Consider the following 285,258-nt stretch of genomic DNA (forward strand, 5'->3'; position numbering starts at 1 on the left):
GAAATTCCAAAGACCGACTTCCCAAAGGCCGAAATCCCAAAGGTCGAAATCAAAAAGGCCGATATCCCAAAGCCGGAAATTCCAAAGGCCGAAATCGCAAAGGCCGATATCCCAAAGGCGGAAATTCCAAAGGCCGAAATCCCAAAAGATGATTTCCCAAAAGGCCGAAATCGGAATGGTCGAAATCCCAAATGCCTAAATCCCAAAGAATGAATTCCAAAAAAGCCGAAATGCCAAAGGTCGAAATCCCAAGGCCGAAATCCCAAGGGATGAATTCCCAAAAGGCCGTAATCCCAAAGGCCGAAATCCCAAGGGCCGATATCCTAATGGCGGAAATTCCAAAGGCCGAAATCCCAAACGCCGAAATCCCAAATGTCGAAATCCCAAGATCGAAATACCAAAGGATGAACTCCCAAAAGGCCGAAATCCCAAAGGCCGAAATCCCAAAGGCCGAAATCCCTAAGGCCGAAATCCCAAAGGCCGAAATCCCAAAGGTCGAAATCCCAAAGGCCGATAACCCAAAGGCCGAAATCCAACGGGCCGGAATCCCAAGGGTCGAGATCCCAAATGTCGATATCCCAATGGCCGAAATTCCAAAGGCCGAAATCCCAAGTTCCGAAATCCGAATGGTCGAAATCCCAAAGGCCTAAATCCCAAAGGATGAATTCCCAAAAGGCCGAAATCCCAAAGACCGAAATCCAAAAGGCGGAAATTCCAAAGGCCGAAATCCCAAAGGTCGAAATCCCAAAGACCGAAATCCCAAAGGCCGCAATCCCAAGGGCCGGAATACCAAAGGTCGAGACCCCAAAGGTCGAAATCCCAAAGGCCGAAATCCCAAAGGCCGAAAACCCAAATGTCGAAATCCCAAGGCCGAAATCCCAAAGACCGAAATCCAAAGGGCCGAAATCCCAATGGCTGAAATTCCAAAGACCGACATCCCAAAGGCCGAAATCTCAAAGGCCGAAATCCCAAAGGCTGAAATCCCAAAGTCCGAAATCCAAAGGGCCGAAATCCCAAAGGCTGAAATTCCAAAGACCGACATCCCAAAGGCCGAAATCACAATGGCCGATATCCTAAAGCCGGAAATTCCAAAGGACGAAATCCCAGAGGCCGAAATCCCAAAGGCCGAAATCCCTAAGGCCGAAATCCCGAATGTCGAAATCCCAAGAACGAAATCCCGAACGATGAATTCCCAAAAGGCCGAAATCCCAAGGGCCGAAATCCCAAGAGCCGAAATCCCAAGAGCCGAAATCCCAAAGGCCGAAATCCCAAAGGTCCAAATCCCAACGGTCGAAATCCCAAAGGCCGATATCCCAAGGGCCCATATCACAAGGGCCGAAGTCCCAAGGGCCGAAATTCCATAGGTCGAAATCCCAAAGTCCGAAATCCCAAGGCCAAAATACCAAAGGCCGAAATCCCAAAGGCCGAAATCCCAGAGGCCGAAATCCCAAAGGCCGAAATCCCTAAGGCCGAAATCCCGAATGTCGAAATCCCAAGAACGAAATCCCGAACGATGAATTCCCAAAAGGCCGAAATCCCAAGGGCCGAAATCCCAGAGGCCGAAGTCCCAAAGGCCGAAATCCCTAAGGCCGAAATCCCAAATGTCGAAATCCCAAGAACGAAATCCCGAACAATGAATTCCCAAAAGGCCGAAATCCCAATGGCCGAAATCCCAAGAGCCGAAATCCCAAAGGCCGAAATCCCAAAGGTCCAAATCCCAACGGTCGAAATCCCAAAGGCCGATATCCCAAAGGTGCAAATCCCAACGGTCGAAATCCCAAATGCCGATATCCCAAGGGCCCATATCACAAGGGCCGAAGTCCCAAGGGCCGAAATTCCAAAGGTCGAAATCCCAAAGTCCGAAATCCCAAGGCCAAAATACCAAAGGCCGAAATCCCAAAGGCCGAAATCCCTAAGGCCGAAATCCCAAATGTCGAAATCCCAAGAACGAAATCCCGAACGATGAATTCCCAAAAGGCCGAAATCCCAAGGGCCGAAATCCCACGAGCCGAAATCCCAAAGGCCGAAATCCCAAAGGTCCAAATCGCAACGGTCGAAATCCCAAAGGCCGATATCCCAAAGGTGCAAATCCCAACGGTCGAAATCCCAAAGGCCGATATCCCAAGGGCCCATATCACAAGGGCCGAAGTCCCAAGGGCCGAAATTCCAAAGGTCCAAATCCCAAAGTCCGAAATCCCAAGGCCAAAATACCAAAGGCCGAAATCCCAAAGGCCGAAATCCCAGAGGCCGAAATCCCAAAGGCCGAAATCCCTAAGGCCGAAATCCCGAATGTCGAAATCCCAAGAACGAAATCCCGAACGATGAATTCCCAAAAGGCCGAAATCCCAAGGGCCGAAATCCCAGAGGCCGAAATCCCAAAGGCCGAAATCCCAAGGCCAAAATACCAAAGGCCGAAATCCCAAAGGCCGAAATCCCAGAGGCCGAAATCCCAAAGGCCGAAATCCCTAAGGCCGAAATCCCGAATGTCGAAATCCCAAGAACGAAATCCCGCACGATGAATTCCCAAAAGGCCGAAATCCCAAGGGCCGAAATCCCAGAGGCCGAAATCCCAAAGGCCGAAATCCCTAAGGCCGAAATCCCAAATGTCGAAATCCCAAGAACGAAATCCCGAACGATGAATTCCCAAAAGGCCGAAATCCCAAGGGCCGAAATCCCAAGATCCGAAATCCCAAAGGCCGAAATCCCAAAGGTGCAAATCCCAACGGTCGAAATCCCAAAGGCCGATATCCCAAGGGCCCATATCCCAAGAGCCGAAGTCCCAAGGGCCGAAATCCCAAAGGTCGAAATCCCAAAGGCCGAAATCTCAAAGGCCGAAATCCCAAAGGCCGAAATCGCAAAGGCCGAAATCCAAAGCGCCGAAATCCCAAACGCTGAAATTCCAAAGACCGATATCCCAAAGGCCGAAATCACAAGGCCGAAATCCCAAAGGCCCAAATCCCAAGGGCCGAAATCCCAAAAGTCGAAATCCCAAAGGCCGAAATCTCAAAGGCCGAAATCCCAAAGGCTGAAATCGCAAAGGCCGAAATCCAAAGGGCCGAAATCCCAACGGCTGAAATTCCAAAGATCGACATCCCAAAGGCCGAAATCACAAAGGCCGATATCCTAAAGGCCGAAATGCCAAGGGCCGAAATCCCAAAGGCCGATATCCCAAAGGCGGAAATTCCAGAGGCCGAAATCCCAAAACTTGATTTCCCAAATGGCCGAAATCCTAATGGTCGAAATCCCAAAGGATGATTTCCCAAAAGGCCGAACTCCAAAATGTCGAAATACAAAAGGACTAAATCCCAAGGGCCGAAATCCCAAAGGTATAAATCCCAAAATCCGGTACCTTAAATGCCGAAATTCTAAAGCCCGATATCCTAAAATGTCTAAAACATGAAGTCTGAAATCCCAAAGGCCGAAATCCCAAAGGCTGAAATTCCAAAGACCGACTTCCCAAAGGCCGAAATCCTAAAGGTCGAAATTCCAAAGGCCGAGATCCCAAAGGCCGAAATACTAATGGTCGAAATTCCAAAGGCCGAAATCCCAAAGTCCGAAATCCCAAATGTCGAAATCCCAAGGCCGAAATCCCAAAGGCCGAAATCCAAAGGGCCGAAATACCAAAGGATGAAATTCCAAAAGACCGACATCCCAAGGGCCGAAATCCCAGAGGCCGAAATCCAAAGGGCCGAAATACCAAAGGATGAAATTCCAAAAGACCGACATCCCAAGGGCCGAAATCCTAAAGGCCGAAGTCCCGAAGGCCTCAATCTCAATGGCCGAAATCCCAAAGCACGAAATCGCAAAGGCCGAAATCCATAAGGCCGATATCCCAAAGGCAGAAATCCCAAAGGCCTAAATCCCAAAGGCCGAAATCCCAAAGGCCAAAATCCCAAAGGACGAAATCCCGAAGTCCGAAATCCCAAAGGCCAAAAATCCCAAAGGCCGATATCCCAAAGGCGGAAATTCCAAAGGCCGAAGTCCCAAAGTATGATTTACCAAAAGGCCGAAATCCGAAACGTCGAATTCCCAAAGGCCTAAATCCCAAGGGCCGAAATCCCAAAGGCCGAAATCCCAAAGGCTCAAATCCCAAAGTCCGACATCCAAAGGGCCGAAATCCCAAAGGCTGAAATTCCAAAGGCCGAAATCCCAAAGGCCGATATCCCAAAGGCCGAAATCCCAAAGGTCGAAATCCCAAAGCCCGAAATCCCAAAGGCCGAAATCCCAAAGGCTGATATCCCAAGGGCCGAAATCCTAAAGGTCGAAATTCCATAGGCGAAAATCCCAAAGGCCGAAATCCCAAATGTCGAAATCCCAAGGCGGAAATTCCAAAGGCCGAAATCTGAAACGCCGAAATCCCAAAGGTCGAAATCCCAAGGGCCGCAAGCCCAAGGCTGAAATTCCAAAGGCCGAAATCTCAAAGGCCGAAATCCCAAAGGCCGAGATCCCAAAGACCGAAATCCCAAATGTCGAAATCCCAAAGGCCGAAATCCAAAGGGCCGAAATCCCAAAGGCGGAAATTCCTAAGGCCGTATTCCCAAGACCGAAATCCCAAAGTCCGAAATCCAAAGGGCCGAAATCCCAAAGGCGGAAATTCCAAAGGCCGAAATCCCAAAGGCCGAAATCCTAAAGGTCGAAATTCCAAAGGCCGAAATCCCAAAGGCCGAAATCCAAAATGTCGATATCCCAAGGCCGAAATCCCAAAGGCCGAAATCCAAAGGGCCGAAATCCCAAAGGCTGAAATTCCGAAAGACCGACATCCCAAAGGCCGAAATCCAAAATGTCGAAATCCCAAGACCGAAATCCCAAAGGCCGACATCCCAAAGGCCGAAATCTCAAAGGCCGAAATCCCAAAGGCCGATATCCCAAAGTCCGAAATCCAAAGGGCCGAAATCCCAAAGGCTGAAATTCCAAAGACCGACATCCCAAAGGCCGAAATCACAATGGCCGATATCCTAAAGCCGGAAATTCCAAAGGACGAAATCCCAGAGGCCGAAATCCCAAAGGCCGACATCCCAAAGGCCGAAATCTCAAAGGCCGAAATCCCAAAGGCCGATATCCCAAAGTCCGAAATCCAAAGGGCCGAAATCCCAAAGGCAGAAATCCCAAAGGCCTAAATCCCAAAGGCCGAAATCCCAAGGCCAAAATACCAAAGGCCGAAATCCCAAAGGCCGAAATCCCAGAGGCCGAAATCCCAAAGGCCGAAATCCCTAAGGCCGAAATCCCGAATGTCGAAATCCCAAGAACGAAATCCCGCACGATGAATTCCCAAAAGGCCGAAATCCCAAGGGCCGAAATCCCACAGGCCGAAATCGCAAAGGCCGAAATCCCAAAGGCTCAAATCCCAAAGTCCGACATCCAAAGGGCCGAAATCCCAAAGGCTGAAATTCCAAAGGCCGAAATCCCAAAGGCCGATATCCCAAAGGCCGAAATCCCAAAGGTCGAAATCCCAAAGCCCGAAATCCCAAAGGCCGAAATCCCAAAGGCTGATATCCCAAGGGCCGAAATCCTAAAGGTCGAAATTCCATAGGCGAAAATCCCAAAGGCCGAAATCCCAAATGTCGAAATCCCAAGGCGGAAATTCCAAAGGCCGAAATCTGAAACGCCGAAATCCCAAAGGTCGAAATCCCAAGGGCCGCAAGCCCAAGGCTGAAATTCCAAAGGCCGAAATCTCAAAGGCCGAAATCCCAAAGGCCGAGATCCCAAAGACCGAAATCCCAAATGTCGAAATCCCAAAGGCCGAAATCCAAAGGGCCGAAATCCCAAAGGCGGAAATTCCTAAGGCCGTATTCCCAAGACCGAAATCCCAAAGTCCGAAATCCAAAGGGCCGAAATCCCAAAGGCGGATATTCCAAAGGCCGAAATCCCAAAGGCCGAAATCCTAAAGGTCGAAATTCCAAAGGCCGAAATCCCAAAGGCCGAAATCCAAAATGTCGATATCCCAAGGCCGAAATCCCAAAGGCCGAAATCCAAAGGGCCGAAATCCCAAAGGCTGAAATTCCGAAAGACCGACATACCAAAGGCCGAAATCCAAAATGTCGAAATCCCAAGACCGAAATCCCAAAGGCCGACATCCCAAAGGCCGAAATCTCAAAGGCCGAAATCCCAAAGGCCGATATCCCAAAGTCCGAAATCCAAAGGGCCGAAATCCCAAAGGCTGAAATTCCAAAGACCGACATCCCAAAGGCCGAAATCACAATGGCCGATATCCTAAAGCCGGAAATTCCAAAGGACGAAATCCCAGAGGCCGAAATCCCAAAGGCCGAAATCCCTAAGGCCGAAATCCCGAATGTCGAAATCCCAAGAACGAAATCCCGAACGATGAATTCCCAAAAGGCCGAAATCCCAAGGGCCGAAATCCCAAGAGCCGAAATCCTAAAGGCCGAAATCCCAAAGGTCCAAATCCCAACGGTCGAAATCCCAAAGGCCGATATCCCAAGGGCCCATATCACAAGGGCCGAAGTCCCAAGGGCCGAAATTCCAAAGGTCGAAATCCCAAAGTCCGAAATCCCAAGGCCAAAATACCAAAGGCCGAAATCCCAAAGGCCGAAATCCCAGAGGCCGAAATCCCAAAGGCCGAAATCCCTAAGGACGAAATCCCGAATGTCGAAATCCCAAGAACGAAATCCCGAACGATGAATTCCCAAAAGGCCGAAATCCCAAGGGCCGAAATCCCAGAGGCCGAAATCCCAAAGGCCGAAATTCCTAAGGCCGAAATCCCAAATGTCGAAATCCCAAGAACGAAATCCCGAACGATGAATTCTCAAAAGGCCGAAATCCCAATGGCCGAAATCCCAAGAGCCGAAATCCCAAAAGTGCAAATCCCAACGGTCGAAATCCCAAAGGCCGATATCCCAAGGGCCCATATCCCAAGAGCCGAAGTCCCAAGGGCCGAAATCCCAAAGGTCGAAATCCCAAAGGCCGAAATCTCAAAGGCCGTAATCCCAAAGGCCGAAATCGCAAAGGCCGAAATCCAAAGCGCCGAAATCCCAAACGCTGAAATTCCAAAGACCGATATCCCAAAGGCCGAAATCACAAGGCCGAAATCCCAAAGGCCGAAATCCAAAGGGCCGAAATCCCAAAGGCTGAAATTCCAAAGACCGACATCCCAAAGGCCGAAATCTCAAAGGCCGAAATCCAAAAGGCTGAAATCCCAAAGTCCGAAATCCAAAGGGCCGAAATCCCAAAAGCTGAAATTCCAAAGACCGACATCCCAAAGGCCGAAATCACAATGGCCGATATCCTAAAGCCGGAAATTCCAAAGGACGAAATCCCAGAGGCCGAAATCCCAAAGGCCGAAATCCCTAAGGCCGAAATCCCGAATGTCGAAATCCCAAGAACGAAATCCCGAACGATGAATTCCCAAAAGGCCGAAAGCCCAAGGGCCGAAATCCCAAGAGCCGAAATCCCAAAGGCCGAAATCCCAAAGGTCCAAATCCCAACGGTCGAAATCCCAAAGGCCGATATCCCAAGGGCCCATATCACAAGGGCCGAAGTCCCAAGGGCCGAAATTCCAAAGGTCGAAATCCCAAAGTCCGAAATCCTAAGGCCAAAATACCAAAGGCCGAAATCCCAAAAGCCGAAATCCCAGAGGCCGAAATCCCAAAGGCCGAAATCCCTAAGGACGAAATCCCGAATGTCGAAATCCCAAGAACGAAATCCCGAACGATGAATTCCCAAAAGGCCGAAATCCCAAGGGCCGAAATCCCAGAGGCCGAAATCCCAAAGGCCGAAATTCCTAAGGCCGAAATCCCAAATGTCGAAATCCCAAGAACGAAATCCCGAACGATGAATTCCCAAAAGGCCGAAATCCCAATGGCCGAAATCCCAAGAGCCGAAATCCCAAAGGCCGAAATCCCAAAAGTGCAAATCCCAGCGGTCGAAATCCCAAAGGCCGATATCCCAAGGGCCCATATCCCAAGAGCCGAAGTCCCAAGGGCCGAAATCCCAAAGGTCGAAATCCCAAAGGCCGAAATCTCAAAGGCCGAAATCCCAAAGGCCGAAATCGCAAACGCCGAAATCCAAAGCGCCGAAATCCCAAACGCTGAAATTCCAAAGACCGATATCCCAAAGGCCGAAATCACAAGGCCGAAATCCCAAAGGCCGAAATCCAAAGGGCCGAAATCCCAAAGGCTGAAATTCCAAAGACCGACATCCCAAAGGCCGAAATCCCAAAGGCTGAAACTCCAAAGACCGACTTCCCAAAGATCGAAATCCCAGAGGCCGATATCCCAAAGGTCGAAATCCCAAAGGCCGAAATCCAAAGGGCCGAAATCCCAAACTTCGGAATCCCAAAGGCCGAAATCCAAAGGGCCGAAATCCCAACGGCTGAAATTCCAAAGGCCGAAATTTCAAAGGCCGAAATCCCAAAGGCTGAAATCCCAAAGGCCGAAATCCAAAGGGCCGAAATCCCAAAGGTTGAAATTCCAAAGATCGACATACCAAAGGCCGAAATCTCAAAGTCCGAAATCCCAAAGGCCGAAATACCAAGGCCGAAATACCAATGGATGAATTCCCAAAAGGCCGAAATCCCAAAGGATGAAATCCCAAAGGCCGAAATCCAAAGGGCCAAAATCCCAAAGGCTGAAATTCCAAAGGCCGAAATCACAAAGGCCGAAATCCCAAAGACTGAAATCCCAAAGGCCGAAATCCCAAGGGCCGAAATCCCAAGAGCCGAAATCCCAAAGGCCGAAATCCCAAAGGTCCAAATCCCAACGGTCGAAATCCCAAAGGCCGATATCCCAAAGGTGCAAATCCCAACGGTCGAAATCCCAAAGGCCGATATCCCAAGGGCCCATATCACAAGGGCCGAAGTCCCAAGGGCCCAAATTCCAAAGGTCGAAATCCCAAAGTCCGAAATCCCAAGGCCAAAATACCAAAGGCCGAAATCCCAAAGGCCGAAATCCCAGAGGCCGAAATCCCAAGGGCCGAAATCCCTAAGGCCGAAATCCCGAATGTCGAAATCCCAAGAACGAAATCCCGAACGATGAATTCCCAAAAGGCCGAAATCCCAAGGGCCGAAATCCCAGAGGCCGAAATCCCAAAGGCCGAAATCCCTAAGGCCGAAATCCCAAATGTCGAAATCCCAAGAACGAAATCCCGAACGATGAATTCCCAAAAGGGCGAAATCCCAAGGGCCGAAATCCCAAGAGCCGAAATCCCAAAGGCCGAAATCCCAAAGGTGCAAATCCCAACGGTCGAAATCCCAAAGGCCGATATCCCAAGGGCCCATATCCCAAGAGCCGAAGTCCCAAGGGCCGAAATCCCAAAGGTCGAAATCCCAAAGGCCGAAATCTCAAAGACCGAAATCCCAAACGCCGAAATCCCAATGGCCGAAATCCCTAAGGCCGAAATCCCAAAGGCCGAAATCCCAAAGGTCGAAATCCCAAAGGCCGATATCCCAAAGGCCGAAATCCAACGGGCCGGAATCCCATGGGTCGAGATCCCAAATGTCGAAATCCCAATGGCCGAAATTCCAAAGGCCGAAATCCCAAGTTCCGAAATCCGAATGGTCGAAATCCCAAAGGCCTAAATCCCAAAGGATGAATTCCCAAAACGCCGAAATCCCAAAGACCGAAATCCAAAAGGCGGAAATTCCAAAGGCCGAAATCCCAAAGGTCGAAATCCCAAAGACCGAAATCCCAAAGGCCGCAATCCCAAGGGCCGGAATACCAAAGGTCGAGACCCCAAAGGTCGAAATCCCAAAGGCCGAAATCCCAAAGGCCGAAATCCCAAAGGCTGAAATTCGAAAGACCGAAATCCCAAAGGCCGAAATCTCAAAGGCCGAAATCCCAAAGGCCGAAATCCCAAAGGCCGAAATCCCAAATGTCGAAATCCCAAGGCCGAAATCCCAAAGACCGAAATCCAAAGGGCCGAAATCCCAATGGCTGAAATTCCAAAGACCGACATCCCAAAGGCCGAAATCTCAAAGGCCGAAATCCCAAAGACCGAAATCCCAAAGGCCGAAATCACAATGGCCGATATCCTAAAGCCGGAAATTCCAAAGTACGAAATCTCAAACGCCGAAATCCCAAAGGCCGTAATCCCAGAGGCCGAAATCCCCATGGCCGAAATCCCTAAGGCCGAATTCCCGAATGTCGAAATCCCAAGAACGAAATCCCGAACGATGAATTCCCAAAAGGCCGAAATCCCAAGGGCCGAAATCCCAAGAGCCGAAATCCCAAAGGCCGAAATCCCAAAGGTCCAAATCCCAACGGTCGAAATCCCAAAGGCCGATATCCCAAGGGCCCATATCACAAGGGCCGAAGTCCCAAGGGCCGAAATTCCAAAGGTCGAAATCCCAAAGTCCGAAATCCCAAGGCCAAAATACCAAAGGCCGAAATCCCAAAGGCCGAAATCCCAGAGGCCGAAATCCCAAAGGCCGAAATCCCTAAGGACGAAATCCCGAATGTCGAAATCCCAAGAACGAAATCCCGAACGATGAATTCCCAAAAGGCCGAAATCCCAAGGGCCGAAATCCCAGAGGCCGAAATCCCAAAAGCCGAAATTCCTAAGGCCGAAATCCCAAATGTCGAAATCCCAAGAACGAAATCCCGAACGATGAATTCTCAAAAGGCCGAAATCCCAATGGCCGAAATCCCAAGAGCCGAAATTCCAAAAGTGCAAATCCCAACGGTCGAAATCCCAAAGGCCGATATCCCAAGGGCCCATATCCCAAGAGCCGAAGTCCCAAGGGCCGAAATCCCAAAGGTCGAAATCCCAAAGGCCGAAATCTCAAAGGCCGTAATCCCAAAGGCCGAAATCGCAAAGGCCGAAATCCAAAGCGCCGAAATCCCCAACGCTGAAATTCCAAAGACCGATATCCCAAAGGCCGAAATCACAAAGCCGAAATCCCAAAGGCCGAAATCCAAAGGGCCGAAATCCCAAAGGCTGAAATTCCAAAGACCGACATCCCAAAGGCCGAAATCTCAAAGGCCGAAATCCAAAAGGCTGAAATCCCAAAGTCCGAAATCCAAAGGGCCGAAATCCCAAAAGCTGAAATTCCAAAGACCGACATCCCAAAGGCCGAAATCACAATGGCCGATATCCTAAAGCCGGAAATTCCAAAGGACGAAATCCCAGAGGCCGAAATCCCAAAGGCCGAAATCCCTAAGGCCGAAATCCCGAATGTCGAAATCCCAAGAACGAAATCCCGAACGATGAATTCCCAAAAGGCCGAAATCCCAAGGGCCGAAATCCCAAGAGCCGAAATCCCAAAGGCCGAAATCCCAAAGGTCCAAATCCCAACGGTCGAAATCCCAAAGGCCGATATCCCAAGGGCCCATATCACAAGGGCCGAAGTCCCAAGGGCCGAAATTCCAAAGGTCGAAATCCCAAAGTCCGAAATCCCAAGGCCAAAATACCAAAGGCCGAAATCCCAAAAGCCGAAATCCCAGAGGCCGAAATCCCAAAGGCCGAAATCCCTAAGGACGAAATCCCGAATGTCGAAATCCCAAGAACGAAATCCCGAACGATGAATTCCCAAAAGGCCGAAATCCCAAGGGCCGAAATCCCAGAGGCCGAAATCCCAAAGGCCGAAATTCCGAAGGCCGAAATCCCAAATGTCGAAATCCCAAGAACGAAATCCCGAACGATGAATTCCCAAAAGGCCGAAATCCCAATGGCCGAAATCCCAAGAGCCGAAATCCCAAAGGCCGAAATCCCAAAAGTGCAAATCCCAGCGGTCGAAATCCCAAAGGCCGATATCCCAAGGGCCCATATCCCAAGAGCTGAAGTCCCAAGGGCCGAAATCCCAAAGGTCGAAATCCCAAAGGCCGAAATCTCAAAGGCCGAAATCCCAAAGGCCGAAATCGCAAAGGCCGAAATCCAAAGCGCCGAAATCCCAAACGCTGAAATTCCAAAGACCGATATCCCAATGGCCGAAATCACAAGGCCGAAATCCCAAAGGCCGAAATCCAAAGGGCCGAAATCCCAAAGGCTGAAATTCCAAAGACCGACATCCCAAAGGCCGAAATCCCAAAGGCTGAAACTCCAAAGACCGACTTCCCAAAGATCGAAATCCCAGAGGCCGATATCCCAAAGGTCGAAATCCCAAAGGCCGAAATCCAAAGGGCCGAAATCCAAAGGGCCGAAATCCCAAAGGTTGAAATTCCAAAGATCGACATACCAAAGGCCGAAATCTCAAAGTCCGAAATCCCAAAGGCCGAAATACCAAGGCCGAAATACCAATGGATGAATTCCCAAAAGGCCGAAATCCCAAAGGATGAAATCCCAAAGGCCGAAATCCAAAGGGCCAAAATCCCAAAGGCTGAAATTCCAAAGGCCGAAATCACAAAGGCCGAAATCCCAAAGACTGAAATCCCAAAGGCCGAAATCCCAAGGGCCGAAATCCCAAGAGCCGAAATCCCAAAGGCCGAAATCCCAAAGGTCCAAATCCCAACGGTCGAAATCCCAAAGGCCGATATCCCAAAGGTGCAAATCCCAACGGTCGAAATCCCAAAGGCCGATATCACAAGGGCCCATATCACAAGGGCCGAAGTCCCAAGGGCCGAAATTCCAAAGGTCGAAATCCCAAAGTCCGAAATCCCAAGGCCAAAATACCAAAGGCCGAAATCCCAAAGGCCGAAATCCCAGAGGCCGAAATCCCAAGGGCCGAAATCCCTAAGGCCGAAATCCCGAATGTCGAAATCCCAAGAACGAAATCCCGAACGATGAATTCCCAAAAGGCCGAAATCCCAAGGGCCGAAATCCCAGAGGCCGAAATCCCAAAGGCCGAAATCCCTAAGGCCGAAATCCCAAATGTCGAAATCCCAAGAACGAAATCCCGAACGATGAATTCCCAAAAGGCCGAAATCCCAAGGGCCGAAATCCCAAGAGCCGAAATCCCAAAGGCCGAAATCCCAAAGGTGCAAATCCCAACGGTCGAAATCCCAAAGGCCGATATCCCAAGGGCCCATATCCCAAGAGCCGAAGTCCCAAGGGCCGAAATCCCAAAGGTCGAAATCCCAAAGGCCGAAATCTCAAAGACCGAAATCCCAAACGCCGAAATCCCAATGGCCGAAATCCCTAAGGCCGAAATCCCAAAGGCCGAAATCCCAAAGGTCGAAATCCCAAAGGCCGATATCCCAAAGGCCGAAATCCAACGGGCCGGAATCCCATGGGTCGAGGTCCCAAATGTCGAAATCCCAATGGCCGAAATTCCAAAGGCCGAAATCCCAAGTTCCGAAATCCGAATGGTCGAAATCCCAAAGGCCTAAATCCCAAAGGATGAATTCCCAAAAGGCCGAAATCCCAAAGACCGAAATCCAAAAGGCGGAAATTCCAAAGGCCGAAATCCCAAAGGTCGAAATCCCAAAGACCGAAATCCCAAAGGCCGCAATCCCAAGGGCCGGAATACCAAAGGTCGAGACCCCAAAGGTCGAAATCCCAAAGGCCGAAATCCCAAAGGCCGAAATCCCAAAGGCTGAAATTCGAAAGACCGAAATCCCAAAGGCCGAAATCTCAAAGGCCGAAATCCCAAAGGCCGAAATCCCAAAGGCCGAAATCCCAAATGTCGAAATCCCAAGGCCGAAATCCCAAAGACCGAAATCCAAAGGGCCGAAATCCCAATGGCTGAAATTCCAAAGACCGACATCCCAAAGGCCGAAATCTCAAAGGCCGAAATCCCAAAGGCTGAAATTCCAAAGGCCGAAATCTCAAAGTCCGAAATCCCAAAGCCTGAAATCCCAACGACCGAAATCCAAAGAGCCGAAACCCCAAAGGCTGAAATTCCAAAGACCGACATCCCAAAGGCCTAAATCCCAAAGGCCGAAATCCCAAAGACCGAAATCCCAAAGGCCGAAATCACAATGGCCGATATCCTAAAGCCGGAAATTCCAAAGTACGAAATCTCAAACGCCGAAATCCCAAAGGCCGTAATCCCAGAGGCCGAAATCCCAATGGCCGAAATCCCTAAGGCCGAATTCCCGAATGTCGAAATCCCAAGAACGAAATCCCGAACGATGAATTCCCAAAAGGCCGAAATACCAAGGGCCGAAATCCCAAGAGCCGAAATCCCAAAGGCCGAAATCCCAAAGGTCCAAATCCCAACGGTCGAAATCCCAAAGGCCGATATCCCAAGGGCCCATATCACAAGGGCCGAAGTCCCAAAGGCCGAAATTCCAAAGGTCGAAATCCCAAAGTCCGAAATCCCAAGGCCAAAATACCAAAGGCCGAAATTCCAAAGGCCGAAATCCCAGAGGCCGAAATCCCAAAGGCCGAAATCCCTAAGGCCGAAATCCCGAATGTCGAAATCCCAAGAAGGAAATCCCGAACGATGATTTCCCAAAAGGCCGAAATCCCAAGGGCCGAAATCCCAGAGGCCGAAATCTCAAAGGCCGTAATCCCAAAGGCCGAAATCGCAAAGGCCGAAATCCAAAGCGCCGAAATCCCAAACGCTGAAATTCCAAAGACCGATATCCCAAAGGCCGAAATCACAAGGCCGAAATCCCAAAGGCCGAAATCCAAAGGGCCGAAATCCCAAAGGCTGAAATTCCAAAGACCGACATCCCAAAGGCCGAAATCTCAAAGGCCGAAATCCAAAAGGCTGAAATCCCAAAGTCCGAAATCCAAAGGGCCGAAATCCCAAAAGCTGAAATTCCAAAGACCGACATCCCAAAGGCCGAAATCACAATGGCCGATATCCTAAAGCCGGAAATTCCAAAGGACGAAATCCCAGAGGCCGAAATCCCAAAGGCCGAAATCCCTAAGGCCGAAATCCCGAATGTCGAAATCCCAAGAACGAAATCCCGAACGATGAATTCCCAAAAGGCCGAAATCCCAAGGGCCGAAATCCCAAGAGCCGAAATCCCAAAGGCCGAAATCCCAAAGGTCCAAATCCCAACGGTCGAAATCCCAAAGGCCGATATCCCAAGGGCCCATATCACAAGGGCCGAAGTCCCAAGGGCCGAAATTCCAAAGGTCGAAATCCCAAAGTCCGAAATCCCAAGGCCAAAATACCAAAGGCCGAAATCCCAAAAGCCGAAATCCCAGAGGCCGAAATCCCAAAGGCCGAAATCCCTAAGGACGAAATCCCGAATGTCGAAATCCCAAAAACGAAATCCCGAACGATGAATTCCCAAAAGGCCGAAATCCCAAGGGCCGAAATCCCAGAGGCCGAAATCCCAAAGGCCGAAATTCCTAAGGCCGAAATCCCAAATGTCGAAATCCCAAGAACGAAATCCCGAACGATGAATTCCCAAAAGGCCGAAATCCCAATGGCCGAAATCCCAAGATCCGAAATCCCAAAGGCCGAAATCCCAAAAGTGCAAATCCCAGCGGTCGAAATCCCAAAGGCTGATATCCCATGGGCCCATATCCCAAGAGCCGAAGTCCCAAGGCCCGAAATTCCAAAGGTCGAAATCCCAAAGGCCGAAATCTCAAAGGCCGAAATCCCAAAGGCCGAAATCGCAAAGGCCGAAATCCAAAGCGCCGAAATCCCAAACGCTGAAATTCCAAAGACCGATATCCCAAAGGCCGAAATCACAAGGCCGAAATCCCAAAGGCCGAAATCCAAAGGGCCGAAATCCCAAAGGCTGAAATTCCAAAGACCGACATCCCAAAGGCCGAAATCCCAAAGGCTGAAACTCCAAAGACCGACTTCCCAAAGATCGAAATCCCAGAGGCCGATATCCCAAAGGTCGAAATCCCAAAGGCCGAAATCCAAAGGGCCGAAATCCCAAACTTCGGAATCCCAAAGGCCGAAATCCAAAGGGCCGAAATCCCAACGGCTGAAATTCCAAAGGCCGAAATTTCAAAGGCCGAAATCCCAAAGGCTGAAATCCCAAAGGCCGAAATCCAAAGGGCCCAAATCCCAAAGGTTGAAATTCCAAAGATCGACATACCAAAGGCCGAAATCTCAAAGTCCGAAATCCCAAAGGCCGAAATACCAAGGCCGAAATACCAATGGATGAATTCCCAAAAGGCCGAAATCCCAAAGGATGAAATCCCAAAGGCCGAAATCCCAAAGGCCGAAATCCAAAGGGCCAAAATCCCAAAGGCTGAAATTCCAAAGGCCGAAATCACAAAGGCCGAAATCCCAAAGACTGAAATCCCAAAGGCCGAAATCCCAAGGGCCGAAATCCTAAGAGCCGAAATCCCAAAGGCCGAAATCCCAAAGGTCCAAATCCCAACGGTCGAAATCCCAAAGGCCGATATCCCAAAGGTGCAAATCCCAACGGTCGAAATCCCAAAGGCCGATATCCCAAGGGCCCATATCACAAGGGCCGAAGTCCCAAGGGCCGAAATTCCAAAGGTCGAAATCCCAAAGTCCGAAATCCCAAGGCCAAAATACCAAAGGCGGAAATCCCAAAGGCCGAAATCCCAGAGGCCGAAATCCCAAGGGCCGAAATCCCGAATGTCGAAATCCCAAGAACGAAATCCCGAACGATGAATTCCCAAAAGGCCGAAATCCCAAGGGCCGAAATCCCAGAGGCCGAAATCCCAAAGGCCGAAATCCCTAAGGCCGAAATCCCAAATGTCGAAATCCCAAGAACGAAATCCCGAACGATGAATTCCCAAAAGGCCGAAATCCCAAGGGCCGAAATCCCAAGAGCCGAAATCCCAAAGGCCGAAATCCCAAAGGTGCAAATCCCAACGGTCGAAATCCCAAAGGCCGATATCCCAAGGGCCCATATCCCAAGAGCCGAAGTCCCAAGGGCCGAAATCCCAAAGGTCGAAATCCCAAAGGCCGAAATCTCAAAGGCCGAAATCCTAAAAGCCGAAATCGCAAAGGCCGAAATCCAAAGCGCCGAAATCCCAAACGCTGAAATTCCAAAGACCGATATCCCAAAGGCCGAAATCACAAGGCCGAAATCCCAAAGGCCCAAATCCCAAGGGCCGAAATCCCAAAAGTCGAAATCCCAAAGGCCGAAACCTCAAAGGCCGAAATCCCAAAGGCTGAAATCGCAAAGGCCGAAATCCAAAGGGCCGAAATCCCAACGGCTGAAATTCCAAAGATCGACATCCCAAAGGCCGAAATCACAAAGGCCGATATCCTAAAGGCCGAAATGCCAAGGGCCGAAATCCCAAAGGCCGATATCCCAAAGGCGGAAATTCCAGAGGCCGAAATCCCAAAACTTGATTTCCCAAATGGCCGAAATCCTAATGGTCGAAATCCCAAAGGATGATTTCCCAAAAGGCCGAACTCAAAAATGTCGAAATACAAAAGGACTAAATCCCAAGGGCCGAAATCCCAAAGGTATAAATCCCAAAATCCGGTACCTTAAATGCCGAAATTCTAAAGCCCGAAATCCTAAAATGTCTAAAACATGAAGTCTGAAATCCCAAAGGCCGAAATCCCAAAGGCTGAAATTCCAAAGACCGACTTCCCAAAGGCCGAAATCCTAAAGGTCGAAATTCCAAAGGCCGAAATACTAATGGTCGAAATTCCAAAGGCCGAAATCCCAAAGTCCGAAATCCCAAATGTCGAAATCCCAAGGCCGAAATCCCAAAGGCCGAAATCCAAAGGGCCGAAATACCAAAGGATGAAATTCCAAAAGACCGACATCCCAAGGGCCGAAATCCCAGAGGCCGAAATCCAAAGGGCCGAAATACCAAAGGATGAAATTCCAAAAGACCGACATCCCAAGGGCCGAAATCCTAAATGCCGAAGTCCCGAAGGCCTCAATCTCAATGGCCGAAATCCCAAAGCACGAAATCGCAAAGGCCGAAATCCAAAAGGCCGATATCCCAAAGGCAGAAATCCCAAAGGCCTAAATCCCAAAGGCCGAAATCCCAAAGGCCAAAATCCCAAAGGACGAAATCCCGAAGTCCGAAATCCCAAAGGCCAAAAATCCCAAAGGCCGATATCCCAAAGGCGGAAATTCCAAAGGCCGAAGTCCCAAAGTATGATTTCCCAAAAGGCCGAAATCCGAAACGTCGAATTCCCAAAGGCCTAAATCCCAAGGGCCGGAATCCCAAAGGCCGAAATCCCAAAGGCCGAAATCCCAAAGGCTCAAATCCCAACGTCCGACATCCAAAGGGCCGAAATCCCAAAGGCTGAAATTCCAAAGGCCGAAATCCCAAAGGCCGATATCCCAAAGGCCGAAATCCCAAAGGTCGAAATCCCAAAGCCCGAAAGCCCAAAGGCCGAAATCCCAAAGGCTGATATCCCAAGGGCCGAAATCCTAAAGGTCGAAATTCCATAGGCGAAAATCCCAAAGGCCGAAATCCCAAATGTCGAAATCCCAAGGCGGAAATTCCAAAGGCCGAAATCTGAAACGCCGAAATCCCAAAGGTCGAAATCCCAAGGGCCGCAAGCCCAAGGCTGAAATTCCAAAGGCCGAAATCTCAAAGGCCGAAATCCCAAAGGCCGAGATCCCAAAGACCGAAATCCCAAATGTCGAAATCCCAAAGTCCGAAATCCAAAGGGCCGAAATCCCAAAGGCGGAAATTCCAAAGGCCGAAATCCCAAAGGCCGAAATCCTAAAGGTCGAAATTCCAAAGGCCGAAATCCCAAAGGCCGAAATCCAAAATGTCGATATCCCAAGGCCGAAATCCCAAAGGCCGAAATCCAAAGGGCCGAAATCCCAAAGGCTGAAATTCCGAAAGACCGACATCCCAAAGGCCGAAATCCAAAATGTCGAAATCCCAAGACCGAAATCCCAAAGGCCGACATCCCAAAGGCCGAAATCTCAAAGGCCGAAATCCCAAAGGCCGATATCCCAAAGTCCGAAATCCAAAGGGCCGAAATCCCAAAGGCTGAAATTCCAAAGACCGACATCCCAAAGGCCAAAATCACAATGGCCGATATCCTAAAGCCGGAAATTCCAAAGGACGAAATCCCAGAGGCCGAAATCCCAAAGGCCGAAATCCCTAAGACCGAAATCCCGAATGTCGAAATCCCAAGAACGAAATCCCGAACGATGAATTCCCAAAAGGCCGAAATCCCAAGGGCCGAAATCCCAAGAGCCGAAATCCTAAAGGCCGAAATCCCAAAGGTCCAAATCCCAACGGTCGAAATCCCAAAGGCCGATATCCCAAGGGCCCATATCACAAGGGCCGAAGTCCCAGGGGCCGAAATTCCAAAGGTCGAAATCCCAAAGTCCGAAATCCCAAGGCCAAAATACCAAAGGCCGAAATCCCAAAGGCCGAAATCCCAGAGGCCGAAATCCCAAAGGCCGAAATCCCTAAGGACGAAATCCCGAATGTCGAAATCCCAAGAACGAAATCCCGAACGATGAATTCCCAAAAGGCCGAAATCCCAAGGGCCGAAATCCCAGAGGCCGAAATCCCAAAGGCCGAAATTCCTAAGGCCGAAATCCCAAATGTCGAAATCCCAAGAACGAAATCCCGAACGATGAATTCTCAAAAGGCCGAAATCCCAATGGCCGAAATCCCAAGAGCCGAAATCCCAAAAGTGCAAATCCCAACGGTCGAAATCCCAAAGGCCGATATCCCAAGGGCCCATATCCCAAGAGCCGAAGTCCCAAGGGCCGAAATCCCAAAGGCCGAAATCTCAAAGGCCGTAATCCCAAAGGCCGAAATCGCAAAGGCCGAAATCCAAAGCGCCGAAATCCCAAACGCTGAAATTCCAAAGACCGATATCCCAAAGGCCGAAATCACAAGGCCGAAATCCCAAAGGCCGAAATCCAAAGGGCCGAAATCCCAAAGGCTGAATTTCCAAAGACCGACATCCCAAAGGCCGAAATCTCAAAGGCCGAAATCCAAAAGGCTGAAATCCCAAAGTCCGAAATCCAAAGGGCCCAAAATCCCAAAAGCTGAAATTCCAAAGACCGACATCCCAAAGGCCGAAATCACAATGGCCGATATCCTAAAGCCGGAAATTCCAAAGGACGAAATCCCAGAGGCCGAAATCCCAAAGGCCGAAATCCCTAAGGCCGAAATCCCGAATGTCGAAATCCCAAGAAAGAAATCCCGAACGATGAATTCCCATAAGGCCGAAATCCCAAGGGCCGAAATCCCAAGAGCCGAAATCCCAAAGGCCGAAATCCCAAAGGTCCAAATCCCAACGGTCGAAATCCCAAAGGCCGATATCCCAAGGGCCCATATCACAAGGGCCGAAGTCCCAAGGGCCGAAATTCCAAAGGTCGAAATCCCAAAGTCCGAAATCCCAAGGCCAAAATACCAAAGGCCGAAATCCCAAAAGCCGAAATCCCAGAGGCCGAAATCCCAAAGGCCGAAATCCCTAAGGACGAAATCCCGAATGTCGAAATCCCAACAACGAAATCCCGAACGATGAATTCCCAAAAGGCCGAAATCCCAAGGGCCGAAATCCCAGAGGCCGAAATCCCAAAGGCCGAAATTCCTAAGGCCGAAATCCCAAGTGTCGAAATCCCAAGAACGAAATCCCGAACGATGAATTCCCAAAAGGCCGAAATCCCAATGGCCGAAATCCCAAGAGCCGAAATCCCAAAGGCCGAAATCCCAAAAGTGCAAATCCCAGCGGTCGAAATCCCAAAGGCCGATATCCCAAGGGCCCATATCCCAAGAGCCGAAGTCCCAAGGGCCGAAATCCCTAAGGCCGAAATCGCAAAGGCCGAAATCCAAAGCGCCGAAATCCCAAACGCTGAAATTCCAAAGACCGATATCCCAAAGGCCGAAATCACAAGGCCGAAATCCCAAAGGCCGAAATCCAAAGGGCCGAAATCCCAAAGGCTGTAATTCCAAAGACCGACATCCCAAAGCCCGAAATCCCAAAGGCTGAAACTCCAAAGACCGACTTCCCAAAGATCGAAATCCCAGAGGCCGATATCCCAAAGGTCGAAATCCCAAAGGCCGAAATCCAAAGGGCCGAAATCCCAAACTTCGGAATCCCAAAGGCCGAAATCCAAAGGGCCGAAATCCCAACGGCTGAAATTCCAAAGGCCGAAATTTCAAAGGCCGAAATCCCAAAGGCTGAAATCCCAAAGGCCGAAATCCAAAGGGCCGAAATCCCAAAGGTTGAAATTCCAAAGATCGACATACCAAAGGCCGAAATCTCAAAGTCCGAAATCCCAAAGGCCGAAATACCAAGGCCGAAATACCAATGGATGAATTCCCAAAAGGCCGAAATCTCAAAGGATGAAATCCCAAAGGCCGAAATCCCAAAGGCCGAAATCCAAAGGGCCAAAATCCCAAAGGCTGAAATTCCAAAGGCCGAAATCACAAAGGCCGAAATCCCAAAGACTGAAATCCCAAAGGCCGAAATCCCAAGGGCCGAAATCCCAAGAGCCGAAATCCCAAAGGCCGAAATCCCAAAGGTCCAAATCCCAACGGTCGAAATCCCAAAGGCCGATATCCCAAAGGTGCAAATCCCAACGGTCGAAATCCCAAAGGCCGATATCCCAAGGGCTGAAATTCGAAAGACCGAAATCCCAAAGGCCGAAATCTCAAAGGCCGAAATCCCAAAGGCCGAAATCCCAAAGGCCGAAATCCCAAATGTCGAAATCCCAAGGCCGAAATCCCAAAGACCGAAATCCAAAGGGCCGAAATCCCAATGGCTGAAATTCCAAAGACCGACATCCCAAAGGCCGAAATCTCAAAGGCCGAAATCCCAAAGGCTGAAATTCCAAAGGCCGAAATCTCAAAGTCCGAAATCCCAAAGCCTGAAATCCCAACGACCGAAATCCAAAGAGCCGAAATCCCAAAGGCTGAAATTCCAAAGACCGACATCCCAAAGGCCGAAATCCCAAAGGCCGAAATCCCAAAGACCGAAATCCCAAAGGCCGAAATCACAATGGCCGATATCCTAAAGCCGGAAATTCCAAAGTACGAAATCTCAAACGCCGAAATCCCAAAGGCCGTAATCCCAGAGGCCGAAATCCCAATGGCCGAAATCCCTAAGGCCGAATTCCCGAATGTCGAAATCCCAAGAACGAAATCCCGAACGATGAATTCCCAAAAGGCCGAAATCCCAAGGGCCGAAATCCCAAGAGCCGAAATCCCAAAGGCCGAAATCCCAAAGGTCCAAATCCCAACGGTCGAAATCCCAAAGGCCGATATCCCAAGGGCCCATATCACAAGGGCCGAAGTCCCAAGGGCCGAAATTCCAAAGGTCGAAATCCCAAAGTCCGAAATCCCAAGGCCAAAATACCAAAGGCCGAAATTCCAAAGGCCGAAATCCCAGAGGCCGAAATCCCAAAGGCCGAAATCCCTAAGGCCGAAATCCCGAATGTCGAAATCCCAAGAAGGAAATCCCGAACGATGATTTCCCAAAAGGCCGAAATCCCAAGGGCCGAAATCCCAGAGGCCGAAATCCCAAAGGCCGAAATCCCTAAGGCCGAAATCCCAAATGACGAAATCCCAAGAACGAAATCCCGAACGATGAATTCCCAAAAGGCCGAAATCCCAAGGGCCGAAATCCCAAGAGCCGAAATCCCAAAGGCCGAAATCCCAAAGGTGCAAATCCCAACGGTCGAAATCCCAAAGGCCGATATCCCAAGGGCCCATATCCCAAGAGCCGAAGTCCCAAGGGCCGAAATCCCAAAGGTCGAAATCCCAAAGGTTGAAATTCCAAAGATCGACATACCAAAGGCCGAAATCTCAAAGTCCGAAATCCCAAAGGCCGAAATCCCAAAGGCCGAAATCCAAAGGGCCGAAATCCCAAAGGCTGAAATTCCAAAGACCGACATCCCAAAGGCCGAAATCCCAAAGGCTGAAATCGCAAAGGCCGAAATCCAAAGGACCGAAATCCCAAGGGCTGAAATTCCAAAGATCGACATCCCAAAGGCCGAAATCACAAAGGCCGATATCCTAAAGGCCGAAATGCCAAGGGCCGAAATCCCAAAGGCCGATATCCCAAAGGCGGAAATTCCAGAGGCCGAAATCCCAAAACTTGATTTCCCAAATGGCCGAAATCCTAATGGTCGAAATCCCAAAGGATGATTTCCCAAAAGGCCAAACTCCAAAATGTCGAAATACAAAAGGACTAAATCCCAAGGGCCGAAATCCCAAAGGTAAAAATCCCAAAAGCCGGTACCTTAAATGCCGAAATTCTAAAGCCCGAAATCCTAAAATGTCTAAAACATGAAGTCTGAAATCCCAAAGGCCGAAATCCCAAAGGCTGAAATTCCAAAGACCGACATCCCAAAGGCCGAAATCCTAAAGGTCGAAATTCCAAAGGCCGAGATCCCAAAGGCCGAAATCCTAATGGTCGAAATTCCAAAGGCCGAAATCCCAAAGTCCGAAATCCCAAATGTCGAAATCCCAAGGCCGAAATCCCAAAGGCCGAAATCCAAAGGGCCGAAATACCAAAGGATGAAATTCCAAAAGACCGACATCCCAAGGGCCGAAATCCCAGAGGCCGATATCCAAAGGGCCGAAATACCAAAGGATGAAATTCCAAAAGACCGACATCCCAAGGGCCGAAATCCTAAAGGCCGAAGTCCCAAAGGCCTCAATCTCAAAGGCCGAAACCCCAAAGGACGAAATCGCAAAGGCCGAAATCCAAAAGGCCGATATCCCAAAGGCAGAAATCCCAAAGGCCTAAACCCCAAAGGCCGAAATCCCAAAGGCCAAAATCCCAAAGGACGAAATCCCGAAGTCCGAAATCCCAAAGGCCAAAAATCCCAAAGGCCGATATCCCAAAGGCGGAAATTCCAAAGGCCGAAGTCCCAAAGTATGATTTCCCAAAAGGCCGAAATCCGAAAGGTCGAATTCCCAAAGGCCGAAATCCAAAGGGCCGATATCCCAAAGGTTGAAATTCCAAAGATCGACATACCAAAGGCCGAAATCTCAAAGTCCGAAATCCCAAAGGCCGAAATCCCAAGGCCGAAATACCAATGGATGAATTCCCAAAAGGCCGAAATCCCAAAGGATGAAATCCCAAAGGCCGAAATCCCAAAGGCCGAAATCCAAAGGGCCAAAATCCCAAAGGCTGAAATTCCGAAGGCCGAAATCACAAAGGCCGAAATCCCAAAGACTGAAATCCCAAAGGCCGAAATCCAAAGGGCCGAAATCCCAAAGGTTGAAATTCCAAAGATCGACATACTAAAGGCCGAAATCCCAAAGGCCGAAATCCCAAAGGCCGAAATCGCAAAGGCCGAAATCCAAAGCGCCGAAATACCAAACGCTTGTAGCGGCTGGCTTCGTGATTTCTTAAGCGATCATGGTAAGTGCAAAAGGCCAGCACGGTTTCCGCCCTACACATGGTAACGAAGAAGGACAACGGATGGCGGCCTTGTGGAGATTACCGCGCGTTAAATGCACGAACAATTCCTGATCGGTACCCTATCCCGCATATTGAGGATTTTTCGCGTACGTTGTTCGGGAAAAAAATATTTTCTAGAATAGATTTAGTTCGAGCGTATCACCAGATCCCTGTGCATTCCGATGATGTGGAAAAAACAGCAATAACAACGCCATTTGGTTTATTTGAATATGTATCAATGCCATTCGGTTTAAGAAACGCCGCGCAAACGTTTCAACGTTTCATTGATACGGTTCTAAGGGGACTAGACTTTTGTTACGCATACATCGATGATGTATTAATTGCGTCGGATAGCGAAGCGGAACATGAGGAACATGTTAGGAAACTCCTTGCACGTTTAGACAAATTCGGTATAATTATCAATCCCACTAAATGTGTATTCGCTGTGAATGAGGTCGAATTTCTCGGGTACACGGTAAATAGTCAAGGTACAAAGCCATTACCGCGGGAAGTTCAATCTATTTTAGATTTTCCAAAGCCGACTACCGTGAAACAATTACGTGGTTTTCTAGGAATGATTAATTTTTATAGAAGATTTATTCCTAACGCCGCTCAGATTCAGGCTCCTCTCAATAAATTGCTTCAAGGTCAAAAATTGAAGAGTAATTCTCCTCTTCATTGGATCCCCGAAGCAGACATCGCGCTAGATAAATTAAAGAACGCCTTAGCAGACGCCGCCCTTTTAGCGCATCCCTCCACACGCTCGCAACTCGCGATTATGGTGGATGCGTCGGACTTCGCGTTAGGTGCAACGTTACAGCAGCGAGAAGGAAATTCGTGGCAACCCCTTGCTTTTCATTCGAAATCCTTGTCGCCTGCACAACGTAAGTATAGTGCGTATGATCGGGAGTTATTAGCTATATATTCAGCGATTAAGCAATTTCGCCACGCGTTGGAAGGTCGGATGTTTACAGAATACACCGATCATAAGCCAATTGTCTTTGCATTTAAACAAAAACCAGAAAAATGTACCCCGAGACAATTCCGATATTTAGATTTCATTGGCCAGTTCACAACGGATATTCGGCACATTAGTGGGAAAGAAAACGAAGTGGCTGATGCTCTTTCGCGTGTAGAATCTGTTTCCGTAGCTATTAATTATGATGATTTAGCGGAATCGCAAAATACTGATAGAGAGTTAAAGAAATTAATAGCGTCTGACACTTCTTTGCAACTAAAACGGGTTAAGTTAATAGCGAGTGACGCCCACATTTATTGCGACATTTCGACAGGCGATATTCGTCCTTTCGTAACAAAACCCTTCCGACGGCAAGCGTTCGAATCCGTACATAGGCTCGCGCATCCAGGCGTTAAAGCTACGGTTAAGTTAATTAAAAAGCGTTTTGTGTGGCCGTCGATGGAGAAGGACTGTCGCGAATGGGTTAGGAGCTGTTTGGATTGTCAACGTGCAAAGATTTCTAGGCATTGCGTAAGTCCGGTTGGTAATTTTGTATCACCGTCCGCTAGATTTGAACATATTCATATCGATCTAGTGGGTCCGTTACCATCATCGCGAGGATTTAAATATTGCTTAACTTGCGTGGATAGGTTTACGCGTTGGCCAGAAGTTTTCCCACTTGAAAACATTGAAGCCGAAACAGTCGCGCGCACTTTGTTAAACGGTTGGATCGCGCGTTTTGGTACACCATTACGAATAACGACAGATCAGGGTAGACAATTTGAATCCCGGTTATTTAGCCAGCTAAATAGTTTCTTAGGATCGACGCATTTAAGAACGACTGCGTATCACCCTGCGGCGAATGGAATGGTCGAGCGTTTTCATAGACAACTAAAAGCAGCCATTAAATGTCATGGTGACGAGCGATGGACCGACGTTTTACCTATTGTATTGTTAGGGATTCGTTCTGCTTTCCGACCCGATTTAAAAGCATCCGCCGCGGAACTAGTTTATGGTGAAACTTTGCGTTTACCAGCGGAATTTTTCAAAAATTCTGAGAGAGTGAATACCGATCCGGTAGAATTAGTCGATCAACTGCGTACTCAGTTTCGTAAATTACGACCGGTATCGGGTTCGCGACACGGGGAAAAGAAAGTATTCTTGTTTAAAGATTTAAATACTGCGTCTCATGTTTTTGTTCGCGTCGACGCAACGAAAGGTTCTTTACAACAACCTTACGAAGGACCATTTCCAGTAATTTCCCGTTCTGAAAAAACTTTTATAATTCGGATTAAAGATAAAGATACCACAGTTTCCATAGATAGGCTAAAACCGGCATATATATTCGAACCCGACGATACAGCGAGCGATATTAATGAACAAACGCCAGTATATTTCATGCGTCAATCTACGATGCGTGATCAGCCAGCAGGTACAGACAAACTGTATCAAACGCGTTCGGGTAGACGTGTAAGATTCCCGGATCGTTTAGAGGTTGGTCGCTAGCGGTACAAGTAGTTTTAATTGTACATAGTAGGTTAAGGAATGTAAATAAACTTTAGGCTTAAACTAGTTGTAATTAGTTGTAAGAGCGCCGCTAGTTAGTACATGTAATTGTTATGTATTTTTGTATAACATAGCGTTGGCACTGGTAAGGGGGTGATGTAGCGGCTGGCTTCGTGATTTCTTAAGCGATCATGGTAAGTGCAAAAGGCCAGCACGGTTTACGACGTATACGGTCAAAACGGCTATTTTTGAGGATACCGTTAGATTTTCTCGAGGCATGTTTTGTAGTTTTTCGTCAACGGTCTCAATAGCTACGTACGGCATCATAAACCGGGGATTTCCGAAGGGACCACGGTTCCGGGCTTGGCGGTCCCTGACCGTGCAGGGGAGCGGTAAGTGGTCACCGGGAAATCCCGCTGCATTGCCAAATTTGTCGTTTGAAGACACCCCCACCAAGGGATGTAAGAGGTGTCGAGAAAACGCATCAAGGGTGCAGAGAGCAGTTCTTAACAAACCTTCGCGCTTAGCACCTCATCCTTTGAAATAAAGATTCGCTCCGACTTGATAAAAAAACTTAGACATTTTTTTATTCACCCACCAACTCCTAAACGCTGAAATTCCAAAGACCGATATCCCAAAGGCCGAAATCACAAGGCCGAAATCCCAAAGGCCGAAATCCCAAAGGCTGAAATTCGAAAGACCGAAATCCCAAAGGCCGAAATCTCAAAGGCCGAAATCCCAAAGGCCGAAATCCCAAAGGCCGAAATCCCAAATGTCGAAATACCAAGGCCGAAATCCCAAAGACCGAAATCCAAAGGGCCGAAATCCCAATGGCTGAAATTCCAAAGACCGACATCCGAAAGGCCGAAATCTCAAAGGCCGAAATCCCAAAGGCTGAAATCCCAAAGTCCGAAATCCAATGGGCCGAAATCCCAAAGGCCGAAATCCCAAAGGCCGAAATCCCAAAGGCCGAAATCCCAAAGGCCGAAATCCCAAAGGCCGAAATCACAATGGCCGATATCCTAAAGCCGGAAATTCCAAAGGACGAAATCTCAAACGCCGAAACCCCAGAGGCCGAAATCCCAAAGGCCGAAATCCCTAAGGCCGAAATCCCGAATGTCGAAATCCCAAGAACATAAATCCCGAACGATGAATTCCCAAAAGGCCGAAATCCCAAGGGCCGAAATCCCAAGAGCCGAAATCCCAAAGGCCGAAATCCCAAAGGTCCAAATCCCAACGGTCGAAATCTCAAAGGCCGATATCCCAAGGGCCCATATCCCAAGGGCCGAAGTCCCAAGGGCCGAAATCCCAAAGGTCGAAATCCCAAAGGCCGAAATCTCAAAGGCCGAAATCCCAAAGGCCGAAATCGCAAAGGCCGAAATCCAAAGCGCCGAAATCCCAAACGCTTAAATTGCAAAGACCGATATCCCAAAGGCCGAAATCACAAGGCCGAAATCCCAAAGGCCGAAATCCAAAGGGCCGAAATCCCAAAGGCTGAAATTCCAAAGACCGACATCCCAAAGGCCGAAATCCCAAAGGCTGAAACTCCGAAGACCGACTTCCCAAAGATCGAAATCCCAGAGGCCGATATCCCAAAGGTCGAAATCCCAAAGGCCGAAATCCAAAGGGCCGAAATCCCAAACTTCGGAATCCCAAAGGCCGAATTCCAAAGGGCCGAAATCCCAAAGGCTGAAATTCCAAAGGCCGAAATCTCAAAGGCCGAAATCCCAAGGGCTGAAATCCCAAAGGCCGAAATCCAAAGGGCCGAAATCCCAAAGGTTGAAATTCAAAGATCGACATACTAAAGGTCGAAATCCCAAAGGCCGAAATCCCAAAGGCCGAAATATCAATGGATGAATTCCAAAGGCCGAAATCACAAAGGCCGAAATCCCAAAGACTGAAATCCCAAATGCGGAAATCCAAAGGGCCGAAATCCCAAAGGTTGAAATTCAAAGATCGACATACTAAAGGTCGAAATCCCAAAGGCCGAAATCCCAAAGAACGAAATCCCAAAGGCTGAAATCCCAAGGTCCGAAATCCCAAAGGTAGAAATTCCAAAGGCCGACATACCAAAGGCCGAAATCCCAAAGGCCGAAACTCCAAAGGCTGAAATTCCAAAGGCCGACTTCCCAAAGGCCGAAATCCCAAAGGTCGAAATCCCAAAGGCCGAAATCCAAAGCGCCGAAATCCCAAAGGTTGAAATTCCAAAGATCTACATACCAAAGGCCGAAATCCCGAAGGTTGAAATTCCAAAGATCGACATACTAATGGCCGAAATCCCAAAGGCCGCAATCCCAAGGGCCGGAATCCCAAGGGTCGAGATCCCAAATGCCTAAATCCCAATGAATGAATTCCGAAAAAGCCGAAATCCCAAGGCCGAAATCCCAAGGGATGAATTCCCAAAAGGCCGTAATCCCAAAGCTCGAAATCCCAAAGGCCGAAATCCCAAGGGTCGGTATCATAATGGCGGAAATTGCAAAGGCCGAAATCCCAATGCCGATATACCAATGGATGAACTCCCAAAAGGCCGAAATCCCAAAGGTCGAAATCCCAAAGGCCGAAATCCCAAAGGCCGAAATCCCAAGGCCGAAATACCAATGGATGAATTCCCAAAAGGCCGAAATCCCAAAGGATGAAATCTCAAAGGCCGAAATCCCAAAGGCCGAAATCCCAAAGGCCGCAATCCCAAGGGCCGGAATCCAAAGGGCCGAAATCCCAAACGTCGAAATCCCAGAGGCCGAAATCCCAAAGGCTGAAATCCCAGAGGCCGAAATCCAAGGGGCCGAAATCCGAAAGGTTGAAATTCCAAAGACCGACTTCCCAAAGTTCGAAATCCCAGAGGCCGATATCCCAAAGGCCGAAATCCCAAAGGCCGAAATCCAAAGGGCCGAAATCCAAAGGGCAGAAATCCCAAAGGCCGAAATCCAAAGGGCCGAAATCGCAAAGGCTGAAATCCCAAAGGTCGAAATGCCAAAGGCCGAAATCCCAAAGGTCCAAATCCCAAAAGACGAAATCTCAAAGGCCGAAATCCCAAAGGCCGAAATCCCAAAGGCCGAAATCCCAAAGGCCGAAATCCCAAAGGCCGAAATCCCAAAGGCCGAAATCCCAAGGGCCGAAATGCCAAAGGTCGAAATCCCAAAGGCCGAAATCTCAGACGCCGAAATCCCAAAGGCCGAAATCCAAAGAGCCGAAATCCCAATGGCTGAAATTCCAAAGGCCGATATCCCAAAGGCCGAAATCCCAAAGTCCGAAATCCAAGACGTCGTAATCCCAAAGGCCGAAATCCCAAAGGCCCAAATCCCAAAGGCCGATATCCCAAAGGCGGAAATTCCAAAGGCCGAAATCCCAAAGGCCGAAATCCCAAAGGCCGAAATCCCAAAGGCCGTAATCCCAAGGGCCGGAATCCCAAAGGTCGAAATCCCAAAGGATGAAATGCCAAAGGCCGAAATCCCCAAGGCCGAAGTCCCAAAGGCCGTAATCCCAAGGGCCGACATCCGAATGGTCGAAATCCCAAAGGCCTAAATCCCAAAGGATGAATTCCCAAAAGGCCGATATCCCAAAGGCCGAAATCCCAAAGTCCGAAATCCAAAACGTCGAAATCCCAAAGGCCGAAATCCCAAAGGCCGATATCCCAAAGGCGGAAATTCCAAAGGCCGAAATCCCAAAGGCCGAAATCCCAAAGGCCGAAATCCCAAAGGCCGTAATCCCAAGGGCCGGAATCCCAAAGGTCGAAATCCCAAAGGATGAAATGCCAAAGGCCGAAATCCCCAAGGCCGAAGTCCCAAAGGCCGTAATCCCAAGGGCCGACATCCGAATGGTCGAAATCCCAAAGGCCTAAATCCCAAGGGATGAATTCCCAAAAAGCCGTAATCCCAAAGGATGAAATCCCAAAGGCCGAAATCCCAAAGGCCGAAATCCCAAAGGCCGAAATCCCAAAGGCCGAAATCCCAAAGGCCGCAATCCCAAGGGCCGGAATCCCAAGGGTCGAAATCCCAAAGGTCGAAATCCCAAAGGCCGAAATCCCGAAGGCCGAAATCCCAAAGGCCGAAATCCCAAAGGCCGAAATCCCAAAGGCCGAAATTCCAAGTTCCGAAATCCGAATGGTCGAAATCCCAAAGGCCTAAATCCCAAAGGATGAATTCCCAAAAGGCCGAAATCCCAAAGGCCGAAGTCCAAAAGGCGGAAATTCCAAAGGCCGAAATCCCAAAGGTCGAAATCCCAAAGACCGAAATCCCAAAGGCCGCAATCCCAAGGACCGGAATACCATGGGTCGAGATCCGAAAGGTCGAAATCCCAAAGGCCGAAATCCCAAAGGCCGAAATCCCAAAGGCCGAAATCCCAAAGGCCGAAATCCCAAAGGCTGAAATTCGAAAGACCGAAATCCCAAAGGCCGAAATCTCAAAGGCCGAAATCCCAAAGGCCGAAATCCCAAATGCCTAAATCCCAAAGAATGAATTCCGAAAAGGCCGAAATCCCAAGGCCGAAATCCCAAGGGATGAATTCCCAAAAGGCCGTAATCCCAAAGGATGAAATCCCAAAGGCCGAAATCCCAAAGGCCGCAATCCCAAGGGCCGGAATCCCAAGGGTCGAAATCCCAAAGGTCGAAATCCCAAAGGCCGATAACCCAAAGGCCGAAATCCCAAAGGCCGAAATCCCAAAGGCCGAAATCCCAAAGGTCGAAATCCCAAAGGCCGAAATCCCAAATGTCGAAATCCCAAGGCTGAAATCCCAAAGGCCGAAATCCAAAGGGCCGAAATCCCCAAGGCTGAAATTCCAAAGACCGACATCCCAAAGGCCGAAATACCAAAGGCTGAAATTCCAAAGACCGACTTCCCAAAGGTCGAAATCCCAGAGGCCGATATCCCAAAGGCAGAAATCCCAAAGGCCGAAATCCAAAGGGCCGAAATCCCAAACGTCGAAATCCCAAAGGCCGAAATCCAAATGGCCGATATCCCAAAGGCGGAAATTCCAAAGGCCGAAATCCCAAAGGTCGAAATCCCAAAGGATGAAATGCCAAAGGCCGAAATCCCCAAGGCCGAAGTCCCAAAGGCCGTAATCCCAAGGGCCGACATCCGAATGCTCGAAATCCCAAAGGCCTAAATCCCAAGGGATGAATTCCCAAAAGGCCGTAATCCCAAAGGATGAAATCCCAAAGGCCGAATTCCCAAAGGCCGAAATCCCAAAGGCCGCAATCCCAAGGGCCGGAATCCCCAGGGTCGAAATCCCAAAGGTCGAAATCCCAAAGGCCGAAAACCCAAAGGCCGAAATCCCAAAGGCGGAAACCCCAAAGGCCGAAATCAAAAATTTCGAAATCCCAAAGGCCGTAATCCCAAATGCCGAAATCCTAAAGGTCCAAATCCCAATGGCCGAAATCCAAAGGGCCGAAATCCCAAAGGCGGAAATTGCAAAGGCCGAAATCCCAAAGGCCGAAATCCTAAAGGTCGAAATTTCAAAGGCCGGAATCCCAAGGGTCGAAATGCCAAAGGCCGAAATCCCAAAGGCCCAAATCCCAAAGGCCCAAATCCCAAAGGCCGATATCCCAAAGGCGGAAATTCCAAAGGCCGAAATCCCAAAGGCGGAAATCCCAAAGGCCGAAATCCCAAAGTCCGAAATCCAAAACGTCGAAATCTCAAAGGCCGAAATCCCAAAGGCCCAAATCCCAAAGGCCGATATCCCAAAGGCGTAAAATCCAAAGGCCGAAATCCCAAAGGCCGAAATCCTAAAGGTCGAAATTCCAAAGGCCGGAATCCCAAGGGTCGAAATGCCAAAGGCCGAAATCCCAAAGGCCGATATCCCGAAGGCGGAAATTCCAAAGGCCGAAATCCCAAAGGCCGAAATCCCAAAGGCCGAAATCCCAAGGGTCGAAATCCCAAAGGCCGAAATCCCAAAGGCCGTAATCCCAAGGGCCGGAATCCCAAAGGTCGAAATCCCAAAGGATGAAATGCCAAAGGCCGAAATCCCCAAGGCCGAAGTCCCAAAGGCCGTAATCCCAAGGGCCGAAATCCGAATGGTCGAAATCCCAAAGGTCTAAATCCCAAAGGATGAATTCCCAAAAGGCCGAAATCCCAAAGGCCGAAATCCAAAAGGCCGATATCCGAAAGGCGGAAATTCCAAAGGTCGAAATCCCAAAGGATGATTTCCCAAAAGGCCGAAATTCAAAAGATCGAAATCCCAAAGGCCTAAATCCCAAGGGCCGAAATCCCAAAGGTAAAAATCCCAAAAGCCGATTCCTTAAATGTCGAAACCCTAAGGCCGAAATCCTAAAATGTTCAAAACATAAAGTCTGAAATCCCAAAGGCCGAAATCCCAAAGGCTGAAATTCCAAAGGCCGAAATCCCAAATGTCGAAATCCCAAAGGATGAAATGCCAAAGGCCGAAATCCCAAGGGCCGATATCCTAAAGGTGGAAATTCCTAAGGCCGAAATCCCAAACGCCGAAATCACAAATTTCGAAATCCCAAAGGCCGAAATCCCAAATGCCGAAATCCTAAAGGTCCAAATCCCAATGGCCGAAATGCAAAGGGCCGAAATCCCAAAGGCGGAAATTGCAATGGCCGAAATCCCAAAGGCCGAAATCCTAAAGGTCGAAATTCCAAAGGCCGAAATCCCAAATGTCGAAATCCCAAAGGATGAAATGCCAAAGGCCGAAATCCCAAAGGCCGAAATCCTAAAGGTCGAAATTCCAAAGGCCGGAATCCCAAGGGTCGAAATGCCAAAGGCCGAAATCCCAAAGGCCGATATCCCGAAGGCGGAAATTCCAAAGGCCGAAATCCCAAAGGCCGAAATCCCAAAGGCCGAAATCCCAAGGGTCGAAATCCCAAAGGCCGAAATCCCAAAGGCCGTAATCCCAAGGGCCGGAATCCCAAAGGTCGAAATCCCAAAGGATGAAATGCCAAAGGCCGAAATCCCCAAGGCCGAAGTCCCAAAAGGCCGAAATCCCAAGGGCCGAAATCCCAAGAGCCGAAATCCCAAAGGCCGAAATCCCAAAGGTCCAAATCCCAACGGTCGAAATCTCAAAGGCCGATATCCCAAGGGCCCATATCCCAAGGGCCGAAGTCCCAAGGGCCGAAATCCCAAAGGTCGAAATCCCAAAGGCCGAAATCTCAAAGGCCGAAATCCCAAAGGCCGAAATCGCAAAGGCCGAAATCCAAAGCGCCGAAATCCCAAACGCTTAAATTGCAAAGACCGATATCCCAAAGGCCGAAATCACAAGGCCGAAATCCCAAAGGCCGAAATCCAAAGGGCCGAAATCCCAAAGGCTGAAATTCCAAAGACCGACATCCCAAAGGCCGAAATCCCAAAGGCTGAAACTCCGAAGACCGACTTCCCAAAGATCGAAATCCCAGAGGCCGATATCCCAAAGTTCGAAATCCCAAAGGCCGAAATCCAAAGGGCCGAAATCCCAAACTTCGGAATCCCAAAGGCCGAATTCCAAAGGGCCGAAATCCCAAAGGCTGAAATTCCAAAGGCCGAAATCTCAAAGGCCGAAATCCCAAGGGCTGAAATCCCAAAGGCCGAAATCCAAAGGGCCGAAATCCCAAAGGTTGAAATTCAAAGATCGACATACTAAAGGTCGAAATCCCAAAGGCCGAAATCCCAAAGGCCGAAATATCAATGGATGAATTCCAAAGGCCGAAATCACAAAGGCCGAAATCCCAAAGACTGAAATCCCAAAGGCCGAAATCCAAAGGGCCGAAATCCCAAAGGTTGAAATTCAAAGATCGACATACTAAAGGTCGAAATCCCAAAGGCCGAAATCCCAAAGAACGAAATCCCAAAGGCTGAAATCCCAAGGTCCGAAATCCCAAAGGTAGAAATTCCAAAGGCCGACATACCAAAGGCCGAAATCCCAAAGGCCGAAACTCCAAAGGCTGAAATTCCAAAGGCCGACTTCCCAAAGGCCGAAATCCCAAAGGCCGAAATCCAAAGCGCCGAAATCCCAAAGGTTGAAATTCCAAAGATCTACATACCAAAGGCCGAAATCCCGAAGGTTGAAATTCCAAAGATCGACATACTAATGGCCGAAATCCCAAAGGCCGCAATCCCAAGGGCCGGAATCCCAAGGGTCGAGATCCCAAATGCCTAAATCCCAATGAATGAATTCCGAAAAAGCCGAAATCCCAAGGCCGAAATCCCAAGGGATGAATTCCCAAAAGGCCGTAATCCCAAAGCTCGAAATCCCAAAGGCCGAAATCCCAAGGGTCGGTATCATAATGGCGGAAATTGCAAAGGCCGAAATCCCAATGCCGATATACCAATGGATGAACTCCCAAAAGGCCGAAATCCCAAAGGCCGAAATCCCAAAGGCCGAAATCCCAAGGCCGAAATACCAATGGATGAATTCCCAAAAGGCCGAAATCCCAAAGGATGAAATCTCAAAGGCCGAAATCCCAAAGGCCGAAATCCCAAAGGCCGCAATCCCAAGGGCCGGAATCCAAAGGGCCGAAATCCCAAACGTCGAAATCCCAGAGGCCGAAATCCCAAAGGCTGAAATCCCAGAGGCCGAAATCCAAGGGGCCGAAATCCGAAAGGTTGAAATTCCAAAGACCGACTTCCCAAAGTTCGAAATCCCAGAGGCCGATATCCCAAAGGCCGAAATCCCAAAGGCCGAAATCCAAAGGGCCGAAATCCAAAGGGCAGAAATCCCAAAGGCCGAAATCCAAAGGGCCGAAATCGCAAAGGCTGAAATCCCAAAGGTCGAAATGCCAAAGGCCGAAATCCCAAAGGTCCAAATCCCAAAAGACGAAATCTCAAAGGCCGAAATCCCAAAGGCCGAAATCCCAAAGGCCGAAATCCCAAAGGCCGAAATCCCAAAGGCCGAAATCCCAAAGGCCGAAATCCCAAGGGCCGAAATGCCAAAGGTCGAAATCCCAAAGGCCGAAATCTCAGACGCCGAAATCCCAAAGGCCGAAATCCAAAGAGCCGAAATCCCAATGGCTGAAATTCCAAAGGCCGATATCCCAAAGGCCGAAATCCCAAAGTCCGAAATCCAAGACGTCGTAATCCCAAAGGCCGAAATCCCAAAGGCCCAAATCCCAAAGGCCGATATCCCAAAGGCGGAAATTCCAAAGGCCGAAATCCCAAAGGCCGAAATCCCAAAGGCCGAAATCCCAAAGGCCGTAATCCCAAGGGCCGGAATCCCAAAGATCGAAATCCCAAAGGATGAAATGCCAAAGGCCGAAATCCCCAAGGCCGAAGTCCCAAAGGCCGTAATCCCAAGGGCCGACATCCGAATGCTCGAAATCCCAAAGGCCTAAATCCCAAGGGATGAATTCCCAAAAGGCCGTAATCCCAAAGGATGAAATCCCAAAGGCCGAATTCCCAAAGGCCGAAATCCCAAAGGCCGCAATCCCAAGGGCCGGAATCCCCAGGGTCGAAATCCCAAAGGTCGAAATCCCAAAGGCCGAAAACCCAAAGGCCGAAATCCCAAAGGCGGAAACCCCAAAGGCCGAAATCAAAAATTTCGAAATCCCAAAGGCCGTAATCCCAAATGCCGAAATCCTAAAGGTCCAAATCCCAATGGCCGAAATCCAAAGGGCCGAAATCCCAAAGGCGGAAATTGCAAAGGCCGAAATCCCAAAGGCCGAAATCCTAAAGGTCGAAATTCCAAAGGCCGGAATCCCAAGGGTCGAAATGCCAAAGGCCGAAATCCCAAAGGCCCAAATCCCAAAGGCCCAAATCCCAAAGGCCGATATCCCAAAGGCGGAAATTCCAAAGGCCGAAATCCCAAAGGCGGAAATCCCAAAGGCCGAAATCCCAAAGTCCGAAATCCAAAACGTCGAAGTCTCAAAGGCCGAAATCCCAAAGGCCAAAATCCCAAAGGCCGATATCCCAAAGGCGTAAAATCCAAAGGCCGAAATCCCAAAGGCCGAAATCCTAAAGGTCGAAATTCCAAAGGCCGGAATCCCAAGGGTCGAAATGCCAAAGGCCGAAATCCCAAAGGCCGATATCCCGAAGGCGGAAATTCCAAAGGCCGAAATCCCAAAGGCCGAAATCCCAAAGGCCGAAATCCCAAGGGTCGAAATCCCAAAGGCCGAAATCCCAAAGGCCGTAATCCCAAGGGCCGGAATCCCAAAGGTCGAAATCCCAAGGGATGAAATGCCAAAGGCCGAAATCCCCAAGGCCGAAGTCCCAAAGGCCGTAATCCCAAGGGCCGAAATCCGAATGGTCGAAATCCCAAAGGTCTAAATCCCAAAGGATGAATTCCCAAAAGGCCGAAATCCCAAAGGCCGAAATCCAAAAGGCCGATATCCGAAAGGCGGAAATTCCAAAGGTCGAAATCCCAAAGGATGATTTCCCAAAAGGCCGAAATTCAAAAGATCGAAATCCCAAAGGCCTAAATCCCAAGGGCCGAAATCCCAAAGGTAAAAATCCCAAAAGCCGATTCCTTAAATGTCGAAACCCTAAGGCCGAAATCCTAAAATGTTCAAAACATAAAGTCTGAAATCCCAAAGGCCGAAATCCCAAAGGCTGAAATTCCAAAGGCCGAAATCCCAAATGTCGAAATCCCAAAGGATGAAATGCCAAAGGCCGAAATCCCAAGGGCCGATATCCTAAAGGTGGAAATTCCTAAGGCCGAAATCCCAAACGCCGAAATCACAAATTTCGAAATCCCAAAGGCCGAAATCCCAAATGCCGAAATCCTAAAGGTCCAAATCCCAATGGCCGAAATGCAAAGGGCCGAAATCCCAAAGGCGGAAATTGCAATGGCCGAAATCCCAAAGGCCGAAATCCTAAAGGTCGAAATTCCAAATGCCGGAATCCCAAGGGCCGAAATGCCAAAGGTCGAAATCCCAAAGGCCGAAATCTCAAAGGCTGAAATTCGAAAGTCCGAAATCCCAAAGGCCGAAATCTCAAAGGCCGAAATCCCAAAGGCCGAAATCCCAAAGGCCGAAATCCCAAAGGCCGAAATCCCAAAGGCCGAAATCCCAAAGGCCGAAATCCCAAGGGCCGAAATGCCAAAGGTCGAAATCCCAAAGGCCGAAATCTCAAACGCCGAAATCCCAAAGGCCGAAATCCAAAGAGCCGAAATCCCAATGGCTGAAATTCCAAAGGCCGATATCCCAAAGGCCGAAATCCCAAAGTCCGAAATCCAAAACGTCGAAATCCCAAAGGCCGAAATCCCAAAGGCCCAAATCCCAAAGGCCGATATCCCAAAGTCCGAAATCCCAAAGGCCGTAATCCCAAGGGCCGGAATCCCAAAGATCGAAATCCCAAAGGATGAAATGCCAAAGGCCGAAATCCCCAAGGCCGAAGTCCCAAAGGCCGTAATCCCAAGGGCCGACATCCGAATGGTCGAAATCCCAAAGGCCTAAATTCCAAAGGATGAATTCCCAAAAGGCCGATATCCCAAAGGCCGAAATCCCAAAGTCCGAAATCCAAAACGTCGAAATCCCAAAGGCCGAAATCCCAAAGGCCCAAATCCCAAAGGCCGAAATCCCAAAGGCCGAAATCCCAAAGGCCGAAATCCCAAAGGCCGAAATCCCAAAGGCCGAAATCCTAAAGGTCCAAATCCCAATGGCCGAAATGCAAAGGGCCGAAATCCCAAAGGCGGAAATTGCAATGGCCGAAATCCCAAAGGCCGAAATCCTAAAGGTCGAAATTCCAAATGCCGGAATCCCAAGGGCCGAAATGCCAAAGGTCGAAATCCCAAAGGCCGAAATCTCAAAGGCTGAAATTCGAAAGTCCGAAATCCCAAAGGCCGAAATCTCAAAGGCCGAAATCCCAAAGGCCGAAATCCCAAAGGCCGAAATCCCAAAGGCCGAAATCCCAAAGGCCGAAATCCCAAAGGCCGAAATCCCAAAGGCCGAAATCCCAAGGGCCGAAATGCCAAAGGTCGAAATCCCAAAGGCCGAAATCTCAAACGCCGAAATCCCAAAGGCCGAAATCCAAAGAGCCGAAATCCCAATGGCTGAAATTCCAAAGGCCGATATCCCAAAGGCCGAAATCCCAAAGTCCGAAATCCAAAACGTCGAAATCCCAAAGGCCGAAATCCCAAAGGCCCAAATCCCAAAGGCCGATATCCCAAAGTCCGAAATCCCAAAGGCCGTAATCCCAAGGGCCGGAATCCCAAAGATCGAAATCCCAAAGGATGAAATGCCAAAGGCCGAAATCCCCAAGGCCGAAGTCCCAAAGGCCGTAATCCCAAGGGCCGACATCCGAATGGTCGAAATCCCAAAGGCCTAAATCCCAAAGGATGAATTCCCAAAAGGCCGATATCCCAAAGGCCGAAATCCCAAAGTCCGAAATCCAAAACGTCGAAATCCCAAAGGCCGAAATCCCAAAGGCCCAAATCCCAAAGGCCGAAATCCCAAAGGCCGAAATCCCAAAGGCCGAAATCCCAAAGGCCGAAATCCCAAAGGCCGAAATCCCAAAGGCCGAAATCCCAAGGGCCGAAATCCCAAAGGCCGAAATCCCAAAGGCCGAAATCCCAAAGGCCGAAATCCAAAACGTCGAAATCCCAAAGGCCGAAATCCCAAACGCCGAAATCCCAAATGACGAAATCCCAAGGCCGAAATAGCAAAGGATGAACTCCCAAAAGGCCGAAATCCCAAAGGCCGAAATCCCAAAGGCCGAAATCCCAAGGCCGAAATACCAAAGGATGAATTCCCAAAAGGCCGAAATCCCATAGGTCGAAATCCCAAAGGATGAAATGCCAAAGGCCGAAATCCCAAAGGCCGAAATCCCAAAGGCCGAAATCCCAAGTTCCGAAATCCGAATGGTCGAAATCCCAAAGGCCTAAATGCCAAAGGATGAAATCCCAAAAGGCCGAAATCCAAAAGGCGGAAATTCCAAAGGCCGAAATCCCAAAGGTCGAAATCCCAAAGACCGAAATCCCAAAGGCCGCAATCCCAAGGACCGGAATACCAAGGTTCGAGATCCCAAAGTTCGAAATCCCAAAGGCCGAAATCCCAAAGGCTGAAATTCGAAAGACCGAAATCCCAAAGGCCGAAATCTCAAAGGCCGAAATCCCAAAGGCCGAAATCCCAAATGCCTAAATCCCCAAGAATGAATTCCGAAAAGGCCGAAATCCCAAGGCCGAAATCCCAAGGGATGAATTCCCAAAAGGCCGTAATCCCAAAGGATGAAATCCCAAAAGGCCGAAATCCCAAAGGCCGAAATCCCAAAGGCCGCAATCCCAAGGGCCGGAATCCCAAGGGTCGAAATCCCAAAGGTCGAAATCCCAAAGGCCGAAAACCCAAAGGCCGAAATCCCAAAAGCCGAAACCCCAAAGGCCGAAATCACAAATTTCGAAATCCCAAAGGCCGAAATCCCAAAGGCCGAAATCCCAAATGCCGAAATCCTAAAGGTCCAAATCCCAATGGCCGAAATCCAAAGGGCCGAAATCCCAAAGGCGGAAATCCAAAAGGCCGATATCCGAAAGGCGAAAATTCCAAAGGTCGAAATCCCAAAGGATGATTTCCCAAAAGGCCGAAATACAAAGGATCGAAATCCCAAAGGCCTAAATCCCAAGGGCCGAAATCCCAAAGGTAAAAATCCCAAAAGCCGATTCCTTAAATGTCGAAACCCTAAGGCCGAAATCCTAAAATGTTCAAAACATAAAGTCTGAAAATCCGAAATCCCAAAGGCTGAAATTCCAAAGGCCGAAATCCCAAAGGTCGAAATCCCAAAGGATGAAATGCCAAAGGCCGAAATCCCAAGGGCCGATATCCAAAAGGTGGAAATTCCTAAGGCCGAAATCCCAAACGCCGAAATCACAAATTTCGAAATCCCAAAGGCCGAAATCCCAAATGCCGAAATCCTAAAGGTCCAAATCCCAATGGCCGAAATCCAAAGGGCCGAAATCCCAAAGGCGGAAATTGCAAAGGCCGAAATCCCAAAGGCCGAAATCCTAAAGGTCGAAATTCCAAATGCCGGAATCCCAAGGGCCGAAATGCCAAAGGTCGAAATCCCAAAGGCCGAAATCTCAAACGCCGAAATCCCAAAGGCTGGAAATCCCAAAGGCCGAAATCCAAAGAGCCGAAATCCCAAAGGCTGAAATTCCAAAGGACGAAATCCCAAAGTCCGAAATCCCAAACGCCGAAATCCCAAATATCGAAATCCCAAAGACCCAAATCCCAAAGGCCGATATCCCAAAGGCGGAAATTCCCAAGGCCGAAATCCCAAAGGCCGAAATCCCAAAGGCCGAAATCCCAAAGGCCGAAATCCCAAAGGCCGTAATCCCAAGGGCCGGAATCCCAAAGGTCGAAATCCCAAAGGATGAAATGCCAAAGGCCGAAATCCCCAAGGCCGAAGTCCCAAAGGCCGTAATCCCAAGGGCCGACATCCGAATGGTCGAAATCCCAAAGGTCGAAATCCCAAGGGCCGAAATCCGAATGGTCGAAATCCCAAAGGCCTAAATCCCAAAGGATGAATTCCCAAAAGGCCGAAAACCCAAAGGCCGAAATCCCAAAGGCCGAAACCCCAAAGGCCGAAATCCCAAAGGCCGAAATCACAAATTTCGAAATCCCAAAGGCCGAAATCCCAAATGCCGAAATCCTAAAGGTCCAAATCCCAATGGCCGAATTCCAGAGGGCCGAAATCCCAAAGGCGGAAATTGCAAAGGCCGAAAACCCAAATGCCGAAATCCTAAAGGTCGAAATTCCAAAGGCCGGAATCCCAAGGGCCGACATCCGAATGGTCGAAATCCCAAAGGTCGAAATCCCAAGGGTCGAAATCCCAAAGGTCGAAATCCCAAAGGCCGAAATCCCAAATGCCGAAATCCTAAAGGTCCAAATCCCAATGGCCGAAATCCAAAGGGCCGAAATCCCAAAGGCGGAAATTGCAAAGGCCGAAATCCCAAAGGCCGAAATCCTAAAGGTCGAAATTCCAAATGCCGGAATCCCAAGAGCCGAAATGCCAAAGGTCGAAATCCCAAAGGCCGAAATCTCAAACGCCGAAATCCCAAAGGCTGGAAATCCCAAAGGCCGAAATCCAAAGAGCCGAAATCCCAAAGGCTGAAATCCCAAAGGCCGAAATCCCAAAGGTCGAAATCCCGAAGGCCGAAATCCCAAAGGCCGTAATCCCAAGGGCCGGAATCCCAAAGGTCGAAATCCCAAAGGATGAAATGCCAAAGGCCGTAATCCCAAGGGCCGACATCCGAATGGTCGAAATCCCAAAGGCCTAAATCCCAAAGGATGAATTCCCAAAAGGCCGATATCCCAAAGGCCGAAATCCCAAAGTCCGAAATCCAAAACGTCGAAATCCCAAAGGCCGAAATCCCAAAGGCCCAAATCCCAAAGGCCGATATCCCAAAGGCGGAAATTCCAAAGGCCGAAATCCCAAAGGCCGAAATCCCAAAGGCCGAAATCCCAAAGGCCGTAATCCCAAGGGCCGGAATCCCAAAGGTCGAAATCCCAAAGGATGAAATGCCAAAGGCCGAAATCCCCAAGGCCGAAGTCCCAAAGGCCGTAATCCCAAGGGCCGACATCCGAATGGTCGAAATCCCAAAGGCCTAAATCCCAAGGGATGAATTCCCAAAAAGCCGTAATCCCAAAGGATGAAATCCCAAAGGCCGAAATCCCAAAGGCCGAAATCCCAAAGGCCGAAATCCCAAAGGTCGAAATCCCAAAGGCCGCAATCCCAAAGGCCGTAATCCCAAGGGCCGGAATCCCAAAGGTCGAAATCCCAAAGGATGAAATGCCAAAGGCCGAAATCCCCAAGGCCGAAGTCCCAAAGGCCGTAATCCCAAGGGCCGAAATCCGAATGGTCGAAATCCCAAAGGATGAATTCCCAAAAGGCCGATATCCGAAAGGCGGAAATTCCAAAGGTCGAAATCCCAAAGGATGATTTCCCAAAAGGCCGAAATTCAAAAGATCGAAATCCCAAAGGCCGAAATCCCAAAGGTCGAAATCCCAAAGGTCGAAATCCCAAAGGTCGAAATTCCAAAGGCCGGAATCCCAAGGGCCGAAATGCCAAAGGTCGAAATCCCAAAGGCAGAAATCTCAAACGCCGAAATCCCAAAGGCTGGAAATCCCAAAGGCCGAAATCCAAAGAGCCGAAATCCCAAAGGCCGAAATCCCAAAGGCTGAAATTCCAAAGGCCGAAATCCCAAAGGTCGAAATCCCAAAGGATGAAATGCCAAAGGCCGAAACCCCAAAGGCCGAGATCCCAAAGCGCGCAATCCCAAGGGCCGAAATCCGAATGGTCGAAATCCCAAAGGCCTAAATCCCAAAGGATGAATTCCCAAAAGGCCGAAATCCCAAAGGCCGAAGTCCAAAAGGCGGAAATTCCAAAGGCCGAAATCCCAAAGGTCGAAATCCCAAAGACCGAAATCCCAAAGGCCGCAATCCCAAGGACCGGAATACCATGGGTCGAGATCCGAAAGGTCGAAATCCCAAAGGCCGAAATCCCAAAGGCCGAAATCCCAAAGGCCGAAATCCCAAAGGCTGAAATTCGAAAGACCGAAATCCCAAAGGCCGAAATCTCAAAGGCCGAAATCCCAAAGGCCGAAATCCCAAATGCCTAAATCCCAAAGAATGAATTCCGAAAAGGCCGAAATCCCAAGGCCGAAATCCCAAGGGATGAATTCCCAAAAGGCCGTAATCCCAAAGGATGAAATCCCAAAGGCCGAAATCCCAAAGGCCGCAATCCCAAGGGCCGGAATCCCAAGGGTCGAAATCCCAAAGGTCGAAATCCCAAAGGCCGATAACCCAAAGGCCGAAATCCCAAAGGCCGAAATCCCAAAGGCCGAAATCCCAAAGGTCGAAATCCCAAAGGCCGAAATCCCAAATGTCGAAATCCCAAGGCTGAAATCCCAAAGGCCGAAATCCAAAGGGCCGAAATCCCAAAGGCTGAAATTCCAAAGACCGACATCCCAAAGGCCGAAATACCAAAGGCTGAAATTCCAAAGACCGACTTCCCAAAGGTCGAAATCCCAGAGGCCGATATCCCAAAGGCAGAAATCCCAAAGGCCGAAATCCAAAGGGCCGAAATCCCAAACGTCGAAATCCCAAAGGCCGAAATCCAAATGGCCGATATCCCAAAGGCGGAAATTCCAAAGGCCGAAATCCCAAAGGTCGAAATCCCAAAGGATGAAATGCCAAAGGCCGAAATCCCCAAGGCCGAAGTCCCAAAGGCCGTAATCCCAAGGGCCGACATCCGAATGCTCGAAATCCCAAAGGCCTAAATCCCAAGGGATGAATTCCCAAAAGGCCGTAATCCCAAAGGATGAAATCCCAAAGGCCGAATTCCCAAAGGCCGAAATCCCAAAGGCCGCAATCCCAAGGGCCGGAATCCCCAGGGTCGAAATCCCAAAGGTCGAAATCCCAAAGGCCGAAAACCCAAAGGCCGAAATCCCAAAGGCGGAAACCCCAAAGGCCGAAATCACAAATTTCGAAATCCCAAAGGCCGTAATCCCAAATGCCGAAATCCTAAAGGTCCAAATCCCAATGGCCGAAATCCAAAGGGCCGAAATCCCAAAGGCGGAAATTGCAAAGGCCGAAATCCCAAAGGCCGAAATCCTAAAGGTCGAAATTCCAAAGGCCGGAATCCCAAGGGTCGAAATGCCAAAGGCCGAAATCCCAAAGGCCCAAATCCCAAAGGCCGATATCTCAAAGGCGGAAATTCCAAAGGCCGAAATCCCAAAGGCCGAAATCCCAAAGGCCGAAATCCCAAAGTCCGAAATCCAAAACGTCGAAATCCCAAAGGCCGAAATCCCAAAGGCCCAAATCCCAAAGGCCGATATCCCAAAGGCGTAAATTCCAAAGGCCGAAATCCCAAAGGCCGAAATCCTAAAGGTCGAAATTCCAAAGGCCGGAATCCCAAGGGTCGAAATGCCAAAGGCCGAAATCCCAAAGGCCGATATCCCGAAGGCGGAAATTCCAAAGGCCGAAATCCCAAAGGCCGAAATCCCAAAGGCCGAAATCCCAAGGGTCGAAATCCCAAAGGCCGAAATCCCAAAGGCCGTAATCCCAAGGGCCGGAATCCCAAAGGTCGAAATCCCAAAGGATGAAATGCCAAAGGCCGAAATCCCCAAGGCCGAAGTCCCAAAGGCCGTAATCCCAAGGGCCGAAATCCGAATGGTCGAAATCCCAAAGGTCTAAATCCCAAAGGATGAATTCCCAAAAGGCCGAAATCCCAAAGGCCGAAATCCAAAAGGCCGATATCCGAAAGGCGGAAATTCCAAAGGTCGAAATCCCAAAGGATGATTTCCCAAAAGGCCGAAATTCAAAAGATCGAAATCCCAAAGCCCTAAATCCCAAGGGCCGAAATCCCAAAGGTAAAAATCCCAAAAGCCGATTCCTTAAATGTCGAAACCCTAAGGCCGAAATCCTAAAATGTTCAAAACATAAAGTCTGAAATCCCAAAGGCCGAAATCCCAAAGGCTGAAATTCCAAAGGCCGAAATCCCAAATGTCGAAATCCCAAAGGATGAAATGCCAAAGGCCGAAATCCCAAGGGCCGATATCCTAAAGGTGGAAATTCCTAAGGCCGAAATCCCAAACGCCGAAATCACAAATTTCGAAATCCCAAAGGCCGAAATCCCAAATGCCGAAATCCTAAAGGTCCAAATCCCAATGGCCGAAATCCAAAGGGCCGAAATCCCAAAGGCGGAAATTGCAATGGCCGAAATCCCAAAGGCCGAAATCCTAAAGGTCGAAATTCCAAATGCCGGAATCCCAAGGGCCGAAATGCCAAAGGTCGAAATCCCAAAGGCCGAAATCTCAAAGGCTGAAATTCGAAAGTCCGAAATCCCAAAGGCCGAAATCCCAAAGGCCGAAATCCCAAAGGCCGAAATCCCAAAGGCCGAAATCCCAAAGGCCGAAATCCCAAAGGCCGAAATCCCAAGGGCCGAAATGCCAAAGGTCGAAATCCCAAAGGCCGAAATCTCAAACGCCGAAATCCCAAAGGCTGGAAATCCCAAAGGCCGAAATCCAAAGAGCCGAAATCCCAAAGGCTGAAATTCCAAAGGCCGAAATCCCAAAGGCCGAAATCCCAAAGTCCGAAATCCAAAACGTCGAAATCCCAAAGGCCGAAATTCCAAAGGCCCAAATCCCAAAGGCAGATATCCCAAAGGCGGAAATTCCAAAGGCCGAAATCCCAAAGGCCGAAATCCCAAAGGCCGAAATCCCAAAGGTCGAAATCCCGAAGGCCGAAATCCCAAAGGCCGTAATCCCAAGGGCCGGAATCCCAAAGGTCGAAATCCCAAAGGATGAAATGCCAAAGGCCGTAATCCCAAGGGCCGACATCCGAATGGTCGAAATCCCAAAGGCCTAAATCCCAAAGGATGAATTCCCAAAAGGCCGATATCCCAAAGGCCGAAATCCCAAAGTCCGAAATCCAAAACGTCGAAATCCCAAAGGCCGAAATCCCAAAGGCCGATATCCCAAAGGCGGAAATTCCAAAGGCCGAAATCCCAAAGGCCGAAATCCCAAAGGCCGTAATCCCAAGGGCCGGAATCCCAAAGGTCGAAATCCCAAAGGATGAAATGCCAAAGGCCGAAATCCCCAAGGCCGAAGTCCCAAAGGCCGTAATCCCAAGGGCCGACATCCGAATGGTCGAAATCCCAAAGGCCTAAATCCCAAGGGATGAATTCCCAAAAAGCCGTAATCCCAAAGGATGAAATCCCAAAGGCCGAAATCCCAAAGGCCGAAATCCCAAAGGCCGAAATCCCAAAGGTCGAAATCCCAAAGGCCGCAATCCCAAAGGCCGCAATCCCAAAGGCCGTAATCCCAAGGGCCGGAATCCCAAAGGTCGAAATCCCAAAGGATGAAATGCCAAAGGCCGAAATCCCCAAGGCCGAAGTCCCAAAGGCCGTAATCCCAAGGGCCGAAATCCGAATGGTCGAAATCCCAAAGGATGAATTCCCAAAAGGCCGATATCCGAAAGGCGGAAATTCCAAAGGTCGAAATCCCAAAGGATGATTTCCCAAAAGGCCGAAATTCAAAAAATCGAAATCCCAAAGGCCGAAATCCCAAAGGTCGAAATCCCAAAGGTCGAAATCCCAAAGGTCGAAATTCCAAAGGCCGGAATCCCAAGGGCCGAAATGCCAAAGGTCGAAATCCCAAAGGCAGAAATCTCAAACGCCGAAATCCCAAAGGCTGGAAATCCCAAAGGCCGAAATCCAAAGAGCCGAAATCCCAAAGGCCGAAATCCCAAAGGCTGAAATTCCAAAGGCCGAAATCCCAAAGGTCGAAATCCCAAAGGATGAAATGCCAAAGGCCGAAACCCCAAAGGCCGAGATCCCAAAGCGCGCAATCCCAAGGGCCGAAATCCGAATGGTCGAAATCCCAAAGGCCTAAATCCCAAAGGATGAATTCCCAAAAGGCCGAAATCCCAAAGGCCGAAGTCCAAAAGGCGGAAATTCCAAAGGCCGAAATCCCAAAGGTCGAAATCCCGAAGGCCGAAATCCCAAAGGCCGTAATCCCAAGGGCCGGAATCCCAAAGGTCGAAATCCCAAAGGATGAAATGCCAAAGGCCGTAATCCCAAGGGCCGACATCCGAATGGTCGAAATCCCAAAGGCCTAAATCCCAAAGGATGAATTCCCAAAAGGCCGATATCCCAAAGGCCGAAATCCCAAAGTCCGAAATCCAAAACGTCGAAATCCCAAAGGCCGAAATCCCAAAGGCCCAAATCCCAAAGGCCGATATCCCAAAGGCGGAAATTCCAAAGGCCGAAATCCCAAAGGCCGAAATCCCAAAGGCCGTAATCCCAAGGGCCGGAATCCCAAAGGTCGAAATCCCAAAGGATGAAATGCCAAAGGCCGAAATCCCCAAGGCCGAAGTCCCAAAGGCCGTAATCCCAAGGGCCGACATCCGAATGGTCGAAATCCCAAAGGCCTAAATCCCAAGGGATGAATTCCCAAAAAGCCGTAATCCCAAAGGATGAAATCCCAAAGGCCGAAATCCCAAAGGCCGAAATCCCAAAGGCCGAAATCCCAAAGGTCGAAATCCCAAAGGCCGCAATCCCAAAGGCCGTAATCCCAAGGGCCGGAATCCCAAAGGTCGAAATCCCAAAGGATGAAATGCCAAAGGCCGAAATCCCCAAGGCCGAAGTCCCAAAGGCCGTAATCCCAAGGGCCGAAATCCGAATGGTCGAAATCCCAAAGGATGAATTCCCAAAAGGCCGATATCCGAAAGGCGGAAATTCCAAAGGTCGAAATCCCAAAGGATGATTTCCCAAAAGGCCGAAATTCAAAAGATCGAAATCCCAAAGGCCGAAATCCCAAAGGTCGAAATCCCAAAGGTCGAAATCCCAAAGGTCGAAATTCCAAAGGCCGGAATCCCAAGGGCCGAAATGCCAAAGGTCGAAATCCCAAAGGCAGAAATCTCAAACGCCGAAATCCCAAAGGCTGGAAATCCCAAAGGCCGAAATCCAAAGAGCCGAAATCCCAAAGGCCGAAATCCCAAAGGCTGAAATTCCAAAGGCCGAAATCCCAAAGGTCGAAATCCCAAAGGATGAAATGCCAAAGGCCGAAACCCCAAAGGCCGAGATCCCAAAGCGCGCAATCCCAAGGGCCGAAATCCGAATGGTCGAAATCCCAAAGGCCTAAATCCCAAAGGATGAATTCCCAAAAGGCCGAAATCCCAAAGGCCGAAGTCCAAAAGGCGGAAATTCCAAAGGCCGAAATCCCAAAGGTCGAAATCCCAAAGACCGAAATCCCAAAGGCCGCAATCCCAAGGACCGGAATACCATGGGTCGAGATCCGAAAGGTCGAAATCCCAAAGGCCGAAATCCCAAAGGCCGAAATCCCAAAGGCCGAAATCCCAAAGGCTGAAATTCGAAAGACCGAAATCCCAAAGGCCGAAATCTCAAAGGCCGAAATCCCAAAGGCCGAAATCCCAAATGCCTAAATCCCAAAGAATGAATTCCGAAAAGGCCGAAATCCCAAGGCCGAAATCCCAAGGGATGAATTCCCAAAAGGCCGTAATCCCAAAGGATGAAATCCCAAAGGCCGAAATCCCAAAGGCCGCAATCCCAAGTGCCGGAATCCCAAGGGTCGAAATCCCAAAGGTCGAAATCCCAAAGGCCGATAACCCAAAGGCCGAAATCCCAAAGGCCGAAATCCCAAAGGCCGAAATCCCAAAGGTCGAAATCCCAAAGGCCGAAATCCCAAATGTCGAAATCCCAAGGCTGAAATCCCAAAGGCCGAAATCCAAAGGGCCGAAATCCCAAAGGCTGAAATTCCAAAGACCGACATCCCAAAGGCCGAAATACCAAAGGCTGAAATTCCAAAGACCGACTTCCCAAAGGTCGAAATCCCAGAGGCCGATATCCCAAACGCAGAAATCCCAAAGGCCGAAATCCAAAGGGCCGAAATCCCAAACGTCGAAATCCCAAAGGCCGAAATCCAAATGGCCGATATCCCATAGGCGGAAATTCCAAAGGCCGAAATCCCAAAGGTCGAAATCCCAAAGGATGAAATGCCAAAGGCCGAAATCCCCAAGGCCGAAGTCCCAAAGGCCGTAATCCCAAGGGCCGACATCCGAATGCTCGAAATCCCAAAGGCCTAAATCCCAAGGGATGAATTCCCAAAAGGCCGTAATCCCAAAGGATGAAATCCCAAAGGCCGAATTCCCAAAGGCCGAAATCCCAAAGGCCGCAATCCCAAGGGCCGGAATCCCCAGGGTCGAAATCCCAAAGGTCGAAATCCCAAAGGCCGAAAACCCAAAGGCCGAAATCCCAAAGGCGGAAACCCCAAAGGCCGAAATCACAAATTTCGAAATCCCAAAGGCCGTAATCCCAAATGCCGAAATCCTAAAGGTCCAAATCCCAATGGCCGAAATCCAAAGGGCCGAAATCCCAAAGGCGGAAATTGCAAAGGCCGAAATCCCAAAGGCCGAAATCCTAAAGGTCGAAATTCCAAAGGCCGGAATCCCAAGGGTCGAAATGCCAAAGGCCGAAATCCCAAAGGCCCAAATCCCAAAGGCCGATATCCCAAAGGCGGAAATTCCAAAGGCCGAAATCCCAAAGGCCGAAATCCCAAAGGCCGAAATCCCAAAGTCCGAAATCCAAAACGTCGAAATCCCAAAGGCCGAAATCCCAAAGGCCCAAATCCCAAAGGCCGATATCCCAAAGGCGTAAATTCCAAAGGCCGAAATCCCAAAGGCCGAAATCCTAAAGGTCGAAATTCCAAAGGCCGGAATCCCAAGGGTCGAAATGCCAAAGGCCGAAATCCCAAAGGCCGATATCCCGAAGGCGGAAATTCCAAAGGCCGAAATCCCAAAGGCCGAAATCCCAAAGGCCGAAATCCCAAGGGTCGAAATCCCAAAGGCCGAAATCCCAAAGGCCGTAATCCCAAGGGCCGGAATCCCAAAGGTCGAAATCCCAAAGGATGAAATGCCAAAGGCCGAAATCCCCAAGGCCGAAGTCCCAAAGGCCGTAATCCCAAGGGCCGAAATCCGAATGGTCGAAATCCCAAAGGTCTAAATCCCAAAGGATGAATTCCCAAAAGGCCGAAATCCCAAAGGCCGAAATCCAAAAGGCCGATATCCGAAAGGCGGAAATTCCAAAGGTCGAAATCCCAAAGGATGATTTCCCAAAAGGCCGAAATTCAAAAGATCGAAATCCCAAAGCCCTAAATCCCAAGGGCCGAAATCCCAAAGGTAAAAATCCCAAAAGCCGATTCCTTAAATGTCGAAACCCTAAGGCCGAAATCCTAAAATGTTCAAAACATAAAGTCTGAAATCCCAAAGGCCGAAATCCCAAAGGCTGAAATTCCAAAGGCCGAAATCCCAAATGTCGAAATCCCAAAGGATGAAATGCCAAAGGCCGAAATCCCAAGGGCCGATATCCTAAAGGTGGAAATTCCTAAGGCCGAAATCCCAAACGCCGAAATCACAAATTTCGAAATCCCAAAGGCCGAAATCCCAAATGCCGAAATCCTAAAGGTCCAAATCCCAAAGGCCGATATCCCAAAGGCCGAAATCCCAAAGGCCGTAATCCCAAGGGCCGGAATCCCAAAGGTCGAAATCCCAAAGGATGAAATGCCAAAGGCCGAAATCCCCAAGGCCGAAGTCCCAAAGGCCGTAATCCCAAGGGCCGACATCCGAATGGTCGAAATCCCAAAGGCCTAAATCCCAAAGGATGAATTCCCAAAAGGCCGATATCCCAAAGGCCGAAATCCCAAAGTCCGAAATCCAAAACGTCGAAATCCCAAAGGCCGAAATCCCAAAGGCCCAAATCCCAAAGGCCGATATCCCAAAGGCGGAAATTCCAAAGACCGAAATCCCAAAGGCCGAAATCGCAAAGGCCGAAATCCCAAAGGCCTAAATCCCAAAGGCTGAAATTCGAAAGACCGAAATCCCAAAGGCCGAAATCTCAAAGGCCGAAATCCCAAAGGCCGAAATTCCAAATGCCTAAATCCCAAAGAATGAATTCCGAAAAGGCCGAAATCCCAAGGCCGAAATCCCAAGGGATGAATTCCCAAAAGGCCGTAATCCCAAAGGATGAAATCCCAAAGGCCGAAATCCCAAAGGCCGAAATCCCAAAGGCCGAAATCCCAAAGGCCGAAATCCCAAAGGCCGCAATCCCAAGGGCCGAAATCCCAAGGGTCGAAATCCCAAAGGTCGAAATCCCAAAGGCCGAAAACCCAAAGGCCGAAATCCCAAAGGCCGAAATCCCAAACGCCGAAATCCCAAATGACGAAATCCCAAGGCCGAAATACCAAAGGATGAACTCCCAAAAGGCCGAAATCCCAAAGGCCGAAATCCCAAAGGCCGAAATCCCAAGGCCGAAATACCAAAGGATGAATTCCCAAAAGGCCGAAATCCTAAAGGTCGAAATTCCAAAGGCCGGAATCCCAAGGGTCGAAATGCCAAAGGCCGAAATCCCAAAGGCCGATATCCCGAAGGCGGAAATTCCAAAGGCCGAAATCCCAAAGGCCGAAATCCCAAAGGCCGAAATCCCAAGGGTCGAAATCCCAAAGGCCGAAATCCCAAAGGCCGTAATCCCAAGGGCCGGAATCCCAAAGGTCGAAATCCCAAAGGATGAAATGCCAAAGGCCGAAATCCCCAAGGCCGAAGTCCCAAAGGCCGTAATCCCAAGGGCCGAAATCCGAATGGTCGAAATCCCAAAGGTCTAAATCCCAAAGGATGAATTCCCAAAAGGCCGAAATCCCAAAGGCCGAAATCCAAAAGGCCGATATCCGAAAGGCGGAAATTCCAAAGGTCGAAATCCCAAAGGATGATTTCCCAAAAGGCCGAAATTCAAAAGATCGAAATCCCAAAGCCCTAAATCCCAAGGGCCGAAATCCCAAAGGTAAAAATCCCAAAAGCCGATTCCTTAAATGTCGAAACCCTAAGGCCGAAATCCTAAAATGTTCAAAACATAAAGTCTGAAATCCCAAAGGCCGAAATCCCAAAGGCTGAAATTCCAAAGGCCGAAATCCCAAATGTCGAAATCCCAAAGGATGAAATGCCAAAGGCCGAAATCCCAAGGGCCGATATCCTAAAGGTGGAAATTCCTAAGGCCGAAATCCCAAACGCCGAAATCACAAATTTCGAAATCCCAAAGGCCGAAATCCCAAATGCCGAAATCCTAAAGGTCCAAATCCCAATGGCCGAAATCCAAAGGGCCGAAATCCCAAAGGCGGAAATTGCAATGGCCGAAATCCCAAAGGCCGAAATCCTAAAGGTCGAAATTCCAAATGCCGGAATCCCAAGGGCCGAAATGCCAAAGGTCGAAATCCCAAAGGCCGAAATCTCAAAGGCTGAAATTCGAAAGTCCGAAATCCCAAAGGCCGAAATCCCAAAGGCCGAAATCCCAAAGGCCGAAATCCCAAAGGCCGAAATCCCAAAGGCCGAAATCCCAAGGGCCGAAATGCCAAAGGTCGAAATCCCAAAGGCCGAAATCTCAAACGCCGAAATCCCAAAGGCCGAAATCCAAAGAGCCGAAATCCCAATGGCTGAAATTCCAAAGGCCGATATCGCAAAGGCCGAAATCCCAAAGTCCGAAATCCAAAACGTCGAAATCCCAAAGGCCGAAATCCCAAAGGCCCAAATCCCAAAGGCCGATATCCCAAAGGCCGAAATCCCAAAGGCCGTAATCCCAAGGGCCGGAATCCCAAAGGTCGAAATCCCAAAGGATGAAATGCCAAAGGCCGAAATCCCCAAGGCCGAAGTCCCAAAGGCCGTAATCCCAAGGGCCGACATCCGAATGGTCGAAATCCCAAAGGCCTAAATCCCAAAGGATGAATTCCCAAAAGGCCGATATCCCAAAGGCCGAAATCCCAAAGTCCGAAATCCAAAACGTCGAAATCCCAAAGGCCGAAATCCCAAAGGCCCAAATCCCAAAGGCCGATATCCCAAAGGCGGAAATTCCAAAGACCGAAATCCCAAAGGCCGAAATCGCAAAGGCCGAAATCCCAAAGGCCTAAATCCCAAAGGCTGAAATTCGAAAGACCGAAATCCCAAAGGCCGAAATCTCAAAGGCCGAAATCCCAAAGGCCGAAATTCCAAATGCCTAAATCCCAAAGAATGAATTCCGAAAAGGCCGAAATCCCAAGGCCGAAATCCCAAGGGATGAATTCCCAAAAGGCCGTAATCCCAAAGGATGAAATCCCAAAGGCCGAAATCCCAAAGGCCGAAATCCCAAAGGCCGAAATCCCAAAGGCCGAAATCCCAAAGGCCGCAATCCCAAGGGCCGAAATCCCAAGGGTCGAAATCCCAAAGGTCGAAATCCCAAAGGCCGAAAACCCAAAGGCCGAAATCCCAAAGGCCGAAATCCCAAACGCCGAAATCCCAAATGACGAAATCCCAAGGCCGAAATACCAAAGGATGAACTCCCAAAAGGCCGAAATCCCAAAGGCCGAAATCCCAAAGGCCGAAATCCCAAGGCCGAAATACCAAAGGATGAATTCCCAAAAGGCCGAAATCCCAAAGGTCGAAATCCCAAAGGATGAAATGCCAAAGGCCGAAATCCCAAAGGCCGAAATCCCAAAGGCCGAAATCCCAAGTTCCGAGATCCGAATGGTCGAAATCCCAAAGGCCTAAATGCCAAAGGATGAATTCCCAAAAGGCCGAAATCCAAAAGGCGGAAATTCCAAAGGCCGAAATCCCAAAGGTCGAAATCCCAAAGACCGAAATCCCAAAGGCCGCAATCCCAAGGACCGGAATACCAAGGTTCGAGATCCCAAAGTTCGAAATCCCAAAGGCCGAAATCCCAAAGGCTGAAATTCGAAAGACCGAAATCCCAAAGGCCGAAATCTCAAAGGCCGAAATCCCAAAGGCCGAAATCCCAAATGCCTAAATCCCCAAGAATGAATTCCGAAAATGCCGAAATCCCAAGGCCGAAATCCCAAGGGATGAATTCCCAAAAGGCCGTAATCCCAAAGGATGAAATCCCAAAAGGCCGAAATCCCAAAGGCCGAAATCCCAAAGGCCGCAATCCCAAGGGCCGGAATCCCAAGGGTCGAAATCCCAAAGGTCGAAATCCCAAAGGCCGAAAACCCAAAGGCCGAAATCCCAAAGGCCGAAACCCCAAAGGCCGAAATCACAAATTTCGAAATCCCAAAGGCCGAAATCCCAAAGGCCGAAATCCCAAATGCCGAAATCCTAAAGGTCCAAATCCCAATGGCCGAAATCCAAAGGGCCGAAATCCCAAAGGCGGAAATCCAAAAGGCCGATATCCGAAAGGCGAAAATTCCAAAGGTCGAAATCCCAAAGGATGATTTCCCAAAAGGCCGAAATACAAAGGATCGAAATCCCAAAGGCCTAAATCCCAAAGGCCGAAATCCCAAAGGCCGAAATCCCCAAGGCCGAAGTCCCAAAGGCCGTAATCCCAAGGGCCGACATCCGAATGCTCGAAATCCCAAAGGCCTAAATCCCAAGGGATGAATTCCCAAAAGGCCGTAATCCCAAAGGATGAAATCCCAAAGGCCGAATTCCCAAAGGCCGAAATCCCAAAGGCCGCAATCCCAAGGGCCGGAATCCCCAGGGTCGAAATCCCAAAGGTCGAAATCCCAAAGGCCGAAAACCCAAAGGCCGAAATCCCAAAGGCGGAAACCCCAAAGGCCGAAATCACAAATTTCGAAATCCCAAAGGCCGTAATCCCAAATGCCGAAATCCTAAAGGTCCAAATCCCAATGGCCGAAATCCAAAGGGCCGAAATCCCAAAGGCGGAAATTGCAAAGGCCGAAATCCCAAAGGCCGAAATCCTAAAGGTCGAAATTCCAAAGGCCGGAATCCCAAGGGTCGAAATGCCAAAGGCCGAAATCCCAAAGGCCCAAATCCCAAAGGCCGATATCCCAAAGGCGGAAATTCCAAAGGCCGAAATCCCAAAGGCCGAAATCCCAAAGGCCGAAATCCCAAAGTCCGAAATCCAAAACGTCGAAATCCCAAAGGCCGAAATCCCAAAGGCCCAAATCCCAAAGGCCGATATCCCAAAGGCGTAAATTCCAAAGGCCGAAATCCCAAAGGCCGAAATCCTAAAGGTCGAAATTCCAAAGGCCGGAATCCCAAGGGTCGAAATGCCAAAGGCCGAAATCCCAAAGGCCGATATCCCGAAGGCGGAAATTCCAAAGGCCGAAATCCCAAAGGCCGAAATCCCAAAGGCCGAAATCCCAAGGGTCGAAATCCCAAAGGCCGAAATCCCAAAGGCCGTAATCCCAAGGGCCGGAATCCCAAAGGTCGAAATCCCAAAGGATGAAATGCCAAAGGCCGAAATCCCCAAGGCCGAAGTCCCAAAGGCCGTAATCCCAAGGGCCGAAATCCGAATGGTCGAAATCCCAAAGGTCTAAATCCCAAAGGATGAATTCCCAAAAGGCCGAAATCCCAATGGCCGAAATCCAAAGGGCCGAAATCCCAAAGGCGGAAATTGCAATGGCCGAAATCCCAAAGGCCGAAATCCTAAAGGTCGAAATTCCAAATGCCGGAATCCCAAGGGCCGAAATGCCAAAGGTCGAAATCCCAAAGGCCGAAATCTCAAAGGCTGAAATTCGAAAGTCCGAAATCCCAAAGGCCGAAATCCCAAAGGCCGAAATCCCAAAGGCCGAAATCCCAAAGGCCGAAATCCCAAAGGCCGAAATCCCAAGGGCCGAAATGCCAAAGGTCGAAATCCCAAAGGCCGAAATCTAAAACGCCGAAATCCCAAAGGCTGGAAATCCCAAAGGCCGAAATCCAAAGAGCCGAAATCCCAAAGGCTGAAATTCCAAAGGCCGAAATCCCAAAGGCCGAAATCCCAAAGTCCGAAATCCAAAACGTCGAAATCCCAAAGGCCGAAATTCCAAAGGCCCAAATCCCAAAGGCAGATATCCCAAAGGCGGAAATTCCAAAGGCCGAAATCCCAAAGGCCGAAATCCCAAAGGCCGAAATCCCAAAGGTCGAAATCCCGAAGGCCGAAATCCCAAAGGCCGTAATCCCAAGGGCCGGAATCCCAAAGGTCGAAATCCCAAAGGATGAAATGCCAAAGGCCGTAATCCCAAGGGCCGACATCCGAATGGTCGAAATCCCAAAGGCCTAAATCCCAAAGGATGAATTCCCAAAAGGCCGATATCCCAAAGGCCGAAATCCCAAAGTCCGAAATCCAAAACGTCGAAATCCCAAAGGCCGAAATCCCAAAGGCCCAAATCCCAAAGGCCGATATCCCAAAGGCGGAAATTCCAAAGGCCGAAATCCCAAAGGCCGAAATCCCAAAGGCCGTAATCCCAAGGGCCGGAATCCCAAAGGTCGAAATCCCAAAGGATGAAATGCCAAAGGCCGAAATCCCCAAGGCCGAAGTCCCAAAGGCCGTAATCCCAAGGGCCGACATCCGAATGGTCGAAATCCCAAAGGCCTAAATCCCAAGGGATGAATTCCCAAAAAGCCGTAATCCCAAAGGATGAAATCCCAAAGGCCGAAATCCCAAAGGCCGAAATCCCAAAGGCCGAAATCCCAAAGGTCGAAATCCCAAAGGCCGCAATCCCAAAGGCCGTAATCCCAAGGGCCGGAATCCCAAAGGTCGAAATCCCAAAGGATGAAATGCCAAAGGCCGAAATCCCCAAGGCCGAAGTCCCAAAGGCCGTAATCCCAAGGGCCGAAATCCGAATGGTCGAAATCCCAAAGGATGAATTCCCAAAAGGCCGATATCCGAAAGGCGGAAATTCCAAAGGTCGAAATCCCAAAGGATGATTTCCCAAAAGGCCGAAATTCAAAAGATCGAAATCCCAAAGGCCGAAATCCCAAAGGTCGAAATCCCAAAGGTCGAAATCCCAAAGGTCGAAATTCCAAAGGCCGGAATCCCAAGGGCCGAAATGCCAAAGGTCGAAATCCCAAAGGCAGAAATCTCAAACGCCGAAATCCCAAAGGCTGGAAATCCCAAAGGCCGAAATCCAAAGAGCCGAAATCCCAAAGGCTGAAATCCCAAAGGCTGAAATTCCAAAGGCCGAAATCCCAAAGGTCGAAATCCCAAAGGATGAAATGCCAAAGGCCGAAACCCCAAAGGCCGAGATCCCAAAGCGCGCAATCCCAAGGGCCGGAATCCCCAGGGTCGAAATCCCAAAGGTCGAAATCCCAAAGGCCGAAAACCCAAAGGCCGAAATCCCAAAGGCGGAAACCCCAAAGGCCGAAATCACAAATTTCGAAATCCCAAAGGCCGTAATCCCAAATGCCGAAATCCTAAAGGTCCAAATCCCAATGGCCGAAATCCAAAGGGCCGAAATCCCAAAGGCGGAAATTGCAAAGGCCGAAATCCCAAAGGCCGAAATCCTAAAGGTCGAAATTCCAAAGGCCGGAATCCCAAGGGTCGAAATGCCAAAGGCCGAAATCCCAAAGGCCCAAATCCCAAAGGCCGATATCCCAAAGGCGGAAATCCCAAAGGCCGAAATCCCAAAGGCCGTAATCCCAAGGGCCGGAATCCCAAAGGTCGAAATCCCAAAGGATGAAATGCCAAAGGCCGAAATCCCCAAGGCCGAAGTCCCAAAGGCCGTAATCCCAAGGGCCGAAATCCGAATGGTCGAAATCCCAAAGGTCTAAATCCCAAAGGATGAATTCCCAAAAGGCCGAAATCCCAAAGGCCGAAATCCAAAAGGCCGATATCCGAAAGGCGGAAATTCCAAAGGTCGAAATCCCAAAGGATGATTTCCCAAAAGGCCGAAATTCAAAAGATCGAAATCCCAAAGCCCTAAATCCCAAGGGCCGAAATCCCAAAGGTAAAAATCCCAAAAGCCGATTCCTTAAATGTCGAAACCCTAAGGCCGAAATCCTAAAATGTTCAAAACATAAAGTCTGAAATCCCAAAGGCCGAAATCCCAAAGGCTGAAATTCCAAAGGCCGAAATCCCAAATGTCGAAATCCCAAAGGATGAAATGCCAAAGGCCGAAATCCCAAGGGCCGATATCCTAAAGGTGGAAATTCCTAAGGCCGAAATCCCAAACGCCGAAATCACAAATTTCGAAATCCCAAAGGCCGAAATCCCAAATGCCGAAATCCTAAAGGTCCAAATCCCAATGGCCGAAATCCAAAGGGCCGAAATCCCAAAGGCGGAAATTGCAATGGCCGAAATCCCAAAGGCCGAAATCCTAAAGGTCGAAATTCCAAATGCCGGAATCCCAAGGGCCGAAATGCCAAAGGTCGAAATCCCAAAGGCCGAAATCTCAAAGGCTGAAATTCGAAAGTCCGAAATCCCAAAGGCCGAAATCCCAAAGGCCGAAATCCCAAAGGCCGAAATCCCAAAGGCCGAAATCCCAAGGGCCGAAATGCCAAAGGTCGAAATCCCAAAGGCCGAAATCTCAAACGCCGAAATCCCAAAGGCTGGAAATCCCAAAGGCCGAAATCCAAAGAGCCGAAATCCCAAAGGCTGAAATTCCAAAGGCCGAAATCCCAAAGGCCGAAATCCCAAAGTCCGAAATCCAAAACGTCGAAATCCCAAAGGCCGAAATTCCAAAGGCCCAAATCCCAAAGGCAGATATCCCAAAGGCGGAAATTCCAAAGGCCGAAATCCCAAAGGCCGAAATCCCAAAGGTCGAAATCCCGAAGGCCGAAATCCCAAAGGCCGTAATCCCAAGGGCCGGAATCCCAAAGGTCGAAATCCCAAAGGATGAAATGCCAAAGGCCGTAATCCCAAGGGCCGACATCCGAATGGTCGAAATCCCAAAGGCCTAAATCCCAAAGGATGAATTCCCAAAAGGCCGATATCCCAAAGGCCGAAATCCCAAAGTCCGAAATCCAAAACGTCGAAATCCCAAAGGCCGAAATCCCAAAGGCCGATATCCCAAAGGCGGAAATTCCAAAGGCCGAAATCCCAAAGGCCGAAATCCCAAAGGCCGTAATCCCAAGGGCCGGAATCCCAAAGGTCGAAATCCCAAAGGATGAAATGCCAAAGGCCGAAATCCCCAAGGCCGAAGTCCCAAAGGCCGTAATCCCAAGGGCCGACATCCGAATGGTCGAAATCCCAAAGGCCTAAATCCCAAGGGATGAATTCCCAAAAAGCCGTAATCCCAAAGGATGAAATCCCAAAGGCCGAAATCCCAAAGGCCGAAATCCCAAAGGCCGAAATCCCAAAGGTCGAAATCCCAAAGGCCGCAATCCCAAAGGCCGTAATCCCAAGGGCCGGAATCCCAAAGGTCGAAATCCCAAAGGATGAAATGCCAAAGGCCGAAATCCCCAAGGCCGAAGTCCCAAAGGCCGTAATCCCAAGGGCCGAAATCCGAATGGTCGAAATCCCAAAGGATGAATTCCCAAAAGGCCGATATCCGAAAGGCGGAAATTCCAAAGGTCGAAATCCCAAAGGATGATTTCCCAAAAGGCCGAAATTCAAAAGATCGAAATCCCAAAGGCCGAAATCCCAAAGGTCGAAATCCCAAAGGTCGAAATCCCAAAGGTCGAAATTCCAAAGGCCGGAATCCCAAGGGCCGAAATGCCAAAGGTCGAAATCCCAAAGGCAGAAATCTCAAACGCCGAAATCCCAAAGGCTGGAAATCCCAAAGGCCGAAATCCAAAGAGCCGAAATCCCAAAGGCCGAAATCCCAAAGGCTGAAATTCCAAAGGCCGAAATCCCAAAGGTCGAAATCCCAAAGGATGAAATGCCAAAGGCCGAAACCCCAAAGGCCGAGATCCCAAAGCGCGCAATCCCAAGGGCCGAAATCCGAATGGTCGAAATCCCAAAGGCCTAAATCCCAAAGGATGAATTCCCAAAAGGCCGAAATCCCAAAGGCCGAAGTCCAAAAGGCGGAAATTCCAAAGGCCGAAATCCCAAAGGTCGAAATCCCGAAGGCCGAAATCCCAAAGGCCGTAATCCCAAGGGCCGGAATCCCAAAGGTCGAAATCCCAAAGGATGAAATGCCAAAGGCCGTAATCCCAAGGGCCGACATCCGAATGGTCGAAATCCCAAAGGCCTAAATCCCAAAGGATGAATTCCCAAAAGGCCGATATCCCAAAGGCCGAAATCCCAAAGTCCGAAATCCAAAACGTCGAAATCCCAAAGGCCGAAATCCCAAAGGCCCAAATCCCAAAGGCCGATATCCCAAAGGCGGAAATTCCAAAGGCCGAAATCCCAAAGGCCGAAATCCCAAAGGCCGTAATCCCAAGGGCCGGAATCCCAAAGGTCGAAATCCCAAAGGATGAAATGCCAAAGGCCGAAATCCCCAAGGCCGAAGTCCCAAAGGCCGTAATCCCAAGGGCCGACATCCGAATGGTCGAAATCCCAAAGGCCTAAATCCCAAGGGATGAATTCCCAAAAAGCCGTAATCCCAAAGGATGAAATCCCAAAGGCCGAAATCCCAAAGGCCGAAATCCCAAAGGCCGAAATCCCAAAGGTCGAAATCCCAAAGGCCGCAATCCCAAAGGCCGTAATCCCAAGGGCCGGAATCCCAAAGGTCGAAATCCCAAAGGATGAAATGCCAAAGGCCGAAATCCCCAAGGCCGAAGTCCCAAAGGCCGTAATCCCAAGGGCCGAAATCCGAATGGTCGAAATCCCAAAGGATGAATTCCCAAAAGGCCGATATCCGAAAGGCGGAAATTCCAAAGGTCGAAATCCCAAAGGATGATTTCCCAAAAGGCCGAAATTCAAAAGATCGAAATCCCAAAGGCCGAAATCCCAAAGGTCGAAATCCCAAAGGTCGAAATCCCAAAGGTCGAAATTCCAAAGGCCGGAATCCCAAGGGCCGAAATGCCAAAGGTCGAAATCCCAAAGGCAGAAATCTCAAACGCCGAAATCCCAAAGGCTGGAAATCCCAAAGGCCGAAATCCAAAGAGCCGAAATCCCAAAGGCCGAAATCCCAAAGGCTGAAATTCCAAAGGCCGAAATCCCAAAGGTCGAAATCCCAAAGGATGAAATGCCAAAGGCCGAAACCCCAAAGGCCGAGATCCCAAAGCGCGCAATCCCAAGGGCCGAAATCCGAATGGTCGAAATTCCAAAGGCCTAAATCCCAAAGGATGAATTCCCAAAAGGCCGAAATCCCAAAGGCCGAAGTCCAAAAGGCGGAAATTCCAAAGGCCGAAATCCCAAAGGTCGAAATCCCAAAGACCGAAATCCCAAAGGCCGCAATCCCAAGGACCGGAATACCATGGGTCGAGATCCGAAAGGTCGAAATCCCAAAGGCCGAAATCCCAAAGGCCGAAATCCCAAAGGCCGAAATCCCAAAGGCTGAAATTCGAAAGACCGAAATCCCAAAGGCCGAAATCTCAAAGGCCGAAATCCCAAAGGCCGAAATCCCAAATGCCTAAATCCCAAAGAATGAATTCCGAAAAGGCCGAAATCCCAAGGCCGAAATCCCAAGGGATGAATTCCCAAAAGGCCGTAATCCCAAAGGATGAAATCCCAAAGGCCGAAATCCCAAAGGCCGCAATCCCAAGTGCCGGAATCCCAAGGGTCGAAATCCCAAAGGTCGAAATCCCAAAGGCTGATAACCCAAAGGCCGAAATCCCAAAGGCCGAAATCCCAAAGGCCGAAATCCCAAAGGTCGAAATCCCAAAGGCCGAAATCCCAAATGTCGAAATCCCAAGGCTGAAATCCCAAAGGCCGAAATCCAAAGGGCCGAAATCCCAAAGGCTGAAATTCCAAAGACCGACATCCCAAAGGCCGAAATACCAAAGGCTGAAATTCCAAAGACCGACTTCCCAAAGGTCGAAATCCCAGAGGCCGATATCCCAAAGGCAGAAATCCCAAAGGCCGAAATCCAAAGGGCCGAAATCCCAAACGTCGAAATCCCAAAGGCCGAAATCCAAATGGCCGATATCCCAAAGGCGGAAATTCCAAAGGCCGAAATCCCAAAGGTCGAAATCCCAAAGGATGAAATGCCAAAGCGCGCAATCCCAAGGGCCGAAATCCGAATGGTCGAAATCCCAAAGGCCTAAATCCCAAAGGATGAATTCCCAAAAGGCCGAAATCCCAAAGGCCGAAGTCCAAAAGGCGGAAATTCCAAAGGCCGAAATCCCAAAGGCCGAAATCCTAAAGGTCGAAATTCCAAAGGCCGAAATCCCAAAGGCCGAAATCCCAAAGGCCGAAATCCCAAAGGTCGAAATCCCGAAGGCCGAAATCCCAAAGGCCGTAATCCCAAGGGCCGGAATCCCAAAGGTCGAAATCCCAAAGGATGAAATGCCAAAGGCCGTAATCCCAAGGGCCGACATCCGAATGGTCGAAATCCCAAAGGCCTAAATCCCAAAGGATGAATTCCCAAAAGGCCGATATCCCAAAGGCCGAAATCCCAAAGCCCGAAATCCAAAACGTCGAAATCCCAAAGGCCGAAATCCCAAAGGCCGATATCCCAAAGGCGGAAATTCCAAAGGCCGAAATCCCAAAGGCCGAAATCCCAAAGGCCGTAATCCCAAGGGCCGGAATCCCAAAGGTCGAAATCCCAAAGGATGAAATGCCAAAGGCCGAAATCCCCAAGGCCGAAGTCCCAAAGGCCGTAATCCCAAGGGCCGACATCCGAATGGTCGAAATCCCAAAGGCCTAAATCCCAAGGGATGAATTCCCAAAAGGCCGTAATACCAAAGGATGAAATCCCAAAGGCCGAAATCCCAAAGGCCGAAATCCCAAAGGCCGAAATCCCAAAGGTCGAAATCCCAAAGGCCGCAATCCCAAAGGCCGTAATCCCAAGGGCCGGAATCCCAAAGGTCGAAATCCCAAAGGATGAAATGCCAAAGGCCGAAATCCCCAAGGCCGAAGTCCCAAAGGCCGTAATCCCAAGGGCCGAAATCCGAATGGTCGAAATCCCAAAGGATGAATTCCCAAAAGGCCGATATCCGAAAGGCGGAAATTCCAAAGGTCGAAATCCCAAAGGATGATTTCCCAAAAGGCCGAAATTCAAAAGATCGAAATCCCAAAGGCCGAAATCCCAAAGGTCGAAATCCCAAAGGTCGAAATCCCAAAGGTCGAAATTCCAAAGGCCGGAATCCCAAGGGCCGAAATGCCAAAGGTCGAAATCCCAAAGGCAGAAATCTCAAACGCCGAAATCCCAAAGGCTGGAAATCCCAAAGGCCGAAATCCAAAGAGCCGAAATCCCAAAGGCCGAAATCCCAAAGGCTGAAATTCCAAAGGCCGAAATCCCAAAGGTCGAAATCCCAAAGGATGAAATGCCAAAGGCCGAAACCCCAAAGGCCGAGATCCCAAAGCGCGCAATCCCAAGGGCCGAAATCCGAATGGTCGAAATCCCAAAGGCCTAAATCCCAAAGGATGAATTCCCAAAGGCCCAAATCCCAAAGGCCGATATCCCAAAGGCGTAAATTCCAAAGGCCGAAATCCCAAAGGCCGAAATCCTAAAGGTCGAAATTCCAAAGGCCGGAATCCCAAGGGTCGAAATGCCAAAGGCCGAAATCCCAAAGGCCGATATCCCGAAGGCGGAAATTCCAAAGGCCGAAATCCCAAAGGCCGAAATCCCAAAGGCCGAAATCCCAAGGGTCGAAATCCCAAAGGCCGAAATCCCAAAGGCCGTAATCCCAAGGGCCGGAATCCCAAAGGTCGAAATCCCAAAGGATGAAATGCCAAAGGCCGAAATCCCCAAGGCCGAAGTCCCAAAGGCCGTAATCCCAAGGGCCGAAATCCGAATGGTCGAAATCCCAAAGGTCTAAATCCCAAAGGATGAATTCCCAAAAGGCCGAAATCCCAAAGGCCGAAATCCAAAAGGCCGATATCCGAAAGGCGGAAATTCCAAAGGTCGAAATCCCAAAGGATGATTTCCCAAAAGGCCGAAATTCAAAAGATCGAAATCCCAAAGCCCTAAATCCCAAGGGCCGAAATCCCAAAGGTAAAAATCCCAAAAGCCGATTCCTTAAATGTCGAAACCCTAAGGCCGAAATCCTAAAATGTTCAAAACATAAAGTCTGAAATCCCAAAGGCCGAAATCCCAAAGGCTGAAATTCCAAAGGCCGAAATCCCAAATGTCGAAATCCCAAAGGATGAAATGCCAAAGGCCGAAATCCCAAGGGCCGATATCCTAAAGGTGGAAATTCCTAAGGCCGAAATCCCAAACGCCGAAATCACAAATTTCGAAATCCCAAAGGCCGAAATCCCAAATGCCGAAATCCTAAAGGTCCAAATCCCAATGGCCGAAATCCAAAGGGCCGAAATCCCAAAGGCGGAAATTGCAATGGCCGAAATCCCAAAGGCCGAAATCCTAAAGGTCGAAATTCCAAATGCCGGAATCCCAAGGGCCGAAATGCCAAAGGTCGAAATCCCAAAGGCCGAAATCTCAAAGGCTGAAATTCGAAAGTCCGAAATCCCAAAGGCCGAAATCCCAAAGGCCGAAATCCCAAAGGCCGAAATCCCAAAGGCCGAAATCCCAAAGGCCGAAATCCCAAGGGCCGAAATGCCAAAGGTCGAAATCCCAAAGGCCGAAATCTCAAACTCCGAAATCCCAAAGGCCGAAATCCAAAGAGCCGAAATCCCAATGGCTGAAATTCCAAAGGCCGATATCGCAAAGGCCGAAATCCCAAAGTCCGAAATCCAAAACGTCGAAATCCCAAAGGCCGAAATCCCAAAGGCCGAAATCCCAAAGGCCGTAATCCCAAGGGCCGGAATCCCAAAGGTCGAAATCCCAAAGGATGAAATGCCAAAGGCCGAAATCCCCAAGGCCGAAGTCCCAAAGGCCGTAATCCCAAGGGCCGACATCCGAATGGTCGAAATCCCAAAGGCCTAAATCCCAAAGGATGAATTCCCAAAAGGCCGATATCCCAAAGGCCGAAATCCCAAAGTCCGAAATCCAAAACGTCGAAATCCCAAAGGCCGAAATCCCAAAGGCCCAAATCCCAAAGGCCGATATCCCAAAGGCGGAAATTCCAAAGACCGAAATCCCAAAGGCCGAAATCGCAAAGGCCGAAATCCCAAAGGCCTAAATCCCAAAGGCTGAAATTCGAAAGACCGAAATCCCAAAGGCCGAAATCTCAAAGGCCGAAATCCCAAAGGCCGAAATTCCAAATGCCTAAATCCCAAAGAATGAATTCCGAAAAGGCCGAAATCCCAAGGCCGAAATCCCAAGGGATGAATTCCCAAAAGGCCGTAATCCCAAAGGATGAAATCCCAAAGGCCGAAATCCCAAAGGCCGAAATCCCAAAGGCCGAAATCCCAAAGGCCGAAATCCCAAAGGCCGCAATCCCAAGGGCCGAAATCCCAAGGGTCGAAATCCCAAAGGTCGAAATCCCAAAGGCCGAAAACCCAAAGGCCGAAATCCCAAAGGCCGAAATCCCAAACGCCGAAATCCAAAATGACGAAATCCCAAGGCCGAAATACCAAAGGATGAACTCCCAAAAGGCCGAAATCCCAAAGGCCGAAATCCCAAAGGCCGAAATCCCAAGGCCGAAATACCAAAGGATGAATTCCCAAAAGGCCGAAATCCCAAAGGTCGAAATCCCAAAGGATGAAATGCCAAAGGCCGAAATCCCAAAGGCCGAAATCCCAAAGGCCGAAATCCCAAGTTCCGAGATCCGAATGGTCGAAATCCCAAAGGCCTAAATGCCAAAGGATGAATTCCCAAAAGGCCGAAATCCAAAAGGCGGAAATTCCAAAGGCCGAAATCCCAAAGGTCGAAATCCCAAAGACCGAAATCCCAAAGGCCGCAATCCCAAGGACCGGAATACCAAGGTTCGAGATCCCAAAGTTCGAAATCCCAAAGGCCGAAATCCCAAAGGCTGAAATTCGAAAGACCGAAATCCCAAAGGCCGAAATCTCAAAGGCCGAAATCCCAAAGGCCGAAATCCCAAATGCCTAAATCCCCAAGAATGAATTCCGAAAATGCCGAAATCCCAAGGCCGAAATCCCAAGGGATGAATTCCCAAAAGGCCGTAATCCCAAAGGATGAAATCCCAAAAGGCCGAAATCCCAAAGGCCGAAATCCCAAAGGCCGCAATCCCAAGGGCCGGAATCCCAAGGGTCGAAATCCCAAAGGTCGAAATCCCAAAGGCCGAAAACCCAAAGGCCGAAATCCCAAAGGCCGAAACCCCAAAGGCCGAAATCACAAATTTCGAAATCCCAAAGGCCGAAATCCCAAAGGCCGAAATCCCAAATGCCGAAATCCTAAAGGTCCAAATCCCAATGGCCGAAATCCAAAGGGCCGAAATCCCAAAGGCGGAAATCCAAAAGGCCGATATCCGAAAGGCGAAAATTCCAAAGGTCGAAATCCCAAAGGATGATTTCCCAAAAGGCCGAAATACAAAGGATCGAAATCCCAAAGGCCTAAATCCCAAAGGCCGAAATCCCAAAGGCCGAAATCCCCAAGGCCGAAGTCCCAAAGGCCGTAATCCCAAGGGCCGACATCCGAATGCTCGAAATCCCAAAGGCCTAAATCCCAAGGGATGAATTCCCAAAAGGCCGTAATCCCAAAGGATGAAATCCCAAAGGCCGAATTCCCAAAGGCCGAAATCCCAAAGGCCGCAATCCCAAGGGCCGGAATCCCCAGGGTCGAAATCCCAAAGATCGAAATCCCAAAGGCCGAAAACCCAAAGGCCGAAATCCCAAAGGCGGAAACCCCAAAGGCCGAAATCACAAATTTCGAAATCCCAAAGGCCGTAATCCCAAATGCCGAAATCCTAAAGGTCCAAATCCCAATGGCCGAAATCCAAAGGGCCGAAATCCCAAAGGCGGAAATTGCAAAGGCCGAAATCCCAAAGGCCGAAATCCTAAAGGTCGAAATTCCAAAGGCCGGAATCCCAAGGGTCGAAATGCCAAAGGCCGAAATCCCAAAGGCCCAAATCCCAAAGGCCGATATCCCAAAGGCGGAAATTCCAAAGGCCGAAATCCCAAAGGCCGAAATCCCAAAGGCCGAAATCCCAAAGTCCGAAATCCAAAACGTCGAAATCCCAAAGGCCGAAATCCCAAAGGCCCAAATCCCAAAGGCCGATATCCCAAAGGCGTAAATTCCAAAGGCCGAAATCCCAAAGGCCGAAATCCTAAAGGTCGAAATTCCAAAGGCCGGAATCCCAAGGGTCGAAATGCCAAAGGCCGAAATCCCAAAGGCCGATATCCCGAAGGCGGAAATTCCAAAGGCCGAAATCCCAAAGGCCGAAATCCCAAAGGCCGAAATCCCAAGGGTCGAAATCCCAAAGGCCGAAATCCCAAAGGCCGTAATCCCAAGGGCCGGAATCCCAAAGGTCGAAATCCCAAAGGATGAAATGCCAAAGGCCGAAATCCCCAAGGCCGAAGTCCCAAAGGCCGTAATCCCAAGGGCCGAAATCCGAATGGTCGAAATCCCAAAGGTCTAAATCCCAAAGGATGAATTCCCAAAAGGCCGAAATCCCAAAGGCCGAAATCCAAAAGGCCGATATCCGAAAGGCGGAAATTCCAAAGGTCGAAATCCCAAAGGATGATTTCCCAAAAGGCCGAAATTCAAAAGATCGAAATCCCAAAGCCCTAAATCCCAAGGGCCGAAATCCCAAAGGTAAAAATCCCAAAAGCCGATTCCTTAAATGTCGAAACCCTAAGGCCGAAATCCTAAAATGTTCAAAACATAAAGTCTGAAATCCCAAAGGCCGAAATCCCAAAGGCTGAAATTCCAAAGGCCGAAATCCCAAATGTCGAAATCCCAAAGGATGAAATGCCAAAGGCCGAAATCCCAAGGGCCGATATCCTAAAGGTGGAAATTCCTAAGGCCGAAATCCCAAACGCCGAAATCACAAATTTCGAAATCCCAAAGGCCGAAATCCCAAATGCCGAAATCCTAAAGGTCCAAATCCCAATGGCCGAAATCCAAAGGGCCGAAATCCCAAAGGCGGAAATTGCAATGGCCGAAATCCCAAAGGCCGAAATCCTAAAGGTCGAAATTCCAAATGCCGGAATCCCAAGGGCCGAAATGCCAAAGGTCGAAATCCCAAAGGCCGAAATCTCAAAGGCTGAAATTCGAAAGTCCGAAATCCCAAAGGCCGAAATCCCAAAGGCCGAAATCCCAAAGGCCGAAATCCCAAAGGCCGAAATCCCAAAGGCCGAAATCCCAAGGGCCGAAATGCCAAAGGTCGAAATCCCAAAGGCCGAAATCTCAAACGCCGAAATCCCAAAGGCTGGAAATCCCAAAGGCCGAAATCCAAAGAGCCGAAATCCCAAAGGCTGAAATTCCAAAGGCCGAAATCCCAAAGGCCGAAATCCCAAAGTCCGAAATCCAAAACGTCGAAATCCCAAAGGCCGAAATTCCAAAGGCCCAAATCCCAAAGGCAGATATCCCAAAGGCGGAAATTCCAAAGGCCGAAATCCCAAAGGCCGAAATCCCAAAGGCCGAAATCCCAAAGGTCGAAATCCCGAAGGCCGAAATCCCAAAGGCCGTAATCCCAAGGGCCGGAATCCCAAAGGTCGAAATCCCAAAGGATGAAATGCCAAAGGCCGTAATCCCAAGGGCCGACATCCGAATGGTCGAAATCCCAAAGGCCTAAATCCCAAAGGATGAATTCCCAAAAGGCCGATATCCCAAAGGCCGAAATCCCAAAGTCCGAAATCCAAAACGTCGAAATCCCAAAGGCCGAAATCCCAAAGGCCGATATCCCAAAGGCGGAAATTCCAAAGGCCGAAATCCCAAAGGCCGAAATCCCAAAGGCCGTAATCCCAAGGGCCGGAATCCCAAAGGTCGAAATCCCAAAGGATGAAATGCCAAAGGCCGAAATCCCCAAGGCCGAAGTCCCAAAGGCCGTAATCCCAAGGGCCGACATCCGAATGGTCGAAATCCGAAAGGCCTAAATCCCAAGGGATGAATTCCCAAAAAGCCGTAATCCCAAAGGATGAAATCCCAAAGGCCGAAATCCCAAAGGCCGAAATCCCAAAGGCCGAAATCCCAAAGGTCGAAATCCCAAAGGCCGCAATCCCAAAGGCCGTAATCCCAAGGGCCGGAATCCCAAAGGTCGAAATCCCAAAGGATGAAATGCCAAAGGCCGAAATCCCCAAGGCCGAAGTCCCAAAGGCCGTAATCCCAAGGGCCGAAATCCGAATGGTCGAAATCCCAAAGGATGAATTCCCAAAAGGCCGATATCCGAAAGGCGGAAATTCCAAAGGTCGAAATCCCAAAGGATGATTTCCCAAAAGGCCGAAATTCAAAAGATCGAAATCCCAAAGGCCGAAATCCCAAAGGTCGAAATCCCAAAGGTCGAAATCCCAAAGGTCGAAATTCCAAAGGCCGGAATCCCAAGGGCCGAAATGCCAAAGGTCGAAATCCCAAAGGCAGAAATCTCAAACGCCGAAATCCCAAAGGCTGGAAATCCCAAAGGCCGAAATCCAAAGAGCCGAAATCCCAAAGGCCGAAATCCCAAAGGCTGAAATTCCAAAGGCCGAAATCCCAAAGGTCGAAATCCCAAAGGATGAAATGCCAAAGGCCGAAACCCCAAAGGCCGAGATCCCAAAGCGCGCAATCCCAAGGGCCGAAATCCGAATGGTCGAAATCCCAAAGGCCTAAATCCCAAAGGATGAATTCCCAAAAGGCCGAAATCCCAAAGGCCGAAGTCCAAAAGGCGGAAATTCCAAAGGCCGAAATCCCAAAGGTCGAAATCCCGAAGGCCGAAATCCCAAAGGCCGTAATCCCAAGGGCCGGAATCCCAAAGGTCGAAATCCCAAAGGATGAAATGCCAAAGGCCGTAATCCCAAGGGCCGACATCCGAATGGTCGAAATCCCAAAGGCCTAAATCCCAAAGGATGAATTCCCAAAAGGCCGATATCCCAAAGGCCGAAATCCCAAAGTCCGAAATCCAAAACGTCGAAATCCCAAAGGCCGAAATCCCAAAGGCCCAAATCCCAAAGGCCGATATCCCAAAGGCGGAAATTCCAAAGGCCGAAATCCCAAAGGCCGAAATCCCAAAGGCCGTAATCCCAAGGGCCGGAATCCCAAAGGTCGAAATCCCAAAGGATGAAATGCCAAAGGCCGAAATCCCCAAGGCCGAAGTCCCAAAGGCCGTAATCCCAAGGGCCGACATCCGAATGGTCGAAATCCCAAAGGCCTAAATCCCAAGGGATGAATTCCCAAAAAGCCGTAATCCCAAAGGATGAAATCCCAAAGGCCGAAATCCCAAAGGCCGAAATCCCAAAGGCCGAAATCCCAAAGGTCGAAATCCCAAAGGCCGCAATCCCAAAGGCCGTAATCCCAAGGGCCGGAATCCCAAAGGTCGAAATCCCAAAGGATGAAATGCCAAAGGCCGAAATCCCCAAGGCCGAAGTCCCAAAGGCCGTAATCCCAAGGGCCGAAATCCGAATGGTCGAAATCCCAAAGGATGAATTCCCAAAAGGCCGATATCCGAAAGGCGGAAATTCCAAAGGTCGAAATCCCAAAGGATGATTTCCCAAAAGGCCGAAATTCAAAAGATCGAAATCCCAAAGGCCGAAATCCCAAAGGTCGAAATCCCAAAGGTCGAAATCCCAAAGGTCGAAATTCCAAAGGCCGGAATCCCAAGGGCCGAAATGCCAAAGGTCGAAATCCCAAAGGCAGAAATCTCAAACGCCGAAATCCCAAAGGCTGGAAATCCCAAAGGCCGAAATCCAAAGAGCCGAAATCCCAAAGGCCGAAATCCCAAAGGCTGAAATTCCAAAGGCCGAAATCCCAAAGGTCGAAATCCCAAAGGATGAAATGCCAAAGGCCGAAACCCCAAAGGCCGAGATCCCAAAGCGCGCAATCCCAAGGGCCGAAATCCGAATGGTCGAAATCCCAAAGGCCTAAATCCCAAAGGATGAATTCCCAAAAGGCCGAAATCCCAAAGGCCGAAGTCCAAAAGGCGGAAATTCCAAAGGCCGAAATCCCAAAGGTCGAAATCCCAAAGACCGAAATCCCAAAGGCCGCAATCCCAAGGACCGGAATACCATGGGTCGAGATCCGAAAGGTCGAAATCCCAAAGGCCGAAATCCCAAAGGCCGAAATCCCAAAGGCCGAAATCCCAAAGGCTGAAATTCGAAAGACCGAAATCCCAAAGGCCGAAATCTCAAAGGCCGAAATCCCAAAGGCCGAAATCCCAAATGCCTAAATCCCAAAGAATGAATTCCGAAAAGGCCGAAATCCCAAGGCCGAAATCCCAAGGGATGAATTCCCAAAAGGCCGTAATCCCAAAGGATGAAATCCCAAAGGCCGAAATCCCAAAGGCCGCAATCCCAAGTGCCGGAATCCCAAGGGTCGAAATCCCAAAGGTCGAAATCCCAAAGGCCGATAACCCAAAGGCCGAAATCCCAAAGGCCGAAATCCCAAAGGCCGAAATCCCAAAGGTCGAAATCCCAAAGGCCGAAATCCCAAATGTCGAAATCCCAAGGCTGAAATCCCAAAGGCCGAAATCCAAAGGGCCGAAATCCCAAAGGCTGAAATTCCAAAGACCGACATCCCAAAGGCCGAAATACCAAAGGCTGAAATTCCAAAGACCGACTTCCCAAAGGTCGAAATCCCAGAGGCCGATATCCCAAAGGCAGAAATCCCAAAGGCCGAAATCCAAAGGGCCGAAATCCCAAACGTCGAAATCCCAAAGGCCGAAATCCAAATGGCCGATATCCCAAAGGCGGAAATTCCAAAGGCCGAAATCCCAAAGGTCGAAATCCCAAAGGATGAAATGCCAAAGGCCGAAATCCCCAAGGCCGAAGTCCCAAAGGCCGTAATCCCAAGGGCCGACATCCGAATGCTCGAAATCCCAAAGGCCTAAATCCCAAGGGATGAATTCCCAAAAGGCCGTAATCCCAAAGGATGAAATCCCAAAGGCCGAATTCCCAAAGGCCGAAATCCCAAAGGCCGCAATCCCAAGGGCCGGAATCCCCAGGGTCGAAATCCCAAAGGTCGAAATCCCAAAGGCCGAAAACCCAAAGGCCGAAATCCCAAAGGCGGAAACCCCAAAGGCCGAAATCACAAATTTCGAAATCCCAAAGGCCGTAATCCCAAATGCCGAAATCCTAAAGGTCCAAATCCCAATGGCCGAAATCCAAAGGGCCGAAATCCCAAAGGCGGAAATTGCAAAGGCCGAAATCCCAAAGGCCGAAATCCTAAAGGTCGAAATTCCAAAGGCCGGAATCCCAAGGGTCGAAATGCCAAAGGCCGAAATCCCAAAGGCCCAAATCCCAAAGGCCGATATCCCAAAGGCGGAAATTCCAAAGGCCGAAATCCCAAAGGCCGAAATCCCAAAGGCCGAAATCCCAAAGTCCGAAATCCAAAACGTCGAAATCCCAAAGGCCGAAATCCCAAAGGCCCAAATCCCAAAGGCCGATATCCCAAAGGCGTAAATTCCAAAGGCCGAAATCCCAAAGGCCGAAATCCTAAAGGTCGAAATTCCAAAGGCCGGAATCCCAAGGGTCGAAATGCCAAAGGCCGAAATCCCAAAGGCCGATATCCCGAAGGCGGAAATTCCAAAGGCCGAAATCCCAAAGGCCGAAATCCCAAAGGCCGAAATCCCAAGGGTCGAAATCCCAAAGGCCGAAATCCCAAAGGCCGTAATCCCAAGGGCCGGAATCCCAAAGGTCGAAATCCCAAAGGATGAAATGCCAAAGGCCGAAATCCCCAAGGCCGAAGTCCCAAAGGCCGTAATCCCAAGGGCCGAAATCCGAATGGTCGAAATCCCAAAGGTCTAAATCCCAAAGGATGAATTCCCAAAAGGCCGAAATCCCAAAGGCCGAAATCCAAAAGGCCGATATCCGAAAGGCGGAAATTCCAAAGGTCGAAATCCCAAAGGATGATTTCCCAAAAGGCCGAAATTCAAAAGATCGAAATCCCAAAGCCCTAAATCCCAAGGGCCGAAATCCCAAAGGTAAAAATCCCAAAAGCCGATTCCTTAAATGTCGAAACCCTAAGGCCGAAATCCTAAAATGTTCAAAACATAAAGTCTGAAATCCCAAAGGCCGAAATCCCAAAGGCTGAAATTCCAAAGGCCGAAATCCCAAATGTCGAAATCCCAAAGGATGAAATGCCAAAGGCCGAAATCCCAAGGGCCGATATCCTAAAGGTGGAAATTCCTAAGGCCGAAATCCCAAACGCCGAAATCACAAATTTCGAAATCCCAAAGGCCGAAATCCCAAATGCCGAAATCCTAAAGGTCCAAGTCCCAATGGCCGAAATCCAAAGGGCCGAAATCCCAAAGGCGGAAATTGCAATGGCCGAAATCCCAAAGGCCGAAATCCTAAAGGTCGAAATTCCAAATGCCGGAATCCCAAGGGCCGAAATGCCAAAGGTCGAAATCCCAAAGGCCGAAATCTCAAAGGCTGAAATTCGAAAGTCCGAAATCCCAAAGGCCGAAATCCCAAAGGCCGAAATCCCAAAGGCCGAAATCCCAAAGGCCGAAATCCCAAAGGCCGAAATCCCAAGGGCCGAAATGCCAAAGGTCGAAATCCCAAAGGCCGAAATCTCAAACGCCGAAATCCCAAAGGCCGAAATCCAAAGAGCCGAAATCCCAATGGCTGAAATTCCAAAGGCCGATATCGCAAAGGCCGAAATCCCAAAGTCCGAAATCCAAAACGTCGAAATCCCAAAGGCCGAAATCCCAAAGGCCCAAATCCCAAAGGCCGATATCCCAAAGGCCGAAATCCCAAAGGCCGTAATCCCAAGGGCCGGAATCCCAAAGGTCGAAATCCCAAAGGATGAAATGCCAAAGGCCGAAATCCCCAAGGCCGAAGTCCCAAAGGCCGTAATCCCAAGGGCCGACATCCGAATGGTCGAAATCCCAAAGGCCTAAATCCCAAAGGATGAATTCCCAAAAGGCCGATATCCCAAAGGCCGAAATCCCAAAGTCCGAAATCCAAAACGTCGAAATCCCAAAGGCCGAAATCCCAAAGGCCCAAATCCCAAAGGCCGATATCCCAAAGGCGGAAATTCCAAAGACCGAAATCCCAAAGGCCGAAATCGCAAAGGCCGAAATCCCAAAGGCCTAAATCCCAAAGGCTGAAATTCGAAAGACCGAAATCCCAAAGGCCGAAATCTCAAAGGCCGAAATCCCAAAGGCCGAAATTCCAAATGCCTAAATCCCAAAGAATGAATTCCGAAAAGGCCGAAATCCCAAGGCCGAAATCCCAAGGGATGAATTCCCAAAAGGCCGTAATCCCAAAGGATGAAATCCCAAAGGCCGAAATCCCAAAGGCCGAAATCCCAAAGGCCGAAATCCCAAAGGCCGAAATCCCAAAGGCCGCAATCCCAAGGGCCGAAATCCCAAGGGTCGAAATCCCAAAGGTCGAAATCCCAAAGGCCGAAAACCCAAAGGCCGAAATCCCAAAGGCCGAAATCCCAAACGCCGAAATCCCAAATGACGAAATCCCAAGGCCGAAATACCAAAGGATGAACTCCCAAAAGGCCGAAATCCCAAAGGCCGAAATCCCAAAGGCCGAAATCCCAAGGCCGAAATACCAAAGGATGAATTCCCAAAAGGCCGAAATCCCAAAGGTCGAAATCCCAAAGGATGAAATGCCAAAGGCCGAAATCCCAAAGGCCGAAATCCCAAAGGCCGAAATCCCAAGTTCCGAGATCCGAATGGTCGAAATCCCAAAGGCCTAAATGCCAAAGGATGAATTCCCAAAAGGCCGAAATCCCAATGGTCGCAATCCCAAAGGCCGAAATCCCAATAGCCGATATCCTAATGGCGGAAATTCCTAAGGCCGAAATCCCAAACGCCGAAATCCCAAATATCGAAATCCCAAGGGATGAATTCCCAAAAGGCCGTAATCCCAATGGTCGCAATCCCAAAGGCCGAAATCCCAATAGCCGATATCCTAATGGCGGAAATTCCTAAGGCCGAAATCCCAAACGCCGAAATCCCAAATATCGAAATCCCAAGGCCGAAATACCAAAGGATGAACTCCCAAAAGGCCGAAATCCCAAAGGTCGAAATCCCAAAGGCCGAAATACCAATGGATGAATTCCCAAAAGGCCGAAATCCCAAAGGATGAAATCCCAAAGGCCGAAATCCCAAAGGCCGAAATCCCAAAGGCCGAAATCCCAAAGGCGGAAACCCCAAAGGCCGCAATCACAAGGGCCGGAATCCCAAGGGTCGAAATCCCAAAGGTCGAAATCCCAAAGGCCGAAATCCCAAAGGCCGAAATCCCAAAGGTCGAAATCCCAAAGGCCGAAATCCCAAAGGCCGTAATCCCAAGGGCCGGAATCCCAAAGGTCGAAATCCCAAAGGATGAAATGCCAAAGGCCGAAATCCCCAAGGCCGAAGTCCCAAAGGCCGTAATCCCAAGGCCCGAAATCCGAATGGTCGAAATCCCAAAGGATGAATTCCCAAAAGGCCGATATCCGAAAGGCGGAAATCCCAAAGGCCGAAATCCCAAAGGCCGAAATCCCAAAGGCCGCAATCCCAAGTGCCGGAATCCCAAGGGTCGAAATCCCAAAGGTCGAAATCCCAAAGGCCGATAACCCAAAGGCCGAAATCCCAAAGGCCGAAATCCCAAAGGCCGAAATCCCAAAGGTCGAAATCCCAAAGGCCGAAATCCCAAATGTCGAAATCCCAAGGCTGAAATCCCAAAGGCCGAAATCCAAAGGGCCGAAATCCCAAAGGCTGAAATTCCAAAGACCGACATCCCAAAGGCCGAAATACCAAAGGCTGAAATTCCAAAGACCGACTTCCCAAAGGTCGAAATCCCAGAGGCCGATATCCCAAAGGCAGAAATCCCAAAGGCCGAAATCCAAAGGGCCGAAATCCCAAACGTCGAAATCCCAAAGGCCGAAATCCAAATGGCCGATATCCCAAAGGCGGAAATTCCAAAGGCCGAAATCCCAAAGGTCGAAATCCCAAAGGATGAAATGCCAAAGGCCGAAATCCCCAAGGCCGAAGTCCCAAAGGCCGTAATCCCAAGGGCCGACATCCGAATGCTCGAAATCCCAAAGGCCTAAATCCCAAGGGATGAATTCCCAAAAGGCCGTAATCCCAAAGGATGAAATCCCAAAGGCCGAATTCCCAAAGGCCGAAATCCCAAAGGCCGCAATCCCAAGGGCCGGAATCCCCAGGGTCGAAATCCCAAAGGTCGAAATCCCAAAGGCCGAAAACCCAAAGGCCGAAATCCCAAAGGCGGAAACCCCAAAGGCCGAAATCACAAATTTCGAAATCCCAAAGGCCGTAATCCCAAATGCCGAAATCCTAAAGGTCCAAATCCCAATGGCCGAAATCCAAAGGGCCGAAATCCCAAAGGCGGAAATTGCAAAGGCCGAAATCCCAAAGGCCGAAATCCTAAAGGTCGAAATTCCAAAGGCCGGAATCCCAAGGGTCGAAATGCCAAAGGCCGAAATCCCAAAGGCCCAAATCCCAAAGGCCGATATCCCAAAGGCGGAAATTCCAAAGGCCGAAATCCCAAAGGCCGAAATCCCAAAGGCCGAAATCCCAAAGTCCGAAATCCAAAACGTCGAAATCCCAAAGGCCGAAATCCCAAAGGCCCAAATCCCAAAGGCCGATATCCCAAAGGCGTAAATTCCAAAGGCCGAAATCCCAAAGGCCGAAATCCTAAAGGTCGAAATTCCAAAGGCCGGAATCCCAAGGGTCGAAATGCCAAAGGCCGAAATCCCAAAGGCCGATATCCCGAAGGCGGAAATTCCAAAGGCCGAAATCCCAAAGGCCGAAATCCCAAAGGCCGAAATCCCAAGGGTCGAAATCCCAAAGGCCGAAATCCCAAAGGCCGTAATCCCAAGGGCCGGAATCCCAAAGGTCGAAATCCCAAAGGATGAAATGCCAAAGGCCGAAATCCCCAAGGCCGAAGTCCCAAAGGCCGTAATCCCAAGGGCCGAAATCCGAATGGTCGAAATCCCAAAGGTCTAAATCCCAAAGGATGAATTCCCAAAAGGCCGAAATCCCAAAGGCCGAAATCCAAAAGGCCGATATCCGAAAGGCGGAAATTCCAAAGGTCGAAATCCCAAAGGATGATTTCCCAAAAGGCCGAAATTCAAAAGATCGAAATCCCAAAGCCCTAAATCCCAAGGGCCGAAATCCCAAAGGTAAAAATCCCAAAAGCCGATTCCTTAAATGTCGAAACCCTAAGGCCGAAATCCTAAAATGTTCAAAACATAAAGTCTGAAATCCCAAAGGCCGAAATCCCAAAGGCTGAAATTCCAAAGGCCGAAATCCCAAATGTCGAAATCCCAAAGGATGAAATGCCAAAGGCCGAAATCCCAAGGGCCGATATCCTAAAGGTGGAAATTCCTAAGGCCGAAATCCCAAACGCCGAAATCACAAATTTCGAAATCCCAAAGGCCGAAATCCCAAATGCCGAAATCCTAAAGGTCCAAGTCCCAATGGCCGAAATCCAAAGGGCCGAAATCCCAAAGGCGGAAATTGCAATGGCCGAAATCCCAAAGGCCGAAATCCTAAAGGTCGAAATTCCAAATGCCGGAATCCCAAGGGCCGAAATGCCAAAGGTCGAAATCCCAAAGGCCGAAATCTCAAAGGCTGAAATTCGAAAGTCCGAAATCCCAAAGGCCGAAATCCCAAAGGCCGAAATCCCAAAGGCCGAAATCCCAAAGGCCGAAATCCCAAAGGCCGAAATCCCAAGGGCCGAAATGCCAAAGGTCGAAATCCCAAAGGCCGAAATCTCAAACGCCGAAATCCCAAAGGCCGAAATCCAAAGAGCCGAAATCCCAATGGCTGAAATTCCAAAGGCCGATATCGCAAAGGCCGAAATCCCAAAGTCCGAAATCCAAAACGTCGAAATCCCAAAGGCCGAAATCCCAAAGGCCCAAATCCCAAAGGCCGATATCCCAAAGGCCGAAATCCCAAAGGCCGTAATCCCAAGGGCCGGAATCCCAAAGGTCGAAATCCCAAAGGATGAAATGCCAAAGGCCGAAATCCCCAAGGCCGAAGTCCCAAAGGCCGTAATCCCAAGGGCCGACATCCGAATGGTCGAAATCCCAAAGGCCTAAATCCCAAAGGATGAATTCCCAAAAGGCCGATATCCCAAAGGCCGAAATCCCAAAGTCCGAAATCCAAAACGTCGAAATCCCAAAGGCCGAAATCCCAAAGGCCCAAATCCCAAAGGCCGATATCCCAAAGGCGGAAATTCCAAAGACCGAAATCCCAAAGGCCGAAATCGCAAAGGCCGAAATCCCAAAGGCCTAAATCCCAAAGGCTGAAATTCGAAAGACCGAAATCCCAAAGGCCGAAATCTCAAAGGCCGAAATCCCAAAGGCCGAAATTCCAAATGCCTAAATCCCAAAGAATGAATTCCGAAAAGGCCGAAATCCCAAGGCCGAAATCCCAAGGGATGAATTCCCAAAAGGCCGTAATCCCAAAGGATGAAATCCCAAAGGCCGAAATCCCAAAGGCCGAAATCCCAAAGGCCGAAATCCCAAAGGCCGAAATCCCAAAGGCCGCAATCCCAAGGGCCGAAATCCCAAGGGTCGAAATCCCAAAGGTCGAAATCCCAAAGGCCGAAAACCCAAAGGCCGAAATCCCAAAGGCCGAAATCCCAAACGCCGAAATCCCAAATGACGAAATCCCAAGGCCGAAATACCAAAGGATGAACTCCCAAAAGGCCGAAATCCCAAAGGCCGAAATCCCAAAGGCCGAAATCCCAAGGCCGAAATACCAAAGGATGAATTCCCAAAAGGCCGAAATCCCAAAGGTCGAAATCCCAAAGGATGAAATGCCAAAGGCCGAAATCCCAAAGGCCGAAATCCCAAAGGCCGAAATCCCAAGTTCCGAGATCCGAATGGTCGAAATCCCAAAGGCCTAAATGCCAAAGGATGAATTCCCAAAAGGCCGAAATCCCAATGGTCGCAATCCCAAAGGCCGAAATCCCAATAGCCGATATCCTAATGGCGGAAATTCCTAAGGCCGAAATCCCAAACGCCGAAATCCCAAATATCGAAATCCCAAGGGATGAATTCCCAAAAGGCCGTAATCCCAATGGTCGCAATCCCAAAGGCCGAAATCCCAATAGCCGATATCCTAATGGCGGAAATTCCTAAGGCCGAAATCCCAAACGCCGAAATCCCAAATATCGAAATCCCAAGGCCGAAATACCAAAGGATGAACTCCCAAAAGGCCGAAATCCCAAAGGTCGAAATCCCAAAGGCCGAAATACCAATGGATGAATTCCCAAAAGGCCGAAATCCCAAAGGATGAAATCCCAAAGGCCGAAATCCCAAAGGCCGAAATCCCAAAGGCCGAAATCCCAAAGGCGGAAACCCCAAAGGCCGCAATCACAAGGGCCGGAATCCCAAGGGTCGAAATCCCAAAGGTCGAAATCCCAAAGGCCGAAATCCCAAAGGCCGAAATCCCAAAGGTCGAAATCCCAAAGGCCGAAATCCCAAAGGCCGTAATCCCAAGGGCCGGAATCCCAAAGGTCGAAATCCCAAAGGATGAAATGCCAAAGGCCGAAATCCCCAAGGCCGAAGTCCCAAAGGCCGTAATCCCAAGGCCCGAAATCCGAATGGTCGAAATCCCAAAGGATGAATTCCCAAAAGGCCGATATCCGAAAGGCGGAAATTCCAAAGGTCGAAATCCCAAAGGATGATTTCCCAAAAGGCCGAAATTCAAAAGATCGAAATCCCAAAGGCCTAAATCCCAAGGGCCGAAATCCCAAAGGTAAAAATCCCAAAAGCCGATTCCTTAAATGTCGAAACCCTAAGGCCGAAATCCTAAAATGTTCAAAACATAAAGTCTGAAATCCCAAAGGCCGAAATCCCAAAGGCTGAAATTCCAAAGGCCGAAATACCAAAGGTCGAAATCCCAAAGGATGAAATGCCAAAGGCCGAAATCCCAAAGGCCGAAATCCCAAAGCGCGAAATCCCAAGGGCCGAAATCCGAATGGCCGAAATCCCAAAGGCCGAAATCCCAAAGGCCGAAATCCCAAGTTCCGAAATCCGAATGGTCGAAATCCCAAAGGCCTAAATGCCAAAGGATGAATTCCCAAAAGGCCGAAATCCAAAAGGCGGAAATTCCAAAGGCCGAAATCCCAAAGGTCGAAATCCCAAAGACCGAAATCCCAAAGGCCGCAATCCCAAGGACCGGAATACCAAGGTTCGAGATCCCAAAGTTCGAAATCCCAAAGGCCGAAATCCCAAAGGCTGAAATTCGAAAGACCGAAATCCCAAAGGCCGAAATCTCAAAGGCCGAAATCCCAAAGGCCGAAATCCCAAATGCCTAAATCCCCAAGAATGAATTCCGAAAAGGCCGAAATCCCAAGGCCGAAATCCCAAGGGATGAATTCCCAAAAGGCCGTAATCCCAAAGGATGAAATCCCAAAAGGCCGAAATCCCAAAGGCCGCAATCCCAAGGGCCGGAATCCCAAGGGTCGAAATCCCAAAGGTCGAAATCCCAAAGGCCGAAAACCCAAAGGCCGAAATCCCAAAGGCCGAAACCCCAAAGGCCGAAATCACAAATTTCGAAATCCCAAAGGCCGAAATCCCAAAGGCCGAAATCCCAAATGCCGAAATCCTAAAGGTCCAAATCCCAATGGCCGAAATCCAAAGGGCCGAAATCCCAAAGGCGGAAATCCAAAAGGCCGATATCCGAAAGGCGAAAATTCCAAAGGTCGAAATCCCAAAGGATGATTTCCCAAAAGGCCGAAATACAAAGGATCGAAATCCCAAAAGCCTAAATCCCAAGGGCCGAAATCCCAAAGGTAAAAATCCCAAAAGCCGATTCCTTAAATGTCGAAACCCTAAGGCCGAAATCCTAAAATGTTCAAAACATAAAGTCTGAAAATCCGAAATCCCAAAGGCTGAAATTCCAAAGGCCGAAATCCCAAAGGTCGAAATCCCAAAGGATGAAATGCCAAAGGCCGAAATCCCAAGGGCCGATATCCAAAAGGTGGAAATTCCTAAGGCCGAAATCCCAAACGCCGAAATCACAAATTTCGAAATCCCAAAGGCCGAAATCCCAAATGCCGAAATCCTAAAGGTCCAAATCCCAATGGCCGAAATCCAAAGGGCCGAAATCCCAAAGGCGGAAATTGCAAAGGCCGAAATCCCAAAGGCCGAAATCCTAAAGGTCGAAATTCCAAATGCCGGAATCCCAAGGGCCGAAATGCCAAAGGTCGAAATCCCAAAGGCCGAAATCTCAAACGCCGAAATCCCAAAGGCTGGAAATCCCAAAGGCCGAAATCCAAAGAGCCGAAATCCCAAAGGCTGAAATTCCAAAGGCCGAAATCCCAAAGGCCGAAATCCCAAACGCCGAAATCCCAAAGGCGGAAACCCCAAAGGCCGCAATCCCAAGGGCCGGAATCCCAAGGGTCGAAATCCCAAAGGTCGAAATCCCAAAGGCCGAAATCCCAAAGGATGAAATGCCAAAGGCCGAAATCCCCAAGGCCGAAATCCCCAAGGCCGAAGTCCCAAAGGCCGTAATCCCAAGGCCCGAAATCCGAATGGTCGAAATCCCAAAGGATGAATTCCCAAAAGGCCGATATCCGAAAGGCGGAAATTCCAAAGGTCGAAATCCCAAAGGATGATTTCCCAAAAGGCCGAAATTCAAAAGATCGAAATCCCAAGGGCCTAAATTCCAAGGGCCAAAATCCCAAAGGTAAAAATCCCAAAAGCCGATTCCTTAAATGTCGAAACCCTAAGGTCGAAATCCTAAAATGTTCAAAACATAAAGTCTGAAATCCCAAAGGCCGATATCCCAAAGGCTGAAATTCCAAAGGCCGAAATCCCAAAGGTCGAAATCCCAAAGGATGAAATGCCAAAGGCCGAAATCCCAAGGGCCGATATCCTAAAGGTGGAAATTCCTAAGGCCGAAATCCCAAAGGCCGAAATCCCAAATGCCGAAATCCTAAAGGTCCAAATCCCAATGGCCGAAATCCAAAGGGCCGAAATCCCAAAGGCGGAAATTGCAAAGGCCGAAATCCCAAAGGCCCAAATCCTAAAGGTCGAAATTCCAAATGCCGGAATCCCAAGGGCCGAAATGCCAAAGGTCGAAATCCCAAAGGCCGAAATCTCAAACCCGAAATCCCAAAGGCTGGAAATCCCAAAGGCCGAAATCCAAAGAGCCGAAATCCCAAAGGCTGAAATTCCAAAGGCCGAAATCCCAAAGGCCGAAATCCCAAAGTCCGAAATCCAAAACGTCGAAATTCCAAAGGCCGAAATCCCAAAGGCCCAAATCCCAAAGGCCGATATCCCAAAGGCGGAAATTCCAAAGGCCGAAATCCCAAAGGCCGAAATCCCAAAGGCCGTAATCCCAAGGGCCGGAATCCCAAAGGTCGAAATCCCAAAGGATGAAATGCCAAAGGCCGAAATCCCCAAGGCCGAAGTCCCAAAGGCCGTAATCCCAAGGGCCGAAATCCGAATGGTCGAAATCCCAAAGGCCTAAATCCCAAAGGATGAATTCCCAAAAGGCCGAAATCCCAAGCGCCGAAATTCCAAAGGCCGAAATCCCAATGGTCGAAATCCCAAAGGCCGAAATTCCAAACGCCGAAATCCCAAAGGCCGAAATCCCAAAGGCCGAAATCCCAAAGGCCGCAATCCCAAGGGCCGGAATCCCAAGGGTCGAAATCCCAAAGGTCGAAATCCCAAGGGCCGAAATCCGAATGGTCGAAATCCCAAAGGCCTAAATCCCAAAGGATGAATTCCCAAAAGGCCGAAAACCCAAAGGCCGAAATCCCAAAGGCCGAAACCCCAAAGGCCGAAATCCCAAAGGCCGAAATCACAAATTTCGAAATCCCAAAGGCCGAAATCCCAAATGCCGAAATCCTAAAGGTCCAAATCCCAATGGCCGAAATCCAGAGGGCCGAAATCCCAAAGGCGGAAATCCCAAAGGCCGAAATCCCAAGTTCCGAAATCCGAATGGTCGAAATCCCAAAGGCCTAAATGCCAAAGGATGAATTCCCAAAAGGCCGAAATCCAAAAGGCGGAAATTCCAAAGGCCGAAATCCCAAAGGTCGAAATCCCAAAGACCGAAATCCCAAAGGCCGCAATCCCAAGGACCGGAATACCAAGGTTCGAGATCCCAAAGTTCGAAATCCCAAAGGCCGAAATCCCAAAGGCTGAAATTCGAAAGACCGAAATCCCAAAGGCCGAAATCTCAAAGGCCGAAATCCCAAAGGCCGAAATCCCAAATGCCTAAATCCCCAAGAATGAATTCCGAAAAGGCCGAAATCCCAAGGCCGAAATCCCAAGGGATGAATTCCCAAAAGGCCGTAATCCCAAAGGATGAAATCCCAAAAGGCCGAAATCCCAAAGGCCGCAATCCCAAGGGCCGGAATCCCAAGGGTCGAAATCCCAAAGGTCGAAATCCCAAAGGCCGAAAACCCAAAGGCCGAAATCCCAAAGGCCGAAACCCCAAAGGCCGAAATCACAAATTTCGAAATCCCAAAGGCCGAAATCCCAAAGGCCGAAATCCCAAATGCCGAAATCCTAAAGGTCCAAATCCCAATGGCCGAAATCCAAAGGGCCGAAATCCCAAAGGCGGAAATCCAAAAGGCCGATATCCGAAAGGCGAAAATTCCAAAGGTCGAAATCCCAAAGGATGATTTCCCAAAAGGCCGAAATACAAAGGATCGAAATCCCAAAAGCCTAAATCCCAAGGGCCGAAATCCCAAAGGTAAAAATCCCAAAAGCCGATTCCTTAAATGTCGAAACCCTAAGGCCGAAATCCTAAAATGTTCAAAACATAAAGTCTGAAAATCCGAAATCCCAAAGGCTGAAATTCCAAAGGCCGAAATCCCAAAGGTCGAAATCCCAAAGGATGAAATGCCAAAGGCCGAAATCCCAAGGGCCGATATCCAAAAGGTGGAAATTCCTAAGGCCGAAATCCCAAACGCCGAAATCACAAATTTCGAAATCCCAAAGGCCGAAATCCCAAATGCCGAAATCCTAAAGGTCCAAATCCCAATGGCCGAAATCCAAAGGGCCGAAATCCCAAAGGCGGAAATTGCAAAGGCCGAAATCCCAAAGGCCGAAATCCTAAAGGTCGAAATTCCAAATGCCGGAATCCCAAGGGCCGAAATGCCAAAGGTCGAAATCCCAAAGGCCGAAATCTCAAACGCCGAAATCCCAAAGGCTGGAAATCCCAAAGGCCGAAATCCAAAGAGCCGAAATCCCAAAGGCTGAAATTCCAAAGGCCGAAATCCCAAAGGCCGAAATCCCAAACGCCGAAATCCCAAAGGCGGAAACCCCAAAGGCCGCAATCCCAAGGGCCGGAATCCCAAGGGTCGAAATCCCAAAGGTCGAAATCCCAAAGGCCGAAATCCCAAAGGATGAAATGCCAAAGGCCGAAATCCCCAAGGCCGAAGTCCCAAAGGCCGTAATCCCAAGGCCCGAAATCCGAATGGTCGAAATCCCAAAGGATGAATTCCCAAAAGGCCGATATCCGAAAGGCGGAAATTCCAAAGGTCGAAATCCCAAAGGATGATTTCCCAAAAGGCCGAAATTCAAAAGATCGAAATCCCAAGGGCCTAAATTCCAAGGGCCAAAATCCCAAAGGTAAAAATCCCAAAAGCCGATTCCTTAAATGTCGAAACCCTAAGGTCGAAATCCTAAAATGTTCAAAACATAAAGTCTGAAATCCCAAAGGCCGATATCCCAAAGGCTGAAATTCCAAAGGCCGAAATCCCAAAGGTCGAAATCCCAAAGGATGAAATGCCAAAGGCCGAAATCCCAAGGGCCGATATCCTAAAGGTGGAAATTCCTAAGGCCGAAATCCCAAAGGCCGAAATCCCAAATGCCGAAATCCTAAAGGTCCAAATCCCAATGGCCGAAATCCAAAGGGCCGAAATCCCAAAGGCGGAAATTGCAAAGGCCGAAATCCCAAAGGCCCAAATCCTAAAGGTCGAAATTCCAAATGCCGGAATCCCAAGGGCCGAAATGCCAAAGGTCGAAATCCCAAAGGCCGAAATCTCAAACCCGAAATCCCAAAGGCTGGAAATCCCAAAGGCCGAAATCCAAAGAGCCGAAATCCCAAAGGCTGAAATTCCAAAGGCCGAAATCCCAAAGGCCGAAATCCCAAAGTCCGAAATCCAAAACGTCGAAATTCCAAAGGCCGAAATCCCAAAGGCCCAAATCCCAAAGGCCGATATCCCAAAGGCGGAAATTCCAAAGGCCGAAATCCCAAAGGCCGAAATCCCAAAGGCCGTAATCCCAAGGGCCGGAATCCCAAAGGTCGAAATCCCAAAGGATGAAATGCCAAAGGCCGAAATCCCCAAGGCCGAAGTCCCAAAGGCCGTAATCCCAAGGGCCGAAATCCGAATGGTCGAAATCCCAAAGGCCTAAATCCCAAAGGATGAATTCCCAAAAGGCCGAAATCCCAAGCGCCGAAATTCCAAAGGCCGAAATCCCAATGGTCGAAATCCCAAAGGCCGAAATTCCAAACGCCGAAATCCCAAAGGCCGAAATCCCAAAGGCCGAAATCCCAAAGGCCGCAATCCCAAGGGCCGGAATCCCAAGGGTCGAAATCCCAAAGGTCGAAATCCCAAGGGCCGAAATCCGAATGGTCGAAATCCCAAAGGCCTAAATCCCAAAGGATGAATTCCCAAAAGGCCGAAAACCCAAAGGCCGAAATCCCAAAGGCCGAAACCCCAAAGGCCGAAATCCCAAAGGCCGAAATCACAAATTTCGAAATCCCAAAGGCCGAAATCCCAAATGCCGAAATCCTAAAGGTCCAAATCCCAATGGCCGAAATCCAGAGGGCCGAAATCCCAAAGGCGGAAATTGCAAAGGCCGAAAACCCAAAGGCCGAAATCCTAAAGGTCGAAATTCCAAAGGCCGGAATCCCAAGGGCCGAAATGCCAAAGGTCGAAATCCCAAAGGCAGAAATCTCAAACGCCGAAATCCCAAAGGCTGGAAATCCCAAAGGCCGAATTCCAAAGAGCCGAAATCCCAAAGGCTGAAATTCCAAAGGCCGAAATCCCAAAGGCCGAAATCCCAAAGTCCGAAATCCAAAACGTCGAAATCCCAAAGGCCGAAATCCCAAAGGCCCAAATCCCAAAGGCCGATATCCCAAAGGCGGAAATTCCAAAGGCCGAAATCCCAAAGGCCGAAATCCCAAAAGCCGAAATCCCAAAGGCCGAAATCCCAAAGGTCGAAATCCCAAAGGCCGAAATCCCAATGGCCGTAATCCCAAGGGCCGGAATCCCAAAGGTCGAAATCCCAAAGGATGAAATGCCAAAGGCCGAAATCCCCAAGGCCGAAGTCCCAAAGGCCGTAATCCCAAGGGCCGAAATCCGAATGGTCGAAATCCCAAATGATGAATTCCCAAAAGGCCGATATCCGAAAGGCGGAAATTCCAAAGGTCGAAATCCCAAAGGATGATTTCCCAAAAGGCCGAAATTCAAAAGATCGAAATCCCAAAGGCCGAAATCCCAAAGGCAGAAATCCCAAAGGTCGAAATCCCAAAGGTCGAAATTCCAAAGGCCGGAATCCCAAGGGCCGAAATGCCAAAGGTCGAAATCCCAAAGGCTGAAATTCCAAAGGCCGAAATCCCAAAGGTCGAAATCCCAAAGGATGAAATGCCAAAGGCCGAAATCCCAAGGGCCGATATCCTAAAGGTGGAAATTCCTAAGGCCGAAATCCCAAAGGCCGAAATCCCAAATGCCGAAATCCTAAAGGTCCAAATCCCAATGGCCGAAATCCAAAGGGCCGAAATCCCAAAGGCGGAAATTGCAAAGGCCGAAATCCCAAAGGCCCAAATCCTAAAGGTCGAAATTCCAAATGCCGGAATCCCAAGGGCCGAAATGCCAAAGGTCGAAATCCCAAAGGCCGAAATCTCAAACCCGAAATCCCAAAGGCTGGAAATCCCAAAGGCCGAAATCCAAAGAGCCGAAATCCCAAAGGCTGAAATTCCAAAGGCCGAAATCCCAAAGGCCGAAATCCCAAAGTCCGAAATCCAAAACGTCGAAATTCCAAAGGCCGAAATCCCAAAGGCCCAAATCCCAAAGGCCGATATCCCAAGGGCGGAAATTCCAAAGGCCGAAATCCCAAAGGCCGAAATCCCAAAGGCCGTAATCCCAAGGGCCGGAATCCCAAAGGTCGAAATCCCAAAGGATGAAATGCCAAAGGCCGAAATCCCCAAGGCCGAAGTCCCAAAGGCCGTAATCCCAAGGGCCGAAATCCGAATGGTCGAAATCCCAAAGGCCTAAATCCCAAAGGATGAATTCCCAAAAGGCCGAAATCCCAAGCGCCGAAATTCCAAAGGCCGAAATCCCAATGGTCGAAATCCCAAAGGCCGAAATTCCAAACGCCGAAATCCCAAAGGCCGAAATCCCAAAGGCCGAAATCCCAAAGGCCGCAATCCCAAGGGCCGGAATCCCAAGGGTCGAAATCCCAAAGGTCGAAATCCCAAGGGCCGAAATCCGAATGGTCGAAATCCCAAAGGCCTAAATCCCAAAGGATGAATTCCCAAAAGGCCGAAAACCCAAAGGCCGAAATCCCAAAGGCCGAAACCCCAAAGGCCGAAATCCCAAAGGCCGAAATCACAAATTTCGAAATCCCAAAGGCCGAAATCCCAAATGCCGAAATCCTAAAGGTCCAAATCCCAATGGCCGAAATCCAGAGGGCCGAAATCCCAAAGGCGGAAATTGCAAAGGCCGAAAACCCAAAGGCCGAAATCCTAAAGGTCGAAATTCCAAAGGCCGGAATCCCAAGGGCCGAAATGCCAAAGGTCGAAATCCCAAAGGCAGAAATCTCAAACGCCGAAATCCCAAAGGCTGGAAATCCCAAAGGCCGAATTCCAAAGAGCCGAAATCCCAAAGGCTGAAATTCCAAAGGCCGAAATCCCAAAGGCCGAAATCCCAAAGTCCGAAATCCAAAACGTCGAAATCCCAAAGGCCGAAATCCCAAAGGCCCAAATCCCAAAGGCCGATATCCCAAAGGCGGAAATTCCAAAGGCCGAAATCCCAAAGGCCGAAATCCCAAAAGCCGAAATCCCAAAGGCCGAAATCCCAAAGGTCGAAATCCCAAAGGCCGAAATCCCAATGGCCGTAATCCCAAGGGCCGGAATCCCAAAGGTCGAAATCCCAAAGGATGAAATGCCAAAGGCCGAAATCCCCAAGGCCGAAGTCCCAAAGGCCGTAATCCCAAGGGCCGAAATCCGAATGGTCGAAATCCCAAATGATGAATTCCCAAAAGGCCGATATCCGAAAGGCGGAAATTCCAAAGGTCGAAATCCCAAAGGATGATTTCCCAAAAGGCCGAAATTCAAAAGATCGAAATCCCAAAGGCCGAAATCCCAAAGGCAGAAATCCCAAAGGTCGAAATCCCAAAGGTCGAAATTCCAAAGGCCGGAATCCCAAGGGCCGAAATGCCAAAGGTCGAAATCCCAAAGGCTGAAATTCCAAAGGCCGAAATCCCAAAGGTCGAAATCCCAAAGGATGAAATGCCAAAGGCCGAAATCCCAAAGGCCGAAATCCCAAAGCGCGCAATCCCAAGGGCCGAAATCCGAATGGTCGAAATCCCAAAGGCCTAAATCCCAAAAGATGAATTCCCAAAAGGCCGAAATCCCAAAGGCTGAAATCCAAAAGGCCGATATCCCAAAGGCGGAAATTCCAAAGGCCAAAATCCCAAAGGTCGAAATCCCAAAGACCGAAATCCCAAAGGCCGCCATCCCAAGGACCGGAATACGAAGGGCCGAAATCCCAAAGGTCCGAATTCCAAAAGCCGAAATCCCAAATATCGAAATCCCAAGGGATGAATTCCCAAAAGGCCGTAATCCCAATGGTCGCAATCCCAAAGGCCGAAATCCCAAAGGCCGAAATCCCAAGGGCCGATATCCTAATGGCGGAAATTCCTAAGGCCGAAATCTCAAACGCCGAAATCCCAAATGTCGAAATCCCAAGGCCGAAATACCAAAGGAGGAACTCCCAAAAGGCCGAAATCCCAAAGGTCGAAATCCCAAAGGCCGTAATGCCAATGGATGAATTCCCAAAAGGCCGATATCCCAAAGGATGAAATCCCAAGGGCCGGAATCCCAAGGGTCGAAATCCCAAAGGTCGAAATCCCAAAGGCCGAAATCCCAAGTTCCGAAATCCGAATGGTCGAAATCCCAAAGGCCTAAATCCCAAAGGATGAATTCCCAAAAGGCCGAAATCCCAAAGGCCGAAGTCCAAAAGGCGGAAATTCCAAAGGCCGAAATCCCAAAGGTCGAAATCCCAAAGACCGAAATCCCAAAGGCCGCAATCCCAAGGACCGGAATACCAAGGGTCGAGATCCCAAAGGTCGAAATCCCAAAGGCCGAAATCCCAAAGGCCGAAATCCCAAAGGCCGAAATCCCAAAGGCTGAAATTCGAAAGACCGAAATCCCAAAGGCCGAAATCTCAAAGGCCGAAATCCCAAAGGCCGAAATCCCAAATGCCTAAATCCCAAAGAATGAATTCCGAAAAGGCCGAAATCCCAAGGCCGAAATCCCAAGGGATGAATTCCCAAAAGGCCGTAATCCCAAAAGATGAAATCCCAAAGGCCGAAATCCCAAAGGCCGAAATCCCAAGGGCCGGAATCCCAAGGGTCGAAATCCCAACGGTCGAAATCCAAAGGGCCGAAATCCCAAGCGTCGAAATCCCAAAGGCCGAAATGCAAAGGGCCGATATCCCAAAGGCGGAAATTCCAAAGGCCGAAATCCCAAAGGTCGAAATCCCAAAGGCCGAAATCCCAAAGGCCGCAATCCCAAGGGCCCGAATACGAAGGGCCGAAATCCCAAAGGTCCAGATTCCAAAAGCCGAAATCCCAAATATCGAAATCCCAAGGGATCAATTCCCAAAAGGCCGTAATCCCAATGGTCGCAATCCCAAAGGCCGAAATCCCAATAGCCGATATCCTAATGGCGGAAATTCCTAGGGCCGAAATCCCAAACGCCGAAATCCCAAGGCCGAAATACCAAAGGATGAACTCCCAAAAAGCCGAAATCCCAAAGGTCGAAATCCCAAAGGCCGAAATACCGATGGATGAATTCCCAAAAGGCCGAAATCCCAAAGGATGAAATCCGAAAGGCCGAAATCCCAAAGGCCGAAATCCCAAAGGCCGAAATCCCAAAGGCGGAAACCCCAATGGCCGCAATCCCAAGGGCCGGAATCCCAAGGGTCGAAATCCCAAAGGTCGAAAACCCAAAGGCCTAAACCCCAAAGGTCGAAATCCCAAAAGCCGAAATCCAAAGGGCCGCAATCCCAAAGGTTAAAATTCCAAAGATCGACATACCAAAGGCCGAAATCCCGAAGGTTGAAATTCCAAAGATCGACATACTATAGGCCGAAATCCCAAAGGCCGAAATCCCAAAGGCCGCGATCCCAAGGGCCGGAATCCCATGGGTCGAAATCCCAAACGGCGAAATCCCAATGCCGAAATACCAATGGATGAACTCCCAAAAGGCCGAAATCCCAAAGGTCGAAATCCCAAAGGCCGAAATCCCAAGGCCGATATGCCAATGGATGAATTCCCAAAAGGCCGAAATCCCAAAGGATGAAATCCCAAAGGCCGAAATCCCAAAGTTCGCAATCCCAATGGCCGGAATCCCATGGGTCGAAATCCCAAACGTCGAAATCCCAAATGCCGAAATCCAAAGGGCCGAAATCACAACGGTTAAAATTCCAAAGCCCGAAATTTCAAAGGCCGAAATCCTAGAGGCTGAAATCCCAAAGGCCGAAATCCAAAGAGCCGAAATCCCAAAGGTTGAAATTCCAAAGACAGACTTCCCAAAGGTCGAAATCCCATAGGCCGAAATCCTAAAGGCCGTATTCCCAAGGGCCGGAATCCCAAGGTTCGAGATCCCAAAGGCCGAAATCCAAGGAGCCGAAATCCCAAAGGCTGAAATTCCAAAGACCGACATCCCAAAGGCCGAAATCCCAAAGGCTGAAATTCCAAAGACCGACTTCCCAAAGTTCGAAATCCCAGGGGCAGATATCCCAAAGGCCGAAATCCCAAAGGCCGAAATCCAAAGGGCCGAAATCCCAAACGTCGAAATCCCAAAGGCCGAAATCCAAAGGCCCGAAATCCCAAAGGGCCGAAATCCCAAAGGCGGAAATTGCAAAGGCCGAAATCCCAAAGGCCCAAATCCTAAAGGTCGAAATTCCAAATGCCGGAATCCCAAGGGCCGAAATGCCAAAGGTCGAAATCCCAAAGGCCGAAATCTCAAACCCGAAATCCCAAAGGCTGGAAATCCCAAAGGCCGAAATCCAAAGAGCCGAAATCCCAAAGGCTGAAATTCCAAAGGCCGAAATCCCAAAGGCCGAAATCCCAAAGTCCGAAATCCAAAACGTCGAAATTCCAAAGGCCGAAATCCCAAAGGCCCAAATCCCAAAGGCCGATATCCCAAAGGCGGAAATTCCAAAGGCCGAAATCCCAAAGGCCGAAATCCCAAAGGCCGTAATCCCAAGGGCCGGAATCCCAAAGGTCGAAATCCCAAAGGATGAAATGCCAAAGGCCGAAATCCCCAAGGCCGAAGTCCCAAAGGCCGTAATCCCAAGGGCCGAAATCCGAATGGTCGAAATCCCAAAGGCCTAAATCCCAAAGGATGAATTCCCAAAAGGCCGAAATCCCAAGCGCCGAAATTCCAAAGGCCGAAATCCCAATGGTCGAAATCCCAAAGGCCGAAATTCCAAACGCCGAAATCCCAAAGGCCGAAATCCCAAAGGCCGAAATCCCAAAGGCCGCAATCCCAAGGGCCGGAATCCCAAGGGTCGAAATCCCAAAGGTCGAAATCCCAAGGGCCGAAATCCGAATGGTCGAAATCCCAAAGGCCTAAATCCCAAAGGATGAATTCCCAAAAGGCCGAAAACCCAAAGGCCGAAATCCCAAAGGCCGAAACCCCAAAGGCCGAAATCCCAAAGGCCGAAATCACAAATTTCGAAATCCCAAAGGCCGAAATCCCAAATGCCGAAATCCTAAAGGTCCAAATCCCAATGGCCGAAATCCAGAGGGCCGAAATCCCAAAGGCGGAAATTGCAAAGGCCGAAAACCCAAAGGCCGAAATCCTAAAGGTCGAAATTCCAAAGGCCGGAATCCCAAGGGCCGAAATGCCAAAGGTCGAAATCCCAAAGGCAGAAATCTCAAACGCCGAAATCCCAAAGGCTGGAAATCCCAAAGGCCGAATTCCAAAGAGCCGAAATCCCAAAGGCTGAAATTCCAAAGGCCGAAATCCCAAAGGCCGAAATCCCAAAGTCCGAAATCCAAAACGTCGAAATCCCAAAGGCCGAAATCCCAAAGGCCCAAATCCCAAAGGCCGATATCCCAAAGGCGGAAATTCCAAAGGCCGAAATCCCAAAGGCCGAAATCCCAAAAGCCGAAATCCCAAAGGCCGAAATCCCAAAGGTCGAAATCCCAAAGGCCGAAATCCCAATGGCCGTAATCCCAAGGGCCGGAATCCCAAAGGTCGAAATCCCAAAGGATGAAATGCCAAAGGCCGAAATCCCCAAGGCCGAAGTCCCAAAGGCCGTAATCCCAAGGGCCGAAATCCGAATGGTCGAAATCCCAAATGATGAATTCCCAAAAGGCCGATATCCGAAAGGCGGAAATTCCAAAGGTCGAAATCCCAAAGGATGATTTCCCAAAAGGCCGAAATTCAAAAGATCGAAATCCCAAAGGCCGAAATCCCAAAGGCAGAAATCCCAAAGGTCGAAATCCCAAAGGTCGAAATTCCAAAGGCCGGAATCCCAAGGGCCGAAATGCCAAAGGTCGAAATCCCAAAGGCTGAAATTCCAAAGGCCGAAATCCCAAAGGTCGAAATCCCAAAGGATGAAATGCCAAAGGCCGAAATCCCAAAGGCCGAAATCCCAAAGCGCGCAATCCCAAGGGCCGAAATCCGAATGGTCGAAATCCCAAAGGCCTAAATCCCAAAAGATGAATTCCCAAAAGGCCGAAATCCCAAAGGCTGAAATCCAAAAGGCCGATATCCCAAAGGCGGAAATTCCAAAGGCCAAAATCCCAAAGGTCGAAATCCCAAAGACCGAAATCCCAAAGGCCGCCATCCCAAGGACCGGAATACGAAGGGCCGAAATCCCAAAGGTCCGAATTCCAAAAGCCGAAATCCCAAATATCGAAATCCCAAGGGATGAATTCCCAAAAGGCCGTAATCCCAATGGTCGCAATCCCAAAGGCCGAAATCCCAAAGGCCGAAATCCCAAGGGCCGATATCCTAATGGCGGAAATTCCTAAGGCCGAAATCTCAAACGCCGAAATCCCAAATGTCGAAATCCCAAGGCCGAAATACCAAAGGATGAACTCCCAAAAGGCCGAAATCCCAAAGGTCGAAATCCCAAAGGCCGTAATGCCAATGGATGAATTCCCAAAAGGCCGATATCCCAAAGGATGAAATCCCAAGGGCCGGAATCCCAAGGGTCGAAATCCCAAAGGTCGAAATCCCAAAGGCCGAAATCCCAAGTTCCGAAATCCGAATGGTCGAAATCCCAAAGGCCTAAATCCCAAAGGATGAATTCCCAAAAGGCCGAAATCCCAAAGGCCGAAGTCCAAAAGGCGGAAATTCCAAAGGCCGAAATCCCAAAGGTCGAAATCCCAAAGACCGAAATCCCAAAGGCCGCAATCCCAAGGACCGGAATACCAAGGGTCGAGATCCCAAAGGTCGAAATCCCAAAGGCCGAAATCCCAAAGGCCGAAATCCCAAAGGCCGAAATCCCAAAGGCTGAAATTCGAAAGACCGAAATCCCAAAGGCCGAAATCTCAAAGGCCGAAATCCCAAAGGCCGAAATCCCAAATGCCTAAATCCCAAAGAATGAATTCCGAAAAGGCCGAAATCCCAAGGCCGAAATCCCAAGGGATGAATTCCCAAAAGGCCGTAATCCCAAAAGATGAAATCCCAAAGGCCGAAATCCCAAAGGCCGAAATCCCAAGGGCCGGAATCCCAAGGGTCGAAATCCCAACGGTCGAAATCCAAAGGGCCGAAATCCCAAGCGTCGAAATCCCAAAGGCCGAAATGCAAAGGGCCGATATCCCAAAGGCGGAAATTCCAACGGCCGAAATCCCAAAGGTCGAAATCCCAAAGGCCGAAATCCCAAAGGCCGCAATCCCAAGGGCCCGAATACGAAGGGCCGAAATCCCAAAGGTCCAGATTCCAAAAGCCGAAATCCCAAATATCGAAATCCCAAGGGATCAATTCCCAAAAGGCCGTAATCCCAATGGTCGCAATCCCAAAGGCCGAAATCCCAATAGCCGATATCCTAATGGCGGAAATTCCTAGGGCCGAAATCCCAAACGCCGAAATCCCAAGGCCGAAATACCAAAGGATGAACTCCCAAAAAGCCGAAATCCCAAAGGTCGAAATCCCAAAGGCCGAAATACCGATGGATGAATTCCCAAAAGGCCGAAATCCCAAAGGATGAAATCCGAAAGGCCGAAATCCCAAAGGCCGAAATCCCAAAGGCCGAAATCCCAAAGGCGGAAACCCCAATGGCCGCAATCCCAAGGGCCGGAATCCCAAGGGTCGAAATCCCAAAGGTCGAAAACCCAAAGGCCTAAACCCCAAAGGTCGAAATCCCAAAAGCCGAAATCCAAAGGGCCGCAATCCCAAAGGTTAAAATTCCAAAGATCGACATACCAAAGGCCGAAATCCCGAAGGTTGAAATTCCAAAGATCGACATACTATAGGCCGAAATCCCAAAGGCCGAAATCCCAAAGGCCGCGATCCCAAGGGCCGGAATCCCATGGGTCGAAATCCCAAACGGCGAAATCCCAATGCCGAAATACCAATGGATGAACTCCCAAAAGGCCGAAATCCCAAAGGTCGAAATCCCAAAGGCCGAAATCCCAAGGCCGATATGCCAATGGATGAATTCCCAAAAGGCCGAAATCCCAAAGGATGAAATCCCAAAGGCCGAAATCCCAAAGTTCGCAATCCCAATGGCCGGAATCCCATGGGTCGAAATCCCAAACGTCGAAATCCCAAATGCCGAAATCCAAAGGGCCGAAATCACAACGGTTAAAATTCCAAAGCCCGAAATTTCAAAGGCCGAAATCCTAGAGGCTGAAATCCCAAAGGCCGAAATCCAAAGAGCCGAAATCCCAAAGGTTGAAATTCCAAAGACAGACTTCCCAAAGGTCGAAATCCCATAGGCCGAAATCCTAAAGGCCGTATTCCCAAGGGCCGGAATCCCAAGGTTCGAGATCCCAAAGGCCGAAATCCAAGGAGCCGAAATCCCAAAGGCTGAAATTCCAAAGACCGACATCCCAAAGGCCGAAATCCCAAAGGCTGAAATTCCAAAGACCGACTTCCCAAAGTTGGAAATCCCAGGGGCAGATATCCCAAAGGCCGAAATCCCAAAGGCCGAAATCCAAAGGGCCGAAATCCCAAACGTCGAAATCCCAAAGGCCGAAATCCAAAGGCCCGAAATCCCAAAGGCTGAAATCCCAAAGGTCGAAATGCCAAAGGCCGAAATCCCAAAGGTCCAAATCCCAAAAGACGAAATTCCAAAGGCCGAAATCCCAAATGCCGATATCCCAAAGGCGGAAATTCCAAAGGCCGAAATCCCAAAGGATGAATTCCCAAAAGGCCGAAATCCAAAATGCCTAAATCCCAAGGGCCGAAATCCCAAAGGTAAAAATCCCAAAGCCCGAAATCCCAAATGTGGAAATGCCAAGGCCGAAATCCCAAACACCGAAATCCAAAGGGCCGAAATCCCAAAGGCTGAAATTCCAAAGTCCGAAATCCAACGGGCCGAAATCCCAAAGGCTGAAATTCCAAATTTCGAAATCTCAAAATCCGAAATCCCAAAGCCTGAAATCCCAACGACCGAAATCCAAAGACCCGAAATCCCAAAGGCTGAAATTCCAAAGACCGACATCCCAAAGGCCGAAATCCCAGAGGGCGAAATCCCAAAGGCCGAAATCCCAAAGGCCGAAACCCCAAAGGCCGCAATCCCAAGGGCCGGAATCCCAAGGGTCGAAATCCCAAACGTCGAAATTCCAAAGGCCGAAATCACAAAAACCGAAATCCCAAAGACTGAAATCCCAAAGGCCGAAATCCAAAGGGCCGAAATCCCAAAGGTTAATATTAGACAGATCGACATACTAAAGGCCGAAATCCCAAAGGCCGAAATCCCAAAGCCCGAAATCCCAAAGGCTGAAATCCCAAGGGCCGAAATCCCAAAGGTCGAAATTCCAAAGGCCGACATCCGAAAGGCCGAAATCCCAAAGGCCGAAACCCCAAAGGCTGAAATTCCAAAGACCGACTTCCCAAAGGCCGAAACCCCAAAGGTCGAAATCCCAAAAGCCGAAATCCAAAGGGCCGAAATCCCAAAGGTTGAAATTCCAAAGATCGACATACCAAAGGCCGAAATCCCGAAGGTTGAAATTCCAAAGATCGACATACTAAAGGCCGAAGTCCCAAAGGCCGAAATCCCAAAGGCTGAAATCCCAAGGGCCGAAATCCCAAAGGTCGAAATTCCAAAGGCCGACATCCCAAAGGCCGAAATCCCAAAGGCCGAAACCCCAAAGGCTGAAATTCCAAAGACCGACTTCCCAAAGGCCGAAACCCCAAAGGTCGAAATCCCAAAGGCCGAAATCCAAAGGGCCGAAATCCCAAAGGTTGAAATCCCAAAGGCCGAAATCCCAAAGGCCGCATTCCCAAGGGCCGGAATCCCATGGGTCGAAATCCCAAACGGCGAAATCCCCATGCCGAAATACCAATGGATGAACTCCCAAAAGGCCGAAATCCCAAAGGTCGAAATCCCAAAGGCCGAAATCCCAAAGGCCGAAATCCCAAGGCCGATATACCAATGGATGAATTCCCAAAAGGCCGAAATCCCAAAGGATGAAATCTCAAAGGCCGAAATCCCAAAGGCCGAAATCCCAAAGGCCGCAATCCCAAGGGCCGGAATCCAAAGGGCCGAAATCCCAAAGGTTGAAATTCCAAAGATCGACATACCAAAGCCCGAAATCCCAAAGGCCGAAATCCCAAAGGCCGCAATCCCAAGGGCCGGAATCCCACGGGTCGAAATCCCAAACGGCGAAATCCCAATGCCGAAATACCAATGGATGAACTCCCAAAAGGCCGAAATCCCAAAGGTCGAAATCCCAAAGGCCGAAATCCCAAGGCCGATATGCCAATGGATGAATTCCCAAAAGGCCGAAATCCCAAAGGATGAAATCCCAAAGGCCGAAATCCCAAAGTCCGCAATCCCAAGGGCCGGAATCCCATGGGTCGAAATCCCAAACGTCGAAATCCCAAAGGCCGAAATCCAAAGGGCCGAAATCCCAACGGTTGAAATTCCAAAGCCCGAAATTTCAAAGGCCGAAATCCTAGAGGCTGAAATCCCAAAGGCCGAAATCCAAAGAGCCGAAATCCCAAAGGTTGAAATTCCAAAGATCGACATACCAAAGGCCGAAATCTCTAAGTCCGAAATCCCAAAGGCTGAAATTCCAAAGACCGACATCCCAAAGGCCGAAATCCCAAAGGCTGAAACTCCAAAGACAGACTTCCCAAAGGTCGAAATCCCAGAGGCCGAAAACCTAAAGGCCGTATTCCCAAGGGCCGGAATCCCAAGGTTCGAGATCCCAAAGGTCGAAATCCCAATGGCCGAAATCTCGAAGGCCGAAATCCCAAAGGCTGAAATTCCAAAGGCCGAAATCCCAGAGGCCGAAATCCCAAAGGCCGAAATCCCTAAGGCCGAAATCCCAAATGTCGAAATCCCAAGAACGAAATCTCAAAGGCCGAAATCCCATTGGATGAATTCCCAAAAGGCCGAAATCCAAAATGCCTATATCCCAAGGGCCGAAATCCCAAAGGTAAAAATCCCAAAGGCTGAAATTCGAAAGACCGAAATCCCAAAGGCCGAAATCTCAAAGGCCGAAATCCCAAAGGCCGAAATCCCAAATGCCTAAATCCCAAAGAATGAATTCCGAAAAGGCCGAAATCCCAAGGCCGAAATCCCAAGGGATGAATTCCCAAAAGGCCGTAATCCCAAAGGATGAAATCCCAAAGGCCGAAATCCCAAAGGCCGAAATCCCAAGGGCCGGAATCCCAAGGGTCGAAATCCCAACGGTCGAAATCCAAAGGGCCGAAATCCCAAGCGTCGAAATCCCAAAGGCCGAAATGCAAAGGGCCGATATCCCAAAGGCGGAAATTCCAAAGGCCGAAATCCCAAAGGTCGAAATCCCAAAGGCCGAAATCCCAAAGGCCGCAATCCCAAGGGCCCGAATACGAAGGGCCGAAATCCCAAAGGTCCAGATTCCAAAAGCCGAAATCCCAAATATCGAAATCCCAAGGGATCAATTCCCAAAAGGCCGTAATCCCAATGGTCGCAATCCCAAAGGCCGAAATCCCAATAGCCGATATCCTAATGGCGGAAATTCCTAGGGCCGAAATCCCAAACGCCGAAATCCCAAGGCCGAAATACCAAAGGATGAACTCCCAAAAAGCCGAAATCCCAAAGGTCGAAATCCCAAAGGCCGAAATACCGATGGATGAATTCCCAAAAGGCCGAAATCCCAAAGGATGAAATCCGAAAGGCCGAAATCCCAAAGGCCGAAATCCCAAAGGCCGAAATCCCAAAGGCGGAAACCCCAATGGCCGCAATCCCAAGGGCCGGAATCCCAAGGGTCGAAATCCCAAAGGTCGAAAACCCAAAGGCCTAAACCCCAAAGGTCGAAATCCCAAAAGCCGAAATCCAAAGGGCCGCAATCCCAAAGGTTAAAATTCCAAAGATCGACATACCAAAGGCCGAAATCTCGAAGGTTGAAATTCCAAAGATCGACATACTATAGGCCGAAATCCCAAAGGCCGAAATCCCAAAGGCCGCGATCCCAAGGGCCGGAATCCCATGGGTCGAAATCCCAAACGGCGAAATCCCAATGCCGAAATACCAATGGATGAACTCCCAAAAGGCCGAAATCCCAAAGGTCGAAATCCCAAAGGCCGAAATCCCAAGGCCGATATGCCAATGGATGAATTCCCAAAAGGCCGAAATCCCAAAGGATGAAATCCCAAAGGCCGAAATCCCAAAGTTCGCAATCCCAATGGCCGGAATCCCATGGGTCGAAATCCCAAACGTCGAAATCCCAAATGCCGAAATCACAACGGTTAAAATTCCAAAGCCCGAAATTTCAAAGGCCGAAATCCTAGAGGCTGAAATCCCAAAGGCCGAAATCCAAAGAGCCGAAATCCCAAAGGTTGAAATTCCAAAGACAGACTTCCCAAAGGTCGAAATCCCAGAGGCCGAAATCCTAAAGGCCGTATTCCCAAGGGCCGGAATCCCAAGGTTCGAGATCCCAAAGGCCGAAATCCAAGGAGCCGAAATCCCAAAGGCTGAAATTCCAAAGACCGACATCCCAAAGGCCGAAATCCCAAAGGCTGAAATTCCAAAGACCGACTTCCCAAAGTTCGAAATCCCAGGGGCAGATATCCCAAAGGCCGAAATCCCAAAGGCCGAAATCCCAAAGGCCGAAATCCAAAGGGCCGAAATCCCAAACGTCGAAATCCCAAAGGCCGAAATCCAAAGGCCCGAAATCCCAAAGGCTGAAATCCCAAAGGTCGAAATGCCAAAGGCCGAAATCCCAAAGGTCCAAATCCCAAAAGACGAAATTCCAAAGGCCGAAATCCCAAATGCCGATATCCCAAAGGCGGAAATTCCAAAGGCCGAAATCCCAAAGGATGAATTCCCAAAAGGCCGAAATCCAAAATGCCTAAATCCCAAGGGCCGAAATCCCAAAGTTAAAAATCCCAAAGCCCGAAATCCCAAATGTGGAAATGCCAAGGCCGAAATCCCAAACACCGAAATCCAAAGGGCCGAAATCCCAAAGGCTGAAATTCCAAAGTCCGAAATCCAACGGGCCGAAATCCCAAAGGCTGAAATTCCAAAGGTCGAAATCTCAAAGTCCGAAATCCCAAAGCCTGAAATCCCAACGACCGAAATCCAAAGACCCGAAATCCCAAAGGCTGAAATTCCAAAGACCGACATCCCAAAGGCCGAAATCCCAGAGGCCGAAATCCCAAAGGCCGAAATCCCTAAGGCCGAAATCCCGAATGTCGAAATCCCAAGAACGAAATCCCGAACGATGAATTCCCAAAAGGCCGAAATCCCAAAGGATGAAATCCCAAATGCCGAAATCCCAAAGGCCGAAATCCCAAAGGCCGAAACCCCAAAGGCCGCAATCCCAAGGGCCGGAATCCCAAGGGTCGAAATCCCAAACGTCGAAATTCCAAAGGCCGAAATCACAAAAACCGAAATCCCAAAGACTGAAATCCCAAAGGCCGAAATCCAAAGGGCCGAAATCCCAAAGGTTAATATTAGACAGATCGACATACTAAAGGCCGAAATCCCAAAGGCCGAAATCCCAAAGCCCGAAATCCCAAAGGCTGAAATCCCAAGGGCCGAAATCCCAAAGGTCGAAATTCCAAAGGCCGACATCCGAAAGGCCGAAATCCCAAAGGCCGAAACCCCAAAGGCTGAAATTCCAAAGACCGACTTCCCAAAGGCCGAAACCCCAAAGGTCGAAATCCCAAAAGCCGAAATCCAAAGGGCCGAAATCCCAAAGGTTGAAATTCCAAAGATCGACATACCAAAGGCCGAAATCCCGAAGGTTGAAATTCCAAAGATCGACATACTAAAGGCCGAAATCCCAAAGGCCGAAATCCCAAAGGCTGAAATCCCAAGGGCCGAAATCCCAAAGGTCGAAATTCCAAAGGCCGAAATCCCAAAGGCCGAAACCCCAAAGGCTGAAATTCCAAAGACCGACTTCCCAAAGGCCGAAACCCCAAAGGTCGAAATCCCAAAGGCCGAAATCCCAAAGGCCGAAATCCCAAGGCCGATATACCAATGGATGAATTCCCAAAAGGCCGAAATCCCAAAGGATGAAATCTCAAAGGCCGAAATCCCAAAGGCCGAAATCCCAAAGGCCGAAATCCCAAAGGCCGAAATCCCAAAGGCCGCAATCCCAAGGGCCGGAATCCAAAGGGCCGAAATCCCAAAGGTTGAAATTCCAAAGATCGACATACCAAAGCCCGAAATCCCAAAGGCCGAAATCCCAAAGGCCGCAATCCCAAGGGCCGGAATCCCACGGGTCGAAATCCCAAACGGCGAAATCCCAATGCCGAAATACCAATGGATGAACTCCCAAAAGGCCGAAATCCCAAAGGTCGAAATCCCAAAGGCCGAAATCCCAAGGCCGATATGCCAATGGATGAATTCCCAAAAGGCCGAAATCCCAAAGGATGAAATCCCAAAGGCCGAAATCCCAAAGTCCGCAATCCCAAGGGCCGGAATCCCATGGGTCGAAATCCCAAACGTCGAAATCCCAAAGGCCGAAATCCAAAGGGCCGAAATCCCAACGGTTGAAATTCCAAAGCCCGAAATTTCAAAGGCCGAAATCCTAGAGGCTGAAATCCCAAAGGCCGAAATCCAAAGAGCCGAAATCCCAAAGGTTGAAATTCCAAAGATCGACATACCAAAGGCCGAAATCTCTAAGTCCGAAATCCCAAAGGCTGAAATTCCAAAGACCGACATCCCAAAGGCCGAAATCCCAAAGGCTGAAACTCCAAAGACAGACTTCCCAAAGGTCGAAATCCCAGAGGCCGAAAACCTAAAGGCCGTATTCCCAAGGGCCGGAATCCCAAGGTTCGAGATCCCAAAGGTCGAAATCCCAATGGCCGAAATCTCGAAGGCTGAAATTCCAAAGACCGACATCCCAAAGGCCGAAATCCCAAAGGCTGAAATTCCAAAGACCGACTTCCCAAAGTTCGAAATCCCAGAGGCCGATATCCCAAAGGCCGACATCCCAAAGGCCGAAATCTCAAAGTCCGAAATCCCAAAGGCTGAAATCCCAAAGACCGAAATCCAAAGAGCCGAAATCCCAAAGGCTGAAATTCCAAAGACCGACATCCCAAAGGCCGAAATCCCAAAGGCCGAAATCACAATGGCCGATATCCTAAAGGCGGAAATTCCAAAGGACGAAATCCCAAACGCCGAAATCCCAGAAGGCCGAAATCCCAATGGCCGAAATCCCAAGAGCCGAAATCCCAAAGGCCGAAATCCCAAAGGTCCAAATCCCAACGGTCGAAATCCCAAAGGCCGATATCCCAAGGGCCCACATCCCAAGGGCCGAAATCCCAAGGGCCGAAATTCCAAAGGTCGAAATCCCAAAGTACGAAATCCCAAGGCCAAAATACCAAAGGCTGAAAATCGAAAGACCGAAATCCCAAAGGCCGAAAAATCAAAGGCCGAAATCCCAAAGGCCGAAATCCCAAAGGCCGAAATCCCAAAGGCCCAAATCCCAAGGGCCGAAATCCCAAAGGTCGAAATCCCAAAGGCCGAAATCGCAAAGGCCGAAATCCCAAAGGCCGAAATCGCAAAGGCCGAAATCCAATTGGCCGAAATCCCAACGCTGAAATTCCAAAGACCGATATCCCAACGTGCCGAAATCACAAGGGCTTAATCCCGAAGGCCGAAATCCCAAAGGCTGAAATTCGAAAGACCGAAATCCCAAAGGCCGAAATCTCAAAGGCCGAAATCCCAAAGGCCGAAATCCCAAAGGTCGAAATCCCAAAGGCCGAAATCCCAAAGTCCGAAATCCCAAAGGCCGAAATCCCAAGGCCGAAATACCAATGGATGAATTCCCAAAAGGCCGAAATCCCAAAGGCCGAAATCCCAAAGGCCGAAATCCTAAAGGCCGAAATCCCAAAGGCCGAAATCCCAAATGTCGAAATCCCAAGGCCGAAATCACAAAGACCGAAATTCAAGGGGCCGAAATCCCAATGGCTGAAATTCCAAAGACCGACATCCCAAAGGCCGAAATCTCAAAGGCCGAAATCCAAAGGGCCAAAATCCCAAAGGCTGAAATCTCAAAGTCCGAAATCCCAAAGCCTGAAATCCCAACGACCGAAATCCAAAGACCCGAAATCTCAAAGGCTGAAATTCCAAAGACCGACATCCCAAAGGCCGAAATCCCAAAGGCCGAAATCCCAAAGGCCGAAATCCCAAAGGCCGAAATCCCAAAGGCCGAAATCCCAAAGGCCGAAATCACAATGGCCGATATCCTAAAGCCGGAAATTCCAAAGGACGAAATCTCAAACGCCGAAATCCCAGAGGCCGAAATCCCAAAGGCTGAAATCCCTGAGGCCGAAATCCCAAATGTCGAAATCCCAAGAACGAAATACCGAACGATGAATTCCCAAAAGGCCGAAATCCCAAGGGCCGAGAAACCCAAGAGCCGAAATCCCAAAGGCCGAAATCCCAAAGGTCCAAATCCCAACGGTCGAAATCCCAAAGGCCGATATCCCAAGGGCGCATATCACAAGGGCCGAAGTCCCATGGGCCGAAATTCCAAAGGTCGAAATCCCAAAGTCCGAAATCCTAAGGCCAAAATACCAAAGGCCGTAATCCCAAAGGCCGTAATCCCAAAGTTCGAAATCCCAAATGCCGAAATCACAATGGCCGATATCCTAAAGCCGGAAATTCCATAGGACGAAATCTCAAACACCGAAATCCCAAAAGCCGAAATCCCAGAGGCCGAAATCCCAAAGGCCGAAATCCCTAAGGCCGAAATCCCAAGTGTCGAAATCCCAAGAACGAAATCCCGAACAATGAATTCCCAAAAGGCCTAAATCCCAAGGGCCGAAATCCCAAGAGCCGAAATCCCAAAGGCCGAAATCCCAAAGGTCCAAATCCCAACGGTCGAAATCCCAAAGGCCGATATCCCAAGGGCCCATATCCCAAGGGCCGAAGTCCCAAGGGCCGAAATCCCGAAGGTCGAAATCCCAAAGGCCGAAATCTCAAAGTCCGAAATCCCAAAGGCCGAAATCGCAAAGGCCGAAATCCAAAGCGCAGAAATCCCAAACGCTTAAATTCCAAAGACCGATATACCAAAGGCCGAAATCACAAGGCCGAAATCCCAAAGGCAGAAATCCAAAGGGCCGAAATCCCAAAGGCCGAAATCCCAAAGGCTGAAATTCCAAAGACCGACATCCCAAAGGCCGAAATCCCAAAGGCCGAAATCCAAAGGGCCGAAATCCCAAAGGCTGAAATTCCAAAGACCGACATCCCAAAGGCCGAAATCCCAAAGGCTGACACTCCAAAGACGGACTTCCCAAAGATCGAAATCCCAGAGGCCGATATCCCAAAGGTCGAAATCCCAAAGGCCGAAATCCAAAGGGCCGAAATCCCAAACTTCGGAATCTCAAAGGCCGAAATCCAAAGGGCCGAAATCCCAAAGGCTGAAATTCCAAAGGCCGAAATCTCAAAGGCCGAAATCCCAAAGGCTGAAATCCCAAAGGCCGAAATCCAAAGGGCCGAAATCCCAAAGGTTGAAATTCCAAAGATCGACATACCAAAGGCCGAAATCTCAAAGTCCGAAATCCCAAAGGCCGAAATCCCAAGGCCGAAATACCAATGGATGAATTCCCAAAAGGCCGAAATCCCAAAGGATGAAATCCCAAAGGCCGAAATCCCAAAGGCCGAAATCCCAAAGGCCGAAACCCCAAAGGCCGCAATCCCAAGGGCCGGAATCCCAAGGGTCGAAATCCCAAACGTCGAAATCCCAAAGGCCTAAATCCAAAGGGCCAAAATCCCGAAGGCTGAAATTCCAGAGGCCGAAATCACAAAAACCGAAATCCCTAAGACTGAAATCCCAAAGGCCGAAATCCAAAGGGCCGAAATCCCAAAGGTTGAAATTCCAAAGATCGACATACTAAAGGCCGAAATCCCCAGGGCCGAAATCCCAAAGGCCGAAATCCCAAAGGCCGAAATCCCAAAGGCCGAAATCCCAAAGGCTGAAATCCCAAGGGCCGAAATCCCAAATGTCGAAATTCCAAAGGCCGACATCCCAAAGGCCGAAATCCCAAAGGCCGAAACCCCAAAGGCTGAAATTCCAAAGACCGACTTCCCAAAGGCCGAAATCTCAAAGGTCGAAATCCCAAAGGCCGAAATCCAAGGGGCCGAAATCCCAAAGGTTGAAATTCCAAAGATCGACATACCAAAGGCCGAAATCCCGAAGGTTGAAATACCAAAGATCGACATACTAAAGGCCGAAATCCCAAAGGCCGAAATCCCAAAGGCCGAAATCCCAAAGGCCGAAATCCCAAAGGCCGCAATCCCAAGGGCCGGAATCCCATGGGTCGAAATCCCAAACGGCGAAATCCCAATGCCGAAATACCAATGGATGAACTCCCAAAAGGCCGAAATTCCAAAGGTCGAAATCCCAAAAGCCGAAATCCCAAAGGCCGAAATCCCAAGGCCGAAATACCAATGGATGAATTCCCAAAAGGCCGAAATCCCAAAGGATGAAATCTCAAAGGCCGAAATCCCAAAGGCCGAAATCCCAAAGGCCGCAATCCCAAGGGCCGGAATCCAAAGGGCCGAAATTCCAAAGCTTTGGAATTCCAAAGATCGACATACCAACGGCCGAAATCCCAAAGGCCGAAATCCCAAAGGCCGAAATCCCAAAGGCCGAAATCCCAAAGGCCGAAATCCCAAAGGCCGAAACCCCAAAGGCCGCAATCCCAAGGGCCGGAATCCCAAGGGTCGAAATCCCAAACGTCGAAATCCCAAAGGCCTAAATCCAATGGGCCAAAATCCCGAAGGCTGAAATTCCAAAGGCCGAAATCACAAAAACCGAAATCCCAAAGACTGAAATCCCAAAGGCCGAAATCCAAGGGGCCGAAATCCCAAAGGTTGAAATTCCAAAGATCGACATACTAAAGGCCGAAATCCCAAAGGCCGAAATCCCAAAGGCCGAAATCCCAAAGGCCGAAATCCCAAAGGCTGAAATCCCAAGGGCCGAAATCCCAAAGGTCGAAATTCCAAAGGCCGACATCCCAAAGGCCGAAATCCCAAAGGCCGAAACCCCAAAGGCTGAAATTCCAAAGACCGACTTCCCAAAGGCCGAAATCCCAAAGGCCGAAATCCCAAAGGATGAAATCTCAAAGGCCGAAATCCCAAAGGCCGAAATCCCAAAGGCCGCAATCCCAAGGGCCGGAATCCAAAGGGCCAAAATCCCAAAGGTTGAAATTCCAAAGATCGACATACCAAAGGCCGAAATCCCAAAGGCCGAAATCCCAAAGGCCGAAATCCCAAAGGCCGAAATCCCAAAGGCCGAAATCCCAAAGGCCGCAATCCCAAGGGCCGAAATCCCATGGGTCGAAATCCCAAACGTTGAAATCCCAAAGGCCGAAATCCAAAGGGCCGAAATCCCAAAGGCTGAAATTCCAAAGGCCGAAATTTCAAAGGCCGAAATCCTAAAGGCTGAAATCCCAAAGGCCGAAATCCAAAGGGCCGAAATCCCAAAGGTTGAAATCCCTAAGGCCGAAATCCCAAGTGTCGAAATCCCAAGAACGAAATCCCGAACGATGAATTCCCAAAAGGCCGAAATCCCAAGGGCCGAAGTCCCAAGGGCCGAAATCCCGAAGGTCGAAATCCCAAAGGCCGAAATCTCAAAGGCCGAAATCCCAAAGGCCGAAATCGCAAAGGCCGAAATCCAAAGCGCAGAAATCCCAAACGCTTAAATTCCAAAGACCGATATCCCAAAGGCCGAAATCACAAGGCCGAAATCCCAAAGGCCGAAATCCAAAGGGCCGAAATCCCAAAGGCCGAAATCCCAAAGGCCGAAATCCCAAAGGCCGAAATCCCAAAGGCCGAAATCCCAAAGGCTGAAACTCCAAAGACCGACTTCCCAAAGATCGAAATCCCAGAGGCCGATATCCCAAAGGTCGAAATCCCAAAGGCCGAAATCCCAAGGCCGAAATACCAATGGATGAATTCCCAAAAGGCCGAAATCCCAAAGGATGAAATCCCAAAGGCCGAAATCCCAAAGGCCGAAATCCCAAAGGCCGAAACCCCAAAGGCCGCAATCCCAAGGGCCGGAATCCCAAGGGTCGAAATCCCAAACGTCGAAATCCCAGAGGCCTAAATCCAAAGGGCCAAAATCCCGAAGGCTGAAATTCCAAAGGCCGAAATCACAAAAACCGAAATCCCAAAGACTGAAATCCCAAAGGCTGAAATCCAAAGGGCCGAAATCCCAAAGGCTGAAATTCCAAAGACCGACATCCCAAAGGCCGAAATCCCAAAGGCTGAAACTCCAAAGACGGGCTTCCCAAAGATCGAAATCCCAGAGGCCGATATCCCAAAGGTCGAAATCCCAAAGGCCGAAATCCAAAGGGCCGAAATCCCCAACTTCGGAATCCCAAAGGCCGAAATCCAAAGGGCCGAAATCCCAAAGGCTGAAATTCCAAAGGCCGAAATTTCAAAGGCCGAAATCCCAAAGGCTGAAATCCCAAAGGCCGAAATCCAAAGGGCCGAAATCCCAAAGGTTGAAATTCCAAAGATCGACATACCAAAGGCCGAAATCTCAAAGTCCGAAATCCCAAAGGCCGAAATCCCAAGGCCGAAATACCAATGGATGAATTCCCAAAAGGCCGAAATCCCAAAGGATGAAATCCCAAAGGCCGAAATCCCAAAGGCCGAAATCCCAAAGGCCGAAATCCCAAAGGCCGAAACCCCAAAGGCCGCAATCCCAAGGGCCGGAATCCCAAGGGTCGAAATCCCAAACGTCGAAATCCCAAAGGCCGCAATCCCAAGGGCCGAAATCCCATGGGTCGAAATCCCAAACGTTGAAATCCCAAAGGCCGAAATCCAAAGGGCCGAAATCCCAAAGGCTGAAATTCCAAAGGCCGAAATTTCAAAGGCCGAAATCCTAAAGGCTGAAATCCCAAAGGCCGAAATCCAAAGGGCCGAAATCCCAAAGGTTGAAATCCCTAAGGCCGAAATCCCAAGTGTCGAAATCCCAAGAACGAAATCCCGAACGATGAATTCCCAAAAGGCCGAAATCCCAAGGGCCGAAGTCCCAAGGGCCGAAATCCCGAAGGTCGAAATCCCAAAGGCCGAAATCTCAAAGGCCGAAATCCCAAAGGCCGAAATCGCAAAGGCCGAAATCCAAAGCGCAGAAATCCCAAACGCTTAAATTCCAAAGACCGATATCCCAAAGGCCGAAATCACAAGGCCGAAATCCCAAAGGCCGAAATCCAAAGGGCCGAAATCCCAAAGGCCGAAATCCCAAAGGCCGAAATCCCAAAGGCCGAAATCCCAAAGGCTGAAACTCCAAAGACCGACTTCCCAAAGATCGAAATCCCAGAGGCCGATATCCCAAAGGTCGAAATCCCAAAGGCCGAAATCCCAAGGCCGAAATACCAATGGATGAATTCCCAAAAGGCCGAAATCCCAAAGGATGAAATCCCAAAGGCCGAAATCCCAAAGGCCGAAATCCCAAAGGCCGAAACCCCAAAGGCCGCAATCCCAAGGGCCGGAATCCCAAGGGTCGAAATCCCAAACGTCGAAATCCCAGAGGCCTAAATTCAAAGGGCCAAAATCCCGAAGGCTGAAATTCCAAAGGCCGAAATCACAAAAACCGAAATCCCAAAGACTGAAATCCCAAAGGCCGAAATCCAAAGGGCCGAAATCCCAAAGGTTGAAATTAGAAAGATCGACATACTAAAGGCCGAAATCCCAAAGGCCGAAATCCCAAAGGCTGAAATCCCAAGGGCCGAAGTCCCAAAGGTCGAAATGCCAAAGACCGACTTCCCAAAGGCCGAAACCCCAAAGGTCGAAATCCCAAAGGCCGAAATCCAAAGGGCCGAAATCCCAAACGCCGAAATCCCAAAGGCCGAAATCCCAAAGGTCGAAATTCCAAAGGCCGACATCCCAAAGGCCGAAATCCCAAAGGCCGAATCCCCAAAGGCTGAAATTCCAAAGACCGACTTCCCAAAGTCCGAAACCCCAAAGGTCGAAATCCCAAAAGCCGAAATCCAAAGGGCCGATATCCCAAAGGTTGAAATTCCAAAGATCGACATACCAAAGGCCGGAATCCCGAAGGTTGAAATTCCAAAGATCGACATACTAAAGGCCGAAATCCCAAAGGCCGAAATCTCAAGGGCCGAAATCCCAAAGGCCGCAATCCCAAGGGCCGGAATCCCATGGGTCGAAATCCCAAACGGCGAAATCCCAATGCCGAAATACCAATGGATGAACTCCCAAAAGGCCGAAATCCCAAAGGTCGAAATCCCAAAGGCCGAAATCCCAAGGGCTGAAATTCCAAAGGCCGAAATCACAAAAACCGAAATCCCAAAGACTGAAATCCCAAAGACCGAAATCCAAAGGGCCGAAATCCCAATGTCTGAAATTCCAAAGACCGACATCCCAAAGGCCGAAATCCCAAAGGCTGAAATTCGAAAGACCGAAATCCCAAAGGCCGAAATCTCAGAGGCCGAAATCCCAAAGGCCGAAATCCCAAAGGCTGAAATCCCAAAGTCCGAAATCCAAAGGGCCGAAATCCCAAAGGCTGAAATTCCAAAGGTCGAAATCTCAAAGTCCGAAATCCCAAAGCCTGAAATCCCAACGACCGAAATCCGAGGACCCGAAATCCCAAAGGCTGAAATTCCAAAGACCGACATCCCAAAGGCCGAAATCCCAAAGGCCGAAATCCAAAGGGCCGAAATCCCAAAGGCTGAAATTCCAAAGACCGACATCCCAAAGGCCGAAATCCCAAAGACTGAAACTCCAAAGACGGACTTCCCAAAGATCGAAATCCCAGAGGCCGATATCCCAAAGGTCGAAATCCCAAAGGCCGAAATCCAAAGGGCCGAAATCCCCAACTTCGGAATCCCAAAGGCCGAAATCCAAAGGGCCGAAATCCCAAAGGCTGAAATTCCAAAGGCCGAAATTTCAAAGGCCGAAATCCCAAAGGCTGAAATCCCAAAGGCCGAAATCCAAAGGGCCGAAATCCCAAAGGTTGAAATTCCAAAGATCGACATACCAAAGGCCGAAATCTCAAAGTCCGAAATCCCAAAGGCCAAAATCCCAAGGCCGAAATACCAATGGATGAATTCCCAAAAGGCCGAAATCCCAAAGGATGAAATCCCAAAGGCCGAAATCCCAAAGGCCGAAATCCCAAAGGCCGAAATCCCAAAGGCCGAAACCCCAAAGGCCGCAATCCCAAGGGCCGGAATCCCAAGGGTCGAAATCCCAAACGTCGAAATCCCAAAGGCCTAAATCCAAAGGGCCAAAATCCCGAAGGCTGAAATTCCAAAGGCCGAAATCACAAAAACCGAAATCCCAAAGACTGAAATCCCAAAGGCCGAAATCCAAAGGGCCGAAATCCAAAGGGCCGAAATCCCAAAGGTTGAAATTCCAAAGATCGACATACTAAAGGCCGAAATCCCCAAGGCCGAAATCCCAAAGGCCGAAATCCCAAAGGTCGAAATCTCAAAGTCCGAAATCCCAAAGCCTGAAATCCCAACGACCGAAATCCGAGGACCCGAAATCCCAAAGGCTGAAATTCCAAAGACCGACATCCCAAAGGCCGAAATCCCAAAGGCCGAAATCCAAAGGGCCGAAATCCCAAAGGCTGAAATTCCAAAGACCGACATCCTAAAGGCCGAAATCCCAAAGGCTGAAACTCCAAAGACGGACTTCCCAAAGATCGAAATCCCAGAGGCCGATATCCCAAAGGTCGAAATCCCAAAGGCCGAAATCCAAAGGGCCGAAATCCCCAACTTCGGAATCCCAAAGGCCGAAATCCAAAGGGCCGAAATCCCAAAGGCTGAAATTCCAAAGGCCGAAATTTCAAAGGCCGAAATCCCAAAGGCTGAAATCCCAAAGGCCGAAATCCAAAGGTCCAAATCCCAACGGTCGAAATCCCAAAGGCCGATATCCCAAGGGCCCATATCCCAAGGGCCGAAGTCCCAAGGGCGGAAATCCCGAAGGTCGAAATCCCAAAGGCCGAAATCTCAAAGGCCGAAATCCCAAAGGCCGAAATCCCAAAGGCCGAAATCGCAAAGGCCGAAATCCAAAGCGCAGAAATCCCAAACGCTTAAATTCCAAAGACCGATATCCCAAAGGCCGAAATCACAAGGCCGAAATCCCAAAGGCCGAAATCCAAAGGGCCGATATCCCAAAGGCCGAAATCCCAAAGGCTGAAACTCCAAAGACCGACTTCCCAAAGATCGAAATCCCAGAGGCCGATATCCCAAAGGTCGAAATCCCAAAGGCCGAAATCCCAAGGCCGAAATACCAATGGATGAATTCCCAAAAGGCCGAAATCCCAAAGGATGAAATCCCAAAGGCCGAAATCCCAAAGGCCGAAATCCCAAAGGCCGAAACCCCGAAGGCCGCAATCCCAAGGGCCGGAATCCCAAGGGTCGAAATCCCAAACGTCGAAATCCCAGAGGCCTAAATCCAAAGGGCCAAAATCCCGAAGGCTGAAATCCCAAAGGCCGAAATCACAAAAACCGAAATCCCAAAGACTGAAATCCCAAAGGCCGAAATCCAAAGGGCCGAAATCCCAAAGGTTGAAATTAGAAAGATCGACATACTAAAGGCCGAAATCCCAAAGGCCGAAATCCCAAAGGCCCAAATCCCAAGGGCCGAAATCCCAAAGGTCGAAATCCCAAAGGCCGAAATCGCAAAGGCCGAAATCCCAAAGGCCGAAATCGCAAAGGCCGAAATCCAAATGGCCGAAATCCCAACGCTGAAATTCCAAAGACCGATATCCCAAAGGCCGAAATCACAAGGGCGAAATCCCGAAGGCCGAAATCCCAAAGGCCGAAATCCCAAAGGCTGAAATTCGAAAGACCGAAATCCCAAAGGCCGAAATCTCAAAGGCCGAAATCCCAAAGGCCGAAATCCCAAAGGTCGAAATCCCAAAGGCCGAAATCCCAAAGGCCGAAATCCCAAAGGCCGAAATCCCAAGGCCGAAATACCAACGCTGAAATTCCAAAGACCGATATCCCAAAGGCCGAAATCACAAGGGCGAAATCCCGAAGGCCGAAATCCCAAAGGCCGAAATCCCAAAGGCTGAAATTCGAAAGACCGAAATCCCAAAGGCCGAAATCTCAAAGGCCGAAATCCCAATGGCCGAAATCCCAAAGGCCGAAATCCCAAAGGCCGAAATCCCAAAGCCCGAAATCCCAAAGGCCGAAATCCCAAAGGCCGAAATCCCAAAGGCCGAAATCCCAAAGGCCGAAATCCCAAAGGCCGAAATCCTAAAGGCCGAAATCCCAAAGGCCGAAATCCCAAAAGTCCGAATTCCCAAGGCCGAAATCCCAAAGACCGAAATCCAAAGGGCCGAAATCCCAATGGCTGAAATTCCAAAGACCGACATCCCAAAGGCCGAAATCCAAAGGGCCAAAATCCCAAAGGCTGAAATTCCAAAGGTCGAAATCTCAAAGTCCGAAATCCCAAAGCCTGAAATCCCAACGGCCGAAATCCAAAGACCCGAAATCTCAAAGGCTGAAATTCCAAAGACCGACATCCCAAAGGCCGAAATCCCAAAGGCCGAAATCACAATGGCCGATATCCTAAAGCCGGAAATTCCAAAGGACGAAATCTCAAACGCCGAAATCCCAGAGGCCGAAATCCCAAAGGCCGAAATCCCTAAGGCCGAAATCCCAAATGTCGAAATCCCAAGAACGAAATACCGAACGATGAATTCCCAAAAGGCCGAAATCCCAAGGGCCGAAAAACCCAAGAGCCGAAATCCCAAAGGCCGAAATCCCAAAGGTCCAAATCCCAACGGTCGAAATCCCAAAGGCCGATATCCCAAGGGCGCATATCACAAGGGCCGAAGTCCCAAGGGCCGAAATTCCAAAGGTCGAAATCCCAAAGTCCGAAATCCCAAGGCCAAAATACCAAAGGCCGAAATCCCAAAGGCCGTAATCCCAAAGTTCGAAATCTCAAATGCCGAAATCACAATGGCCGATATCCTAAAGCCGGAAATTCCATAGGACGAAATCTCAAACGCCGAAATCCCAAAGGCCGAAATCCCAGAGGCCGAAATCCCATGTATCGTCGAAATCTGTCCAACATGGAGAAATTTCGTGTTTCAAGGAATATATGAATTCGTTTGAGGAAGAGGGTAAATAAAAATTGTTTAGACACAATTGAGCCTGAAAAGTCGTGATCGTTTATTGGCTCTAGCGATTCGAATTAGGGGAAAAAGCCTTGCGGCATAAAAAACCCCTTACAAAAATATGTGTTCGTTAATGATTTTACGGTGAAAATGTGTACGAGTATGTTTACGTTGTGTTGATTGCGTATTGAATGAGAATCGTTTTGAGGAGAACAAGGTCTCGCTCAATGTCGTTCGATTTGAGGAGAACAGAGTCTCGCTCAGCGTTGTTCGTTTTGAGTGATAATTCACGTTGCGTGAGATTATTCACGATGATCGAGTTGAGAAGTAGGACTCACTCAGATCATGTTGATGTGTACGTTTAACCACCCTACCGTGGCCTGTTCGAGGGTGTAGGGCTCGCCCGAACAGTGTACAGTGTGTGTACGTTAACCACCCTACCGTGGCCCGTTCGAGGGTGTAGGACTCGCACGAACAGTATACAGTGTGTGACTTAACCACCCTACCGTGGCCCATTCGAGGAGTGCAGGGTCTCACTCGAATGGCGTCGTGAATGATTTCCGAACCACCCTGCATTGGCTATGCTACGTCGCGTTACGCGGAAACTTCTAAGTCACGATTTACTTCTTCAACTCTCGATCCGAACCGTGTAAGCTTCAACGTTCGACTGTATTTTTGTTGTACGAAAGATCGCCTAAATACCCTCGCGTTTCCGAAGGTAACGGTTAGGAAAAATTCTATGCTTTCGTTCGTTAAATTGTTTAAAGAGAGAGGTACAGCTGTTAGCTGATTTATGACACGCACGTGTTTACAGTAAGACTAGTTCGGCTAGGATTTGAGAGACAAAAGGGTCCTCGGTGACCCGTATTTCGAAGTATGAACGGTTCACGGCGGTCCGCGCGCCGAACCACTTGAACCCTGTTGTAAATTCCTTGATCGCGACAAAGGCTTCGGTTCGCGGCCGAACATCCCAAGGGCCGAAATCCCAAGAGCCGAAATCCCAAAGGCCGAAATCCCAAAGGTCCAAATCCCAACGGTCGAAATCCCAAAGGCCGATATCCCAAGGGCCCATATCCCAAGGGCCGAAGTCCCAAGTGCCGAAATCCCGAAGGTCGAAATCCCAAAGGCCGAAATCTCAAAGGCAGAAATCCCAAAGGCCGAAATCGCAAAGGCCGAAATCCAAAGCGCAGAAATCCCAAACGCTTAAATTCCAAAGACCGATATCCCAAAGGCCGAAATCACAAGGCCGAAATCCCAAAGGCCGAAATCCAAAGGGCCGAAATCCCAAAGGCCGAAATCCCAAAGGCTGAAACTCCAAAGACCGACTTCCCAAAGATCGAAATCCCAGAGGCCGATATCCCAAAGGTCGAAATCCCAAAGGCCGAAATCCCAAGGCCGAAATACCAATGGATGAACTCCCAAAAGGCCGAAATCCCAAAGGATGAAATCCCAAAGGCCGAAATCCCAAAGGCCGAAATCCCAAAGGCCGAAACCCCAAAGGCCGCAATCCCAAGGGCCGGAATCCCAAGGGTCGAAATCCCAAACGTCGAAATCCCAGAGGCCTAAATCCAAAGGGCCAAAATCCCGAAGGCTGAAATTCCAAAGGCCGAAATCACAAAACCCGAAATCCCAAAGACTGAAATCCCAAAGGCCGAAATCCAAAGGGCCGAAATCCCAAAGGTTGAAATTAGAAAGATCGACATACTAAAGGCCGAAATCCCAAAGGCCGAAATCCCAAAGGCCGAAATCCCAAATGCTGAAATCCCAAGGGCCGAAATCCCAAAGGTCGAAATTCCAAAGACCGACTTCCCAAAGGCCGAAACCCCAAAGGTCGAAATCCCAAAGGCCGAAATCCAAAGGGCCGAAATCCCAAAGGCCGAAATCCCAAAGGCCGAAATCCCAAAGGTCGAAATTCCAAAGGCCGACATCCCAAAGGCCGAAATCCGAAAGGCCGAATCCCCAAAGGCTGAAATTCCAAAGACCGACTTCCCAAAGGCCGAAACCCCAAAGGTCGAAATCCCAAAAGCCGAAATCCAAAGGGCCGAAATCCCAAAGGTTGAAATTCCAAAGATCGACATACCAAAGGCCGAAATCCCGAAGGTTGAAATTCCAAAGATCGACATACTAAAGGCCGAAATCCCAAAGGCCGAAATCTCAAAGGCCGAAATCCCAAAGGCCGAAATCCCAAAGGCCGAAATCCCAAAGGCCGCAATCCCAAGGGCCGGAATCCCATGGGTCGAAATCCCAAACGGCGAAATCCCAATGCCGAAATACCAATGGATGAACTCCCAAAAGGCCGAAATCCCAAAGGTCGAAATCCCAAAGGCCGAAATCCCAAAGGCCGAAATCCCAAGGCCGATATACCAATGGATGAATTCCCAAAAGGCCGAAATCCCAAAGGATGAAATCTCAAAGGCCGACATCCCAAAGGCCGAAATCCCAAAGGCCGCAATCCCAAGGGCCGGAATCCAAAGGGCTGAAATCCCAAAGGTTGAAATTCCAAAGATCGACATACCAAAGGCCGAAATCCCAAAGGCCGAAATCCCAAAGGCCGAAATCCCAAAGACCGAAATCCCAAAGGCTGAAATCCCAAGGGCCGAAATCCCAAAGGCCGAAATCCCAAAGGCAGAAATTCGAAAGACCGAAATCCCAAAGGCTGAAATTCCAAAGACCGACATCCCAAAGGCCGAAATCACAAGGCCGAAATCCCAAAGGCCGAAATCCCAAAGGCTGAAATTCGAAAGACCGAAATCCCAAAGGCCGAAATCTCAAAGGCCGAAATCCCAAAGGCCGAAATCCCAAAGGCCGAAATCCCAAAGGCCGAAATCCCAAAGGCCGAAATCCCGAAGGCCGAAATCCCAAAGGCCGAAACCCCAAAGGCCCAAATCCTAAGGGCCGAAATCCCAAAGGTCGAAATCCCAAAGGCCGAAATCTCAAAGGCCGAAATCCCAAAGGCCGAAATCGCAAAGGCCGAAATCCAAAGAGCCGAAGTCCCAAACGCTGAAATTCCAAAGACCGACATCCCAAAGGCCGAAATCACAAGGGCGAAATCCCAAAGGCCGAAATCCCAAAGGCCGAAATCCCAAAGGCCGAAATCACAAGGCCGAAATCCCAAAGGCCGAAATCCAAAGGCCGAAACCCCCAAGGCCGCAATCCCAAGGGCCGGAATCCCAAGGGTCGAAATCCCAAACGTCGAAATCCCAAAGGCCGAAATCCCAAGGGCCAAAATCCCAAAGGCTGAAATTCCAAAGGCCGAAATCACAAAGGCCGAAATCCCAAAGGCCGAAATCCCAAAGGCCGAAATCACAATGGCCGATATCCTAAAGCCGGAAATTCCAAAGGACGAAATCTCAAAAGCCGAAATTCCAAAGGCCGAAATCTCAAAGGCCGAAATCCCAAAGGCTGAAATCCCAAAAGCCGAAATCCCAAAGGCCGAAATCCCAAAGGCTGAAATCCCAAGGGCCGAAATCCCAAAGGTCGAAATTCCAAAGGCCGACATCCCAAAGGCCGAAATCTCAAAGTCCGAAATCCCAAAGGCTGAAATCCCAAAGACCGAAATCCAAAGAGCCGAAATCCCAAAGGCTGAAATTCCAAAGACCGACATCCCAAAGGCCGACATCCCAAAGGCCGAAATCACAATGGCCGATATCCTAAAGGCGGAAATTCCAAAGGACGAAATCCCAAACGCCAGAATCCCGGAAGTCCGAAATCCCAATGGCCGAAATCCCAAGAGCCGAAATCCCAAAGGCCGAAATCCCAAAGGTCCAAATCCCAACGGTCGAAATCCCAAAGGCCGATATCCCAAGGGCCCATATCCCAAGAGCCGAAATCGCAAGGGCCGAAATTCCAAAGGTCGAAATCCCAAAGTCCGAAATCCCAAGGCCAAAATACCAAAGGTCGAAATCCCAAAGGCCGAAATCCCAAAGGCTGAAATTCGAAAGACCGAAACCCCAAAGGCCGAAATCTCAGAGGCCGAAATCCCAAAGGCCGAAATCCCAAAGGCCGAAATCCCAAAGGCCCAAATCCCAAGGGCCGAAATCCCAAAGGCCGAAATCCGAAGGGCCGAAATCCCAAAGGCTGAAATTCGAAAGACCGAAATCCCAAAGGCCGAAATCTCAAAGGCCGAAACCCCAAAGGCCGCAATCCCAAGGGCCGGAATCCCAAGGGTCGAAATCCCAAACGTCGAAATCCCAAAGGCCTAAATCCAATCGGCCAAAATCCCAAAGGCTGAAATTCCAAAGGCCGAAATCACAAAGGCCGAAATCCCAAAGGCCGAAATCCAAATGGCCGAAATCCCAACGCTGAAATTCCAAAGACCGATATCCCAAAGGCCGAAATCACAAGGGCGAAATCCCGAAGGCCGAAATCCCAAAGGCCGAAATCCCAAAGGCTGAAATTCGAAAGACCGAAATCCCAAAGGCCGAAATCTCAAAGGCCGAAATCCCAAAGAACGAAATCCCAAAGGCCGAAATCCCAAAGGTCGAAATCCCAAAGACCGAAATACATAGGGCCGAAATCCCAATGGCTGAAATTCCAAAGACCGACATCCCAAAGGCCGAAACCTCAAAGGACGAAATCCCAAAGGCTGAAATCCCAAAGTCCGAAATCCAAAGGGCCGAAATCCCAAAGCCTGAAATTCCAAAGGCCAAAATCTCAAAGTCCGAAATCCCAAAGCCTGAAATCCCAACGACCGAAATCCAAAAACCCGAAATCCCAAAGGCTGAAATTCCAAAGACCGACATCCCAAAGACCGAAATCCCAAAGGCCGAAATCCCAAAGGCCGAAATCACAATGGCCGATATCCTAAAGCCGGAAATTCCAAAGGACGAAATCTCAAAAGCCGAAATTCCAAAGGCCGAAATCTCAAAGGCCGAAATCCCAAAGGCTGAAATCCCAAAAGCCGAAATCCCAAAGGCCGAAATCCCAAAGGCTGAAATCCCAAGGGCCGAAATCCCAAAGGTCGAAATTCCAAAGGCCGACATCCCAAAGGCCGAAATCTCAAGGTCCCAAATCCCAAAGGCTGAAATCCCAAAGACCGAAATCCAAAGAGCCGAAATCCCAAAGGCTGAAATTCCAAAGACCGACATCCCAAAGGCCGAAATCCTAAAGGCCGAAATCGCAATGGCCGATATCCTAAAGGCGGAAATTCCAAAGGACGAAATCCCAAACGCCAGAATCCCAGAAGTCCGAAATCCCAATGGCCGAAATCCCAAGAGCCGAAATCCCAAAGGCCGAAATCCCAAAGGTCCAAATCCCAACGGTCGAAATCCCAAAGGCCGATATCCCAAGGGCCCATATCCCAAGAGCCGAAATCGCAAGGGCCGAAATTCCAAAGGTCGAAATCCCAAAGTCCGAAATCCCAAGGCCAAAATACCAAAGGCCGAAGTCCCAAAGGCCGAAATCCCAAAGGCTGAAATTCGAAAGACCGAAATCCCAAAGGCCGAAATCTCAGAGGCCGAAATCCCAAAGGCCGAAATCCCAAAGGCCGAAATTCCAAAGGCCGAAATCCCAAAGGCCCAAATCCCAAGGGCCGAAATTCCAAAGGCCGAAATCTCAAAGGCTGAAATCCCAAAGGCCGAAATCCCAAAGGCCGAAATCCCAAAGGCCGAAAACCCAAAGGCCGAAATCCCAAAGGTTGAAATTCCAAAGATCGACATACTAAAGGCCGAAATCCCAAAGGCCGAAATCCCAAAGGCTGAAATTCCAAGGGCCGAAATCCCAAAGGTCGAAATTCCAAAGGCCGACATCCCAAAGGCCGAAATCCCAAAGGCCGAATCCCCAAAGGCTGAAATTCCAAAGACCGACTTCCCAAAGGCCGAAATCCCAAAGGCCGAAATCCGAAGGGCCGAAATCCCAAAGTTTGAAATTCCAAAGATCGACATACCAAAGGCCGAAATCCCGAAGGTTGAAATTCCAAAGATCGACATACTAAAGGCCGCAATCCCAAGGGCCGGAATCCAAAGGGCCGAAATCCCAAACGTCGAAATCCCAGAGGCCGAAATCCAAAAGGCCGAAATCCCAAAAGCTGAAATTCCAAAGGCCGAAATTTCAAAGGCCGAAATCCTAAAGGCTGAAATCCCAAAGGACGAAATCCAAAGGGCCGAAATCCCAAAGGTTGAAATTCCAAAGATCGACATACCAAAGGCCGAAATCCCAAAGGCCGAAATCCCAAAGGCCGAAATCCCAAAGGCTGACATCCCAAGGGCCGAAATCCCAAAGGTCGAAATTCCAAAGGCCGACATCCCAAAGGCCGAAATCTCAAAGTCCGAAATCCCAAAGGCTGAAATCCCAAAGACCGAAATCCAAAAAGCCGAAATCCCAAAGGCTGAAATTCCAAAGACCGACATCCCGAAGGCCGAAATCCCAAAGGCCGAAACCACAATGGCCGATATCCTAAAGGCGGAAATTCCATAGGACGAAATCCCAAACGCCGAAATCCCAAAGGCCGATATCCCAAGGGCCCATATCCCAAGGGCCGAAATCCCAAAGGTTGAAATTCCAAAGATCGACATACCAAAGGCCGAAATCCCGAAGGTTGAAATTCCAAAGATCGACATACTAAAGGCCGAAATCCCAAAGGCCGAAATCCCAAAGGCCGAAATCCCAAAGGTCGAAATCCCAAAGGCCGAAATCCCAAAGGCCGAAATCCCAAGGCCGATATACCAATGGATGAATTCCCAAAAGGCCGAAATCCCAAAGGATGAAATCTCAAAGGCCGACATCCCAAAGGCCGAAATCCCAAAGGCCGCAATCCCAAGGGCCGGAATCCAAAGGGCTGAAATCCCAAAGGTTGAAATTCCAAAGATCGACATACCAAAGGCCGAAATCCCAAAGGCCGAAATCCCAAAGGCCGAAATCCCAAAGACCGAAATCCCAAAGGCTGAAATCCCAAGGGCCGAAATCCCAAAGGCCGAAATCCCAAAGGCAGAAATTCGAAAGACCGAAATCCCAAAGGCTGAAATTCCAAAGACCGACATCCCAAAGGCCGAAATCACAAGGCCGAAATCCCAAAGGCCGAAATCCCAAAGGCTGAAATTCGAAAGACCGAAATCCCAAAGGCCGAAATCTCAAAGGCCGAAATCCCAAAGGCCGAAATCCCAAAGGCCGAAATCCCAAAGGCCGAAATCCCAAAGGCCGAAATCCCGAAGGCCGAAATCCCAAAGGCCGAAACCCCAAAGGCCCAAATCCTAAGGGCCGAAATCCCAAAGGTCGAAATCCCAAAGGCCGAAATCTCAAAGGCCGAAATCACAAGGGCGAAATCCCGAAGGCCGAAATCCCAAAGGCCGAAATCCCAAAGGCTGAAATTCGAAAGACCGAAATCCCAAAGGCCGAAATCCTAAAGGCCGAAATCGCAATGGCCGATATCCTAAAGGCGGAAATTCCAAAGGACGAAATCCCAAACGCCAGAATCCCAGAAGTCCGAAATCCCAATGGCCGAAATCCCAAGAGCCGAAATCCCAAAGGCCGAAATCCCAAAGGTCCAAATCCCAACGGTCGAAATCCCAAAGGCCGATATCCCAAGGGCCCATATCCCAAGAGCCGAAATCGCAAGGGCCGAAATTCCAAAGGTCGAAATCCCAAAGTCCGAAATCCCAAGGCCAAAATACCAAAGGCCGAAATCCCAAAGGCCGAAATCCCAAAGGCCGAAATCCCAAAGGCTGAAATTCGAAAGACCGAAATCCCAAAGGCCGAAATCTCAGAGGCCGAAATCCCAAAGGCCGAAATCCCAAAGGCCGAAATCCCAAAGGCCGAAATCCCAAAGGCCGAAATCCCAAAGGCCGAAATCCCAAAGGCCGAAATCCCAAAGGCCCAAATCCCAAGGGCCGAAATTCCAAAGGCCGAAATCCCAAAGGCCTAAATCCAATCGGCCAAAATCCCAAAGGCTGAAATTCCAAAGGCCGAAATCACAAACGCCGAAATCCCAAAGACTGAAATCCCAAAGGCCGAAATCCAAAGGGCCGAAATCCCAAAGGTTGAAATTCCAAAGATCGACATACTAAAGGCCGAATTCCCAAAGGCTGAAATCCCAAAGGCGTAATACCCAAAGGCTGAAATCCCAAGGGCCGAAATCCCAAAGGCCGAAATCCCAAAGGCTGAAATTCGAAAGACCGAAATCCCAAAGGCCGAAATCTCAAAGGCCGAAATCCCAAAGGCCGAAATCCCAAAGGCCGAAATCCAAATGGCCGAAATCCCAACGCTGAAATTCCAAAGACCGATATCCCAAAGGCCGAAATCACAAGGGCGAAATCCCGAAGGCCGAAATCCCAAAGGCCGAAATCGCAAAGGCGGAAATCCAAATGGCCGAAATCCCAACGCTGAAATTCCAAAGACCGATATCCCAAAGGCCGAAATCACAAGGGCGAAATCCCGAAGGCCGAAATCCCAAAGGCCGAAATCCCGAAGGCTGAAATTCGAAAGACCGAAATCCCAAAGGCCGAAATCTCAAAGGCCGAAATCCCAAAGGCCGAAATCCCAAAGGCCGAAATCCCAAAGGTCGAAATCCCAAAGACCGAAATACATAGGGCCGAAATCCCAATGGCTGAAATTCCAAAGACCGACATCCCAAAGGCCGAAATCTCAAAGGACGAAATCCCAAAGGCTGAAATCCCAAAGTCCGAAATCCAAAGGGCCGAAATCCCAAAGGCTGAAATTCCAAAGGCCAAAATCTCAAAGTCCGAAATCCCAAAGCCTGAAATCCCAACGACCGAAATCCAAAATCCCGAAATCCCAAAGGCTGAAATTCCAAAGACCGACATCCCAAAGACCGAAATCCCAAAGGCCGAAATCCCAAAGGCCGAAATCCCAAAGGCCGAAATCCCAAAGGCCGAAATCACAATGGCCGATATCCTAAAGCCGGAAATTCCAAAGGACGAAATCTCAAAAGCCGAAATTCCAAAGGCCGAAATCTCAAAGGCCGAAATCCCAAAGGCTGAAGTCCCAAAAGCCGAAATCCCAAAGGCCGAAATCCCAAAGGCTGAAATCCCAAGGGCCGAAATCCCAAAGGTCGAAATTCCAAAGGCCGACATCCCAAAGGCCGAAATCTCAAAGTCCGAAATCCCAAAGGCTGAAATCCCAAAGACCGAAATCCAAAGAGCCGAAATCCCAAAGGCTGAAATTCCAAGGACCGACATCCCAAAGGCCGAAATCCCAAAGGCCGAAATCACAATGGCCGATATCCTAAAGGCGGAAATTCCAAAGGACGAAATCCCAAACGCCAGAATCCCAGAAGTCCGAAATCCCAATGGCCGAAATCCCAAGAGCCGAAATCCCAAAGGCCGAAATCCCAAAGGTCCAAATCCCAACGGTCGAAATCCCAAAGGCCGATATCCCAAGGGCCCATATCCCAAGAGCCGAAATCGCAAGGGCCGAAATTCCAAAGGTCGAAATCCCAAAGTCCGAAATCCCAAGGCCAAAATACCAAAGGCCGAAATCCCAAAGGCCGAAATCCCAAAGGCTGAAATTCGAAAGACCGAAATCCCAAAGGCCGAAATCTCAGAGGCCGAAATCCCAAAGGCCGAAATCCCAAAGGCCGAAATTCCAAAGGCCGAAATCCCAAAGGCCCAAATCCCAAGGGCCGAAATTCCAAAGGCCGAAATCTCAAAGGCTGAAATCCCAAAGGCCGAAATCCCAAAGGCCGAAATCCCAAAGGCCGAAATCCCAAAGGCCGAAATCCCAAAGGTTGAAATTCCAAAGATCGACATACTAAAGGCCGAAATCCCAAAGGCCGAAATCCCAAAGGCTGAAATTCCAAGGGCCGAAATCCCAAAGGTCGAAATTCCAAAGGCCGACATCCCAAAGGCCGAAATCCCAAAGGCCGAATCCCCAAAGGCTGAAATTCCAAAGACCGACTTCCCAAAGGCCGAAATCCCAAAGGCCGAAATCCGAAGGGCCGAAATCCCAAAGTTTGAAATTCCAAAGATCGACATACCAAAGGCCGAAATCCCGAAGGTTGAAATTCCAAAGATCGACATACTAAAGGCCGCAATCCCAAGGGCCGGAATCCAAAGGGCCGAAATCCCAAACGTCGAAATCCCAGAGGCCGAAATCCAAAAGGCCGAAATCCCAAAAGCTGAAATTCCAAAGGCCGAAATTTCAAAGGCCGAAATCCTAAAGGCTGAAATCCCAAAGGACGAAATCCAAAGGGCCGAAATCCCAAAGGTTGAAATTCCAAAGATCGACATACCAAAGGCCGAAATCCCAAAGGCCGAAATCCCAAAGGCCGAAATCCCAAAGGCTGACATCCCAAGGGCCGAAATCCCAAAGGTCGAAATTCCAAAGGCCGACATCCCAAAGGCCGAAATCTCAAAGTCCGAAATCCCAAAGGCTGAAATCCCAAAGACCGAAATCCAAAAAGCCGAAATCCCAAAGGCTGAAATTCCAAAGACCGACATCCCGAAGGCCGAAATCCCAAAGGCCGAAACCACAATGGCCGATATCCTAAAGGCGGAAATTCCATAGGACGAAATCCCAAACGCCGAAATCCCAAAGGCCGATATCCCAAGGGCCCATATCCCAAGGGCCGAAATCCCAAAGGTTGAAATTCCAAAGATCGACATACCAAAGGCCGAAATCCCGAAGGTTGAAATTCCAAAGATCGACATACTAAAGGCCGAAATCCCAAAGGCCGAAATCCCAAAGGCCGAAATCCCAAAGGCCGAAATCCCAAGGCCGATATACCAATGGATGAATTCCCAAAAGGCCGAAATCCCAAAGGATGAAATCTCAAAGGCCGACATCCCAAAGGCCGAAATCCCAAAGGCCGCAATCCCAAGGGCCGGAATCCAAAGGGCTGAAATCCCAAAGGTTGAAATTCCAAAGATCGACATACCAAAGGCCGAAATCCCAAAGGCCGAAATCCCAAAGGCCGAAATCCCAAAGACCGAAATCCCAAAGGCTGAAATCCCAAGGGCCGAAATCCCAAAGGCCGAAATCCCAAAGGCAGAAATTCGAAAGACCGAAATCCCAAAGGCTGAAATTCCAAAGACCGACATCCCAAAGGCCGAAATCACAAGGCCGAAATCCCAAAGGCCGAAATCCCAAAGGCTGAAATTCGAAAGACCGAAATCCCAAAGGCCGAAATCTCAAAGGCCGAAATCCCAAAGGCCGAAATCCCAAAGGCCGAAATCCCAAAGGCCGAAATCCCAAAGGCCGAAATCCCGAAGGCCGAAATCCCAAAGGCCGAAACCCCAAAGGCCCAAATCCTAAGGGCCGAAATCCCAAAGGTCGAAATCCCAAAGGCCGAAATCTCAAAGGCCGAAATCCCAAAGGCCGAAATCGCAAAGGCCGAAATCCAAAGAGCCGAAGTCCCAAACACTGAAATTCCAAAGACCGACATCCCAAAGGCCGAAATCACAAGGGCGAAATCCCAAAGGCCGAAATCCCAAAGGCCGAAATCACAAGGCCGAAATTCCAAAGGCCGAAATCCAAAGGCCGAAACCCCAAAGGCCGCAATCCCAAGGGCCGGAATCCCAAGGGTCGAAATCCCAAACGTCGAAATCCCAAAGGCCGAAATCCAAAGGGCCAAAATCCCAAAGGCTGAAATTCCAAAGGCCGAAATCACAAAGGCCGAAATCCCAAAGGCCGAAATCCCAAAGGCCGAAATCCCAAAGGCCGAAATCCCAAGGGCCGAAATCCCAAAGGCTGAAATTCGAAAGACCGAAATCCCAAAGGCCGAAATCTCAAAGGCCGAAACCCCAAAGGCCGCAATCCCAAGGGCCGGAATCCCAAGGGTCGAAATCCCAAACGTCGAAATCCCAAAGGCCTAAATCCAATCGGCCAAAATCCCAAAGGCTGAAATTCCAAAGGCCGAAATCCCAAAGGCCGAAATCCAAAGGCCGAAACCCCCAAGGCCGCAATCCCAAGGGCCGGAATCCCAAGGGTCGAAATCCCAAACGTCGAAATCCCAAAGGCCGAAATCCCAAGGGCCAAAATCCCAAAGGCTGAAATTCCAAAGGCCGAAATCACAAAGGCCGAAATCCCAAAGGCCGAAATCCCAAAGGCCGAAATCACAATGGCCGATATCCTAAAGCCGGAAATTCCAAAGGACGAAATCTCAAAAGCCGAAATTCCAAAGGCCGAAATCTCAAAGGCCGAAATCCCAAAGGCTGAAATCCCAAAAGCCGAAATCCCAAAGGCCGAAATCCCAAAGGCTGAAATCCCAAGGGCCGAAATCCCAAAGGTCGAAATTCCAAAGGCCGACATCCCAAAGGCCGAAATCTCAAAGTCCGAAATCCCAAAGGCTGAAATCCCAAAGACCGAAATCCAAAGAGCCGAAATCCCAAAGGCTGAAATTCCAAAGACCGACATCCCAAAGGCCGACATCCCAAAGGCCGAAATCACAATGGCCGATATCCTAAAGGCGGAAATTCCAAAGGACGAAATCCCAAACGCAAGAATCCCGGAAGTCCGAAATCCCAATGGCCGGAATCCCAAGAGCCGAAATCCCAAAGGCCGAAATCCCAAAGGTCCAAATCCCAAAGGCCCAAATCCCAAGGGCCGAAATCCCAAAGGCCGAAATCCCAAGGGCCGAAATCCCAAAGGCTGAAATTCGAAAGACCGAAATCCCAAAGGCCGAAATCTCAAAGGCCGAAACCCCAAAGGCCGCAATCCCAAGGGCCGGAATCCCAAGGGTCGAAATCCCAAACGTCGAAATCCCAAAGGCCTAAATCCAATCGGCCAAAATCCCAAAGGCTGAAATTCCAAAGGCCGAAATCACAAAGGCCGAAATCCCAAAGGCCGAAATCCAAATGGCCGAAATCCCAACGCTGAAATTCCAAAGACCGATATCCCAAAGGCCGAAATCACAAGGGCGAAATCCCGAAGGCCGAAATCCCAAAGGCCGAAATCCCAAGGGCCGAAATCCCAAAGGCCGAAATCCCAAAGGCCGAAATCCCAAAGGCCGAAATCCCAAAGGCCGAAATCCCAAAGGCCGAAATCCCAAAGGCCCAAATCCCAAGGGCCGAAATCCCAAAGGTCGAAATCCCAAAGGCCGAAATGGCAAAGGCCGAAATCCCAAAGGCCGAAATCGCAAAGGCGGCAATCCAAATGGCCGAAATCCCAACGCTGAAATTCCAAAGACCGATATCCCAAAGGCCGAAATCACAAGTGCGAAATCCCGAAGGCCGAAATCCCAAAGGCCGAAATCCCAAAGGCTGAAATTCGAAAGACCGAAATCCCAAAGGCCGAAATCTCAAAGGCCGAAATCCCAAAGGCCGAAATCCCAAAGGCCGAAATCCCAAAGGTCGAAATCCCAAAGACCGAAATACATAGGGCCGAAATCCCAATGGCTGAAATTCCAAAGACCGACATCCCAAAGGCCGAAATCTCAAAGGACGAAATCCCAAAGGCTGAAATCCCAAAGTCCGAAATCCAAAGGGCCGAAATCCCAAAGCCTGAAATTCCAAAGGCCAAAATCTCAAAGTCCGAAATCCCAAAGCCTGAAATCCCAACGACCGAAATCCAAAAACCCGAAATCCCAAAGGCTGAAATTCCAAAGACCGACATCCCAAAGACCGAAATCCCAAAGGCCGAAATCCCAAAGGCCGAAATCCCAAAGGCCGAAATCACAATGGCCGATATCCCAAGGGCCCATATCCCAAGAGCCGAAATCGCAAGGGCCGAAATCCCAAAGGTCCAAATCCCAACGGTCGAAATCCGAAAGGCCGATATCCCAAGGGCCCATATCCCAAGAGCCGAAATCGCAAGGGCCGAAATTCCAAAGGTCGAAATCCCAAAGTCCGAAATCCCAAGGCCAAAATACCAAAGGCCGAAATCCCAAAGGCCGAAATCCCAAAGGCTGAAATTCGAAAGACCGAAATCCCAAAGGCCGAAATCCAAAGGGCCGAAATCCCAAAGGTTGAAATTCCAAAGATCGACATACTAAAGGCCGAATTCCCAAAGGCCGAAATCCCAAAGGCTGAAATTCGAAAGACCGAAATCCCAAAGGCCGAAATCTCAGAGGCCGAAATCCCAAAGGCCGAAATCCCAAAGGCCGAAATCCCAAAGGCCGAAATCCCAAAGGCCGAAATCCCAAAGGCCCAAATCCCAAGGGCCGAAATTCCAAAGGCCGAAATCCCAAAGGCCTAAATCCAATCGGCCAAAATCCCAAAGGCTGAAATTCCAAAGGCCGAAATCACAAAGGCCGAAATCCCAAAGACTGAAATCCCAAAGGCCGAAATCCAAAGGGCCGAAATCCCAAAGGTTGAAATTCCAAAGATCGACATACTAAAGGCCGAATTCCCAAAGGCTGAAATCCCAAAGGCGTAATTCCCAAAGGCTGAAATCCCAAGGGCCGAAATCCCAAAGGCCGAAATCCCAAAGGCTGAAATTCGAAAGACCGAAATCCCAAAGGCCGAAATCTCAAAGGCCGAAATCCCAAAGGCCGAAATCCCAAAGGCCGAAATCCAAATGGCCGAAATCCCAACGCTGAAATTCCAAAGACCGATATCCCAAAGGCCGAAATCACAAGGGCGAAATCCCGAAGGCCGAAATCCCAAAGGCTGAAATCGCAAAGGCGGAAATCCAAATGGCCGAAATCCCAACGCTGAAATTCCAAAGACCGATATCCCAAAGGCCGAAATCACAAGGGCGAAATCCCGAAGGCCGAAATCCCAAAGGCCGAAATCCCGAAGGCTGAAATTCGAAAGACCGAAATCCCAAAGGCCGAAATCTCAAAGGCCGAAATCCCAAAGGCCGAAATCCCAAAGGCCGAAATCCCAAAGGCCGAAATCCCAAAGGTCGAATTCCCAAAGACCGAAATACATAGGGCCGAAATCCCAATGGCTGAAATTCCAAAGACCGACATCCCAAAGGCCGAAATCTCAAAGGACGAAATCCCAAAGGCTGAAATCCCAAAGGCTGAAATCCCAAAGTCCGAAATCCAAAGGGCCGAAATCCCAAAGGCTGAAATTCCAAAGGCCAAAATCTCAAAGTCCGAAATCCCAAAGCCTGAAATCCCAACGACCGAAATCCAAAATCCCGAAATCCCAAAGGCTGAAATTCCAAAGACCGACATCCCAAAGACCGAAATCCCAAAGGCCGAAATCCCAAAGGCCGAAATCCCAAAGGCCGAAATCCCAAAGGCCGAAATCACAATGGCCGATATCCTAAAGCCGGAAATTCCAAAGGACGAAATCTCAAAAGCCGAAATTCCAAAGGCCGAAATCTCAAAGGCCGAAATCCCAAAGGCTGAAATCCCAAAAGCCGAAATCCCAAAGGCCGAAATCCCAAAGGCTGAAATCCCAAGGGCCGAAATCCCAAAGGTCGAAATTCCAAAGGCCGACATCCCAAAGGCCGAAATCTCAAAGTCCGAAATCCCAAAGGCTGAAATCCCAAAGACCGAAATCCAAAGAGCCGAAATCCCAAAGGCTGAAATTCCAAAGACCGACATCCCAAAGGCCGAAATCCCAAAGGCCGAAATCACAATGGCCGATATCCTAAAGGCGGAAATTCCAAAGGACGAAATCCCAAACGCCAGAATCCCAGAAGTCCGAAATCCCAATGGCCGAAATCCCAAGAGCCGAAATCCCAAAGGCCGAAATCCCAAAGGTCCAAATCCCAACGGTCGAAATCCCAAAGGCCGATATCCCAAGGGCCCATATCCCAAGAGCCGAAATCGCAAGGGCCGAAATTCCAAAGGTCGAAATCCCAAAGTCCGAAATCCCAAGGCCAAAATACCAAAGGCCGAAATCCCAAAGGCCGAAATCCCAAAGGCTGAAATTCGAAAGACCGAAATCCCAAAGGCCGAAATCTCAGAGGCCGAAATCCCAAAGGCCGAAATCCCAAAGGCCGAAATTCCAAAGGCCGAAATCCCAAAGGCCCAAATCCCAAGGGCCGAAATTCCAAAGGCCGAAATCTCAAAGGCTGAAATCCCAAAGGCCGAAATCCCAAAGGCCGAAATCCCAAAGGCCGAAATCCCAAAGGCCGAAATCCCAAAGGTTGAAATTCCAAAGATCGACATACTAAAGGCCGAAATCCCAAAGGCCGAAATCCCAAAGGCTGAAATTCCAAGGGCCGAAATCCCAAAGGTCGAAATTCCAAAGGCCGACATCCCAAAGGCCGAAATCCCAAAGGCCGAATCCCCAAAGGCTGAAATTCCAAAGACCGACTTCCCAAAGGCCGAAATCCCAAAGGCCGAAATCCGAAGGGCCGAAATCCCAAAGTTTGAAATTCCAAAGATCGACATACCAAAGGCCGAAATCCCGAAGGTTGAAATTCCAAAGATCGACATACTAAAGGCCGCAATCCCAAGGGCCGGAATCCAAAGGGCCGAAATCCCAAACGTCGAAATCCCAGAGGCCGAAATCCAAAAGGCCGAAATCCCAAAAGCTGAAATTCCAAAGGCCGAAATTTCAAAGGCCGAAATCCTAAAGGCTGAAATCCCAAAGGACGAAATCCAAAGGGCCGAAATCCCAAAGGTTGAAATTCCAAAGATCGACATACCAAAGGCCGAAATCCCAAAGGCCGAAATCCCAAAGGCCGAAATCCCAAAGGCTGACATCCCAAGGGCCGAAATCCCAAAGGTCGAAATTCCAAAGGCCGACATCCCAAAGGCCGAAATCTCAAAGTCCGAAATCCCAAAGGCTGAAATCCCAAAGACCGAAATCCAAAAAGCCGAAATCCCAAAGGCTGAAATTCCAAAGACCGACATCCCGAAGGCCGAAATCCCAAAGGCCGAAACCACAATGGCCGATATCCTAAAGGCGGAAATTCCATAGGACGAAATCCCAAACGCCGAAATCCCAAAGGCCGATATCCCAAGGGCCCATATCCCAAGGGCCGAAATCCCAAAGGTTGAAATTCCAAAGATCGACATACCAAAGGCCGAAATCCCGAAGGTTGAAATTCCAAAGATCGACATACTAAAGGCCGAAATCCCAAAGGCCGAAATCCCAAAGGCCGAAATCCCAAAGGTCGAAATCCCAAAGGCCGAAATCCCAAAGGCCGAAATCCCAAGGCCGATATACCAATGGATGAATTCCCAAAAGGCCGAAATCCCAAAGGATGAAATCTCAAAGGCCGACATCCCAAAGGCCGAAATCCCAAAGGCCGCAATCCCAAGGGCCGGAATCCAAAGGGCTGAAATCCCAAAGGTTGAAATTCCAAAGATCGACATACCAAAGGCCGAAATCCCAAAGGCCGAAATCCCAAAGGCCGAAATCCCAAAGACCGAAATCCCAAAGGCTGAAATCCCAAGGGCCGAAATCCCAAAGGCCGAAATCCCAAAGGCAGAAATTCGAAAGACCGAAATCCCAAAGGCTGAAATTCCAAAGACCGACATCCCAAAGGCCGAAATCACAAGGCCGAAATCCCAAAGGCCGAAATCCCAAAGGCTGAAATTCGAAAGACCGAAATCCCAAAATGCCGAAATCTCAAAGGCCGAAATCCCAAAGGCCGAAATCCCAAAGGCCGAAATCCCAAAGGCCGAAATCCCAAAGGCCGAAATCCCGAAGGCCGAAATCCCAAAGGCCGAAACCCCAAAGGCCCAAATCCTAAGGGCCGAAATCCCAAAGGTCGAAATCCCAAAGGCCGAAATCTCAAAGGCCGAAATCCCAAAGGCCGAAATCGCAAAGGCCGAAATCCAAAGAGCCGAAATCCCAAACACTGAAATTCCAAAGACCGACATCCCAAAGGCCGAAATCACAAGGGCGAAATCCCAAAGGCCGAAATCCCAAAGGCCGAAATCCCAAAGGCCGAAATCACAAGGCCGAAATCCCAAAGGCCGAAATCCAAAGGCCGAAACCCCAAAGGCCGCAATCCCAAGGGCCGGAATCCCAAGGGTCGAAATCCCAAACGTCGAAATCCCAAAGGCCGAAATCCAAAGGGCCAAAATCCCAAAGGCTGAAATTCCAAAGGCCGAAATCACAAAGGCCGAAATCCCAAAGGCCGAAATCCCAAAGGCCGAAATCCCAAAGGCCGAAATCCCAAGGGCCGAAATCCCAAAGGCTGAAATTCGAAAGACCGAAATCCCAAAGGCCGAAATCTCAAAGGCCGAAACCCCAAAGGCCGCAATCCCAAGGGCCGGAATCCCAAGGGTCGAAATCCCAAACGTCGAAATCCCAAAGGCCTAAATCCAATCGGCCAAAATCCCAAAGGCCGAAATCACAAAGGCCGAAATCCCAAAGGCCGAAATCCCAAAGGCCGAAATCCCAAAGGCCGAAATCCCAAAGGCCGAAATCCCAAAGGCCGAAATCCCAAAGGCTGAAATTCGAAAGACCGAAATCCCAAAGGCCGAAATCCCAGAGGCCGAAATCCCAAAGGCCGAAATCCCTAAGGCCGAAATCCCAAATGTCGAAATCCCAAGAACGAAATCCCGAACGATGAATTCCCAAAAGGCCGAAATCCCAAGGGCCGAAAAACCCAAGAGCCGAAATCCCAAAGGCAAAAATCCCAAAGGCCGAAATCCCAAAGGCCGAAATCCCAAAGGCTGAAATCCCAAGGGCCGAAATCCCAAAGGTCGAAATTCCAAAGGCCGACATCCCAAAGGCCGAAATCTCAAAGTCCGAAATCCCAAAGGCCGAAATCCCAAAGGACGAAATCCCAAGCGCCGAAATCCCAAAAGGCCGAAATCCCAATGGCCGAAATCCCAAGAGCCGAAATCTCAAACGCCGAAATCCCAAATGTCCAAATCCCAACGACCGAAGTCCCAAAGGCCGATATCCCAAGGGCCCATATCCCAAGGGCCGAAATCCCAAGGGCCGAAATTCCAAAGGTCGAAATCCCAAAGTCCGAAATCCCAAGGCCAAAATACCAAAGGCCGAAATCCCAAAGGCCGAAATCCCAAAGGCCGAAATCCCAAAGGCCGAAATCCCGAAGGCCGAAATCCCAAAGGCCGAAACCCCAAAGGCCCAAATCCTAAGGGCCGAAATCCCAAAGGTCGAAATCCCAAAGGCCGAAATCTCAAAGGCCGAAATCCCAAAGGCCGAAATCGCAAAGGCCGAAATCCAAAGAGCCGAAGTCCCAAACACTGAAATTCCAAAGACCGACATCCCAAAGGCCGAAATCACAAGGGCGAAATCCCAAAGGCCGAAATCCCAAAGGCCGAAATCCCAAAGGCCGAAATCACAAGGCCGAAATCCCAAAGGCCGAAATCCAAAGGCCGAAACCCCAAAGGCCGCAATCCCAAGGGCCGGAATCCCAAGGGTCGAAATCCCAAACGTCGAAATCCCAAAGGCCGAAATCCAAAGGGCCAAAATCCCAAAGGCTGAAATTCCAAAGGCCGAAATCACAAAGGCCGAAATCCCAAAGGCCGAAATCCCAAAGGCCGAAATCCCAAAGGCCGAAATCCCAAGGGCCGAAATCCCAAAGGCTGAAATTCGAAAGACCGAAATCCCAAAGGCCGAAATCCCAGAGGCCGAAATCCCAAAGGCCGAAATCCCTAAGGCCGAAATCCCAAATGTCGAAATCCCAAGAACGAAATCCCGAACGATGAATTCCCAAAAGGCCGAAATCCCAAGGGCCGAAAAACCCAAGAGCCGAAATCCCAAAGGCCGAAATCCCAAAGGCAGAAATCCCAAAGGCCGAAATCCCAAAGGCCGAAATCCCAAAGGCTGAAATCCCAAGGGCCGAAATCCCAAAGGTCGAAATTCCAAAGGCCGACATCCCAAAGGCCGAAATCTCAAAGTCCGAAATCCCAAAGGCCGAAATCCCAAAGGACGAAATCCCAAGCTCCGAAATCCCAAAAGGCCGAAATCCCAATGGCCGAAATCCCAAGAGCCGAAATCTCAAACGCCCAAATCCCAAATGTCCAAATCCCAACGACCGAAGTCCCAAAGGCCGATATCCCAAGGGCCCATATCCCAAGGGCCGAAATCCCAAGGGCCGAAATTCCAAAGGTCGAAATCCCAAAGTCCGAAATCCCAAGGCCAAAATACCAAAGGCCGAAATCCCAAAGGCCGAAATCCCAAATGCTGAAATTCGAAAGTCCGAAATCCCAAAGGCCAAAATCTCAAAGGCCGAAATCCCAAAGGCCGAAATCCCAAAGGCCGAAATCCCAAAGGCCGAAATCCCAAAGGCCGAAATCCCGAAGGCAGAAATCCCAAAGGCCGAAACCCCAAAGGCCCAAATCCTAAGGGCCGAAATCCCAAAGGTCGAAATCCCAAAGGCCGAAATCTCAAAGGCCGAAATCCCAAAGGCCGAAATCGCAAAGGCCGAAATCCAAAGAGCCGAAGTCCCAAACGCTGAAATTCCAAAGACCGACATCCCAAAGGCCGAAATCACAAGGGCGAAATCCCAAAGGCCGAAATCCCAAAGGCCGAAATCCCAAAGGCCGAAATCACAAGGCCGAAATCCCAAAGGCCGAAATCCAAAGTCCGAAACCCCCAAGGCCGCAATCCCAAGGGCCGGAATCCCAAGGGTCGAAATCCCAAACGTCGAAATCCCAAAGGCCGAAATCCCAAGGGCCAAAATCCCAAAGGCTGAAATTCCAAAGGCCGAAATCACAAAGGCCGAAATCCCAAAGGCCGAAATCCCAAAGGCCGAAATCACAATGGCCGATATCCTAAAGCCGGAAATTCCAAAGGACGAAATCTCAAAAGCCGAAATTCCAAAGGCCGAAATCTCAAAGGCCGAAATCCCAAAGGCTGAAATCCCAAAAGCCGAAATCCCAAAGGCCGAAATCCCAAAGGCTGAAATCCCAAGGGCCGAAATCCCAAAGGTCGAAATTCCAAAGGCCGACATCCCAAAGGCCGAAATCTGAAAGTCCGAAATCCCAAAGGCTGAAATCCCAAAGACCGAAATCCAAAGAGCCGAAATCCCAAAGGCTGAAATTCCAAAGACCGACATCCCAAAGGCCGACATCCCAAAGGCCGAAATCACAATGGCCGATATCCTAAAGGCGGAAATTCCAAAGGACGAAATCCCAAACGCAAGAATCCCGGAAGTCCGAAATCCCAATGGCCGAAATCCCAAGAGCCGAAATCCCAAAGGCCGAAATCCCAAAGGTCCAAATCCCAACGGTCGAAATCCCAAAGGCCGATATCCCAAGGGCCCATATCCCAAGAGCCGAAATCGCAAGGGCCGAAATTCCAAAGGTCGAAATCCCAAAGTCCGAAATCCCAAGGCCAAAATACCAAAGGTCGAAATCCCAAAGGCCGAAATCCCAAAGGCTGAAATTCGAAAGACCGAAACCCCAAAGGCCGAAATCTCAGAGGCCGAAATCCCAAAGGCCGAAATCCCAAAGGCCGAAATCCCAAAGGCCGAAATCCCAAAGGCCCAAATCCCAAGGGCCGAAATCCCAAAGGCCGAAATCCCAAGGGCCGAAATCCGAAAGGCTGAAATTCGAAAGACCGAAATCCCAAAGGCCGAAATCTCAAAGGCCGAAACCCCAAAGGCCGCAATCCCAAGGGCCGGAATCCCAAGGGTCGAAATCCCAAACGTCGAAATCCCAAAGGCCTAAATCCAATCGGCCAAAATCCCAAAGGCTGAAATTCCAAAGGCCGAAATCACAAAGGCCGAAATCCCAAAGGCCGAAATCCAAATGGCCGAAATCCCAACGCTGAAATTCCAAAGACCGATATCCCAAAGGCCGAAATCACAAGGGCGAAATCCCGAAGGCCGAAATCCCAAAGGCCGAAATCCCAAGGGCCGAAATCCCAAAGGCCGAAATCCCAAAGGCCGAAATCCCAAAGGCCGAAATCCCAAAGGCCGAAATCCCAAAGGCCGAAATCCCAAAGGCCGAAATCCCAAAGGCCCAAATCCCAAGGGCCGAAATCCCAAAGGTCGAAATCCCAAAGGCCGAAATGGCAAAGGCCGAAATCCCAAAGGCCGAAATCGCAAAGGCGGCAATCCAAATGGCCGAAATCCCAACGCTGAAATTCCAAAGACCGATATCCCAAAGGCCGAAATCACAAGTGCGAAATCCCGAAGGCCGAAATCCCAAAGGCCGAAATCCCAAAGGCTGAAATTCGAAAGACCGAAATCCCAAAGGCCGAAATCTCAAAGGCCGAAATCCCAAAGGCCGAAATCCCAAAGGCCGAAATCCCAAAGGTCGAAATCCCAAAGACCGAAATACATAGGGCCGAAATCCCAATGGCTGAAATTCCAAAGACCGACATCCCAAAGGCCGAAATCTCAAAGGACGAAATCCCAAAGGCTGAAATCCCAAAGTCCGAAATCCAAAGGGCCGAAATCCCAAAGCCTGAAATTCCAAAGGCCAAAATCTCAAAGTCCGAAATCCCAAAGCCTGAAATCCCAACGACCGAAATCCAAAAACCCGAAATCCCAAAGGCTGAAATTCCAAAGACCGACATCCCAAAGACCGAAATCCCAAAGGCCGAAATCCCAAAGGCCGAAATCCCAAAGGCCGAAATCACAATGGCCGATATCCCAAGGGCCCATATCCCAAGAGCCGAAATCGCAAGGGCCGAAATCCCAAAGGTCCAAATCCCAACGGTCGAAATCCGAAAGGCCGATATCCCAAGGGCCCATATCCCAAGAGCCGAAATCGCAAGGGCCGAAATTCCAAAGGTCGAAATCCCAAAGTCCGAAATCCCAAGGCCAAAATACCAAAGGCCGAAATCCCAAAGGCCGAAATCCCAAAGGCTGAAATTCGAAAGACCGAAATCCCAAAGGCCGAAATCTCAGAGGCCGAAATCCCAAAGGCCGAAATCCCAAAGGCCGAAATCCCAAAGGCCGAAATCCCAAAGGCCCAAATCCCAAGGGCCGAAATTCCAAAGGCCGAAATCCCAAAGGCCTAAATCCAATCGGCCAAAATCCCAAAGGCTGAAATTCCAAAGGCCGAAATCACAAAGGCCGATATCCCAAGGGCCCATATCCCAAGAGCCGAAATCGCAAGGGCCGAAATTCCAAAGGTCGAAATCCCAAAGTCCGAAATCCCAAGGCCAAAATACCAAAGGCCGAAATCCCAAAGGCCGAAATCCCAAAGGCCGAAATCCCAAAGGCCGAAATCCCAAAGGCTGAAATTCGAAAGACCGAAATCCCAAAGGCCGAAATCTCAGAGGCCGAAATCCCAAAGGCCGAAATCCCAAAGGCCGAAATCCCAAAGGCCGAAATCCCAAAGGCCCAAATCCCAAGGGCCGAAATCACAAAGGCCGAAATCCCAAAGACTGAAATCCCAAAGGCCGAAATCCAAAGGGCCGAAATCCCAAAGGTTGAAATTCCAAAGATCGACATACTAAAGGCCGAATTCCCAAAGGCTGAAATCCCAAAGGCGTAAATCCCAAAGGCTGAAATCCCAAGGGCCGAAATCCCAAAGGCCGAAATCCCAAAGGCTGAAATTCGAAAGACCGAAATCCCAAAGGCCGAAATCTCAAAGGCCGAAATCCCAAAGGCCGAAATCCCAAAGGCCGAAATCCAAATGGCCGAAATCCCAACGCTGAAATTCCAAAGACCGATATCCCAAAGGCCGAAATCACAAGGGCGAAATCCCGAAGGCCGAAATCCCAAAGGCCGAAATCCCAAAGGCCGAAATCCCAAAGGTCGAAATCCCAAAGACCGAAATACATAGGGCCGAAATCCCAATTGCTGAAATTCCAAAGACCGACATCCCAAAGGCCGAAATCTCAAAGGACGAAATCCCAAAGGCTGAAATCCCAAAGTCCGAAATCCAAAGGGCCGAAATCCCAAAGGCTGAAATTCCAAAGGCCAAAATCTCAAAGTCCGAAATCCCAAAGCCTGAAATCCCAACGACCGAAATCCAAAAACCCGAAATCCCAAAGGCTGAAATTCCAAAGACCGACATCCCAAAGACCGAAATCCCAAAGGCCGAAATCCCAAAGGCCGAAATCCCAAAGGCCGAAATCCCAAAGGCCGAAATCACAATGGCCGATATCCTAAAGCCGGAAATTCCAAAGGACGAAATCTCAAAAGCCGAAATTCCAAAGGCCGAAATCTCAAAGGCCGAAATCCCAAAGGCTGAAATCCCAAAAGCCGAAATCCCAAAGGCCGAAATCCCAAAGGCTGAAATCCCAAGGGCCGAAATCCCAAAGGTCGAAATTCCAAAGGCCGACATCCCAAAGGCCGAAATCTCAAAGTCCGAAATCCCAAAGGCTGAAATCCCAAAGACCGAAATCCAAAGAGCCGAAATCCCAAAGGCTGAAATTCCAAAGACCGACATCCCAAAGGCCGAAATCCCAAAGGCCGAAATCACAATGGCCGATATCCTAAAGGCGGAAATTCCAAAGGACGAAATCCCAAACGCCAGAATCCCAGAAGTCCGAAATCCCAAAGGCTGAAATTCGAAAGACCGAAATCCCAAAGGCCGAAATCTCAGAGGCCGAAATCCCAAAGGCCGAAATCCCAAAGGCCGAAATTCCAAAGGCCGAAATCCCAAAGGCCCAAATCCCAAGGGCCGAAATTCCAAAGGCCGAAATCTCAAAGGCTGAAATCCCAAAGGCCGAAATCCCAAAGGCCGAAATCCCAAAGGCCGAAATCCCAAAGGCCGAAATCCCAAATGCCCAAATCCCAAGGGCCGAAATCGCAAAGGTCGAAATCCCAAAGGCCGAAATCGCAAAGGCCGAAATCCCAAAGGCCGAAATCGCAAAGGCCGAAATCCAAATGGCCGAAATCCCAACGCTGAAATTCCAAAGACCGATATCCCAAAGGCCGAAATCACAAGGGCGAAATCCCGAAGGCCGAAATCCCAAGGGCCGAAATCCCAAAGCCTGAAATTCGAAAGACCGAAATCCCAAAGGCCGAAATCTAAAAGGCCGAAACCCCAAAGGCCGCAATCCCAAGGGCCGGAATCCCAAGGGTCGAAATCCCAAACGTCGAAATACCAAAGGCCTAAATCCAATCGGCCAAAACCCCAAAGGCTGAAATTCCAAAGGCCGAAATCCCAAAGACTGAAATCCCAAAGGCCGAAATCCAAAGGGCCGAAATCCCAAAGGTTGAAATTCCAAAGATCGACATACTAAAGGCCGAAATCCCAAAGGCCGAAATCCCAAAGGCTGAAATTCCAAGGGCCGAAATCCCAAAGGTCGAAATTCCAAAGGCCGACATCCCAAAGGCCGAAATCCCAAAGGCCGAATCCCCAAAGGCTGAAATTCCAAAGACCGACTTCCCAAAGGCCGAAATCTCAAAGGACGAAATCCCAAAGGCTGAAATCCCAAAGTCCGAAATCCAAAGGGCCGAAATCCCAAAGGCTGAAATTCCAAAGGCCAAAATCTCAAAGTCCGAAATCCCAAAGCCTGAAATCCCAACGACCGAAATCCAAAAACCCGAAATCCCAAAGGCTGAAATTCCAAAGATCGACATACCAAAGGCCGAAATCACGAAGGTTGAAATTCCAAAGATCGACATACTAAAGGCCGAAATCCCAAAGGCCGAAATCCCAAAGGCCGAAATCCCAAAGGCCGCAATCCCAAGGGACGGAATCCCAAGGGTCGAAATCCCAAACGGCGAAATCCCAATGCCGAAATACCAATGGATGAACTCCCAAAAGGCCGAAATCCCAAAGGTCGAAATCCCAAAGGCCGAAATCCCAAAGGCCGAAATCCCAAAGGCCGAAATCCCAAAGGCCCAAATCCCAAGGGCCGAAATCCCAAAGGTCGAAATCCCAAAGGCCGAAATCTCAAAAGCCGAAATCCCAAAGGTCGAAATCGCAAAGGCCGAAATCCAAATGGCCGAAATCCCAACGCTGAAATTCCAAAGACCGATATCCCAAAGGCCGAAATCCCGAAGGTTGAAATTCCAAAGATCGACATACTAAAGGCCGAAATCCCAAAGGCCGAAATCCCAAAGGCTGAAATTCGAAAGACCGAAATCCCAAAGGCCGAAATCTCAAAGGCCGAAATCCCAAAGGCCGAAATCCCAACGGTCGAAATCCCAAAGGCCGAAATCCCAAAGGCCGAAATCACAAAGGCCGAAATCCCAAGGCCGAAATACCAGTGGATGAATTCCCAAAGGCCGAAATCCCAAAGGCCGAAATCCCAAACGTCGAAATCCCAAGGCCGAAATCCCAAAGACCGAAATCCAAAGGGCCGAAGTCCCAATGGCTGAAATTCCAAAGACCGACATCCCAAAGGCCGAAATCTCAAAGGACGAAATCCCAAAGGCTGAAATCCCAAAGTCCGAAATCCAAAGGGCCGAAATCCCAAAGGCTGAAATTCCAAAGGCCAAAATCTCAAAGTCCGAAATCCCAAAGCCTGAAATCCCAACGACCGAAATCCAAAAACCCGAAATCCCAAAGGCTGAAATTCCAAAGACCGACATCCCAAAGACCGAAATCCCAAAGGCCGAAATCCCAAAGGCCGAAATCCCAAAGGCCGAAATCACAATGGCCGATATCCTAAAGCCGGAAATTCCAAAGGACGAAATCTCAAACACCGAAATCCCAAAGGCCGAAATCCCAGAGGCCGAAATCCCTAAGGCCGAAATCCCGAATGTCGAAATCCCAAGAACGAAATCCCGAACGATGAATTCCCAAAAGGCCGAAAGCCCAAAGGCTGAAATTCCAAAGACCGACATCCTAAAGGCCGAAGCCCAAAGGCTGAAACTCCAAAGACCGACTTCCCAAAGATCGAAATCCCAGAGGCCGATATCCCAAAGGTCGAAATCCCAAAGGCCGAAATCCAAAGGGCCGAAATCCCAAAGGTTGAAATTCCAAAGATCGACATACCAAAGGCCGAAATCTCAAAGTCCGAAATCCCAAAGGCCGAAATCCCAAGGCCGAAATACCAATGGATGAATTCCCAAAAGGCCGAAATCCCAGAGGATGAAATACCAAAGGCCGAAATCCCAAAGGCCGAAATCCCAAAGGCCGAAACCCCAAAGGCCGCAATCCCAAGGGCCGGAATCCCAAGGGTCGAAATCCCAAACGTCGAAATCCCAAAGGCCTAAATCCAAAGGGCCAAAATCCCGAAGGCTGAAATTCTAAAGGCCGAAATCACAAAAACCGAAATCCCAAAGACTGAAATCCCAAAGGCCGAAATCCAAAGGGCCGAAATCCCAAAGGTTGAAATTCCAAAGATCGACATACCAAAGGCCGAAATCCCGAAGGTTGAAATTCCAAAGATCGACATACTAAAGGCCGAAATCCCAAAGGCCGAAATCCCAAAGGCCGCAATCCCAAGGGCCGGAATCCCATGGGTCGAAATCCCAAACGGCGAAATCCCAATGCCGAAATACCAATGGATGAACTCCCAAAAGGCCGAAATCCCAAAGGTCGAAATCCCATAGGCCGAAATCCCAAAGGCCGAAATCCCAAGGCCGAAATACCAATGGATGAATTCCCAAGAGGCCGAAATCCCAAAGGATGAAATCTCAAAGGCCGAAATCCCAAAGGCCGCAATCCCAAGGGCCGGAATCCAAAGGTCCGAAAACCCAAAGGTTGAAATTCCAAAGATAGACATACCAAAGGCCGAAATCCCAAAGGCCGAAATCCCAAAGGCCGAAGTCCCTAAGGCCGCAATCCCAAGGGCCGGAATCCCATGGGTCGAAATCCCAAACGTCGAAATCCCAAAGGCCGAAATCCAAAGGGCCAAAATCCCAAAGGCTGAAATTCCAAAGGCCGAAATCACAAAGGCCGAAATCCCAAAGACTGAAATCCCAAAGGCCGAAATCCAAAGGGCCGAAATCCCAAAGGTTGAAATTCCAAAGATCGGCATACTAAAGGCCGAAATCCCAAAGGCCGAAATCCCAAAGGCGGAAATCCCAAGGGCCGAAATCCCAAAGGTCGAAATAACAAAGGCCGACATCCCAAAGGCCGAAATCCCAAAGGCCGAAACCCCAATGGCTGAAATTCCAAAGACCGACTTCCCAAAGGCCGAAATCCCGAAGGTTGAAAATCCAAAGATCGACATACTAAAGGCCGAAATCCCAAAGGCCGAAATCCCAAAGGCCGCAATCCCAAGGGACGGAATCCCAAGGGTCGAAATCCCAAACGGCGAAATCCCAATGCCGAAATACCAATGGGTGAACTCCCAAAAGGCCGAAATCCCAAAGGTCGAAATCCCAAAGGCCGAAATCCCAAAGGCCGAAATCCCAAAGGCCCAAATCCCAAGGGCCGAAATCCCAAAGGTCGAAATCCCAAAGGCCGAAATCTCAAAGGCCGAAATCCCAAAGGCCGAAATCGCAATGGCCGAAATCCAAATGGCCGAAATCCCAACGCTGAAATTCCAAAGACCGATATCCCAAAGGCCGAAATCACAAGGGCGAAATCCCGAAGGCCGAAATCCCAAAGGCCGAAATCCCAAAGGCCGAAATCCCAAAGGCCGAAATTCCAAAGGCTGAAATTCGAAAGGCCGAAATCCCAAAGGCCGAAATCTCAAAGGCCGAAATCCCAAAGGCCGAAATCCCAAAGGTCGAAATCCCAAAGGCCGAAATCCCAAAGGCCGAAATCACAAAGGCCGAAATCCCAAAGGCTGAAATCCCAAAGTCCGAAATCCAAAGGGCCGAAATCCCAAAGGCTAAAATTCCAAAGGCCAAAATCTCAAAGTCCGAAATCCCAAAGCCTGAAATCCCAACGACCGAAATCCAAAAACCCGAAATCCCAAAGGCTGAAATTCCAAAGACCGACATCCCAAAGACCGAAATCCCAAAGGCTGAAATCCCAAAGGCTGAAATCCCAAAGGCCGAAATCCCAAAGGCCGAAATCACAATGGCCGATATCCTAAAGCCGGAAATTCCAAAGGACGCAATCTCAAACGCCGAAATCCCAAAGGCCGAGATCCCAGAGGCCGAAATCCCTAAGGCCGAAATCCCGAATGTCGAAATCCCAAGAACGAAATCCCGAACGATGAATTCCCAAAAGGCCGAAATCCCAAGGGCCGAAATCCCCAGAGCCGAAATCCCAAAGGCCGAAATCCCAAAGGTCCAAATCCCAACGGTCGAAATCCCAAAGGCCGATGTCCCAAGGGCCCATATCACAAGGGCCGATGTCCCAAGGGCCGAAGTCCCAAGGGCCGAAATCCCAAAGGTCGAAATCCCAAAGTCCGAAATCCCAAAGGCCGAAATCTCAAAGGCCGAAATCCCAAAGGCCGAAATTCCAAAGGCCGAAATCCCAAAGGTCGAAATCCCAAAGGCCGAAATCCCAAAGACCGACTTCCCAAAGGTCGAAATCACAAGGGCGAAATCCCAAAGGCCGAAATCCAAAGGGCCGGAATCCCAAACTTCGAAATCCCAAAGGCTGAAATCCAAAGGGCCGAAATCCCAAAGACTGAAATTCCAAATGCCGAAATCTCAAAGGCCGAAATCCCAAAGGCTGAAATCCCAAAGGCCGAAATCCAAAGGGCCGAAATCCCAACGGTTGAAATTCCAAAGATCGACATACCAAAGGCCGAAATCTCAAAGTCCGAAATCCCAAAGGCCGAAATCCCAAGGCCGAAATACCAATGGATGAATTCCCAAAAGGCCGAAATCCCAAAGGATGAAATACCAAAGGCCGAAATCCCAAAGGCCGAAATCCCAAAGGCCGAAACCCCAAAGGCCGCAATCCCAAGGGCCGGAATCCCAAGGGTCGAAATCCCAAACGTCGAAATCCCAAAGGCCTAAATCCAAAGGGCCAAAATCCCGAAGGCTGAAATTCCAAAGGCCGAAATCACAAAAACCGAAATCCCAAAGACTGAAATCCCAAAGGCCGAAATCCAAAGGGCCAAAATCCCAAAGGTTCAAATTCCAAAGATCGACATACCAAAGGCCGAAATCCCGAAGGTTGAAAATCCAAAGATCGACATACTAAAGGCCGAAATCCCAAAGGCCGAAATCCCAAACGGCGAAATCCCAATGCCGAAATACCAATGGATGAACTCCCAAAAGGCCGAAATCCCAAAGGTCGAAATCCCAAAGGCCGAAATCCCAAAGGCCGAAATCCCAAGGCCGAAATACCAATGGATGAATTCCCAAGAGGCCGAAATCCCAAAGGATGAAATCTCAATGGCCGAAATCCCAAAGGCCGAAATCCCAAAGGCCGAAATCCCAAAGGCCGCAATCCCAAGGGCCGGAATCCAAAGGGCCGAAAACCCAAAGGTTGAAATTCCAAAGATCGACATACCAAAGGCCGAAATCCCAAAGGCCGAAATCCCAAAGGCCGAAACCCCAAAGGCCGCAATCCCAAGGGCCGCAATCCCAAGGGCCGGAATCCCATGGGTCGAAATCCCAAACGTCGAAATCCCAAAGGCCGAAATCCAAAGGGCCGAAATCCCAAAGGCTGAAATTCCAAAGGCCGAAATTTCAAAGGCCGAAATCCTAAAGGCTGAAATCCCAAAGGCCGAAATCCAATGGGCCGAAATCCCAAGGTTGAAATTCCAAAGATCGACATACCAAAGGCCGAAATCCCAAAGGCCGAAATCACAATGGCCAATATCCTAAAGGCGGAAATTCCAAAGGCCCAAATCCCATAGGCTGAAATCCCAAAGTCCGATATCCAAAGGGCCGACATCCCAAAGGCTGAAATCCCAAAGGCCGAAATCTCAAACGCCGAAATCCCAAAGGCCGAAATCCCAAAGGTCGAAATCCCAAAGGCCGAAATCCCAAAGGCCGAAATCACAAAGGCCGAAATCCCAAGGCCGAAATACCAGTGGATGAATTCCCAAAGGCCGAAATCCCAAAGGCCGAAATCCCAAACGTCGAAATCCCAAGGCCGAAATCCCAAAGACCGAAATCCAAAGTGCCGAAATCCCAATAGCTGAAATTCCAAAGACCGACATCCCAAAGGCCGAAATCTCAAAGGACGAAATCCCAAAGGCTGAAATCCCAAAGTCCGAAATCCAAAGGACCGAAATCCCAAAGGCTAAAATTCCAAAGGCCAAAATCTCAAAGTCCGAAATCCCAAAGCCTGAAATCCCAACGACCGAAATCCAAAAACCCGAAATCCCAAAGGCTGAAATTCCAAAGACCGACATCCCAAAGACCGAAATCCCAAAGGCCGAAATCCCAAAGGCCGAAATCCCAAAGGCCGAAATCCCAAAGGCCGAAATCACAATGGCCGATATCCTAAAGCCGGAAATTCCAAAGGACGCAATCTCAAACGCCGAAATCCCAAAGGCCGAAATCCCAGAGGCCGAAATCCCTAAGGCCGAAATCCCGAATGTCGAAATCCCAAGAACGAAATCCCGAACGATGAATTCCCAAAAGGCCGAAATCCCAAGGGCCGAAATCCCCAGAGCCGAAATCCCAAAGGCCGAAATCCCAAAGGTCCAAATCCCAACGGTCGAAATCCCAAAGGCCGATGTCCCAAGGGCCCATATCACAAGGGCCGATGTCCCAAGGGCCGAAGTCCCAAGGGCCGAAATCCCAAAGGTCGAAATCCCAAAGTCCGAAATCCCAAAGGCCGAAATCTCAAAGGCCGAAATCCCAAAGGCCGAAATTCCAAAGGCCGAAATCCCAAAGGTCGAAATCCCAAAGGCCGAAATCCCAAAGACCGACTTCCCAAAGGTCGAAATCACAAGGGCGAAATCCCAAAGGCCGAAATCCAAAGGGCCGGAATCCCAAACTTCGAAATCCCAAAGGCTGAAATCCAAAGGGCCGAAATCCCAAAGACTGAAATTCCAAATGCCGAAATCTCAAAGGCCGAAATCCCAAAGGCTGAAATCCCAAAGGCCGAAATCCAAAGGGCCGAAATCCCAAAGGTTGAAATTCCAAAGATCGACATACCAAAGGCCGAAATCTCAAAGTCCGAAATCCCAAAGGCCGAAATCCCAAGGCCGAAATACCAATGGATGAATTCCCAAAAGGCCGAAATCCCAAAGGATGAAATACCAAAGGCCGAAATCCCAAAGGCCGAAATCCCAAAGGCCGAAACCCCAAAGGCCGCAATCCCAAGGGCCGGAATCCCAAGGGTCGAAATCCCAAACGTCGAAATCCCAAAGGCCTAAATCCAAAGGGCCAAAATCCCGAAGGCTGAAATTCCAAAGGCCGAAATCACAAAAACCGAAATCCCAAAGACTGAAATCCCAAAGGCCGAAATCCAAAGGGCCAAAATCCCAAAGGTTCAAATTCCAAAGATCGACATACCAAAGGCCGAAATCCCGAAGGTTGAAAATCCAAAGATCGACATACTAAAGGCCGAAATCCCAAAGGCCGAAATCCCAAACGGCGAAATCCCAATGCCGAAATACCAATGGATGAACTCCCAAAAGGCCGAAATCCCAAAGGTCGAAATCCCAAAGGCCGAAATCCCAAAGGCCGAAATCCCAAGGCCGAAATACCAATGGATGAATTCCCAAGAGGCCGAAATCCCAAAGGATGAAATCTCAATGGCCGAAATCCCAAAGGCCGAAATCCCAAAGGCCGCAATCCCAAGGGCCGGAATCCAAAGGGCCGAAAACCCAAAGGTTGAAATTCCAAAGATCGACATACCAAAGGCCGAAATCCCAAAGGCCGAAATCCCAAAGGCCGAAATCCCTAAGGCCGCAATCCCAAGGGCCGGAATCCCATGGGTCGAAATCCCAAACGTCGAAACCCCAAAGGCCGAAATCCAAAGGGCCGAAATCCCAAAGGCTGAAATTCCAAAGGCCGAAATTTCAAAGGCCGAAATCCTAAAGGCTGAAATCCCAAAGGCCGAAATCCAATGGGCCGAAATCCCAAGGTTGAAATTCCAAAGATCGACATACCAAAGGCCGAAATCCCAAAGGCCGAAATCACAATGGCCGATATCCTAAAGGCGGAAATTCCAAAGGCCCAAATCCCATAGGCTGAAATCCCAAAGTCCGATATCCAAAGGGCCGACATCCCAAAGGCTGAAATCCCAAAGGCCGAAATCTCAAACGCCGAAATCCCAAAGGCCGAAATCCCAGAGGCCGAAATCCCAAAGGCCGAAATCCATAAGGCCGAAATCCCAAATGTCGAAATCCCAAGAACGAAATCCCGAACGATGAATTCCCAAAAGGCCGAAATCCCAAGGGCCGAAAAACCCAAGAGCCGAAATCCCAAAGGCCGAAATCCCAAAGGTCCAAATCCCAAAGGCCGAAATCTCAAAGGCCGAAATCGCAAAGGCCGAAATCCAAATGGCTGAAATCCCAACGCTGAAATTCCAAAGACCGATATCCCAAAGGCCGAAATCACAAGGGCGAAATCCCGAAGGCCGAAATCCCAAAGGCCGAAATCCCAAAGGCCGAAATCCCAAAGGCCGAAATCCCAAAGGCTGAAATTCGAAAGACCGAAATCCCAAAGGCCGAAATCCCAGAGGCCGAAATCCCAAAGGCCGAAATCCCTAAGGCCGAAATCCCAAATGTCGAAATCCCAAGAACGAAATCCCGAACGATGAATTCCCAAAAGGCCGAAATCCCAAGGGCCGAAAAACCCAAGAGCCGAAATCCCAAAGGCCGAAATCCCGAAGGTCCAAATCCCAACGGTCGAAATCACAAAGGACGATATCCCAAGGGCCCATATCCCAAGGGCCGAAGTCCCAAGGGCCGAAATTCCAAAGGTCGAAATCCCAAAGTCCGAAATCCCAAAGGCTGAAATCCCAAAGACCGAAATCCAAAGAGCCGAAATCCCAAAGGCTGAAATTCCAAAGATCGACATCCCAAAGGCCGAAATCCAAAAGGCCGAAATCCCAAAGGCCGAAATCCCAAAGGCCGAAATCCCAAAGGCTGAAATCCCAAGGGCCGAAATCCCAAAGGTCGAAATTCCAAAGGCCGACATCCCAAAGGCCGAAATCTCAAAGTCCGAAATCCCCATGGCCGAAATCCCAAAGGACGAAATCCCAAACGCCGAAATCCCAAAAGGCCGAAATCCCAATGGCCGAAATCCCAAGAGCCGAAATCTCAAACGCCGAAATCCCAAATGTCCAAATCCCAACGACCGAAATCCCAAAGGCCGATATCCCAAGGGCCCATATCCCAAGGGCCGAAATCCCAAGGGCCGAAATTCCAAAGGTCGAAATCCCAAAGTCCGAAATCCCAAGGCCAAAATACCAAAGGCCGAAATCCCAAAGGCCGAAATCCCAAATGCTGAAATTCGAAAGGCCGAAATCCCAAAGCCCGAAATCCCAAAGGCCGAAATCCCAAAGGCCCAAATCCTAAGGGCCGAAATTCCAAAAGTCGAAATCCCAAAGGCCGAAATCTCAAAGGCCGAAATCCCAAAGGCCGAAATCGCAAAGGCCGAAATCCAAAGAGCCGAAATCCCAAACGCTGAAATTCCAAAGACCGACATCCCAAAGGCCGAAATCACAAGGGCGAAATGCCAAAGGCCGAAATCCCAAAGGCCGAAATCACAAGGCCGAAATCCCAAAGGCCGAAGTCCAAAGGCCGAAACCCTAAAGGCCGCAATCCCAAGGGCCGGAATCCCAAGGGTCGCAATTCCAAAGGCCGAAATCCCAAAGGTCGAAATCCCAAAGGCCGAAATCCCAAAGACCGACTTCCCAAAGGTCGAAATCACAAGGGCGAAATCCCAAAGGCCGAAATCCAAAGGGCCGGAATCCCAAACTTCGAAATCCCAAAGGCTGAAATCCAAAGGGCCGAAATCCCAAAGGCTGAAATTCCAAATGCCGAAATCTCAAAGGCCGAAATCCCATAGGCTGAAATCCCAAAGGCCGAAATCCAAAGGGCCGAAATCCCAAAGGTTGAAATTCCAAAGATCGACATACCAAAGGCCGAAATCTCAAAGTCCGAAATCCCAAAGGCCGAAATCCCAAGGCCGAAATACCAATGGATGAATTCCCAAAAGGCCGAAATCCCAAAGGATGAAATACCAAAGGCCGAAATCCCAAACGCCGAAATCCCAAAAGGCCGAAATCCCAATGGCCGAAATCCCAAGAGCCGAAATCTCAAACGCCGAAATCCCAAATGTCCAAATCCCAACGACCGAAATCCCAAAGGCCGATATCCCAAGGGCCCATATCCCAAGGGCCGAAATCCCAAGGGCCGAAATTCCAAAGGTCGAAATCTCAAAGTCCGAAATCCCAAGGCCAAAATACCAAAGGCCGAAATCCCAAAGGCCGAAATCCCAAAGGCCGAAATCACAAGGCCGAAATCCCAAAGGCCGAAATCCAAAGGCCGAAACCCCAAAGGCCGCAATCCCAAGGGCCGGAATCCCAAGGGTCGAAATCCCAAACGGCGAAATCCCAATGCCGAAATACCAATGGGTGAACTCCCAAAAGGCCGAAATCCCAAAGGCCGAAATCCCAAAGGCCGAAATCCCAAAGACCGAAATCCAAAGGGCCGAAATCCCAATGGCTGAAATTCCAAAGACCGACATCCCAAAGGCCGAAATCTCAAAGGACGAAATCCCAAAGGCTGAAATCCCAAAGTCCGAAATCCAAAGGGCCGAAATCCCAAAGGCTAAAATTCCAAAGGCCAAAATCTCAAAGTCCGAAATCCCAAAGCCTGAAATCCCAACGACCGAAATCCAAAAACCCGAAATCCCAAAGGCTGAAATTCCAAAGACCGACATCCCAAAGACCGAAATCCCAAAGGCCGAAATCCCAAAGGCCGAAATCCCAAAGGCCGAAATCACAATGGCCGATATCCTAAAGCCGGAAATTCCAAAGGACGCAATCTCAAACGCCGAAATCCCAAAGGCCGAAATCGCAGAGGCCGAAATCCCTAAGGCCGAAATCCCGAATGTCGAAATCCCAAGAACGAAATCCCGAACGATGAATTCCCAAAAGGCCGAAATCCCAAGGGCCGAAATCCCCAGAGCCGAAATCCCAAAGGCCGAAGTCCCAAAGGTCCAAATCCCAACGGTCGAAATCCCAAAGGCCGATATCCCAAGGGCCCATATCACAAGGGCCGATGTCCCAAGGGCCGAAGTCCCAAGGGCCGAAATTCCAAAGGTCGAAATCCCAAAGTCCGAAATCCCAAAGGCCGAAATCTCAAAGGCCGAAATCCCAAAGGCCGAAATTCCAAAGGCCGAAATCCCAAAGGTCGAAATCCCAAAGGCCGAAATCCCAAAGACCGACTTCCCAAAGGTCGAAATCACAAGGGCGAAATCCCAAAGGCCGAAATCCAAAGGGCCGGAATCCCAAACTTCGAAATCCCAAAGGCTGAAATCCAAAGGGCCGAAATCCCAAAGGCTGAAATTCCAAATGCCGAAATCTCAAAGGCCGAAATCCCAAAGGCTGAAATCCCAAAGGCCGAAATCCAAAGGGCCGAAATCCCAAAGGCCGAAATCCCAAAGGCCGAAATCCCAAAGGCCGAAATTCCAAAGGCTGAAATTCGAAAGACCGAAATCCCAAAGGCCGAAATCTCAAAGGCCGAAATCCCAAAGGCCGAAATCCCAAAGGTCGAAATCCCAAAGGCCGAAATCCCAAAGGCCGAAATCACAAAGGCCGAAATCCCAAGGCCGAAATACCAGTGGATGAATTCCCAAAGGCCGAAATCCCAAAGGCCGAAATCCCAAACGTCGAAATCCCAAGGCCGAAATCCCAAAGACCGAAATCCAAAGGGCCGAAATCCCAATGGCTGAAATTCCAAAGACCGACATCCCAAAGGCCGAAATCTCAAAGGACGAAATCCCAAAGGCTGAAATCCCAAAGTCCGAAATCCAAAGGGCCGAAATCCCAAAGGCCGCAATCCCAAGGGCCGGAATCCCAAGGGTCGAAATCCCAAACGGCGAAATCCCAATGCCGAAATACCAATGGGTGAACTCCCAAAAGGCCGAAATCCCAAAGGCCGAAATCCCAAAGGCCGAAATCCCAAAGACCGAAATCCAAAGGGCCGAAATCCCAATGGCTGAAATTCCAAAGACCGACATCCCAAAGGCCGAAATCTCAAAGGACGAAATCCCAAAGGCTGAAATCCCAAAGTCCGAAATCCAAAGGGCCGAAATCCCAAAGGCTAAAATTCCAAAGGCCAAAATCTCAAAGTCCGAAATCCCAAAGCCTGAAATCCCAACGACCGAAATCCAAAAACCCGAAATCCCAAAGGCTGAAATTCCAAAGACCGACATCCCAAAGACCGAAATCCCAAAGGCCGAAATCCCAAAGGCCGAAATCCCAAAGGCCGAAATCACAATGGCCGATATCCTAAAGCCGGAAATTCCAAAGGACGCAATCTCAAACGCCGAAATCCCAAAGGCCGAAATCGCAGAGGCCGAAATTCCTAAGGCCGAAATCCCGAATGTCGAAATCCCAAGAACGAAATCCCGAACGATGAATTCCCAAAAGGCCGAAATCCCAAGGGCCGAAATCCCCAGAGCCGAAATCCCAAAGGCCGAAGTCCCAAAGGTCCAAATCCCAACGGTCGAAATCCCAAAGGCCGATATCCCAAGGGCCCATATCACAAGGGCCGATGTCCCAAGGGCCGGAGTCCCAAGGGCCGAAATTCCAAAGGTCGAAATCCCAAAGTCCGAAATCCCAAAGGCCGAAATCTCAAAGGCCGAAATCCCAAAGGCCGAAATTCCAAAGGCCGAAATCCCAAAGGTCGAAATCCCAAAGGCCGAAATCCCAAAGACCGACTTCCCAAAGGTCGAAATCAAAAGGGCGAAATCCCAAAGGCCGAAATCCAAAGGGCCGGAATCCCAAACTTCGAAATCCCAAAGGCTGAAATCCAAAGGGCCGAAATCCCAAAGACTGAAATTCCAAATGCCGAAATCTCAAAGGCCGAAATCCCAAAGGCTGAAATCCCAAAGGCCGAAATCCAAAGGGCCGAAATCCCAAAGGTTGAAATTCCAAAGATCGACATACCAAAGGCCGAAATCTCAAAGTCCGAAATCCCAAAGGCCGAAATCCCAAGGCCGAAATACCAATGGATGAATTCCCAAAAGGCCGAAATCCCAAAGGATGAAATACCAAAGGCCGAAATCCCAAAGGCCGAAATCCCAAAGGCCGAAACCCCAAAGGCCGCAATCCCAAGGGCCGGAATCCCAAGGGTCGAAATCCCAAACGTCGAAATCGCAAAGGCCTAAATCCAAAGGGCCAAAATCCCGAAGGCTGAAATTCCAAAGGCCGAAATCACAAAAACCGAAATCCCAAAGACTGAAATCCCAAAGGCCGAAATCCAAAGGGCCAAAATCCCAAAGGTTCAAATTCCAAAGATCGACATACCAAAGGCCGAAATCCCGAAGGTTGAAAATCCAAAGATCGACATACTAAAGGCCGAAATCCCAAAGGCCGAAATCCCAAACGGCGAAATCCCAATGCCGAAATACCAATGGATGAACTCCCAAAAGGCCGAAATCCCAAAGGTCGAAATCCCAAAGGCCGAAATCCCAAAGGCCGAAATCCCAAGGCCGAAATACCAATGGATGAATTCCCAAGAGGCCGAAATCCCAAAGGATGAAATCTCAATGGCCGAAATCCCAAAGGCCGAAATCCCAAAGGCCGCAATCCCAAGGGCTGGAATCCAAAGGGCCGAAAACCCAAAGGTTGAAATTCCAAAGATCGACATACCAAAAGCCGAAATCCCAAAGGCCGAAATCCCAAAGGCCGAAATCCCTAAGGCCGCAATCCCAAGGGCCGGAATCCCATGGGTCGAAATCCCAAACGTCGAAATCCGAAAGGCCGAAATCCAAAGGGCCGAAATCCCAAAGGCTGAAATTCCAATCGCCGAAATTTCAAAGGCCGAAATCCTAAAGGCTGAAATCCCAAAGGCCGAAATCCAATGGGCCGAAATCCCAAGGTTGAAATTCCAAAGATCGACATACCAAAGGCCGAAATCCCAAAGGCCGAAATCACAATGGCCGATATCCTAAAGGCGGAAATTCCAAAGGCCCAAATCCCATAGGCTGAAATCCCAAAGTCCGATATCCAAAGGGCCGACATCCCAAAGGCTGAAATCCCAAAGGCCGAAATCTCAAACGCCGAAATCCCAAAGGCCGAAATCCCAGAGGCCGAAATCCCAAAGGCCGAAATCCATAAGGCCGAAATCCCAAATGTCGAAATCCCAAGAACGAAATCCCGAACGATGAATTCCCAAAAGGCCGAAATCCCAAGGGCCGAAAAACCCAAGAGCCGAAATCCCAAAGGCCGAAATCCCAAAGGTCCAAATCCCAAAGGCCGAAATCTCAAAGGCCGAAATCGCAAAGGCCGAAATCCAAATGGCTGAAATCCCAACGCTGAAATTCCAAAGACCGATATCCCAAAGGCCGAAATCACAAGGGCGAAATCCCGAAGGCCGAAATCCCAAAGGCCGAAATCCCAAAGGCCGAAATCCCAAAGGCCGAAATCCCAAAGGCTGAAATTCGAAAGACCGAAATCCCAAAGGCTGAAATCCCAAGGGCCGAAATCCCAAAGGTCGAAATTCCAAAGGCCGACATCCCAAAGGCCGAAATCTCAAAGTCCGAAATCCCCATGGCCGAAATCCCAAAGGACGAAATCCCAAACGCCTAAATCCCAAAAGGCCGAAATCCCAATGGCCGAAATCCCAAGAGCCGAAATCTCAAACGCCGAAATCCCAAATGTCCAAATCCCAACGACCGAAATCCCAAAGGCCGATATCCCAAGGGCCCATATCCCAAGGGCCGAAATCCCAAGGGCCGAAATTCCAAAGGTCGAAATCCCAAAGTCCGAAATCCCAAGGCCAAAATACCAAAGGCCGAAATCCCAAAGGCCGAAATCCCAAATGCTGAAATTCGAAAGGCCGAAATCCCAAAGCCCGAAATCCCAAAGGCCGAAATCCCAAAGGCCCAAATCCTAAGGGCCGAAATTCCAAAAGTCGAAATCCCAAAGGCCGAAATCTCAAAGGCCGAAATCCCAAAGGCCGAAATCGCAAAGGCCGAAATCCAAAGAGCCGAAATCCCAAACGCTGAAATTCCAAAGACCGACATCCCAAAGGCCGAAATCACAAGGGCGAAATCCCAAAGGCCGAAGTCCAAAGGCCGAAACCCTAAAGGCCGCAATCCCAAGGGCCGGAATCCCAAGGGTCGAAATTCCAAAGGCCGAAATCCCAAAGGTCGAAATCCCAAAGGCCGAAATCCCAAAGACCGACTTCCCAAAGGTCGAAATCACAAGGGCGAAATCCCAAAGGCTGAAATCCAAAGGGCCGAAATCCCAAAGGCTGAAATTCCAAATGCCGAAATCTCAAAGGCCGAAATCCCAAAGGCTGAAATCCCAAAGGCCGAAATCCAAAGGGCCGAAATCCCAAAGGTTGAAATTCCAAAGATCGACATACCAAAGGCCGAAATCTCAAAGTCCGAAATCCCAAAGGCCGAAATCCCAAGGCCGAAATACCAATGGATGAATTCCCAAAAGGCCGAAATCCCAAAGTATGAAATACCAAAGGCCGAAATCCCAAACGCCGAAATCCCAAAAGGCCGAAATCCCAATGGCCGAAATCCCAAGAGCCGAAATCTCAAACGCCGAAATCCCAAATGTCCAAATCCCAACGACCGAAATCCCAAAGGCCGATATCCCAAGGGCCCATATCCCAAGGGCCGAAATCCCAAGGGCCGAAATTCCAAAGGTCGAAATCCCAAAGTCCGAAATCCCAAGGCCAAAATACCAAAGGCCGAAATCCCAAAGGCCGAAATCCCAAAGGCCGAAATCACAAGGCCGAAATCCCAAAGGCCGAAATCCAAAGGCCGAAACCCCAAAGGCCGCAATCCCAAGGGCCGGAATCCCAAGGGTCGAAATCCCAAACGGCGAAATCCCAATGCCGAAATACCAATGGGTGAACTCCCAAAAGGCCGAAATCCCAAAGGCCGAAATCCCAAAGGCCGAAATCCCAAAGACCGAAATCCAAAGGGCCGAAATCCCAATGGCTGAAATTCCAAAGACCGACATCCCAAAGGCCGAAATCTCAAAGGACGAAATCCCAAAGGCTGAAATCCCAAAGTCCGAAATCCAAAGGGCCGAAATCCCAAAGGCTAAAATTCCAAAGGCCAAAATCTCAAAGTCCGAAATCCCAAAGCCTGAAATCCCAACGACCGAAATCCAAAAACCCGAAATCCCAAAGGCTGAAATTCCAAAGACCGACATCCCAAAGACCGAAATCCCAAAGGCCGAAATCCCAAAGGCCGAAATCCCAAAGGCCGAAATCACAATGGCCGATATCCTAAAGCCGGAAATTCCAAAGGACGCAATCTCAAACGCCGAAATCCCAAAGGCCGAAATCGCAGAGGCCGAAATCCCTAAGGCCGAAATCCCGAATGTCGAAATCCCAAGAACGAAATCCCGAACGATGAATTCCCAAAAGGCCGAAATCCCAAGGGCCGAAATCCCCAGAGCCGAAATCCCAAAGGCCGAAGTCCCAAAGGTCCAAATCCCAACGGTCGAAATCCCAAAGGCCGATATCCCAAGGGCCCATATCACAAGGGCCGATGTCCCAAGGGCCGTAGTCCCAAGGGCCGAAATTCCAAAGGTCGAAATCCCAAAGTCCGAAATCCCAAAGGCCGAAATCTCAAAGGCCGAAATCCCAAAGGCCGAAATTCCAAAGGCCGAAATCCCAAAGGTCGAAATCCCAAAGGCCGAAATCCCAAAGACCGACTTCCCAAAGGTCGAAATCACAAGGGCGAAATCCCAAAGGCCGAAATCCAAAGGGCCGGAATCCCAAACTTCGAAATCCCAAAGGCTGAAATCCAAAGGGCCGAAATCCCAAAGGCTGAAATTCCAAATGCCGAAATCTCAAAGGCCGAAATCCCAAAGGCTGAAATCCCAAAGGCCGAAATCCAAAGGGCCGAAAACCCAAAGGCCGAAATCCCAAAGGCCGAAATCCCAAAGGCCGAAATTCCAAAGGCTGAAATTCGAAAGACCGAAATCCCAAAGGCCGAAATCTCAAAGGCCGAAATCCCAAAGGCCGAAATCCCAAAGGTCGAAATCCCAAAGGCCGAAATCCCAAAGGCCGAAATCACAAAGGCCGAAATCCCAAGGCCGAAATACCAGTGGATGAATTCCCAAAGGCCGAAATCCCAAAGGCCGAAATCCCAAACGTCGAAATCCCAAGGCCGAAATCCCAAAGACCGAAATCCAAAGGGCCGAAATCCCAATGGCTGAAATTCCAAAGACCGACATCCCAAAGGCCGAAATCTCAAAGGACGAAATCCCAAAGGCTGAAATCCCAAAGTCCGAAACCCAAAGGGCCGAAATCCCAATGGCTGAAATTCCAAAGACCGACATCCCAAAGGCCGAAATCTCAGAGGACGAAATCCCAAAGGCTGAAATCCCAAAGTCCGAAATCCAAAGGGCCGAAATCCCTAAGGCTAAAATTCCAAAGGCCAAAATCTCAAAGTCCGAAATCCCAAAGCCTGAAATCCCAACGACCGAAATCCAAAAACCCGAAATCCCAAAGGCTGAAATTCCAAAGACCGACATCCCAAAGACCGAAATCCCAAAGGCCGAAATCCCAAAGGCCGAAATCCCAAAGGCCGAAATCACAATGGCCGATATCCTAAAGCCGGAAATTCCAAAGGACGCAATCTCAAACGCCGAAATCCCAAAGGCCGAAATCCCAGAGGCCGAAATCCCTAAGGCCGAAATCCCGAATGTCGAAATCCCAAGAACGAAATCCCGAACGATGAATTCCCAAAAGGCCGAAATCCCAAGGGCCGAAATCCCCAGAGCCGAAATCCCAAAGGTCGAAATCCCAAAGGTCCAAATCCCAACGGTCGAAATCCCAAAGGCCGATATTCCAAGGGCCCATATCACAAGGGCCGATGTCCCAAGGGCCGAAGTCCCAAGGGCCGAAATTCCAAAGGTCGAAATCCCAAAGTCCGAAATGCCAAAGGCCGAAATCTCAAAGGCCGAAATCCCAAAGGCCGAAATTCCAAAGGCCGAAATCCCAAAGGTCGAAATCCCAAAGGCCGAAATCCCAAAGACCGACTTCCCAAAGGTCGAAATCACAAGGGCGAAATCCCAAAGGCCGAAATCCAAAGGGCCGGAATCCCAAACTTCGAAATCCCAACGGCTGAAATCCAAAGGGCCGAAATCCCAAAGGCTGAAATTCCAAATGCCGAAATCTCAAAGGCCGAAATCCCAAAGGCTGAAATCCCAAAGGCCGAAATCCAAAGGGCCGAAATCCCAAAGGTTGAAATTCCAAAGATCGACATACCAAAGGCCGAAATCCCAAGGGCCGAAAAACCCAAGAGCCGAAATGCCAAATGCCGAAATCCCAAAGGTCCAAATCCCAACGGTCGAAATCCCAAAGGGCGATATCCCAAGGGCCCATATCCCAAGGGCCGAAGTCCCAAGGGCCGAAATTCCAAATGTCGAAATCCCAAAGTCCGAAATCCCAAAGGCTGAAATCCCAAAGACCGAAATCCAAAGAGCCGAAATCCCAAAGGCTGAAATTCCAAAGATCGACATCCCAAAGGCCGAAATCCCAAAGGCCGAAATCCCAAAGGCCGAAATCCCAAAGGCTGAAATCCCAAGGGCCGAAATCCCAAAGGTCGAAATTCCAAAGGCCGACATCCCAAAGGCCGAAATCTCAAAGTCCGAAATCCCAAAGGCCGAAATCCCAAAGGACGAAATCCCAAACGCCGATATCCCAAAAGGCCGAAATCTCAATGGCCGAAATCCCAAGAGCCGAAATCTCAAACGCCGAAATCCCAAATGTCCAAATCCCAACGACCGAAATCCCAAAGGCCGATATCCCAAGGGCCCATATCCCAAGGGCCGAAATCCCAAGGGCCGAAATTCCAAAGGTCGAAATCCCAAAGTCCGAAATCCCAAGGCCAAAATACCAAAGTCCGAAATCCAAAGGGCCGAAATCCCAAAGGCTAAAATTCCAAAGGCCAAAATCTCAATGTCCGAAATCCCAAAGGCCGAAATCCCAAGGCCGAAATACCAATGGATGAATTCCCAAAAGGCCGAAATCCCAAAGGATGAAATACCAAAGGCCGAAATCCCAAACGCCGAAATCCCAAAAGGCCGAAATCCCAATGGCCGAAATCCCAAGAGCCGAAATCTCAAACGCCGAAATCCCAAATGTCCAAATCCCAACGACCGAAATCCCAAAGGCCGATATCCCAAGGGCCCATATCCCAAGGGCCGAAATCCCAAGGGCCGAAATTCCAAAGGTCGAAATCCCAAAGTCCGAAATCCCAAGGCCAAAATACCAAAGGCCGAAATCCCAAAGGCCGAAATCCCAAAGGCCGATATCACAAGGCCGAAATCCCAAAGGCCGAAATCCAAAGGCCGAAACCCCAAAGGCCGCAATCCCAAGGGCCGGAATCCCAAGGGTCGAAATCCCAATGCCGAAATACCAATGGGTGAACTCCCAAAAGGCCGAAATCCCAAAGGCCGAAATCCCAAAGGCCGAAATCGCAATGGCCGAAATCCAAATGGCCGAAATCCCAACGCTGAAATTCCAAAGACCGATATCCCAAAGGCCGAAATCACAAGGGCGAAATCCCGATGGCCGAAATCCCAAAGGCCGAAATCCCAAAGGCCGAAATCCCAAAGGCCGAAATCCCAAAGGCCGAAATTCCAAAGGCTGAAATTCGAAAGACCGAAATCCCAAAGGCCGAAATCTCAAAGGCCGAAATCCCAAAGGCCGAAATCCCAAAGGTCGAAATCCCAAAGGCCGAAATCCCAAAGGCCGAAATCCCAAAGGCCGAAATCACAAAGGCCGAAATCCCAAGGCCGAAATACCAGTGGATGAATTCCCAAAGGCCGAAATCCCAAATGCCGAAATCCCAAAGGCCGAAATCACAAGGCCGAAATCCCAAAGGCCGAAATCCAAAGGCCGAAACCCCAAAGGCCGCAATCCCAAGGGCCGGAATCCCAAGGGTCGAAATCCCAAACGGCGAAATCCCAATGCCGAAATACCAATGGGTGAACTCCCAAAAGGCCGAAATCCCAAAGGCCGAAATCCCAAAGGCCGAAATCCCAAAGACCGAAATCCAAAGGGCCGAAATCCCAATGGCTGAAATTCCAAAGACCGACATCCCAAAGGCCGAAATCTCAAAGGACGAAATCCCAAAGGCTGAAATCCCAAAGTCCGAAATCCAAAGGGCCGAAATCCCAAAGGCTAAAATTCCAAAGGCCAAAATCTCAAAGTCCGAAATCCCAAAGCCTGAAATCCCAACGACCGAAATCCAAAAACCCGAAATCCCAAAGGCTGAAATTCCAAAGACCGACATCCCAAAGACCGAAATCCCAAAGGCCGAAATCCCAAAGGCCGAAATCACAATGGCCGATATCCTAAAGCCGGAAATTCCAAAGGACGCAATCTCAAACGCCGAAATCCCAAAGGCCGAAATCGCAGAGGCCGAAATCCCTAAGGCCGAAATCCCGAATGTCGAAATCCCAAGAACGAAATCCCGAACGATGAATTCCCAAAAGGCCGAAATCCCAAGGGCCGAAATCCCCAGAGCCGAAATCCCAAAGGCCGAAGTCCCAAAGGTCCAAATCCCAACGGTCGAAATCCCAAAGGCCGATATCCCAAGGGCCCATATCACAAGGGCCGATGTCCCAAGGGCCGAAGTCCCAAGGGCCGAAATTCCAAAGGTCGAAATCCCAAAGTCCGAAATCCCAAAGGCCGAAATCTCAAAGGCCGAAATCCCAAAGGCCGAAATTCCAAAGGCCGAAATCCCAAAGGTCGAAATCCCAAAGGCCGAAATCCCAAAGACCGACTTCCCAAAGGTCGAAATCACAAGGGCGAAATCCCAAAGGCCGAAATCCAAAGGGCCGGAATCCCAAACTTCGAAATCCCAAAGGCTGAAATCCAAAGGGCCGAAATCCCAAAGGCTGAAATTCCAAATGCCGAAATCTCAAAGGCCGAAATCCCAAAGGCTGAAATCCCAAAGGCCGAAATCCAAAGGGCCGAAATCCCAAAGGCCGAAATCCCAAAGGCCGAAATCCCAAAGGCCGAAATTCCAAAGGCTGAAATTCGAAAGACCGAAATCCCAAAGGCCGAAATCTCAAAGGCCGAAATCCCAAAGGCCGAAATCCCAAAGGTCGAAATCCCAAAGGCCGAAATCCCAAAGGCCGAAATCACAAAGGCCGAAATCCCAAGGCCGAAATACCAGTGGATGAATTCCCAAAGGCCGAAATCCCAAAGGCCGAAATCCCAAACGTCGAAATCCCAAGGCCGAAATCCCAAAGACCGAAATCCAAAGGGCCGAAATCCCAATGGCTGAAATTCCAAAGACCGACATCCCAAAGGCCGAAATCTCAAAGGACGAAATCCCAAAGGCTGAAATCCCAAAGTCCGAAATCCAAAGGGCCGAAATCCCAATGGCTGAAATTCCAAAGACCGACATCCCAAAGGCCGAAATCTCAAAGGACGAAATCCCAAAGGCTGAAATCCCAAAGTCCGAAATCCAAAGGGCCGAAATCCCTAAGGCTAAAATTCCAAAGGCCAAAATCTCAAAGTCCGAAATCCCAAAGCCTGAAATCCCAACGACCGAAATCCAAAAACCCGAAATCCCAAAGGCTGAAATTCCAAAGACCGATATCCCAAAGACCGAAATCCCAAAGGCCGAAATCCCAAAGGCCGAAATCCCAAAGGCCGAAATCACAATGGCCGATATCCTAAAGCCGGAAATTCCAAAGGACGCAATCTCAAACGCCGAAATCCCAAAGGCCGAAATCCCAGAGGCCGAAATCCCTAAGGCCGAAATCCCGAATGTCGAAATCCCAAGAACGAAATCCCGAACGATGAATTCCCAAAAGGCCGAAATCCCAAGGGCCGAAATCCCCAGAGCCGAAATCCCAAAGGCCGAAATCCCAAAGGTCCAAATCCCAACGGTCGAAATCCCAAAGGCCGATATTCCAAGGGCCCATATCACAAGGGCCGATGTCCCAAGGGCCGAAGTCCCAAGGGCCGAAATTCCAAAGGTCGAAATCCCAAAGTCCGAAATGCCAAAGGCCGAAATCTCAAAGGCCGAAATCCCAAAGGCCGAAATTCCAAAGGCCGAAATCCCAAAGGTCGAAATCCCAAAGGCCGAAATCCCAAAGACCGACTTCCCAAAGGTCGAAATCACAAGGGCGAAATCCCAAAGGCCGAAATCCAAAGGGCCGGAATCCCAAACTTCGAAATCCCAACGGCTGAAATCCAAAGGGCCGAAATCCCAAAGGCTGAAATTCCAAATGCCGAAATCTCAAAGGCCGAAATCCCAAAGGCTGAAATCCCAAAGGCCGAAATCCAAAGGGCCGAAATCCCAAAGGTTGAAATTCCAAAGATCGACATACCAAAGGCCGAAATCCCAAGGGCCGAAAAACCCAAGAGCCGAAATCCCAAAGGCCGAAATCCCAAAGGTCCAAATCCCAACGGTCGAAATCCCAAAGGACGATATCCCAAGGGCCCATATCCCAAGGGCCGAAGTCCCAAGGGCCGAAGTCCCAAGGGCCGAAATTCCAAAGGTCGAAATCCCAAAGTCCGCAATCCCAAAGGCTGAAATCCCAAAGACCGAAATCCAAAGAGCCGAAATCCCAAAGGCTGAAATTCCAAAGATCGACATCCCAAAGGCCGAAATCCCAAAGGCCGAAATCCCAAAGGCCGAAATCCCAAAGGCTGAAATCCCAAGGGCCGAAATCCCAAAGGTCGAAATTCCAAAGGCCGACATCCCAAAGGCCGAAATCTCAAAGTCCGAAATCCCAAAGGCCGAAATCCCAAAGGACGAAATCCCAAACGCCGATATCCCAAAAGGCCGAAATCTCAATGGCCGAAATCCCAAGAGCCGAAATCTCAAACGCCGAAATCCCAAATGTCCAAATCCCATCGACCGAAATCCCAAAGGCCGATATCCCAAGGGCCCATATCCCAAGGGCCGAAATCCCAAGGGCCGAAATTCCAAAGGTCGAAATCCCAAAGTCCGAAATCCCAAGGCCAAAATACCAAAGTCCGAAATCCAAAGGGCCGAAATCCCAAAGGCTAAAATTCCAAAGGCCAAAATCTCAAAGTCCGAAATCCCAAAGCCTGAAATCCCAACGACCGAAATCCAAAAACCCGAAATCCCAAAGGCTGAAATTCCAAAGACCGACATCCCAAAGACCGAAATCCCAAAGGCCGAAATCCCAAAGGCCGAAATCCCAAAGGCCGAAATCCCAAAGGCCGAAATCACAATGGCCGATATCCTAAAGCCGGAAATTCCAAAGGACGCAATCTCAAACGCCGAAATCCCAAAGGCCGAAATTCCAAAGGCCGAAATCCCAAAGGTCGAAATCCCAAAGGCCGAAATCCCAAAGACCGACTTCCCAAAGGTCGAAATCACAGGGGCGAAATCCCAAAGGCCGAAATCCAAAGGGCCGGAATCCCAAACTTCGAAATCCCAAAGGCTGAAATCCAAAGGGCCGAAATCCCAAAGGCTGAAATTCCAAATGCCGAAATCTCAAAGGCCGAAATCCCAAAGGCTGAAATCCCAAAGGCCGAAATCCAAAGGGCCGAAATCCCAAAGGTTGAAATTCCAAAGATCGACATACCAAAGGCCGAAATCTCAAAGTCCGAAATCCCAAAGGCCGAAATCCCAAGGCCGAAATACCAATGGATGAATTCCCAAAAGGCCGAAATCCCAAAGGATGAAATACCAAAGGCCGAAATCCCAAAGGCCGAAATCCCAAAGGCCGAAACCCCAAAGGCCGCAATCCCAAGGGCCGGAATCCCAAGGGTCGAAATCCCGAACGTCGAAATCCCAAAGGCCTAAATCCAAAGGGCCAAAATCCCGAAGGCTGAAATTCCAAAGGCCGAAATCACAAAAACCGAAATCCCAAAGACTGAAATCCCAAAGGCCGAAATCCAAAGGGCCGAAATCCCAAAGGTTGAAATTCCAAAGATCGACATACCAAAGGCCGAAATCCCGAAGGTTGAAAATCCAAAGATCGACATACTAAAGGCCGAAATCCCAAAGGCCGAAATCCCAAAGGCCGCAATCCCAAGGGCCGGAATCCCATGGGTCGAAATCCCAAACTGCGAAATCCCAATGCCGAAATACCAATGGATGAACTCCCAAAAGGCCGAAATCCCAAAGGTCGAAATCCCAAAGGCCGAAATCCCAAAGGCCGAAATCCCAAGGCCGAAATACCAATGGATGAATTCCCAAGAGGCCGAAATCCCAAAGGATGAAATCTCAAAGGCCGAAATCCCAAAGGCCGAAATCCCAAAGGCCGCAATCCCAAGGGCCGGAATCCAAAGGGCCGAAAACCCAAAGGTTGAAATTCCAAAGATCGACATACCAAAGGCCGAAATCCCAAAGGCCGAAATCCCAAAGGCCGAAATCCCTAAGGCCGCAATCCCAAGGGCCGGAATCCCATGGGTCGAAATCCCAAACGTCGAAATCCCAAAGGCCGAAATCCAAAGGGCCGAAATCCCAAAGGCTGAAATTCCAAAGGCCGAAATTTCAAAGGCCGAAATCCTAAAGGCTGAAATCCCAAAGGCCGAAATCCAATGGGCCGAAATCCCAAGGTTGAAATTCCAAAGATCGACATACCAAAGGCCGAAATCCCAAAGGCCGAAATCACAATGGCCGATATCCTAAAGGCGGAAATTCCAAAGGCCCAAATCCCAAAGGCTGAAATCCCAAAGTCCGATATCCAAAGGGCCGACATCCCAAAGGCTGAAATCCCAAAGGCCGAAATCTCAAACGCCGAAATCCCAAAGGCCGAAATCCCAGAGGCCGAAATCCCAAAGGCCGAAATCCATAAGGCCGAAATCCCAAATGTCGAAATCCCAAGAACGAAATCCCGAACGATGAATTCCCAAAAGGCCGAAATCCCAAGGGCCGAAAAACCCAAGAGCCGAAATCCCAAAGGCCGAAATCCCAAAGGTCCAAATCCCAAAGGCCGAAATCTCAAAGGCCGAAATCCCAAAGGCCGAAATCGCAAAGGCCGAAATCCAAATGGCTGAAATCCCAACGCTGAAATTCCAAAGACCGATATCCCAAAGGCCGAAATCACAAGGGCGAAATCCCGAAGGCCGAAATCCCAAAGGCCGAAATCCCAAAGGCCGAAATCCCAAAGGCCGAAATCCCAAAGGCCGAAATCCCAAAGGCCGAAATCCCAAAGGCCGAAATCCCAAAGGCCGAAATCCCAAAGGCCGAAATCCCAAAGGCTGAAATTCGAAAGACCGAAATCCCAAAGGCCGAAATCCCAGAGGCCGAAATCCCAAAGGCCGAAATCCCTAAGGCCGAAATCCCAAATGTCGAAATCCCAAGAACGAAATCCCGAACGATGAATTCCCAAAAGGCCGAAATCCCAAGGGCCGAAAAACCCAAGAGCCGAAATCCCAAAGGCCGAAATCCCAAAGGTCCAAATCCAACGGTCGAAATCCCAAAGGACGATATCCCAAGGGCCCATATCCCAAGGGCCGAAGTCCCAAGGGCCGAAATTCCAAAGGTCGAAATCCCAAAGTCCGAAATCCCAAAGGCTGAAATCCCAAAGACCGAAATCCAAAGAGCCGAAATCCCAAAGGCTGAAATTCCAAAGATCGACATCCCAAAGGCCGAAATCCAAAAGGCCGAAATCCCAAAGGCCGAAATCCCAAAGGCCGAAATCCCAAAGGCTGAAATCCCAAGGGCCGAAATCCCAAAGGTCGAAATTCCAAAGGCCGACATCCCAAAGGCCGAAATCTCAAAGTCCGAAATCCCCATGGCCGAAATCCCAAAGGACGAAATCCCAAACGCCGAAATCCCAAAAGGCCGAAATCCCAATGGCCGAAATCCCAAGAGCCGAAATCTCAAACGCCGAAATCCCAAATGTCCAAATCCCAACGACCGAAATCCCAAAGGCCGATATCCCAAGGGCCCATATCCCAAGGGCCGAAATCCCAAGGGCCGAAATTCCAAAGGTCGAAATCCCAAAGTCCGAAATCCCAAGGCCAAAATACCAAAGGCCGAAATCCCAAAGGCCGAAATCCCAAATGCTGAAATTCGAAAGGCCGAAATCCCAAAGGCCGAAATCCCAAAGGCCCAAATCCTAAGGGCCGAAATTCCAAAAGTCGAAATCCCAAAGGCCGAAATCTCAAAGGCCGAAATCCCAAAGGCCGAAATCGCAAAGGCCGAAATCCAAAGAGCCGAAATCCCAAACGCTGAAATTCCAAAGACCGACATCCCAAAGGCCGAAATCACAAGGGCGAAATGCCAAAGGCCGAAATCCCAAAGGCCGAAATCACAAGGCCGAAATCCCAAAGGCCGAAGTCCAAAGGCCGAAACCCTAAAGGCCGCAATCCCAAGGGCCGGAATCCCAAGGGTCGAAATTCCAAAGGCCGAAATCCCAAAGGTCGAAATCCCAAAGGCCGAAATCCCAAAGACCGACTTCCCAAAGGTCGAAATCACAAGGGCGAAATCCCAAAGGCCGAAATCCAAAGGGCCGGAATCCCAAACTTCGAAATCCCAAAGGCTGAAATCCAAAGGGCCGAAATCCCAAAGGCTGAAATTCCAAATCCCGAAATCTCAAAGGCCGAAATCCCAAAGGCTGAAATCCCAAAGGCCGAAATCCAAAGGGCCGAAATCCCAAAGGTTGAAATTCCAAAGATCGACATACCAAAGGCCGAAATCTCAAAGTCCGAAATCCCAAAGGCCGAAATCCCAAGGCCGAAGTACCAATGGATGAATTCCCAAAAGGCCGAAATCCCAAAGGATGAAATACCAAAGGCCGAAATCCCAAACGCCGAAATCCCAATGGCCGAAATCCCAAGAGCCGAAATCTCAAACGCCGAAATCCCAAATGTCCAAATCCCAACGACCGAAATCCCAAAGGCCGATATCCCAAGGGCCCATATCCCAAGGGCCGAAATCCCAAGGGCCGAAATTCCAAAGGTCGAAATCCCAAAGTCCGAAATCCCAAGGCCAAAATAGCAAAGGCCGAAATCCCAAAGGCCGAAATCCCAAAGGCCGAAATCACAAGGCCGAAATCCCAAAGGCCGAAATCCAAAGGCCGAAACCCCAAAGGCCGCAATCCCAAGGGCCGGAATCCCAAGGGTCGAAATCCCAAACGGCGAAATCCCAGTGCCGAAATACCAATGGGTGAACTTCCAAAAGGCCGAAATCCCAAAGGCCGAAATCCCAAAGGCCGAAATCCCAAAGGCCGAAATCGCAATGGCCGAAATCCAAATGGCCGAAATCCCAACGCTGAAATTCCAAAGACCGATATCCCAAAGGCCGAAATCACAAGGGCGAAATCCCGAAGGCCGAAATCCCAAAGGCCGAAATCCCAAAGGCCGAAATCCCAAAGGCCGAAATTCCAAAGGCTGAAATTCGAAAGACCGAAATCCCAAAGGCCGAAATCTCAAAGGCCGAAATCCCAAAGGCCGAAATCCCAAAGGTCGAAATCCCAAAGGCCGAAATCCCAAAGGCCGAAATCACAAAGGCCGAAATCCCAAGGCCGAAATACCAGTGGATGAATTCCCAAAGGCCGAAATCCCAAAGGCCGAAATCCCAAACGTCGAAATCCCAAGGCCGAAATCCCAAAGACCGAAATCCAAAGGGCCGAAATCCCAATGGCTGAAATTCCAAAGACCGACATCCCAAAGGCCGAAATCTCAAAGGACGAAATCCCAAAGGCTGAAATCCCAAAGTCCGAAATCCAAAGGGCCGAAATCCCCAAGGCTAAAATTCAAAAGGCCAAAATCTCAAAGTCCGAAATCCCAAAGCCTGAAATCCCAACGACCGAAATCCAAAAACCCGAAATCCCAAAGGCTGAAATTCCAAAGACCGACATCCCAAAGACCGAAATCCCAAAGGCCGAAATCCCAAAGGCCGAAATCCCAAAGGCCGAAATCACAATGGCCGATATCCTAAAGCCGGAAATTCCAAAGGACGCAATCTCAAACGCCGAAATCCCAAAGGCCGAAATCGCAGAGGCCGAAATCCCTAAGGCCGAAATCCCGAATGTCGAAATCCCAAGAACGAAATCCCGAACGATGAATTCCCAAAAGGCCGAAATCCCAAGGGCCGAAATCCCCAGAGCCGAAATCCCAAAGGCCGAAATCCCAAAGGTCCAAATCCCAACGGTCGAAATCCCAAAGGCCGATATCCCAAGGGCCCATATCACAAGGGCCGATGTCCCAAGGGCCGAAGTCCCAAGGGCCGAAATTCCAAAGGTCGAAATCCCAAAGTCCGAAATCCCAAAGGCCGAAATCTCAAAGGCCGAAATCCCAAAGGCCGAAATTCCAAAGGCCGAAATCCCAAAGGTCGAAATCCCAAAGGCCGAAATCCCAAAGACCGACTTCCCAAAGGTCGAAATCACAAGGGCGAAATCCCAAAGGCCGAAATCCAAAGGGCCGGAATCCCAAACTTCGAAATCCCAAAGGCTGAAATCCAAAGGGCCGAAATCCCAAAGGCTGAAATTCCAAATGCCGAAATCTCAAAGGCCGAAATCCCAAAGGCTGAAATCCCAAAGGCCGAAATCCAAAGGGCCGAAATCCCAAAGGTTGAAATTCCAAAGATCGACATACCAAAGGCCGAAATCTCAAAGTCCGAAATCCCAAAGGCCGAAATCCCAAGGCCGAAATACCAATGGATGAATTCCCAAAAGGCCGAAATCCCAAAGGATGAAATACCAAAGGCCGAAATCCCAAAGGCCGAAATACCAAAGGCCGAAATCCCAAAGGCCGCAATCCCAAGGGCCGGAATCCCATGGGTCGAAATCCCAAACGGCGAAATCCCAATGCCGAAATACCAATGGATGAACTCCCAAAAGGCCGAAATCCCAAAGGTCGAAATCCCAAAGGCCGAAATCCCAAAGGCCGAAATCCCAAGGCCGAAATACCAATGGATGAATTCCCAAGAGGCCGAAATCCCAAAGGATGAAATCTCAAAGGCCGAAATCCCAAAGGCCGAAATCCCAAAGGCCGCAATCCCAAGGGCCGGAATCCAAAGGGCCGAAAACCCAAAGGTTGAAATTCCAAAGATCGACATACCAAAGGCCGAAATCCCAAAGGCCGAAATCCCAAAGGCCGAAATCCCTAAGGCCGCAATCCCAAGGGCCGGAATCCCATGGGTCGAAATCCCAAACGTCGAAATCCCAAAGGCCGAAATCCAAAGGGCCGAAATCCCAAAGGCTGAAATTCCAAAGGCCGAAATTTCAAAGGCCGAAATCCTAAAGGCTGAAATCCCAAAGGCCGAAATCCAATGGGCCGAAATCCCAAGGTTGAAATTCCAAAGATCGACATACCAAAGGCCGAAATCCCAAAGGCCGAAATCACAATGGCCGATATCCTAAAGGCGGAAATTCCAAAGGCCCAAATCCCAAAGGCTGAAATCCCAAATTCCGATATCCAAAGGGCCGACATCCCAAAGGCTGAAATCCCAAAGGCCGAAATCTCAAACGCCGAAATCCCAAAGGCCGAAATCCCAGAGGCAGAAATCCCAAAGGCCGAAATCCCTAAGGCCGAAATCCCAAATGTCGAAATCCCAAGAACGAAATCCAGAACGATGAATTCCCAAAAGGCCGAAATCCCAAGGGCCGAAAAACCCAAGAGCCGAAATCCCAAAGGTCCAAATCCCAAAGGCCGAAATCTCAAAGGCCGAAATCCCAAAGGCCGAAATCGCAAAGGCCGAAATCCAAATGGCTGAAATCCCAACGCTGAAATTCCAAAGACCGATATCCCAAAGGCCGAAATCACAAGGGCGAAATCCCGAAGGCCGAAATCCCAAAGGCCGAAATCCCAAAGGCCGAAATCCCAAAGGCCGAAATCCCAAAGGCCGAAATCCCAAAGGCTGAAATTCGAAAGACCGAAATCCCAAAGGCCGAAATCCCAGAGGTCGAAATCCCAAAGGCCGAAATCCCTAAGGCCGAAATCCCAAATGTCGAAATCCCAAGAACGAAATCCCGAACGATGAATTCCCAAAAGGCCGAAATCCCAAGGGCCGAAAAACCAAAGAGCCGAAATCCCAAAGGCCGAAATCCCAAAGGTCCAAATCCCAACGGTCGAAATCCCAAAGGACGATATCCCAAGGGCCCATATCCCAAGGGCCGAAATCCCAAGGGCCGAAATTCCAAAGGTCGAAATCCCAAAGTCCGAAATCCCAAAGGCTGAAATCCCAAAGACCGAAATCCAAAGAGCCGAAATCCCAAAGGCTGAAATTCCAAAGATCGACATCCCAAAGGCCGAAATCCAAAAGGCCGAAATCCCAAAGGCCGAAATCCCAAAGGCCGAAATCCCAAAGGCTGAAAACCCAAGGGCCGAAATCCCAAAGGTCGAAATTCCAAAGGCCGACATCCCAAAGGCCGAAATCTCAAAGTCCGAATTCCCCAAGGCCGAAATCCCAAAGGTCGAAATTCCAAAGGCCGACATCCCAAAGGCCGAAATCTCAAAGTCCGAATTCCCCAAGGCCGAAATCCCAAAGGACGAAATCCCAAACGCCGAAATCCCAAAAGGCCGAAATCCCAAAGGCCGAAATCGCAAAGGCCGAAATCCAAAGAGCCGAAATCCCAAACGCTGAAATTCCAAAGACCGACATCCCAAAGGCCGAAATCACAAGGGCGATATGCCAAAGGCCGAAATCCCAAAGGCCGAAATCACAAGGCCGAAATCCCAAAGGCCGAAGTCCAAAGGCCGAAACCCTAAAGGCCGCAATCCCAAGGGCCGGAATCCCAAGGGTCGAAATTCCAAAGGCCGAAATCCCAAAGGTCGAAATCTCAAAGGCCGAAATCCCAAAGACCGACTTCCCAAAAGTCGAAATCACAAGGGCAAAATCCCAAAGGCCGAAATCCAAAGGGCCGGAATCCCAAACTTCGAAATCCCAAAGGCTGAAATCCAAAGGGCCGAAATCCCAAAGGCTGAAATTCCAAATGCCGAAATCTCAAAGGCCGAAATCCCAAAGGCTGAAATCCCAAAGGCCGAAATCCAAAAGGCCGAAATCCCAAAGGTTGAAATTCCAAAGATCGACATACCAAAGGCCGAAATCTCAAAGTCCGAAATCCCAAAGGCCGAAATCCCAAGGCCGAAATACCAATGGATGAATTCCCAAAAGGCCGAAATCCCAAAGGATGAAATACCAAAGGCCGAAATCCCAAAGGCCGAAATCCCAAAGGCCGAAACCCCAATGGCCGCAATCCCAAGGGCCGGAACCCCAAGGGTCGAAATCCCAAACGTCGAAATCCCAAAGGCCTAAATCCAAAGGGCCAAAATCCCGAAGGCTGAAATTCCAAAGGCCGAAATCACAAAAACCGAAATCCCAAAGACTGAAATCCCAAAGGCCGAAATCCAAAGGGCCGAAATCCCAAAGGTTGAAATTCCAAAGATCGACATACCAAAGGCCGAAATCCCGAAGGTTGAAATTCCAAAGATCGACATACTAAAGGCCGAAATCCCAAAGGCCGAAATCCCAAAGGCCGCAATCCCAAGGGACGGAATCCCAATGGTCGAAATCCCAAACGGCGAAATCCCAATGCCGAAATACTAATGGGTGAACTCCCAAAAGGCCGAAATCCCAAAGGTCGAAATCCCAAAGGCCGAAATCCCAATGGCCGAAATCCCAAGAGCCGAAATCTCAAACGCCGAAATCCCAAATGTCCAAATCCCAACGACCGAAATCCCAATGGCCGATATCCCAAGGACCCATATCCCAAGGGCCGAAATCCCAAGGGCCGAAATTCCAAAGGTCGAAATCCCAAAGTCCGAAATCCCAAGGCCAAAATACCAAAGGCCGAAATCCCAAAGGCCGAAATCCCAAATGCTGAAATTCGAAAGGCCGAAATCCCAAAGGCCGAAATCCCAAAGGCCGAAATCCCAAAGGCCGAAATCCCAAAGGCCCAAATCCTAAGGGCCGAAATCCCAAAGGTCGAAATCCCAAAGGCCGAAATCTCAAAGGCCGAAATCCCAAAGGCCGAAATCGCAAAGGCCGAAATCCAAAGAGCCGAAATCCCAAACGCTGAAATTCCAAAGACCGACATCCCAAAGGCCGAAATCACAACGGCGAAATCCCAAAGGCCGATATCCCAAGGGCCCATATCCCAAGGGCCGAAATCCCAAGGGCCGAAATCCCAAGGTTGAAATTCCAAAGATCGACATACCAAAGGCCGAAATCCCAAAGGCCGAAATCACAATGGCCGATATCCTAAAGGCGGAAATTCCAAAGGCCCAAATCCCAAAGGCTGAAATCCCAAAGTCCGATATCCAAAGGGCCGACATCCCAAAGGCTGAAATCCCAAAGGCCGAAATCTCAAACGCCGAAATCCCAAAGGCCGAAATCCCAGAGGCAGAAATCCCAAAGGCCGAAATCCCTAAGGCCGAAATCCCAAATGTCGAAATCCCAAGAACGAAATCCAGAACGATGAATTCCCAAAAGGCCGAAATCCCAAGGGCCGAAAAACCCAAGAGCCGAAATCCCAAAGGCCGAAATCCCAAAGGTCCAAATCCCAAAGGCCGAAATCTCAAAGGCCGAAATCCCAAAAGCCGAAATCGCAAAGGCCGAAATCCAAATTGCTGAAATCCCAACGCTGAAATTCCAAAGACCGATATCCCAAAGGCCGAAATCACAAGGGCGAAATCCCGAAGGCCGAAATCCCAAAGGCCGAAATCCCAAAGGCCGAAATCCCAAAGGCCGAAATCCCAAAGGCTGAAATTCGAAAGAGCGAAATCCCAAAGGCCGAAATCCCAGAGGTCGAAATCCCAAAGGCCGAAATCCCTAAGGCCGAAATCCCAAATGTCGAAATCCCAAGAACGAAATCCCGAACGATGAATTCCCAAAAGGCCGAAATCCCAAGGGCCGAAAAACCCAAGAGCCGAAATCCCAAAGGCCGAAATCCCAAAGGTCCAAATCCCAACGGTCGAAATCCCAAAGGACGATATCCCAAGGGCCCATATCCCAAGGGCCGAAGTCCCAAGGGCCGAAATTCCAAAGGTCGAAATCCCAAAGTCCGAAATCCCAAAGGCTGAAATGCCAAAGACCGAAATCCAAAGAGCCGAAATCCCAAAGGCTGAAATTCCAAAGATCGACATCCCAAAGGCCGAAATCCAAAAGGCCGAAATCCCAAAGGCCGAAATCCCAAAGGCTGAAAACCCAAGGGCCGAAATCCCAAAGGTCGAAATTCCAAAGGCCGACATCCCAAAGGCCGAAATCTCAAAGTCCGAATTCCCCAAGGCCGAAATCCCAAAGGTCGAAATTCCAAAGGCCGACATCCCAAAGGCCGAAATCTCAAAGTCCGAATTCCCCAAGGCCGAAATCCCAAAGGACGAAATCCCAAACGCCGAAATCCCAAAAGGCCGAAATCCCAAAGGCCGAAATCGCAAAGGCCGAAATCCAAAGAGCCGAAATCCCAAACGCTGAAATTCCAAAGACCGACATCCCAAAGGCCGAAATCACAAGGGCGAAATGCCAAAGGCCGAAGTCCAAAGGCCGAAACCCTAAAGGCCGCAATCCCTAGGGCCGGAATCCCAAGGGTCGAAATTCCAAAGGCCGAAATCCCAAAGGTCGAAATCCCAAAGGCCGAAATCCCAAAGGCTGAAATCCCAAGGGCCGAAATCCCAAAGGTCGAAATTCCAAAGGCCGACATCCCAAAGGCCGAAATCCCAAAGGCCGCAATCCCAAGGGACGGAATCCCAATGGTCGAAATCCCAAACGGCGAAATCCCAATGCCGAAATACTAATGGGTGAACTCCCAAAAGGCCGAAATCCCAAAGGTCGAAATCCCAAAGGCCGAAATCCCAATGGCCGAAATCCCAAGAGCCGAAATCTCAAAGGCCGACATCCCAAAGGCCGAAATCTCAAAGTCCGAATTCCCCAAGGCCGAAATCCCAAAGGTCGAAATTCCAAAGGCCGACATCCCAAAGGCCGAAATCTCAAAGTCCGAATTCCCCAAGGCCGAAATCCCAAAGGACGAAATCCCAAACGCCGAAATCCCAAAAGGCCGAAATCCCAAAGGCCGAAAACGCAAAGGCCGAAATCCAAAGAGCCGAAATCCCAAACGCTGAAATTCCAAAGACCGACATCCCAAAGGCCGAAATCACAAGGGCGAAATGCCAAAGGCCGAAATCCCAAAGGCCGAAATCACAAGGCCGAAATCCCAAAGGCCGAAGTCCAAAGGCCGAAACCCTAAAGGCCGCAATCCCAAGGGCCGGAATCCCAAGGGTCGAAATTACAAAGGCCGAAATCCCAAAGGTCGAAATCTCAAAGGCCGAAATCCCAAAGACCGACTTCCCAAAAGTCGAAATCACAAGGGCAAAATCCCAAAGGCCGAAATCCAAAGGGCCGGAATCCCAAACTTCGAAATCCCAAAGGCTGAAATCCAAAGGGCCGAAATCCCAAAGGCTGAAATTCCAAATGCCGAAATCTCAAAGGCCGAAATCCGAACGGCTGAAATCCCAAAGGCCGAAATCCAAAAGGCCGAAATCCCAAAGGTTGAAATTCCAAAGATCGACATACCAAAGGCCGAAATCTCAAAGTCCGATATCCCAAAGGCCGAAATCCCAAGGCCGAAATACCAATGGATGAATTCCCAAAAGGCCGAAATCCCAAAGGATGAAATACCAAAGGCCGAAATCCCAAAGGCCGAAATCCCAAATGTCGAAATCCCAAGAACGAAATCCCGAACGATGAATTCCCAAAAGGCCGAAATCCCAAGGGCCGAAAAACCAAAGAGCCGAAATCCCAAAGGCCGAAATCCCAAAGGTCCAAATCCCAACGGTCGAAATCCCAAAGGACGATATCCCAAGGGCCCATATCCCAAGGGCCGAAGTCCCAAGGGCCGAAATTCCAAAGGTCGAAATCCCAAAGTCCGAAATCCCAAAGGCTGAAATCCCAAAGACCGAAATCCAAAGAGCCGAAATCCCAAAGGCTGAAATTCCAAAGATCGACATCCCAAAGGCCGAAATCCAAAAGGCCGAAATCCCAAAGGCCGAAATCCCAAAGGCCGAAATCCCAAAGGCTGAAAACCCAAGGGCCGAAATCCCAAAGGTCGAAATTCCAAAGGCCGACATCCCAAAGGCCGAAATCTCAAAGTCCGAATTCCCCAAGGCCGAAATCCCAAAGGACGAAATCCCAAACGCCGAAATCCCAAAAGGCCGAAATCCCAAAGGCCGAAATCGCAAAGGCCGAAATCCAAAGAGCCGAAATCCCAAACGCTGAAATTCCAAATACCGACATCCCAAAGGCCGAAATCACAAGGGCGAAATGCCAAAGGCCGAAATCCCAAAGGCCGAAATCACAAGGCCGAAATCCCAAAGGCCGAAGTCCAAAGGCCGAAACCCTAAAGGCCGCAATCCCAAGGGCCGGAATCCCAAGGGTCGAAATTCCAAAGGCCGAAATCCCAAAGGTCGAAATCTCAAAGGCCGAAATCCCAAAGACCGACTTCCCAAAAGTCGAAATCACAAGGGCAAAATCCCAAAGGCCGAAATCCAAAGGGCCGGAATCCCAAACTTCGAAATCCCAAAGGCTGAAATCCAAATGGCCGAAATCCCAAAGGCTGAAATTCCAAATGCCGAAATCTCAAAGGCCGAAATCCCAAAGGCTGAAATCCCAAAGGCCGAAATCCAAAAGGCCGAAATCCCAAAGGTTGAAATTCCAAAGATCGACATACCAAAGGCCGAAATCTCAAAGTCCGAAATCCCAAAGGCCGAAATCCCAAGGCCGAAATACCAATGGATGAATTCCCAAAAGGCCGAAATCCCAAAGGATGAAATACCAAAGGCCGAAATCCCAAAGGCCGAAATCCCAAAGGCTGAAATCCCAAAGACCGAAATCCAAAGAGCCGAAATCCCAAAGGCTGAAATTCCAAAGATCGACATCCCAAAGGCCGAAATCCAAAAGGCCGAAATCCCAAAGGCCGAAATCTCAAAGGCCGAAATCCCAAAGGCTGAAATCCCAAAGGCCGAAATCCAAAAGGCCGAAATCCCAAAGGTTGAAATTCCAAAGATCGACATACCAAAGGCCGAAATCTCAAAGTCCGAAATCCCAAAGGCCGAAATCCCAAGGCCGAAATACCAATGGATGAATTCCCAAAAGGCCGAAATCCCAAAGGATGAAATACCAAAGGCCGAAATCCCAAAGGCCGAAATCCCAAAGGCCGAAACCCTAATGGCCGCAATCCCAAGGGCCGGAACCCCAAGGGTCGAAATCCCAAACGTCGAAATCCCAAAGGCCTAAATCCAAAGGGCCAAAATCCCGAAGGCTGAAATTCCAAAGGCCGAAATCACAAAAACCGAAATCCCAAAGACTGAAATCCCAAAGGCCGAAATCCCAAAGATCGACATCCCAAAGGCCGAAATCCAAAAGGCCGAAATCCCAAAGGCCGAAATCCCAAAGGCCGAAATCCCAAAGGCTGAAATCCCAAGGGCCGAAATCCCAAAGGTCGAAATTCCAAAGGCCGACATCCCAAAGGCCGAAATCTCAAAGTCCGAATTCCCCAAGGCCGAAATCCCAAAGGTCGAAATTCCAAAGGCCGACATCCCAAAGGCCGAAATCTCAAAGTCCGAATTCCCCAAGGCCGAAATCCCAAAGGACGAAATCCCAAACGCCGAAATCCCAAAAGGCCGAAATCCCAAAGGCCGAAAACGCAAAGGCCGAAATCCAAAGAGCCGAAATCCCAAACGCTGAAATTCCAAAGACCGACATCCCAAAGGCCGAAATCACAAGGGCGAAATGCCAAAGGCCGAAATCCCAAAGGCCGAAATCACAAGGCCGAAATCCCAAAGGCCGAAGTCCAAAGGCCGAAACCCTAAAGGCCGCAATCCCAAGGGCCGGAATCCCAAGGGTCGAAATTACAAAGGCCGAAATCCCAAAGGTCGAAATCTCAAAGGCCGAAATCCCAAAGACCGACTTCCCAAAAGTCGAAATCACAAGGGCAAAATCCCAAAGGCCGAAATCCAAAGGGCCGGAATCCCAAACTTCGAAATCCCAAAGGCTGAAATCCAAAGGGCCGAAATCCCAAAGGCTGAAATTCCAAATGCCGAAATCTCAAAGGCCGAAATCCGAACGGCTGAAATCCCAAAGGCCGAAATCCAAAAGGCCGAAATCCCAAAGGTTGAAATTCCAAAGATCGACATACCAAAGGCCGAAATCTCAAAGTCCGATATCCCAAAGGCCGAAATCCCAAGGCCGAAATACCAATGGATGAATTCCCAAAAGGCCGAAATCCCAAAGGATGAAATACCAAAGGCCGAAATCCCAAAGGCCGAAATCCCAAATGTCGAAATCCCAAGAACGAAATCCCGAACGATGAATTCCCAAAAGGCCGAAATCCCAAGGGCCGAAAAACCAAAGAGCCGAAATCCCAAAGGCCGAAATCCCAAAGGTCCAAATCCCAACGGTCGAAATCCCAAAGGACGATATCCCAAGGGCCCATATCCCAAGGGCCGAAGTCCCAAGGGCCGAAATTCCAAAGGTCGAAATCCCAAAGTCCGAAATCCCAAAGGCTGAAATCCCAAAGACCGAAATCCAAAGAGCCGAAATCCCAAAGGCTGAAATTCCAAAGATCGACATCCCAAAGGCCGAAATCCAAAAGGCCGAAATCCCAAAGGCCGAAATCCCAAAGGCCGAAATCCCAAAGGCTGAAAACCCAAGGGCCGAAATCCCAAAGGTCGAAATTCCAAAGGCCGACATCCCAAAGGCCGAAATCTCAAAGTCCGAATTCCCCAAGGCCGAAATCCCAAAGGACGAAATCCCAAACGCCGAAATCCCAAAAGGCCGAAATCCCAAAGGCCGAAATCGCAAAGGCCGAAATCCAAAGAGCCGAAATCCCAAACGCTGAAATTCCAAATACCGACATCCCAAAGGCCGAAATCACAAGGGCGAAATGCCAAAGGCCGAAATCCCAAAGGCCGAAATCACAAGGCCGAAATCCCAAAGGCCGAAGTCCAAAGGCCGAAACCCTAAAGGCCGCAATCCCAAGGGCCGGAATCCCAAGGGTCGAAATTCCAAAGGCCGAAATCCCAAAGGTCGAAATCTCAAAGGCCGAAATCCCAAAGACCGACTTCCCAAAAGTCGAAATCACAAGGGCAAAATCCCAAAGGCCGAAATCCAAAGGGCCGGAATCCCAAACTTCGAAATCCCAAAGGCTGAAATCCAAATGGCCGAAATCCCAAAGGCTGAAATTCCAAATGCCGAAATCTCAAAGGCCGAAATCCCAAAGGCTGAAATCCCAAAGGCCGAAATCCAAAAGGCCGAAATCCCAAAGGTTGAAATTCCAAAGATCGACATACCAAAGGCCGAAATCTCAAAGTCCGAAATCCCAAAGGCCGAAATCCCAAGGCCGAAATACCAATGGATGAATTCCCAAAAGGCCGAAATCCCAAAGGATGAAATACCAAAGGCCGAAATCCCAAAGGCCGAAATCCCAAAGGCTGAAATCCCAAAGACCGAAATCCAAAGAGCCGAAATCCCAAAGGCTGAAATTCCAAAGATCGACATCCCAAAGGCCGAAATCCAAAAGGCCGAAATCCCAAAGGCCGAAATCTCAAAGGCCGAAATCCCAAAGGCTGAAATCCCAAAGGCCGAAATCCAAAAGGCCGAAATCCCAAAGGTTGAAATTCCAAAGATCGACATACCAAAGGCCGAAATCTCAAAGTCCGAAATCCCAAAGGCCGAAATCCCAAGGCCGAAATACCAATGGATGAATTCCCAAAAGGCCGAAATCCCAAAGGATGAAATACCAAAGGCCGAAATCCCAAAGGCCGAAATCCCAAAGGCCGAAACCCCAATGGCCGCAATCCCAAGGGCCGGAACCCCAAGGGTCGAAATCCCAAACGTCGAAATCCCAAAGGCCTAAATCCAAAGGGCCAAAATCCCGAAGGCTGAAATTCCAAAGGCCGAAATCACAAAAACCGAAATCCCAAAGACTGAAATCCCAAAGGCCGAAATCCAAAGGGCCGAAATCCCAAAGGTTGAAATTCCAAAGATCGACATACCAAAGGCCGAAATCCCGAAGGTTGAAATTCCAAAGATCGACATACTAAAGGCCGAAATCCCAAAGGCCGAAATCCCAAAGGCCGCAATCCCAAGGGACGGAATCCCAATGGTCGAAATCCCAAACGGCGAAATCCCAATGCCGAAATACTAATGGGTGAACTCCCAAAAGGCCGAAATCCCAAAGGTCGAAATCCCAAAGGCCGAAATCCCAATGGCCGAAATCCCAAGAGCCGAAATCTCAAACGCCGAAATCCCAAATGTCCAAATCCCAACGACCGAAATCCCAATGGCCGATATCCCAAGGACCCATATCCCAAGGGCCGAAATCCCAAGGGCCGAAATTCCAAAGGTCGAAATCCCAAAGTCCGAAATCCCAAGGCCAAAATACCAAAGGCCGAAATCCCAAAGGCCGAAATCCCAAATGCTGAAATTCGAAAGGCCGAAATCCCAAAGGCCGAAATCCCAAAGGCCGAAATCCCAAAGGCCGAAATCCCAAAGGCCCAAATCCTAAGGGCCGAAATCCCAAAGGTCGAAATCCCAAAGGCCGAAATCTCAAAGGCCGAAATCCCAAAGGCCGAAATCGCAAAGGCCGAAATCCAAAGAGCCGAAATCCCAAACGCTGAAATTCCAAAGACCGACATCCCAAAGGCCGAAATCACAACGGCGAAATCCCAAAGGCCGATATCCCAAGGGCCCATATCCCAAGGGCCGAAATCCCAAGGGCCGAAATCCCAAGGTTGAAATTCCAAAGATCGACATACCAAAGGCCGAAATCCCAAAGGCCGAAATCACAATGGCCGATATCCTAAAGGCGGAAATTCCAAAGGCCCAAATCCCAAAGGCTGAAATCCCAAAGTCCGATATCCAAAGGGCCGACATCCCAAAGGCTGAAATCCCAAAGGCCGAAATCTCAAACGCCGAAATCCCAAAGGCCGAAATCCCAGAGGCAGAAATCCCAAAGGCCGAAATCCCTAAGGCCGAAATCCCAAATGTCGAAATCCCAAGAACGAAATCCAGAACGATGAATTCCCAAAAGGCCGAAATCCCAAGGGCCGAAAAACCCAAGAGCCGAAATCCCAAAGGCCGAAATCCCAAAGGTCCAAATCCCAAAGGCCGAAATCTCAAAGGCCGAAATCCCAAAAGCCGAAATCGCAAAGGCCGAAATCCAAATTGCTGAAATCCCAACGCTGAAATTCCAAAGACCGATATCCCAAAGGCCGAAATCACAAGGGCGAAATCCCGAAGGCCGAAATCCCAAAGGCCGAAATCCCAAAGGCCGAAATCCCAAAGGCCGAAATCCCAAAGGCTGAAATTCGAAAGAGCGAAATCCCAAAGGCCGAAATCCCAGAGGTCGAAATCCCAAAGGCCGAAATCCCTAAGGCCGAAATCCCAAATGTCGAAATCCCAAGAACGAAATCCCGAACGATGAATTCCCAAAAGGCCGAAATCCCAAGGGCCGAAAAACCCAAGAGCCGAAATCCCAAAGGCCGAAATCCCAAAGGTCCAAATCCCAACGGTCGAAATCCCAAAGGACGATATCCCAAGGGCCCATATCCCAAGGGCCGAAGTCCCAAGGGCCGAAATTCCAAAGGTCGAAATCCCAAAGTCCGAAATCCCAAAGGCTGAAATGCCAAAGACCGAAATCCAAAGAGCCGAAATCCCAAAGGCTGAAATTCCAAAGATCGACATCCCAAAGGCCGAAATCCAAAAGGCCGAAATCCCAAAGGCCGAAATCCCAAAGGCTGAAAACCCAAGGGCCGAAATCCCAAAGGTCGAAATTCCAAAGGCCGACATCCCAAAGGCCGAAATCTCAAAGTCCGAATTCCCCAAGGCCAAAATCCCAAAGGTCGAAATTCCAAAGGCCGACATCCCAAAGGCCGAAATCTCAAAGTCCGAATTCCCCAAGGCCGAAATCCCAAAGGACGAAATCCCAAACGCCGAAATCCCAAAAGGCCGAAATCCCAAAGGCCGAAATCGCAAAGGCCGAAATCCAAAGAGCCGAAATCCCAAACGCTGAAATTCCAAAGACCGACATCCCAAAGGCCGAAATCACAAGGGCGAAATGCCAAAGGCCGAAGTCCAAAGGCCGAAACCCTAAAGGCCGCAATCCCTAGGGCCGGAATCCCAAGGGTCGAAATTCCAAAGGCCGAAATCCCAAAGGTCGAAATCCCAAAGGCCGAAATCCCAAAGGCTGAAATCCCAAGGGCCGAAATCCCAAAGGTCGAAATTCCAAAGGCCGACATCCCAAAGGCCGAAATCTCAAAGTCCGAATTCCCCAAGGCCGAAATTCCAAAGGCCGAAATCCCAAAGATCGACATCCCAAAGGCCGAAATCCAAAAGGCCGAAATCCCAAAGGCCGAAATCCCAAAGGCCGAAATCCCAAAGGCTGAAATCCCAAGGGCCGAAATCCCAAAGGTCGAAATTCCAAAGGCCGACATCCCAAAGGCCGAAATCTCAAAGTCCGAATTCCCCAAGGCCGAAATCCCAAAGGTCGAAATTCCAAAGGCCGACATCCCAAAGGCCGAAATCTCAAAGTCCGAATTCCCCAAGGCCGAAATCCCAAAGGACGAAATCCCAAACGCCGAAATCCCAAAAGGCCGAAATCCCAAAGGCCGAAAACGCAAAGGCCGAAATCCAAAGAGCCGAAATCCCAAACGCTGAAATTCCAAAGACCGACATCCCAAAGGCCGAAATCACAAGGGCGAAATGCCAAAGGCCGAAATCCCAAAGGCCGAAATCACAAGGCCGAAATCCCAAAGGCCGAAGTCCAAAGGCCGAAACCCTAAAGGCCGCAATCCCAAGGGCCGGAATCCCAAGGGTCGAAATTACAAAGGCCGAAATCCCAAAGGTCGAAATCTCAAAGGCCGAAATCCCAAAGACCGACTTCCCAAAAGTCGAAATCACAAGGGCAAAATCCCAAAGGCCGAAATCCAAAGGGCCGGAATCCCAAACTTCGAAATCCCAAAGGCTGAAATCCAAAGGGCCGAAATCCCAAAGGCTGAAATTCCAAATGCCGAAATCTCAAAGGCCGAAATCCGAACGGCTGAAATCCCAAAGGCCGAAATCCAAAAGGCCGAAATCCCAAAGGTTGAAATTCCAAAGATCGACATACCAAAGGCCGAAATCTCAAAGTCCGATATCCCAAAGGCCGAAATCCCAAGGCCGAAATACCAATGGATGAATTCCCAAAAGGCCGAAATCCCAAAGGATGAAATACCAAAGGCCGAAATCCCAAAGGCCGAAATCCCAAATGTCGAAATCCCAAGAACGAAATCCCGAACGATGAATTCCCAAAAGGCCGAAATCCCAAGGGCCGAAAAACCAAAGAGCCGAAATCCCAAAGGCCGAAATCCCAAAGGTCCAAATCCCAACGGTCGAAATCCCAAAGGACGATATCCCAAGGGCCCATATCCCAAGGGCCGAAGTCCCAAGGGCCGAAATTCCAAAGGTCGAAATCCCAAAGTCCGAAATCCCAAAGGCTGAAATCCCAAAGACCGAAATCCAAAGAGCCGAAATCCCAAAGGCTGAAATTCCAAAGATCGACATCCCAAAGGCCGAAATCCAAAAGGCCGAAATCCCAAAGGCCGAAATCCCAAAGGCCGAAATCCCAAAGGCTGAAAACCCAAGGGCCGAAATCCCAAAGGTCGAAATTCCAAAGGCCGACATCCCAAAGGCCGAAATCTCAAAGTCCGAATTCCCCAAGGCCGAAATCCCAAAGGACGAAATCCCAAACGCCGAAATCCCAAAAGGCCGAAATCCCAAAGGCCGAAATCGCAAAGGCCGAAATCCAAAGAGCCGAAATCCCAAACGCTGAAATTCCAAATACCGACATCCCAAAGGCCGAAATCACAAGGGCGAAATGCCAAAGGCCGAAATCCCAAAGGCCGAAATCACAAGGCCGAAATCCCAAAGGCCGAAGTCCAAAGGCCGAAACCCTAAAGGCCGCAATCCCAAGGGCCGGAATCCCAAGGGTCGAAATTCCAAAGGCCGAAATCCCAAAGGTCGAAATCTCAAAGGCCGAAATCCCAAAGACCGACTTCCCAAAAGTCGAAATCACAAGGGCAAAATCCCAAAGGCCGAAATCCAAAGGGCCGGAATCCCAAACTTCGAAATCCCAAAGGCTGAAATCCAAATGGCCGAAATCCCAAAGGCTGAAATTCCAAATGCCGAAATCTCAAAGGCCGAAATCCCAAAGGCTGAAATCCCAAAGGCCGAAATCCAAAAGGCCGAAATCCCAAAGGTTGAAATTCCAAAGATCGACATACCAAAGGCCGAAATCTCAAAGTCCGAAATCCCAAAGGCCGAAATCCCAAGGCCGAAATACCAATGGATGAATTCCCAAAAGGCCGAAATCCCAAAGGATGAAATACCAAAGGCCGAAATCCCAAAGGCCGAAATCCCAAAGGCCGAAACCCCAAAGGCCGCAATCCCAAGGGCCGGAACCCCAAGGGTCGAAATCCCAAACGTCGAAATCCCAAAGGCCTAAATCCAAAGGGCCAAAATCCCGAAGGCTGAAATTCCAAAGGCCGAAATCACAAAAACCGAAATCCCAAAGACTGAAATCCCAAAGGCCGAAATCCAAAGGGCCGAAATCCCAAAGGTTGAAATTCCAAAGATCGACATACCAAAGGCCGAAATCCCGAAGGTTGAAATTCCAAAGATCGACATACTAAAGGCCGAAATCCCAAAGGCCGAAATCCCAAAGGCCGCAATCCCAAGGGACGGAATCCCAAGGGTCGAAATCCCAAACGGCGAAATCCCAATGCCGAAATACTAATGGGTGAACTCCCAAAAGGCCGAAATCCCAAAGGTCGAAACCCCAAAGGCCGAAATCCCAATGGCCGAAATCCCAAGAGCCGAAATCTCAAACGCCGAAATCCCAAATGTCCAAATCCCAACGACCGAAATCCCAATGGCCGATATCCCAAGGACCCATATCCCAAGGGCCGAAATCCCAAGGGCCGAAATTCCAAAGGTCGAAATCCCAAAGTCCGAAATCCCAAGGCCAAAATACCAAAGGCCGAAATCCCAAAGGCCGAAATCCCAAATGCTGAAATTCGAAAGGCCGAAATCCCAAAGGCCGAAATCCCAAAGGCCGAAATCCCAAAGGCCGAAATCCCAAAGGCCCAAATCCTAAGGGCCGAAATCCCAAAGGTCGAAATCCCAAAGGCCGAAATCTCAAAGGCCGAAATCCCAAAGGCCGAAATCGCAAAGGCCGAAATCCAAAGAGCCGAAATCCCAAACGCTGAAATTCCAAAGACCGACATCCCAAAGGCCGAAATCACAACGGCGAAATCCCAAAGGCCGATATCCCAAGGGCCCATATCCCAAGGGCCGAAATCCCAAGGGCCGAAATCCCAAGGGCCGAAATCCCAAGGTTGAAATTCCAAAGATCGACATACCAAAGGCCGAAATCCCAAAGGCCGAAATCACAATGGCCGATATCCTAAAGGCGGAAATTCCAAAGGCCCAAATCCCAAAGGCTGAAATCCCAAAGTCCGATATCCAAAGGGCCGACATCCCAAAGGCTGAAATCCCAAAGGCCGAAATCTCAAACGCCGAAATCCCAAAGGCCGAAATCCCAGAGGCAGAAATCCCAAAGGCCGAAATCCCTAAGGCCGAAATCCCAAATGTCGAAATCCCAAGAACGAAATCCAGAACGATGAATTCCCAAAAGGCCGAAATCCCAAGGGCCGAAAAACCCAAGAGCCGAAATCCCAAAGGCCGAAATCCCAAAGGTCCAAATCCCAAAGGCCGAAATCTCAAAGGCCGAAATCCCAAAAGCCGAAATCGCAAAGGCCGAAATCCAAATTGCTGAAATCCCAACGCTGAAATTCCAAAGACCGATATCCCAAAGGCCGAAATCACAAGGGCGAAATCCCGAAGGCCGAAATCCCAAAGGCCGAAATCCCAAAGGCCGAAATCCCAAAGGCCGAAATCCCAAAGGCCGAAATCCCAAAGGCTGAAATTCGAAAGAGCGAAATCCCAAAGGCCGAAATCCCAGAGGTCGAAATCCCAAAGGCCGAAATCCCTAAGGCCGAAATCCCAAATGTCGAAATCCCAAGAACGAAATCCCGAACGATGAATTCCCAAAAGGCCGAAATCCCAAGGGCCGAAAAACCCAAGAGCCGAAATCCCAAAGGCCGAAATCCCAAAGGTCCAAATCCCAACGGTCGAAATCCCAAAGGACGATATCCCAAGGGCCCATATCCCAAGGGCCGAAGTCCCAAGGGCCGAAATTCCAAAGGTCGAAATCCCAAAGTCCGAAATCCCAAAGGCTGAAATCCCAAAGACCGAAATCCAAAGAGCCGAAATCCCAAAGGCTGAAATTCCAAAGATCGACATCCCAAAGGCCGAAATCCAAAAGGCCGAAATCCCAAAGGCCGAAATCCCAAAGGCTGAAAACCCAAGGGCCGAAATCCCAAAGGTCGAAATTCCAAAGGCCGACATCCCAAAGGCCGAAATCTCAAAGTCCGAATTCCCCAAGGCCGAAATCCCAAAGGTCGAAATTCCAAAGGCCGACATCCCAAAGGCCGAAATCTTAAAGTCCGAATTCCCCAAGGCCGAAATCCCAAAGGACGAAATCCCAAACGCCGAAATCCCAAAAGGCCGAAATCCCAAAGGCCGAAATCGCAAAGGCCGAAATCCAAAGAGCCGAAATCCCAAACGCTGAAATTCCAAAGACCGACATCCCAAAGGCCGAAATCACAAGGGCGAAATGCCAAAGGCCGAAATCCCAAAGGCCGAAATCACAAGGCCGAAATCCCAAAGGCCGAAGTCCAAAGGCCGAAACCCTAAAGGCCGCAATCCCAAGGGCCGGAATCCCAAGGGTCGAAATTCCAAAGGCCGAAATCCCAAATGTCGAAATCTCAAAGGCCGAAATCCCAAAGACCGACTTCCCAAAAGTCGAAATCACAAGGGCAAAATCCCAAAGGCCGAAATCCAAAGGGCCGGAATCCCAAACTTCGAAATCCCAAAGGCTGAAATCCAAAGGGCCGAAATCCCAAAGGCTGAAATTCCAAATGCCGAAATCTCAAAGGCCGAAATCCCAAAGGCTGAAATCCCAAAGGCCGAAATCCAAAAGGCCGAAATCCCAAAGGTTGAAATTCCAAAGATCGACATACCAAAGGCCGAAATCTCAAAGTCCGAAATCCCAAAGGCCGAAATCCCAAGGCCGAAATACCAATGGATGAATTCCCAAAAGGCCGAAATCCCAAAGGATGAAATACCAAAGGCCGAAGTCCCAAAGGCCGAAATCCCAAAGGCCGAAACCCCAAAGGCCGCAATCCCAAGGGCCGGAACTCCAAGGGTCGAAATCCCAAACGTCGAAATCCCAAAGGCCTAAATCCAAAGGGCCAAAATCCCGAAGGCTGAAATTCCAAAGGCCGAAATCACAAAAACCGAAATACCAAAGACTGAAATCCCAAAGGCCGAAATCCAAAGGGCCGAAATCCCAAAGGTTGAAATTCCAAAGATCGACATACCAAAGGCCGAAATCCCGAAGGTTGAAATTCCAAAGATCGACATACTAAAGGCCGAAATCCCAAAGGCCGCAATCCCAAGGGACGGAATCCCAAGGGTCGAAATCCCAAACGGCGAAATCCCAATGCCGAAATACTAATGGGTGAACTCCCAAAAGGCCGAAATCCCAAAGGTCGAAATCCCAAAGGCCGAAATCCCAATGGCCGAAATCCCAAGAGCCGAAATCTCAAACGCCGAAATCCCAAATGTCCAAATCCCAACGACCGAAATCCCAATGGCCGATATCCCAAGGACCCATATCCCAAGGGCCGAAATCCCAAGGGCCGAAATTCCAAAGGTCGAAATCCCAAAGTCCGAAATCCCAAGGCCAAAATACCAAAGGCCGAAATCCCAAAGGCCGAAATCACAAATGCTGAAATTCGAAAGGCCGAAATCCCAAAGGCCGAAATCCCAAAGGCCGAAATCCCAAAGGCCCAAATCCTAAGGGCCGAAATCCCAAAGGTCGAAATCCCAAAGGCCGAAATCTCAAAGGCCGAAATCCCAAAGGCCGAAATCGCAAAGGCCGAAATCCAAAGAGCCGAAATCCCAAACGCTGAAATTCCAAAGACCGACATCCCAAAGGCCGAAATCACAACGGCGAAATCCCAAAGGCCGATATCCCAAGGGCCCATATCCCAAGGGCCGAAATCCCAAGGGCCGAAATCCCAAGGTTGAAATTCCAAAGATCGACATACCAAAGGCCGAAATCCCAAAGGCCGAAATCACAATGGCCGATATCCTAAAGGCGGAAATTCCAAAGGCCCAAATCCCAAAGGCTGAAATCCCAAAGTCCGATATCCAAAGGGCCGACATCCCAAAGGCTGAAATCCCAAAGGCCGAAATCTCAAACGCCGAAATCCCAAAGGCCGAAATCCCAGAGGCAGAAATCCCAAAGGCCGAAATCCCTAAGGCCGAAATCCCAAATGTCGAAATCCCAAGAACGAAATCCAGAACGATGAATTCCCAAAAGGCCGAAATCCCAAGGGCCGAAAAACCCAAGAGCCGAAATCCCAAAGGCCGAAATCCCAAAGGTCCAAATCCCAAAGGCCGAAATCTCAAAGGCCGAAATCCCAAAGGCCGAAATCGCAAAGGCCGAAATCCAAATGGCTGAAATCCCAACGCTGAAATTCCAAAGACCGATATCCCAAAGGCCGAAATCACAAGGGCGAAATCCCGAAGGCCGAAATCCCAAAGGCCGAAATCCCAAAGGCCCAAATCCCAAAGGCCGAAATCCCAAAGGCCGAAATCCCAAAGGCTGAAATTCGAAAGACCGAAATCCCAAAGGCCGAAATCCCAGAGGTCGAAATCCCAAAGGCCGAAATCCCTAAGGCCGAAATCCCAAATGTCGAAATCCCAAGAACGAAATCCCGAACGATGAATTCCCAAAAGGCCGAAATCCCAAGGGCCGAAAAACCCAAGAGCCGAAATCCCAAAGGCCGAAATCCCAAAGGTCCAAATCCCAACGGTCGAAATCCCAAAGGACGATATCCCAAGGGCCCATATCCCAAGGGCCGAAGTCCCAAGGGCCGAAATTCCAAAGGTCGAAATCCCAAAGTCCGAAATCCCAAAGGCTGAAATCCCAAAGACCGAAATCCAAAGAGCCGAAATCCCAAAGGCTGAAATTCCAAAGATCGACATCCCAAAGGCCGAAATCCAAAAGGCCGAAATCCCAAAGGCCGAAATCCCAAAGGCCGAAATCCCAAAGGCTGAAATCCCAAGGGCCGAAATCCCAAAGGTCGAAATTCCAAAGGCCGACATCCCAAAGGCCGAAATCTCAAAGTCCGAATTCCCCAAGGCCGAAATCCCAAAGGTCGAAATTCCAAAGGCCGACATCCCAAAGGCCGAAATCTCAAAGTCCGAATTCCCCAAGGCCGAAATCCCAAAGGACGAAATCCCAAACGCCGAAATCCCAAAAGGCCGAAATCCCAAAGGCCGAAAACGCAAAGGCCGAAATCCAAAGAGCCGAAATCCCAAACGCTGAAATTCCAAAGACCGACATCCCAAAGGCCGAAATCACAAGGGCGAAATGCCAAAGGCCGAAATCCCAAAGGCCGAAATCACAAGGCCGAAATCCCAAAGGCCGAAGTCCAAAGGCCGAAACCCTAAAGGCCGCAATCCCAAGGGCCGGAATCCCAAGGGTCGAAATTCCAAAGGCCGAAATCCCAAAGGTCGAAATCTCAAAGGCCGAAATCCCAAAGACCGACTTCCCAAAAGTCGAAATCACAAGGGCAAAATCCCAAAGGCCGAAATCCAAAGGGCCGGAATCCCAAACTTCGAAATCCCAAAGGCTGAAATCCAAAGGGCCGAAATCCCAAAGGCTGAAATTCCAAATGCCGAAATCTCAAAGGCCGAAATCCCAACGGCTGAAATCCCAAAGGCCGAAATCCAAAAGGCCGAAATCCCAAAGGTTGAAATTCCAAAGATCGACATACCAAAGGCCGAAATCTCAAAGTCCGATATCCCACAGGCCGAAATCCCAAGGCCGAAATACCAATGGATGAATTCCCAAAAGGCCGAAATCCCAAAGGATGAAATACCAAAGGCCGAAATCCCAAAGGCCGAAATCCCAAAGGCCGAAACCCCAAAGGCCGCAATCCCAAGGGCCGGAACCCCAAGGGTCGAAATCCCAAACGTCGAAATCTCAAAGGCCTAAATCCAAAGGGCCAAAATCCCGAAGGCTGAAATTCCAAAGGCCGAAATCACAAAAACCGAAATCCCAAAGACTGAAATCCCAAAGGCCGAAATCCAAAGGGCCGAAATCCCAAAGGTTGAAATTCCAAAGATCGACATACCAAAGGCCGAAATCCCGAAGGTTGAAATTCCAAAGATCGACATACTAAAGGCCGAAATCCCAAAGGCCGAAATCCCAAAGGCCGCAATCCCAAGGGACGGAATCCCAAGGGTCGAAATCCCAAACGGCGAAATCCCAATGCCGAAATACTAATGGGTGAACTCCCAAAAGGCCGAAATCCCAAAGGTCGAAATCCCAAAGGCCGAAATCCCAATGGCCGAAATCTCAAACGCCGAAATCCCAAATGTCCAAATCCCAACGACCGAAATCCCAATGGCCGATATCCCAAGGACCCATATCCCAAGGGCCGAAATCCCAAGGGCCGAAATTCCAAAGGTCGAAATCCCAAAGTCCGAAATCCCAAGGCCAAAATACCAATGGCCGAAATCCCAAAGGCCGAAATCCCAAATGCTGAAATTCGAAAGGCCGAAATCCCAAAGGCCGAAATCCCAAAGGCCGAAATCCCAAAGGCCGAAATCCCAAAGGCCCAAATCCTAAGGGCCGAAGTCCCAAAGGTCGAAATCCCAAAGGCCGAAATCTCAAAGGCCGAAATCCCAAAGGCCGAAATCGCAAAGGCCGAAATCCAAAGAGCCGAAATCCCAAACGCTGAAATTCCAAAGACCGACATCCCAAAGGCCGAAATCACAACGGCGAAATCCCAAAGGCCGATATCCCAAGGGCCGAAATCCCAAGGGCCGAAATTCCAAAGGTCGAAATCCCAAAGTCCGAAATCCCAAGGCCAAAATACCAAAGGCCGAAATCCCAAAGGCCGAAATCCCAAAGGCCGATATCCCAAATGCTGAAATTCGAAAGACCGAAATCCCAAAGGCCAAAATCTCAAAGGCCGAAATCCCAAAGGCCGAAATCCCAAAGGCCGAAATCCCAAAGGCCGAAATCCCAAAGGCCGAAATCCCAAAGGCCGAAATCCCAAAGGCCGAAATCCCAAAGGCCGAAATCCCAAAGGCCGAAATCCCAAAGGCCGAAACCCCAAAGGCCCAAATCCTAAGGGCCGAAATCCCAAAGGTCGAAATCCCAAAGGCCGAAATCTCAAAGGCCGAAATCCCAAAGGCCGAAATCGCAAAGGCCGAAATCCAAAGGCCGAAATCCCAAAGGCCGAAATCCCAAAGGCCGAAATCCCAAAGGCCGAAATCCCAAAGGCCGAAATCCCAAAGGCCGAAATCCCAAAGGCCGAAAACCCAAAGGCCGAAACCCCAAAGGCCCAAATCCTAAGGGCCGAAATCCCAAAGGTCGAAATACCAAAGGCCGAAATCTCAAAGGCCGAAATCCCAAAGGCCGAAATCCCAAAGGCCGAAATCGCAAAGGCCGAAATCCAAAGAGCCGAAATCCCAAACGCTGAAATTCCAAAGACCGACATCGCAAAGGCCGAAATCACAAGGGCGAAATCCCAAAGGCCGAAATCCCAAAGGCCGAAATCCCAAAGGCCGAAATCACAAGGCCGAAATCCCAAAGGCCGAAATCCAAAGGCCGAAACCCCAAAGGCCGCAATCCCAAGGGCCGGAATCCCAAGGGTCGAAATCCCAAACGTCGAAATCCCAAAGGCCGAAATCCAAAGGGCCAAAATCCCAAAGGCTGAAATTCCAAAGGCCGAAATCACAAAGGCCGAAATCCCAAAGACTGAAATCCCAAAGGCCGAAATCCAAAGGGCCGAAATCCCAAAGCTTGAAATTCCAAAGATCGACATACTAAAGGCCGAAATCCCAAAGGCCGAAATCCCAAAGGCCGAAATCCCAAAGGCTGAAATCCCAAGGGCCGAAATCCCAAAGGTCGAAATAACAAAGGCCGACATCCCAAAGGCCGAAATCCCAAAGGCCGAAACCCCAATGGCTGAAATTCCAAAGACCGACTTCCCAAAGGCCGAAATCCCAAAGGTCGGAATCCCAAAGGCCAAAATCCAAAGGAACGAAATCCCAAAGGTTGAAATTCCAAAGATCGACATACCAAAGGCCGAAATCCCGAAGGTTGAAATTCCAAAGATCGACATACTAAAGGCCGAAATCCCAAAGGCCGAAATCCCAAAGGCCGAAATCCCAAAGGCCGCAATCCCAAGGGACGGAATCCCAAGGGTCGAAATCCCAAACGGCGAAATCCCAATGCCGAAATACCAATGGATGAACTCCCAAAAGGCCGAAATCCCAAAGGTCGAAATCCCAAAGGCCGAAATCCCAAAGGCCGAAATCCCAAAGGCCGAAATCCCAAAGGCCCAAATCCCAAGGGCCGAAATCCCAGAGGTCGAAATCCCAAAGGCCGAAATCTCAAAAGCCGAAATCCCAAAGGCCGAAATCGCAAAGGCCGAAATCCAAATGGCCGAAATCCCAACGCTGAAATTCCAAAGACCGATATCCCAAAGGCCGAAATCACAAGGGCGAAATCCCGAAGGCCGAAATCCCAAAGGCCGAAATCCCAAAGGCCGAAATCCCAAAGGCTGAAATTCGAAAGACCGAAATCCGAAAGGCCGAAATCTCAAAGGCCGAAACCCCAAAGGCCGCAATCCCAAGGGCCGGAATCCCAAGGGTCGAAATCCCAAACGTCGAAATCCCAAAGGCCTAAATCCAATCGGCCAAAATCCCAAAGGCTGAAATTCCAAAGGCCGAAATCCCAAAGGCCGAAATCGCAAAGGCCGAAATCCCAAAGGCCGAAATCGCAAAGGCGGAAATCCAAATGGTCGAAATCCCAACGCTGAAATTCCAAAGACCGATATCCCAAAGGCCGAAATCACAAGGGCGAAATCCCGAAGGCCGAAATCCCAAAGGCCGAAATCCCAAAGGCCGAAATCCCAAAGGTCGAAATCCCAAAGACCGAAATACATAGGGCCGAAATCCCAATGGCTGAAATTCAAAAGACCGACATCCCAAAGGCCGAAATCTCAAAGGACGAAATCCCAAAGGCTGAAATCCCAAAGTCCGAAATCCAAAGGGCCGAAATCCCAAAGGCTGAAATTCCAAAGGCCAAAATCTCAAAGTCCGAAATCCCAAAGCCTGAAATCCCAACGACCGAAATCCAAAAACCCGAAATCCCAAAGGCTGAAATTCCAAAGACCGACATCCCAAAGACCGAAATCCCAAAGGCCGAAATCCCAAAGGCTGAAATCCCAAGGGCCGAAATCCCAAAGGTCGAAATTCCAAAGGCCGACATCCCAAAGGCCGAAATCTCAAAGTCCGAAATCCCAAAGTCTGAAATCCCAAAGACCGAAATCCAAAGAGCCGAAATCCCAATGGCTGAAATTCGAAAGACCGAAATCCCAAAGGCCGAAATCTCAGAGGCCGAAATCCCAAAGGCCGAAATCCCAAAGGCCGAAATCCCAAAGGCCGAAATCCCAAAGGCCCAAATCCCAAGGGCCGAAATTCCAAAGGCCGAAATCTCAAAGGCCGAAATCCCAAAGGCCGAAATCCCAAAGGCCGAAATCCCAAAGGCCGAAATCCCAAAGGCCCAAATCCCAAGGGCCGAAATCCCAAAGGTCGAAATCCCAAAGGCCGAAATCGCAAAGGCCGAAATCCCAAAGGCCGAAATCGCAAAGGCCGAAATCCAAATGGCCGAAATCCCAACGCTGAAATTCCAAAGACCGATATCCCAAAGCCCGAAATCACAAAGGCGAAATCCCGATGGCCGAAATCCCATGGGCCGAAATCCCAAAGGCAGAAATTCGAAAGACCGAAATCCCAAAGGCCGAAATCTCAAAGGCCGAAACCCCAAAGGCCGCAATCCCAAGGGCCGGAATCCCAAGGGTCGAAATCCCAAACGTCGAAATCCCAAAGGCCTAAATCCAATCGGCCAAAATCCCAAAGGCTGAAATTCCAAAGGCCGAAATCACAAAGGCCGAAATCCCAAAGACTGAAATCCCAAAGGCCGAAATCTAAAGGGCCGAAATCCCAAAGGTTGAAATTCCAAAGATCGACATACTAAAGGCCGAAATCCCAAAGGCCGAAATCCCAAAGGCCGAAATCCCAAAGGCTGAAATCCCAAGGGCCGAAATCCCAACGGTCGAAATTCCAAAGGCCGACATCCCAAAGGCCGAAATCCCAAAGGCCGAAACCCCAAAGGCTGAAATTCCAAAGACCGACTTCCCAAAGGCCGAAATCCCAAAGGCCGAAATCCGAAGGGCCGAAATCCCAAAGTTTGAAATTCCAAAGATCGAAATCCCGAAGGTTGAAATTCCAAAGATCGACATACTAAAGGCCGCAATCCCAAGGGCCGGAATCCAAAGGGCCGAAATCCCAAACGTCGAAATCCCAAAGGCCGAAATCCAAAGGGCCGAAATCCCAAAAGCAGAAATTCCAAAGGCCGAAATTTCAAAGGCCGAAATCCTAAAGGCTGAAATCCCAAAGGCCGAAATCCAAAGGGCCGAAATCCCAAAGGTTGAAATTCCAAAGATCGACATACCAAAGGCCGAAATCCCAAAGGCCGAAACCCCAAAGGCCGAAATCCCAAAGGCTGACATCCCAAGGGCCGAAATCCCAAAGGTCGAAATCCCAAAGGCCGAAATCTCAAAGGCCGAAATCCCAAAGGCCGAAATCGCAATGGCCGAAATCCAAATGGCCGAAATCCCAACGCTGAAATTCCAAAGACCGATATCCCAAAGGCCGAAATCACAAGGGCGAAATCCCGAAGGCCGAAATCCCAAAGGCCGAAATTCCAAAGGCTGAAATTCGAAAGACCGAAATCCCAAAGGCCGAAATCTCAAAGGCCGAAATCCCAAAGGCCGAAATCCCAAAGGTCGAAATCCCAAAGGACGAAATCCCAAAGGCTGAAATCCCAAAGTCCGAAATCCCAAGGGCCGAAATCCCAAAGGCTAAAATTCCAAAGGCCAAAATCTCAAAGTCCGAAATCCCAAAGCCTGAAATCCCAACGACCGAAATCCAAAAACCCGAAATCCCAAAGGCTGAAATTCCAAAGACCGACATCCCAGAGACCGAAATCCCTAAGGCCGAAATCCCAAAGGCCGAAATCCCAAAGGCCGAAATCACAATGGCCGATATCCTAAAGCCGGAAATTCAAAAGGACGCAATCTCAAACGCCGAAATCCCAAAGGCCGAAATCCCAGAGGCCGAAATCCCAAGGGCCGAAATCCCCAGAGCCGAAATCCCAAAGGCCGAAATCCCAAAGGCCGAAATCCCAACGGCCGAAATCCCAAAGGCCGAAATCACAATGGCCGATATCCTAAAGCCGGAAATTCCAAAGGACGCAATCTCAAACGCCGAAATCCCAAAGGCCGAAATCCCAGAGGCCGAAATCCCTAAGGCCGAAATCCCGAATGTCGAAATCCCAAGAACGAAATCCCGAACGATGAATTCCCAAAAGGCCGAAATCCCAAGGGCCGAAATCCCCAGAGCCGAAATCCCAAAGGCCGAAATCCCAAAGGTCCAAATCCCAACGGTCGAAATCCCAAAGGCCGATATCCCAAGGGCCCATATCACAAGGGCCGATGTCCCAAGGGCCGAAGTCCCAAGGGCCGAAATTCCAAAGATCGAAATCCCAAAGTCCGAAATCCCAAAGGCCGAAATCTCAAAGGCCGAAATCCCAAAGGCCGAAATTCCAAAGGCCGAAATCCCAAATGTCGAAATCCCAAAGGCCGAAATCCCAAAGACCGATTTCCCAAAGGTCGAAATCACAAGGGCGAAATCCCAAAGGCCGAAATCCAAAGGGCCGGAATCCCAAACTTCGAAATCCCAAAGGCCGAAATCCAAAGGGCCGAAATCCCAAAGGCTGAAATTCCAAAGGCCGAAATCTCAAAGGCCGAAATCCCAAAGGCTGAAATCCCAAAAGCCGAACTCCAAAGGGCCGAAATCCCAAAGGTCGAAATTCCAAAGATCGACATACCAAAGGCCGAAATCCCAAAGGCCGAAATCTCAAAGGCCGAAATCCCAAAGGCCGAAATCCCAAAGGCTGAAATCCCAAGGGCCGAAATCCCAAAGGTCGAAATTCCAAAGGCCGACATCCCAAAGGCCGAAATCTCAAAGTCCGAAATCCCAAAGGCTGAAATCCCAAAGACCGAAATCCAAAGAGCCGAAATCCCAAAGGCTGAAATTCCAAAGACCGACATCCCAAAGGCCGAAATTCCAAAGGCCGAAATCCCAAAGGCTGAAATTCCAAAGGCCGAAATCTCAAAGGCCGAAATCCCAAAGGCTGAAATCCCAAAAGCCGAAATCCCACAGGTCGAAATTCCAAAGATCGGCATACCAAAGGCCGAAATCCCAAAGCCCGAAATCTCAAAGGCCGAAATCCCAAAGGCCGAAATCCCAAAGGCTGAAACCCCAAGGGCCGAAATCCAAAGGGCCGAAATCCCAAAGGTTGAAATTCCAAAGATCGACATACCAAAGGCCGAAATCCCGAAGGTTGAAATTCCAAAGATCGACATACTAAAGGCCGAAATCCCAAAGGCCGAAATCCCAAAGGCCGAAATCCCAAAGGCCGCAATCCCAAGGGTCGGAATCCCAAGGGTCGAAATCCCAAACGGCGAAATCCCAATGCCGAAATACTAATGGGTGAACTCCCAAAAGGCCGAAATCCCAAAGGTCGACATCCCAAAGGCCGAAATCCCAAAGGCCGAAATCCCAAAGGCCGAAATCCCAAAGGCCCAAATCCCAAGGGCCGAAATCCCAAAGGTCGAAATCCCAAAGGCCGAAATCTCAAAGGCCGAAATCCCAAAGGCCGAAATCGCAATGGCCGAAATCCCAACGCTGAAATTCCAAAGACCGATATCCCAAAGGCCGAAATCACAAGGGCGAAATCCCGAAGGCCGAAATCCCAAAGGCCGAAATCCCAAAGGCCGAAATTCCAAAGGCTGAAATTCGAAAGACCGAAATCCCAAAGGCCGAAATCCCAAAGGTCCAAATCCCAACGGTCGAGATCCCAAAGGCCGATATCCCAAGGGCCCATATCCCAAGGGCCGAAGTCCCAAGGGCCGAAATTCCAAAGGTCGAAATCCCAAAGTCCGAAATCCCAAGCCCAAAATACCAAAGGCCGAAAGCCCAAAGGCCGAAATCCCAAAGGCCGAAATCCCAAAGGCTGAAATTCGAAGGACCGAAATCCCAAAGGCCGAAATCCCAAAGGTCGAAATCCCAAAGGCCGAAATCGCAAAGGCCGAAATCCCAAAGGCCGAAATCGCAAAGGCCGAAATCCAAATGGCCGAAATCCCAACGCTGAAATTCCAAAGACCGATATCCCAAAGGCCGAAATCACAAGGGCGAAATCCCGAAGGCCGAAATCCCAAGGGCCGAAATCCCAAAGGCTGAAATTCGAAAGACCGAAATCCCAAAGGCCGAAATCTCAAAGGCCGAAACCCCAAAGGCCGCAATCCCAAGGTCCGGAATCCCAAGGGTCGAAATCCCAAACGTCGAAATCCCAACGGCCTAAATCCAATCGGCCAAAATCCCAAAGGCTGAAATTCCAAAGGCCGAAATCCCAAGGGCCGAAATCCCAAAGGCTAAAATTCCAAAGGCCAAAATCTCAAAGTCCGAAATCCCAAAGCCTGAAATCCCAACGACCGAAATCCAAAAACCCGAAATCCCAAAGGCTGAAATTCCAAAGACCGACATCCCAGAGACCGAAATCCCTAAGGCCGAAATCCCAAAGGCCGAAATCCCAAAGGCCGAAATCACAATGGCCGATATCCTAAAGCCGGAAATTCAAAAGGACGCAATCTCAAACGCCGAAATCCCAAAGGCCGAAATCCCAGAGGCCGAAATCCCAAGGGCCGAAATCCCCAGAGCCGAAATCCCAAAGGCCGAAATCCCAAAGGCCGAAATCCCAACGGCCGAAATCCCAAAGGCCGAAATCACAATGGCCGATATCCTAAAGCCGGAAATTCCAAAGGACGCAATCTCAAACGCCGAAATCCCAAAGGCCGAAATCCCAGAGGCCGAAATCCCTAAGGCCGAAATCCCGAATGTCGAAATCCCAAGAACGAAATCCCGAACGATGAATTCCCAAAAGGCCGAAATCCCAAGGGCCGAAATCCCCAGAGCCGAAATCCCAAAGGCCGAAATCCCAAAGGTCCAAATCCCAACGGTCGAAATCCCAAAGGCCGATATCCCAAGGGCCCATATCACAAGGGCCGATGTCCCAAGGGCCGAAGTCCCAAGGGCCGAAATTCCAAAGATCGAAATCCCAAAGTCCGAAATCCCAAAGGCCGAAATCTCAAAGGCCGAAATCCCAAAGGCCGAAATTCCAAAGGCCGAAATCCCAAATGTCGAAATCCCAAAGGCCGAAATCCCAAAGACCGATTTCCCAAAGGTCGAAATCACAAGGGCGAAATCCCAAAGGCCGAAATCCAAAGGGCCGGAATCCCAAACTTCGAAATCCCAAAGGCCGAAATCCAAAGGGCCGAAATCCCAAAGGCTGAAATTCCAAAGGCCGAAATCTCAAAGGCCGAAATCCCAAAGGCTGAAATCCCAAAAGCCGAACTCCAAAGGGCCGAAATCCCAAAGGTCGAAATTCCAAAGATCGACATACCAAAGGCCGAAATCCCAAAGGCCGAAATCTCAAAGGCCGAAATCCCAAAGGCCGAAATCCCAAAGGCTGAAATCCCAAGGGCCGAAATCCCAAAGGTCGAAATTCCAAAGGCCGACATCCCAAAGGCCGAAATCTCAAAGTCCGAAATCCCAAAGGCTGAAATCCCAAAGACCGAAATCCAAAGAGCCGAAATCCCAAAGGCTGAAATTCCAAAGACCGACATCCCAAAGGCCGAAATTCCAAAGGCCGAAATCCCAAAGGCTGAAATTCCAAAGGCCGAAATCTCAAAGGCCGAAATCCCAAAGGCTGAAATCCCAAAAGCCGAAATCCCAAAGGTCGAAATTCCAAAGATCGGCATACCAAAGGCCGAAATCCCAAAGCCCGAAATCTCAAAGGCCGAAATCCCAAAGGCCGAAATCCCAAAGGCTGAAACCCCAAGGGCCGAAATCCAAAGGGCCGAAATCCCAAAGGTTGAAATTCCAAAGATCGACATACCAAAGGCCGAAATCCCGAAGGTTGAAATTCCAAAGATCGACATACTAAAGGCCGAAATCCCAAAGGCCGAAATCCCAAAGGCCGAAATCCCAAAGGCCGCAATCCCAAGGGTCGGAATCCCAAGGGTCGAAATCCCAAACGGCGAAATCCCAATGCCGAAATACTAATGGGTGAACTCCCAAAAGGCCGAAATCCCAAAGGTCGAAATCCCAAAGGCCGAAATCCCAAAGGCCGAAATCCCAAAGGCCGAAATCCCAAAGGCCCAAATCCCAAGGGCCGAAATCCCAAAGGTCGAAATCCCAAAGGCCGAAATCTCAAAGGCCGAAATCCCAAAGGCCGAAATCGCAATGGCCGAAATCCCAACGCTGAAATTCCAAAGACCGATATCCCAAAGGCCGAAATCACAAGGGCGAAATCCCGAAGGCCGAAATCCCAAAGGCCGAAATCCCAAAGGCCGAAATTCCAAAGGCTGAAATTCGAAAGACCGAAATCCCAAAGGCCGAAATCCCAAAGGTCCAAATCCCAACGGTCGAGATCCCAAAGGCCGATATCCCAAGGGCCCATATCCCAAGGGCCGAAGTCCCAAGGGCCGAAATTCCAAAGGTCGAAATCCCAAAGTCCGAAATCCCAAGCCCAAAATACCAAAGGCCGAAAGCCCAAAGGCCGAAATCCCAAAGGCCGAAATCCCAAAGGCTGAAATTCGAAGGACCGAAATCCCAAAGGCCGAAATCCCAAAGGTCGAAATCCCAAAGGCCGAAATCGCAAAGGCCGAAATCCCAAAGGCCGAAATCGCAAAGGCCGAAATCCAAATGGCCGAAATCCCAACGCTGAAATTCCAAAGACCGATATCCCAAAGGCCGAAATCACAAGGGCGAAATCCCGAAGGCCGAAATCCCAAGGGCCGAAATCCCAAAGGCTGAAATTCGAAAGACCGAAATCCCAAAGGCCGAAATCTCAAAGGCCGAAACCCCAAAGGCCGCAATCCCAAGGTCCGGAATCCCAAGGGTCGAAATCCCAAACGTCGAAATCCCAACGGCCTAAATCCAATCGGCCAAAATCCCAAAGGCTGAAATTCCAAAGGCCGAAATCCCAAAGGCCGAAATCGCAAAGGCCGAAATCCCAAAGGCCGAAATCGCAAAGGCGGAAATCCAAATGGCCGAAATCCCAACGCTGAAATTCCAAAGACCGATATCCCAAAGGCCGAAATCACAAGGGCGAAATCCCGAAGGCCGAAATCCCAAGGGCCGAAATCCCAAAGGCTGAAATTCGAAAGACCGAAATCCCAAAGGCCGAAATCTCAAAGGCCGAAACCCCAAAGGCCGCAATCCCAAGGTCCGGAATCCCAAGGGTCGAAATCCCAAACGTCGAAATCCCAACGGCCTAAATCCAATCGGCCAAAATCCCAAAGGCTGAAATTCCAAAGGCCGAAATCCCAAAGGCCGAAATCGCAAAGGCCGAAATCCCAAAGGCCGAAATCGCAAAGGCGGAAATCCAAATGGCCGAAATCCCAACGCTGAAATTCCAAAGACCGATATCCCAAAGGCCGAAATCACAAGGGCGAAATCCCGAAGGCCGAAATCCCAATCCCGAAATCCCAAACGCTGAAATTCGAAAGACCGAAATCCCAAAGGCCGAAATCTCAAAGGCCGAAATCCCAAAGGCTGAAATCCCAAGGGCCGAAATCCCAAAGGCCGAAATCCCAAAGGCCGAAATCCCAAAGGCCGAAATCCCAAAGGCCGAAATCCCAAAGGCCGAAATCCCAAAGGCCGAAATCCCAAAGGCCCAAATCCCAAGGGCCGAAATCCCAAAGGTCGAAATCCCAAAGGCCGAAATCGCAAAGGCCGAAATCCCAAAGGCCGAAATCGCAAAGGCCGAAATCCAAATGGCCGAAATCCCAACGCTGAAATTCCAAAGACCGATATCCCAAAGGCCGAAATCACAAGGGCGAAATCCCGATGGCCGAAATCCCAAGGGCCGAAATCCCAAAGGCTGAAATTCGAAAGACCGAAATCCCAAAGGCCGAAATCTCAAAGGCCGAAACCCCAAAGGCCGCAATCCCAAGGGCCGGAATCCCAAGGGTCGAAATCCCAAACGTCGAAATCCCAAAGGCCTAAATCCAATCGGCCAAAATCCCAAAGGCTGAAATTCCAAAGGCCGAAATCACAAAGGCCGAAATTCCAAAGACTGAAATCCCAAAGGCCGAAATCCAAAGGGCCGAAATCCCAAAGGTTGAAATTCCAAAGATCGACATACTAAAGGCCGAAATCCCAAAGGCCGAAATCCCAAAGGCCGAAATCCCAAAGGCTGAAATCCCAAGGGCCGAAATCCCAACGGTCGAAATTCAAAAGGCCGACATCCCAAAGGCCGAAATCCCAAAGGCCGAAACCCCAAAGGCTGAAATTCCAAAGACCGACTTCCCAAAGGCCGAAATCCCAAAGGCCGAAATCCGAAGGGCCGAAATCCCAAAGTTTGAAATTCCAAAGATCGACATACCAAAGGCCGAAATCCCGAAGGTTGAAATTCCAAAGATCGACATACTAAAGGCCGCAATCCCAAGGGCCGGAATCCAAAGGGCCGAAATCCCAAACGTCGAAATCCCAAAGGCCGAAATCCAAAGGGCCGAAATCCCAAAAGCAGAAATTCCAAAGGCCGAAATTTCAAAGGCCGAAATCCTAAAGGCTGAAATCCCAAAGGCCGAAATCCAAAGGGCCGAAATCCCAAAGGTTGAAATTCCAAAGATCGACATACCAAAGGCCGAAATCCCAAAGGCCGAAACCCCAAAGGCCGAAATCCCAAAGGCTGACATCCCAAGGGCCGAAATCCCAAAGGTCGAAATCCCAAAGGCCGAAATCTCAAAGGCCGAAATCCCAAAGGCCGAAATCGCAATGGCCGAAATCCAAATGGCCGAAATCCCAACGCTGAAATTCCAAAGACCGATATCCCAAAGGCCGAAATCACAAGGGCGAAATCCCGAAGGCCGAAATCCCAAAGGCCGAAATTCCAAAGGCTGAAATTCGAAAGACCGAAATCCCAAAGGCCGAAATCTCAAAGGCCGAAATCCCAAAGGCCGAAATCCCAAAGGTCGAAATCCCAAAGGCCGAAATCCCAAAGGCCGAAATCACAAAGGCCGAAATCCCAAGGCCGAAATACTAGTGGATGAATTCCCAAAGGCCGAAATCCCAAAGGCCGAAATCCCAAACGTCGAAGTCCCAAGGCCGAAATCCCAAAGACCGAAATCCAAAAACCCGAAATCCCAAAGGCTGAAATTCCAAAGACCGACATCCCAAAGGCCGAAATCCCAAAGGCCGAAATCCCAAAGGCTGAAATCCCAAGGGCCGAAATCCCAAAGGTCGAAATTCCAAAGGCCGACATCCCAAAGGCCGAAATCTCAAAGTCCGAAATCCCAAAGGCTGAAATCCCAAAGACCGAAAAACAAAGAGCCGAAATCCCAAAGGCTGAAATTCGAAAGACCGAAATCCCAAAGGCCGAAATCTCAGAGGCCGAAATCCCAAAGGCCGAAATCCCAAAGGCCGAAATCCCAAAGGCCCAAATCCCAAGGGCCGAAATTCCAAAGGCCGAAATCTCAAAGGCCGAAATCCCAAAGGCCGAAATCCCAAAGGCCGAAATCCCAAAGGCCGAAATCCCAAAGGCCGAAATCCCAAAGGCCCAAATCCCAAGGGCCGAAATCCCAAAGGTCGAAATCCCAAAGGCCGAAATCGCAAAGGCCGAAATCCCAAAGGCCGAAATCGCAAAGGCCGAAATCCAAATGGCCGAAATCCCAACGCTGAAATTCCAAAGACCGATATCCCAAAGGCCGAAATCACAAAGGCGAAATCCCGATGGTCGAAATCCCAAGGGCCGAAATCCCAAAGGCTGAAATTCGAAAGACCGAAATCCCAAAGGCCGAAATCCCAAAGGCCCAAATCCCAAGGGCCGAAATTCCAAAGGCCGAAATCTCAAAGGCCGAAATCCCAAAGGCCGAAATCCCAAAGGCCGAAATCCCAAAGGCCGAAATCCCAAAGGCCGAAATCCCAAAGGCCGCAATCCCAAGGGCCGGAATCCCAAGGGTCGAAATCCCAAACGTCGAAATCCCAAAGGCCTAAATCCAATCGGCCAAAATCCCAAAGGCTGAAATTCCAAAGGCCGAAATCACAAAGGCCGAAATCCCAAAGACTGAAATCCCAAAGGTCGAAATCCAAAGGGCCGAAATCCCAAAGGTTGAAATTCCAAAGGTCGACATACTAAAGGCCGAAATCCCAAAGGCCGAAATCCCAAAGGCCGAAATCCCAAAGGCTGAAATCCCAAGGGCCGAAATCCCAACGGTCGAAATTCCAAAGGCCGACATCCCAAAAGCCGAAATCCCAAAGGCCGAAACCCCAAAGGCTGAAATTCCAAAGACCGACTTCCCAAAGGCCGAAATCCCAAAGGCCGAAATCTCAAAGTCCGAATTCCCCAAGGCCGAAATCCCAAAGGACGAAATCCCAAACGCCGAAATCCCAAAAGGCCGAAATCCCAAAGGCCGAAAACGCAAAGGCCGAAATCCAAAGAGCCGAAATACCAAACGCTGAAATTCCAAAGACCGACATCCCAAAGGCCGAAATCACAAGGGCGAAATGCCAAAGGCCGAAATCCCAAAGGCCGAAATCACAAGGCCGAAATCCCAAAGGCCGAAGTCCAAAGGCCGAAACCCTAAAGGCCGCAATCCCAAGGGCCGGAATCCCAAGGGTCGAAATTCCAAAGGCCGAAATCCCAAAGGTCGAAATCTCAAAGGCCGAAATCCCAAAGACCGACTTCCCAAAAGTCGAAATCACAAGGGCAAAATCCCAAAGGCCGAAATCCAAAGGGCCGGAATCCCAAACTTCGAAATCCCAAAGGCTGAAATCCAAAGGGCCGAAATCCCAAAGGCTGAAATTCCAAATGCCGAAATCTCAAAGGCCGAAATCCCAACGGCTGAAATCCCAAAGGCCGAAATCCAAAAGGCCGAAATCCCAAAGGTTGAAATTCCAAAGATCGACATACCAAAGGCCGAAATCTCAAAGTCCGATATCCCACAGGCCGAAATCCCAAGGCCGAAATACCAATGGATGAATTCCCAAAAGGCCGAAATCCCAAAGGATGAAATACCAAAGGCCGAAATCCCAAAGGCCGAAATCCCAAAGGCCGAAACCCCAAAGGCCGCAATCCCAAGGGCCGGAACCCCAAGGGTCGAAATCCCAAACGTCGAAATCTCAAAGGCCTAAATCCAAAGGGCCAAAATCCCGAAGGCTGAAATTCCAAAGGCCGAAATCACAAAAACCGAAATCCCAAAGACTGAAATCCCAAAGGCCGAAATCCAAAGGGCCGAAATCCCAAAGGTTGAAATTCCAAAGATCGACATACCAAAGGCCGAAATCCCGAAGGTTGAAATTCCAAAGATCGACATACTAAAGGCCGAAATCCCAAAGGCCGAAATCCCAAAGGCCGCAATCCCAAGGGACGGAATCCCAAGGGTCGAAATCCCAAACGGCGAAATCCCAATGCCGAAATACTAATGGGTGAACTCCCAAAAGGCCGAAATCCCAAAGGTCGAAATCCCAAAGGCCGAAATCCCAATGGCCGAAATCTCAAACGCCGAAATCCCAAATGTCCAAATCCCAACGACCGAAATCCCAATGGCCGATATCCCAAGGACCCATATCCCAAGGGCCGAAATCCCAAGGGCCGAAATTCCAAAGGTCGAAATCCCAAAGTCCGAAATCCCAAGGCCAAAATACCAAAGGCCGAAATCCCAAAGGCCGAAATCCCAAATGCTGAAATTCGAAAGGCCGAAATCCCAAAGGCCGAAATCCCAAAGGCCGAAATCCCAAAGGCCGATATCCCAAATGCTGAAATTCGAAAGACCGAAATCCCAAAGGCCAAAATCTCAAAGGCCGAAATCCCAAAGGCCGAAATCCCAAAGGCCGAAATCCCAAAGGCCGAAATCCCAAAGGCCGAAATCCCAAAGGCCGAAATCCCAAAGGCCGAAATCCCAAAGGCCGAAATCCCAAAGGCCGAAACCCCAAAGGCCCAAATCCTAAGGGCCGAAATCCCAAAGGTCGAAATCCCAAAGGCCGAAATCTCAAAGGCCGAAATCCCAAAGGCCGAAATCGCAAAGGCCGAAATCCAAAGGCCGAAATCCCAAAGGCCGAAATCCCATAGGCCGAAATCCCAAAGGCCGAAATCCCAAAGGCCGAAATCCCAAAGGCCGAAATCCCAAAGGCCGAAAACCCAAAGGCCGAAACCCCAAAGGCCCAAATCCTAAGGGCCGAAATCCCAAAGGTCGAAATACCAAAGGCCGAAATCTCAAAGGCCGAAATCCCAAAGGCCGAAATCCCAAAGGCCGAAATCGCAAAGGCCGAAATCCAAAGAGCCGAAATCCCAAACGCTGAAATTCCAAAGACCGACATCGCAAAGGCCGAAATCACAAGGGCGAAATCCCAAAGGCCGAAATCCCAAAGGCCGAAATCCCAAAGGCCGAAATCACAAGGCCGAAATCCCAAAGGCCGAAATCCAAAGGCCGAAACCCCAAAGGCCGCAATCCCAAGGGCCGGAATCCCAAGGGTCGAAATCCCAAACGTCGAAATCCCAAAGGCCGAAATCCAAAGGGCCAAAATCCCAAAGGCTGAAATTCCAAAGGCCGAAATCACAAAGGCCGAAATCCCAAAGACTGAAATCCCAAAGGCCGAAATCCAAAGGGCCGAAATCCCAAAGCTTGAAATTCCAAAGATCGACATACTAAAGGCCGAAATCCCAAAGGCCGAAATCCCAAAGGCCGAAATCCCAAAGGCTGAAATCCCAAGGGCCGAAATCCCAAAGGTCGAAATAACAAAGGCCGACATCCCAAAGGCCGAAATCCCAAAGGCCGAAACCCCAATGGCTGAAATTCCAAAGACCGACTTCCCAAAGGCCGAAATCCCAAAGGTCGGAATCCCAAAGGCCAAAATCCAAAGGAACGAAATCCCAAAGGTTGAAATTCCAAAGATCGACATACCAAAGGCCGAAATCCCGAAGGTTGAAATTCCAAAGATCGACATACTAAAGGCCGAAATCCCAAAGGCCGAAATCCCAAAGGCCGAAATCCCAAAGGCCGCAATCCCAAGGGACGGAATCCCAAGGGTCGAAATCCCAAACGGCGAAATCCCAATGCCGAAATACCAATGGATGAACTCCCAAAAGGCCGAAATCCCAAAGGTCGAAATCCCAAAGGCCGAAATCCCAAAGGCCGAAATCCCAAAGGCCGAAATCCCAAAGGCCCAAATCCCAAGGGCCGAAATCCCAGAGGTCGAAATCCCAAAGGCCGAAATCTCAAAAGCCGAAATCCCAAAGGCCGAAATCGCAAAGGCCGAAATCCAAATGGCCGAAATCCCAACGCTGAAATTCCAAAGACCGATATCCCAAAGGCCGAAATCACAAGGGCGAAATCCCGAAGGCCGAAATCCCAAAGGCCGAAATCCCAAAGGCCGAAATCCCAAAGGCTGAAATTCGAAAGACCGAAATCCGAAAGGCCGAAATCTCAAAGGCCGAAACCCCAAAGGCCGCAATCCCAAGGGCCGGAATCCCAAGGGTCGAAATCCCAAACGTCGAAATCCCAAAGGCCTAAATCCAATCGGCCAAAATCCCAAAGGCTGAAATTCCAAAGGCCGAAATCCCAAAGGCCGAAATCGCAAAGGCCGAAATCCCAAAGGCCGAAATCGCAAAGGCGGAAATCCAAATGGTCGAAATCCCAACGCTGAAATTCCAAAGACCGATATCCCAAAGGCCGAAATCACAAGGGCGAAATCCCGAAGGCCGAAATCCCAAAGGCCGAAATCCCAAAGGCCGAAATCCCAAAGGTCGAAATCCCAAAGACCGAAATACATAGGGCCGAAATCCCAATGGCTGAAATTCAAAAGACCGACATCCCAAAGGCCGAAATCTCAAAGGACGAAATCCCAAAGGCTGAAATCCCAAAGTCCGAAATCCAAAGGGCCGAAATCCCAAAGGCTGAAATTCCAAAGGCCAAAATCTCAAAGTCCGAAATCCCAAAGCCTGAAATCCCAACGACCGAAATCCAAAAACCCGAAATCCCAAAGGCTGAAATTCCAAAGACCGACATCCCAAAGACCGAAATCCCAAAGGCCGAAATCCCAAAGGCTGAAATCCCAAGGGCCGAAATCCCAAAGGTCGAAATTCCAAAGGCCGACATCCCAAAGGCCGAAATCTCAAAGTCCGAAATCCCAAAGTCTGAAATCCCAAAGACCGAAATCCAAAGAGCCGAAATCCCAATGGCTGAAATTCGAAAGACCGAAATCCCAAAGGCCGAAATCTCAGAGGCCGAAATCCCAAAGGCCGAAATCCCAAAGGCCGAAATCCCAAAGGCCGAAATCCCAAAGGCCCAAATCCCAAGGGCCGAAATTCCAAAGGCCGAAATCTCAAAGGCCGAAATCCCAAAGGCCGAAATCCCAAAGGCCGAAATCCCAAAGGCCGAAATCCCAAAGGCCGAAATCCCAAAGGCCCAAATCCCAAGGGCCGAAATCCCAAAGGTCGAAATCCCAAAGGCCGAAATCGCAAAGGCCGAAATCCCAAAGGCCGAAATCGCAAAGGCCGAAATCCAAATGGCCGAAATCCCAACGCTGAAATTCCAAAGACCGATATCCCAAAGCCCGAAATCACAAAGGCGAAATCCCGATGGCCGAAATCCCATGGGCCGAAATCCCAAAGGCAGAAATTCGAAAGACCGAAATCCCAAAGGCCGAAATCTCAAAGGCCGAAACCCCAAAGGCCGCAATCCCAAGGGCCGGAATCCCAAGGGTCGAAATCCCAAACGTCGAAATCCCAAAGGCCTAAATCCAATCGGCCAAAATCCCAAAGGCTGAAATTCCAAAGGCCGAAATCACAAAGGCCGAAATCCCAAAGGCCGAAATCGCAAAGGCCGAAATCCAAAGAGCCGAAATCCCAAACGCTGAAATTCCAAAGACCGACATCGCAAAGGCCGAAATCACAAGGGCGAAATCCCAAAGGCCGAAATCCCAAAGGCCGAAATCCCAAAGGCCGAAATCACAAGGCCGAAATCCCAAAGGCCGAAATCCAAAGGCCGAAACCCCAAAGGCCGCAATCCCAAGGGCCGGAATCCCAAGGGTCGAAATCCCAAACGTCGAAATCCCAAAGGCCGAAATCCAAAGGGCCAAAATCCCAAAGGCTGAAATTCCAAAGGCCGAAATCACAAAGGCCGAAATCCCAAAGACTGAAATCCCAAAGGCCGAAATCCAAAGGGCCGAAATCCCAAAGCTTGAAATTCCAAAGATCGACATACTAAAGGCCGAAATCCCAAAGGCCGAAATCCCAAAGGCCGAAATCCCAAAGGCTGAAATCCCAAGGGCCGAAATCCCAAAGGTCGAAATAACAAAGGCCGACATCCCAAAGGCCGAAATCCCAAAGGCCGAAACCCCAATGGCTGAAATTCCAAAGACCGACTTCCCAAAGGCCGAAATCCCAAAGGTCGGAATCCCAAAGGCCAAAATCCAAAGGAACGAAATCCCAAAGGTTGAAATTCCAAAGATCGACATACCAAAGGCCGAAATCCCGAAGGTTGAAATTCCAAAGATCGACATACTAAAGGCCGAAATCCCAAAGGCCGAAATCCCAAAGGCCGAAATCCCAAAGGCCGCAATCCCAAGGGACGGAATCCCAAGGGTCGAAATCCCAAACGGCGAAATCCCAATGCCGAAATACCAATGGATGAACTCCCAAAAGGCCGAAATCCCAAAGGTCGAAATCCCAAAGGCCGAAATCCCAAAGGCCGAAATCCCAAAGGCCGAAATCCCAAAGGCCCAAATCCCAAGGGCCGAAATCCCAGAGGTCGAAATCCCAAAGGCCGAAATCTCAAAAGCCGAAATCCCAAAGGCCGAAATCGCAAAGGCCGAAATCCAAATGGCCGAAATCCCAACGCTGAAATTCCAAAGACCGATATCCCAAAGGCCGAAATCACAAGGGCGAAATCCCGAAGGCCGAAATCCCAAAGGCCGAAATCCCAAAGGCCGAAATCCCAAAGGCTGAAATTCGAAAGACCGAAATCCGAAAGGCCGAAATCTCAAAGGCCGAAACCCCAAAGGCCGCAATCCCAAGGGCCGGAATCCCAAGGGTCGAAATCCCAAACGTCGAAATCCCAAAGGCCTAAATCCAATCGGCCAAAATCCCAAAGGCTGAAATTCCAAAGGCCGAAATCCCAAAGGCCGAAATCGCAAAGGCCGAAATCCCAAAGGCCGAAATCGCAAAGGCGGAAATCCAAATGGTCGAAATCCCAACGCTGAAATTCCAAAGACCGATATCCCAAAGGCCGAAATCACAAGGGCGAAATCCCGAAGGCCGAAATCCCAAAGGCCGAAATCCCAAAGGCCGAAATCCCAAAGGCCGAAATCCCAAAGGCCGAAATCCCAAAGGCTGAAATCCCAAGGTCCGAAATCCCAAAGGTCGAAATTCCAAAGGCCGACATCCCAAAGGCCGAAATCTCAAAGTCCGAAATCCCAAAGTCTGAAATCCCAAAGACCGAAATCCAAAGAGCCGAAATCCCAATGGCTGAAATTCGAAAGACCGAAATCCCAAAGGCCGAAATCTCAGAGGCCGAAATCCCAAAGGCCGAAATCCCAAAGGCCGAAATCCCAAAGGCCGAAATCCCAAAGGCCCAAATCCCAAGGGCCGAAATTCCAAAGGCCGAAATCTCAAAGGCCGAAATCCCAAAGGCCGAAATCCCAAAGGCCGAAATCCCAAAGGCCGAAATCCCAAAGGCCGAAATCCCAAAGGCCCAAATCCCAAGGGCCGAAATCCCAAAGGTCGAAATCCCAAAGGCCGAAATCGCAAAGGCCGAAATCCCAAAGGCCGAAATCGCAAAGGCCGAAATCCAAATGGCCGAAATCCCAACGCTGAAATTCCAAAGACCGATATCCCAAAGCCCGAAATCACAAAGGCGAAATCCCGATGGCCGAAATCCCATGGGCCGAAATCCCAAAGGCAGAAATTCGAAAGACCGAAATCCCAAAGGCCGAAATCTCAAAGGCCGAAACCCCAAAGGCCGCAATCCCAAGGGCCGGAATCCCAAGGGTCGAAATCCCAAACGTCGAAATCCCAAAGGCCTAAATCCAATCGGCCAAAATCCCAAAGGCTGAAATTCCAAAGGCCGAAATCACAAAGGCCGAAATCCCAAAGACTGAAATCCCAAAGGCCGAAATCTAAAGGGCCGAAATCCCAAAGGTTGAAATTCCAAAGATCGACATACTAAAGGCCGAAATCCCAAAGGCCGAAATCCCAAAGGCCGAAATCCCAAAGGCTGAAATCCCAAGGGCCGAAATCCCAACGGTCGAAATTCCAAAGGCCGACATCCCAAAGGCCGAAATCCCAAAGGCCGAAACCCCAAAGGCTGAAATTCCAAAGACCGACTTCCCAAAGGCCGAAATCCCAAAGGCCGAAATCCGAAGGGCCGAAATCCCAAAGTTTGAAATTCCAAAGATCGAAATCCCGAAGGTTGAAATTCCAAAGATCGACATACTAAAGGCCGCAATCCCAAGGGCCGGAATCCAAAGGGCCGAAATCCCAAACGTCGAAATCCCAAAGGCCGAAATCCAAAGGGCCGAAATCCCAAAAGCAGAAATTCCAAAGGCCGAAATTTCAAAGGCCGAAATCCTAAAGGCTGAAATCCCAAAGGCCGAAATCCAAAGGGCCGAAATCCCAAAGGTTGAAATTCCAAAGATCGACATACCAAAGGCCGAAATCCCAAAGGCCGAAACCCCAAAGGCCGAAATCCCAAAGGCTGACATCCCAAGGGCCGAAATCCCAAAGGTCGAAATCCCAAAGGCCGAAATCTCAAAGGCCGAAATCCCAAAGGCCGAAATCGCAATGGCCGAAATCCAAATGGCCGAAATCCCAACGCTGAAATTCCAAAGACCGATATCCCAAAGGCCGAAATCACAAGGGCGAAATCCCGAAGGCCGAAATCCCAAAGGCCGAAATTCCAAAGGCTGAAATTCGAAAGACCGAAATCCCAAAGGCCGAAATCTCAAAGGCCGAAATCCCAAAGGCCGAAATCCCAAAGGTCGAAATCCCAAAGGCCGAAATCCCAAAGGCCGAAATCACAAAGGCCGAAATCCCAAGGCCGAAATACTAGTGGATGAATTCCCAAAGGCCGAAATCCCAAAGGCCGAAATCCCAAACTACGAAATCCCAAGGCCGAAATCCCAAAGACCGAAATCCAAAGGGCCGAAATCCCAATGGCTGAAATTCCAAAGACCGAATCCCAAAGGCCGAAATCTCAAAGGACGAAATCCCAAAGGCTGAAATCCCAAAGTCCGAAATCCAAAGGGCCGAAATCCCAAAGGCTAAAATTCCAAAGGCCAAAATCTCAAAGTCCGAAATCCCAAAGCCTGAAATCCCAACGACCGAAATCCAAAAACCCGAAATCCCAAAGGCTGAAATTCCAAAGACCGACATCCCAGAGACCGAAATCCCTAAGGCCGAAATCCCAAAGGCCGAAATCCCAAAGGCCGAAATCACAATGGCCGATATCCTAAAGCCGGAAATTCAAAAGGACGCAATCTCAAACGCCGAAATCCCAAAGGCCGAAATCCCAGAGGCCGAAATCCCAAGGGCCGAAATCCCCAGAGCCGAAATCCCAAAGGCCGAAATCCCAAAGGCCGAAATCCCAACGGCCGAAATCCCAAAGGCCGAAATCACAATGGCCGATATCCTAAAGCCGGAAATTCCAAAGGACGCAATCTCAAACGCCGAAATCCCAAAGGCCGAAATCCCAGAGGCCGAAATCCCTAAGGCCGAAATCCCGAATGTCGAAATCCCAAGAACGAAATCCCGAACGATGAATTCCCAAAAGGCCGAAATCCCAAGGGCCGAAATCCCCAGAGCCGAAATCCCAAAGGCCGAAATCCCAAAGGTCCAAATCCCAACGGTCGAAATCCCAAAGGCCGATATCCCAAGGGCCCATATCACAAGGGCCGATGTCCCAAGGGCCGAAGTCCCAAGGGCCGAAATTCCAAAGATCGAAATCCCAAAGTCCGAAATCCCAAAGGCCGAAATCTCAAAGGCCGAAATCCCAAAGGCCGAAATTCCAAAGGCCGAAATCCCAAATGTCGAAATCCCAAAGGCCGAAATCCCAAAGACCGATTTCCCAAAGGTCGAAATCACAAGGGCGAAATCCCAAAGGCCGAAATCCAAAGGGCCGGAATCCCAAACTTCGAAATCCCAAAGGCCGAAATCCAAAGGGCCGAAATCCCAAAGGCTGAAATTCCAAAGGCCGAAATCTCAAAGGCCGAAATCCCAAAGGCTGAAATCCCAAAAGCCGAACTCCAAAGGGCCGAAATCCCAAAGGTCGAAATTCCAAAGATCGACATACCAAAGGCCGAAATCCCAAAGGCCGAAATCTCAAAGGCCGAAATCCCAAAGGCCGAAATCCCAAAGGCTGAAATCCCAAGGGCCGAAATCCCAAAGGTCGAAATTCCAAAGGCCGACATCCCAAAGGCCGAAATCTCAAAGTCCGAAATCCCAAAGGCTGAAATCCCAAAGACCGAAATCCAAAGAGCCGAAATCCCAAAGGCTGAAATTCCAAAGACCGACATCCCAAAGGCCGAAATTCCAAAGGCCGAAATCCCAAAGGCTGAAATTCCAAAGGCCGAAATCTCAAAGGCCGAAATCCCAAAGGCTGAAATCCCAAAAGCCGAAATCCCAAAGGTCGAAATTCCAAAGATCGGCATACCAAAGGCCGAAATCCCAAAGCCCGAAATCTCAAAGGCCGAAATCCCAAAGGCCGAAATCCCAAAGGCTGAAACCCCAAGGGCCGAAATCCAAAGGGCCGAAATCCCAAAGGTTGAAATTCCAAAGATCGACATACCAAAGGCCGAAATCCCGAAGGTTGAAATTCCAAAGATCGACATACTAAAGGCCGAAATCCCAAAGGCCGAAATCCCAAAGGCCGAAATCCCAAAGGCCGCAATCCCAAGGGTCGGAATCCCAAGGGTCGAAATCCCAAACGGCGAAATCCCAATGCCGAAATACTAATGGGTGAACTCCCAAAAGGCCGAAATCCCAAAGGTCGAAATCCCAAAGGCCGAAATCCCAAAGGCCGAAATCCCAAAGGCCGAAATCCCAAAGGCCCAAATCCCAAGGGCCGAAATCCCAAAGGTCGAAATCCCAAAGGCCGAAATCTCAAAGGCCGAAATCCCAAAGGCCGAAATCGCAATGGCCGAAATCCCAACGCTGAAATTCCAAAGACCGATATCCCAAAGGCCGAAATCACAAGGGCGAAATCCCGAAGGCCGAAATCCCAAAGGCCGAAATCCCAAAGGCCGAAATTCCAAAGGCTGAAATTCGAAAGACCGAAATCCCAAAGGCCGAAATCCCAAAGGTCCAAATCCCAACGGTCGAGATCCCAAAGGCCGATATCCCAAGGGCCCATATCCCAAGGGCCGAAGTCCCAAGGGCCGAAATTCCAAAGGTCGAAATCCCAAAGTCCGAAATCCCAAGCCCAAAATACCAAAGGCCGAAAGCCCAAAGGCCGAAATCCCAAAGGCCGAAATCCCAAAGGCTGAAATTCGAAGGACCGAAATCCCAAAGGCCGAAATCCCAAAGGTCGAAATCCCAAAGGCCGAAATCGCAAAGGCCGAAATCCCAAAGGCCGAAATCGCAAAGGCCGAAATCCAAATGGCCGAAATCCCAACGCTGAAATTCCAAAGACCGATATCCCAAAGGCCGAAATCACAAGGGCGAAATCCCGAAGGCCGAAATCCCAAGGGCCGAAATCCCAAAGGCTGAAATTCGAAAGACCGAAATCCCAAAGGCCGAAATCTCAAAGGCCGAAACCCCAAAGGCCGCAATCCCAAGGTCCGGAATCCCAAGGGTCGAAATCCCAAACGTCGAAATCCCAACGGCCTAAATCCAATCGGCCAAAATCCCAAAGGCTGAAATTCCAAAGGCCGAAATCCCAAAGGCCGAAATCGCAAAGGCCGAAATCCCAAAGGCCGAAATCGCAAAGGCGGAAATCCAAATGGCCGAAATCCCAACGCTGAAATTCCAAAGACCGATATCCCAAAGGCCGAAATCACAAGGGCGAAATCCCGAAGGCCGAAATCCCAAGGGCCGAAATCCCAAAGGCTGAAATTCGAAAGACCGAAATCCCAAAGGCCGAAATCTCAAAGGCCGAAACCCCAAAGGCCGCAATCCCAAGGTCCGGAATCCCAAGGGTCGAAATCCCAAACGTCGAAATCCCAACGGCCTAAATCCAATCGGCCAAAATCCCAAAGGCTGAAATTCCAAAGGCCGAAATCCCAAAGGCCGAAATCGCAAAGGCCGAAATCCCAAAGGCCGAAATCGCAAAGGCGGAAATCCAAATGGCCGAAATCCCAACGCTGAAATTCCAAAGACCGATATCCCAAAGGCCGAAATCACAAGGGCGAAATCCCGAAGGCCGAAATCCCAATCCCGAAATCCCAAAGGCTGAAATTCGAAAGACCGAAATCCCAAAGGCCGAAATCTCAAAGGCCGAAATCCCAAAGGCTGAAATCCCAAGGGCCGAAATCCCAAAGGCCGAAATCCCAAAGGCCGAAATCCCAAAGGCCGAAATCCCAAAGGCCGAAATCCCAAAGGCCGAAATCCCAAAGGCCCAAATCCCAAGGGCCGAAATCCCAAAGGTCGAAATCCCAAAGGCCGAAATCGCAAAGGCCGAAATCCCAAAGGCCGAAATCGCAAAGGCCGAAATCCAAATGGCCGAAATCCCAACGCTGAAATTCCAAAGACCGATATCCCAAAGGCCGAAATCACAAGGGCGAAATCCCGATGGCCGAAATCCCAAGGGCCGAAATCCCAAAGGCTAAAATTCGAAAGACCGAAATCCCAAAGGCCGAAATCTCAAAGGCCGAAACCCCAAAGGCCGCAATCCCAAGGGCCGGAATCCCAAGGGTCGAAATCCCAAACGTCGAAATCCCAAAGGCCTAAATCCAATCGGCCAAAATCCCAAAGGCTGAAATTCCAAAGGCCGAAATCACAAAGGCCGAAATTCCAAAGACTGAAATCCCAAAGGCCGAAATCCAAAGGGCCGAAATCCCAAAGGTTGAAATTCCAAAGATCGACATACTAAAGGCCGAAATCCCAAAGGCCGAAATCCCAAAGGCCGAAATCCCAAAGGCTGAAATCCCAAGGGCCGAAATCCCAACGGTCGAAATTCAAAAGGCCGACATCCCAAAGGCCGAAATCCCAAAGGCCGAAACCCCAAAGGCTGAAATTCCAAAGACCGACTTCCCAAAGGCCGAAATCCCAAAGGCCGAAATCCGAAGGGCCGAAATCCCAAAGTTTGAAATTCCAAAGATCGACATACCAAAGGCCGAAATCCCGAAGGTTGAAATTCCAAAGATCGACATACTAAAGGCCGCAATCCCAAGGGCCGGAATCCAAAGGGCCGAAATCCCAAACGTCGAAATCCCAAAGGCCGAAATCCAAAGGGCCGAAATCCCAAAAGCAGAAATTCCAAAGGCCGAAATTTCAAAGGCCGAAATCCTAAAGGCTGAAATCCCAAAGGCCGAAATCCAAAGGGCCGAAATCCCAAAGGTTGAAATTCCAAAGATCGACATACCAAAGGCCGAAATCCCAAAGGCCGAAACCCCAAAGGCCGAAATCCCAAAGGCTGACATCCCAAGGGCCGAAATCCCAAAGGTCGAAATCCCAAAGGCCGAAATCTCAAAGGCCGAAATCCCAAAGGCCGAAATCGCAATGGCCGAAATCCAAATGGCCGAAATCCCAACGCTGAAATTCCAAAGACCGATATCCCAAAGGCCGAAATCACAAGGGCGAAATCCCGAAGGCCGAAATCCCAAAGGCCGAAATTCCAAAGGCTGAAATTCGAAAGACCGAAATCCCAAAGGCCGAAATCTCAAAGGCCGAAATCCCAAAGGCCGAAATCCCAAAGGTCGAAATCCCAAAGGCCGAAATCCCAAAGGCCGAAATCACAAAGGCCGAAATCCCAAGGCCGAAATACTAGTGGATGAATTCCCAAAGGCCGAAATCCCAAAGGCCGAAATCCCAAACGTCGAAGTCCCAAGGCCGAAATCCCAAAGACCGAAATCCAAAAACCCGAAATCCCAAAGGCTGAAATTCCAAAGACCGACATCCCAAAGGCCGAAATCCCAAAGGCCGAAATCCCAAAGGCTGAAATCCCAAGGGCCGAAATCCCAAAGGTCGAAATTCCAAAGGCCGACATCCCAAAGGCCGAAATCTCAAAGTCCGAAATCCCAAAGGCTGAAATCCCAAAGACCGAAAAACAAAGAGCCGAAATCCCAAAGGCTGAAATTCGAAAGACCGAAATCCCAAAGGCCGAAATCTCAGAGGCCGAAATCCCAAAGGCCGAAATCCCAAAGGCCGAAATCCCAAAGGCCCAAATCCCAAGGGCCGAAATTCCAAAGGCCGAAATCTCAAAGGCCGAAATCCCAAAGGCCGAAATCCCAAAGGCCGAAATCCCAAAGGCCGAAATCCCAAAGGCCGAAATCCCAAAGGCCCAAATCCCAAGGGCCGAAATCCCAAAGGTCGAAATCCCAAAGGCCGAAATCGCAAAGGCCGAAATCCCAAAGGCCGAAATCGCAAAGGCCGAAATCCAAATGGCCGAAATCCCAACGCTGAAATTCCAAAGACCGATATCCCAAAGGCCGAAATCACAAAGGCGAAATCCCGATGGTCGAAATCCCAAGGGCCGAAATCCCAAAGGCTGAAATTCGAAAGACCGAAATCCCAAAGGCCGAAATCCCAAAGGCCCAAATCCCAAGGGCCGAAATTCCAAAGGCCGAAATCTCAAAGGCCGAAATCCCAAAGGCCGAAATCCCAAAGGCCGAAATCCCAAAGGCCGAAATCCCAAAGGCCGAAATCCCAAAGGCCGCAATCCCAAGGGCCGGAATCCCAAGGGTCGAAATCCCAAACGTCGAAATCCCAAAGGCCTAAATCCAATCGGCCAAAATCCCAAAGGCTGAAATTCCAAAGGCCGAAATCACAAAGGCCGAAATCCCAAAGACTGAAATCCCAAAGGCCGAAATCCAAAGGGCCGAAATCCCAAAGGTTGAAATTCCAAAGGTCGACATACTAAAGGCCGAAATCCCAAAGGCCGAAATCCCAAAGGCCGAAATCCCAAAGGCTGAAATCCCAAGGGCCGAAATCCCAACGGTCGAAATTCCAAAGGCCGACATCCCAAAAGCCGAAATCCCAAAGGCCGAAACCCCAAAGGCTGAAATTCCAAAGACCGACTTCCCAAAGGCCGAAATCCCAAAGGCCGAAATCCCAAACGTCGAAATCCCAAGGCCGAAATCCCAAAGACCGAAATCCAAAGGGCCGAAATCCCAATGGCTGAAATTCCAAAGACCGACATCCCAAAGGCCGAAATCTCAAAGGACGAAATCCCAAAGGCTGAAATCCCAAAGTCCGAAATCCAAAGGGCCGAAATCCCAAAGGCTAAAATTCCAAAGGCCAAAATCCCAAAGTCCGAAATCCCAAAGCCTGAAATCCCAACGACCGAAATCCAAAAACCCGAAATCCCAAAGGCTGAAATTCCAAAGACCGACATCCCAAAGACCGAAATCCCAAAGGCCGAAATCCCAAAGGCCGAAATCCCAAAGGCCGAAATCCCAAAGGCCGAAATCACAATGGCCGATATCCTAAAGCCGGAAATTCCAAAGGACGCAATCTCAAACGCCGAAATCCCAAAGGCCGAAATCCCAGAGGCCGAAATCCCAAGGGCCGAAATCCCCAGAGCCGAAATCCCAAAGGCTGAAATTCGAAAGACCGAAATCCCAAAGGCCGAAATCTCAGAGGCCGAAATCCCAAAGGCCGAAATCCCAAAGGCCGAAATCCCAAAGGCCCAAATCCCAAGGGCCGAAATTCCAAAGGCCGAAATCTCAAAGGCCGAAATCCCAAAGGCCGAAATCCCAAAGGCCGAAATCCCAAAGGCCGAAATCCCAAAGGCCGAAATCCCAAAGGCCCAAATCCCAAGGGCCGAAATCCCAAAGGTCGAAATCCCAAAGGCCGAAATCGCAAAGGCCGAAATCCCAAAGGCCGAAATCGCAAAGGCCGAAATCCAAATGGCCGAAATCCCAACGCTGAAATTCCAAAGACCGATATCCCAAAGGCCGAAATCACAAAGGCGAAATCCCGATGGTCGAAATCCCAAGGGCCGAAATCCCAAAGGCTGAAATTCGAAAGACCGAAATCCCAAAGGCCGAAATCTCAAAGGCCGAAACCCCAAAGGCCGCAATCCCAAGGGCCGGAATCCCAAGGGTCGAAATCCCAAACGTCGAAATCCCAAAGGCCTAAATCCAATCGGCCAAAATCCCAAAGGCTGAAATTCCAAAGGCCGAAATCACAAAGGCCGAAATCCCAAAGACTGAAATCCCAAAGGCCGAAATCCAAAGGGCCGAAATCCCAAAGGTTGAAATTCCAAAGATCGACATACTAAAGGCCGAAATCCCAAAGGCCGAAATCCCAAAGGCCGAAATCCCAAAGGCTGAAATCCCAAGGGCCGAAATCCCAACGGTCGAAATCCCAACGGTCGAAATTCCAAAGGCCGACATCCCAAAAGCCGAAATCCCAAAGGCCGAAACCCCAAAGGCTGAAATTCCAAAGACCGACTTCCCAAAGGCCGAAATCCCAAAGGCCGAAATCCCAAACGTCGAAATCCCAAGGCCGAAATCCCAAAGACCGAAATCCAAAGGGCCGAAATCCCAATGGCTGAAATTCCAAAGACCGAAATCCAAAGGGCCGAAATCCCAAAGGCTAAAATTCCAAAGGCCAAAATCCCAAAGTCCGAAATCCCAAAGCCTGAAATCCCAACGACCGAAATCCAAAAACCCGAAATCCCAAAGGCTGAAATTCCAAAGACCGACATCCCAAAGACCGAAATCCCAAAGGCCGAAATCCCAAAGGCCGAAATCCCAAAGGCCGAAATCACAATGGCCGATATCCTAAAGCCGGAAATTCCAAAGGACGCAATCTCAAACGCCGAAATCCCAAAGGCCGAAATCCCAGAGGCCGAAATCCCAAGGGCCGAAATCCCCAGAGCCGAAATCCCAAAGGCCGAAATCCCAAAGGCCGAAATCCCAACGGCCGAAATCCCAAAGGCCGAAATCACAATGGCCGATATCCTAAAGCCGGAAATTCCAAAGGACGCAATCTCAAACGCCGAAATCCCAAAGGCCGAAATCCCAGAGGCCGAAATCCCTAAGGCCGAAATCCCGAATGTCGAAATCCCAAGAACGAAATCCCGAACGATGAATTCCCAAAAGGCCGAAATCCCAAGGGCCGAAATCCCCAGAGCCGAAATCCCAAAGGCCGAAATCCCAAAGGTCCAAATCCCAACGGTCGAAATCCCAAAGGCCGATATCCCAAGGGCCCATATCACAAGGGCCGATGTCCCAAGGGCCGAAGTCCCAAGGGCCGAAATTCCAAAGGTCGAAATCCCAAAGTCCGAAATCCCAAAGGCTGAAATCCCAAAGACCGAAATCCAAAGTGCCGAAATCCCAAAGGCTGAAATTCCAAAGATCGACATCCCAAAGGCCGAAATCCAAAAGGCCGAAATCCCAAAGGCCGAATTCCCACAGGCTGAAATCCCAAGGGCCGAAATCCCAAAGGTCGAAATTCCAAAGGCCGACATCCCAAAGGCCGAAATTTCAAAGGCCGAAATCCCAAAGGACGAAATCCCAAACGCCGAAATCCCAAAAGGCCGAAATCCCAATGGCCGAAATCCCAAGAGCCGAAATCTCAAACGCCGAAATCCCAAATGTCCAAATCCCAACGACCGAAATCCCAATGGCCGATATCCCAAGGACCCATATCCCAAGGGCCGAAATCCCAAGGGCCGAAATTCCAAAGGTCGAAATCCCAAAGTCCGAAATCCCAAGGCCAAAATACCAAAGGCCGAAATCCCAAAGGCCGAAATCCCAAATGCTGAAATTCGAAAGGCCGAAATCCCAAAGGCCGAAATCCCAAAGGCCGAAATCCCAAAGGCCCAAATCCTAAGGGCCGAAATCCCAAAGGTCGAAATCCCAAAGGCCGAAATCTCAAAGGCCGAAATCCCAAAGGCCGAAATCGCAAAGGCCGAAATCCAAACGCTGAAATTCCAAAGACCGACATCCCAAAGGCCGAAATCACAACGGCGAAATCCCAAAGGCCGATATCCCAAGGGCCCATATCCCAAGGGCCGAAATCCCAAGGGCCGAAATTCCAAAGGTCGAAATCCCAAAGTCCGAAATCCCAAGGCCAAAATACCAAAGGCCGAAATCCCAAAGGGCGAAATCCCAAAGGCCGAAATCCCAAAGGCCGAAATCCCAAATGCTGAAATTCGAAAGACCGAAATCCCAAAGGCCAAAATCTCAAAGGCCGAAATCCCAAAGGCCGAAATCCCAAGGGCCGAAATCCCAAAGGCCGAAATCCCAAAGGCCGAAATCCCAAAGGCCGAAATCCCAAAGGCCGAAATCCCAAAGGCCGAAATCCCAAAGGCCGAAACCCCAAAGGCCCAAATCCTAAGGGCCGAAATCACAAAGGTCGAAATCCCAAAGGCCGAAATCTCAAAGGCCGAAATCCCAAAGGCCGAAATCGCAAAGGCCGAAATCCAAAGGCCGAAATCCCAAAGGCCGAAATCCCAAAGGCCGAAATCCCAAAGGCCGAAATCCCAAAGGCCGAAACCCCAAAGGCCCAAATCCTAAGGGCCGAAATCCCAAAGGTCGAAATCCCAAAAGCCGAAATCTCAAAGGCCGAAATCCCAAAGGCCGAAATCCCAAAGGCCGAAATCACAAAGGCCGAAATCCAAAGAGCCGAAATCCCAAACGCTGAAATTCCAAAGACCGACATCCCAAAGGCCGAAATCACAAGGGCGAAATCCCAAAGGCCGAAATCCCAAAGGCCGAAATCCCAAAGGCCGAAATCCCAAAGGCCGAAATCACAAGGCCGAAATCCCAAAGGCCGAAATCCCAAAGGCCGAAATCCCAAAGGCCGAAATCCCAAAGGCTGAAATTCGAAAGACCGAAATCCGAAAGGCCGAAATCTCAAAGGCCGAAACCCCAAAGGCCGCAATCCCAAGGGCCGGAATCCCAAGGGTCGAAATCCCAAACGTCGAAATCCCAAAGGCCTAAATCCAATCGGCCAAAATCCCAAAGGCTGAAATTCCAAAGGCCGAAATCCCAAAGGCCGAAATCGCAAAGGCCGAAATCCCAAAGGCCGAAATCGCAAAGGCGGAAATCCAAATGGTCGAAATCCCAACGCTGAAATTCCAAAGACCGATATCCCAAAGGCCGAAATCACAAGGGCGAAATCCCGAAGGCCGAAATCCCAAAGGCCGAAATCCCAAAGGCCGAAATCCCAAAGGTCGAAATCCCAAAGACCGAAATACATAGGGCCGAAATCCCAATGGCTGAAATTCGAAAGACCGAAATCCCAAAGGCCGAAATCTCAGAGGCCGAAATCCCAAAGGCCGAAATCCCAAAGGCCGAAATCCCAAAGGCCCAAATCCCAAGGGCCGAAATTCCAAAGGCCGAAATCTCAAAGGCCGAAATCCCAAAGGCCGAAATCCCAAAGGCCGAAATCCCAAAGGCCGAAATCCCAAAGGCCGAAATCCCAAAGGCCCAAATCCCAAGGGCCGAAATCCCAAAGGTCGAAATCCCAAAGGCCGAAATCGCAAAGGCCGAAATCCCAAAGGCCGAAATCGCAAAGGCCGAAATCCAAATGGCCGAAATCCCAACGCTGAAATTCCAAAGACCGATATCCCAAAGGCCGAAATCACAAAGGCGAAATCCCGATGGTCGAAATCCCAAGGGCCGAAATCCCAAAGGCTGAAATTCGAAAGACCGAAATCCCAAAGGCCGAAATCCCAAAGGCCCAAATCCCAAGGGCCGAAATTCCAAAGGCCGAAATCTCAAAGGCCGAAATCCCAAAGGCCGAAATCCCAAAGGCCGAAATCCCAAAGGCCGAAATCCCAAAGGCCGAAATCCCAAAGGCCGCAATCCCAAGGGCCGGAATCCCAAGGGTCGAAATCCCAAACGTCGAAATCCCAAAGGCCTAAATCCAATCGGCCAAAATCCCAAAGGCTGAAATTCCAAAGGCCGAAATCACAAAGGCCGAAATCCCAAAGACTGAAATCCCAAAGGCCGAAATCCAAAGGGCCGAAATCCCAAAGGTTGAAATTCCAAAGGTCGACATACTAAAGGCCGAAATCCCAAAGGCCGAAATCCCAAAGGCCGAAATCCCAAAGGCTGAAATCCCAAGGGCCGAAATCCCAACGGTCGAAATTCCAAAGGCCGACATCCCAAAAGCCGAAATCCCAAAGGCCGAAACCCCAAAGGCTGAAATTCCAAAGACCGACTTCCCAAAGGCCGAAATCCCAAAGGCCGAAATCCCAAACGTCGAAATCCCAAGGCCGAAATCCCAAAGACCGAAATCCAAAGGGCCGAAATCCCAATGGCTGAAATTCCAAAGACCGACATCCCAAAGGCCGAAATCTCAAAGGACGAAATCCCAAAGGCTGAAATCCCAAAGTCCGAAATCCAAAGGGCCGAAATCCCAAAGGCTAAAATTCCAAAGGCCAAAATCCCAAAGTCCGAAATCCCAAAGCCTGAAATCCCAACGACCGAAATCCAAAAACCCGAAATCCCAAAGGCTGAAATTCCAAAGACCGACATCCCAAAGACCGAAATCCCAAAGGCCGAAATCCCAAAGGCCGAAATCCCAAAGGCCGAAATCCCAAAGGCCGAAATCACAATGGCCGATATCCTAAAGCCGGAAATTCCAAAGGACGCAATCTCAAACGCCGAAATCCCAAAGGCCGAAATCCCAGAGGCCGAAATCCCAAGGGCCGAAATCCCCAGAGCCGAAATCCCAAAGGCTGAAATTCGAAAGACCGAAATCCCAAAGGCCGAAATCTCAGAGGCCGAAATCCCAAAGGCCGAAATCCCAAAGGCCGAAATCCCAAAGGCCCAAATCCCAAGGGCCGAAATTCCAAAGGCCGAAATCTCAAAGGCCGAAATCCCAAAGGCCGAAATCCCAAAGGCCGAAATCCCAAAGGCCGAAATCCCAAAGGCCGAAATCCCAAAGGCCCAAATCCCAAGGGCCGAAATCCCAAAGGTCGAAATCCCAAAGGCCGAAATCGCAAAGGCCGAAATCCCAAAGGCCGAAATCGCAAAGGCCGAAATCCAAATGGCCGAAATCCCAACGCTGAAATTCCAAAGACCGATATCCCAAAGGCCGAAATCACAAAGGCGAAATCCCGATGGTCGAAATCCCAAGGGCCGAAATCCCAAAGGCTGAAATTCGAAAGACCGAAATCCCAAAGGCCGAAATCTCAAAGGCCGAAACCCCAAAGGCCGCAATCCCAAGGGCCGGAATCCCAAGGGTCGAAATCCCAAACGTCGAAATCCCAAAGGCCTAAATCCAATCGGCCAAAATCCCAAAGGCTGAAATTCCAAAGGCCGAAATCACAAAGGCCGAAATCCCAAAGACTGAAATCCCAAAGGCCGAAATCCAAAGGGCCGAAATCCCAAAGGTTGAAATTCCAAAGATCGACATACTAAAGGCCGAAATCCCAAAGGCCGAAATCCCAAAGGCCGAAATCCCAAAGGCTGAAATCCCAAGGGCCGAAATCCCAACGGTCGAAATCCCAACGGTCGAAATTCCAAAGGCCGACATCCCAAAAGCCGAAATCCCAAAGGCCGAAACCCCAAAGGCTGAAATTCCAAAGACCGACTTCCCAAAGGCCGAAATCCCAAAGGCCGAAATCCCAAACGTCGAAATCCCAAGGCCGAAATCCCAAAGACCGAAATCCAAAGGGCCGAAATCCCAATGGCTGAAATTCCAAAGACCGACATCCCAAAGGCCGAAATCTCAAAGGACGAAATCCCAAAGGCTGAAATCCCAAAGTCCGAAATCCAAAGGGCCGAAATCCCAAAGGCTAAAATTCCAAAGGCCAAAATCCCAAAGTCCGAAATCCCAAAGCCTGAAATCCCAACGACCGAAATCCAAAAACCCGAAATCCCAAAGGCTGAAATTCCAAAGACCGACATCCCAAAGACCGAAATCCCAAAGGCCGAAATCCCAAAGGCCGAAATCCCAAAGGCCGAAATCACAATGGCCGATATCCTAAAGCCGGAAATTCCAAAGGACGCAATCTCAAACGCCGAAATCCCAAAGGCCGAAATCCCAGAGGCCGAAATCCCAAGGGCCGAAATCCCCAGAGCCGAAATCCCAAAGGCCGAAATCCCAAAGGCCGAAATCCCAACGGCCGAAATCCCAAAGGCCGAAATCACAATGGCCGATATCCTAAAGCCGGAAATTCCAAAGGACGCAATCTCAAACGCCGAAATCCCAAAGGCCGAAATCCCAGAGGCCGAAATCCCTAAGACCGAAATCCCGAATGTCGAAATCCCAAGAACGAAATCCCGAACGATGAATTCCCAAAAGGCCGAAATCCCAAGGGCCGAAATCCCCAGAGCCGAAATCCCAAAGGCCGAAATCCCAAAGGTCCAAATCCCAACGGTCGAAATCCCAAAGGCCGATATCCCAAGGGCCCATATCACAAGGGCCGATGTCCCAAGGGCCGAAGTCCCAAGGGCCGAAATTCCAAAGGTCGAAATCCCAAAGTCCGAAATCCCAAGGCCAAAATACCAAAGGCCGAAATCCCAAAGGGCGAAATCCCAAAGGCCGAAATCCCAAAGGCCGAAATCCCAAATGCTGAAATTCGAAAGACCGAAATCCCAAAGGCCAAAATCTCAAAGGCCGAAATCCCAAAGGCCGAAATCCCAAGGGCCGAAATCCCAAAGGCCGAAATCCCAAAGGCCGAAATCACAATGGCCGATATCCTAAAGCCGGAAATTCCAAAGGACGCAATCTCAAACGCCGAAATCCCAAAGGCCGAAATCCCAGAGGCCGAAATCCCAAGGGCCGAAATCCCCAGAGCCGAAATCCCAAAGGCCGAAATCCCAAAGGCCGAAATCCCAACGGCCGAAATCCCAAAGGCCGAAATCACAATGGCCGATATCCTAAAGCCGGAAATTCCAAAGGACGCAATCTCAAACGCCGAAATCCCAAAGGCCGAAATCCCAGAGGCCGAAATCCCTAAGGCCGAAATCCCGAATGTCGAAATCCCAAGAACGAAATCCCGAACGATGAATTCCCAAAAGGCCGAAATCCCAAGGGCCGAAATCCCCAGAGCCGAAATCCCAAAGGCCGAAATCCCAAAGGTCCAAATCCCAACGGTCGAAATCCCAAAGGCCGATATCCCAAGGGCCCATATCACAAGGGCCGATGTCCCAAGGGCCGAAGTCCCAAGGGCCGAAATTCCAAAGGTCGAAATCCCAAAGTCCGAAATCCCAAAGGCTGAAATCCCAAAGACCGAAATCCAAAGTGCCGAAATCCCAAAGGCTGAAATTCCAAAGATCGACATCCCAAAGGCCGAAATCCAAAAGGCCGAAATCCCAAAGGCCGAATTCCCACAGGCTGAAATCCCAAGGGCCGAAATCCCAAAGGTCGAAATTCCAAAGGCCGACATCCCAAAGGCCGAAATTTCAAAGGCCGAAATCCCAAAGGACGAAATCCCAAACGCCGAAATCCCAAAAGGCCGAAATCCCAATGGCCGAAATCCCAAGAGCCGAAATCTCAAACGCCGAAATCCCAAATGTCCAAATCCCAACGACCGAAATCCCAATGGCCGATATCCCAAGGACCCATATCCCAAGGGCCGAAATCCCAAGGGCCGAAATTCCAAAGGTCGAAATCCCAAAGTCCGAAATCCCAAGGCCAAAATACCAAAGGCCGAAATCCCAAAGGCCGAAATCCCAAATGCTGAAATTCGAAAGGCCGAAATCCCAAAGGCCGAAATCCCAAAGGCCGAAATCCCAAAGGCCCAAATCCTAAGGGCCGAAATCCCAAAGGTCGAAATCCCAAAGGCCGAAATCTCAAAGGCCGAAATCCCAAAGGCCGAAATCGCAAAGGCCGAAATCCAAACGCTGAAATTCCAAAGACCGACATCCCAAAGGCCGAAATCACAACGGCGAAATCCCAAAGGCCGATATCCCAAGGGCCCATATCCCAAGGGCCGAAATCCCAAGGGCCGAAATTCCAAAGGTCGAAATCCCAAAGTCCGAAATCCCAAGGCCAAAATACCAAAGGCCGAAATCCCAAAGGGCGAAATCCCAAAGGCCGAAATCCCAAAGGCCGAAATCCCAAATGCTGAAATTCGAAAGACCGAAATCCCAAAGGCCAAAATCTCAAAGGCCGAAATCCCAAAGGCCGAAATCCCAAGGGCCGAAATCCCAAAGGCCGAAATCCCAAAGGCCGAAATCCCAAAGGCCGAAATCCCAAAGGCCGAAATCCCAAAGGCCGAAACCCCAAAGGCCCAAATCCTAAGGGCCGAAATCACAAAGGTCGAAATCCCAAAGGCCGAAATCTCAAAGGCCGAAATCCCAAAGGCCGAAATCGCAAAGGCCGAAATCCAAAGGCCGAAATCCCAAAGGCCGAAATCCCAAAGGCCGAAATCCCAAAGGCCGAAATCCCAAAGGCCGAAATCCCAAAGGCCGAAACCCCAAAGGCCCAAATCCTAAGGGCCGAAATCCCAAAGGTCGAAATCCCAAAAGCCGAAATCTCAAAGGCCGAAATCCCAAAGGCCGAAATCCCAAAGGCCGAAATCACAAAGGCCGAAATCCAAAGAGCCGAAATCCCAAACGCTGAAATTCCAAAGACCGACATCCCAAAGGCCGAAATCACAAGGGCGAAATCCCAAAGGCCGAAATCCCAAAGGCCGAAATCCCAAAGGCCGAAATCCCAAAGGCCGAAATCACAAGGCCGAAATCCCAAAGGCCGAAATCCCAAAGGCCGAAATCCCAAAGGCCGAAATCCCAAAGGCTGAAATTCGAAAGACCGAAATCCGAAAGGCCGAAATCTCAAAGGCCGAAACCCCAAAGGCCGCAATCCCAAGGGCCGGAATCCCAAGGGTCGAAATCCCAAACGTCGAAATCCCAAAGGCCTAAATCCAATCGGCCAAAATCCCAAAGGCTGAAATTCCAAAGGCCGAAATCCCAAAGGCCGAAATCGCAAAGGCCGAAATCCCAAAGGCCGAAATCGCAAAGGCGGAAATCCAAATGGTCGAAATCCCAACGCTGAAATTCCAAAGACCGATATCCCAAAGGCCGAAATCACAAGGGCGAAATCCCGAAGGCCGAAATCCCAAAGGCCGAAATCCCAAAGGCCGAAATCCCAAAGGTCGAAATCCCAAAGACCGAAATACATAGGGCCGAAATCCCAATGGCTGAAATTCAAAAGACCGACATCCCAAAGGCCGAAATCTCAAAGGACGAAATCCCAAAGGCTGAAATCCCAAAGTCCGAAATCCAAAGGGCCGAAATCCCAAAGGCTGAAATTCCAAAGGCCAAAATCTCAAAGTCCGAAATCCCAAAGCCTGAAATCCCAACGACCGAAATCCAAAAACCCGAAATCCCAAAGGCTGAAATTCCAAAGACCGACATCCCAAAGACCGAAATCCCAAAGGCCGAAATCCCAAAGGCTGAAATCCCAAGGGCCGAAATCCCAAAGGTCGAAATTCCAAAGGCCGACATCCCAAAGGCCGAAATCTCAAAGTCCGAAATCCCAAAGGCTGAAATCCCAAAGACCGAAATCCAAAGAGCCGAAATCCCAAAGGCTGAAATTCGAAAGACCGAAATCCCAAAGGCCGAAATCTCAGAGGCCGAAATCCCAAAGGCCGAAATCCCAAAGGCCGAAATCCCAAAGGCCCAAATCCCAAGGGCCGAAATTCCAAAGGCCGAAATCTCAAAGGCCGAAATCCCAAAGGCCGAAATCCCAAAGGCCGAAATCCCAAAGGCCGAAATCCCAAAGGCCGAAATCCCAAAGGCCCAAATCCCAAGGGCCGAAATCCCAAAGGTCGAAATCCCAAAGGCCGAAATCGCAAAGGCCGAAATCCCAAAGGCCGAAATCGCAAAGGCCGAAATCCAAATGGCCGAAATCCCAACGCTGAAATTCCAAAGACCGATATCCCAAAGGCCGAAATCACAAAGGCGAAATCCCGATGGTCGAAATCCCAAGGGCCGAAATCCCAAAGGCTGAAATTCGAAAGACCGAAATCCCAAAGGCCGAAATCTCAAAGGCCGAAACCCCAAAGGCCGCAATCCCAAGGGCCGGAATCCCAAGGGTCGAAATCCCAAACGTCGAAATCCCAAAGGCCTAAATCCAATCGGCCAAAATCCCAAAGGCTGAAATTCCAAAGGCCGAAATCACAAAGGCCGAAATCCCAAAGACTGAAATCCCAAAGGCCGAAATCCAAAGGGCCGAAATCCCAAAGGTTGAAATTCCAAAGATCGACATACTAAAGGCCGAAATCCCAAAGGCCGAAATCCCAAAGGCCGAAATCCCAAAGGCTGAAATCCCCAGGGCCGAAATCCCAACGGTCGAAATTCCAAAGGCCGACATCCCAAAGGCCGAAATCCCAAAGGCCGAAACCCCAAAGGCTGAAATTCCAAAGACCGACTTCCCAAAGGCCGAAATCCCAAAGGCCGAAATCCGAAGGGCCGAAATCCCAAAGTTTGAAATTCCAAAGATCGACATACCAAAGGCCGAAATCCCGAAGGTTGAAATTCCAAAGATCGACATACCAAAGGCCGCAATCCCAAGGGCCGGAATCCAAAGGGCCGAAATCCCAAACGTCGAAATCCCAAAGGCCGAAATCCAAAGGGCCGAAATCCCAAGAGCAGAAATTCCAAAGGCCGAAATTTCAAAGGCCGAAATCCTAAAGGCTGAAATCCCAAAGGCCGAAATCCAAAGGGCCGAAATCCCAAAGGTTGAAATTCCAAAGATCGACATACCAAAGGCCGAAATCCCAAAGGCCGAAACCCCAAAGGCCGAAATCCCAAAGGCTGACATCCCAAGGGCCGAAATCCCAAAGGTCGAAATCCCAAAGGCCGAAATCTCAAAGGCCGAAATCCCAAAGGCCGAAATCGCAATGGCCGAAATCCAAATGGCCGAAATCCCAACGCTGAAATTCCAAAGACCGATATCCCAAAGGCCGAAATCACAAGGGCGAAATCCCGAAGGCCGAAATCCCAAAGGCCGAAATTCCAAAGGCTGAAATTCGAAAGACCGAAATCCCAAAGGCCGAAATCTCAAAGGCCGAAATCCCAAAGGCCGAAATCCCAAAGGTCGAAATCCCAAAGGCCGAAATCCCAAAGGCCGAAATCCCAAAGGCCGAAATCCCAAAGGCTGAAATCCCAAGGGCCGAAATCCCAAAGGTCGAAATTCCAAAGGCCGACATCCCAAAGGCCGAAATCTCAAAGTCCGAAATCCCAAAGGCTGAAATCCCAAAGACCGAAATCCAAAGAGCCGAAATCCCAAAGGCTGAAATTCCAAAGACCGACATCCCAAAGGCCGAAATTCCAAAGGCCGAAATCCCAAAGGCTGAAATTCCAAAGGCCGAAATCTCAAAGGCCGAAATCCCAAAGGCTGAAATCCCAAAAGCCGAAATCCCAAAGGTCGAAATTCCAAAGATCGGCATACCAAAGGCCGAAATCCCAAAGCCCGAAATCTCAAAGGCCGAAATCCCAAAGGCCGAAATCCCAAAGGCTGAAACCCCAAGGGCCGAAATCCAAAGGGCCGAAATCCCAAAGGTTGAAATTCCAAAGATCGACATACCAAAGCCCGAAATCCCGAAGGTTGAAATTCCAAAGATCGACATACTAAAGGCCGAAATCCCAAAGGCCGAAATCCCAAAGGCCGCAATCCCAAGGGTCGGAATCCCAAGGGTCGAAATCCCAAACGGCGAAATCCCAATGCCGAAATACTAATGGGTGAACTCCCAAAAGGCCGAAATCCCAAAGGTCGAAATCCCAAAGGCCGAAATCCCAAAGGCCGAAATCCCAAAGGCCGAAATCCCAAAGGCCCAAATCCCAAGGGCCGAAATCCCAAAGGTCGAAATCCCAAAGGCCGAAATCTCAAAGGCCGAAATCCCAAAGGCCGAAATCGCAATGGCCGAAATCCCAACGCTGAAATTCCAAAGACCGATATCCCAAAGGCCGAAATCACAAGGGCGAAATCCCGAAGGCCGAAATCCCAAAGGCCGAAATCCCAAAGGCCGAAATTCCAAAGGCTGAAATTCGAAAGACCGAAATCCCAAAGGCCGAAATCCCAAAGGTCCAAATCCCAACGGTCGAGATCCCAAAGGCCGATATCCCAAGGGCCCATATCCCAAGGGCCGAAGTCCCAAGGGCCGAAATTCCAAAGGTCGAAATCCCAAAGTCCGAAATCCCAAGCCGAAAATACCAAAGGCCGAAAGCCCAAAGGCCGAAATCCCAAAGGCCGAAATCCCAAAGGCTGAAATTCGAAGGACCGAAATCCCAAAGGCCGAAATCCCAAAGGTCGAAATCCCAAAGGCCGAAATCGCAAATGCCGAAATCCCAAAGGCCGAAATCGCAAAGGCCGAAATCCAAATGGCCGAAATCCCAACGCTGAAATTCCAAAGACCGATATCCCAAAGGCCGAAATCACAAGGGCGAAATCCCGAAGGCCGAAATCCCAAGGGCCGAAATCCCAAAGGCTGAAATTCGAAAGACCGAAATCCCAAAGGCCGAAATCTCAAAGGCCGAAACCCCAAAGGCCGCAATCCCAAGGTCCGGAATCCCAAGGGTCGAAATCCCAAACGTCGAAATCCCAACGGCCTAAATCCAATCGGCCAAAATCCCAAAGGCTGAAATTCCAAAGGCCGAAATCCCAAAGGCCGAAATCGCAAAGGCCGAAATCCCAAAGGCCGAAATCGCAAAGGCGGAAATCCAAATGGCCGAAATCCCAACGCTGAAATTCCAAAGACCGATATCCCAAAGGCCGAAATCACAAGGGCGAAATCCCGAAGGCCGAAATCCCAATCCCGAAATCCCAAAGGCTGAAATTCGAAAGACCGAAATCCCAAAGGCCGAAATCTCAAAGGCCGAAATCCCAAAGGCCGAAATCCCAAAGGCCGAAATCCCAAAGGTCGAAATCCCAAAGACCGAAATACATAGGGCCGAAATCCCAATGGCTGAAATTCCAAAGACCGACATCCCAAAGGCCGAAATCTCAAAGGACGAAATCCCAAAGGCTGAAATCCCAAAGTCCGATATCCAAAGGGCCGACATCCCAAAGGCTGAAATCCCAAAGGCCGAAATCTCAAACGCCGAAATCCCAAAGGCCGAAATCCCAGAGGCCGAAATCCCAAAGGCCGAAATCCCTAAGGCCGAAATCCCAAATGTCGAAATCCCAAGAACGAAATCCCGAACGATGAATTCCCAAAAGGCCGAAATCCCAAGGGCCGAAAAACCCAAGAGCCGAAATCCCAAAGGCCGAAATCCCAAAGGTCCAAATCCCAAAGGCCGAAATCTCAAAGGCCGAAATCCCAAAGGTCGAAATAACAAAGGCCGACATCCCAAAGGCCGAAATACCAAAGGCCGAAACCCCAATGGCTGAAATTCCAAAGACCGACTTCCCAAAGGCCGAAATCCCAAAGGTCGAAATCCCAAAGGCCGAAATCCAAAGGGCCGAAATCCCAAAGTTTGAAATTCCAAAGATCGACATACCAAAGGCCGAAATCCCGAAGGTTGAAATTCCAAAGATCGACATACTAAAGGCCGAAATCGCAAAGGCCGAAATCCCAAAGGCCGAAATCCCAAAGACCGAAATCCCGAAGGCCGCAATCCCAAGGGACGGAATCCCAAGGGTCGAAATCCCAAACGGCGAAATCCCAATGCCGAAATACCAATGGATGAACTCCCAAAAGGCCGAAATCCCAAAGGTCGAAATCCCAAAAGCCGAAATCCCAAAGGCCGAAATCCCAAAGGCCGAAATCCCAAAGGCCCAAATCCCAAGGGCCGAAATCCCAAAGGTCGAAATCCCAAAGGCCGAAATCTCAAAAGCCGAAATCCCAAAGGCCGAAATCGCAAAGGCCGAAATCCAAATGGCCGAAATCCCAACGCTGAAATTCCAAAGACCGATATCCCAAAGGCCGAAATCACAAGGGCGAAATCCCGAAGGCCGAAATCCCAAAGGCCGAAATCCCAAAGGCCGAAATCCCAAAGGCTGAAATTCGAAAGACCGAAATCCGAAAGGCCGAAATCTCAAAGGCCGAAACCCCAAAGGCCGCAATCCCAAGGGCCGGAATCCCAAGGGTCGAAATCCCAAACGTCGAAATCCCAAAGGCCTAAATCCAATCGGCCAAAATCCCAAAGGCTGAAATTCCAAAGGGCGAAATCCCAAAGGCCGAAATCGCAAAGGCCGAAATCGCAAAGGCGGAAATCCAAATGGTCGAAATCCCAACGCTGAAATTCCAAAGACCGATATCCCAAAGGCCGAAATCACAAGGGCGAAATCCCGAAGGCCGAAATCCCAAAGGCCGAAATCTTAAAGGCCGAAATTCCAAAGGTCGAAATCCCAAAGACCGAAATACATAGGGCCGAAATCCCAATGGCTGAAATTCAAAAGACCGACATCCCAAAGGCCGAAATCTCAAAGGACGAAATCCCAAAGGCTGAAATCCCAAAGTCCGAAATCCAAAGGGCCGAAATCCCAAAGGCTGAAATTCCAAAGGCCAAAATCTCAAAGTCCGAAATCCCAAAGCCTGAAATCCCAACGACCGAAATCCAAAAACCCGAAATCCCAAAGGCTGAAATTCCAAAGACCGACATCCCAAAGACCGAAATCCCAAAGGCCGAAATCCCAAAGGCTGAAATCCCAAGGGCCGAAATCACAAAGGTCGAAATTCCAAAGGCCGACATCCCAAAGGCCGAAATCTCAAAGTCCGAAATCCCAAAGGCCGAAATCCCAAAGGCCGAAATCCCAAAGGCCCAAATCCCAAGGGCCGAAATTCCAAAGGCCGAAATCTCAAAGGCCGAAATCCCAAAGGCCGAAATCCCAAAGGCCGAAATCCCAAAGGCCGAAATCCCAAGGGCCGAAATCCCAAAGGTCGAAATCCCAAAGGCCGAAATCGCAAAGGCCGAAATCCCAAAGGCCGAAATCGCAAAGGCCGAAATCCAAATGGCCGAAATCCCAACGCTGAAATTCCAAAGACCGATATCCCAAAGGCCGAAATCACAAGGGCGAAATCCCGATGGCCGAAATCCCAAGGGCCGAAATCCCAAAGGCTGAAATTCGAAAGACCGAAATCCCAAAGGCCGAAATCTCAAAGGCCGAAACCCCAAAGGCCGCAATCCCAAGGGCCGGAATCCCAAGGGTCGAAATCCCAAACGTCGAAATCCCAAAGGCCTAAATCCAATCGGCCAAAATCCCAAAGGCTGAAATTCCAAAGGCCGAAATCACAAAGGCCGAAATCCCAAAGACTGAAATCCCAAAGGCCGAAATCCAAAGGGCCGAAATCCCAAAGGTTGAAATTCCAAAGATCGACATACTAAATGCCGAAATCCCAAAGGCCGAAATCCCGAAGGCCGAAATCCCAAAGGCTGAAATCCCAAGGGCCGAAATCCCAACGGTCGAAATTCCAAAGGCCGACATCCCAAAGGCCGAAATCCCAAAGGCCGAAACCCCAAAGGCTGAAATTCCAAAGACCGACTTCCCAAAGGCCGAAATCCCAAAGGCCTAAATCCGAAGGGCCGAAATCCCAAAGTTTGAAATTCCAAAGATCGACATACCAAAGGCCGAAATCCCGAAGGTTGAAATTCCAAAGATCGACATACTAAAGGCCGCAATCCCAAGGGCCGGAATCCAAAGGGCCGAAATCCCAAACGTCGAAATCCCAAAGGCCGAAATCCAAAGGGCCGAAATCCCAAAAGCAGAAATTCCAAAGGCCGAAATTTCAAAGGCCGAAATCCTAAAGGCTGAAATCCCAAAGGCCGAAATCCAAAGGGCCGAAATCCCAAAGGTTGAAATTCCAAAGATCGACATACCAAAGGCCGAAATCCCAAAGGCCGAAACCCCAAAGGCCGAAATCCCAAAGGCTGACATCCCAAGGGCCGAAATCCCAAAGGTCGAAATCCCAAAGGCCGAAATCTCAAAGGCCGAAATCCCAAAGGCCGAAATCGCAATGGCCGAAATCCAAATGGCCGAAATCCCAACGCTGAAATTCCAAAGACCGATATCCCAAAGGCCGAAATCACAAGGGCGAAATCCCGAAGGCCGAAATCCCAAAGGCCGAAATTCCAAAGGCTGAAATTCGAAAGACTGAAATCCCAAAGGCCGAAATCTCAAAGGCCGAAATCCCAAAGGCCGAAATCCCAAAGGTCGAAATCCCAAAGGCCGAAATCCCAAAGGCCGAAATCACAAAGGCCGAAATCCCAAGGCCGAAATACTAGTGGATGAATTCCCAAAGGCCGAAATCCCAAAGGCCGAAATCCCAAACGTCGAAATCCCAAGGCCGAAATCCCAAAGACCGAAATCCAAAAACCCGAAATCCCAAAGGCTGAAATTCCAAAGACCGACATCCCAAAGACCGAAATCCCAAAGGCCGAAATCCCAAAGGCTGAAATCCCAAGGGCCGAAATCCCAAAGGTCGAAATTCCAAAGGCCGACATCCCAAAGGCCGAAATCTCAAAGTCCGAAATCCCAAAGGCTGAAATCCCAAAGACCGAAAAACAAAGAGCCGAAATCCCAAAGGCTGAAATTCGAAAGACCGAAATCCCAAAGGCCGAAATCTCAGAGGCCGAAATCCCAAAGGCCGAAATCCCAAAGGCCGAAATCCCAAAGGCCCAAATCCCAAGGGCCGAAATTCCAAAGGCCGAAATCTCAAAGGCCGAAATCCCAAAGGCCGAAATCCCAAAGGCCGAAATCCCAAAGGCCGAAATCCCAAAGGCCCAAATCCCAAGGGCCGAAATCCCAAAGGTCGAAATCCCAAAGGCTGAAATCGCAAAGGCCGAAATCCCAAAGGCCGAAATCGCAAAGGCCGAAATCCAAATGGCCGAAATCCCAACGCTGAAATTCCAAAGACCGATATCCCAAAGGCCGAAATCACAAAGGCGAAATCCCGATGGTCGAAATCCCAAGGGCCGAAATCCCAAAGGCTGAAATTCGAAAGACCGAAATCCCAAAGGCCGAAATCTCAAAGGCCGAAACCCCAAAGGCCGCAATCCCAAGGGCCGGAATCCCAAGGGTCGAAATCCCAAACGTCGAAATCCCAAAGGCCTAAATCCAATCGGCCAAAATCCCAAAGGCTGAAATTCCAAAGGCCGAAATCACAAAGGCCGAAATCCCAAAGACTGAAATCCCAAAGGCCGAAATCCAAAGGGCCGAAATCCCAAAGGTTGAAATTCCAAAGATCGACATACTAAAGGCCGAAATCCCAAAGGCCGAAATCCCAAAGGCCGAAATCCCAAAGCCTGAAATCCCAACGACCGAAATCCAAAAACCCGAAATCCCAAAGGCTGAAATTCCAAAGACCGACATCCCAAAGACCGAAATCCCAAAGGCCGAAATCCCAAAGGCCGAAATCCCAAAGGCCGAAATCACAATGGCCGATATCCTAAAGCCGGAAATTCCAAAGGACGCAATCTCAAACGCCGAAATCCCAAAGGCCGAAATCCCAGAGGCCGAAATCCCTAAGGCCGAAATCCCGAATGTCGAAATCCCAAGAACGAAATCCCGAACGATGAATTCCCAAAAGGCCGAAATCCCAAGGGCCGAAATCCCCAGAGCCGAAATCCCAAAGGCCGAAATCCCAAAGGTCCAAATCCCAACGGTCGAAATCCCAAAGGCCGATATCCCAAGGGCCCATATCACAAGGGCCGATGTCCCAAGGGCCGAAGTCCCGAGGGCCGAAATTCCAAAGGTCGAAATCCCAAAGTCCGAAATCCCAAAGGCTGAAATCCCAAAGACCGAAATCCAAAGTGCCGAAATCCCAAAGGCTGAAATTCCAAAGATCGACATCCCAAAGGCCGAAATCCAAAAGGCCGAAATCCCAAAGGCCGAATTCCCACAGGCTGAAATCCCAAGGGCCGAAATCCCAAAGGTCGAAATTCCAAAGGCCGACATCCCAAAGGCCGAAATTTCAAAGGCCGAAATCCCAAAGGACGAAATCCCAAACGCCGAAATCCCAAAAGGCCGAAATCCCAATGGCCGAAATCCCAAGAGCCGAAATCTCAAACGCCGAAATCCCAAATGTCCAAATCCCAACGACCGAAATCCCAATGGCCGATATCCCAAGGACCCATATCCCAAGGGCCGAAATCCCAAGGGCCGAAATTCCAAAGGTCGAAATCCCAAAGTCCGAAATCCCAAGGCCAAAATACCAAAGGCCGAAATCCCAAAGGCCGAAATCCCAAATGCTGAAATTCGAAAGGCCGATATCCCAAAGGCCGAAATCCCAAAGGCCGAAATCCCAAAGGCCGAAATCCCAAAGGCCCAAATCCTAAGGGCCGAAATCCCAAAGGTCGAAATCCCAAAGGCCGAAATCTCAAAGGCCGAAATCCCAAAGGCCGAAATCGCAAAGGCCGAAATCCAAACGCTGAAATTCCAAAGACCGACATCCCAAAGGCCGAAATCACAACGGCGAAATCCCAAAGGCCGATATCCCAAGGGCCCATATCCCAAGGGCCGAAATCCCAAGGGCCGAAATTCCAAAGGTCGAAATCCCAAAGTCCGAAATCCCAAGGCCAAAATACCAAAGGCCGAAATCCCAAAGGCCGAAATCCCAAAGGCCGAAATCCCAAAGGCCGAAATCCCAAATGCTGAAATTCGAAAGACCGAAATCCCAAAGGCCAAAATCTCAAAGGCCGAAATCCCAAAGGCCGAAATCCCAAGGGCCGAAATCCCAAAGGCCGAAATCCCAAAGGCCGAAATCCCAAAGGCCGAAATCCCAAAGGCCGAAATCCCAAAGGCCGAAACCCCAAAGGCCCAAATCCTAAGGGCCGAAATCCCAAAGGTCGAAATCCCAAAGGCCGAAATCTCAAAGGCCGAAATCCCAAAGGCCGAAATCGCAAAGGCCGAAATCCAAAGGCCGAAATCCCAAAGGCCGAAATCCCAAAGGCCGAAATCCCAAAGGCCGAAATCCCAAAGGCCGAAATCCCAAAGGCCGAAACCCCAAAGGCCCAAATCCTAAGGGCCGAAATCCCAAAGGTCGAAATCCCAAAAGCCGAAATCTCAAAGGCCGAAATCCCAAAGGCCGAAATCCCAAAGGCCGAAATCGCAAAGGCCGAAATCCAAAGAGCCGAAATCCCAAACGCTGAAATTCCAAAGACCGACATCCCAAAGGCCGAAATCACAAGGGCGAAATCCCAAAGGCCGAAATCCCAAAGGCCGAAATCCCAAAGGCCGAAATCCCAAAGGCCGAAATCACAAGGCCGAAATCCCAAAGGCCGAAATCCAAAGGCCGAAACCCCAAAGGCCGCAATCCCAAGGGCCGGAATCCCAAGGGTCGAAATCCCAAACGTCGAAATCCCAAAGGCCGAAATCCAAAGGGCCAAAATCCCAAAGGCTGAAATTCCAAAGGCCGAAATCACAAAGGCCGAAATCCCAAAGACTGAAATCCCAAAGGCCGAAATCCAAAGGGCCGAAATCCCAAAGCTTGAAATTCCAAAGATCGACATACTAAAGGCCGAAATCCCAAAGGCCGAAATCCCAAAGGCCGAAATCCCAAAGGCTGAAATCCCAAGGGCCGAAATCCCAAAGGTCGAAATAACAAAGGCCGACATCCCAAAGGCCGAAATCCCAAAGGGCCGAAATCCCAAAGGTTGAAATTCCAAAGATCGACATACCAAAGGCCGAAATCCCGAAGGTTGAAATTCCAAAGATCGACATACTAAAGGCCGAAATCCCAAAGGCCGAAATCCCAAAGGCCGAAATCCCAAAGGCCGCAATCCCAAGGGACGGAATCCCAATGGTCGAAATCCCAAACGGCGAAATCCCAATGCCGAAATACCAATGGATGAACTCCCAAAAGGCCGAAATCCCAAAGGTCGAAATCCCAAAGGCCGAAATCCCAAAGGCCGAAATCCCAAAGGCCGAAATCCCAAAGGCCCAAATCCCAAGGGCCGAAATCCCAAAGGTCGAAATCCCAAAGGCCGAAATCTCAAAAGCCGAAATCCCAAAGGCCGAAATCGCAAAGGCCGAAATCCAAATGGCCGAAATCCCAACGCTGAAATTCCAAAGACCGATATCCCAAAGGCCGAAATCACAAGGGCGAAATCCCGAAGGCCGAAATCCCAAAGGCCGAAATCCCAAAGGCCGAAATCCCAAAGGCTGAAATTCGAAAGACCGAAATCCGAAAGGCCGAAATCTCAAAGGCCGAAACCCCAAAGGCCGCAATCCCAAGGGCCGGAATCCCAAGGGTCGAAATCCCAAACGTCGAAATCCCAAAGGCCTAAATCCAATCGGCCAAAATCCCAAAGGCTGAAATTCCAAAGGCCGAAATCCCAAAGGCCGAAATCGCAAAGGCCGAAATCCCAAAGGCCGAAATCGCAAAGGCGGAAATCCAAATGGTCGAAATCCCAACGCTGAAATTCCAAAGACCGATATCCCAAAGGCCGAAATCACAAGGGCGAAATCCCGAAGGCCGAAATCCCAAAGGCCGAAATCCCAAAGGCCGAAATCCCAAAGGTCGAAATCCCAAAGACCGAAATACATAGGGCCGAAATCCCAATGGCTGAAATTCAAAAGACCGACATCCCAAAGGCCGAAATCTCAAAGGACGAAATCCCAAAGGCTGAAATCCCAAAGTCCGAAATCCAAAGGGCCGAAATCCCAAAGGCTGAAATTCCAAAGGCCAAAATCTCAAAGTCCGAAATCCCAAAGCCTGAAATCCCAACGACCAAAATCCAAAAACCCGAAATCCCAAAGGCTGAAATTCCAAAGACCGACATCCCAAAGACCGAAATCCCAAAGGCCGAAATCCCAAAGGCTGAAATCCCAAGGGCCGAAATCCCAAAGGTCGAAATTCCAAAGGCCGACATCCCAAAGGCCGAAATCTCAAAGTCCGAAATCCCAAAGGCTGAAATCCCAAAGACCGAAATCCAAAGAGCCGAAATCCCAAAGGCTGAAATTCGAAAGACCGAAATCCCAAAGGCCGAAATCTCAGAGGCCGAAATCCCAAAGGCCGAAATCCCAAAGGCCGAAATCCCAAAGGCCCAAATCCCAAGGGCCGAAATTCCAAAGGCCGAAATCTCAAAGGCCGAAATCCCAAAGACCGAAATCCCAAAGGCCGAAATCCCAAAGGCCGAAATCCCAAAGGCCGAAATCCCAAAGGCCCAAATCCCAAGGGCCGAAATCCCAAAGGTCGAAATCCCAAAGGCCGAAATCGCAAAGGCCGAAATCCCAAAGGCCGAAATCGCAAAGGCCGAAATCCAAATGGCCGAAATCCCAACGCTGGAATTCCAAAGACCGATATCCCAAAGGCCGAAATCACAAAGGCGAAATCCCGATGGTCGAAATCCCAAGGGCCGAAATCCCAAAGGCTGAAATTCGAAAGACCGAAATCCCAAAGGCCGAAATCTCAAAGGCCGAAACCCCAAAGGCCGCAATCCCAAGGGCCGGAATCCCAAGGGTCGAAATCCCAAACGTCGAAATCCCAAAGGCCTAAATCCAATCGGCCAAAATCCCAAAGGCTGAAATTCCAAAAGCCGAAATCACAAAGGCCGAAATCCCAAAGACTGAAATCCCAAAGGCCGAAATCCAAAGGGCCGAAATCCCAAAGGTTGAAATTCCAAAGATCGACATACTAAAGGCCGAAATCCCAAAGGCCGAAATCCCAAAGGCCGAAATCCCAAAGGCTGAAATCCCAAGGGCCGAAATCCCAACGGTCGAAATTCCAAAGGCCGACATCCCAAAGGCCGAAATCCCAAAGGCCGAAACCCCAAAGGCTGAAATTCCAAAGACCGACTTCCCAAAGGCCGAAATCCCAAAGGCCGAAATCCGAAGGGCCGAAATCCCAAAGTTTGAAATTCCAAAGATCGACATACCAAAGGCCGAAATCCCGAAGGTTGAAATTCCAAAGATCGACATACTAAAGGCCGCAATCCCAAGGGCCGGAATCCAAAGGGCCGAAATCCCAAACGTCGAAATCCCAAAGGCCGAAATCCAAAGGGCCGAAATCCCAAAAGCAGAAATTCCAAAGGCCGAAATCCTAAAGGCTGAAATCCCAAGGGCCGAAATCCCAAAGGTCGAAATCCCAAAGGCCGAAATCTCAAAGGCCGAAATCCCAACGGCCGAAATCGCAATGGCCGAAATCCAAATGGCCGAAATCCCAACGCTGAAATTCCAAAGACCGATATCCCAAAGGCCGAAATCACAAGGGCGAAATCCCGAAGGCCGAAATCCCAAAGGCCGAAATTCCAAAGGCTGAAATTCGAAAGACCGAAATCCCAAAGGCCGAAATCTCAAAGGCCGAAATCCCAAAGGCCGAAATCCCAAAGGCCGAAATCTCAAAGGCCGAAACCCCAAAGGCCGCAATCCCAAGGTCCGGAATCCCAAGGGTCGAAATCCCAAACGTCGAAATCCCAACGGCCTAAATCCAATCGGCCAAAATCCCAAAGGCTGAAATTCCAAAGGCCGAAATCCCAAAGGCCGAAATCGCAAAGGCCGAAATCCCAAAGGCCGAAATCGCAAAGGCGGAAATCCAAATGGCCGAAATCCCAACGCTGAAATTCCAAAGACCGATATCCCAAAGGCCGAAATCACAAGGGCGAAATCCCGAAGGCCGAAATCCCAATCCCGAAATCCCAAAGGCTGAAATTCGAAAGACCGAAATCCCAAAGGCCGAAATCCCAGAGGCCGAAATCCCAAAGGCCCAAATCCCTGAGGCCGAAATCCCAAATGTCGAAATCCCAAGAACGAAATCGCGAACGATGAATTCCCAAAAGGCCGAAATCCCAAGGGCCGAAAAACCCAAGAGCCGAAATCCCAAAGGCCGAAATCCCAAAGGTCCAAATCCCAACGGTCGAAATCCCAAAGGACGATATCCCAAGGGCCCATATCCCAAGGGCCGAAGTCCCAAGGGCCGAAATTCCAAAGGTCGAAATCCCAAAGTCCGAAATCCCAAAGGCTGAAATCCCAAAGACCGAAATCCAAAGTGCCGAAATCCCAAAGGCTGAAATTCCAAAGATCGACATCCAAAAGGCCGAAATCCAAAAGGCCGAAATCCCAAAGGCCGAAATCCCAAAGGCCGAAATCCCAAAGGCCGAAATCCCACAGGCTGAAATCCCAAGGGCCGAAATCCCAAAGGTCGAAATTCCAAAGGCCGACATCCCAAAGGCCGAAATTTCAAAGGCCGAAATCCCAAAGGACGAAATCCCAAACGCCGAAATCCCAAAAGGCCGAAATCCCAATGGCCGAAATCCCAAGAGCCGAAATCTCAAACGCCGAAATCCCAAATGTCCAAATCCCAACGACCGAAATCCCAATGGCCGATATCCCAAGGACCCATATCCCAAGGGCCGAAATCCCAAGGGCCGAAATTCCAAAGGTCGAAATCCCAAAGTCCGAAATCCCAAGGCCAAAATACCAAAGGCCGAAATCCCAAAGGCCGAAATCCCAAATGCTGAAATTCGAAAGGCCGAAATCCCAAGGGCCGAAATTCCAAAGGTCGAAATCCCAAAGTCCGAAATCCCAAGGCCAAAATACCAAAGGCCGAAATCCCAAAGGCCGAAATCCCAAAGGCCGAAATCCCAAATGCTGAAATTCGAAAGACCGAAATCCCAAAGGCCAAAATCTCAAAGGCCGAAATCCCAAAGGCCGAAATCCCAAAGGCCGAAATCCCAAAGGCCGAAATCCCAAAGGCCGAAATCCCAAAGGCCGAAATCCCAAAGGCCGAAATCCCAAAGGCCGAAATCCCAAAGGCCGAAATCCCAAAGGCCGAAACCCCAAAGGCCCAAATCCTAAGGGCCGAAATCCCAAAGGTCGAAATCCCAAAGGCCGAAATCTCAAAGGCCGAAATCCCAAAGGCCGAAATCGCAAAGGCCGAAATCCAAAGGCCGAAATCCCAAAGGCCGAAATCCCAAAGGCCGAAATCCCAAAGGCCGAAATCCCATAGGCCGAAATCCCAAAGGCCGAAATCCCAAAGGCCGAAACCCCAAAGGCCCAAATCCTAAGGGCCGAAATCCCAAAGGTCGAAATCCCAAAGGCCGAAATCTCAAAGGCCGAAATCCCAAAGGCCGAAATCCCAAAGGCCGAAATCGCAAAGGCCGAAATCCAAAGAGCCGAAATCCCAAACGCTGAAATTCCAAAGACCGACATCCCAAAGGCCGAAATCACAAGGGCGAAATCCCAAAGGCCGAAATCCCAAAGGCCGAAATCCCAAAGGCCGAAATCACAAGGCCGAAATCCCAAAGGCCGAAATCCAAAGGCCGAAACCCCAAAGGCCGCAATCCCAAGGGCCGGAATCCCAAGGGTCGAAATCCCAAACGTCGAAATCCCAAAGGCCGAAATCCAAAGGGCCAAAATCCCAAAGGCTGAAATTCCAAAGGCCGAAATCACAAAGGCCGAAATCCCAAAGACTGAAATCCCAAAGGCCGAAATCCAAAGGGCCGAAATCCCAAAGCTTGAAATTCCAAAGATCGACATACTAAAGGCCGAAATCCCAAAGGCCGAAATCCCAAAGGCCGAAATCCCAAAGGCTGAAATCCCAAGGGCCGAAATCCCAAAGGTCGAAATAACAAAGGCCGACATCCCAAAGGCCGAAATCCCAAAGGCCGAAACCCCAATGGCTGAAATTCCAAAGACCGACTTCCCAAAGGCCGAAATCCCAAAGGTCGAAATCCCAAAGGCCGAAATCCAAAGGGCCGAAATCCCAAAGGTCGAAATTCCAAAGATCGACATACCAAAGGCCGAAATACCGAAGGTTGAAATTCCAAAGATCGACATACTAAAGGCCGAAATCCCAAAGGCCGAAATCCCAAAGGCCGAAATCCCAAAGGCCGAAATCCCAAAGGCCGCAATCCCAAGGGACGGAATCCCAAGGGTCGAAATCCCAAACGGCGAAATCCCAATGCCGAAATACCAATGGATGAACTCCCAAAAGGCCGAAATCCCAAAGGTCGAAATCCCAAAGGCCGAAATCCCAAAGGCCGAAATCCCAAAGGCCGAAATCCCAAAGGCCCAAATCCCAAGGGCCGAAATCCCAAAGGTCGAAATCCCAAAGGCCGAAATCTCAAAAGCCGAAATCCCAAAGGCCGAAATCGCAAAGGCCGAAATCCAAATGGCCGAAATCCCAACGCTGAAATTCCAAAGACCGATATCCCAAAGGCCGAAATCACAAGGGCGAAATCCCGAAGGCCGAAATCCCAAAGGCCGAAATCCCAAAGGCCGAAATCCCAAAGGCTGAAATTCGAAAGACCGAAATCCCAAAGGCCGAAATCTCAAAGGCCGAAACCCCAAAGGCCGCAATCCCAAGGGCCGGAATCCCAAGGGTCGAAATCGCAAACGTCGAAATCCCAAAGGCCTAAATCCAATCGGCCAAAATCCCAAAGGCTGAAATTCCAAAGGCCGAAATCCCAAAGGCCGAAATCGCAAAGGCCGAAATCCCAAAGGCCGAAATCGCAAAGGCGGAAATCCAAATGGTCGAAATCCCAACGCTGAAATTCCAAAGACCGATATCCCAAAGGCCGAAATCACAAGGGCGAAATCCCGAAGGCCGAAATCCCAAAGGCCGAAATCCCAAAGGCCGAAATCCCAAAGGCTGAAATTCGAAAGACCGAAATCCCAAAGGCCAAAATCTCAAAGTCCGAAATCCCAAAGCCTGAAATCCCAACGACAGAAATCCAAAAACCCGAAATCCCAAAGGCTGAAATTCCAAAGACCGACATCCCAAAGACGGAAATCCCAAAGGCCGAAATCCCAAAGGCTGAAATCCCAAGGGCCGAAATCCCAAAGGTCGAAATTCCAAAGGCCGACATCCCAAAGGCCGAAATCTCAAAGTCCGAAATCCCAAAGGCTGAAATCCCAAAGACCGAAATCCAAAGAGCCGAAATCCCAAAGGCTGAAATTCGAAAGACCGAAATCCCAAAGGCCGAAATCTCAGATGCCGAAATCCCAAAGGCCGAAATCCCAAAGGCCGAAATCCCAAAGGCCGAAACCCCAAAGGCCCAAATCCTAAGGGCCGAAATCCCAAAGGTCGAAATCCCAAAGACCGAAATCCCAAAGGCCCAAATCCCAAGGGCCGAAATCCCAAAGGTCGAAATCCCAAAGGCCGAAATCGCAAAGGCCGAAATCCCAAAGGCCGAAATCGCAAAGGCCGAAATCCAAATGGCCGAAATCCCAACGCTGGAATTCCAAAGACCGATATCCCAAAGGCCGAAATCACAAAGGCGAAATCCCGATGGTCGAAATCCCAAGGGCCGAAATCCCAAAGGCTGAAATTCGAAAGACCGAAATCCCAAAGGCCGAAATCTCAAAGGCCGAAACCCCAAAGGCCGCAATCCCAAGGGCCGGAATCCCAAGGGTCGAAATCCCAAACGTCGAAATCCCAAAGGCCTAAATCCAATCGGCCAAAATCCCAAAGGCTGAAATTCCAAAGGCCGAAATCACAAAGGCCGAAATCCCAAAGACTGAAATCCCAAAGGCCGACATCCCAAAGGCCGAAATCCCAAAGGCCGAAACCCCAATGGATGAAATTCCAAAGACCGACTTCCCAAAGGCCGAAATCCCAAAGGTCGAAATCCCAAAGGCCGAAATCCAAAGGGCCGAAATCCCAAAGGTTGAAATTCCAAAGATCGACATACCAAAGGCCGAAATCCCGAAGGTTGAAATTCCAAAGATCGACATACTAAAGGCCGAAATCCCAAAGGCCGAAATCCCAAAGGCCGAAATCCCAAAGGCCGCAATCCCAAGGGACGGAATCCCAAGGGTCGAAATCCCAAACGGCGAAATCCCAATGCCGAAATACCAATGGATGAACTCCCAAAAGGCCGAAATCCCAAAGGTCGAAATCCCAAAGGCCGAAATCCCAAAGGCCGAAATCCCAAAGGCCGAAATCCCAAAGGCCCAAATCCCAAGGGCCGAAATCCCAAAGGTCGAAATCCCAAAGGCCGAAATCTCAAAAGCCGAAATCCCAAAGGCCGAAATCGCAAAGGCCGAAATCCAAATGGCCGAAATCCCAACGCTGAAATTCCAAAGACCGATATCCCAAAGGCCGAAATCACAAGGGCGAAATCCCGAAGGCCGAAATCCCAAAGGCCGAAATCCCAAAGGCCGAAATCCCAAAGGCTGAAATTCGAAAGACCGAAATCCCAAAGGCCGAAATCTCAAAGGCCGAAACCCCAAAGGCCGCAATCCCAAGGGCCGGAATCCCAAGGGTCGAAATCGCAAACGTCGAAATCCCAAAGGCCTAAATCCAATCGGCCAAAATCCCAAAGGCTGAAATTCCAAAGGCCGAAATCCCAAAGGCCGAAATCGCAAAGGCCGAAATCCCAAAGGCCGAAATCGCAAAGGCGGAAATCCAAATGGTCGAAATCCCAACGCTGAAATTCCAAAGACCGATATCCCAAAGGCCGAAATCACAAGGGCGAAATCCCGAAGGCCGAAATCCCAAAGGCCGAAATCCCAAAGGCCGAAATCCCAAAGGCTGAAATTCGAAAGACCGAAATCCCAAAGGCCAAAATCTCAAAGTCCGAAATCCCAAAGCCTGAAATCCCAACGACAGAAATCCAAAAACCCGAAATCCCAAAGGCTGAAATTCCAAAGACCGACATCCCAAAGACGGAAATCCCAAAGGCCGAAATCCCAAAGGCTGAAATCCCAAGGGCCGAAATCCCAAAGGTCGAAATTCCAAAGGCCGACATCCCAAAGGCCGAAATCTCAAAGTCCGAAATCCCAAAGGCTGAAATCCCAAAGACCGAAATCCAAAGAGCCGAAATCCCAAAGGCTGAAATTCGAAAGACCGAAATCCCAAAGGCCGAAATCTCAGATGCCGAAATCCCAAAGGCCGAAATCCCAAAGGCCGAAATCCCAAAGGCCGAAACCCCAAAGGCCCAAATCCTAAGGGCCGAAATCCCAAAGGTCGAAATCCCAAAGACCGAAATCCCAAAGGCCCAAATCCCAAGGGCCGAAATCCCAAAGGCCGAAATCGCAAAGGCCGAAATCCCAAAGGCCGAAATCGCAAAGGCCGAAATCCAAATGGCCGAAATCCCAACGCTGGAATTCCAAAGACCGATATCCCAAAGGCCGAAATCACAAAGGCGAAATCCCGATGGTCGAAATCCCAAGGGCCGAAATCCCAAAGGCTGAAATTCGAAAGACCGAAATCCCAAAGGCCGAAATCTCAAAGGCCGAAACCCCAAAGGCCGCAATCCCAAGGGCCGGATTCCCAAGGGTCGAAATCCCAAACGTCGAAATCCCAAAGGCCTAAATCCAATCGGCCAAAATCCCAAAGGCTGAAATTCCAAAGGCCGAAATCACAAAGGCCGAAATCCCAAAGACTGAAATCCCAAAGGCCGACATCCCAAAGGCCGAAATCCCAAAGGCCGAAACCCCAATGGCTGAAATTCCAAAGACCGACTTCCCAAAGGCCGAAATCCCAAAGGTCGAAATCCCAAAGGCCGAAATCCAAAGGGCCGAAATCCCAAAGGTTGAAATTCCAAAGATCGACATACCAAAGGCCGAAATCCCGAAGGTTGAAATTCCAAAGATCGACATACTAAAGGCCGAAATCCCAAAGGCCGAAATCCCAAAGGCCGAAATCCCAAAGGCCGAAATCCCAAAGGCCGCAATCCCAAGGGACGGAATCCCAAGGGTCGAAATCCCAAACGGCGAAATCCCAATGCCGAAATACCAATGGATGAACTCCCAAAAGGCCGAAATCCCAAAGGTCGAAATCCCAAAGGCCGAAATCCCAAAGGCCGAAATCCCAAAGGCCGAAATCCCAAAGGCCCAAATCCCAAGGGCCGAAATCCCAAATGTCGAAATCCCAAAGGCCGAAATCTCAAAAGCCGAAATCCCAAAGGCCGAAATCGCAAAGGCCGAAATCCCAAAGGCTGAAATTCGAAAGACCGAAATCCCAAAGGCCGAAATCTCAAAGGCCGAAACCCCAAAGGCCGCAATCCCAAGGGCCGGAATCCCAAGGGTCGAAATCGCAAACGTCGAAATCCCAAAGGCCTAAATCCAATCGGCCAAAATCCCAAAGGCTGAAATTCCAAAGGCCGAAATCCCAAAGGCCGAAATCGCAAAGGCCGAAATCCCAAAGGCCGAAATCGCAAAGGCGGAAATCCAAATGGTCGAAATCCCAACGCTGAAATTCCAAAGACCGATATCCCAAAGGCCGAAATCACAAGGGCGAAATCCCGAAGGCCGAAATCCCAAAGGCCGAAATCCCAAAGGCCGAAATCCCAAAGGCTGAAATTCGAAAGACCGAAATCCCAAAGGCCAAAATCTCAAAGTCCGAAATCCCAAAGCCTGAAATCCCAACGACAGAAATCCAAAAACCCGAAATCCCAAAGGCTGAAATTCCAAAGACCGACATCCCAAAGACGGAAATCCCAAAGGCCGAAATCCCAAAGGCTGAAATCCCAAGGGCCGAAATCCCAAAGGTCGAAATTCCAAAGGCCGACATCCCAAAGGCCGAAATCTCAAAGTCCGAAATCCCAAAGGCTGAAATCCCAAAGACCGAAATCCAAAGAGCCGAAATCCCAAAGGCTGAAATTCGAAAGACCGAAATCCCAAAGGCCGAAATCTCAGATGCCGAAATCCCAAAGGCCGAAATCCCAAAGGCCGAAATCCCAAAGGCCGAAATCCCAAAGGCCGAAATCCCAAAGGCCGAAATCCCAAAGGCCGAAATCCCAAAGGCCGAAACCCCAAAGGCCCAAATCCTAAGGGCCGAAATCCCAAAGGTCGAAATCCCAAAGACCGAAATCCCAAAGGCCCAAATCCCAAGGGCCGAAATCCCAAAGGTCGAAATCCCAAAGGCCGAAATCGCAAAGGCCGAAATCCCAAAGGCCGAAATCGCAAAGGCCGAAATCCAAATGGCCGAAATCCCAACGCTGGAATTCCAAAGACCGATATCCCAAAGGCCGAAATCACAAAGGCGAAATCCCGATGGTCGAAATCCCAAGGGCCGAAATCCCAAAGGCTGAAATTCGAAAGACCGAAATCCCAAAGGCCGAAATCTCAAAGGCCGAAACCCCAAAGGCCGCAATCCCAAGGGCCGGAATCCCAAGGGTCGAAATCCCAAACGTCGAAATCCCAAAGGCCTAAATCCAATCGGCCAAAATCCCAAAGGCTGAAATTCCAAAGGCCGAAATCACAAAGGCCGAAATCCCAAAGACTGAAATCCCAAAGGCCGAAATCCAAAGGGCCGAAATCCCAAAGGTTGAAATTCCAAAGATCGACATACTAAAGGCCGAAATCCCAAAGGCCGAAATCCCAAAGGCCGAAATCCCAAAGGCCGAAATCCCAAAGGCTGAAATCCCAAGGGCCGAAATCCCAACGGTCGAAATTCCAAAGGCCGACATCCCAAAGGCCGAAATCCCAAAGGCCGAAACCCCAAAGGCTGAAATTCCAAAGACCGACTTCCCAAAGGCCGAAATCCCAAAGGCCGAAATCCGAAGGGCCGAAATCCCAAAGTTTGAAATTCCAAAGATCGACATACCAAAGGCCGAAATCCCGAAGGTTGAAATTCCAAAGATCGACATACTAAAGGCCGCAATCCCAAGGGCCGGAATCCAAAGGGCCGAAATCCCAAACGTCGAAATCCCAAAGGCCGAAATCCAAAGGGCCGAAATCCCAAAAGCAGAAATTCCAAAGGCCGAAATTTCAAAGGCCGAAATCCTAAAGGCTGAAATCCCAAAGGCCGAAATCCAAAGGGCCGAAATCCCAAAGGTTGAAATTCCAAAGATCGACATACCAAAGGCCGAAATCCCAAAGGCCGAAACCCCAAAGGCCGAAATCCCAAAGGCTGACATCCCAAGGGCCGAAATCCCAAAGGTCGAAATCCCAAAGGCCGAAATCTCAAAGGCCGAAATCCCAACGGCCGAAATCGCAATGGCCGAAATCCAAATGGCCGAAATCCCAACGCTGAAATTCCAAAGACCGATATCCCAAAGGCCGAAATCACAAGGGCGAAATCCCGAAGGCCGAAATCCCAAAGGCCGAAATTCCAAAGGCTGAAATTCGAAAGACCGAAATCCCAAAGGCCGAAATCTCAAAGGCCGAAATCCCAAAGGCCGAAATCCCAAAGGTCGAAATCCCAAAGGACGAAATCCCAAAGGCTGAAATCCCAAAGTCCGATATCCAAAGGGCCGACATCCCAAAGGCTGAAATCCCAAAGGCCGAAATCTCAAACGCCGAAATCCCAAAGGCCGAAATCCCAGAGGCCGAAATCCCAAAGGCCGAAATCCCTAAGGCCGAAATCCCAAATGTCGAAATCCCAAGAACGAAATCCCGAACGATGAATTCCCAAAAGGCCGAAATCCCAAGGGCCGAAAAACCCAAGAGCCGAAATCCCAAAGGCCGAAATCCCAAAGGTCCAAATCCCAAAGGCCGAAATCGCAAAGGCCGAAATCCCAAAGGCCGAAATCGCAAAGGCCGAAATCCAAATGGCCGAAATCCCAACGCTGAAATTCCAAAGACCGATATCCCAAAGGCCGAAATCACAAGGGCGAAATCTCGATGGCCGAAATCCCAAGGGCCGAAATCCCAAAGGCTGAAATTCGAAAGACCGAAATCCCAAAGGCCGAAATCTCAAAGGCCGAAACCCCAAAGGCCGCAATCCCAAGGGCCGGAATCCCAAGGGTCGAAATCCCAAACGTCGAAATCCCAAAGGCCTAAATCCAATCGGCCAAAATCCCAAAGGCTGAAATTCCAAAGGCCGAAATCCCAAAGGCCGAAATCGCAAAGGCCGAAATCCCAAAGGCCGAAATCGCAAAGGCGGAAATCCAAATGGCCGAAATCCCAACGCTGAAATTCCAAAGACCGATATCCCAAAGGCCGAAATCACAAGGGCGAAATCCCGAAGGCCGAAATCCCAAGGGCCGAAATCCCAAAGGCTGAAATTCGAAAGACCGAAATCCCAAAGGCCGAAATCTCAAAGGCCGAAACCCCAAAGGCCGCAATCCCAAGGTCCGGAATCCCAAGGGTCGAAATCCCAAACGTCGAAATCCCAACGGCCTAAATCCAATCGGCCAAAATCCCAAAGGCTGAAATTCCAAAGGCCGAAATCCCAAAGGCCGAAATCGCAAAGGCCGAAATCCCAAAGGCCGAAATCGCAAAGGCGGAAATCCAAATGGCCGAAATCCCAACGCTGAAATTCCAAAGACCGATATCCCAAAGGCCGAAATCACAAGGGCGAAATCCCGAAGGCCGAAATCCCAATCCCGAAATCCCAAAGGCTGAAATTCGAAAGACCGAAATCCCAAAGGCCGAAATCCCAGAGGCCGAAATCCCAAAGGCCTAAATCCCTGAGGCCGAAATCCCAAATGTCGAAATCCCAAGAACGAAATCGCGAACGATGAATTCCCAAAAGGCCGAAATCCCAAGGGCCGAAAAACCCAAGAGCCGAAATCCCAAAGGCCGAAATCCCAAAGGTCCAAATCCCAACGGTCGAAATCCCAAAGGACGATATCCCAAGGGCCCATATCCCAAGGGCCGAAGTCCCAAGGGCCGAAATTCCAAAGGTCGAAATCCCAAAGTCCGAAATCCCAAAGGCTGAAATCCCAAAGACCGAAATCCAAAGTGCCGAAATCCCAAAGGCTGAAATTCCAAAGATCGACATCCAAAAGGCCGAAATCCAAAAGGCCGAAATCCCAAAGGCCGAAATCCCAAAGGCCGAAATCCCACAGGCTGAAATCCCAAGGGCCGAAATCCCAAAGGTCGAAATTCCAAAGGCCGACATCCCAAAGGCCGAAATTTCAAAGGCCGAAATCCCAAAGGACGAAATCCCAAACGCCGAAATCCCAAAAGGCCGAAATCCCAATGGCCGAAATCCCAAGAGCCGAAATCTCAAACGCCGAAATCCCAAATGTCCAAATCCCAACGACCGAAATCCCAATGGCCGATATCCCAAGGACCCATATCCCAAGGGCCGAAATCCCAAGGGCCGAAATTCCAAAGGTCGAAATCCCAAAGTCCGAAATCCCAAGGCCAAAATACCAAAGGCCGAAATCCCAAAGGCCGAAATCCCAAATGCTGAAATTCGAAAGGCCGAAATCCCAAGGGCCGAAATTCCAAAGGTCGAAATCCCAAAGTCCGAAATCCCAAGGCCAAAATACCAAAGGCCGAAATCCCAAAGGCCGAAATCCCAAAGGCCGAAATCCCAAAGGCCGAAATCCCAAATGCTGAAATTCGAAAGACCGAAATCCCAAAGGCCAAAATCTCAAAGGCCGAAATCCCAAAGGCCGAAATCCCAAAGGCCGAAATCCCAAAGGCCGAAATCCCAAAGGCCGAAATCCCAAAGGCCGAAATCCCAAAGGCCGAAATCCCAAAGGCCGAAATCCCAAAGGCCGAAACCCCAAAGGCCCAAATCCTAAGGGCCGAAATCCCAAAGGTCGAAATCCCAAAGGCCGAAATCTCAAAGGCCGAAATCCCAAAGGCTGAAATCGCAAAGGCCGAAATCCAAAGGCCGAAATCGCAAAGGCCGAAATCCCAAAGGCCGAAATCCCAAAGGCCGAAATCCCATAGGCCGAAATCCCAAAGGCCGAAATCCCAAAGGCCGAAACCCCAAAGGCCCAAATCCTAAGGGCCGAAATCCCAAAGGTCGAAATCCCAAAGGCCGAAATCTCAAAGGCCGAAATCCCAAAGGCCGAAATCCCAAAGGCCGAAATCGCAAAGGCCGAAATCCAAAGAGCCGAAATCCCAAACGCTGAAATTCCAAAGACCGACATCCCAAAGGCCGAAATCACAAGGGCGAAATCCCAAAGGCCGAAATCCCAAAGGCCGAAATCCCAAAGGCCGAAATCACAAGGCCGAAATCCCAAAGGCCGAAATCCAAAGGCCGAAACCCCAAAGGCCGCAATCCCAAGGGCCGGAATCCCAAGGGTCGAAATCCCAAACGTCGAAATCCCAAAGGCCGAAATCCAAAGGGCCAAAATCCCAAAGGCTGAAATTCCAAAGGCCGAAATCACAAAGGCCGAAATCCCAAAGACTGAAATCCCAAAGGCCGAAATCCAAAGGGCCGAAATCCCAAAGCTTGAAATTCCAAAGATCGACATACTAAAGGCCGAAATCCCAAAGGCCGAAATCCCAAAGGCCGAAATCCCAAAGGCTGAAATCCCAAGGGCCGAAATCCCAAAGGTCGAAATAACAAAGGCCGACATCCCAAAGGCCGAAATCCCAAAGGCCGAAACCCCAATGGCTGAAATTCCAAAGACCGACTTCCCAAAGGCCGAAATCCCAAAGGTCGAAATCCCAAAGGCCGAAATCCAAAGGGCAGAAATCCCAAAGGTTGAAATTCCAAAGATCGACATACCAAAGGCCGAAATCCCGAAGGTTGAAATTCCAAAGATCGACATACTAAAGGCCGAAATCCCAAAGGCCGAAATCCCAAAGGCCGAAATCCCAAAGGCCGAAATCCCAAAGGCCGCAATCCCAAGGGACGGAATCCCAAGGGTCGAAATCCCAAACGGCGAAATCCCAATGCCGAAATACCAATGGATGAACTCCCAAAAGGCCGAAATCCCAAAGGTCGAAATCCCAAAGGCCGAAATCCCAAAGGCCGAAATCCCAAAGGCCGAAATCCCAAAGGCCCAAATCCCAAGGGCCGAAATCCCAAAGGTCGAAATCCCAAAGGCCGAAATCTCAAAGGCCGAAATCCCAACGGCCGAAATCGCAATGGCCGAAATCCAAATGGCCGAAATCCCAACGCTGAAATTCCAAAGACCGATATCCCAAAGGCCGAAATCACAAGGGCGAAATCCCGAAGGCCGAAATCCCAAAGGCCGAAATTCCAAAGGCTGAAATTCGAAAGACCGAAATCCCAAAGGCCGAAATCTCAAAGGCCGAAATCCCAAAGGCCGAAATCCCAAAGGTCGAAATCCCAAAGGCCGAAATCCCAAAGGCCGAAATCACAAAGGCCGAAATCCCAAGGCCGAAATACTAGTGGATGAATTCCCTAAGGCCGAAATCCCAAAGGCCGAAATCCCAAACGTCGAAATCCCAAGGCCGAAATCCCAAAGACCGAAATCCAAAGGGCCGAAATCCCAATGGCTGAAATTCCAAAGACCGACATCCCAAAGGCCGAAATCTCAAAGGACGAAATCCCAAAGGCTGAAATCCCAAAGTCCGATATCCAAAGGGCCGACATCCCAAAGGCTGAAATCCCAAAGGCCGAAATCTCAAACGCCGAAATCCCAAAGGCCGAAATCCCAGAGGCCGAAATCCCAAAGGCCGAAATCCCTAAGGCCGAAATCCCAAATGTCGAAATCCCAAGAACGAAATCCCGAACGATGAATTCCCAAAAGGCCGAAATCCCAAGGGCCGAAAAACCCAAGAGCCGAAATCCCAAAGGCCGAAATCCCAAAGGTCCAAATCCCAAAGGCCGAAATCGCAAAGGCCGAAATCCCAAAGGCCGAAATCGCAAAGGCCGAAATCCAAATGGCCGAAATCCCAACGCTGAAATTCCAAAGACCGATATCCCAAAGGCCGAAATCACAAGGGCGAAATCCCGATGGCCGAAATCCCAAGGGCCGAAATCCCAAAGGCTGAAATTCGAAAGACCGAAATCCCAAAGGCCGAAATCTCAAAGGCCGAAACCCCAAAGGCCGCAATCCCAAGGGCCGGAATCCCAAGGGTCGAAATCCCAAACGTCGAAATCCCAAAGGCCTAAATCCAATCGGCCAAAATCCCAAAGGCTGAAATTCCAAAGGCCGAAATCCCAAAGGCCGAAATCGCAAAGGCCGAAATCCCAAAGGCCGAAATCGCAAAGGCGGAAATCCAAATGGCCGAAATCCCAACGCTGAAATTCCAAAGACCGATATCCCAAAGGCCGAAATCACAAGGGCGAAATCCCGAAGGCCGAAATCCCAAGGGCCGAAATCCCAAAGGCTGAAATTCGAAAGACCGAAATCCCAAAGGCCGAAATCTCAAAGGCCGAAACCCCAAAGGCCGCAATCCCAAGGTCCGGAATCCCAAGGGTCGAAATCCCAAACGTCGAAATCCCAACGGCCTAAATCCAATCGGCCAAAATCCCAAAGGCTGAAATTCCAAAGGCCGAAATCCCAAAGGCCGAAATCGCAAAGGCCGAAATCCCAAAGGCCGAAATCGCAAAGGCGGAAATCCAAATGGCCGAAATCCCAACGCTGAAATTCCAAAGACCGATATCCCAAAGGCCGAAATCACAAGGGCGAAATCCCGAAGGCCGAAATCCCAATCCCGAAATCCCAAAGGCTGAAATTCGAAAGACCGAAATCCCAAAGGCCGAAATCCCAGAGGCCGAAATCCCAAAGGCCCAAATCCCTGAGGCCGAAATCCCAAATTTCGAAATCCCAAGAACGAAATCGCGAACGATGAATTCCCAAAAGGCCGAAATCCCAAGGGCCGAAAAACCCAAGAGCCGAAATCCCAAAGGCCGAAATCCCAAAGGTCCAAATCCCAACGGTCGAAATCCCAAAGGACGATATCCCAAGGGCCCATATCCCAAGGGCCGAAGTCCCAAGGGCCGAAATTCCAAAGGTCGAAATCCCAAAGTCCGAAATCCCAAAGGCTGAAATCCCAAAGACCGAAATCCAAAGTGCCGAAATCCCAAAGGCTGAAATTCCAAAGATCGACATCCAAAAGGCCGAAATCCAAAAGGCCGAAATCCCAAAGGCCGAAATCCCAAAGGCCGAAATCCCACAGGCTGAAATCCCAAGGGCCGAAATCCCAAAGGTCGAAATTCCAAAGGCCGACATCCCAAAGGCCGAAATTTCAAAGGCCGAAATCCCAAAGGACGAAATCCCAAACGCCGAAATCCCAAAAGGCCGAAATCCCAATGGCCGAAATCCCAAGAGCCGAAATCTCAAACGCCGAAATCCCAAATGTCCAAATCCCAACGACCGAAATCCCAATGGCCGATATCCCAAGGACCCATATCCCAAGGGCCGAAATCCCAAGGGCCGAAATTCCAAAGGTCGAAATCCCAAAGTCCGAAATCCCAAGGCCAAAATACCAAAGGCCGAAATCCCAAAGGCCGAAATCCCAAATGCTGAAATTCGAAAGGCCGAAATCCCAAGGGCCGAAATTCCAAAGGTCGAAATCCCAAAGTCCGAAATCCCAAGGCCAAAATACCAAAGGCCGAAATCCCAAAGGCCGAAATCCCAAAGGCCGAAATCCCAAAGGCCGAAATCCCAAATGCTGAAATTCGAAAGACCGAAATCCCAAAGGCCAAAATCTCAAAGGCCGAAATCCCAAAGGCCGAAATCCCAAAGGCCGAAATCCCAAAGGCCGAAATCCCAAAGGCCGAAATCCCAAAGGCCGAAATCCCAAAGGCCGAAATCCCAAAGGCCGAAATCCCAAAGGCCGAAATCCCAAAGGCCGAAACCCCAAAGGCCCAAATCCTAAGGGCCGAAATCCCAAAGGCCGAAATCCCAAAGGCCGAAATCCCAAAGGCCGAAATCCCAAAGGCCCAAATCCCAAGGGCCGAAATCCCAAAGGTCGAAATCCCAAAGGCCGAAATCTCAAAAGCCGAAATCCCAAAGGCCGAAATCGCAAAGGCCGAAATCCAAATGGCCGAAATCCCAACGCTGAAATTCCAAAGACCGATATCCCAAAGGCCGAAATCACAAGGGCGAAATCCCGAAGGCCGAAATCCCAAAGGCCGAAATCCCAAAGGCCGAAATCCCAAAGGCTGAAATTCGAAAGACCGAAATCCCAAAGGCCGAAATCTCAAAGGCCGAAACCCCAAAGGCCGCAATCCCAAGGGCCGGAATCCCAAGGGTCGAAATCGCAAACGTCGAAATCCCAAAGGCCTAAATCCAATCGGCCAAAATCCCAAAGGCTGAAATTCCAAAGGCCGAAATTCCAAAGGTCGAAATCCCAAAGTCCGAAATCCCAAAGGCTGAAATCCCAAAGACCGAAATCCAAAGTGCCGAAATCCCAAAGGCTGAAATTCCAAAGATCGACATCCAAAAGGCCGAAATCCAAAAGGCCGAAATCCCAAAGGCCGAAATCCCAAAGGCCGAAATCCCACAGGCTGAAATCCCAAGGGCCGAAATCCCAAAGGTCGAAATTCCAAAGGCCGACATCCCAAAGGCCGAAATTTCAAAGGCCGAAATCCCAAAGGACGAAATCCCAAACGCCGAAATCCCAAAAGGCCGAAATCCCAATGGCCGAAATCCCAAGAGCCGAAATCTCAAACGCCGAAATCCCAAATGTCCAAATCCCAACGACCGAAATCCCAATGGCCGATATCCCAAGGACCCATATCCCAAGGGCCGAAATCCCAAGGGCCGAAATTCCAAAGGTCGAAATCCCAAAGTCCGAAATCCCAAGGCCAAAATACCAAAGGCCGAAATCCCAAAGGCCGAAATCCCAAATGCTGAAATTCGAAAGGCCGAAATCCCAAGGGCCGAAATTCCAAAGGTCGAAATCCCAAAGTCCGAAATCCCAAGGCCAAAATACCAAAGGCCGAAATCCCAAAGGCCGAAATCCCAAAGGCCGAAATCCCAAATGCTGAAATTCGAAAGACCGAAATCCCAAAGGCCAAAATCTCAAAGGCCGAAATCCCAAAGGACGAAATCCCAAAGGCCGAAATCCCAAAGGCCGAAATCCCAAAGGCCGAAATCCCAAAGGCCGAAATCCCAAAGGCCGAAATCCCAAAGGCCGAAATCCCAAAGGCCGAAACCCCAAAGGCCCAAATCCTAAGGGCCGAAATCCCAAAGGTCGAAATCCCAAAGGCCGAAATCTCAAAGGCCGAAATCCCAAAGGCCGAAATCGCAAAGGCCGAAATCCAAAGGCCGAAATCCCAAAGGCCGAAATCCCAAAGGCCGAAATCCCAAAGGCCGAAATCCCATAGGCCGAAATCCCAAAGGCCGAAATCCCAAAGGCCGAAACCCCAAAGGCCCAAATCCTAAGGGCCGAAATCCCAAAGGTCGAAATCCCAAAGGCCGAAATCTCAAAGGCCGAAATCCCAAAGGCCGAAATCCCAAAGGCCGAAATCGCAAAGGCCGAAATCCAAAGAGCCGAAATCCCAAACGCTGAAATTCCAAAGACCGACATCCCAAAGGCCGAAATCACAAGGGCGAAATCCCAAAGGCCGAAATCCCAAAGGCCGAAATCCCAAAGGCCGAAATCACAAGGCCGAAATCCCAAAGACTGAAATCCCAAAGGCCGAAATCCAAAGGGCCGAAATCCCAAAGCTTGAAATTCCAAAGATCGACATACTAAAGGCCGAAATCCCAAAGGCCGAAATCCCAAAGGCCGAAATCCCAAAGGCTGAAATCCCAAGGGCCGAAATCCCAAAGGTCGAAATAACAAAGGCCGACATCCCAAAGGCCGAAATCCCAAAGGCCGAAACCCCAATGGCTGAAATTCCAAAGACCGACTTCCCAAAGGCCGAAATCCCAAAGGTCGAAATCCCAAAGGCCGAAATCCAAAGGGCCGAAATCCCAAAGGTTGAAATTCCAAAGATCGACATACCAAAGGCCGAAATCCCGAAGGTTGAAATTCCAAAGATCGACATACTAAAGGCCGAAATCCCAAAGGCCGAAATCCCAAAGGCCGAAATCCCAAAGGCCGAAATCCCAAAGGCCGAAATCCCAAAGGCCGAAATCCCAAAGGCCGCAATCCCAAGGGACGGAATCCCAAGGGTCGAAATCCCAAACGGCGAAATCCCAATGCCGAAATACCAATGGATGAACTCCCAAAAGGCCGAAATCCCAAAGGTCGAAATCCCAAAGGCCGAAATCCCAAAGGCCGAAATCCCAAAGGCCGAAATCCCAAAGGCCCAAATCCCAAGGGCCGAAATCCCAAAGGTCGAAATCCCAAAGGCCGAAATCTCAAAAGCCGAAATCCCAAAGGCCGAAATCGCAAAGGCCGAAATCCAAATGGCCGAAATCCCAACGCTGAAATTCCAAAGACCGATATCCCAAAGGCCGAAATCACAAGGGCGAAATCCCGAAGGCCGAAATCCCAAAGGCCGAAATCCCAAAGGCCGAAATCCCAAAGGCTGAAATTCGAAAGACCGAAATCCCAAAGGCCGAAATCTCAAAGGCCGAAACCCCAAAGGCCGCAATCCCAAGGGCCGGAATCCCAAGGGTCGAAATCGCAAACGTCGAAATCCCAAAGGCCTAAATCCAATCGGCCAAAATCCCAAAGGCTGAAATTCCAAAGGCCGAAATCCCAAAGGCCGAAATCGCAAAGGCCGAAATCCCAAAGGCCGAAATCGCAAAGGCGGAAATCCAAATGGTCGAAATCCCAACGCTGAAATTCCAAAGACCGATATCCCAAAGGCCGAAATCACAAGGGCGAAATCCCGAAGGCCGAAATCCCAAAGGCCGAAATCCCAAAGGCCGAAATCCCAAAGGCTGAAATTCGAAAGACCGAAATCCCAAAGCCTGAAATCCCAACGACAGAAATCCAAAAACCCGAAATCCCAAAGGCTGAAATTCCAAAGACCGACATCCCAAAGACGGAAATCCCAAAGGCCGAAATCCCAAAGGCTGAAATCCCAAGGGCCGAAATCCCAAAGGTCGAAATTCCAAAGGCCGACATCCCAAAGGCCGAAATCTCAAAGTCCGAAATCCCAAAGGCTGAAATCCCAAAGACCGAAATCCAAAGAGCCGAAATCCCAAAGGCTGAAATTCGAAAGACCGAAATCCCAAAGGCCGAAATCTCAGATGCCGAAATCCCAAAGGCCGAAATCCCAAAGGCCGAAATCCCAAAGGCCGAAATCCCAAAGGCCGAAATCCCAAAGGCCGAAATCCCAAAGGCCGAAACCCCAAAGGCCCAAATCCTAAGGGCCGAAATCCCAAAGGTCGAAATCCCAAAGGCCGAAATCTCAAAGGCCGAAATCCCAAAGGCCGAAATCGCAAAGGCCGAAATCCAAAGGCCGAAATCCCAAAGGCCGAAATCCCAAAGGCCGAAATCCCAAAGGCCGAAATCCCAAAGGCCGAAATCCCAAAGGCCGAAATCCCAAAGGCCGAAACCCCAAAGGCCCAAATCCTAAGGGCCGAAATCCCAAAGGTCGAAATCCCAAAGGCCGAAATCTCAAAGGCCGAAATCCCAAAGGCCGAAATCGCAAAGGCCGAAATCCAAAGAGCCGAAATCCCAAACGCTGAAATTCCAAAGACCGACATCCCAAAGGCCGAAATCACAAGGGCGAAATCCCAAAGGCCGAAATCCCAAAGGCCGAAATCCCAAAGGCCGAAACCCCAAAGGCCGCAATCCCAAGGGCCGGAATCCCAAGGGTCGAAATCCCAAACGTCGAAATCCCAAAGGCCGAAATCCAAAGGGCCAAAATCCCAAAGGCTGAAATTCCAAAGGCCGAAATCACAAAGGCCGAAATCCAAAAGACTGAAATCCCAAAGGCCGAAATCCAAAGGGCCGAAATCCCAAAGCTTGAAATTCCAAAGATCGACATACTAAAGGCCGAAATCCCAAAGGCCGAAATCCCAAAGGCCGAAATCCCAAAGGCCGAAATCCCAAAGGCTGAAATCCCAAGGGCCGAAATCCCAAAGGTCGAAATAACAAAGGCCGACATCCCAAAGGCCGAAATCCCAAAGGCCGAAACCCCAATGGCTGAAATTCCAAAGACCGACTTCCCAAAGGCCGAAATCCCAAAGGTCGAAATCCCAAAGGCCGAAATCCAAAGGGCCGAAATCCCAAAGGTTGAAATTCCAAAGATCGACATACCAAAGGCCGAAATCCCGAAGGTTGAAATTCCAAAGATCGACATACTAAAGGCCGAAATCCCAAAGGCCGAAATCCCAAAGGCCGAAATCCCAAAGGCCGAAATCCCAAAGGCCGCAATCCCAAGGGACGGAATCCCAAGGGTCGAAATCCCAAACGGCGAAATCCCAATGCCGAAATACCAATGGATGAACTCCCAAAAGGCCGAAATCCCAAAGGTTGAAATCCCAAAGGCCGAAATCCCAAAGGCCGAAATCCCAAAGGCCGAAATCCCAAAGGCCCAAATCCCAAGGGCCGAAATCCCAAAGGTCGAAATCCCAAAGGCCGAAATCTCAAAAGCCGAAATCCCAAAGGCCGAAATCGCAAAGGCCGAAATCCAAATGGCCGAAATCCCAACGCTGAAATTCCAAAGACCGATATCCCAAAGGCCGAAATCACAAGGGTGAAATCCCGAAGGCCGAAATCCCAAAGGCTGAAATTCGAAAGACCGAAATCCCAAAGGCCGAAATCTCAAAGGCCGAAACCCCAAAGGCCGCAATCCCAAGGGCCGGAATCCCAAGGGTCGAAATCCCAAACGTCGAAATCCCAAAGGCCTAAATCCAATCGGCCAAAATCCCAAAGGCTGAAATTCCAAAGGCCGAAATCCCAAAGGCCGAAATCGCAAAGGCCGAAATCCCAAAGGCCGAAATCGCAAAGGCGGAAATCCAAATGGTCGAAATCCCAACGCTGAAATTCCAAAGACCGATATCCCAAAGGCCGAAATCACAAGGGCGAAATCCCGAAGGCCGAAATCCCAAAGGCCGAAATCCCAAAGGCCGAAATCCCAAAGGCTGAAATTCGAAAGACCGAAATCCCAAAGGCCAAAATCTCAAAGTCCGAAATCCCAAAGCCTGAAATCCCAACGTCCGAAATCCAAAAACCCGAAATCCCAAAGGCTGAAATTCCAAAGACCGACATCCCAAAGACCGAAATCCCAAAGGCCGAAATCCCAAAGGCTGAAATCCCAAGGGGCGAAATCCCAAAGGTCGAAATTCCAAAGGCCGACATCCCAAAGGCCGAAATCTCAAAGGCCGAAATCCCAAAGGCTGAAATCCCAAAGACCGAAATCCAAAGAGCCGAAATCCCAAAGGCTGAAATTCGAAAGACCGAAATCCCAAAGGCCGAAATCTCAGAGGCCGAAATCCCAAAGGCCGAAATCCCAAAGGCCGAAATCCCAAAGGCTGAAATCCCAAAGACCGAAATCCAAAGAGCCGAAATCCCAAAGGCCGAAATCCCAAAGGCCGAAATCCCAAATGCTGAAATTCGAAAGGCCGAAATCCCAAAGGCCGAAATCCCAAAGGCCGAAATCCCAAAGGCCGAAATCCCAAAGGCCGAAATCCCAAAGGCCCAAATCCTAAGGGCCGAAATCCCAAAGGTCGAAATCCCAAAGGCCGAAATCTCAAAGGCCGAAATCCCAAAGGCCGAAATCGCAAAGGCCGAAATCCAAAGAGCCGAAATCCCAAACGCTGAAATTCCAAAGACCGACATCCCAAAGGCCGAAATCACAACGGCGAAATCCCAAAGGCCGATATCCCAAGGGCCCATATCCCAAGGGCCGAAATCCCAAGGGCCGAAATTCCAAAGGTCGAAATCCCAAAGTCCGAAATCCCAAGGCCAAAATACCAAAGGCCGAAATCCCAAAGGCCGAAATCCCAAAGGCCGAAATCCCAAATGCTGAAATTCGAAAGACCGAAATCCCAAAGGCCAAAATCTCAAAGGCCGAAATCCCAAAGGCCGAAATCCCAAAGGCCGAAATCCCAAAGGCCGAAATCACAAAGTCCGAAATCCCAAAGGCCGAAATCCCAAAGGCCGAAATCCCAAAGGCCGAAACCCCAAAGGCCCAAATCCTAAGGGCCGAAATCCCAAAGGTCGAAATCCCAAAGGCCGAAATCTCAAAGGCCGAAATCCCAAAGGCCGAAATCGCAAAGGCCGAAATCCAAAGGCCGAAATCCCAAAGGCCGAAATCCCAAAGGCCGAAATCCCAAAGGCCGAAATCCCAAAGGCCGAAATCCCAAAGGCCGAAATCCCAAAGGCCGAAATCCCAAAGGCCGAAATCCCAAAGGCCGAAACCCCAAAGGCCCAAATCCTAAGGGCCGAAATCCCAAAGGTCGAAATCCCAAAGGCCGAAATCTCAAAGGCCGAAATCCCAAAGGCCGAAATCGCAAAGGCCGAAATCCAAAGAGCCGAAATCCCAAACGCTGAAATTCCAAAGACCGACATCCCAAAGGCCGAAATCACAAGGGCGAAATCCCAAAGGCCGAAATCCCAAAGGCCGAAATCCCAAAGGCCGAAATCCCAAAGGCCGAAATCACAAGGCCGAAATCCCAAAGGCCGAAATCCAAAGGCCGAAACCCCAAAGGCCGCAATCCCAAGGGCCGGAAACCCAAGGGTCAAAATCCCAAACGTCGAAATCCCAAAGGCCGAAATCCAAAGGGCCAAAATCCCAAAGGCTGAAATTCCAAAGGCCGAAATCACAAAGGCCGAAATCCCAAAGACTGAAATCCCAAAGGCCGAAATCCAAAGGGCCGAAATCCCAAAGCTTGAAATTCCAAAGATCGACATACTAAAGGCCGAAATCCCAAAGGCCGAAATCCCAAAGGCCGAAATCCCAAAGGCCGAAATCCCAAAGGCCCAAATCCCAAGGGCCGAAATCCCAAAGGTCGAAATCCCAAAGGCCGAAATCTCAAAAGCCGAAATCCCAAATGCCGAAATCGCAAAGGCCGAAATCCAAATGGCCGAAATCCCAACGCTGAAATTCCAAAGACCGATATCCCAAAGGCCGAAATCACAAGGGCGAAATCCCTAAGGCCGAAATCCCAAAGGCCGAAATCCCAAAGGCCGAAATCCCAAAGGCTGAAATTCGAAAGACCGAAATCCCAAAGGCCGAAATCTCAAAGGCCGAAACCCCAAAGGCCGCAATCCCAAGGGCCGGAATCCCAAGGGTCGAAATCCCAAACGTCGAAATCCCAAAGGCCTAAATCCAATCGGCCAAAATCCCAAAGGTTGAAATTCCAAAGGCCGAAATCCCAAAGGCCGAAATCGCAAAGGCGGAAATCCAAATGGTCGAAATCCCAACGCTGAAATTCCAAAGACCGATATCCCAAAGGCCGAAATCACAAGGGCGAAATCCCGAAGGCCGAAATCCCAAAGGCCGAAATCCCAAAGGCCGAAATCCCAAAGGTCGAAATCCCAAAGACCGAAATACATAGGGCCGAAATCCCAATGGCTGAAATTCAAAAGACCGACATCCCAAAGGCCGAAATCTCAAAGGACGAAATCCCAAAGGCTGAAATCCCAAAGTCCGAAATCCAAAGGGCCGAAATCCCAAAGGCTGAAATTCCAAAGGCCAAAATCTCAAAGTCCGAAATCCCAAAGCCTGAAATCCCAACGACCGAAATCCAAAAACCCGAAATCCCAAAGGCTGAAATTCCAAAGACCGACATCCCAAAGACCGAAATCCCAAAGGCCGAAATCCCAAAGGCTGAAATCCCAAGGGCCGAAATCCCAAAGGTCGAAATTCCAAAGGCCGACATCCCAAAGGCCGAAATCTCAAAGTCCGAAATCCCAAAGGCTGAAATCCCAAAGACCGAAATCCAAAGTGCCGAAATCCCAAAGGCTGAAATTCGAAAGACCGAAATCCCAAAGGCCGAAATCTCAGAGGCCGAAATCACAAAGGCCGAAATCCCAAAGGCCGAAATCCCAAAGGCCCAAATCCCAAGGGCCGAAATTCCAAAGGCCGAAATCTCAAAGGCCGAAATCCCAAAGGCCGAAATCCCAAAGGCCGAAATCCCAAAGGCCGAAATCCCAAAGTCCGAAATCCCAAAGGCCGAAATCCCAAAGGCCCAAATCCCAAGGGCCGAAATCCCAAAGGTCGAAATCCCAAAGGCCGAAATCGCAAAGGCCGAAATCCCAAAGGCCGAAATCGCAAAGGCCGAAATCCAAATGGCCGAAATCCCAACGCTGAAATTCCAAAGACCGATATCCCAAACGCCGAAATCACAAGGGCGAAATCCCGAAGGCCGAAATCCCAAGGGCCGAAATCCCAAAGGCTGAAATTCGAAAGACCGAAATCCCAAAGGCCGAAATCTCAAAGGCCGAAACCCCAAAGGCCGCAATCCCAAGGGCCGGAATCCCAAGGGTCGAAATCCCAAACGTCGAAATCCCAAAGGCCTAAATCCAATCGGCCAAAATCCCAAAGGCTGAAATTCCAAAGGCCGAAATCACAAAGGCCGAAATCCCAAAGACTGAAATCCCAGAGGCCGAAATCCAAAGGGCCGAAATCCCAAAGGTTGAAATTCCAAAGATCGACATACTAAAGGCCGAAATCCCAAAGGCCGAAATCCCAAAGGCCGAAATCCCAAAGGCTGAAATCCCAAGGGCCGAAATCCCAAAGGTCGAAATTCCAAAGGCCGACATCCCAAAGGCCGAAATCCCAAAGGCCGAAACCCCAAAGGCTGAAATTCCAAAGACCGACTTCCCAAAGGCCGAAATCCCAAAGGCCGAAATCCGAAGGGCCGAAATCCCAAAGTTTGAAATTCCAAAGATCGACATACCAAAGGCCGAAATCCCGAAGGTTGAAATTCCAAAGATCGACATACTAAAGGCCGCAATCCCAAGGGCCGGAATCCAAAGGGCCGAAATCCCAAACGTCGAAATCCCAAAGGCCGAAATCCAAAGGGCCGAAATCCCAAAAGCTGAAATTCCAAAGGCCGAAATCACAAAGGCCGAAATCCCAAAGACTGAAATCCCAGAGGCCGAAATCCAAAGGGCCGAAATCCCAAAGGTTGAAATTCCAAAGATCGACATACTAAAGGCCGAAATCCCAAAGGCCGAAATCCCAAAGGCCGAAATCCCAAAGGCTGAAATCCCAAGGGCCGAAATCCCAAAGGTCGAAATTCCAAAGGCCGACATCCCAAAGGCCGAAATCCCAAAGGCCGAAACCCCAAAGGCTGAAATTCCAAAGACCGACTTCCCAAAGGCCGAAATCCCAAAGGCCGAAATCCGAAGGGCCGAAATCCCAAAGTTTGAAATTCCAAAGATCGACATACCAAAGGCCGAAATCCCGAAGGTTGAAATTCCAAAGATCGACATACTAAAGGCCGCAATCCCAAGGGCCGGAATCCAAAGGGCCGAAATCCCAAACGTCGAAATCCCAAAGGCCGAAATCCAAAGGGCCGAAATCCCAAAAGCTGAAATTCCAAAGGCCGAAATTTCAAAGGCCGAAATCCTAAAGGCTGAAATCCCAAAGGCCGAAATCCAAAGGGCCGAAATCCCAAAGGTTGAAATTCCAAAGATCGACATACCAAAGGCCGAAATCCCAAAGGCCGAAATCCCAAAGGCCGAAATCCCAAAGGCTGACATCCCAAGGGCCGAAATCCCAAAGGTCGAAATTCCAAAGGCCGACATCCCAAAGGCCGAAATCTCAAAGTCCGAAATCCCAAAGGCTGAAATCCCAAAGACCGAAATCCAAAGAGCCGAAATCCCAAAGGCTGAAATTCCAAAGACCGACATCCCAAAGGCCGAAATTCCAAAGGCCGAAATCCCAAAGGCTGAAATTCCAAAGGCCGAAATCTCAAAGGCCGAAATCCCAAAGGCTGAAATCCCAAAAGCCGAAATCTCAAAGGTCGAAATTCCAAAGATCGACATACCAAAGGCCGAAATCCCAAAGGCCGAAATCTCAAAGGCCGAAATCCCAAAGGCCGAAATCCCAAAGGCTGAAATCCCAAGGGCCGAAATCCAAAGGGCCGAAATCCCAAAGGTTGAAATTCCAAAGATCGACATACCAAAGGCCGAAATCCCGAAGGTTGAAATTCCAAAGATCGACATACTAAAGGCCGAAATCTCAAAGGCCGAAATCCCAAAGGCCGCAATCCCAAGGGACGGAATCCCAAGGGTCGAAATCCCAAACGGCGAAATCCCAATGCCGAAATACTAATGGGTGAACTCCCAAAAGGCCGAAATCCCAAAGGTCGAAATCCCAAAGGCCGAAATCCCAAAGGCCGGAATCCCAAAGGCCGAAATCCCAAAGGCCGAAATCCCAAAGGCCCAAATCCCAAGGGCCGAAATCCCAAAGGTCGAAATCCCAAAGGCCGAAATCTCAAAGGCCGAAATCCCAAAGGCCGAAATCGCAATGGCCGAAATCCCAACGCTGAAATTCCAAAGACCGATATCCCAAAGGCCGAAATCACAAGGGCGAAATCCCGAAGGCCGAAATCCCAAAGGCCGAAATCCCAAAGGCCGAAATCCCAAAGGCCGAAATTCCAAAGGCTGAAATTCGAAAGACCGAAATCCCAAAGGCCGAAATCCCAAAGGCCGAAATCCCAAAGGTCCAAATCCCAACGGTCGAGATCTCAAAGGCCGATATCCCAAGGGCCCATATCCCAAGGGCCGAAGTCCTAAGGGCCGAAATTCCAAAGGTCGAAATCCCAAAGTCCGAAATCCCAAGCCCAAAATACCAAAGGCCGAAAGCCCAAAGGCCGAAATCCCAAAGGCTGAAATTCGAAGGACCGAAATCCCAAAGGCCGCAATCCCAAGGGCCGGAATCCCAAGGGTCGAAATCCCAAACGTCGAAATCCCAAAGGCCTAAATCCAATCGGCCAAAATCCCAAAGGCTGAAATTCCAAAGGCCGAAATCCCAAAGGCCGAAATCGCAAAGGCGGAAATCCAAATGGCCGAAATCCCAACGCTGAAATTCCAAAGACCGATATCCCAAAGGCCGAAATCACAAGGGCGAAATCCAGAAGGCCGAAATCCCAAAGGCCGAAATCCCAAAGGCTTAAAATCGAAAGACCGAAATCCCAAAGGCCGAAATCTCAAAGGCCGAAATCCCAAAGGCCGAAATCCCAAAGGCCGAAATCCCAAAGGTCGAAATCCCAAAGACCGAAATACATAGGGCCGAAATCCCAATGGCTGAAATTCCAAAGACCGACATCCCAAAGGCCGAAATCTCAAAGGACGAAATCCCAAAGGCTGAAATCCCAAATTCCGAAATCCAAAGGGCCGAAATCCCAAAGGCTGAAATTCCAAAGGCCAAAATCTCAAAGTCCGAAATCCCAAAGCCTGAAATCCCAACGACCGAAATCCAAAAACCCGAAATCCCAAAGGCTGAAATTCCAAAGACCGACATCCCAAAGACCGAAATCCCAAAGGCCGAAATCCCAAAGGCCGAAATCACAATGGCCGATATCCTAAAGCCGGAAATTCCAAAGGACGAAATCTCAAAAGCCGAAATTCCAAAGGCCGGAATCTCAAAGGCCGAAATCCCAAAGGCTGAAATCCCAAAAGCCGAAATCCCAAAGGCCGAAATCCCAAAGGCTGAAATCCCAACGGCCGAAATCCCAAAGGTCGAAATTCCAAAGGCCGACATCCCAAAGGCCGAAATCTCAAAGTCCGAAATCCCAAAGGCTGAAATCCCAAAGACCGAAATCCAAAGAGCCGAAATCCCAAAGGCTGAAATTCCAAAGACCGACATCCAAAAGGCCGAAATCCCAAAGGCCGAAATCACAATGGCCCATATCCTAAAGGCGGAAATTCCAAAGGACGAAATCCCAAACGCCAGAATCCCAGAAGTCCGAAATCCCAATGGCCGAAATCCCAAGAGCCGAAATCCCAAAGGTCCAAATCCCAACGGTCGAAATCCCAAAGGCCGATATCCCAAGGGCCCATATCCCAAGAGCCGAAATCGCAAGGGCCGAAATTCCAAAGGTCGAAATCCCAAAGTCCGAAATCCCAAGGCCAAAATACCAAAGGCCGAAATCCCAAAGGCCGAAATCCCAAAGGCCGAAATCCCAAAGGCTGAAATTCGAAAGACCGAAATCCCAAAGGCCGAAATCTCAGAGGCCGAAATCCCAAAGGCCGAAATCCCAAAGGCCGAAATCCCAAAGGGCGAAATCCCAAAGGCCCAAATCCCAAGGGCCGAAATTCCAAAGGCCGAAATCTCAAAGGCCGAAATCCCAAAGGCCGAAATCCCAAAGGCCGAAATCCCAAAGGCCCAAATCCCAAGGGCCGAAATTCCAAAGGCCGAAATCTCAAAGGCCGAAATCCCAAAGGCCGAAATCCCAAAGGCCGAAATCTCAAAGTCCGAAATCCCAAAGGCTGAAATCCCAAAGACCGAAATCCAAAGAGCCGAAATCCCAAAGGCTGAAATTCCAAAGACCGACATCCCAAAGGCCGAAATCCCAAAGGCCGAAATCACAATGGCCGATATCCTAAAGGCGGAAATTCCAAAGGACGAAATCCCAAACGCCAGAATCCCAGAAGTCCGAAATCCCAAAGGTCGAAATCCCAAAGGCCGAAATCGCAAAGGCCGAAATCCCAAAGGCCGAAATCGCAAAGGCCGAAATCCAAATGGCCGAAATCCCAACGCTGAAATTCCAAAGACCGATATCCCAAAGGCCGAAATCACAAGGGCGAAATCCCGAAGGCCGAAATCCCAAGGGCCGAAATCCCAAAGGCTGAAATTCGAAAGACCGAAATCCCAAAGGCCGAAATCTCAAAGGCCGAAACCCCAAAGGCCGCAATCCCAAGGGCCGGAATCCCAAGGGTCGAAATCCCAAACGTCGAAATCCCAAAGGCCTAAATCCAATCGGCCAAAATCCCAAAGGCTGAAATTCCAAAGGCCGAAATCACAAAGGCCGAAATCCCAAAGACTGAAATCCCAAAGGCCGAAATCCAAAGGGCCGAAATCCCAAAGGTTGAAATTCCAAAGATCGACATACTAAAGGCCGAAATCCCAAAGGCCGAAATCCCAAAGGCCGAAATCCCAAAGGCTGAAATCCCAAGGGCCGAAATCCCAAAGGTCGAAATTCCAAAGGCCGACATCCCAAAGGCCGAAATCCCAAAGGCCGAAACCCCAAAGGCTGAAATTCCAAAGACCGACTTCCCAAAGGCCGAAATCCCAAAGGCCGAAATCCCGAAGGTTGAAATTCCAAAGATCGACATACTAAAGGCCGCAATCCCAAGGGCCGGAATCCAAAGGGCCGAAATCCCAAACGTCGAAATCCCAAAGGCCGAAATCCAAAGGGCCGAAATCCCAAAAGCTGAAATTCCAAAGGCCGAAATTTCAAAGGCCGAAGTCCTAAAGGCTGAAATCCCAAAGGCAGAAATCCAAAGGGCCGAAATCCCAAAGGTTGAAATTCCAAAGATCGACATACCAAAGGCCGAAATCCCAAAGGCCGAAATCCCAAAGGCCGAAATCCCAAAGGCTGACATCCCAAGGGCCGAAATCCCAAAGGTCGAAATTCCAAAGGCCGACATCCCAAAGGCCGAAATCTCAAAGTCCGAAATCCCAAAGGCTGAAATCCCAAAGACCGAAATCCAAAGAGCCGAAATCCCAAAGGCTGAAATTCCAAAGACCGACATCCCAAAGGCCGAAATCCCAAAGGCCGAAACCACAATGGCCGATATCCTAAAGGCGGAAATTCCAAAGGACGAAATCCCAAACGCCGAAATCCCAAAAGGCCGAAATCCCAAGAGCCGAAATCTCAAAGGCCGAAATCCCAAATGTCCAAATCCCAACGGTCGAAATCCCAAAGGCCGATATCCCAAGGGCCCATATCCCAAGGGCCGAAATCCCAAAGGCTGAAATTCCAAAGATCGACATAGCAAAGGCCGAAATCCCAAAGGCCGAAATCCCAAAGGCTGAAATCCCAAGGGCCGAAATCCCAAAGGCCGAAATCCCAAAGGCTGAAATTCGAAAGACCGAAATCCCAAAGGCCGAAATCTCAAAGGCCGAAACCCCAAATGTCCAAATCCCAACGGTCGAAATCCCAAAGGCCGATATCCCAAGGGCCCATATCCCAAGGGCCGAAATCCCAAAGGTTGAAATTCCAAAGATCGACATACCAAAGGCCGAAATCCCAAAGGCCGAAATCCCAAAGGCTGAAATCCCAAGGGCCGAAATCCCAAAGGCCGAAATCCCAAAGGCTGAAATTCGAAAGACCGAAATCCCAAAGGCCGAAATCTCAAAGGCCGAAATCCAAAGGGCTGAAATCCCAAACGTCGAAATCCCAAAGGCCGAAATCCAAAGGGCCGAAATCCCAAAGGCTGAAATCGCAAAGGTCGAAATGCCAAAGGCCGAAATCCCAAAGGTCCAAATCCCAAAAGACGAAATTCCAAAGGCCGAAATCCCAAATGCCAATATCCCAAATGTCGAAATGCCAAGGCCGAAATCCAAAGGGCCGAAATCCCAAAGGCTGAAATTCCAAAGACCGACACCCAAAAGGCCGAAATTCCAAAGGCCGAAATCACAATGGCCGATATCCTAAAGGCGGAAATTCCAAAGGACGAAATCCCAAACGCCAGAATCCCAGAAGTCCGAAATCCCAAAGGTCGAAATCCCAAAGGCCGAAATCGCAAAGGCCGAAATCCCAAAGGCCGAAATCGCAAAGGCCGAAATCCAAATGGCCGAAATCCCAACGCTGAAATTCCAAAGACCGATATCCCAAAGGCCGAAATCACAAGGGCGAAATCCCGAAGGCCGAAATCCCAAGGGCCGAAATCCCAAAGGCTGAAATTCGAAAGACCGAAATCCCAAAGGCCGAAATCTCAAAGGCCGAAACCCCAAAGGCCGCAATCCCAAGGGCCGGAATCCCAAGGGTCGAAATCCCAAACGTCGAAATCCCAAAGGCCTAAATCCAATCGGCCAAAATCCCAAAGGCTGAAATTCCAAAGGCCGAAATCACAAAGGCCGAAATCCCAAAGACTGAAATCCCAAAGGCCGAAATCCAAAGGGCCGAAATCCCAAAGGTTGAAATTCCAAAGATCGACATACTAAAGGCCGAAATCCCAAAGGCCGAAATCCCAAAGGCCGAAATCCCAAAGGCTGAAATCCCAAGGGCCGAAATCCCAAAGGTCGAAATTCCAAAGGCCGACATCCCAAAGGCCGAAATCCCAAAGGCCGAAACCCCAAAGGCTGAAATTCCAAAGACCGACTTCCCAAAGGCCGAAATCCCAAAGGCCGAAATCCCGAAGGTTGAAATTCCAAAGATCGACATACTAAAGGCCGCAATCCCAAGGGCCGGAATCCAAAGGGCCGAAATCCCAAACGTCGAAATCCCAAAGGCCGAAATCCAAAGGGCCGAAATCCCAAAAGCTGAAATTCCAAAGGCCGAAATTTCAAAGGCCGAAGTCCTAAAGGCTGAAATCCCAAAGGCAGAAATCCAAAGGGCCGAAATCCCAAAGGTTGAAATTCCAAAGATCGACATACCAAAGGCCGAAATCCCAAAGGCCGAAATCCCAAAGGCCGAAATCCCAAAGGCTGACATCCCAAGGGCCGAAATCCCAAAGGTCGAAATTCCAAAGGCCGACATCCCAAAGGCCGAAATCTCAAAGTCCGAAATCCCAAAGGCTGAAATCCCAAAGACCGAAATCCAAAGAGCCGAAATCCCAAAGGCTGAAATTCCAAAGACCGACATCCCAAAGGCCGAAATCCCAAAGGCCGAAACCACAATGGCCGATATCCTAAAGGCGGAAATTCCAAAGGACGAAATCCCAAACGCCGAAATCCCAAAAGGCCGAAATCCCAAGAGCCGAAATCTCAAAGGCCGAAATCCCAAATGTCCAAATCCCAACGGTCGAAATCCCAAAGGCCGATATCCCAAGGGCCCATATCCCAAGGGCCGAAATCCCAAAGGCTGAAATTCCAAAGATCGACATAGCAAAGGCCGAAATCCCAAAGGCCGAAATCCCAAAGGCTGAAATCCCAAGGGCCGAAATCCCAAAGGCCGAAATCCCAAAGGCTGAAATTCGAAAGACCGAAATCCCAAAGGCCGAAATCTCAAAGGCCGAAACCCCAAATGTCCAAATCCCAACGGTCGAAATCCCAAAGGCCGATATCCCAAGGGCCCATATCCCAAGGGCCGAAATCCCAAAGGTTGAAATTCCAAAGATCGACATACCAAAGGCCGAAATCCCAAAGGCCGAAATCCCAAAGGCTGAAATCCCAAGGGCCGAAATCCCAAAGGCCGAAATCCCAAAGGCTGAAATTCGAAAGACCGAAATCCCAAAGGCCGAAATCTCAAAGGCCGAAATCCAAAGGGCTGAAATCCCAAACGTCGAGATCCCAAAGGCCGAAATCCAAAGGGCCGAAATCCCAAAGGCTGAAATCGCAAAGGTCGAAATGCCAAAGGCCGAAATCCCAAAGGTCCAAATCCCAAAAGACGAAATTCCAAAGGCCGAAATCCCAAAGGCCGGAATCTCAAAGGCCGAAATCCCAAAGGCTGAAATCCCAAAAGCCGAAATCCCAAAGGCCGAAATCCCAAAGGCTGAAATCCCAACGGCCCAAATCCCAAGGGCCGAAATTCCAAAGGCCGAAATCTCAAAGGCCGAAATCCCAAAGGCCGAAATCCCAAAGGCCGAAATCTCAAAGTCCGAAATCCCAAAGGCTGAAATCCCAAAGACCGAAATCCAAAGAGCCGAAATCCCAAAGGCTGAAATTCCAAAGACCGACATCCCAAAGGCCGAAATCCCAAAGGCCGAAATCACAATGGCCGAAATCCTAAAGGCGGAAATTCCAAAGGACGAAATCCCAAACGCCAGAATCCCAGAAGTCCGAAATCCCAAAGGTCGAAATCCCAAAGGCCGAAATCGCAAAGGCCGAAATCCCAAAGGCCGAAATCGCAAAGGCCGAAATCCAAATGGCCGAAATCCCAACGCTGAAATTCCAAAGACCGATATCCCAAAGGCCGAAATCACAAGGGCGAAATCCCGAAGGCCGAAATCCCAAGGGCCGAAATCCCAAAGGCTGAAATTCGAAAGACCGAAATCCCAAAGGCCGAAATCTCAAAGGCCGAAACCCCAAAGGCCGCAATCCCAAGGGCCGGAATCCCAAGGGTCGAAATCCCAAACGTCGAAATCCCAAAGGCCTAAATCCAATCGGCCAAAATCCCAAAGGCTGAAATTCCAAAGGCCGAAATCACAAAGGCCGAAATCCCAAAGACTGAAATCCCAAAGGCCGAAATCCAAAGGGCCGAAATCCCAAAGGTTGAAATTCCAAAGATCGACATACTAAAGGCCGAAATCCCAAAGGCCGAAATCCCAAAGGCCGAAATCCCAAAGGCTGAAATCCCAAGGGCCGAAATCCCAAAGGTCGAAATTCCAAAGGCCGACATCCCAAAGGCCGAAATCCCAAAGGCCGAAACCCCAAAGGCTGAAATTCCAAAGACCGACTTCCCAAAGGCCGAAATCCCAAAGGCCGAAATCCCGAAGGTTGAAATTCCAAAGATCGACATACTAAAGGCCGCAATCCCAAGGGCCGGAATCCAAAGGGCCGAAATCCCAAACGTCGAAATCCCAAAGGCCGAAATCCAAAGGGCCGAAATCCCAAAAGCTGAAATTCCAAAGGCCGAAATTTCAAAGGCCGAAGTCCTAAAGGCTGAAATCCCAAAGGCAGAAATCCAAAGGGCCGAAATCCCAAAGGTTGAAATTCCAAAGATCGACATACCAAAGGCTGAAATCCCAAAGGCCGAAATCCCAAAGGCCGAAATCCCAAAGGCTGACATCCCAAGGGCCGAAATCCCAAAGGTCGAAATTCCAAAGGCCGACATCCCAAAGGCCGAAATCTCAAAGTCCGAAATCCCAAAGGCTGAAATCCCAAAGACCGAAATCCAAAGAGCCGAAATCCCAAAGGCTGAAATTCCAAAGACCGACATCCCAAAGGCCGAAATCCCAAAGGCCGAAACCACAATGGCCGATATCCTAAAGGCGGAAATTCCAAAGGACGAAATCCCAAACGCCGAAATCCCAAAAGGCCGAAATCCCAAGAGCCGAAATCTCAAAGGCCGAAATCCCAAATGTCCAAATCCCAACGGTCGAAATCCCAAAGGCCGATATCCCAAGGGCCCATATCCCAAGGGCCGAAATCCCAAAGGCTGAAATTCCAAAGATCGACATAGCAAAGGCCGAAATCCCAAAGGCCGAAATCCCAAAGGCTGAAATCCCAAGGGCCGAAATCCCAAAGGCCGAAATCCCAAAGGCTGAAATTCGAAAGACCGAAATCCCAAAGGCCGAAATCTCAAAGGCCGAAACCCCAAATGTCCAAATCCCAACGGTCGAAATCCCAAAGGCCGATATCCCAAGGGCCCATATCCCAAGGGCCGAAATCCCAAAGGTTGAAATTCCAAAGATCGACATACCAAAGGCCGAAATCCCAAAGGCCGAAATCCCAAAGGCTGAAATCCCAAGGGCCGAAATCCCAAAGGCCGAAATCCCAAAGGCTGAAATTCGAAAGACCGAAATCCCAAAGGCCGAAATCTCAAAGGCCGAAATCCAAAGGGCTGAAATCCCAAACGTCGAAATCCCAAAGGCCGAAATCCAAAGGGCCGAAATCCCAAAGGCTGAAATCGCAAAGGTCGAAATGCCAAAGGCCGAAATCCCAAAGGTCCAAATCCCAAAAGACGAAATTCCAAAGGCCGAAATCCCAAATGCCAATATCCCAAATGTCGAAATGCCAAGGCCGAAATCCAAAGGGCCGAAATCCCAAAGGCTGAAATTCCAAAGACCGACACCCAAAAGGCCGAAATTCCAAAGGCCGAAATCACAATGGCCGATATCCTAAAGGCGGAAATTCCAAAGGACGAAATCCCAAACGCCAGAATCCCAGAAGTCCGAAATCCCAAAGGTCGAAATCCCAAAGGCCGAAATCGCAAAGGCCGAAATCCCAAAGGCCGAAATCGCAAAGGCCGAAATCCAAATGGCCGAAATCCCAACGCTGAAATTCCAAAGACCGATATCCCAAAGGCCGAAATCACAAGGGCGAAATCCCGAAGGCCGAAATCCCAAGGGCCGAAATCCCAAAGGCTGAAATTCGAAAGACCGAAATCCCAAAGGCCGAAATCTCAAAGGCCGAAACCCCAAAGGCCGCAATCCCAAGGGCCGGAATCCCAAGGGTCGAAATCCCAAACGTCGAAATCCCAAAGGCCTAAATCCAATCGGCCAAAATCCCAAAGGCTGAAATTCCAAAGGCCGAAATCACAAAGGCCGAAATCCCAAAGACTGAAATCCCAAAGGCCGAAATCCAAAGGGCCGAAATCCCAAAGGTTGAAATTCCAAAGATCGACATACTAAAGGCCGAAATCCCAAAGGCCGAAATCCCAAAGGCCGAAATCCCAAAGGCTGAAATCCCAAGGGCCGAAATCCCAAAGGTCGAAATTCCAAAGGCCGACATCCCAAAGGCCGAAATCCCAAAGGCCGAAACCCCAAAGGCTGAAATTCCAAAGACCGACTTCCCAAAGGCCGAAATCCCAAAGGCCGAAATCCCGAAGGTTGAAATTCCAAAGATCGACATACTAAAGGCCGCAATCCCAAGGGCCGGAATCCAAAGGGCCGAAATCCCAAACGTCGAAATCCCAAAGGCCGAAATCCAAAGGGCCGAAATCCCAAAAGCTGAAATTCCAAAGGCCGAAATTTCAAAGGCCGAAGTCCTAAAGGCTGAAATCCCAAAGGCAGAAATCCAAAGGGCCGAAATCCCAAAGGTTGAAATTCCAAAGATCGACATACCAAAGGCCGAAATCCCAAAGGCCGAAATCCCAAAGGCCGAAATCCCAAAGGCTGACATCCCAAGGGCCGAAATCCCAAAGGTCGAAATTCCAAAGGCCGACATCCCAAAGGCCGAAATCTCAAAGTCCGAAATCCCAAAGGCTGAAATCCCAAAGACCGAAATCCAAAGAGCCGAAATCCCAAAGGCTGAAATTCCAAAGACCGACATCCCAAAGGCCGAAATCCCAAAGGCCGAAACCACAATGGCCGATATCCTAAAGGCGGAAATTCCAAAGGACGAAATCCCAAACGCCGAAATCCCAAAAGGCCGAAATCCCAAGAGCCGAAATCTCAAAGGCCGAAATCCCAAATGTCCAAATCCCAACGGTCGAAATCCCAAAGGCCGATATCCCAAGGGCCCATATCCCAAGGGCCGAAATCCCAAAGGCTGAAATTCCAAAGATCGACATAGCAAAGGCCGAAATCCCAAAGGCCGAAATCCCAAAGGCTGAAATCCCAAGGGCCGAAATCCCAAAGGCCGAAATCCCAAAGGCTGAAATTCGAAAGACCGAAATCCCAAAGGCCGAAATCTCAAAGGCCGAAACCCCAAATGTCCAAATCCCAACGGTCGAAATCCCAAAGGCCGATATCCCAAGGGCCCATATCCCAAGGGCCGAAATCCCAAAGGTTGAAATTCCAAAGATCGACATACCAAAGGCCGAAATCCCAAAGGCCGAAATCCCAAAGGCTGAAATCCCAAGGGCCGAAATCCCAAAGGCCGAAATCCCAAAGGCTGAAATTCGAAAGACCGAAATCCCAAAGGCCGAAATCTCAAAGGCCGAAATCCAAAGGGCTGAAATCCCAAACGTCGAAATCCCAAAGGCCGAAATCCAAAGGGCCGAAATCCCAAAGGCTGAAATCGCAAAGGTCGAAATGCCAAAGGCCGAAATCCCAAAGGTCCAAATCCCAAAAGACGAAATTCCAAAGGCCGAAATCCCAAATGCCAATATCCCAAATGTCGAAATGCCAAGGCCGAAATCCAAAGGGCCGAAATCCCAAAGGCTGAAATTCCAAAGACCGACATCCCAAAGGCCGAAATCCCAAAGGCTGAAACTCCAAAGACACACTTCCCAAAGGTCGAAATCCCAGAGGCCGATATCCCAAAGGTCGGAATCCCAAAGGCCGAAATCCCAGAGGCCGAAATCCCAAAGGCCGAAATCCCTAAGGCCGAAATCCCAAATGTCGAAATCCCAAGAACGAAATCCCGAACGATGAATTCCCAAAAGGCCGAAATCTCAAGGGCCGAAAAACCCAAGAGCCGAAATCCCAAAGGCCGAAATCCCAAAGGCCGAAATCCCAAAGGTCCAAACCCCAACATTCGAGATCCCAAAGGCCGATATCCCAAGGGCCCATATCCCAAGGGCCCATATCCCAAGGGCCGAAGTCCCAAGGGCCGAAATTCCAAAGGTCGAAATCCCAAAGTCCGAAATCCCAAGCCCAAAATACCAAAGGCCGAAAGCCCAAAGGCCGAAATCCCAAAGGCCGAAATCTTAAAGGCCGAAATCCCAAAGGCTGAAATTCGAAAGACCGAAATCCCAAAGCCCGAAATCTCAAAGGCCGAAATCCCAAAGGCCGAAATCCCAAAGGCCGAAATCCCAAAGGCCGAAATCCCAAAGGTCGAAATCCCAAAGGCCGAAATCCCAAGGGCTGAAATTCCAAAGACCGACTACCCAAATGCCGAAATCCCAGAGGCCGAAATCCCAAAGGCCGAAATCCCAAGGGCCGAAATCCCAAAAGTCCAAATCCCAAAGGCCGAAATCCAAAGAGCCGAAATCCCAAAGGCCGTAATTCCAAAGGCCGAAATCCCAAATGTCGAAATCCCATTGGATGAATTCCCAAAAGGCCGTAATCCCAATGGTCGCAATCCCAAAGGCCGAAATGCCAAGGGCCGATATCCTAATTTAGGAAATTCCAAAGGCCGAAATCCCAAACGCCGAAATCCCAAATGTCGAAATCACAAGGCCGAAATACCAAAGGATGAACTCCCAAAAGGCCGAAATCCCAAAGGTCGAAATCCCAAAGGCCGAAATCCCAAAGGTCCAAATCCTAAAAGACGAAATTCCAAAGGCCGAATTCCCAAATGCCGATATCCCAAAAGCGGAAATTCCAAAGGCCGAAATCCCAAAGGATGAATTCCCAAAAGGCCGAAATCCCAAAGGCCGAAATCCAAAAGGCCTAAATCCCAAGGGCCGAAATCCCAAAGGTAAAAATCCCAAAGGCCGAAATCCCAAATGTCGAAATCCCAAGGCCGAAATCCCAAAGGCCGAAATCCAAAGGGCCGAAATCCCAAAGGTTGAAATTCCAAAGACCGACATCCCAAAGGCCGAAATCCCAAAGGCCGAAATCCCCAAGGCTGAAATCCCAAGGGCCGAAATCCCAAAGGCCGAAATTCCAAAGACCGACATCCCAAAGGCCGAAATCTCAAAGTCCGAAATCCCAAAGACCGAAATCCAAAGAGCCGAAATCCCAAAGGCTGAAATTCCAAAGACCGACACCCAAAAGGCCGAAATTCCAAAGGCCGAAATCACAATGGCCGATATCCTAAAGGCGGAAATTCCAAAGGACGAAATCCGAAACGCCGAAATGCCAAAAGGCCGAAATCCCAATGGCCGAAATCCCAAGAGCCGAATTCCCAAAGGCCGAAATCCCAAAGGTCGAAATCCCAAAGGCCGAAATCCCAAGGGCTGAAATTCCAAAGACCGACTTCCCAAATGCCGAAATCCCAGAGGCCGAAATCCCAAAGGCCGAAATCCCAAATGTCGAAATCACAAGGCCGAAATACCAAAGGATGAACTCCCAAAAGGCCGAAATCCCAAAGGTCGAAATCCCTAAAGCCGAAATCCCAAAGGTCCAAATCCCAAAGGACGAAATCCCAAAGGTCGAAATCCCAAAGGCCGAAATCCCAAAGGCCGCAATCCCCAGGGCCGGAATCCCAAGGGTCGAGATCCAGAAGGTCGAAATCCCAATGGCCGAAATCTCAAAGGCCGAAATCGCAAAGGCCGAAAACCAAAGCGCCGAAATCCCAAACGCTGAAATTCCAAAGACCGATATCCCAAAGGCCGAAATCACAAGGCCGAAATCCCAAAGACCGAAATCCCAAAGGCCGAAATCCCAAAGGCTGAAATTCGAAAGACCGAATTCCCAAAGGCCGAAATCTCAAAGGCCGAAATCCCAAAGGCCGAAATCCCAAAGGCCGACATCCCAAAGGCCGAAATCCCAAAGGCTGAAACTCCAAAGACCGACTTCCCAAAGGTCGAAATCCCAGGGGCCGATATCCCAAAGGTCGAAATCCCAAAGGCCGAAATCCAAAGGGCCGAAATCCAAAGGGCCGAAATCCCAAACTTCGAAATCCCAATGGCCGAAATCCAAAGGGCCGAAATCCCAAAGGCTGAAATTCCAAAGGCCGAAATCTCAAAGGCCGAAATCCCAAAGGCTGAAATCCCAAAGGCCGAAATCCCAAAGGCTGAAATTCGAAAGACCGAAATCCCAAAGGCCGAAATCTCAAAGGCCGAAATCCCAAAGGCCGAAATCCCAAAGGCCGAAATCCCAAAGGCCGAAATCCCAAAGGCCGAAATCCCAAAGGTCGAAATCCCAAAGGCCGAAATCCCAAGGGCTGAAATTCCAAAGACAGACTATCCAAATGCCGAAATCCCAGAGGCCGAAATCCCAAAGGCCGAAATCCCAAGGGCCGATATCCCAAATGTCCAAATCCCAAAGGCCGAAATCCAAAGAGCCGAAATCCCAAAGGCCGTAATCCCAAAGGCCGAAATCCCAAAGGCCGAAATCCCAAATGTCGAAATCCCAAAGGCCGAAATCCCAAAGGTCCAAATCCCAAAAGACGAAATTCCAAAGGCCGAATTCCCAAATGCCGATATCCCAAAAGCGGAAATTCCAAAGGCCGAAATCCCAAAGGATGAATTCCCAAAAGGCCGAAATCCCAAAGGCCGAAATCCCAAAGGCCGAAATCCAAAAGGCCTAAATCCCAAGGGCCGAAATCCCAAAGGTAAAAATCCCAAAGGCCGAAATCCCAAATGTCGAAATCCCAAGGCCGAAATCCCAAAGGCCGAAATCCAAAGGGCCGAAATCCCAAAGGCTGAAATTCCAAAGACCGACATCCCAAAGGCCGAAATCCCAAAGGCTGAAACTCCAAAGACCGACTTCCCAAAGGTCGAAATCCCAGGGGCCGATATCCCAAAGGTCGAAATCCCAAAGGCCGAAATCCAAAGGGCCGAAATCCAAAGGGCCGAAATCCCAAACTTCGAAATCCCAATGGCCGAAATCCAAAGGGCCGAAATCCCAAAGGCTGAAATTCCAAAGGCCGAAATCTCAAAGGCCGAAATCCCAAAGGCTGAAATCCCAAAGGCCGAAATCCAAAGGGCCGAAATCCCAAAGGCTGAAATTCCAAAGGCCGAAATCCCAAAGGCTGAAATTCCAAAGGCCGAAATCTCAAAGGCCGAAATCCCAAAGGCTGAAACCCCAAAAGCCGAAATCTCAAAGGTCGAAATTCCAAAGATCGACATACCAAAGGCCGAAATCCCAAAGGCCGAAATCTCAAACGCCGAAATCCCAAAGGCCGAAATCCCAAAGGCTGAAATCCCAAGGGCCGAAATCCAAAGGGCCGAAATCCCAAAGGTTGAAATTCCAAAGATCGACATACCAAAGGCCGAAATCCCGAAGGTTGAAATTCCAAAGATCGACATACTAAAGGCCGAAATCTCAAAGGCCGAAATCCCAAAGGCCGCAATCCAAAGGGACGGAATCCCAAGGGTCGAAATCCCAAACGGCGAAATCCCAATGCCGAAATACTAATGGGTGAACTCCCAAAAGGCCGAAATCCCAAAGGTCGAAATCCCAAAGGCCGAAATCCCAAAGGCCGAAATCCCAAAGGCCGAAATCCCAAAGGCCGAAATCCCAAAGGCCCAAATCCCAAGGGCCGAAATCCCAAAGGTCGAAATCCCAAAGGCCGAAATCTCAAAGGCCGAAATCCCAAAGGCCGAAATCGCAATGGCCGAAATCCCAACGCTGAAATTCCAAAGACCGATATCCCAAAGGCCGAAATCACAAGGGCGAAATCCCGAAGGCCGAAATCCCAAAGGCCGAAATCCCAAAGGCCGAAATCCCAAAGGCCGAAATTCCAAAGGCTGAAATTCGAAAGACCGAAATCCCAAAGGCCGAAATCCCAAAGGCCGAAATCCCAAAGGTCCAAATCCCAACGGTCGAGATCTCAAAGGCCGATATCCCAAGGGCCCATATCCCAAGGGCCGAAGTCCTAAGGGCCGAAATTCCAAAGGTCGAAATCCCAAAGTCCGAAATCCCAAGCCCAAAATACCAAAGGCCGAAAGCCCAAAGGCCGAAATCCCAAAGGCTGAAATTCGAAGGACCGAAATCCCAAAGGCCGAAATCCCAAGGGCCGAAATCCCAAAGGTCGAAATCCCAAAGGCCGAAATCGCAAAGGCCGAAATCCAAATGGCCGAAATCCCAACGCTGAAATTCCAAAGACCGATATCCCAAAGGCCGAAATCACAAGGGCGAAATCCCGAAGGCCGAAATCCCAAGGGCCGAAATCCCAAGGGCCGAAATCCCAAAGGCTGAAATTCGAAAGCCCGAAATCCCAAAGGCCGAAATCTCAAAGGCCGAAACCCCAAAGGCCGCAATCCCAAGGGCCGGAATCCCAAGGGTCGAAATCCCAAACGTCGAAATCCCAAAGGCCTAAATCCAATCGGCCAAAATCCCAAAGGCTGAAATTCCAAAGGCCGAAATCCCAAAGGCCGAAATCGCAAAGGCGGAAATCCAAATGGCCGAAATCCCAACGCTGAAATTCCAAAGACCGATATCCCAAAGGCCGAAATCACAAGGGCGAAATCCCGAAGGCCGAAATCCCAAAGGCCGAAATCCCAAAGGCTGAAATTCGAAAGACCGAAATCCCAAAGGCCGAAATCTCAAAGGCCGAAATCCCAAAGGCCGAAATCCCAAAGGCCGAAATCCCAAAGGTCGAAATCCCAAAGACCGAAATACATAGGGCCGAAATCCCAATGGCTGAAATTCCAAAGACAGACATCCCAAAGGCCGAAATCTCAAAGGACGAAATCCCAAAGGCTGAAATCCCAAATTCCGAAATCCAAAGGGCCGAAATCCCAAAGGCTGAAATTCCAAAGGCCAAAATCTCAAAGTCCGAAATCCCAAAGCCTGAAATCCCAACGACCGAAATCCAAAAACCCGAAATCCCAAAGGCTGAAATTCCAAAGACCGACATCCCAAAGACCGAAATCCCAAAGGCCGAAATCCCAAAGGCCGAAATCACAATGGCCGATATCCTAAAGCCGGAAATTCCAAAGGACGAAATCTCAAAAGCCGAAATTCCAAAGGCCGGAATCTCAAAGGCCGAAATCCCAAAGGCTGAAATCCCAAAAGCCGAAATCCCAAAGGCCGAAATCCCAAAGGCTGAAATCCCAAGGGCCGAAATCCCAAAGGTCGAAATTCCAAAGGCCGACATCCCAAAGGCCGAAATCTCAAAGTCCGAAATCCCAAAGGCCGAAATCCCAAAGGCCGAAATCCCAAAGGCCGATATCCCAAGGGCCCATATCCCAAGAGCCGAAATCGCAAGGGCCGAAATTCCAAAGGTCGAAATCCCAAAGTCCGAAATCCCAAGGCCAAAATACCAAAGGCCGAAATCCCAAAGGCCGAAATCCCAAAGGCCGAAATCCCAAAGGCCGAAATCCCAAAGGCTGAAATTCGAAAGACCGAAATCCCAAAGGCCGAAAGCTCAGAGGCCGAAATCCCAAAGGCCGAAATCCCAAAGGCCGAAATCCCAAAGGCCGAAATCCCAAAGGCCGAAATCCCAAAGGCCCAAATCCCAAGGGCCGAAATTCCAAAGGCCGAAATCTCAAAGGCCGAAATCCCAAAGGCCGAAATCCCAAAGGCCGAAATCCCAAAGGCCCAAATCCCAAGGGCCGAAATTCCAAAGGCCGAAATCTCAAAGGCCGAAATCCCAAAGGCCGAAATCTCAAAGTCCGAAATCCCAAAGGCTGAAATCCCAAAGACCGAAATCCAAAGAGCCGAAATCCCAAAGGCTGAAATTCCAAAGACCGACATCCCAAAGGCCGAAATCCCAAAGGCCGAAATCACAATGGCCGATATCCTAAAGGCGGAAATTCCAAAGGACGAAATCCCAAACGCCAGAATCCCAGAAGTCCGAAATCCCAAAGGTCGAAATCCCAAAGGCCGAAATCGCAAAGGCCGAAATCCTAAAGGCCGAAATCGCAAAGGCCGAAATCCAAATGGCCGAAATCCCAATGCTGAAATTCCAAAGACCGATATCCCAAAGGCCGAAATCACAAGGGCGAAATCCCGAAGGCCGAAATCCCAAAAGCTGAAATTCGAAAGACCGAAATCCCAAAGGCCGAAATCTCAAAGGCCGAAACCCCAAAGGCCGCAATCCCAAGGGCCGGAATCCCAAGGGTCGAAATCCCAAACGTCGAAATCCCAAAGGCCTAAATCCATTCGGCCAAAATCCCAAAGGCTGAAATTCCAAAGGCCGAAATCACAAAGGCCGAAATCCCAAAGACTGAAATCCCAAAGGCCGAAATCCAAAGGGCCGAAATCCCAAAGGTTGAAATTCCAAAGATCGACATACTAAAGGCCGAAATCCCAAAGGCCGAAATCCCAAAGGCTGAAATCCCAAGGGCCGAAATCCCAAAGGTCGAAATTCCAAAGGCCGACATCCCAAAGGCCGAAATCCCAAAGGCCGAAACCCCAAAGGCTGAAATTCCAAAGACCGACTTCCCAAAAGCCGAAATCCCAAAGGCCGAAATCCGAAGGGCCGAAATCCCAAAGTTTGAAATTCCAAAGATCGACATACCAAAGGCCGAAATCCCGAAGGTTGAAATTCCAAAGATCGACATACTAAAGGCCGCAATCCCAAGGGCCGGAATCCAAAGGGCCGAAATCCCAAACGTCGAAATCCCAAAGGCCGAAATCCAAAGGGCCGAAATCCCAAAAGCTGAAATTCCAAAGGCCGAAATTTCAAAGGCCGAAGTCCTAAAGGCTGAAATCCCAAAGGCCGAAATCCAAAGGGCCGAAATCCCAAAGGTTGAAATTCCAAAGATCGACATACCAAAGGCCGAAATCCCAAAGGCCGAAATCCCAAAGGCCGAAATCCCAAAGGCTGACATCCCAAGGGCCGAAATCCCAAAGGTCGAAATTCCAAAGGCCGACATCCCAAAGGCCGAAATCTCAAAGTCCGAAATCCCAAAGGCTGAAATCCCAAAGACCGAAATCCAAAGAGCCGAAATCCCAAAGGCTGAAATTCCAAAGACCGACATCCCAAAGGCCGAAATCCCAAAGGCCGAAATCCCAAAGGCCGAAACCACAATGGCCGATATCCTAAAGGCGGAAATTCCAAAGGACGAAATCCCAAACGCCGAAATCCCAAAAGGCCGAAATCCCAAGAGCCGAAATCTCAAAGGCCGAAATCCCAAATGTCCAAATCCCAACGGTCGAAATCCCAAAGGCCGATATCCCAAGGGCCCATATCCCAAGGGCCGAAATCCCAAAGGTTGAAATTCCAAAGATCGACATAGCAAAGGCCGAAATCCCAAAGGCCGAAATCCCAAAGGCTGAAATCCCAAGGGCCGAAATCCCAAAGGCCGAAATCCCAAAGGCTGAAATTCGAAAGACCGAAATCCCAAAGGCCGAAATCTCAAAGGCCGAAACCCCAAATGTCCAAATCCCAACGGTCGAAATCCCAAAGGCCGATATCCCAAGGGCCCATATCCCAAGGGCCGAAATCCCAAAGGTTGAAATTCCAAAGATCGACATACCAAAGGCCGAAATCCCAAAGGCCGAAATCCCAAAGGCTGAAATCCCAAGGGCCGAAATCCCAAAGGCCGAAATCCCAAAGGCTGAAATTCGAAAGACCGAAATCCCAAAGGCCGAAATCTCAAAGGCCGAAATCCAAAGGGCTGAAATCCCAAACGTCGAAATCCCAAAGGCCGAAATCCAAAGGGCCGAAATCCCAAAGGCTGAAATCGCAAAGGTCGAAATGCCAAAGGCCGAAATCCCAAATGCCAATATCCCAAAGGCGGAAATTCCAAAGGCCGAAATCCCAAAGGATGAATTCCCAAAAGGCCCGAAATACAAAATGCCAAAATCCCAAGGGCCGAAATCCCAAATGTCGAAATGCCAAGGCCGAAATCCAAAGGGCCGAAATCCCAAAGGCTGAAATTCCAAAGACCGACATCCCAAAGGCCGAAATCCCAAAGGCTGAAACTCCAAAGACACACTTCCCAAAGGTCGAAATCCCAGAGGCCGATATCCCAAAGGTCGGAATCCCAAAGGCCGAAATCCCAGAGGCCGAAATCCCAAAGGCCGAAATCCCTAAGGCCGAAATCCCAAATGTCGAAATCCCAAGAACGAAATCCCGAACGATGAATTCCCAAAAGGCCGAAATCCCAAGGGCCGAAAAACCCAAGAGCCGAAATCCCAAAGGCCGAAATCCCAAAGGCCGAAATCCCAAAGGCCGAAATCCCAAAGGTCCAAACCCCAACATTCGAGATCCCAAAGGCCGATATCCCAAGGGCCCATATCCCAAGGGCCGAAGTCCCAAGGGCCGAAATTCCAAAGGTCGAAATCCCAAAGTCCGAAATCCCAAGCCCAAAATACCAAAGGCCGAAAGCCCAAAGGCCGAAATCCCAAAGGCCGAAATCTTAAAGGCCGAAATCCCAAAGGCTGAAATACGAAAGACCGAAATCCCAAAGGCCGAAATCTCAAAGGCCGAAATCCCAAAGGCCGAAATCCCAAAGGCCGAAATCCCAAAGGCCGAAATCCCAAAGGTCGAAATCCCAAAGGCCGAAATCCCAAGGGCTGAAATTCCAAAGACCGACTACCCAAATGCCGAAATCCCAGAGGCCGAAATCCCAAAGGCCGAAATCCCAAGGGCCGAAATCCCAAAAGTCCAAATCCCAAAGGCCGAAATCCAAAGAGCCGAAATCCCAAAGGCCGTAATTCCAAAGGCCGAAATCCCAAATGTCGAAATCCCAATGGATGAATTCCCAAAAGGCCGTAATCCCAATGGTCGCAATCCCAAAGGCCGAAATGCCAAGGGCCGATATCCTAATTTAGGAAATTCCAAAGGCCGAAATCCCAAACGCCGAAATCCCAAATGTCGAAATCACAAGGCCGAAATACCAAAGGATGAACTCCCAAAAGGCCGAAATCCCAAAGGTCGAAATCCCAAAGGCCGAAATCCCAAAGGTCCAAATCCTAAAAGACGAAATTCCAAAGGCCGAATTCCCAAATGCCGATATCCCAAAAGCGGAAATTCCAAAGGCCGAAATCCCAAAGGATGAATTCCCAAAAGGCCGAAATCCCAAAGGCCGAAATCCAAAAGGCCTAAATCCCAAGGGCCGAAATCCCAAAGGTAAAAATCCCAAAGGCCGAAATCCCAAATGTCGAAATCCCAAGGCCGAAATCCCAAAGGCCGAAATCCAAAGGGCCGAAATCCCAAAGGCTGAAATTCCACAGACCGACATCCCAAAGGCCGAAATCCCAAAGGCCGAAATCCCAAAGGCCGAAATCCCCAAGGCTGAAATCCCAAGGGCCGAAATCCCAAAGGCCGAAATTCCAAAGACCGACATCCCAAAGGCCGAAATCTCAAAGTCCGAAATCCCAAAGACCGAAATCCAAAGAGCCGAAATCCCAAAGGCTGAAATTCCAAAGACCGACACCCAAAAGGCCGAAATCCCAAAGGCCGAAATCACAATGGCCGATATCCTAAAGGCGGAAATTCCAAAGGACGAAATCCGAAACGCCGAAATGCCAAAAGGCCGAAATCCCAATGGCCGAAATCCCAAGAGCCGAATTCCCAAAGGCCGAAATCCCAAAGGTCGAAATCCCAAAGGCCGAAATCCCAAGGGCTGAAATTCCAAAGACCGACTTCCCAAATGCCGAAATCCCAGAGGCCGAAATCCCAACGGCCGAAATCCCAAATGTCGAAATCACAAGGCCGAAATACCAAAGGATGAACTCCCAAAAGGCCGAAATCCCAAAGGTCGAAATCCCAAAAGCCGAAATCCCAAAGGTCCAAATCCCAAAGGACGAAATCCCAAAGGTCGAAATCCCAAAGGCCGAAATCCCAAAGGCCGCAATCCCCAGGGCCGGAATCCCAAGGGTCGAGATCCAGAAGGTCGAAATCCCAATGGCCGAAATCTCAAAGGCCGAAATCGCAAAGGCCGAAAACCAAAGCGCCGAAATCCCAAACGCTGAAATTCCAAAGACCGATATCCCAAAGGCCGAAATCACAAGGCCGAAATCCCAAAGACCGAAATCCCAAAGGCCGAAATCCCAAAGGCTGAAATTCGAAAGACCGAATTCCCAAAGGCCGAAATCTCAAAGGCCGAAATCCCAAAGGCCGAAATCCCAAAGGCCGACATCCCAAAGGCCGAAATCCCAAAGGCTGAAACTCCAAAGACCGACTTCCCAAAGGTCGAAATCCCAGGGGCCGATATCCCAAAGGTCGAAATCCCAAAGGCCGAAATCCAAAGGGCCGAAATCCAAAGGGCCGAAATCCCAAACTTCGAAATCCCAATGGCCGAAATCCAAAGGGCAGAAATCCCAAAGGCTGAAATTCCAAAGGCCGAAATCTCAAAGGCCGAAATCCCAAAGGCTGAAATCCCAAAGGCCGAAATCCAAAGGGCCGAAATCCCAAAGGCTGAAATTCGAAAAACCGAAATCCCAAAGGCCGAAATCTCAAAGGCCGAAATCCCAAAGGCCGAAATCCCAAAGGCCGAAATCCCAAAGGCCGAAATCCCAAAGGCCGAAATCCCAAAGGTCGAAATCCCAAAGGCCGAAATCCCAAGGGCTGAAATTCCAAAGACAGACTATCCAAATGCCGAAATCCCAGAGGCCGAAATCCCAAAGGCCGAAATCCCAAGGGCCGATATCCCAAATGTCCAAATCCCAAAGGCCGTATCCAAAGAGCCGAAATCCCAAAGGCCGTAATCCCAAAGGCCGAAATCCCAAAGGCCGAAATCCCAAATGTCGAAATCCCATTGGATGAATTCCCAAAAGGCCGTAATCCCAATGGTCGCAATCCAAAAGGCCGAAATCCCAAGGGCCGATATCCTAATTTAGGAAATTCCAAAGGCCGAAATCCCAAACTCCGAAATCCCAAATGTCGAAATCACAAGGCCGAAATACCAAAGGATGAACTCCCAAAAGGCCGAAATCCCAAAGGTCGAAATCCCAAAGGCCGAAATCCCAAAGGTCCAAATCCCAAAAGACGAAATTCCAAAGGCCGAATTCCCAAATGCCGATATCCCAAAAGCGGAAATTCCAAAGGCCGAAATCCCAAAGGATGAATTCCCAAAAGGCCGAAATCCCAAAGGCCGAAATCCCAAAGGCCGAAATCCAAAAGGCCTAAATCCCAAGGGCCGAAATCCCAAAGGTAAAAATCCCAAAGGCCGAAATCCCAAATGTCGAAATCCCAAGGCCGAAATCCCAAAGGCCGAAATCCAAAGGGCCGAAATCCCAAAGGCTGAAATGCCAAAGACCGACATCCCAAAGGCCGAAATCCCAAAGGCTGAAACTCCAAAGACCGACTTCCCAAAGGTCGAAATCCCAGAGGCCGATATCCCAAAGGTCGAAATCCCAAAGGCCGAAATCCAAAGGGCCGAAATCCCAAACTTCGAAATCCCAAAGGCCGAAATGCAAAGGGCCGAAATCCCAAAGGCTGAAATTCCAAAGGCCGAAATCTCAAAGGCCGAAATCCCAAAGGCTGAAATCCCAAAGGCCGAAATCTAAAGGGCCGAAATCCCAAAGGTTGAAATTCCAAAGGTCGACATACCAAAGGCCGAAATCCCAAAGGCCGAAATCCCAAAGGCTGAAATCCCAAGGGCCGAAATCCCAAAGGTCGAAATTCCAAAGGCCGACATCCCAAAGGCCGAAATCTCAAAGTCCGAAATCCCAAAGACCGAAATCAAAAGAGCCGAAATCCCAAAGGCTGAAATTCCAAAGACCGACATCCCAAAGGCCGAAATCCCAAAAGCCGAAATCCAAAGGGCCGAAATCCCAAGGGCTGAAATTCCAAAGACCGACATCCCAAAGGCCGAAATCCCAAAGGCTGAAACTCCAAAGACCGACTTCCCAAAGGTCGAAATCCCAGAGGCCGATATCCCAAAGGTCGAAATCCCAAAGGCCGAAATCCAAAGGGCCGAAATCCCAAACTTCGAAATCCCAATGGCCGAAATCCAAAGGGCCGAAATCCCAAAGGCTGAAATTCCAAAGGCCGAAATCTCAAAGGCCGAAATCCCAAAGGCTGAAATCCCAAAGGCCGATATCCAAAGGGCCGAAATCCCAAAGGCTGAAATTCGAAAGACCGAAATCCCAAAGGCCGAAATCTCAAAGGCCGAAATCCCAAAGGCCGAAATCCCAAAGGCCGAAATCCCAAAGGCCGAAATCCCAAAGGTCGAAATCCCAAAGGCCGAAATCCCAAGGGCTGAAATTCCAAAGACAGACTATCCAAATGCCGAAATCCCAGAGGCCGAAATCCCAAATGCCGAAATCCCAAGGGCCGATATCCCAAATGTCCAAATCCCAAAGGCCGAAATCCAAAGAGCCGAAATCCCAAAGGCCGTAATCCCAAAGGCCGAAATCCCAAAGGCCGAAATCCCAAATGTCGAAATCCCATTGGATGAATTCCCAAAAGGCCGTAATCCCAAT

The sequence above is a fragment of the Megachile rotundata genome, chromosome 9, assembly GCF_050947335.1.
Source record: "Megachile rotundata isolate GNS110a chromosome 9, iyMegRotu1, whole genome shotgun sequence".
In the NCBI taxonomy this organism is placed as follows: Eukaryota; Metazoa; Arthropoda; class Insecta; order Hymenoptera; family Megachilidae; genus Megachile; species Megachile rotundata.